The 233,786-nt window shown below is 46.2% G+C and overlaps 7 protein-coding genes and 1 long non-coding RNA gene across 12 annotated transcripts in view; 3 read left to right on the forward strand and 5 right to left on the reverse strand.

The window, feature by feature from the left end:
* The window catches only part of TBC1D2B (TBC1 domain family member 2B), a 34,422-nt gene extending 10,788 nt beyond the window's left edge, over positions 1–23,634 (reverse strand). For both annotated transcript variants that reach the window (XM_071568058.1, XM_071568060.1), the window contains exons 1-9: positions 23,311–23,634; positions 15,664–15,817; positions 11,387–11,552; positions 7,171–7,328; positions 5,993–6,222; positions 4,404–4,796; positions 3,450–3,560; positions 2,334–2,527; positions 824–1,318 (exon numbers count right to left, since the gene is read on the reverse strand). In XM_071568058.1, coding sequence (XP_071424159.1) covers positions 824–1,318; positions 2,334–2,527; positions 3,450–3,560; positions 4,404–4,796; positions 5,993–6,222; positions 7,171–7,328; positions 11,387–11,552; positions 15,664–15,817; positions 23,311–23,628 — 2,219 coding nt within the window. In that variant the 5' untranslated portion in view covers positions 23,629–23,634. The remainder of the gene's footprint in view (positions 1–823; positions 1,319–2,333; positions 2,528–3,449; positions 3,561–4,403; positions 4,797–5,992; positions 6,223–7,170; positions 7,329–11,386; positions 11,553–15,663; positions 15,818–23,310) is intronic.
* A 19,205-nt stretch (positions 23,635–42,839) lies between these two features.
* Positions 42,840–98,799, reverse strand: CIB2 (calcium and integrin binding family member 2). Its single transcript, XM_071568529.1, has 6 exons — positions 98,749–98,799; positions 85,856–85,890; positions 64,512–64,623; positions 54,005–54,152; positions 53,719–53,914; positions 42,840–42,916 (listed from the first exon to the last, which is right to left on the reverse strand). Exons 1-6 carry the CDS (start codon positions 98,797–98,799, stop codon positions 42,895–42,897), a joined length of 564 nt encoding a protein of 187 aa, XP_071424630.1. The 3' UTR covers positions 42,840–42,894.
* A 3,605-nt stretch (positions 98,800–102,404) lies between these two features.
* Positions 102,405–106,550, reverse strand: LOC139678250 (uncharacterized). The gene is made up of 2 exons (XR_011698994.1): positions 105,511–106,550; positions 102,405–102,759 (listed from the first exon to the last, which is right to left on the reverse strand). It is a non-coding gene; the product is annotated as an uncharacterized lncRNA (long non-coding RNA).
* Positions 106,324–121,217, forward strand: IDH3A (isocitrate dehydrogenase (NAD(+)) 3 catalytic subunit alpha). Its single transcript, XM_071568951.1, has 11 exons — positions 106,324–106,470; positions 108,403–108,465; positions 110,118–110,201; positions 110,879–110,993; positions 111,539–111,726; positions 113,976–114,109; positions 114,751–114,853; positions 114,936–115,000; positions 117,075–117,159; positions 117,661–117,813; positions 119,611–121,217. The coding sequence occupies exons 1-11, from the start codon at positions 106,444–106,446 to the stop codon at positions 119,692–119,694; spliced, it is 1,101 nt and encodes a 366-aa protein (XP_071425052.1). The 5' UTR covers positions 106,324–106,443; the 3' UTR covers positions 119,695–121,217.
* ACSBG1 (acyl-CoA synthetase bubblegum family member 1) lies at positions 119,852–158,315 on the reverse strand. Of its 4 annotated transcripts, none has more exons than XM_071568947.1 (15): positions 158,121–158,315; positions 157,434–157,544; positions 149,226–149,302; positions 137,234–137,451; positions 136,526–136,614; positions 135,644–135,764; positions 133,504–133,584; positions 131,268–131,417; positions 128,826–129,002; positions 128,158–128,339; positions 126,957–127,187; positions 126,225–126,442; positions 124,213–124,352; positions 123,009–123,255; positions 119,852–122,390 (listed from the first exon to the last, which is right to left on the reverse strand). In XM_071568947.1, exons 1-15 carry the CDS (start codon positions 158,198–158,200, stop codon positions 122,278–122,280), a joined length of 2,235 nt encoding a protein of 744 aa, XP_071425048.1. In that variant the 5' UTR covers positions 158,201–158,315; the 3' UTR covers positions 119,852–122,277. The 4 variants fall into 4 exon arrangements, with proteins under 4 accessions (XP_071425048.1, XP_071425047.1, XP_071425050.1 ...); XM_071568946.1 differs by having other exon boundaries at positions 126,957–127,190; XM_071568949.1 differs by lacking the exon at positions 157,434–157,544 and having other exon boundaries at positions 119,853–122,390; positions 126,957–127,190.
* Positions 158,316–166,285: 7,970 nt separating this feature from the next.
* Positions 166,286–172,097, forward strand: DNAJA4 (DnaJ heat shock protein family (Hsp40) member A4). The gene is made up of 8 exons (XM_071568550.1): positions 166,286–166,411; positions 166,544–166,684; positions 168,350–168,530; positions 169,416–169,520; positions 170,260–170,487; positions 170,571–170,801; positions 171,319–171,419; positions 171,503–172,097. Exons 2-8 carry the CDS (start codon positions 166,553–166,555, stop codon positions 171,719–171,721), a joined length of 1,197 nt encoding a protein of 398 aa, XP_071424651.1. The 5' UTR covers positions 166,286–166,411; positions 166,544–166,552; the 3' UTR covers positions 171,722–172,097.
* A 640-nt stretch (positions 172,098–172,737) lies between these two features.
* On the reverse strand, positions 172,738–181,473 carry SKIC8 (SKI8 subunit of superkiller complex). Its single transcript, XM_071568656.1, has 10 exons — positions 181,414–181,473; positions 181,308–181,335; positions 180,826–180,931; positions 179,861–180,033; positions 176,990–177,138; positions 176,567–176,660; positions 175,734–175,827; positions 175,007–175,099; positions 174,295–174,373; positions 172,738–173,017 (listed from the first exon to the last, which is right to left on the reverse strand). The coding sequence occupies exons 1-10, from the start codon at positions 181,423–181,425 to the stop codon at positions 172,928–172,930; spliced, it is 918 nt and encodes a 305-aa protein (XP_071424757.1). The 5' UTR covers positions 181,426–181,473; the 3' UTR covers positions 172,738–172,927.
* A 26,564-nt stretch (positions 181,474–208,037) lies between these two features.
* Positions 208,038–223,050, forward strand: CRABP1 (cellular retinoic acid binding protein 1). Its single transcript, XM_071568481.1, has 4 exons — positions 208,038–208,180; positions 208,741–208,919; positions 211,502–211,615; positions 222,725–223,050. The coding sequence occupies exons 1-4, from the start codon at positions 208,111–208,113 to the stop codon at positions 222,773–222,775; spliced, it is 414 nt and encodes a 137-aa protein (XP_071424582.1). The 5' UTR covers positions 208,038–208,110; the 3' UTR covers positions 222,776–223,050.
* The last annotated feature ends 10,736 nt before the right edge of the window (positions 223,051–233,786 follow it).

Below are 233,786 nucleotides of genomic sequence, written 5' to 3' on the forward strand. Positions count from 1 at the left end.
TGTAACCACTAGGGATGAATCCTCAGAAAGAATAGTTATTACTACATTATTCACTACTTCCACTGCTGCCACCCCCCCCACTACCTCTGTTACTCACTGCCTCTGTTCTGCTACTTCTTCAGTGCAGTTTCAAGTGACAGAGCTGCTCCAGTACACAAATTAGTGCACAAATGGACATCTATAGTATTACACAGCATAGAATTATTGTATTATACTTGGTTTAATTGTATTACAGTATTCTATCAAGGGGACAAGGCAGGGTATTATGTTAGGCTAACACACCTGCTTCAAGTAATACCTTCTTTTACCACAGGTCTCCAAGTAGCAAAGCTATTTTGGCCAAGGCCAATTGCAATGAATTAGAATTTTTCTTAGCACTGTAACATGAAAATCACCTTTAATTTCTGCAATGCTGATTGAAGGCATCAGAGGGAAATGCTGAAATTTGTGGGCTTAACAATACAAAAAAAAGCTTTCAAGCATTTATTTCTGCTTGTTTAAAAAAAAGAAAAAAAACCTAGCATATTGTTGCACACAAAGCAACTCAATCCCCTGCAAGTGAGACAAAGTCAGTGTAAAACTAGATTTAAGTAGCCCATTTCTTATGCAAGTTAATTCCAGTTACAGTTTTTTTGCTAAGTTGATTTTACAAAATTCGTTATCCAGGTCATCTGTTGGGGGTTTTTATTGTTTTAGAAAGTGTGATACTTATTTATTAAAATATTATAGATTATGAGCATACAACCCATAAGGCAAACCTCTGTTTGGAAGCATGTTGCTATCCATGTGACTAGAAAGGCACTCAAGGTTAGCCAAATCTTACCTGTTGAGCCCTTGGCAATATCCTATATCAGGATTTCTCCAGGAAAACGCCAGCAGCACATTTCGCAGCTTCTGGATCCCTTCGGATGTGGGGGAGGAATAATGTTTGTTGTTTGGCAAAGTTCTCAAGAGATCCAACTCAATCTGCTTGGATGCAGGATTTTGTTTTTCCAGGGCATTATGCAGCAGGGTTTGGAAGTAGCCAGGCACTGTGCTGTCCTTGAATTTCTTCACGTGGAGGTTGACACACCACTTCCAGACCCTGGAGCGGTGCTCATGTGGGATTCCCGAGCGGATGAGGTTCTTCAGCTCCACACTGCGCACCATCTCCCTGGTCAGGGTGCTCGCCAGGTAGTTCTCCCACTTCACCCCTGCAGAGATCTCGCGGTTTTCACTGAGCGAAAGCGACCTCAGGTCCAAGGCTCGGGATTTGGCAACGAGTTTCTCCTCCTCATCATCCTCTGGGACTGTCTGAAAGCCATAGATGTCATACTCACTGCAGGGGGGGCAGGGGGGCAAAGGGAGAAAGGAGATTTTACATGTGGTCAGTAGCCCCGAAACTCTCGAGTTCCCATCATAAAGTTACCTCAAAGCTGTAGGGGCAAGGGGGGTGAGTTAATGGTGGTCAGAAGAGGATCAAGTACAGCAAACATCAGAAGGCATAGACCTTTATTTTTAGTTACAGCTTCACCTTTTATCTCCTCGTGTATCCAAGATGCCATCACACAATTGGCTAGTCAGGTCACTAAGCATACATGGAACATTCTACTGGCTCCAAGGTATCCCACATTCTACAGGCGGCTCCCTCCTCAAGCCTGCCCTCCAAACTGCTTTCCTTCAAGGACACGCTCTGAACTGCTCCATATCAATCTCTTCATCGATCACCTCAGACATCAGGGGATCCACAAACACACTGTCATCCCCACACAAAGCCACTCTCCACAGTTTTCAACAATCATTTTACATTTTTCTGAAGCATATCCTTTGTTTAGTAGCTACTTTTACAATTCCATATATAAAAGACTTGGTGCCCATATTTCATATATATTACTACACAGATTAAGCAATTTATTTGAGAACAGGGTCAAGTTCAAATGAACCCATCAGAAATAATTCTTTTCAGAGAGAGTGGTCAGGTATTGGAATGGGATGCCCAGAGAGGGGGTGGATTCTCCATCCCTGGAGATTTTTAAGATGAGAGTGGACATGGCACTGAGTGCCATGATCTGGTAATCAAAGTGGGGTTGGATCAAGGGTTGGACTTCATGATCTCAGAGGTCTCTTCCAACCCAACTGATTCTATGATCTCTTCAGTAGCTTTATGGCAGCATTTGACTCTAAGTTTTATGCTGTATCTCAGTAAATCAACAAATGTGTTAAGGAAGCTTCCCAGTCTAACCATTCACAAGCCTTTCTGGCACTTACACTCCCAATGCCAGAGACTTTCACTGCTGGGACCAAAGCCCCTTCACTGACCAAGACACACACTTATTTTAACAGGACCAAATTACCTGACCAGGTGTGGTTTGAAAAAGGCTTGTTCTGGTTGTTCAGTGGTTTCTGCTTTCAAGGCATCCTCCAGTAACTGTGTGATGACCTCACGAGCAGGACTCTGCTCCTCAGAACAAACAGGAGTTTTCATTTCTTGAAGCAAGATCAAGTACTTACTTTCAATCTGGCAGAGTTTGGCTTCCAAGCTGGTATACTGCAGAAAACAATATATTATGTAAGTCTTCAGACACTTACTTTGTACTACACTTCTTTAAAAATCTGGTTCAATGTTATTCTCTTGGTTTATGTTGCTTAGAAACCTGGAAGTCAAGAACAGTCAGTTTGACTTTCCCATTTTTGTAGCACCAGCAAACATAAGGCAGGAAAGTAGACCTGATGTTTTCCACCACCAGATGGAAAACCTGAGCAAGCTTTAATTATCATTACATTGTATGAAATACAACTTCCCATTTTGTGCTTTTAAAGTAACACCTTTAGCCTGTGCATGTTGGAACAACTTAAATGGCATTTTAAAGGTATGAGTGAGGCAATAGCATGTAGGAATTGTAAACACGCACCTCCCTGCCAAAAACACAGCATTGCAACCTGCCCATTTCAGCCTGTGTGCATTGCCTCCCAAAGCCCAAAAACAAACCCTGCCATGGCTACAGGTGTGTGCATTTTCCCAGCCCCAGGCAATGGAAATCTTCATTATTCACCTGCAGTGTCTCTACACTCAAGTTCATCTACACAGAAACACCCTTCCAAAACTACATTCACTGTACCACAGTCACCCTTTGTGCTCAGGAGAAAGCTCCACTCACTGACATATCAAATCCTTCCATATCCTGTCATTGCATGCTTAAAAAAAAACATTACAGCCTGAATTCTGAAGAAATAATGTTTTCAAAAATATATATCCCCGGGTTCGTAAGTTACGAAAAACTTTCACTGGGTCACACGATTTTAAAGCGAAATTACTTCTTTCAACATCCATTCAGGAAGATTGGTCTGTAAGGACTAATCTAAGGGGGAGGTTTTTTTAAGCTATCACATTTAATACTTTTAGGTTGTTCTATTTCCCAGGTAGATTTACAGCTAAAATCTTGAAAACATCTGAGACATGTTGGTCTGACCTTTGCCTGCCATTCTCTCTCTCTTGCTTCTGCATTTCTTCGTAGAGCAGAAAGTTCCAAAATCTCCTTATTTAAAAATTTATTCTGGGTCTTATAACCCTGAAGATTGTCCTGTTGATAAAAAAAAAACAAACCACAAACTGGATTTTTAACAAAGATATTTTACAAACAGCAAATGCGAGCCAGAGACAGCACACCTCACAACACAGAAACAGCAGCTACTAAGAGCACTTGTCACTTCTAAAACTTACCAGGGTCTCATACAGGAAAAAAAATTATGAATGTTTATGCATAATTTAAGTAACTTAACATTCCAAGGAATTTGGAATACAAGTAATCAATTTGAAATACATTTATCCAAAGGCAAGAAAGCATGTTTAGAGCAAAGTGGATAACTTCAGTAACCCCATTAAGAACCTGTGACCCATTCACTGAGGTTAGAAAAACAACGGCATTAATAAGATCTGCAGCAGCATTAGTAAAACAGGTTCTTATACTCCTCCCTACTCCTATCTCCTCAGAGCTTCCCTTTGCCATTCCACATGCTCTTTTTGCCTCAGTTCTGATATTTAAAACTTTTTAAAAAGCAAGCTTTGTGTCAGTTTTCCTCCACACTTACATTTTCCTCTTCCCCTCACTTTCCTGCTGCTTTGATTATTCCTCACATTATACTTCACATCCCTGCTTTGATTATTCCTCACATCCCTGCTCCTCCCCAGCAATGACCAATGCACTAGAAGCTCAGGACCCTGCATTACAGATGTACACAGCAGCCCAGAGGAGAGAACAACTGGATTGTCACAGAACAGTTCAAAGATTGTCACAGGCAGAGAAAGCCTCAGCTGCTGAGCACCCTGGAGAACGGCACAGTGATCTCACACATCACAGCAGCCCAAGGAGAATCTCTACAGGAAGTAGATCCCCCATGCACCCAGACAGAGACACTGCTCTTACTTTTAGTCTGTCCAGTTCCTGTAGGTCCTTATTAGCACAGGTGGCCGTGGGAGAATTTACAGCTCCACTTGGAGAGGATGAACTGTCCTCACATTCACTGAGCTGCTGAGAGAGTTTCATGATCACCTCATCTTTAGCTTGAATAGTTTCCATCAACATACCCAGCTGCTCATTGAGTTCTCCCACTTTACACTTCAGGTTCTTCACTTCCTGCTGGAGACTGTCTTTTTCCAGGTTTAATTTTTCCAGCTGGTTGTTGAGCCCCAAAATCTGGTCATCTTTTTGGTGCAACAGCTCGAGTTTGTCTTTGGGAACCCCCTCACAGAGGCGACTGGCAAAGTACTTATCGTACTGGGAAGAGCGGACTGTTTGCTGCAGGAGTCGGACAAGTTCCTGAGAATTCAAAAAAAGGTTTTTAATCTGAATCACCAGCTTTTAAGAGACCTCATGCTGCTGTTTCAAGGAATAAAGAAACATATGACATGAGATTAACACTGACTGACTGGCCCCCACAGATGGTTCAAATGTCTGTCACTGAGCTAAGGATCCTGCCTGGAAAGGCTACAACAGGTTAAGGAAAAGCTGTGGACAGCTGTGGCCCAGCAGGTACCTGGAGGCAGCCCTGCTGTGGGAAGGTGAGCAGGAGAGGGCTTAGGGCCAAAAGGTTAGCAAGTGAACATGACAGGATGGAAAAGGCAAAGGTAAGCAGCTCTCCTCTCTAAAATAAGAGGAGGAAACAATACAGGCTGCTCTGCCAAAAAGGAAGTCTTTGGAGGGCTGTTTAGAAAATCCTGACACAGAATCAACAACTTAAGACAGCAGTTTTCTTTTTCTTCTTACTAAAACAGAAGCAGCTGTGAACACAGTGCTGCACCAGACCAGTGAGATTTCTCAGCAGCTGGCTCAGAAGCTCCAATGTACTTGTACAAAAGATAACACCTAAAATCACTATAAACATGGGCCTCATACCCTCCCTCGCATTCCTGTTGACCATCTCACACAATGGAAAATACAAACAGAAGTAGCAGGTCTGTATGACCTAAAATATTTTCTTCTTAAAATGAGAAGAAATTCTTTTCAATAAAAGTCAGGAATTGAGTAAGTTGGAATTCTGAGGGCGCACAAGCATGAGTACTCTGAGTGCACATATGTTGGTTATGCCTGTCTTTCCCAAAACCACTCCTGGTGATGCAGTTAGGGCAGGGGGAAAGTCAGCTCTATTCCACACCCACTCCACAAACACTGAAAGAATCCAGAATCAAACAAAGAGAACCTGAAAGGATAAGTTCCTCAGAAATTATAAGCACTAATGGAAAAAGAAGCTGTGGCTTCCTGGCAGACACTGAACTAATTACCTTCAGAGAATAAGGAAGATATAAAAAACAAGTTAATGAACATGCAAATTAAAGTTTTGGTCAGGGATCTAATCTTCAACAGCTATAAGGACACTTTGTGTACAAACGTTTGTTCAGCACCATCATTTTATCCCAGCCAACCAGCTCTTGACCAGTGAGATGCCACAAAAGTTAAACTCACCATCACCTGCCAGAGCCATTTGCTCTGTGCACTTTGCCTGAAGGCTTCATTACCTTTTGGCTCAAAAGATCCTTCTTTAGCTTCTCCAGCTCCTCCTGCTGGCTCTGGTACTTGAGCTGCAGCTCCGAGCCCAGCCTGTTGGCGCTGCCAGGGCCGCCCTCAGTGGGAGAGGAGTCACTGCTGGGGCGCTGTTTGCCCGACCCCATCACGTCTCTGAGCAAGGGGCGCTTGGCCTTGTGTGGAGCGCGGCCAAAATCAAAGGGGAATGCTGAACCAGCCAGGCCTGCAGGAAACAACTCCTTCTAGTTTGGGGCACTTCGTGAACAGACATTTCAAAGCATTCAGATTTCCTCCAAAAATACACTCATTAACTTTAGACTTTGAGCAGCTGCTAAACCACCCAATACAATAGGGTTAAACATGCCTCGTTTTCCAAGTTGCTACCTTTGATGGGAAAAGTATATAGCCCAAAGTCTTCCCCTTTCCCAGATAAGACTTGGCTCAAGAATTGTAAAATTCTCTTCATGTCTTACTTCCCAAATATTAATTTAATACAGAAAATAAAAGGCACCCCTAACTATGGCAAAGGAACCTTTGCTTCAAAGAATGAGCAGCTCCAAAGTGATCAGGGCAAAAGCATCCCTGGTACCCCAGCCCAGTGCCTCTGTAAGGGGCATTGGGGCAACAAACCACCACCCACACAGCCACAGGAGCACTCGGAGAAGATGTTCTTCACACAGCTTAAATCACTTGGATGGCAGCTAAAGAGCTCCTAAGGAACTGTAAAAACATCTTATTCCACACACTGGTCCAATCTGAGGCCCAGTCTCAATACACAGATGAACTTTCACTGCATTTCAAAAGCAAGCTAGCATGACACCTACATACTTATTTTGAGTCTAAAGGTAATTCTGACACTCAACTGAGTAATTGAAAGCCTCAGCACTTCCCTTCATCTCCTAACTTTGCAACCCAAGTGACAGAACTAAAGCAGTAACATGCTCAGGAACCTGCACACAGTGGATAACAAGGCACTGTCCTTATTTGACTGTATTTGAATGGCAGAAGATTCCAAACACATCATGAGGAATTGATTTTTTAAAATAATTTACAGAGCTCTGGATGTGGTTTGTGAAGAAAAGATAATCTTCCACTTACTTCCTAGAGACAAACACAACAGCACACTGTACTAAAGAAGGCATATGCTGCCCTTCCTTCCTCCCACTTGTACCTTTGCTTCCTTCTGCCAGATGTTTCCTCTTTTCTTCCAGAGCCATGGAGTCCTCCAGGTCCTTTGGGGTTGGATCCAGCAGTTCCCACTCCTCAGTGGTGTAAAATACACTCCTGCGGTTGTCGTTATTTCCTTTTCTTAAGGAGGACATGGAATTTCTGTGGGAAAGGCAGCAGGAAAAGGGGACAAAGATTTCTGCTTTTTGCATTAATTTTATAAAGGGCTTTTCAAGGTAATCACTACAGTTCAAACACTGCAAACCAAAAGTAGGTTAAAACACAGACCAAACCAATACCAAATAAAAGCTCAAAGAAAATAAAGCACATCCTACCCAACAGCACCTGCAATCGATGTTTCAGGAACAGAGAACTTATTCTGTTTTAACAGGACATCAATATTTAGGAGACTACTGTGGTCTTTTCTATCCCCCTCTGTCTTTATCCTTGTTCTGGCAGTGGGGAAGGACAAAACAAAGTTAGGATTTACAAGCAGCATCTCTTTATTGCTCAGTTATTGTAGCTTAGAATTGCAGGGTAACTGCCGAGCACTGAACTGAAGAGCATGCAGTCAAAACATACAGGTTACAGTTCCATATCCTGGGTTAATTAAAACAGGATCACCCAAGAGACCTGCTGGGGCTGAATCACTGATGACACTCCCGAGCAGTTTTTCTCCCCTAAGGTGGAACATGGCCAGTTACCTGCAAGAATATTTTGGAGGCATCCTCTAAATTGCAGCCAGGTACTTCCAGAGAAGAACACATTTCCCAGCAGGATGAGGTTCCCTTACCCAGCTTCCCCCATGCACTCAGAAATATCCACTCCTATGTCCATGAGTATTAATGGAGCTCAGTAATGTAAAGTCTTTGCCCAACTACACAAGGAGGTTCTACATCAATCCACAGGAATCAGTTCGATGTCTCAGGTGTAACACTGCAAAAGTGTTCAGTATCTCAGTATTTTCTGTGCAGTCTGTGCAAGCCTCCAAAGATGCTTTCACTCCATCAGCCACATTGTCTCTCTCTTCACATCTCAAGCAGACAATAACCCATATTACACTCCCAAGATTTCTTACTGATCCAAGCCAGACTTCCAGCTTCACAAGAGATTTAACACCTGATGAACATGAACTCTAACCCAATCATTATACAGTGCAAGATTTTTAATACTCCGAGGAACAGATAAATGTTTAAGGACAACTTAAAATAACCCTGAAGCTTATTAATAAAAGAACATCAGCAATCAGTTTACAAACTCGGCACAGACTGATTTATGCTACACATTTGATTTTCTTACAGAAAGAATCACAATTTCTGGTGGGGGCAGGAAGCCTCACTTCATTTTTCAGGCCATCCAGGCAAATGCGACAGATCAAACTGTTGCCAATCAAGGTATTTCCCAGGGCACTCCAAATCAAAGTGTCCCTGGCACCTGCACAGCTACTCTGGGAGCAGAGCCTGAGCTCTTACCTTGAAAAAACCACAAAGAACAAGAAGTCCAGTGACTTCTAGGAAAGCTTATTTAGAAACTGATGTTAAGCCCCTGAAAAATCATAGCTGATGCTCTACTTTGTAAAGCTTTAGCCTAGGTTTGTTCAGGGCACTGAAGCAGCACTGAGTCACTGCTTTCTGAGAGATTAAAATAAGATTTAAAGATCAGATAGTTAAATTTGAAAACAGTATTTACTTTCCTAAGCACACTATGAACAGGACAATTGGACAAACTACTCAAGAGCTGATCATATGATCTAATGACTCTATTTTTAAATGTTTGGGGTTTAACTCTTATTTTATGGTTATGTAACTTTGGGTTACTTTAATCAGGATGTTTCCCAGCCTGCATAAATAAGATACCTGAGAGCATGAAGATGAAAAATATTCAGGCCTAAATGCCTGTGTATGTCAACTTGAAAATGTATTTTAAAAAGTAGAAAAGCACATTTCAACTTTAGTTACTGTAAATATACACACAGTTTAATGTTAAGACAAATTCTTCATTTCCCCCCCCATTATTACTTCCCCACTGCCATGAGACTGCTGGGGAAGGGAGAACAGCACCGTAACAGTCCTGCTTGCTTGTATATATTTACTAGAATAGTGTTTAACAGTTTACTGGGGCTTTCTTTTGCCACCATCTTTTATAGTTGTAGCTTTAATACACTACTATGTCATTTTAATTTCCCACAAGATGAATAATTAGCTCTTGCTGTTATGAAAATATGAATAATCTTGTCCTAGCTCTGCAGAGGTCCAATACTCCCAGAATCTGCTCCCATAGGGAAAGAACATCCCTTGTCAATCAAGTGGAGACAAATCATACCACACATGGGAACACACAGGACTTACACACTTTTTCCACAGGAATTCTGTTCAAACTGGTTTGAGCACAAGCCAAAGCTGTGCAATAGGAAAGGCCCTTGCACCATTACTGAAGAGTTCAGATTATTGATTAGGTGTCATTCATTTCAGTAGAAACATGAAATAATGACTTATTTATGCAAAATAAATCAAAATTAGGGTGCACACACCCTCCCTTTTCTCTGGAGCAGCTGAGGATGGACAATAGGAGGAAAATTCACTGCTCCCTAAGCAAACCTACACTGAAGAAAATTCATCTTCCTTGTGCAAACTGCTCCAGGCTCAAGTCTCCAAAGATATTTATCTTCCTGGATACAGGACCTTCAGTGCTCACAACCTGCTGCTGGTGGCACTCACCCTCCAAGAGCTGCAGTGGGAGATTTCCTTACACAGGATCTTACATGGAGTCACAGAATATCCTGAGTTGGCTATTTATCCCCAGGGATCTGCAAGGACTTCAAGCCACTGGGATCAGAGCTATACAAAGGAGAGCACTACAGGATCTGCTGGGCCACTGCCACCAGAAGGACTTCCCTGCACCACAAGTGCCCCAACCCACAACTTCACTGTTGCCTTTCAGCTCAGAAACACCAACACACCACACCAGGAGCACAGAGCAGCTTACCCTGACACTGCCCCAGCTACACTTCCCCAAAGCAATGCAGAAAAAAAATACAAAACCCCCCCAACAACACATCAAAAATAAAGAAAAGCTTCAAAAAGCCAGAAACTCTTAAGTACACAGGAATTCACCAAACAGACATTGCTCCATGTGCTTTTCCCTCTATTATGATCAAACACAAGTTCTACCAAGGCAAAGTGGCTGCACAGACCCAAACAACCACATAACGTTATCAGTTAAAACAGGACATGGAGTAACAGGATTTACATATTTCTCAATCCAGCCATAAGTCATCTTTTCTAGAACTTCAGTTACAGTCTACAAAGTAGGGGGGGAAAAAAGAGCCAAAAAAAAATCCAAAACCAACAACAGAAAAAGAGCCAAAACCAACCACAGTTAAAAAACTCTCAGATCTCTGTGATAAATAAGAAAGTTTTAAAAGGTGTCTGTTTAACTGAGCACTGCTGATGAAAATGGACAGCCTTTTACTCACAGCTCAGTAGGGTTGTGGTCCAGTTAAGCAAAGCTCAGCTCTGCCCTGAGAGCCACTCTGCACCAGCACTGCAACAGGCTAAGCACAAGCAGAAAACATGGGGGCAAAGTGTAAAATCATTTAGAAAGACACTGTAACAGCAGAGTCTGAAAAACTAGCAGCACTGCTTTCCTTAAAGCAATTACTACCCAAGAGTTTCTCATTATGAGTAAGGGGATGGTAAGTGGTGTTGATGCTGTTCAGGAAGAGTCTGCCACAGTTTTGCTCAGGAATTCAAACCACATTGACTTCAAATCTGTGCCATGTGATTCCATTTATTTTAAGAAGAAAATGAAGAGTAAGGATTTACATTAGTCTGATTTTCATCATTAAAATAGTTCCTGTGCACTGAGTACTAAGACCTACAATACAGCTCCATGAAAAAGCAGGAGTAGCCAAAAATGGAACTCCCAGCTCCCTGCTTGGGTTCAGAGAGCAAAGCCTGCACCAGAAGTGCTTTACAAGACTTGAGTCTCCCTTTCAGGCATCAGTGATGCCACACAATGATGTTCAGGCTTACAGTCTTCAAACAGTATGTAAAATAAAGAGTTTACTTTAAGAGACACCAATGTGATCCACCCACACCACCACCCCCATTCTTCTAAAAAGCTCCACCAACCATATACACACATCTTTCAGTAGCAAACAGTCTCAGCCAGCAACTACCAACCCCCTGATGACTCTTTCCCCCACCTTCCCAACTTACTTGATTTCAGTACTCCATTGCTTGAGTGAGAAATTGAGGGCACTTGCTTGGACTGGTGCAGGTTGGGAAGCTGCTTGTTCCCCCACCAGGTCTGTAGGAGAAGTTTCCACAGCTAGAATATTTCTAGCTCTCTCTGCTGAAGCATTTTGACTTAGGATGCTCAGATCTATATTAAAAAGAAAATTTAAAAAAAAGAGAAAGAGAAAAATAGGCAAAACCTTCAATGAGTAAAAGATCAGTGGCTATGGATGGAAAGCCATATACTGCTAAGGCTGCTACCACTGTAGTTTGGGTTTTATTTTAAACTGCAACATAACTTAATAGAACACTGTTGTAATGAACCTTCAAAACAGCACACTGTTTTTCTCAGGCAGCTCTCCCCACAGGCACATACTCGGGATAGCAGGACCTGTGGGATGTTCATGAGGCATTACTTCAGGAGTGATTTACAACCTCAGTGAGTCAATATTGATTCATCCAGCTATAAAGCCATAAAAACTAAAGGTGGCTTCATCACATTAACCTGCAAAATCCCCTTGTAAAACAAGCTTGGGTTTCTCAGAGCCAGGTCAGGAACGATGTCACAAACAGTGACAGCTTTCAGGGGGTGGCAGTCAAGGAGCTTCACGGCCCTGAGCCAGCTCTGTGCCCATCCAGCTGGGCATTCCCAGAGCCAAGGACCTTGGCATAGGCCCTGCAGAGCCATCAGGGACCTCCTGGATCAGGCAGGAGGTACCAGCTGTGGTTAAGCTGTGGCAGCTCCTCCTCAGCTGCACAGGAACAGCAGCTCACACAGGCTCTGAGGGCTCCGTGGGAAAGGCTGGGAACTGGCACAGCCCTGAGCCACAGCTGAGCAATTCCAGAGGAATTCCAGAGGATCCAGGCTGATCCAACAGAGCCAGCCAGCACTGCAGCACACCACAGTCAGAACCTGGAGTGTCAGGGTTCCCTCAGCATTCCCATTATTCTGTGTAACTTGCTGTCTCCCTCCAGCAGGCAGCAGAAATAAAAAATTTGGAATATGGAATATACTGTTAATGGCAAAGCCACCATAGAGAAGCACAAAGTGGTTTCTGGCCTCCCACAAACCCTCTTAACAGGCAAGTTAAACCAGCTCACATGTAATTTTCAGATTCTTCTCGATATAAGTCACAAAGTACTGAAGGATTAAGGATTTTCTGACAACACTCTCAGACTTGTTCAGCATTTATGTTAGAAAGTAACAGATTGGGATGGGCTCTGATTTTAATAAAACCCGAGGAAATCATGATGCCCTCTCTTATCACTGCTGAGCCTTTCAGCCTGACTATTACTTGGCACAAGCAGCAAGACCATCTTGAAGCAAATTGCCCCCTCCAGTTGCTCAGCAGAGGGTGACTTTTGTTCAGCCCTATGAAAGACTAGAAATAGAAAGAACATTCTGTGATAAAGAATACAAAGTATAAAAGATCACCGACATCACAAATGTCCCAACCCTCTGAAAAGCAGTATCTGCCACAGAAGTGCATCATGGCATATCTCAAACAGAGCTACAAATTCCACTGCCTTGGTTTTTTATGAACAGACACTTCAGGGCCTTATCAGCCAAGCAGAATTCCAAGTTCTTTTGGACTGTGGCTGTTTGGGCTGAACACAATCCTGCTGAGATAGGTTAGCTAAAACTACCTTTTGGTCATATTCTCTGCCTAATAAAGGGCAAAGATAACACAACAGGTTTTAAAGAAAACCAAACCAACTTCCCAAAAAAACAAAAAAAACCCCCAAACCTCAAACCAAACCAACCAAAAAACCCCCTAAAATCCCCAACCACCATCCCAAAAGGAAACAATCAAACACACAGACCAAAAGCTTATGGATACTCAAATGACATTCTGCCTTCAGACTCACAGCTTGTTTCATCTTCTCCCTGCAGGACTCCCCAAGGCTTCCTGAGCCCTTTGTGGGATGACCCAGGTGAAGGAATTGCTCAGAAGCTGAATTTTAACAGGTGCATTTGCCCTCTCCAATTGTGTGGCTGAGCCTGAGGGTCTCTCTGCACTTGCTGCCTGTGGTTGGGACACAGGGATGGACTGCATAGCTCATTCATGTAGCTGTCAATGCAGCCACCACATGAAAGAAAAACCTTTGAACTTCTTTCAAAACACAACAACCTTCTAAATGCATGGCATTGCATTCTTTATTAATGCAAATTAAGAGTTGAGGAACAGCATAGCCAAGAACTGAGATCATAAAACCTACATTAACATTCAATCAATTTCAAGAAAAAATAAAATAATCCCATATCCTATAAGGAATAAATAATTTATTTGATTTCCATGGTAGTGAGGCAGCTCCATCCTACAGTCTAATTTTTGTAACATGAACTTTCCCAAATCCCACTCTGAAAAATATTTTCAAGTATTTTTCACTATATTGGATGTTCTTAAAAGCCTTTCAAGGTTGATCCACAAAGCTTTTTGTATGCTCCAGTCAGTCCAGATTTCTAAACTGGGAGGAGACAGGACACAGGGAGGACAGAACAGGCAGAGTTCCAGCAAGCAGTTCTGGTTTTGGACTGAACACAGACTACTTCCCTACTTAAAACACTGGGGAAGGCACCTGTACTCAAGCACCAGCAAAACAAACCCATCTCTGTGCTCCAGGATAAAGCACATCTTAGTCATCACAGCCTTGAGGAATCCCCTAATTCTACAGGAAACTTTGGGAGTACTTGATTAATAAGAAGAAATAACCATCAGTCATTTAGATTATTTGCATGTTCCCCACAAGAAATCCCTGGTTAAACACTTCAGCTGATGGTAAAGTCATCCCTGTGATTTGTCCTAAGCAATGAGATACACAAGATGCAGTTCCAAATTCTACCCAATGCAGTTTAGCTGCAGGGTGTCCCTGAAAGGGAAGAGCCTGCTCAGCCCATGCATTTTATCCTGCCATTCCTTCTGCTAGATTTAATAACAATAATAATTTAAATTTTAAAAAAATCAAATAAAAAAATAATCATATAAAAAAGTTCAGCTTGCTCGTCCAAAAAAACCCCAGTAACTGACAGGAAAAGAAAATACCAGATCAGTGACTGAATTACTGGATCTGATGCAAAGCTGGAGTGAGGGAACAGCACCTGCACATGGTGCAGTGACAGCAGCTTCGTTTCATGTTGTTCCCAAGCTCTGAGGGAAGCAGCACAAAGAAGAAGCAACAGATTTGTGGCCAAGCTTCATGTTAGAGTTGCTCTGATCCAACCAGCTGCTGCCCTTGGCAGGCCTGGCTCCTCCTCTGCTCTGCCTCCCTGTGTTCTCCACCAGGCCTTGTGCTCTGCTTTCCAGTAGCTCTGGCAGTCACCTGATAGCACAGGAAACACATTCCACTCATTAATCTGGCAGAAATAAAAAAAGCCTTCCTTTTTGGCTATCAACACAGCACAAGGTCAGACAAACACACAAAAAGGAAGAAAGAGGGAGAGGCTGGCAGACCAAAGCCTGCTCCCTTTCCAACACTCATATTTCTGCACACCAGTATTGGGGTTTTTTTGTGCCCTGGCATTATTTGCTCTGACAAGCTGCTCACCAGGCACAAAGGGGCTCACCAGGCACAAAGGGGCTCTCAAACCATCCCACCTGGCATTCAACAATTCACTTAGGCTAATCCTGGCACTCATCTGTCCCTTCTGGAAACTACACTGGCCAAAAACCAATCTGGAGAACAAGCTGTTCCCTTCCAGTGGCATAGGGCAGGGTGATACCAGCTCTGATGTGTGGTGGGGTGGCTGAAACTCAGGCTGAGCCCCCAGGAAAACACATCCCTCAGTCCAGCTGAGCCCAGCAAACAGCCACAGGCAGAGGGCTCTCAAATGAGAGCAGCAAACTGGGTTAGAGGACAATGCTGCAGCCTGGGATGTGACCTGGGGGAGGGCAGGAGGGTGGGGAAGACAGAGCTTCACGTGAGCAAACTGCAGTCAACCAAATATGAAATCTGGTGACAAAATATGTCTGACCCAAGAGAGCTTTACTAATGCCTCACTTGGCACAGAGCAGGATTGTGTTCAGCCTTGTATGAAGAATAGAAATCAGGAAATCATTTCTGTAAGGACTCAGAAAACAAAAAAATTATGTTACATAATTACAGCATCATCAACATATACAGTCTATACAGAGCTACTTGATAACAAGTTGTTCAGAACCGTCCCCAGGCTGTTCTCTACCACGCTGCAATGCCTTGTGCTGACGAGCTGCCACTGAGGAGAGCTGTGCCCTCTGGTTTAGCTCAAACTTCCAACCTACCAGGGTTGTCTTTGGCAACGAGCCCTTTGGCCGAGTCACTGGGGGTGGGCGAGGTTCGGCTGTCCCTCTTGGCTGCGTCCAGGTTGTTGCAGTACTCCCACCTCTTCTGCTGCAGCTCCTGCAGCCAGTAGGTCATATCCTGGCGGGTTGCAGCCTAAACACAGAACCAGAGCACTGGTGAGGTCACTGCATGCCCTGCTGGAAGGACACAGCCATTCCAAGCGCAGTAAGAAAAGCAGCCCAGGTAATCAGCAGAGCAGCAAGGCCCTGTCCCAGTTCAGCAGGTGGGACCAGTTTATCACTGTGTGGGTGTGACCAAAGCTGTGCATTCTACACCCTCGATTCCATTCCCCAGGAACTGTTAACAATGGACCACTGGCAGCAGCTGCCCAGGACACACCTGACCCCTCAGGCTGGGAGCTGGCTGGGAAAAAAGCCTGGGAGAGGAGCTGAGAGAACTCCCCTGCAGGGAGTCCTTGGCACCTCCACACCCACCTGAGGGCTCAGCTCTGCTCATGGACCAGCAACGATTCCAAAATCCCCCCTGACTCCCAGAGTCAGATCCCCCAGTGTGGAACTCCCTGCCCTGGGGGAGGGACTGGGGGCTCCCACCTGCACCTGAGGGGACAAATCTTGGGCTTTGGGGACTTGGGGAACCACTCATCAGATCCAGAGGAGGAGCAGAACCTGGACAGGAGGAGACCACCACTCTCCACCAGACTGTGACATCATCTGCACCAACAGGTTTTTTACCTCCTTTTACTGTGGACTCAAGGGAACCACGTGGGGCTCAGTACAGGGGCCAACAAAACCCACTGTGTTTGTGCCCAGGGGGCTGGGTTGTACTTCTGGGTTTTGTGGGTTAAACCCAATTTCTCTTTGAGCTATTGTATTTATTGTAGTATTTTTATGAAATTGTAACTCTGACTTCTAATCTCTTTTGTGTTGGGTTTGTTTCTTCTTCTAGTTTACCTTTAAACCAGTACAGCCCTGTCACCCCAAATCAATATGATTTAAAAGAAACAGCCTCCAGTGTACCAGGTGCATCTCATGCACACAGAGGCCCCTGACTCTTGTGCCAAATTTATTTTCTACTAGAAGTAGTCACATGCACTCTTTTTCTCCAGTTTTACACTCAAACATTAGAAAATGCAGCACCACCTTATATTTACACACATTGTTTGAATATATAACCACAAATCTCTTTTTAGGAAAAAAGATTGCATACACACTCAAGATTCCCATTTTCTTTTAACTTGCTTTCTCACCAGCAGAAACGAACAAATCAATATGCACTGCAATGCCTCCTACTTTAATGATTAAATCTACATATTGTACTTCATGCTGACCCCACTAACTGACTGGTCCCTTTGGAAAAATCCTGTTTAAAATAAAAAGCCAACATGATTGTTTAATCTACAAGGCCAAAGTGATTAATGTGAACAGGTAACAGGTCAGCAAGAATTCAAACACATCTTGAATTGCAGCTCTAAGTCTTCTCAAGGCACAGCAAATGACAATACACAAATACCAGCAAGGGATGGGAACTGACCCTGAATATGCTGCCATGGAAAAGTTGTTGTTCCAACATGCACTCTCAGCTGCCAGTCCAGTACAAGCACCTGACCCAGTGGCACAGTCTGTTCAGGAACAAAAGCTGAACACTTGGGAGGACACACTAAGTCCTTTGGCTTGTAAGCAGAGTGAGTGCTTCTCTTTTAGCCAGCCTTTCTCCCACCTTCTCCCAAAATGCTTGGTGGCATCACCAGTGAAAAACCCTCCTGACCTGGGCAAATGCCTGTGCTCACCCTCCAAAGACCATTTAATTTCAAAGAGCTTCCTGTTGTGTGTAGCACTGAGGGCTCCTGTGCAAGGCACAGCAGCAGCAGAATGAAAAGCCACAAACAAAACACATTTCCTTCCAAAAGAAACACAGTAAAGCACAGCAATGGCACACAACTGCCTTCATTATTGATAGGAGAATACTTCTGGTCTAGTCCAATTGAGAATCCATTTGCCACCATATTTTGCCCCCAACAGCAGCCAGTTACAAGACAATGCACAAACAGCCCAGCAAACAAGAAATGGTGCTCCCCAGGGTGCTCCCTCTGGTTCAGCAATTTGCCACCTCAGTGTTCAGCAATCACAGACAGGCAATTTTATTTTACAATTTGGCTTTTTGTACCTGTATGAGCTTTAACACCCCAACATCCCCCAGCAAACAGCTCCAAAACACTGTGCAAGGAGGTTAAGCAGAAAAGTTATTCCTGGAGCTCCAGCTCCTCTCAGTACATCATAAACATGGTAAGGCAGAAGATACAGAAATCATGTAAACATTCACAAATCGAGCAGTGATACACAAGGACACTGCAGGTTCACTTTTATCAGCTGGCAAGAAAGATATGTAAGGAAGACATTTCTAATCTGAAGTGGAAATTAGTTTCCTGTATTCTTTCTTGTTTGGTCATGGGAAACTGGAGAAAAACATTTCCCTCATAAAAAAATTACATGGCAAAAGCAAAGTTTAGAAGAGTCTATAAAGTTTCTCACTAAGAGCCAAAGAAGTGGACACTGGGAGCCTCAATCCTGGCAGAGTGGGAATGAGCACACAGCAGGCTGGTTCAACCTACAGACTGCAGTCTTTCAAAGAGCAAACCTCCTCCTTCTATTCCTTGCACAAAAGTATTTCCCTGGCAGTTTTAGCCAGTGGCAAGTCTTCCCTTCTGGTAAATTTGAGAGCTGACATTTCCTTTAGACAGACTTGCACACGGGCCTCTCAAAGCAAAGTTTTACTGTGCTCCAGCAGAAAAGCACCGAGGATTTCAAGAGCTCCCACTAACACAGGGTGCAGCACTTAGGGGGTTCCCTTTGCTACCACATCACAGCTCAGGAGGCATCACTCCAGCCCATCTAACTTAGACCTGCAATTAACTGCTGCCCAGGACTTTTGGGACTTAATGAGCTTCCCCATTATTCTCTCCCCAATCACCTTTGGAGAACCGTGAATTGATTTTAATGGAGCTGCTCCTTCTTGTTGATTTTAAATTGCCAACTGAACTTGTTCTCCTACTGAGCTGTCTGTTACTTTGCCTTCCATGCAGAGTATTCCTTCTCTTACAGTTTTCCACTCTTTGAACAATTTCTGCTGAGTTGATGTAAGCATCTGTTTACCATCAAAATAGTATCCTGGAAATCTCTGTTTAAAGGAGTTTTGTTTAAACAAAATTAATCTCTGAAGTTGTTTGAAAGGGACTATTTAAAAAAACCCTAACACACATGGAATATTTTACATCTCCCTCTTCCCCTGCCCCTAACCAAGACAAATTGGCAAACATTTTTTTTAAAATTCACTTTACCTGTCAAAGAAAAGAACACTTCCATGCTTGCCCCATTTCTCGTGACTTCTTTGAGCATTTGGCTACTGCCCACCATGAGAGCCAGAACATTTATCCAGGTGCAGCATCCATCAAATCTCACCAAAAAATACTTACAGGTACTAAACTATTGCAAAGGGGCTTGCTTACTGCAGTGCCACACCAGTCACCTTCCAGTGAAGGCTTTTCTGAGAGAGAAACCCACTATGAATGCCATCCAGACTGGTGTGAAATAAGGAATCACTTCTGCAAACTTACAGGCAACAGCAGCAGCAAAAGACACTGTTAAGTGAAGAGACATCCACTACTATGCAGTTTTCTACTTAAAGAATGGAAATTTATTATCCTTTAACTAATTAAAACCATTCCCTATATCCTCCCACTAAGAATGATGCAGGAGCTGCCTTCTTCTGAAGCACACTTGACACAAACAGAATTGTTTGGGGAAAACAACCACCCTGTGGCTCCCTCTGCCTGGACACACTGGTGGAATATGTGCCAACACCACACACTTCAAGGAAGAGTCCAAAGAAATGCAACAAGCAGACCTGACCTTTTGGGGAATCTCATGGAAATTCCTGCCACACTTCTTTTCCGAACTCAGGCAATCTCTCCCTCAAGCTTTTTTTATCACCAGAAAGTTTGCATTTCTTAAGATTTACTAGTCCTGCCGTGCTCAAACAGCAAACCTGGAGCCAGATGGCTGTGTCTGGAGGGCAGCCCAACTTTAATTAAAGCACTGCAACCACTAACCAGCAGTTTCAAGTACAAAGCATCAGCTCAGGCAACAAATGAGCCTCACTGCTGAGCCATCCTCCAAGCCAGGTTGGTTCCTCCAGCAATCCCAGCGGCTCAAACCTCCCAACACCAACCACATCTTTCCACACCACTGACACATTAGAGTAAAAGCTCCAAAGTAACTCTCACTTCAGCAAGTGTGGTGTCCAGTATTTCCAAGGATCTGGGCTCTGAAATCTGCAGTGTCTGGAATGCCTACACTTGGCCAATAACCCAGGACAGATTTTTTCCTTTCAGAAGTCTGTGCAGTTTCTGTTCCCCTCCCAACTCACTGCTGCTCACAGAGCAGTCACCCACTCTGGAGTGACCACACACAGTCCAGCATCACTGCTCCGTTTGCTTTGTTTCAGAAGCAAGCAAACTGTCACTACAGGACACTACTTTAAAAATGAATGAGAAATGACCCCTCTATTCACATATACATATAATTTCTCCCTTCATGCCAGGCCTCGCTGTGTGAATGCAGCCCAATATTCCCTTGATTATGTCACCAGTATTCTGTGTTACAGCAAGGATTTGCAGGCTCAGTATATGCCTGCCTTTCCATGAAAATATCCTCAAAACACCATTTAGCCAAATTCACAAAGCACACAATTTTCTGAGCACCTTTACCTAAAGGGATGGTACCCGTTATATATATTTAAATAGGAAAGCTTTTTACACACACTTATCTTCTTTTGTTGTACTTTCACTGTTGGAAACACACAGAAAAGCTACAATCTCACAAGTGGCAGGTTGGTTACCTACAGTGCTAAAACATGAACAATTTGCTATATTTGCTGTAAAAGCTGCAGTGTATTTTTTCCAAAATTGTTGTCTAACGGGGAACAAAGACTGAGTACATCCTACAACACTCAGCCCCCATCAAATGACAGAAGACTGTGCAATCCCAGATGATGAAATCATTACATTAACAGAACCCCCAGTTATTACAAAAAATAATGCATTCCTCAACAGCACCATCAGTTCAATCTGGAATTCCAGTCGCTTATGTCCTATTGCTCTTCTCAGTCTATAATCCTGACTGGGAAAGGCCAGATCACAAGATGTGGAAATTCTGAACAGCAGCAATTTGAGGAAAACGAGGCATGTGAGTTACAGGGTGAAGAATGCATTTGACTTGACTGTATTCCTCGTGCTCTGTGTGTAATGTTTTCTTCACAGATTAAATAACATTTGCTTTCAACAGGGCCTGGATCAGCATGGGGCAGCTTTGGGGTTGGGTTTTTTTGGTCAGTTGGTTGGTTTCTTCAACATTTTGAATTCATTCTTAATTCCACATCTACCCAATTTAGCCAAAGGATGTTTTTAGAGGCCTTAAAGAACTACCATGTTGAGTAGAAGAAAATGAATTCCAGCTGCAAAAGCCTTGGTGAATCACATGGCCAGAAGGGCCAGTGGGTCCTGCAATAACCCTCAAGATTTACATTAATTCCTATCTTATTACACAAACACCTACAATGTAATAACAATTTATGGATAATCACTTGGCCACTTTAGGGCAAGCATCATAACACAATGCAAAATTCGCTTTTCCCATTAATTACAGAAATGAACTTGAGTTTCTCAGCTGGCCCCTCTTCTCAAATCCCATAAAGGAAACGTGGAGAGAGCTCAGATCTGTGCAGGTTCTTTCTCAGAGAGTACAGGTAAAAGAACAGATACATAAAATAAGGGCAGAGCAGTAACATCACTGACTAAAAGTTACCAAGAAAAATATGAAAAAGGAACCCTTCTATTCTCTGCACTTGTGCATCAGTGTGGATTTGTGTCTTCCTGACTGCAGAAACACTCAGGCTGCTGCTGCAGTGCTGCCTGACAAGCCAGTTGTTCTTACATAGGTGGCAGACAGTGCTTCCCACTCAGTCCTGATCACAAATCCCATGCTCCTCAATAAGGAAAAAACAAAAAAAATTGCATTAAATATTTTTCTGAAGATTTCCACAGAAAAACCACTAAATGGTAATTAAAAACCCAAACCAAACAAAATACTCTCAAGCTATCAAAAATCAATGCTTAAACCAAGTATGCAGCTTTAACCTGTATACTCAGCTTATAAAAGCAGATTCATGGAAAGCAATAAAATCTTTGGTTATGGCTATACAAAGACAGCTTTTACAAGTGTTTGCATGCTGATTACACTGCTTTTCCTTAACCAAATATACTTAAAGTTATTATATTAGTTTTCTAGTTTAATAACCTGCTTATTCTCTAGTAAAGCATGTTGACAATTCTGTATTTTTGCATTTATACTTATCAAAACAGAATGAAGAGCTTAATACAATCATTTTCCTTCCTCTCAGCATATGCCATCATTGCTCAACTCTCCACTGCTAAAGAAGTGTGTAAGAGATATTTTCCAATATTCAATAGGAAGTTCTGCTGTTTAGTTACTTCATGGATTATCCTCCAAGGCCAAGGACATTGCTCTAAAAAGTACACAGTTCACATGAAAAGTCCCAAGAACATTATTCCCTGAGCAGCACATCTGCCTTGACAGCAACCCAAAACAATGGATACTCGGGAGGATTTCTTTCTTCTCTACTGAGTGGAAATGGTTTCCTCGTTTGGTTTTCCCCCCGGGCATGACAATAGAGGAAAGAAATGTAAAACAACCCCAGCGTTTGCCTCTCGCCCCGAGAGGCTCTGAGTCCTTGCACAGACCACGCGATAAGGAGCCTCTGCACTCTCAGGAAACAATTCTCCCTCCTCTTCCTTCCTCCCGAGCAGCCCAGCCTTGTGCCACGCACCGTGCTTTCCAAACACACACCCCGGCACCGGCCCGGCCACTCCCGCCCCGCTCCCAAACCACAGCCCACCGCATTTCTTCGGAAATTTCTCTTTCCCACCCCATTTCTTCGGAAATGTCTCCTTCCCCCCCCCCCGCGCCCCCGACGCTGGCACAGCGCCCGCTCCTCCCGTCCCACTCCCGCTCGGGAGCCCCGCACACAAACCCGGGGAGGAAACCCACAGAAACCCGCACCCACCGCGGGGACAGCGACACTGCCGGGCCCGCGGGGCTGGGGATGGCAGCGCCCTCCTGCGGGTCGGGAATGGGGCCGGGGCAGGAGCGAGGACGGGGACGGGGATGGGTACAGGGCCAGATATGGGCACGGGGCCGGGGCAAGGAGCGAGGATGGGGCAGGGCCAGACATGGCACGGGGACCGGGCAGGGCCGGGGATGGGGCCAGGGCAGGCACGGAGCGGGGATGGGGCCGGGGCCAGGGCAGGCACGGAGCGGGGATGGGGCCGGGGCCAGGGCAGGCACGGAGCGGGGATGGGGCCGGGGCCAGGGCAGGCACGGAGCGGGGATGGGGCCGGGGCCAGGGCAGGCACGGAGCGGGGATGGGGCCGGGGCCAGGGCAGGCACGGAGCGGGGATGGGGCCGGGGCCAGGGCAGGCACGGAGCGGGGATGGGGCCGGGGCCGGGGCAGGCACGGAGCGGGGATGGGGCCGGGGGCAGGGCCAGGCCTACCTTGAGCACGGCGACGGCGCCGCCGGGCCCGTGCACCTCGAAGGCAGAGGGCTCGTCGCCCGCCTCGGGCTGGTGGTAGCTGAAGCAGGCGGAGGCGATGTCGATGTGCCCGAGCGGCAGCGGCTCCTGCGGGCCCTTGAAGTAGTAGAGGTAGCAGCGGCGCGGGTCGAACACAAACCAGCGGCTGCGGAAGCCACGCAGGGGCCCCTTGCCCGAGAGCTTCTGCAGGTACCCGCACAGTCTGGGCCCGGGGCCGGGCTGCGGCTGCTGCTGGGGCTGCTCCGCGGGGCCGCCATCACCCTCCGAGCCCGCCGGCATCGCCGCACCGCGCAGGGGCAGGGCAGGCACCGGGCCTGGCCCGCGGACTCTCGGGACTTGTAGTGCCGCTCCGCCCCGGCCCCGCCCCGGCCTGCGCCGCCCCGCTCGGCACCGAGCACCGGGAGCCGGGCACCAAGCACCGGGCACCGCGGAGGGGACACCGAGCACCGGGAATTGGGCACCGCGGAGGGGACACCGGGGAGAGGACACCGGGGAGGGGGACAGAGCACGAGCACCGAGCACCGGGGATGGAGCACCGGCACCGAGGACCGGGCACGGGGATGGAGCACGGGCACGGGGCACCGGGCACGGGCACGGGGAGGGAGCACTGGGACCGAGCATGAACGGCGGGCTGGGGTGGCCCCTGCCCCGGGAGCGGCGGCGCTGACGTGTAAGGCGAGGTCTCCCCGCGCTCCGAGCGCTGCCGGGGCCGCACCGGGACAGACTTCCCATCTCAAACACCACTCCAGCCCGGGGCGGATTCACCCCGGCCCTCCCCTTGCGAGGGCCCCGCTCCAGACCTCATCCCTGCCGGCTCCTGCTCCAAACCCCATCCCTGCGAGCTCCCGCTCCAGATCCCATCCCTGCCGGCTCCTGCTCCAAACCCCATCCCCGCGAGCTATCGCTCCAGATCCCATCCCTGCGGGCTCCTGCTCCAAACCCCATCCCTGCGGGCTCCTATTCCGGACCCCATCCATGCTCTCTCATACAGGCTCCCATTTCTGCCCCCATCCCTGCTCTCTCACACAGATTCCCATTCCTGCCCCTATCCCTGCTCTCTGATACAGGCTCCCATTCCAAACCCCATCCCTGCTCTCTCACAGACTCCCATTCCTGCCCCCATCCCTGCTCTCTCACACAGACTCCCATTCCTGCCCCTATCCCTGCTCTCTGATACAGGCTCCCATTCCAAACCCCATCCCTGCTCTCTCACACAGGCTCCCATTCCAAACCCCATCCCTGCTCTCTCACGCAGGCTCCCATTCCAAACTCCATCCCTGCTCTCTCACACAGGCTCCCATTCCAAACCCATCCCTGCTCTCTCACGCAGGCTCCCATTCCAAACCCCATCCCTGCCCGAGGCAGCAGCAGCAGCCAAAGCAGAGGGTGAGCAGTACAGAAAATGCAGGAGGCATGGGAGGGGGGGGAAAGCTGCAGTTTATGGGGTTTGGACTTGTGAATGATCACAGACCAAACTGTATTTTGGGTTTCACTGAAGTGTCTTGCACGTTTTGGGCTCTTCTGGTGTCAGTAACAGAGGACTTGTACAATAGCAAACTTCACTGTGAGTTCATCAAGGTGCCAGATGTCACTTCACATCATTTCCCCTTGTGTTTGGAACACAGTGCAGGCATATTTCCTTCCAGCATGCCTAATGTTCTGGGTACAAAAGCAGAAAACAGTCAGATGTGACATATTCTTGCAAAACTGGGAGGAGGCTGTTCTATGTGTAATAACATCCAGCTTTTCATTCTCACCATTAACTGCAGCACAAAAGGTTTACTGTCAAAATAGCTGTCACAGTGGTTGGAGCAGATGTTTACAATGGTGTTTTTATTAGGGTACTGCTACTTAGGAAATAGGTGCATCTGACTGAATTCTGGCAGTTTGGAAACTGAGCTACCCAGAATTCCTGTATTTCCCAGAGCTTCTTACTCTGTCCTCATTTCTTAATGCCTTGATTAAGTTCTCAATAAAAAGTAACTGTCTCATTGGCCACACAATGTTTTCCTTCTGTGCTAAAGCACATGAAGGATGTAAAGCATCTCACATGACACAGTGGGATTCATGACTGATTCTATGATTCTGCTGTCTAAAGCTGAGGATTTTTTAGTAAATGTGGACAGTAAGAAGGGTTGATCCTGCTTTAATAACAGGTCAAAAATGTTTCTTCCATATATACTTCTCAGTATCCTCTTCCCCAAATACAAAGTGTTCTTGGTCCTCTGGTAGCACCGTGCTCATTCTTGGCAAGTGTCATTTGGCAAAAACGGGTTACACAGAGAAAACACTGGTTGCCTTTGGAGCTTCTGGTTCCTTATCTCAGCCATTTAGACAAGTTTGTGTCCCAGCACTTATCCCTGGTGTTACCTGATCTCATCAGTGTGGTGGCCTTGCTCTCTCTGTGCTGCACCCCCATGACTCTTGCTGGCTACAAGTGATTGTATCCTGCAGAAAATCACAGAGCCAGAGGATCTGAAATCCTCAAAACTTTGGGGTCAGTACTTCTCTTTTTCAATTTTCTGTTCAGCTTCCTTACAACCCACAGCAGGAGAATCCCCAATTTCACAGCTGATTCATGTAGACAGAAAGTTCCTCTTCTTAGGAAATAAGTTCCTAATTTCATATATGCCCTTTTTTTCACCAACAGATCCAGATGTGGGCCGGTAAATAACAGCAAGTTATTTCTAAACTGTTGTGGTGAATATAAATGAAAACAATACTTTTTTTCTTTACCTTCTTCTTCCTTTCATGTTTTCATGTCCAGGATGACACAGATGACATTCTGCTGCTAAGAAATGTCTAGAACACAAAAATAGCATAGCACAAGACACTGAAGCTTTTGGGGTGCACATAACTACTGAGCACAGTGCAACAGGCAAGTCAGTGTTACACAGAGAAACAGTGCTGACACTCTGAAAAGCTTCTCAAACATGAAAATGCTTGAAATTCCCTTTTATTCTGGTGTGTTCTCCTCTCCCAAGAGTTAATTAATATTTTAGTAGCAGCATTTTTGGCTGACAAGGCCATCTACTACATATCAAAAATAGAAATGTATTTCCTCACAAAAAGGAGAGGCTGGTCTAACTCTATATAGTGGCTTTATCTGATAATGAATATAAGCACTCACAGTTCTTGAATAAGCCCATGTTTTACTCAGAAAAAAAAAGGTAAATATGCAAGTGTCTGCCATGAATCTGGAGGCAGAGGGAACACAGCTGGGATGTGTGCCAGGCTCCTGCTGTCGTATTTACAGAGGCACAAGAAGCACCAATAAAGTACAAGCAGCACATCTGCCCTGTGCTTTTGGTTAAAGTGAGCTCATGCTCCAAATCAGAGTGGCTGGGAGCATACACTGCTTCCCTTCACAAAACAGAAAGCAAAAGTGGCTTTGTCTCTTGCCTGGTATCGTTTGAGGAACAGGGATTCAGTTTGAGATAAGCCCCAGAGTTTTTCAGAGCTTTGATTTCCAAAACAATGCAAGTACAGCCCTAAATCACAGACTCTGCCCTAAATCCTCTCCCCCAGTGTCAGCCCAGACCTGCATGCTGGGATGTGAGTTATGCTGCTATTTTTTCTGCATTTTGAAACCACTGTGCAGGTTCCATGCCTGTCCCTGCCAAGGCCAATGCTGCCACCCTGCCGTGGCCTGTGGGGTGCAGTCCCTGCCCACTGCATGGCACATCATCGTAAAGGCTCAAGGGGCTTGGCCTACCATTACTGAAATTATTTGGAGGTGGGGAACAAAAAATTCCCTAAGCTATTTCTTTAACCAACAAACAGGCAAAACATTTTCCCTAATTGCCGTTTCTGATGCTGTCTGACTTGGCATCCTCCAGCCAGACAGCACAATGTCCATGAAGAACTAGTATTGCATTCCCAGAATATATTGTTTTCCTGCGTGCAAACAAGTCAGCCAAAGAATTCCATGGTCTGTTTTAGCTGCTGGCTGTGTTTCCTCCAGCATTATTCTTTAAACACTAGATGGTGCTCCTTTCCCCTTGCACACTCAGCGTTTGTGTTCCCCTCTGTCTTGGTTTGAGGGGAAAAACCAAAATGTTTACCCACAAGGGGGGAGGGGCCTTCTCCACAATAATCACGCCACTCTTTATCAAATTTAAGAAAAAAGGAATTTTAATAGAAGAAGGATAACTGTTCTTAACTGCTATTTATAAACAGACTAGTGCAAACCGCTTCCCCAACACCACAAGAGAAAGAAAAAAACCAAAAACCAAACCCAGCAGGTTTTCCTCCAGGAGGAAAGTTATACTTAAGCAGGGTCAAATGTCACAGTCCGGCTGGCTGCGGAGTGAGTTCCAGTAGTTCCCAGTCCCTCTCCAGCGAGACAGACGCGTGGTGAGCTCTCAGATGAACTCTGTGTCTCTTGTCCCAGATGAAGGAAAAAGAAAGCTGAAAGTGGGGAACCACCACGTGTCCTGCAAAAGCAGCTGCAAACCTCTCTCTCTCCTGGGTCACTGCCCCAGCCGGGGCGGGCAGGTGTGACGGTGCAGGCGGTGGTCAGTGCAGGCGGTGGTCAGGCTGCAACAGAGGCCGGGATCCCAGATGCAGGAACCGGGAGAAACAGCCACGGCGAGGAGAGAAAAGCAGCAGCTCAGCCAGAAGCCCCAGCAGTGCCAGCAGAGCCACTTCTCTCCTCGGCAGCCACCGCTCCTGCCTTCCACCGAGCTAAGAAAAAAAAATGTCCCCAAAAAAACAAAAGAGACAAACCTGCCCCCATCCAAGTGATCAGTAGTTAACTGCTTCTTTTATTAACTGCTGGCATGGGCAGTTAGTGGCAGGGGAGAGAATTTACGTAATAATCCCAAACTACAACACCCTCTCTAAAAGGAAAAAGATAGGGTGAATAAGCAGGGAAGCTCAGTTGCACTTGCTGATTCAGTAGGAGAGATCTTATTTAACTTCATTTATCTGTCTCATCTAAACCCAGCTGAGTATATGATAACATTAAATGCAGTGGGTTTACTTTTTTTTGTTGCATTGCATCTTCTCAAGTACTCTTCACTATGAGAAAGCAACAAATACACAACTGAGTGAATGGCAGCATTGATTTCTAGTGGGACATCTGTGATTTGTGACAAGCTGGTAGCCACGTGGAGGAGAGAGTCAAACTACACCACTTTGAATGGAAAAGCAGGAACTCCTTGAGTGGGGCAGGGAACTGAGCAGTCCATATGCACATAATCCTTGGCCTGGCAGCATTCCCATGGATCCAGGCTGCAGAACTGCTGCAGTGCTTGGCAGGAAAGCTGCAGAGGCAACACAGGAGAGCTTAGAGCGCTGCTGTAGAGCTTGAAAGATTAATGTCTATATAAATAATGACACAATGAATAAAACATAATTACTTCAGCTGCTTTCACTGGAACCTACTGCTATGTAAATGGACTTCTTTATTCCAATTATTATATATGGATATACTTCCAGGTAATACTTGACTTCCAGTGGAGAGCCAAACAATACATAAATATGCTGGGGGCGTCCAGAAGTGTCCAGTAAAGATTACCTGATCACCAAGATTTACATGTTATTACAACTGCTAATTAGCAGTTACAAAGTCCATTGGTGTTGGAAGTTGTTCTTCCAGCCCATTTCAGAGGCCCAGCCAGTTTTCTCACCTGTCAATCACACTGTGGCCCTTTTCCTGACTTTCCACCTCATTTCTTACTACACCATATCCTGACTGACACCTTTTCATTGCATCACCTGCAACCACAAAGCTGCCTTTCCTCCGGTACCTCCTGGGCTTCCTTCATTCCATGCTCAGGAGCTGTGGGTCACCTCCCTCCCTCCACCTGAATCCCAACAGAACCCTCTCCCAGGACAGAAATGCTCCTGGCTGAGGTTAATGCTGCTGTGGGGTAACTGCAGTCATGGGGATATTGAGTACTCCTCCCTGTCTCCTTCCAGTTGTCTTTCCCAGGAGTTGCAGCAGTTCCAAGCCCATGTGTGTGCCTCATGGAGGGTTATGGATTAGCTCCCAGCCCCAGTGCCACCAGTCCCCACAAGTGGAATTCCTATCCAGATGTGCTCTTCTCATTTCTCACCCTTTTATCTTCACTTGGAATGTCCCTCTCACAGAAAGCTCAGATTTGTCTCCCCAGTCTTCAGATATTTAACTGAGGCTTAAATCTGCAGTGCCAAGTTCAGTGTAGGCTACCCCTGGAAGGTATATTGGAAGTGATAAATCCATTTGCTTCACTTATCAATGGGAAAGCAGCAGATGTTGGTGGAGAGCAACTAATTTCACAGTTCCAACTACAGTGGGATGAATTCCGGCCTAAATGCCTTGGAGAGGAACTTTTCTTTTGGTGGGGACTGTGAAGTGCTTAACAGTCACAGTCATACCAGCTCTTTGCAAAGGAGCTTTCTTCAACTAATGTTACTTTTCAAATTCTTAACATTATCTCAGGTCCATTTTGATAAATAAATCAAGTATTCTAGTAGAGGGTAAACGTATTTGTCAAAGATGAATGGGATTGAAAAAATCTACAGATAGTCAACTGAAAGACACTTACATATGTTTGAAATACAAAGCAATAGCTGATACAATCTGATCTAAAAATAGGCAGATTTAGCCAGACTATTTGGTCTAGAATCCAGGCTACATTTCTCACAAGGAAATCATTTTGCAGGAAATCTCTCCTGCTGCTTGTTTCTGCTCAAGACAAACATTGCCAGAGCTGCTTTTCCTGTGGTTTTCTGCTTTGGAGCTTCTGGTTTTGGCTTTGGATAAAGACAGGAAGCACAAGAAACACTGAGGAAATACAATTCAAGACTAAGTCATAACATTCAGATCTTGAGCCAAACTAACCCCAAGTCCTTTCCAGCTGAGGCAGTTATCAAACTGTAGTATTATCTAAGAAAATGTGAGGGCAAAATTATCCCATCATAGCCAGACACCTGTGTCCAGTTTTGGTAGAACTATATATGCCAAATTTGCAATGCCATGGAAACACTGGCTCCCCTGGCAGGAAGAAACACTTGTCACCCTGTTACACCAGCTTGGAGGGAAATTTTGTATAAATATAGGAATGGAGATCTGTGTCCTAGAAAGAGACACTTCTGTTTGGGATCTTCCAAGGCTTCACTGAGTTAAACTCGAGCACTTGCCAGAGAGCTGCCCAGTACCAGGAGCGCTGTGCCCTTGCATCACCCAGCTGCTCCCTGCAGGCAACATCTCCCCAAGAAGCTGCTCTCCCAAAGGGGCTCTGGTGAGCTTTCCTTTGGAACTCATTCCTCATGAGAAGTGACAGAGTTTGGGAAGTAGATGACAATGTCAGGTTCATGACAACAAAGAACTTCGACCCTGTCTCTTGGAGTCTGTCCCCTGAAATATCTGTGCCCTGGAATGTCTGTGCCCTCTGCTTGGGAAGGAGCAACTCATGCCATGCACTCTGCAAAGGCAGCAGAAGGGAGAGGGTGGCAGAAGGTGTTGGGGAGCTCATGAAGGAACAGCTAAGGTGGGTTATTTACTGCCAGGGCACTGAGTGTTGGTCCAGGCTCTTCTGTCCCAAACAAGACACCATTCCTGAAGAAATAAGTGACAAATTTACCTGAGGAAGGAGTAAAGGGGAGGGATATGGGTGTGCTGGCTTAAAGGCAAATAGGCAGGAGAAAAAAAAACCAACACAAAAGAGATTATAAGTCACAGTTACAATTTAATAACAATATTACAATAAATGCAATGACACAAAGAGAAATTGGGTTTAACTCACAAAAGCCAGAAGTAGAACCCAGGCCCCTGGGGCACAAACACAGTGGGGTTTGGCGGCCCCTGTGCTGAGCCCCACATGGTTCCTCCGAGTCCACCTGTTGGTGCAGATGATGGCACAGTCTGGTCGAGAGTAGTGGTCTCCTCCTTTCCAGGTTCTGCTCCTCCTCTGGATCCGATGAGTGGTTCCCCAAGTCCCCAGACCCTGAGATTGTACAGCCCCAGGGGCAGGTGGGAGCACCCAGTTCCTCCCCCAGGGCAGGGAGTTCCACAGTGGGGGATCTGACTCTGGGAGTCAGGGGGGATTTTGGAATGGTTGCTGGCCCATGAGCAGACATGAGCCCTCAGGTGGGTGTGGAGGTGCCAAGGACTCCCCAGAGGGGAGTTCTCTCAGCTCCTCTCCCAGGCTTCTTTCCCACTGTCTTGGTTTGAGGGGAAAAAACCAAAATGTTTACCCACAAGCAAGGGAGGGGGCCTTCTCCACAATAATCATGCCACTCCTTATCAAATTTAAGAAAAGGAATTTTAATACAAGAAGGATAACTGTTCTTAACTGCTATAAATGTATATATTAGGTATAGGTATAACTATAAACAGACTAGAGCAAACCACTTCCCCAAAACCACAGAGGAAAAAAACCCAAAACAACAACCCCCATAAAAAACAATCCCCACAACAACAAGTTTCCTTCTGGAGAAGAGTTATGCTTACGGCAGTATCAGTGTCACAGCCCAGCTGGCAGCAGGGTGAGTTCCCAGATGAACTCTGTGTCTCTTGTCCCAAATAAAGAAAGGAAGCTGAAAGTGGGGAACCGCCGCGTGTCCTGGAAAGCAGCTGCAAACCTCTGTCTCCCGGGTCGCTGCCCCCGCCGGGGCGGGCAGGCCGTGACGGTGCAGGCGGTGGTGAGAGTGGAGCAGAGGCCAGAGCCCAGATGCAGGAACCAGGAGGAACAGCCGTGACAAGGAGACAAGCAGTGTCTCAGCAAAAAGCCCCAGCAGTGCCAGCAGAGCAGCTTCCCTCCTCGGCAGCACACACACTGTCCTGCCTTCCGCCGAGCTAAAAATGGAAAAATATCCCCAAAACCAAAAGAGACAACCTGCCCCCACCTAAGCGATCAGCAGTTAACTACTTCTTTTTGTTAACTGCTGGCATGGACAGTCAGTGGCAGGGGAGAGAATTTACATAATAATCCCAAACTACAACACCCACCCCGCTTGCATGCTGAGGGGTCAGGTGTGCCCTGGGCAGCTGCTGCCAATGGTCCATTGTTACCAGTTCCTGGGAAATGGCGTAGAGGGTGTAGAATGCACAGCTTTGGTCACACCCACACAGGGATAAACTGGTCTCACCTGCTCAACTGGGACAATGGGGCAGAAGCTCCAGGACTAAGTGTGTTCACCTCGAGGGACACGAAATATCTGTTAGGAATAAAACTGAGGGATCCACTGAAAGACAGTTGTACATAGACCAGAACCTGCACTGGCCACATGGCTGTGACAGGGGAATTGTGTCCCCAAACGCAGTGCTGTGCTCATGGGACTGCACTGCTGGGGCTGAGCACCCCCTGCACCGAGGCTTGGGTGGCACTGGGCATCAGGGCAGGTGTGGTAGGTAGTTTTGGCTTGAGTTTCAGTTTAGGCCTTATTTAGGCCTCAGTTTTAGCAGGCATCAAAGGACGTGACATGGATTAGAAGGGACAAACATCACCTGACTTAAGCAACCAAAGAGGAATTTCATATCATCTGACATCAAGAAGTGTCAAGGGGCATAAAAAGAGAGGGAGGAGGAGTTTCTGTCTCTTTTGGTCTCTGCTCCAGCCCTGGGAGAACGTGCTGTTTTGACAGTTGAGATTAGGCCCTACTGCCATCCACGCTGTTGTTTATCTAGGGAGGTGAACATTTTCTTATTAATTTCTCCCTCTCTCTTGCTGGGAGGCTTCTCAGGAAGAGTTTTTGGGAGGTTTTCTGGGGTTTGGGTGCTTGGAATCTGGGTTGTTACCTGGGGCGACTTGGTGAAGGTGCTATTATTTCTTTTATCTTTGTATATATATGTATTCTGTTTTAAGTTTTCTTTTGTGTAAATATAAAAACCTTACCATTTCAAAGCTTTATTTCTAAGTTTTTTTTTCCCTCATTCCCTATCCCTAGGAGGGGACCCTTTGACTCTGTACTGGGCAGTTGGCATTTTGCCAGCTCAAACCGTGTAACTGCAGGGTTTGCTGGTTGGTATCCCCTCTTCAGGTATCCTCGAGGTGCTGTCAGACATTTGCAGTTACAGCTGAATAAACAAGTTGAAGTAAAAAAAGAAATAAACCCCTCAAAAGGCCACTTTTGGGGACAAATTTAATTACACAAGTTATGCTTAATTACACTGATCTTACAGCAGACAAAATGCCAGTACTTACCGTGGAGGAAGTTTTTTAACCAAGAAAAGACTCCTCTCAATGACCAGACAATCTCCTGTGCTCTTTGGAAGAGTCTGGATTCAAACTGTACATCTTGTTCCTTGTCCACTAAAGGGAAAAATACAGCCCTTTGTAATAAAAACCTCTGCAACCTCCCAACTGGTAAAAAAGCAGTAGGTGACACAGCAGTTTGGGCTCATCTTCCATAAGAATCTCTCCAAGATTTTGACCAAAATACCTTGTGAGTTCTTGTGAACTTTGGAAAAGTTCTGTTAAAAAATCTCATAGTGCTCTGTACCTTTGTGTTTCAGCTGCATTGAAGACAGAAATACAACGCAGAGGAATTTCCCCCTCCAGATCCCCAAGCAGTGGCAGAACTCCAGGAGCACATCCATCTCTTTCCATGCTGTTCTTTGCTTTCCCTCACCATGAGAACTTCAAGAAGCATCAGCCTAAAATTCCATTCTCACTAACATGTGAATACAATTCTTTCTGGTTTAGACACTCTTTTTAGCAGCTCATTGAAAGATGCAAACCAGTCAAAGCATAAACCCCTGCCATGCATCACAATTATAAATCAAAGCTGCCAACAACAAACCTCCAAACTCCTATTGTGAGTTAACAAAAATAATAAAAAAATAAATTACCAGTGAATAATTTTTTTAAAAAGTAAAGAAAAAACAGGCAGCCATCAACTACATTAGAAACATTTTAAAAAAGGATGATACTAGATGGAAAGCAAATCCCATTCACAAAAAAGAAATCACCTGTGAATCTTGATTTAAAATTATTGCCACAAATGTCTTTCCCTCCTGCCCCTATAATGGATTTCTAAGCTAAAAAGGAGTTTAGAAATTGGCTGCCTCAGCAGCCACAGAGGTGATTGAAGGTCCTGCCTGGGGCAGAATAAATCAGGGAGTGACCAGGGAGGTGACTTTGACTCTCCTTCCTTTGGCATCACCTTTTTTCATGGAATATAAAAAAAGATAATTCAGAGTTGAAGACCATGTAGAATCACATTTGTACATCGATTAAATAATTCCACCTGCTTTATAACTGAAGGGAAATGAGACAAGGAAAGCTCAGAGATTCTGTAGCTTCAAAACTCAGGTCACCCAATCGAGCTTCCTGGGTCTCATCCTGGGATTCACAACCCGCTCTGTTCCATCTCGCTAAGGGAAGGTTTTTTTCCAGGCTCTCCCCTGATAACAGGGTTCATTTTCCTTGCATTGTCATTCTAAAGGTGCCTACAACAGATGAACAGCTCAAATACTGAGTGTTCTACCAGATCTCTGCTGAAAATAAGAGTGAACTTTCAAAGGACACTGATATTTTCAAAGGGATATAACAAATCTCATGTTTCTTCCCAGAAGGAGTTTGGTCAGAATATGAAGACACTGTTTAAAATATTTCCTCTGCTTTACCAGAATGTGATTTATCAAATGCTTCCTCACAGTGTAGAGGGCAGTGGGAGCCTGAAACCTCTCTGAGTGCTCAGTGTCCTCATTTCAAGCCAGCAGATGAGAGGGAATCTCAGCTGAGTTCAGGTACAGTTTCACAGGAAATAACGACAAAGGGAGAACTCTGAGGCTCTTCCTGAGGCCTCCAAAGTTCTCTGTTTACAGCAGCAAAGCAAGAACTTCCAAACGAAACCTGAGCCACAGATGAAAAGGCTGTGGAAGACTTTTTGCATTTTTCAGTAGTCTCATGTCAGCTACTCATGTTCTAATAAACTCTCCAAAATCAAAGGTAATTAACAGTTTGTAACTCCCCCTCCCCCTCACCTGTCAGATGAAATTTGAAGGCTTTCTTCCATTTTACACAGGCTCCCATAAAGGATGCCACAGTAAAATGCTTGCAGGAAATCTGTGCAGATAATAAACTGTGAGAGTTTATTATCTGCAGGTTTTAAAAGGTTGTTTACACATTCCAGGTTTGAATAAAGCCAAATATCACTCCAGGACCTGCTGCTGACGTGAGCAGGAGCCTCCCTGTTGTGGCCACCAACATCTCTGCACACCAACTATTCCTTCTGCTTTTTCAGTTCCAAGAGATAACTGAAAATGGGAAAAATACTGAGAATCACAAGGGATTAAGTAATTCCTTTAGGAATATTTGCTAGGAAATTCTGCAGAAAGGCAGAGTTTAAAGATGTTTAGTAAGAGGGACTTGTGAAACTGAAAATTCTAATGCCGCTGTCAGGGTGAGGATGTGTGAAATTACAGCAGGGTTATTTGTGTATTTCCTTATCATATTTGGTTATACCATTAGGAGAACTGAAGTCCCTAAAACTGCCATAAAAGAGACAAAAAAATTCAAGGAAAAGCCTCACTGAATTTCTTGGAATTTAATTTATTTCTGTGCATATACACACCAATTACCCTATTTGTTTAGGCAGAGAAAAAAGTTTCCAACTCCTCCCAGAGGGAATTGTCTCTGAATCCACAGTTTTTGGTATAGAGTGAAAAAAAAAATGGTGTGATCATCTTCTGAAAACTCAAACCACCATTTTGGTTAAAATATCGATATTCTTTTTCCTCTCAGGGTCTACCAGGCCATAAAGACAAAGTGGTCACAGCACCAAGCCTGTGTGAGCTCAGGAAGCTTTTGGACAACACGATTGTTAAAGGCACCGAGGCAATGAGTGATTTCAGCTAGTGATATCAGCGTTTAATTTATTTAATAAAGAAAAAAATGAGTGATGTTATTTATAAAATAAGCAATGAGTGATTTCAGCTAGTGATATCAGCATCCAGCTCTGTTAGCTCAAGCCCTAGTGATTTGTGAAGGCGGGCAGATGAGCAACACAGTGCTTGCCAATCGGCAGAACACCTTCGCTCCCCAGACATGCCCTGCCTCTGAGCCAGCGCTTGGCTTTTATCCGCCTTTTCTGCATAGGCCACGCCCTTTGCACAGACTCAGTTCTGTGTTGGTAGCGGTTCTCAACCAGGTCTGACGGTCTCTCTGCATGTGTTGCGTAATAGTTGCCGGCTCGTGGCAGTCCCGTGACTGGGGCAGGGTCGGTGCTCCATGCGGCGTGAAGGGGCACACCGCGGCCGTGGAGCGGGATGGCGGCAGGGGACGTTCTGTCCAGAAGAGGCGAGGCGGGACGCTCTGTGGTGGCGCCCCAGGCGGCCGCGGGCAGCGGGGCGAAACCACGGGCACGGCGAGGCGGCCGTCCCAGCCAGGGGCCGGCAGCAGGGACGTTCCGTCTCAAAGCAGCGTGGCGGCGCTCCGGGCAGCCGCGGGCAGCGGGGGGGAACCGCGGGCACGGCGCCGCGAGCCGCAGGCCCGTTCTAGGCGGGGGTCGGTTCGTGCCGAGTGCCGGACGGCCCCGGCGTGCTTCTGCCTCAGCATGGGTACGGGGCGGCTGCGGCTCGCCCGCGCTACCTGCAGACGGGTCTCGGCTTTTGGCCGAGAAGGGGAAGAAGGCGGGCGCGGCGCCGTGGTCGGCACCATGGAATGGCGGGCACTGGCCGGCGCCACATGGGAGCCGGGCAAGGTACGGGATATACGGGAGGGCGCCAGAGCCTCGCGGGCTGCGTGGGATGTGCCGGGGGAAGCGGGTGAGCCGCGGGCAGACTCGGCTTCCAGTGGAGCGGCCAGGTGGGCGGCCGGGGTTTGCTGGTGCGGGCCGGCGGCGGGACCTCGGACAGCATGGCAGGCACTGGGCAGGCTCCGTGCGAGAGCTGGGCGGGATGCGGGATGCGCTGGAGCCCCGTGGGGGAAGGATGGGCCGGCTGGCACTGGATGGACTCGGCTTCTGGCGGGGCGGCCAGGCGGGCGCCTGCCGAGGCCAGGTGCGGGCGGCCAGGGTTTGCAGGCGGGCCGCGGGGGCTGGGGAAGCTGGTGGGCAGCGGCGGCGCCTCACCGAAACCGGTGTGGGGGATAGGGCGGGGGGTTGCCGGCTCAGGCTGATACCGGCTCGGCTCGCATTCCTCCGTGATAAGCACATGGCTCGCTGCCTCCCCGGGGCCCCACGCAGGGGGTGCCTGGCGCCGAGCCGGCAAGTGACGGCTCGTGGCTTGGCTGGGTTTACCAAATTCCTAAGTTTTTAGGCATATCTACCTCTACATTCAAGCAAATAAAATAATTAAATACCATCTGGTTTGATTTCAGCAAATTAATGAATTCATCTATTACACTCTCAGGCACAGGGTGGGATTCTTGGTTGTCATGGGCATGAGCTGGACTTGGCCATCCTTGTGATCACTCGCAACTCAGCACGTTCCATGATGGTGTGAACAGATGGCTGAGCAGGAGATCATTTCCTTTTAACAGGGGGTAAAGCCTGGTGAATACCCATTTATTTCTCAGTGCCACTGAAGGAACTCTTTAGTATCAGATTGCTAAAAAAAGATGAGCAATGACTCAGTGCTGGTGTGAGGAGCAGCTCAGACCTCTGGAACAGCTGGATCTGCCTCCTGGACACAGAAATACCTTCTCAGACTGAGCTGGACACCATTTCCATCACATCCACAGAGACACCCTACGCTGCTGCCCCAGAGCTGTGCTGAGGGAGGAGAACAGGCTGCAGTTCTCAGCCTTTGAACATCAGCTCCCATTCCCGAGCCTGCTAGGGGGCAGGGCACAGGGACAAGTGCTCAATGCTCAAGTGCCCAAGCTGTGACCCAGCCCAGGCTGCCACAGACACTGAGTCCACTTGGGAGAAGTGCCAGGGGGCTGGAGTGGTGCTCACTTCAGGGTTCGAACCCTCTGCCCCACATCTTCAGGCCCACTGGAAGGGTGCAGAAGCTGGTGGTGCTGCAGGGCTGGAGGGCACACCCCCCAGCAGTGTGCCAGAGGAACAAAAGGGATTCAGCTGGAAAAGCACTTGTAGCTGAGAGATCTTAAGTGAGCAAGGCCAGAGGGGAGGAGAACCTGCTCTGCACCTGCAAAGCACCAGGGAACTGCCACACCAGGCTGGTCACTGCTCTGACAGTGGGAGCCAAAGGAGAGGGCAGAGGGAGCCAAAGGAGAGGGCAGTGGGAGTTGCAGCTGGAGTTCAGACTGGAAAATGCCTTTTACAGACAGGAGTGGCACAACCTGCAGGGAAATAAAGGCACTTTATCTGTAATGCTGATGCTCTTTTAATTCTGCCAAGAACAGTCTCTCCCTTCCCCACCTCCCCCATGGAGGATGTGATAATCTCTTGGTGTCACCAACAGCCCCAGGGGACACCCAGAGCTGCCAAATGCCACAGACACAGGAGAGGACATCTCGTCACCATGCCCTGTGCCTCTGCCTCAGAAACATATCTTCCTAAGGGCAGCAACAATCATAATTTTATTAGTCTTAATGTCTTCCTCATCAAATTGCAGTCCATTGTCTGTCCCAGCCAAGGTGCTCTGGGCAGTAACAGCATAAACCCTTCTGAGTCTGCTGCTTCTCCACCCCAGAGGGATTTACTGGGGATCCTGAGCTGTGATACTGCCAATTCCACAACAAAAACTCTGGCTTTATCTTACTTTATGTTCTGTTATTTCAGACTATAATCTTAATCTATTCAGTGGTCTAGAATATAATTTTTTATAGTTTCAGCAGGAAAATCCCACTTTAATTTTTTAATTTACTTTTCAGGGACTTTAATAAACCACTTTTTAATTGATGTGCTGTTGAGAAACATAAACTTTCAGTGTAATTATGTACAAAGTGTCAAACTGGTAATTAGCCACAGTTTTCACACTTTTGTTTGTGGCATCAGAGATTCTACACAGTATCCTGTATTTCAGGGCAATTTAAACAGTTCAATGCAGCTGTGGTGCCACCTTGTGAGGTTTCATCATGAGTGTCTCTAACATCTACAAGGAGATAAAAATCAGCCCTGGGAAAGAGAGGAAAGGAGATTATTCCTGTTCCACACACACACACACACACACACACACACATGCATACACAGCTAACAGGGGCTTTAGGTAACAGGTTTTCGTTTCCTCTGCCCATTTTTGAAGGCAAATGTAGAAATGCCCATTCATATTTAAGACTTTTGCAATACAAAAATTATGTTCTCTTCTTTTTAGGCCAACTCCCAAAGTGTTTTAGATCTAAAATTCTTTTACTGTTTCAGTTCCTTTCTAAATGGCCTGATGGTTCTTTTTGAGCAAGCAAGGCTGGATGGAGCAACACTTGCCAGGGAACCTGTTAGACCCTACCAATAATACAAAACCCCGCGGTTTGGTACCTCTCAGCACAATTAAATGTGTAGGTCCTCATGCTGCACTCCTACTCACTGCAAGAAAAGTCCCAAGATAGCCAACTACAGTCAATTCAGAAAGTGCAAACAAAAAGCTGCTTTAGAAATCTCTCCCTTCCCTTTGCCATCAGTGCCACTTTACCCACTGCTGGGCAGTGCTGTTTCCTTTGGAAGTGTTCAGTGTCTGGATGCCTCTCAAACTCCAGTGTCTGGATCCCTCTCAAACTCCAGGAACTCCCATTTTTGGGACAGGAGAGGAACAGAAGTCCAAATAAATAAAGGCAGTTGGGACAAATGCACCAACATGTGCCTGCAGCATTCTGCAGCAATTCTCTTCCAACTGTGGACAGCAATATTCCTTCCCAGGGTGATCCTTTTTGTTTTTCTCTTTGTTTCTCAGCTTAGATGGATGACTCCAAGGTCAAACATCCAAGCTCAAGTGCCTCTTCAAGTGCTTTGTGACATTTAGGTCAGGGAGGACACAGGAAAACACATTGAGCACATTCCAAGGCAATGAGGTCTCCCTTTAGGAGGGGAGTGTGATCTAACCATAGAATAACACAGAGCTGTCAGGAGCTCAGGAATTTTAGCAGGCAGAAATCTTCAGAGAAGGACACTAATGGCAAAAGAACTGACCTATGTCATCAGCACTGGATCCTTTTGGCCTGAATGATCTGATCCAGGATCTTACAGCCTGGTATTTTACAACACAGCCTGATCATGAAAGGAAAACACACCCCAGAAGGCTTTTAGGATTAAATCTCTGTCTTGAAAGAAATAAAAAAACTAGGTTGTTTCAATGAATAGGAAGCAATTTTAACATAATCTCTCTTACTGTCAATCTCTTGCAAATACTTTAAATCAACCAAACTTAATCTGCTCAAAATGAAAAACACTGAGGCTTGAATCTCTTCTGACTCAAACAGAACTGAGTATCAGAGTTGATTTAGGTTAATTTTATCTTGGGTAAGGGAATTCAGGTTTTAATTCCTCTATCTAAACACAAATCAGTAGGAGGGAGCAGTGAAACTCTAAAAACCTCATAGATCACTAAATGATCATATCATGATTACTAAAACTATTTTAAAAGCAAGTGTCATTACTGACACACGAGTTAAATTTTCACTGCGCTGTCTTGAACAGGTCTTTCCTGTATGCCTTGAATATCCCATTGTTCTAGTTCAGCAGCCAGGACCAGTTTATCAGTGTGTGGGTGTGACCAAAGCTGTGTATTCTACACCCTCGATGCCATTCCCCAGGAACTGTTAACAATGGACCATTGGCAGCAGCTGCCCAGGACACACCTGACCCCTCAGCATGCAAGCGGGGTGGGAAAGAAGCCTGGGAGAGGAGCTGGGAGAACTCCCCTCTGGGGAGTCCTTGGCACCTCCACACCCACCTGAGGGGTCATGTCTGCTCATGGGCCAGCAACGATTCCAAAATCCCCCCTGACTCCCAGAGTCAGATCCCCCCTGCCCAGTGTGAAACTCCCTGCCCTGGTGGAGGGACTGGGGGCTCCCACCTGCACCTGAGGGGAGAGAATCTTAGGGTTTGTGGACTTCTGGACCATTCATCAGATCCAGAGGAGGAGCAGAACCTGGACAGGAGGAGACCACCACTCTCCACCAGACTGTGACATCATCTGCACCAACAGGTTTTCCCCTTCCTTTTACTTTGGACTCGGAGGAACCACGTGGGGCTCAGCACAGGGGCCACCAAACCCCACTGTGTTTGTGCCCCAGGGGGCTGGGTTCTGCTTCTGGGGTTTGTGGGTTAAACTCAATTTCTCTTTGTGCCATTGCATTTATTATAATATTTTTATTAAATTGTAACTGTGTCTTATAATCTCTTTTATGTTGGGTTCATTTCTCCTGCTGGTTTACCTTTAAACCAGCACACCCAGATTTCCATCAACACTTTCAATGCACCACCAGGCTGCTGGACAAACAATCCCTCCTCCTGCAGGGTGTCAACTGGACCAGCAAACAGCTCTGAACACACCACACATGGCAGGGCCCAAAGGAGACAAACATCTCCATCCCTACAGAAATCATCAGAAGGGTCATTCCCAGAACAGCTTTTTCAGTAAGAGTAACACATTTCAACCTTTGAAAGACTTCAATTTACAGTAATTGGAATAATGACCAGAAAGGAAATTGGTCTGTGCTCAGCCTCAAAAATTCTCCAAGTACAACAGAATGAGTCCAAAGTTTTAATTGTGATGACTTTGATACAGAAGCCATGTAAGTGACAGAGCCCTTCTAATTGACTGTTAGAACAGTAATTAACACACACATGATTGTCTTCAGGCCCCAGTACCCAAACAATACTGGAAGTGAAAAGGAAAATATCGAGCTGATTTCCAGCTGGAGGGGGGAAAGAAATACAGAGCTTCATTCATGCATTTTATGGGAAAGATTGCATAGCTGGTTTGGAAAGAAAGTGTCTTTTCATGTCCTCAGGAGCAGTTCTGTGCTTCTTCAACTTCTTCACCACTTACATCATATTCTTCCACTCAATCAGGAGCCCCAACAGAACAAGGACACAGTCCTAACATTTATCTGTTGTCATGTACAAAAGGCAAGTATTTCAAGTTTCATAAGGACACAGCAATCCATCAAATCCTGGCTGAAGAGCAGCACCAACCCCAGCAGCTCTCAGTGGCTGAGAGGTGAACTGCGCTGTGCTTTTCTTCAACTTCCTCTTGGCTGCAGTTCTGTCACCTCAGAGAACTTCTATGCAAGACCCCCAGCTGTCCAACACAGTGATAGAGGCATCTCATTGGTTAAGGTCTGTGCTTTCCTTCAAATACTCTTGGAAAATGCACCAAAGCTCATCTTTCTCTCAATCTATTTTTTTTGCACATTTAGGAGCAGTATTAAATATTCATAAATATAAAAACCATATGGAAATACCTTTAATAATATTCTGATTCTGACTGTTTAAAAAAAGGAAGGGGGAAAAAGAAAAACCCACAGCCCAACAACCAACCATCTTTGCCAGAGGGCTTGGCAAGCAGTGAAGATAAAAATGTGGCTATTCCAAATGTCCTGTAGAACACGTGATGCTTCTGCCTCCTTGTGGACTGCAGTTGTTTCAGTACTTTCTGCTGAGCTCTAAGAAGCCCTCAGGAGAGGACAAATGCCCCTGGAGTGCCTGAGATTCAGAAAGGCTGGACTGGAGAGTCATGTCTGGTGACAGTGGCTCACAGAAACACCTTCAGATCCTGATGTGGAAAGTACTGCAAAAGATAAAGATGAAGAGAAATAAACACATTTGTCATTATGCACAGTATTTTCTTAGTGTACAAAAAGGAAGGTGCTATGTAATGAAAGTAATGGTCTTCTTTCACACACTGAGAAGATTGAAACACTATGGGAGAAAATCCTCTCCTCTGAAAATGGTAGCTCAGGGGGCCATGCTCAGTTTTGGACTGATCAAGTGTAGATTGACTTATTTATTGGATATGGAGCAGAACTGAATGTTTCCCAATTTCCTTTTGCCTTGGATCAGCATTTGGGTTCCTAAACAAGACGAATCAGGCAGGTGAAGTTCTTGTTTCTCTTGCTGGGACAGAGAGATCCTGACTGTTGTCTTCTTCCCACCTGCCCCACGACCCCGGCCAGCAGCACATCCTACTGTGCCATCAGCTCCCAGAAGAGCTCCTGAGCATCTCAACAGGCAGTGAGGGGCAATTCCAGGAGGGCACCCAAAAACCTCACTGTGTGCAGGCAGCAACCCCTGCTCCGTGCCAGGAACTGTGCATTTCTTTCTGCATGACTGAAATAAGAAGGGATTATTATGCCTTTTTGTGTGTAAATTCTCTGATTTTGTTTCCTACGCTCAACAAAAACCTTAGAAGTTTGGAGTATTTGAGATGCTGAAGAGTTCTGGGTATACAGTTTGGGGATTTTGTTTTACCTTAATTGTTTTAATTATATTGTAATCAGGAATTCACTGAAGGGAGGCTGTGGCATCGATCTGGAGGAGATGAAATTTTATATTCCCCACAGTCCCTCAGAACTTTATATGTAGGGGTTAGTTCAACCTGGGGGACAGTGAAGGATGTGCTGGGCACAGCCTGAGGACTGGGAGAGAGCAGAGAGGGATGCAAAGAGCTTACAGGTACTAAGTTTTTTAAAAAAAGAATTATAAACATCTTGTTCACAATTCAAGCAATGCCAGGAGCCGCATAAAAATCCAAACTCTTAGAAATTTAACTCCCAGGTAGGCAATATCTAGGAACTAAAAAATTCTTAGTGTTCTATGTGAAAACATTTTGGGCATGACTCATTCTAAAACTCCATCCCAGTCCACATTCCACAACTGGAAATCTATTTACTAGAGAATGTTGCAGCCCTGTTTCAGGTGGGTCTGGAGGACCACCTTACAGGTTTCGCTTTCACCTTAAAAGGACATGTTTCCAGCCTCAACCAATTGGAGTCAGACCACTGCACCTGGGGCGGGGTCACTTGAGGTCATATATTACCTGTGTTTTTGAATAAACTTGGGATTTGCTTTACATCACATTGGTGTGTGCAGTCCACCCTAGGCCAGGTCGGCGACAAATGGTGGACCCCGACGTGTCTCGGAACATGGAAGCCACCTGCACGCCTGCCTAGAGCCTTAAGAAGTGGCCCCCGAGAGCTGCTGTGCCCCAGTTTTTTTTGGGTGCTTTGTGGAGAAGCCTCTGAGAGCTTCTGTCTCCTGTAAACTTGGGAGTTTATGTAGTGGCCCTGAGAGCTGCTGGAAGAACGTGGACTGAAGGAACCATGACCTTCGAACCGGTGAGTTAAAGAAACATGGGAAATTCCAACTCGACTAAAATGAACTTATTGCTTGATAAATTTGAAAAACTAGCTCGTGTTACAAAAACAAACATTGAAAGACAAGCATTACAGGAATTTTTGGACTGGTGTTTCACTCGAAGGCACCTAACAGATGCCAATTCCACGCTTTCCATAGAATTGTGTGATAAAATTGGGGCAGATTTGTGGAATTTAGTGCAAACTGCACCCGACGAATTTTTACAGCTCATTCCGTCATATGCAGCTGTAAGGAAAATGCTGTTAGAGGTAGAACGAGCCCGTAAAAACCTCAATCTACCGGAGAGAAAGGAAAAAAGTCAGCTTCTACAGAGCAGTTTTTCCCCTGAACATCCTTCTGCACCGCCGTGGGCATCGCCGCTCGCAGAAACGCCGCCGCCATACCCACACGCGGCACAGCCCGCTCCCACTCCGGAAAACCCGACAAGACCACAGCAACCATGGAATCAAAGCTTTTCCACGCCGTCCGTCACCGCAAAAAGCCAAGAAGTCGTCTTTGCACCGCCTTACAACTACCAAGAAACAGCCTGTGCACAGCAAATGAGACCACCGGCTGCCGCTGTAGAAGCGGCCGGACCTCAGCAGCAACCTTGGAACCCCACGAGACACGCCGCAGAAAACCAAACCGTGAGTGACTTTTATTTAAATCCTAACTCCGAGAAGGCGCGATGGGGAATGCCCTCAGCCGAGAGAGACATGTGGAGGGGGGGACAAACCCCGTGGAGTTTCTCTCCCCCTGTCCATCCACCTTCGGCGCCGGCTCCACCGCCGCTGCCGCCAATGTCCTGCGGGTACCTCGGGGCTGGGGTCGCCCCGCCGCCGCGCTCCCCGCCACCCCGCAGGTACGCCGGAGTCACTCCGTTGCGGCAGGAGACGGTTGAGGCAGACATTCCAGCAGGGCTACAGCCGCCCGGCATAACCGCGTGGCCAGGAAAACAGAGAGACCACGTGATCTCAAAGCCCACGAAATCAAACAAAGGAACGGCGCGCCCTTACCACGAGGCGCCAGGACCGCCCAACCCCCCTCCCTACTGCCTGCCAATCACAGCGCATGCGCCAGGCGCGGGTCCCCCGCAGCCCACAGGGGCCGGGGGCGGATCAGTTCCCGCGCCACCCCCACCACCTCCTGCGTGGATCGACCACGTCATGGAGACGGGAGAGACTCCTCCTCAGTGGAGCGGAGCCACCGGAGCTCCCCCTGAAAGTTCCCTTCACTGTGCGCCCTCCATAGCGCAAGTGTCCCGAGAGCGAGTTCCCACAGCGCCTGTCACGCAGGACACAAGTTCTGCAGCACCAGCGGGGACCCTCTCCCCGATAGCCGCGTGCTGCCCGCAGCTGCCAACACCGGCACTGGAACCCCCCGCGCCGGCAGAGACTGCCCCTGCGCCGGCAACCTGGTACCTGCAGCCTCCATCACCGACAGCCACACCCACCAGCTATAGCCCAGAATGGAGAGCAACATCACAGCCGTTTAAAGCCATGGCACCGAAAGACAAAGAAGCCTCTGTTTGGAACAGGGTGGGGGGAGCTGGGAATCGCAATGTAGTAAAAAAAGGGATTTGAAAGATCCAAAAATGCTGCTAACTTAATTTCAAAGCTTTCTGATACCCAGGTACCAGATTCTGCAGATGGAGTCACAAAGCCACCTCGCGACCTCACATTTAATACCCAGCAAAGGTACAAAGAGTTAGTATCCATAGCTGCAGAAGTAGGTACACCCTCACCTTCCCTGCAACCCCTGGTTTCTGCACCTGTGATTAACACTACACAAGGCTCAAAATGGGAGCCACTTGATTGGAAAATTGCACAAAAAATACACAGTGTAGTCTTTCAATACGGCTATGACAATGCCTTGGTAAAAAACCAAATCACAGCCTTCATAAAATACAATAACCTAATCCCAGCAGACACTAAGGCTTTAATGGAGTTTATTCTACCTCCTACTGCTTATATGATATTTCTACAGAAATGGAAAGAGCAGTTAACGGAGGAACAGGCAAAAAATATACACTTAGAAACTGGACATCCCTTAAAATTAGCATCTTTAGACCAGCTAATGGGATCAGGAGCTTATGAAGACCCACAAACACAAGCTGCATTACATTTTCATATTTTGCAACAGTCAAAGAATGCTGCTTTGACTGCATTCTCTAATCTGCCTAAGAAGGGAAAACCTTCTCTACCCTATATGCAAGTAATGCAGAAACCTGGCCAGACATTCATGGAATTTGTAGATAAAGTAACAGAAGCTTTGGATGCTGCTCCAAATATTACCCCTGACATTAAACCAGCTTTATTGAAAGATCTGGTGATTAATAATGCCAATCCTCAATGCAAACAGCTCATAGCCTCTCTACCAGCTACAGCTACTTTGGTACAGTTAATTGAAGCCTGTGACAGATTGCCCTGGGTAGAAGAAGAGGAAAAAGCAAAGCTACATGCCTCTGCTCTAGCCACAGCTCTTAGCAAACAATCCACCCAAAAAAGGGGGAAAATACCCTGGAGTTTAACAACAAAATCTAGTCCAGCACAACCAAAATATAGCAGAACTCAAAGGTTCACTGGAGAATGTAACCGTTGTCACAGACTTGGTCACAAAGCCCAAGATTGTCATTCTAAATATAAAAAGGATGGTACTCCTCTGACAAACATGGGGTGGGGAGCTGGGCCTCCAAAAAAACCAGAGGGGCTTCAAGCCATGGGGCGCAGCCAGTCAAATATCTCATGGAAACTGGAGCCAAGCTGCCTTCCCCATATGGCAACCACAACCACAAGCAGTGGTAGCCTAGGACTAGTTGTTAACTGTCCAATCAAACAAAAACAGTCCAGTTCAAGTTAACATGTTGTTTAGCCTGTATTTTGAAATTCTGTTAACTTTCAGTTAAAGTGCAGTTTTGATCTTATTGCACTGCCAAGTTGCCCAGCAGGCTGTAGGGGTAAAAACACCTGTCCCCTCAGCTGCTGAACATTTTCTGCAGAATGTATGTTTAGTTATGTTTAGCCTTTGTGAATTTTCTCTGTGAATTCACACTTGTTTGCTGCTTTACCAGGAGTGTATAAGGACTAAAAATCAAAGCTTCATTCTCAGACCTCTGTGATGGCCACACAGAAGTTCTGAGAATGGACCTTGAACATAAGGAGATTTAGCTCAGCTGGACTGAACTTGCTTCTTTGCTAAGGGAAGTCACTCTGCACTCTTGGACACTATGCACAAAATTTAATAAAATTTGTAGTTTGTTTACAGTGGTTTGTGCAGTGACGACTGCACAAAAAGACCACAATTCACGCGTGAAAGAAAAGTTTCTTGTTTTGCACTAGTTGTAAGTTTGCAAATTCCAAACATACATGTCTTAGTCATGTATTGGTTTGTGTTAGTTTACAAAGGTTACTGTACCTCCTTCCAAAAGTCTATTTTGAAAAGAGAGGGGGAGGTAGGGATGTATAACCTGCAAAATACCCTGTTAAGTCTTGAATTAGCAAAATTTAAGATTTTCAAAATGTTATTTCTCAATTTTCAAAATTTTCAACCTTTCTGTTCAAGTTGCAATATGCATAATCCTGATGGTAACAATTTCCCCATTGGATAAGTTAGCTAAGGAGTTATGTGTATTATGTTGTTTGCATTTTTGCTTTGTTCTTTGAAACAAAAGGGGGAGATGTTGCAGCCCCTGATTCAGGTGGGTCTGGAGGACCACCTCACAAGTTTCATTTTCACCTTAAAAGGACATGTTTCCAGCCTCAACCAATTGGAGTCAGACCACCGCACCCGGGGCAGGGTCACTTGAGGTCATATATACCTGTGTTTTTGAATAAACTTGGGATTTGCTTTACATCACATTGGTGTGTGCAGTCTCCTCTAGGCATGGGCGGCAACAAGAGAAAAAAAATCTATTTTTATCAGAGTGCTGTTTTTTCCCTTTGCAGATTCAACTTTTTACTCAGAAGCAGCTGAAATGCTCTTTGAAAAACACTACCAAAAATTATTGCCTTCCACTGTTTCTTTGCTAAGCATCTCTTGCCAATTTGTGATGAGCTCTAATTTGAGTCCTTAAGAACTAATTAATCTGCATGTTGGGACAGTCTCATGAGACACCCTCATGAGACACCCTTTCCCTTCAAGAGAGCTTTAGGCAGGACTGGGGTCATGACATAACTGCTATGGGGCTAAAGGCCACCAAGGGTTCAGAAATAACACATTTTCAGTGCTATCACATCATTTAATCTGTTGTTCCTCTGCCCAGGTCTGGCAGCTCCAGCTATTCCCAATGCCACATCCTTCTCCACCTCCATTCCATGCTGTTCCAATGTGTTTCACCCTCAGGCATTCAGATCAGCTGAACCTTCCAGGATGATTTATCCAACAATTTCCTGTGGGAAACGTGCCCAGCCTTGTAGAACAGAACACTTGGCTGGGTCCAGTTCAGGCTGCTCAAACCTCCATCAAACCACAACCAGCTCCTTAATGACGACCATTTGGAGTGAAATCAAAACTCCTGGGATCGAATTTTCTGAACTAGCAAGTGTCATTATCATTTACAGCTTAGTCACGCTACTGGGCTGAGAGCCAAGGGCAGAACTCTGCCCCTGCTCCGCCACCAGTGGTGGCCCCTCTGGAGAGGTTCCTCAGGACAGAGCAAGCTGCAGACTCACTGCAGCTCCACCTGCCTGCCAGCAGCACAAAGCTGCAAGGGCTGCCTGGGGGACATTAAACCCACACAGGGTGGGTTTAATTGACTAAAGGTTTGGGGAGTGAGATGAGGAAAATTAGCCAGTGGGCAGCAGATGAACTTCGGCTCCCACCAGGTCCAAGCCTGGACCACAATGTCAATATTAATGCCTGATGGACATGTCAAACAGGCAAATAAGGTGGCAGCTGAAAAAACACCCAGCAGGCTGAGCTGGGGAAAAAAGTGCTTCACAACCTGGGTGCGTATTGTATAAATCTGGCCTTCAAAGGTTTCCCACAGAGCAAAGATGTTCCTTCTCAGGAACTTCAGATCTCATGGCAATGACAATGAGAATGTTTAGTTGCTATTATTAAAGGTCTCAGTGTTTGTCAGAATTAATGTGGGCACCAGTCCCATGGGACAGAGCAGAGGGAACAGAAGGGGCTGTGGCTTAGCACAGACCATGTGAGGATAAAACTTCACAGCCTCGAATCCTCCATTTCCTCCTTTCACAATGTGAAGAAGTGGCTTTTGGTGGGGCACAAAGGCAGAGACCAGAATAAGAAACCCTTTACTACCTTCTGAGGTCTTGTTAAGATTTTCAGCATTTCCAAAAGGGTCACATCACAGCTGCCAGTGTGGTATTCTAGGATCAGATACTCAGAAATAAGGTTTGCCCATGGCTTCACCAGATCCCTGAAAACTGAAGTCCCAGCCCCTCCAACTGCTCACTGGCAACCACTGGCAGTGTGGCTGCCTTGGCTCCTGAGTGTTCAATTTTCACAGTTGCTGAGCAGCTGAAAGCATAAATCTATAGACAGGCCTCCTTGAAATGGAGTTCTGGAGGGCATTCACCTGGGCACAAGAAGTGGAGATAGGCAAAACCAAACAAAATGGTGACTGTCTTTGGGCATTAATGGGTTGGTATTTCTTCCTTGCATTCCCTTGAGATTTCAAAAGGGACAATTTATTTTAGGTGCAAACAGGTTTTCATATATTTTTGCAATATTAAGCTCATTCAGGCTAAGTTTGCCATGGGCCTATAGGGCTGTGCCAAGACACCTCCTGTGTTTTCCATGCTCTGTAGCACGTTACCCAGGGGGGCTGCACAGCCCTGCCTGTGCCTGCACACAGCCCAGGGCCACCACTGAGGAGGACACTGCAGTGGAGACTCAGAGAGGAGGAAAGTGGGAAGCCAGGAATGGAGCTGGAGATGAATCCAGAAGGACACAAGGGAGCATCATGTCATTAAATGAAGTTGTGCCCGAGACTGTTAAGGCACAACTAAACTCAGTGAACAGGCTCTGGCTTCTGTGGGGAGAGATCAGCCCCAGGAACTGCATTCCTGCCCCTGTCCCAGTCTGTCCCTCACTGGCAGGCCCTGGCTGCTGTCAGAGAGGCCCCATCAGAGCTGGGGGTGCCATCAAACTTCCATGAATCCCATTCCAAAAGCCCAGTCACCATCTCACTTTCGAACACAGCATTTTCATGGTATTTTAAAAGTGAGACTGAGTCCCTCATATCAGGAGGTTCAGCATTAATAAATATGTCAGGCAGGGTTGCAATGCCTACAGGAAAAATATGACCTGGAATACCCTAAAAAACCCCAAACTTTTACAGGCCAAGTGGCCAGTAAACCACAGTGAGGCAAAGGCATCGAGTCTTGCACACACATTGGTTTGGATAAAAGTGGTCTGGTGACCTTGTCACCTTCTTTTCCTGCAGCTGTTTATTCTGGCTGAATCAGAAACCAAATCAGACAATCTACACATTCTCTTCTCAGCTCTGAGACTTTTTTCTGTTATCCCTTCATTTTGCAATAGAGCTTCAAAGGTTAAAAACCATATTGATAAAGCCAGAGAAACATCAGTATCTCAAGAGGATTCTAATACTTTCTTTACATGTATTTCCAGCAGAGAAATTGTTTTCTTTGTACTGCTGTCAATATAGAAGCTACTACCCACACAGCAACTGCCTGGTCTGAGGCTCTAAACCACTGTTTTGGCTGGGAGCTGGAAGGAAATCTTTCTTTATGCCATCAGGAGCTCTTAAGCCTGAGAACTTCAGTGATGAATCCTGTGACTCAGCTGATTTCCTGAACCTGAAGGAAGTTACAATTTCTTTGAAACCAGGGATGGAAAATATCTGCCTTCAATATGTACATCACCATCCTGAACATGCAGGAGACACCTTAATAACATGGAGTTCACCATGTGATGATCATGGGTCCAAGGACACGTGTTTGAACTGAGCAATCAGATGCTCAGTCCCCAGTCCTTGGCAGCCTGACCTTTGATTTTATTGCTATTCTGCTTTCTCTTACCCAGTCAAGGGCTTCAGTTCTCACTCTATCCCTCTTCTTACTCATCATTTTGCCCTGTTGAATACCCAGCACTCAGTTCTTTCCACTCATTTCCTCATCTTCCCAAAACCTCACAAACTTGGAAAAGAAGAAGAATGATGACAGTCACCCCAGCGGCAGCACCAGCCAACATTGCTCTCTGCAGAGTTCCCAGGGAATGGCTGGACTGCACAGAATCCTCAGCTTGGAATTCTCAGGCAGCAGCTTGCAAACCCGAGCAGTGAAGTCAGGCATGGCACAGGAAATTCCTGGAGCTGCAGCTCCTGCTCAGTCTTCAGATCCACCTTCGATTCTTCATATCCTGTTGCTGTTCTCGACCAGATGTGAAGGTGCAGCACAGGCTTCTGAGGGCCTAAGGAAACTCCAGCTGAGGTCAGCAGGTTCTCCATGGAGAGCAGGACAAGATTAATGTCTTCTCCTAGCTGGAAATACATGTAAACAAACTACCAGAACACCTACTGAGCTGAGCCTCCCCACGGTGAAGAAATGGATCTCCTTCTGAAAGGGTTTCCACTGCTACGCCTGGTGGCTCACAGAACGCCTGGTAAGTATAAAAGAGAACCCCATCAACTTTGCAGTGTCTCCTCTCAAGAAGCTGATGTTTCCCAAGGTTCACAGGAATCATTTGCTTGTGCTTCACTGTGAAATCACTTTGTTTTAATATCTTTCCTCAGAAACTTAATTTATGAAAGAAATAAACTCTGCTGTGTTCTGCAGGACACTCAGAAGTTTTTAAAAAATGTTAGCACCAAAGATACACCCACCTCAGCACAGGAGATCAACATGTTTCCAGGTCTGTTTTTAACATGTATACAATATCTACACACAATCCTATGCAGACAACAGGAATTCTTGCTAAAGGCTTGAGAAAAACATGAATTCGAGTGTCCTGGTTCAGCAACCGAGACCGCTGTGTGGGTGTGACCAAAGCTGTGTACTCTAAACCCTCTACGCCATTTCCCAGGAACTGTTAACAATGGACCATTGGCACCAGCTGCCCAGGACACACCTGACCCCTCAGGCTGGGAGCTGGCTGGGAAAGAAACCTGGGAGAGGAGCTGGGAGAATTTCCCTCTGGGGAGTCCTTGGCACCTCCACACCCACCTGAGGGGTCATGTCTGCTCATGGGCCAGCAACGATTCCAAAATCCCCCCTGACTCCCAGAGTCAGATCCCCCTGCCTTGGGGGAGGGACTGGGTGCTGCCACCTGCACCTGAGAGGAGAGAATCTTGGTGTTTGGGGACTTGGGGAACCACTCACTGGATCCAGAGGAGGAGCAGAACCTGGACAGGAGGAGCCCACCACTCTCCACCAGACTGTGACATCATCCTCACCAACAGGTTTGTCCCTTCCTTTTACTTTGGACTTGGAGGAACCATGTGGGGCTCACCAAACCCCACTGTGTTTGTGCCCAGGGGGCTGGGTTCTACTGCTGGGTTTTGTGGGTTAAACCCAATTTCTCTTTATGCCATTGCATTTATTGTAATATTGTTATTGAATTGTAATTCTGACTTCTAATCTCTTGTGTTGGGTTTGTTTCTCCTGTCAGTTTACCTTTAAACCAGCACATCAAGCTTATAACAGATCAAAATATTTTCTCGAAGAACACACACAAAAGTCATTGAGCTCTTAGTCTTCAAGTTAGCAATATGCTCTAGAAAGATAAACTGAGTGTGCTGGTTTAAAGGTAAACCGACAGGACCAGATGGGAGCACTCGGTCCCTCACCCAGGGCAGGGAGTTCCACACTGGGTGATCTGACTCTGGGAGTTGGGGGATTTTGGAATGGTTGCTTGCCCATTAGCAGACATGACCCCTCAGGTGCCTGTGAGGGTGCCAAGGACTCCCCAGAGGGGAGTTCTCCCAGCTCCTCTCCCAGGCTTCTTTCCCAGCCAGCTCCCAGCCTGAGGGGTCAGGTGTGTCCTGGGCAGCTGCTGCCAATGGTCCATTGTTAACAGTTCCTGGGAAATGGCAGAGAGGGTGTAGAATGCACAGCTTTGGGTACACCCACACAGTGATAAACTGGTCCCACCTGCTGAACTAGGAGACTGAGTTAGGGTAAGAGTTCACCCTCTGGACAGCTCTCTAGTAAAACAATTATTTCTGATATTTCTTGTGTTACCTTACTCAGTGATGTCCTAAAAAAACCCTGATGTGTGCCAGAGCCTCCCTTTGCCCTGAGGCAGTACCTGAGGAAGTCGGGTGCCTTGGAGATCATGTTCTCGAAGTCGACAAAGCCCAGCTTGCCATCACCGTCCATGTCGGCCTCCTCGATGACCTTCTCACACACCAGCGTGATCTCCTCTGCCGTCAGCTCCTCCCGCGTCAGCTTGTTCAGCGTCTGCTCCAGGTCTGACTTGCAGATGAAGTTGTCTGTGTTGAAATCTGAGCAATGAGAGAACCAAAGGTCACCACCACCTCTCATCCCATCCCACCTGCACCATCCAGGGCATAGCCAACGCCCCCCCCCCATACCGTAGATCTTGAAGGCGTAGATTGCTTTGAGCTCTCTGGGAGCCATTTCGCTGAGCACAGAGAACATGTCCACAAAGTCATTGAAGCTGAGGCTGCCCTCTCCATCTTCTGAGAAAGATGTCACAATCCTTTCTTTGAAGGGATTCTCCTGTAAAAAACAGAGATATATATTGGTAATGGAAAAATCAAAAAACTTCAAAAAGACTCACTGATACTGAATATTTAATTCCATGGTTGGCTTTTTTTTTTAATCCCTCCAAAATACACCCCAAAATTTGCCTTTCTGTTTTTCTGCAGGCAGTGCCAGCAGCGCAAGATGCTGTCTTGTACTTCCTGCCCAGGTTCTTGCTCTCTAAATTGGTGCTTATCTCATTTCTCCAGTTCAGAACATGTGCTTTATAAATGTTAAATGTACAAAGAGTGTGAAGGGGATTTTCAGGTAACAGGTTCCTGACACAGTCAGGAGGGAAACAGCTCCTGAATGAAGAACCTGGCACAGAAAAACAGGATGGCAGGAGGGGATGGAAACAGAGACCAGGGGAGAAAGCAGAGGAGACAAGCATAGTCCTCCTGACTGAAGGCTGGAAGAACAAATAGCACTTAGGAAACCACTTTAAAAAGTCACTGTCTGCATTCCATACCTGATTGATGCAGGAGCATCAGCCATAAGGATGTGGAGCCACATCCCAGCAGGATCTGCTAGAAAAGCCTTCCAGTTTCACTGATGCACATGCACGTCCAACCTGTGGCTGGACTGACTAAATTCCAGAGATTTAAGTGGAATTTCATCTCCACAGGAGGTCATCCTGAGATCCTTTTCTAGAATAATATAATATTCTAAACCCACAAACATTAAACAAGCACAAGAAAAGCTGCTTTATTACTCTGAAGTCCAAACCAAATGTTTTTAGAGGATCAAACCAACATCTTTGTCACAGGTATATAAAGCCCCCAGACTAATTTGTAGCTGTAGCTATAAAACTGGTAAAATCAATTCCATGCAGCTGAACCTGAATGGAACAGGAACAGGTCTTGGGCTTTGAGCAGCATCTCATCAAAGCTGTCCTACAGACCTTATCTGAAGCCAAGACACCAATTAACATATCGGTCTCTGCTGAATGTAAACAGCTGCAGTGGTGGCATGTCCTGTTTGACATTTTTAATATGCTTGCAGCATTTTGTTTGGCCCTTAAAGGGCAGTATTGTGGAAGCTCAGAAGCTCAGTTATGTGTCCATTTAAATTCTTTTTTCTTCACTAAGTTCAATGTCTTAACAGGTATGCAGAAACAATCCAATTATTTTAAATAAAATTTCATAAAACAGCTATATTTGAGAGGAAAATGACCAGGAAAACCTCATTTTTCAGTTTACTTGGATTCTCACTTGACAGTTCACACAGAGAACAGATGCATCTATAGAACACATTTTCAGTATAATTGGGGAGACTAAAAAAAATAGAAGCATGTAAAAAGCAGAGTTACTGAAGAGATTGATGTTTTGTCTTTATGTAGGAGCCTTCATCTTGAAGGAACATAAAGTACCTTACAAGAATTGGGCCACTTCTTACTAATCTGCAGCTGCCTCTGAATGGAAATTCAACAATTCAGTGATGTGCAGCAGCTCACAACAGGAGCTGAAGAGAAAGATGTCCTGCTGAAACCACAGGGGCAACTTGGCAGCATAATCACGTTTGTCACCCACACTGAGATCACATTTATATGTAACATTATATAAAACATTAAATGTAACAATTCGTTATAACCTGGAATAATGACCAAGTTTTAAATGTTCTTGTTAAAAGACAAGCATAATATAGCAAAGCTTAATTTCTGGAAGAACATACAGTGCCTGGAAAAGCAGCTTTGCCTCTCCTTGCAGGTGGTGAGTCCATGTGTGGCATCACACCATGGGGTGTGTTATAAACGAGCAACCAAATAGCCAATCATTTGGTATAAAGGGTAGTTTAATTTTATAAGTAATGAAAGCTACAGAGTAAAGAGCATGGTGCTGGGTGCACTGGGAGTCTGCTCTATCAGTGACACACTTTTGAGCTCGCAGGCTCCTTTTTTATACACTCAAAGCAGGTTTATTTTTAACCAGTTCCAATAAATTATTTTCTTCTTTCTCCACATTGAGATCCTTTCATCTGACTCTTCCTGGTGCTTCTCTGTGGTCGTGGGGGCTGGTTCTTCTTTGGTGTGATTCTTAACTTAAAATTTAACTAGAGACAATATTGTTAGTTAAGCCTTATCTGTTGTTTTGAGGTATTTCTTCCTTATCTTGATTGGGTTCACTTCTCCATTGTATTTAGGTATTCTTGGATTATCTTTGGTCTGCGCTGTATTTATTTTACTTCAAAAGGCTGCTCAGTTATTAACTTTAGTTCTTTTCTTTTTCTACTTTTTATACATTATTTGATAAGCTCATAGACATTTTGTTGCTAAATCTTTACTGCATCAAGCTACACAGAATTCTTGTTACGTTCTTGACACAAATTAAGTCCTATATTTATCTCAGAGTGACCCTTTGCAGTGTCTGGTTCTGGGAGGTCCTCAGGTGTGGGTACATAAACACCTCTACCCTTTCACCAAGTTATTTCACCTGGGGATTTCAGGATCAGATTTCAGTGGCCATCCCAGCTGGAAATTTGAGATTCTTTTTCCCAGCAGCTTTGGTGGCCATTCACACCCTCCCAGAGTACCCCTTACTCCAGCAGGTCTGTATTTAAAGACATAGCACTCAAGATACATCAACCAGCTAAAGAAGATGTCCTTGGGTCTTGCAGTTTGCACTCTGGGACTGCTCTCATGGTACAAAGCAGTTGGAGTTTGCCAAAAGGCAACTACTCATCTCCTGGCAAACCCTATGAGTGTGTGTGCCAACCTTCTAAGGGTGAGTGAGATCTGAGAAACACAGTGGAAGTGTAAATCCCTGAGACAGGACTTGAATCCTGGGGTCAGTTTTGGGCCCCTCACTACCAGACAGACATTGAGGGACTGGAGACATCCAGGACAGGGAACAAAGCTGGCAAGGGACTGGAGCAGCAGGAGGGGCTGAGGGAGTTGGGGGTGGCTCAGCCTGGAGAAAAGGAGGCTCAGGGGGACTTTCTGGCTCTCTAAACTCCCTGCCAGGAGGGGGGATCCCAGGGAACAGGGATAGGAGGAGAGGAAATGGCCTCAAATTGCACCAGGGGAGGTTTCAATCATATATTAGGAAAGATGATTACACAACAGGTTGTCCAGCCCTGGCACAGCTGCCCAGGGAAGTCACTGAGTCATCATTCCTGGAGATATTTAAAAGACGTGTGGATGTAGCACTTGGGGACATGGTTTAGTGGTGGTCTTGGCAGTGCGGGGTTAACAGATGGACTTGATGAACTTAAGGGTCTCTTTCAGCCTAAATGCCTCTATGACTAAAATTCACTCCTGAATGCCAAGATCCTTCCAGACTTTGTGGCTGTGATAAAGGCCAGGAACAAGGTTGTTCTAAAGGCTACAAGTATGGCCACAGAGCCACAGCTCAAGTGACAGCCCACTGAAGCAGTCAATGCTAAACACAAATTCTCCTGCAGGGTTCCATGACAAGCCATTCCACAACAGGGACCTTGCAAAGGGCAGGTGCTCTGAGCAAAATGCAGAAGGTTGAGCTCACTGCTCAGATGGAGAAAAAACCAGGCCAAATAAAATGGAATTAAAAAGAGCAGAAAAGAGGCATTCCTGAAAACAAAAGCCAGCAGGCATAAAGCAGCAGGGTGACATGTCACCCACAGAATGAAAAACAACACCCCAAAACTTGACAGATGGCTGAGAGAGCCTCCCTGTAAAAGGATCTGTAATTCTGTCTTGTGCAGGATGTGTAGGTACAGCAGGGGAGCAGCTGGGGCTGCTGCTGAGCTCCAAGGGTGGCCCTGAGTGCCTGAAAATGTGCTTGGTTGTGATATATACTTGGATCTGGTTGGGATACAGACATATACCTGTCTGAGATACATACATACCTGTCTATGAGATACATATATACCTGCCTCTGACATGCACATATTCCTGTTTGTGATACACACATATACCTGTCTGTGATAAATATATATACCTGTTTCTGATATACACATATGCCTGTTTCTGATATACAGATATACCTGTTTGTGATATACACATAGATCTGGTTGTGATATACATATATACCTGTCTGTGATATACATACATACCTGTCTGTGCTATGCACATCTGTCTGTGCTATACACATGTACCTGTTTGTGCTATACACTTATTACTGTCTGTGCTATACATACACCACTGTTTGTCAGACATGCATAGAGACACCCAGTGCAAACCAACTGGTTTTATTGTTTCAAACTGCCAAGTTATTAACAAGCCAAAGACTCATTTGGGCTGAAATACACAAAAAGACCCCATTTCTTCCTAAAAGCATCCCAGAAAATAAGGGGCATCTGTTAAATTTTAGTACTTGAGAATGCCAAACATCAGAACAGATATCAAAACACATTAAAATTATTTTTTTATTTCTACAGTACTATGCAGCTTTCTTTGGAACAAACCTCCCCAGCAGTGCCATGGTAAGAGCTGTAAAGGAACATCTCAGAGGCAGGTTCGGTGACAAAGAGGGAGCAGAGAGATGCAAATCTCCCTATGAGCACTGACCATCAGCCATGGGACTCCTGGGCTGGAAATGTCAGGCAGGGTCTCACTGCCTCAACAAGCATCAGATGAGTTACTATTTGGCATGTCAGAGATCCTGAAAAGACAGAATGAATTAAATGGCCCTAAGCATACTCCTTAAGTAACTCTTTGCCAAATGGATCTCTAAAACCTAAATGAAAAATAAAATCTTTCCTCCTATTGATTTCTTTCCTTTAACTTTCTCATATTATGTGTCTTCAGGCAGTATATCTGTGGCTTACACAATGGAAAGTATTAGCTTACCTTCACAGATACTTTTCACATCCTTTCTGTAATTTCATTACCTCCACTCTGAAGAGCACAGATTAGGGTTCCATCATATTTAAAGGAAAAGCCATGGGGGAAGGGAGGAAAGGGGAGAGATACTGTTGCTTCCTAGACTGCTTTCCCTGAAGCACTAATTGTTAAAAACCCTATCCTTTTCAAACTAGAAACTTGCCTTGTTAAAAAGCTTTTTTCTGTGCTCTTACAATAGAAGTGACAGTGGAGACAGAAACAACAAAGAATTGCTACAACTGGCCAGAAAAGCTTCTGCTGTTCTGCAGCTTGATGCTGTTGCTGCAGTGGCTTGAGAGAATCCTCCCAAAGTGCTATCCAGCTTTGGAACAACCCCTTCTGCTACTCAGAAATTGTGTTTCTATACATTTTTTAATCCCAGGGGGCATCTATTCCAACATACAGACCTGGAGGACCATGCAATAAAACATAACTATTGGTTTTCTAAGAAACTATTAAATTAAACTTTATTCCTGAGGTTGCAGCTACTTCCTTTGTCCTCCAGTGCTGCAGTTTCCTTCTCAGGCTCCAAGAGAGCTCTGTGGTGGCCTTTTGCTCTGTCTCTTTTGCAGCTTGAGGAATTCATTCCAAGCACCCTGAATATTCCCACAAACTGACTGCATTTTGGAAAGAGGATGTTGCAAGAAAGGTTCTGAGATAGGTCAAGATAATTATTCTAGAGAGTCACTACAAAATGATTCTTAACTTTTCTATCCACAGAAAGACAATGATGATTTTCTCCTCCGTGTTTGAACCAAAGTGCCCACTGACTTCAGAGAAGATATTTAAATGCACAAAGCAGTCTGCTTTGCACACTACAGAAAGTCAGAATCCCTTTGGATGCTTTAACCAGAAGTGTTCAGAAGTGATACAAAGCTAAGCTTTCTCAATTTCAGGAGTTATTCCTGAAATAAAAAAAAAAAGGAAGTTAACTGTTACCAGACAACCATCAGTATAAAAATGGCCAAATTGGTCATTACCAAACTCCACAGGAAAGACTGGTGCTTTGGAAAGGAAGCATAATAAGCAACAGCAAATTATCCCTGGAGCAGATAAAAGCAAGTTTCTTGGGTGTTTTCTTCATTTTCTTCTTCCTAAAAATCAATAATGTGGGTTTTATGTGTATGTGATTATATTAATGTCATCGAACTTCTCTGCAGTGCCTGCAGGACACTGCTTAAGAAATCCCTACAGAAAAACAAGGCTAAAAACCAGCTAAACTGATATGTTTATGTCTTAAAAACCAGACCATGTCCTTCTGTCAGAAAGCAGAAACAGGAGACAGTTCAGCAATGACTCCTCGCTGAAGCCACAACAGCCAAATAACCAAAGATCCTGGCCGGGACAGAATGGCTTCAATATTGCAGAGCTCAGTGGTGCTCTCGGGGGAGAAGGGACTGTGACAAAACCTGGTCCCCTGTGGCAGGAACTGCAGGGGAAGGTGGAGGCCATGAGGGAGGTGCAGAGTTGGGCTTCAGAGGGCACATGGCCCTCACTCACAGCACTTGAAGCACTTACAGTTGAGACACAGAGTTCAAAAGGGGCTTCAGAAAAGTAGGAAGAGGGGTAGAAAAGGAGGAAAACATCCCATCCCAGCTAGAACCAACTAACAGGATGCAGACAGGGGTGCTGGGATGAGCTGGAGGCAAAGATTGGCCAGAGCAGGGGTTGGGAGAACATCAACCTGCTCTCTCAGCTGTCACTGCCCATTACATGGTGTCCCAGTTCAGCAGCTGGGACCAGTTTATCACTGTGTGGGTGTGACCAAACCTGTGCATTCTACACCCTCTCTGCCATTTCCCACAAACTGGTAACAATGGACCATTGGCAGCAGCTGCCCAGGACACACCTGACCCCTCAGGCTGGGAGCTGGCTGGGAAAGAAGCCTGGGAGAGGAGCTGGGAGAACTCCCCTCTGGGGAGTCCTTGGCACCTCCACACCCACCTGAGGGCTCATGTCTGCTCATGGGCCAGCAACGATTCCAAAATCCCCCCTGACTCCCAGAGTCAGATCCCCCAGTGTGGAACTCCCTGCCCTGGGGGAGGCACTGGGGGCTCCCACCTGCACCTGAGGGGGTGGAATATTGGGGACTTGGGGACTTGGGAAACCACTATTGGATCCAGCAGAGGAGCAGAACCTGGACAGGAGGAGCCCACCACTCTCCACCAGACTGTGCCATCATCTGCACCAACAGGTTTTTCCCTTCTTTTTGCTTTTGACTCAGGGGAACCACGTGGGGCTCAGCACAGGGGCCACCAAACCCCACTGCGTTTGTGCCCCAGGGGGCTGGGTTCTGCTTCTGGGTTTTGTGGGTTAAAACTAATTTCTCTTTGCATCATTGCATTTACTGTAATATTGTTATTAAATTATTACTCTGACTTGTGATCTCTTTTGTGTTGGGTTCATTTCTCCTGCTGCTTTACTTTTAAACCAGCACACATGGAAAGCTTTGGACCTGAAGACACTGAAATCACTTCTAAAATCCCATCCTCCTAAAACTGTGTCAAGTATTATTTTATTTGGAAGCCCCCCCCAAGCACTCATGTTTAAACCCACCAAACCCAGGGTGCCAAAGGTGGTTCTGCAGTGTGTTATGGAGCTCTGTGGAAAGGGCAGGGGAAATGGGAAGGAAAGCAGTTGTGGCTTGGGAAAAATACCAGTTTTGCTCCCTCCCTGGTCTTACACTGAACAGCCACATCATGGCTGCAATTAGGCAATATTAATTAGTGCAATCTCCAAGATGCCCTGCAGTTAATTGATGAGACAGCTACCTGTGCAACCAAGATTGACAAAATTAGAGGCTGCGGTGAGACTGGGGGAGTGAAACAGCTCTGTTAACTTCAGTGTAATGGTAGAACTAATCAAGTTAGAGCACCTGTCTCTTCTTTATTTATTTAGTTCTTGTCCTGACTTTCAGCTTTTAAGAATCATCAGTTAGTGAATAATTCATTACCAATTAAACTGAGTGACCACCAGCACTTTTTTTCTTTTAAATACAAAATTCCTGGCTCAAAACATTGAAGCAGGAGGTAAAGATCTTTCTTTATAGTAGCAGAATCTAATTTAGAAAAGTGCATTATTGATTCTATCCATTTGTCAGACTCTGCAGGGGTATTGAGCTCAACATTGCCAGTAACCAGAAATGTAATGTGTATATGAAAAAAGCCAGGTGCACTGAAATTAGCACTAATTGTATTAGAATTCAATAGACATTTAGTTCATTTATTTCTATTTTAAGATTTAAATGTTGGCTTCGTCTTCACCTGGATGAAAATTTACCAAAGAAAGAGAACACTGAGACTGGTGTTGTGCAGCCTGCAAAGGGTAAAGATGTTTTTTCTTGGTGTATGAGCTAGAGGTTCTACCTGGGACACTCAAAAATGAACTCCGGGGAACAGACTTTCTGCCCCTCACCCCCTCCTGCACAGGAGGTCACAAAATGCATCATGACCCAGATGGACCTCAGTTGGCCACAGAGATCTTAGGTGGCTTTTTGATATCTTCAAGTGTCAGTGTTTTGAAGGACCTGTGGTGGAAGATCTGCTCTCCTCTTACTGGTGTTTCATGGAAACAAGCTCTTGGGAGCACTCTGCCCTGGGAACTGCTAGAATTGCTGAAATAAAACCAGCAATATTTCTGAGGCTCTTTCACAGCCTTAGGAGGACCTGGGAGAGAATTAGTATAAAATTTGACAGTGAGTTTGTCCTGCTGTTTTAGTGTTCCATTACCCTGGAGACACCTTCTAAAGCTGGGTCAGAAAGCCTCGCAGGCTGCATGTGGTGCAAGAAGACAGGTTATGACCCACCTGATACATGGAAGGCTCTTAGCAGGTCTCATTACCACCTAAGGCAGCAAGATGTGCTCCTGTGTCTCAGCCTAAAGAGGTTCCAGCATGAAAGTTCTGGTTTGGACCTCAGCCTGAGCACCAGGCTCTCCTGAAACACAGCAGGATTCCATCTCCAAAGCTCTCCCAGAATGAGCTGTTCCTGAAGTGCTCAGTCCTGTACCACTGAAGCCAAAAAGATTGTGTGTAATCAAAATTTCTCCCCTTTTTAATTCTAAACTGAACCTTGATTTGTCACAAAGAACTCTGAGCCATCGGGCAGATAAACTGAGCACCAGAGAATTTCACATGGCACTATCAGGGAATTTCACATGGCACTGTCAGACGCCCAGAGGTGGTGACAGAAACCTTGAGGAACACTGATGCCATCAGAAAGAGAATAAACATACATTAGGATTTTGCTGGCTGTGAAAAAGAATTCTAAATTATTTCCCAGTTTCTTCAGAAACACAAATGTTTGAGCTACCCACAGACATCTGCTAAGAAAGAGTCTAAAGAATAACAGAGGGTAAAAATGTTTCCAAGGCCTTCTATTGAATTAAATGCTCATATGTGTTTAATGTTTCCATTTGGATGAAATGCAGGTCAAAGCCTTTTTAACAAACCTGTTTTAGAGTGAAATGTTGTTGTTCACTAAATGGGATTGTACCAGGATCAAACATGCAGCAAGTGTGGCACTAAAGGAATAATGAGTTCTGTGAACTTCACCCTGAAATCTAATTCCAAAGTTTTCCACTTCATGTTGCCTTCACCTCCTCCCCACTGAATTCCTAAAGAACTCCTCCTGCTTGTAAAATGTCGGACATTTGGGGAAAAAAGTACAGCATTAAGGAAGAATTTCTAAATCATTAAAATTAAGTGGAAGGCCATCAATTACAAGGGTTTATGGCACTGGTCTTAAAAAGCTTAAAAATGTTTCATGCAACTATCAGGTTGAACAAATAGTTGTTTCAATATTATAGGAATTTAAAGACAACAGCTAGTTAGTGTACATAAAAAAATAAATCATGAGACCAAACACAACATGATTCAATGTACTGTTTAAAAAATAAATGCTACAAATCCATATTTGTCCTGCTCAAACCATATTAAAAGGCTGAACTGATAAAAGAATAAAAACAAATAGTATCCCAATTTTTTTCTGCACTGATTGCTCTGTGCCTCCTGCTCCTCTGATGGACTGTCCCTCCACCAACTATCCTGTGACATCTCCATGAAAAACAGAAACTCCTGACTGTGCTCAGACAGCTGAAAAAAGGGGGAAGCCTTTCTTTTTCAGTAGCAGTGCTCTGCATGACTCCAGCAAATTCCCAATCACCTAAGAGACCAAACCTGCAGATTCCCTTCACACAGGAATCCCATACTCACAAATTTCCAATCACCCAAGAGACCAAACCTGCTGATTCCCAAGAGGCTCCTCACACAGGAATCCCACTGGCTCCTCTGGGATCCATACACACAATGGGGAAAAAAGGCTAAATTTCATTTTATTTCCTAATAACATCTATCCCAACTACCTCTGCATGAAGGACATCCACCTAAACATTTTCCAGTTTCTGGGGCTGGTTCTACCCTTGCACAGTGACAGGATGGGGAAGACCTCAGCACACCAAGTTGTTTCAGGACACCAAACTCACTTGGCAAAAAGTCTACATAAGGCAAGAGACAGTTTGTAAGCACTCAGAAGGGATACCTTGAGCTCAGGCATGTTTATTATAAGCTGCATAGGGAGTTTAACATCTGGGTCCTTTGTATAGTCCATGGGCACAACGTTTGGTGCCATTTCATGGTATCGGCCATGCAACCTGCAAACAAGCAGAAACAAACAGCCAATAACCAATTTAAAATAAACCAATTCCATTCATGCAAGTCATCAGACACAAATTTGTCTTGCAGCTCTAACCATTTTTTTAGTGCACAGGTCTGAGCCCACCAAACTCCCATCTTTTGGAACAAAGAGGCTTTGATGCATCTGCAGCTCAGCTGCTCCCAACTCCCATGTGATCCTGAGGTGTGGTGCTCATCAGGGTCTCCCCACCTGCATCTGGAGAACATCTGGGCCTGCAGCAGTGTCCTAGTTCAGCAAGCTGGGACCAGTTCATCACTGTGTGGGTGTGACCAAAGCTGTGCATTCTACACCATCTATTCCACTTCCCACAAACTGTTAACAATGGACCATTGGCAGCAGCTGCCCAGGACACACCTGACCCCTCAGGCTGGGAGCTGGCTGGGAAAGAAGCCTGGGAGAGAAGCTGGGAGAACTCCCCTCTGGGGAGTCCTTGGCACCTCCACACCCACCTGAGGGCTCATGTCTGCTCATGGGCCAGCAACGATTCCAAAATCCCCCCTGACTCCCAGAGTCAGATCCCCCAGTGTGGAACTCCCTGCCCTGGTGGAGGGACTGGGGGCTCCCACCTGCACCTGAGGGGAGAGAATCTTGGGCTTTGGGGAATTCTGGGACCATTTGTGGGATCCAGAGGAGGAGCAAAACCTGGACAGGAGGAGCCCACCACTCTCGACCAGACTGTGCCATCATCTGCACCAACAGGTTTTTCCCTTCCTTTTACTTTGGACTCGGGGGAACCACGTGGGGCTCAGCACAGGGGCCACCAAACCCCATTGTGTTTGTGCCCCAGGGGGCTGGGTTATACTTCTGGGTTTTGTGGGTTAAACCCAATTTCTCTTTGTGCCATTGCATTTATTGTAAAATTGTTACTGAATTGTAACTCTGACTTACAATCGCTCTTGTGTTGGGTTTGTTTCTCCTGCTGGTTTACCTTTAAACCAGTACAAGCAGGTAGCAACCCTCAGTGTACACAGGAGTACAGACTGAGCTGCACTGTGCAAGGAGATGTTGTTTACCAGCTCAGAGGATTTCAAAGCCCCACAACATCCAACTGTGATGCTGCAGACAGCAGATTCCTCAAAGACTCCCTTGTGAACTCAACCAGCCCTTTCCCTCTCTTTGCCTCACTAACACCACAGGTTCAGTGTTACACTGGCTGGCACCTGCACACAGACCATTTCCACTTCATTCTGGCTCACAGAGTTTTGTTGTACTCTTGACACAGCTTATTCATAAGCCAGTAGAGTTTAAAGGCAATAAACAAATGTTTTTACAGAGAGATGCAAGTCCAACACTCACAAATCTAGTTCTGCTCTCCAGGTTTGCTTCCTGTGCAACAGAATTCAGTTTAGTTTTCTAAGAGAGTTGGGAAACATTCAAAGGTCATGAAATACCAGCGTTTCTAATGTTTAGAAGCTGACTACCAGTAAATTATAAAACTGTCTCAGTCTTATGCCCAACCTGGGCAAAGACTGCACAGATGCTTCTATAACATCACTGCAAATTGTTAACTGAACTAACTTAAAATTGTTTATCCCACCCTTTATTTGCTGTCTCCAAACATTCCAGTGAATGAGTGCAAAAGCAGAGCCTGAAAGGCAAGAGGAAACAGCCCTATGGAAAGAAACCCCCAAATTAAGCAGGATGTAAATTTTAAAACTACCTTGGCACATTTATTCTTCCTGGGATTCTCACTCAAACTAGGAATGAAAACATTTCCAGTGCAATGGGTATTCTATTCAAACTCACCAATGGATCTCAAATGTTGAGTTCTCAAACTGCAGACAGAAACTGTCTGGGAAGTAAAACATTACCTGGCTGGAAGCAAATCACATGTTGGATTAAATTCTGCTGGTTTTCTGATTTTGCTGATTCTGGTAATATCTTATTCTAGTGGACAAGTATGTGGAATCCAAGACTGTCAAATAACAGAGGCAGAAGGATGGGGAGGGAACACCTGAGTCGTAGTGCAGGAGGGTTACTCAGAGATCAGTGTACTCAGCATGAATCTGTCAGTCCTCTGTCCAGTGCCACAAGTGGAAAAAGAAGAGTGAAGCTCAGGCAGTTGCTGTTCACAGAAAACATCAGGTTCTGTAAAATGTAATTATCTTATGGGGAAGTTTAGTCTGACTCTGAATTCACAAAGTGCTCAGGGCAGAATGTGGTCACTTTGTCATGTCTCGTGCCAACATGGAGTATTCTGGTCTCTCCTTAGGCCACAAGTCTTCTTGTATGTATTAAAAAGCTGCATTTTGGGACTTATTTTCCTTTTAGCAAAAATTCCTGCCTGCTCACCAGGTCTGCCCAAAAAGACCAATAGAGATGCCCTTTTTTAAACAGCAGAACAACAGAGCAGTTCCACACCAGGAGTGCCTCACCAGCCTCCATCCCTCCATTCCTGGTGCAGCAGCCTCTCACTCAGCCCCACTCCAACCAAACAGATTCCTCAGGGGTATTAAAACAATCTCTTTTCTAATGGTTGCAATGTGCCACACAGAGAACACACAAAATGCAACACAGGACCATGTTTTGTGGGACCCTTGGGAAGCTGATCCCTTCCCATGGCACAGCAATATTTGTGCCACACCAGAAATGAGAGCTTCCCTGATCTCAGCACTGCTGCCCCTGGCATTTCATAAAACCCCTGGAATTCACGATGCAACAGCCATTTCCCTCTCCAGCAACTCCGTCGTAAACAACAGCTACAAAGACGTCTCTAAACACAGCAGAAAAACCAGCTTAAAAGCACTTAAAAGGAAGCAAATCTTTCAAATAAAATATTCACCTAAGGATTATCTTGGTTTAAAAAAGGTAGAATAGTAACACAGTGTTCTAGTCTTCAAGAAAACATAACTTATTTTGGAATAGCTAGAACAGTAAAACTGTGTTCTAGTCTTCAAGAAAACAAAGGATCACTGTGGGCAGCACTTCCAAAGACAGGACATGACAATCTCTACTTGGTTTAACTGCCAGGATTGACTTTTCTCTGCTTCTCCCACTATTAGACTCGCATGTCTTTGCTCTGTCTCCCCCAACAGGGCTGTGAATCCACATACCAAGCTGGGCATCTTCAGGCAGTTCTCTTTTGGAAGACAGGGCAGGGACTGGAATAAAGGGATCTGTGTTTCCCACTTTACAAAGCTTGTTATATTAATCTAAAATGCAAGATATGGAATTTCTCCATTTGTCAGTAAAGGACTCTTAAACCTCATAATTATGTATATAAAAAAGTGATGCACTTTCTACTTGCAAGAAACATATGACAAATCAGAAACTGTGGAAAAGTGTTAGTGAAACACAAGCATATCACGAAAATAGACAAACATCTCTCTATAGTACCAAAATAAACAGCCCCAAAAATGTGAGCTGAAAGTTGCTTTAGTGCTGGGAGTAACACAGTGCTACACAGAGGCTGAACACTCAGATGGCAAATAAAAAGTCCTTATTAGAGACACACAGGAAAGCACTTCACTGTCACCACTGTGACTCTCAGTGATCTGGAACTCAGGATTGTTTGGATGGAAATACTGAGGCTTCATATGATGCTCACCCAGTGTAGGGCGATAGCTCCGATATGAGTTGAGGGAAATGCCTCAACCCCCTGGAGGGATGCTGGCAGGGCAAAGAGACTCCAGTGTCTCCCTGAAAGTGCTCATTGCTGGGGTTACTGAGGAATGGAGTGTTATGGAAATGACATGGCCTTTCTTTGCTGCACTCTGTGGCACCCTGCAGAGACCCAAGGAGCCACCCCTCAGGCATCTGTCTATCACCCCCAAAATATTGACTATAGTCACTCAACCTACCTAAGGGAAAAAAGGGTATAAAAAGAGATTGGACATGAGCAAAAACGGGGGAGAAATCATCATCATCTCTGCAGGGGTAGCTGAGAGCAGCTGCCCTGCCTCCTCCCACCTCTTCAGACAATGTAGGGGTGAGAAATCATGTGCTCTCTATACTTTATATTTTATATCTTATATTTTACTCTTTTACATGCTTCTACTTCTACTTTACGTCTACTTTGATCCTTACTCTATAAGCACCTTATTTGCTAACCATGTTTTGCTACTTTAATACTAATAACAATAACTTGCTTTACACTTTGCAACTTATTAGGTATTACTTTATATTAGTTGTGTTCCTTTGCAGTGTGCAGTTCCTTTTCAACATGTGTGTTGATGAGAAGCAGCTTTGTTCTTTCCTTTTGCTTTGTGTTACAGAGAAGGTGGTGTGCAAGTCATTTTGTTGCCCTGTGTTACTGAGGGGGGCGGGTCTAGATTTGTGGTTTGGGTAGTTGTGTTTCTGGTTGGTAGTTTTCTGTTGTTAGTTTCTGTTTGTCATGGGAGTGGAATGCACTGCTGTATTGAAACTTGAGTTTGGAGTGTTTGTAGAATGTGTTTTGTGTGCTGGTTTCTTTTGGGATTTTTGTCATCAATTAAATACAATCCTGCAGCCAAACATTATCACCAGCAATGCAAAACCCACAAGAACTGTCACATACTTGTGTCAATAAATGTTATTTCAGAAGCTGTTGTGGAGAAAGTTCTTTTCTTGCTTAAGTGTGGTTTCATAGCAGAGGTCAGAAACCCTTCCAACCTGTGTGCTGTCCATAGGTTGATAGGCAGTGTTGGGTCCAAAGACTCTGATTTTCTGGAGACACTTACAGCTTTTAAGCTCATATTAATACAGGTGGGACTAGAAATCTTTGCATTTCTGCCCCTCTCCCTTTCACGTGACACCCAGTCAAGGGGGAAATCTGGAAACAATACTTACAGAGCACACAATATCATCCTAACCCCAAATGCAGCCCTGGAAGGCACATGTGGGTCGTGGTGCCCACATGCCATTTGCTGGAGAGCAACAATCTTGTTGGGGCTTAGAGGGAGAGAGACCAAAGTTGGCACATGCAAAGCTCTGCCCAGCTGCTTCCTGACACTCCTTTTCCCAGGACAGAGGTTTGTCCCTTTATAACAGGCAATACCAGTGCAAAGGAAACCTGTCATTTCCTGCTGACAGTTCTGTGGACCCTCTTGTCCACAGAAATCACAACCATCAATTCACCCACCTCTTCAGCAGCTTAAAGGAGGATCTGTTTTTTCAGTTCTAGACTCTGCTGGAATTAGCAGCTGCTGGACACAGACATGTGCAAGCAATCAGCAGCTGCTCTGACATCCTAGTTTCCTCCCAGTTAACTCTTCCATTAATTCACCAAATGGGTCAGAGATCTGCAGCTTTCCACCTGAGTGGATTCCACACTAAAGCATCCAAATGAGTCTGTAGGAAGTGGCTGTGATCTGACTCCTGCAAACTAAATTGCAGCAATAAAATAGTCTTCCATATGCTTTTAGCTGAAAAGGATCCTGCAGCTCTCTTGGTAACAGCCCTATCAGGGCATGGCCAGTTGACACCACAGTGGAAAGGGCCATAAGGTTCCTTCAGCTTGGGTTCCAAACCCAACACAGTGTGTTGCACTTGCTCCATTTCCCTTTATAATCAAACATAAAAACAACCAACCTCCCTCTCTGATCAACCAAGCGAAAGCAAAAACCAGGGACACCTTTTCCCACTGGAAGGTCTTTATGCTGGAAGGTTCTTCAGGGACTCAATGCACTGCTTTGTGACAAACTGGATTCCCAGTGTAACAAAATGCTGCGGTTTGTAGTAAACAGGTTTTAAAAATAGCAGAGAAAATTCCTCAGCCTCTTAAAGTGATTCCAAGAAGGCCCTTTTGAAGGAGTCCCAACAACACTGCTGTTTTTCTTTTCCACCAGGTGAGCACTCCCTTTTTGGCAGGAAACCTGCATTTCTGATCCCATATGCTGTAACACAAGGGAAAGTTCAGCAGACAGCAGGGTTATTTAAACCCATAACCCTCTGCCTTTCTGCAGTCCATGCCCCCAGCCTGGGCTGCTGAACACTGGGACAAACCCCTGGGTCAGCCCCACTGTGCCTTTCGCAAATGCTGCTCCCATTACTGACCATTCTGACATATCTCTCAAAGCCATTAATGATGAACTGCAAACAGAAAAGAAAAAAATCTCTGCTGAAGGCTCTGATATTCCTGCTGACCTTGCAGAGGCTGAAGGCTCTCAGGCAGTCTGGACAGAGCAGAGCAGTTGTGCTCTGGAGAGGAAAGACTTTTTGTGCTGCCGCTCAGTGTGCCCCTCTCAAGCAGCACATCTGCAAATACCCGAAAGCTGCTTTAGTTGTCTATTCCACCCCCAGAAACCTTTGTGTCTCCTCAGGGAAGCACTGAAAGGTTTTCCAGTGCTGTCTGAATACATGCAGGCTTGGAAAGGTGCCTTTGCCATACACCATCATGTACACTCAGAAGCCAAGACCTGCAACCAGTCTCATTGTCTTTCAGTGGTGATGGGTACAGATTCTTCCTAGAAGATGGCTCTAGAAGATTCTTCCTGAGCCATTGTCCTAGTTCAGCAGCTGGGGCCAGTTTATCACTGTGTGGGTGTGACCAAAGCTGTGCATTCTACACCATGGATGCCATTTCCCACGAACTGTTAACAATGGACCATTGGCAGCAGCTGCCCAGGGCACACCTGACCCCTCAGGCTGGGAGCTGGCTGGGAGAACTCCCCTCTGGGGAGTCCTTGGCACCCCCACACCCACCTGAGGGGTCATGTCTGCTCATGGGCCAGCAACGATTCCAAATTCCCTCCTGACTCCCAGAGTCAGATCCCCCAGTGTGGAACTCCCTGCCCTGGGGGAGGGACTGGGGGCTCCCACCTGCACCTGAGGGGAGAGAATCTTGGGCTTTGGGGACTTGGGGAACCACTCATTGGATCCAGAGGAGGAGCAGAACCTCAGCAGGAGGAGTCCACCACTTTCCACCAGACTGTGACATCATCTGCACCAACAGGTTTTTCCCTTCTTTTTACTTTGGACTCGGGGGAACCACGTGGGGCTCAGTACAGGGGCCACCAAACCCCATTGTGTTTGTGCCCCAGGGGGCTGGGTTATACTTCTGGGTTTTGTGGGTTAAACCAAATATCTCTTTGTGCCATTGCATTTATTGTAATATTGTTATTGAATTGTAACTCTGACTTCTAATCTCTTTTATGTTGGGTTTGTTTCTCCTGCTGGTTTACCTTTAAACCAGCACAGACATGCAGAAACTTTTTCCCATTCCTGGATAGGCCTCTTTGTCACCAGGATGCCTCATTTAGTCTGCCTGGAAGAAGGAGAGGAAAAATTGCAGTGCCTTCCCTGCCACAAAGAAGAGTGAGAGAGAATGCAGTTATAAACTTAATGGCAAAATTAATTTACTGATGATGCTCTGTCCCCACAGGTGCTGGTATGTGCTTAAGCTTCACGTACTACACTCAAGGATGAAGGCTGTGATTGTGAAATCCAGTCTAAACACAGACTGGTGATCTGCCCTTGCAGAAATTCTAAGCCCACCACCCACCAACGTCCTTGCATAAGCACCAACACTTAAAAACCTGCAGTGAGGTTCAGGGAACTGATGTGGCTAAAAATGCAGAAGTTTTCAGTCAGCAACTTGAGGTAACTGAAACAGTTGTGTTATGGGTTTAGCCAAGTTGGCCAAGAAGTTAGGCTTTAAAGTTCAGACCAGGCCTGAAATTGTCAGCTGACTTGAGCTGGCCTGAGCTAGCTCACAGCTGACTTCTTCTAGCCAATAATATTGCATTCCATACCATACTACATCATCTCAAAGAGTGTGAAATCCAGTGTGTGGGAGCGGCTTAGTTAGTTCCACTATGGCTGGAGTACAGAGAAGACTGCTGCAGTTCTTCTCCTCTGTTAGGCCCTGCTCCTGCTGCCACTACATCGTATTTTGTTTGAATTCAGGGAAGGAGAAATATTTTGTTGTTATACTTTCTCCTTCTTGCAGGGTGTCTTTTAGAGTACTTATAGATTTAGAGTAATACACTTTGTATTAACTGGGGAGTGGGAAGTTATTTCTTGTTATACTATACATAACTTGTGTAAGTGTGTGTTATATTGTAGTTTTCTCTTAATTTTCTCTTTTCTGTATAAATACATGTAGTTAGTTTCAGCATAAGCCTGCTTTGAGGGGTTTTCTTTCCTCTCCCTCTTCTTTTTCCCTTGGCTGGTTGGGGGGAAGAGGAACCCTTTCTCTCTGTCTTGGACAGTTGGCGTTTTGCCAGCTCAACCCAAGACAAGTTGCAACAGCAATGCAAGAAAAGGGTGGGTTAACTTTTCTATTAAATTAATCAATTAAGCAAGGGCAGAACAAGACTTGCCCCTGCAAACAGTAGTTTTAAAATCAACTCAGCTGCCCATCAACCAGTGAAACCCAAAAAAGTTGTGTTTAGAAAAGACCCCATAACACAGTGTTTCCCCCCACAGCCTCCTTGTGGGGGGACTTTCCAACTTTCCTTTGCCACTTGAGATATTTCATATGGCAAAATGGTGTGCCAGAGTCTGTCCCCACTCCTCAAGGGTGCAGCACCCTGGAATCAAAAAGGGTGACCCTTTGTGGGTATTTGCTGGACACAATTTGATGTCTCCAAACTCATAATTGAGCCTCCAGCTACACCTGAGGAGACCTGAAAAAAAGAGATTTCTAAGTTTACATCGTGCAGAGACCACTTTAATTTGCCACTGAGCTTTGAGAGCGAGTCAGGCTCTCACCAAGGTCACCTCAGGTGTGCAAACAGAGCAGCTCTTCCTTGCCTCAATATCCATACATCTCCACCAGGAAATGTGGTGACAATACATTACAGCTGGCTGGGCTGCCTCTGTAACAGGAACTCTGCTCTGAAGGACTGCTGGAAACAAAAGATAAAAGCCTGTAATGGGTCACTGATTAGAAATAAGGAGAGGCTGTAAAGTGGCCTTTAGGAATGAACAAACATCTCCTCCAGTTCTGGTCCTGCCTTCATAGCAGCAATCACCTGATTTATGCTGTGAGGGGAAAGCATTTTATTCAGCAATATACAGCCTATTTATTCCTAAAGAACAGCAATGCATTCAAAGACTTGAACATTCCAATCAAGACCATCTCAAAGACTACATTTTAGGTTGCTCTGCATGTTCACAGAAAAGAAGCAGCACAATGGCCTAACTGCAGCAATGAAAGGAGGCAGGGAGTGCAGATGGACATCCCACCAGCAGCTAAGAGGATGGAACAGCCTGTGCCAGCAGCAGCACCACCACAGAAGTTTTCAGCTCCACTTTTGGTTTTTCACCACAATCAAAGATCTGGGCTCATGTCCAGATGCCAGAGCTGAACAGAACAGCTGGAGAAGGATTTCCTGAAGCACACAGGCAAGAATTCACCACCTCAGAGACCAGAAGGAGTACCGCCAAGCCTATCCAAAGCCCTGGTGTCCCAGTTCAGCAGGTGGGACTAGTTTATAACTGTGTGGGTGTGACCAAAGCTGTGGATTCTAAACCCTCTCTGCCATTTCCCAGGAACTGTTAACAATGGACCATTGGCAGCAGCTGCCCAGGACACACCTGACCCCTCAGGCTGGGAGCTGGCTGGGAAAGAAGCCTGGGAGAGGAGCTGGGAGAACTCCCCTCTGGGGAGTCCTTGGCACCTCCACACCCACCTGAGGGCTCAGCTCTGCTCATGGGCCAGCAACGATTCCAAAATCCCCCCTGACTCCCAGAGTCAGATCCTCCAGTGTGGAACTCCCTGCCCTGGGGGAGGGACTGGGGGCCCCCACCTGCACCTGAGGGGAGAGAATCTTGGGCTTTGGGGAATTCTGGGACCATTTGTGGGATCCAGAGGAGGAGCAAAACCTGGACAGGAGGAGACCACCACTCTCCACCAGACTGTGCCATCATCTGCACCAACAGGTTTTTCCCTTCCTTTTACTTTGGACTCGGAGGAACCACGTGGGGCTCAGCACAGGGGCCACCAAACCCCACTGTGTTTGCACCCCAGGGGGCTGGGTTCTACTTCTGGGTTTTGTGGGTTAAATCCAATTTCTCTTTGTGCCACTGCATTTATTGTAATATCTTTATTAAACTGTAACTCTTGACTTACAGTCTCTTTTTTCTTGGGTTCATTTCTCCTGCTGGTTTACCTTTAAACCAGTACACCTGGCAACAGAGAGGTCTGAGCAATCAGCCCCTCTGAGCCCCTGGAGTCTCTGAGATGACTGTAAGTGAAAGAGGTAGCAGAATCTGAGATGGGATGGCAGAATGCTCTGATGGGAACTCACTGACAGCACATGCTCCTGCAGATGGACAGATGTGGGACTGGTCAGCTGGGAACAGCTCCAGTCAGACCCACAGCCACAGGGGAAAAAAGCTGCCTGAGCTCAAAAAGGAGGTTCTTTAATATGTGGCTGAGAAACTGAGGCAGAGAGGCCTTTGGGGCTGCCAACAACTGATAGGGAAAATACCTTCAGTGTCTCAGATTTATGCCAGACTTACACAAACTGCTTTTGCAGCAACAGTTAAATGGTGCACATGGTAACTGAAATATAAATCTCTGTGCTGCACCAACTCCAGCCTATTAGAGAAAAGGGTCTACTATGTGAAGCTGAAACCAAAATGACAGGAAACTTGAAACCAGGAATTTCAGATAGAAACTGAAACCACAACGCACTAAATTGCCACACTTCCACAAACAGATAAAGAACAAAGAACAGTGAGAAACACAAGCAGGAAGAGCTGAAAAGAGAAGGAATTCTGTTATGGATATGCTTTGTCCCTTTTATGCTTTTCAGTTGAAGTTATTTTCATTACAGCAATAAAATACAGTAACTGGATGCAGAAATCAGACTTATAAAAAGGCAGCACAATAGGATAAGAAAAGGGGGATAGTTGAGCTTTCTGACAGTTTTTAGTTATCAGCGAGTTTTTAGTTAACATGTCAAGTGTTGATTCATCTCTGCAATGCAAAATGAAGCAGCACAAATTAATTCAAGAGAATATTGCATAAATATCCTCCCAAATCTTCTTCAGTAAAATCAAAAAGAAATTATGAGAAATATTTTAACAGATAATTTACAGTAATTCATTTATGCTAAAAGATCTAGTCATCATCCAGAAAGGCTTTGACTTTCAAAACATGCACTCTGCTGTTCCGAGAACTACATGATGTGCAATAAGAATAGATCAAAGCAGTTTATGATGGTTTTTTTTTTTAATCACCACTCAAATCCCTGCTCACAGGAGCATCATCCTTCTGCTGGTGACACCAAGAAGCACAGAATGACTGAGGTTGTGAGGAAGCTCTGGAGATCCTGTGGTCCACCCTGTGCCCAGCAGAGGCACCCACAGGAGACTTTGTTTGAAGGAGAATTCATTAATTTTCAAGTTTTCCTGAAGTTCTTTCTTCTCCATCTAATGTTTTCACATTTAACCCACAGATACTTATTTTCTAAAGCTCTCTGAAGGATGTCATCTTGCTTCTTCCCATCTCATAACCTGCTACTAACCTCAGTGCTCTCCTCCTGCAAGCTCTCAAATCTTTGTCCTCATGGCTTTGGAGCATCTCCAAGAATGGATATTCCTCCCCGCCCCCCACCCCACCCCCACCCCCCCTCCTTCCCTGGGTAGCCTGTTCCAGTGCCTGGTCACCCTCACAGGAAGGAAGAACCAACCAGCAAGCTGACCAAAATACTATAAAGGAAGGGTTTATGGCACAGACATGCAGGAACTGTCTAGAAGCCGTTTTTTTTCATTCACAGATGATACAGAAAGATTATTAACACCTGTCCTAGTTCAGCAGCTGGGACCAGTTTATCACTGTGTGGGTGTGACCAAAGCTGTGCATTCTACACCCTCTTACCATTTCCCACAAACTGTTAACAATGGACCATTGGCAGCAGCTGCCCAGGACACACCTGACCCCTCAGCATGCAAGCTGGGTGGGAAAGAAGCCTGGGAGAGGAGCTGGGAGAACTCCCCTCCAGGGAGTCCTTGGCACCTCCACACCCACCTGAGGGCTCAGCTCTGCTCATGGGCCAGCAACGATTCCAAAATCCCCCCCTGACTCCCAGAGTCAGATCCCCCAGTGTGGAACTCCCTGCCCTGGGGGAGGGACTGGGGGCTCCCACCTGCACCTGAGGGGAGAGAATCTTGGGCTTTGGGGACTTGGGGAACCACTCAGTGGATCCAGAAGAGGAGCAGAACCTGGACAGGAGGAGCCCACCACTCTCCACCAGACTGTGACATCATCCTCACCAACAGGTTTTTCCCTTCCTTTTACTTTGGACTTGAGGGAACCACGTGGGGCTCAGCACAGGGGCCACCAAACCCCACTGTGTTTGTGCCCCAGGGGGCTGGGTTCTACTTCTGGGTTTTGTGGGTTAAACCAATTTCTCTTTGTGCCATTGCATTTATTATAATATTTTTATTAACTTGTAACTCTGACTTCTAATCTCTTTTGTGTTGGGTTTGTTTCTCCTGCCAGTTTACCTTTAAACCAGCACAACAACAAAAACAGTAACATAATTAACAAGAAGATCAATAGCAGCTTCAGGATGTTCTTCCCCTATGTAGTTTCTTGCCTAAGTTCAGGAACATTCCCAGGAGTACAGAGTTCCCTCAAACTACATTCTTTTTCCAACAGTTGAAACAGCTTTTTCCAATATTTTTTTCCCCCAGAGCTGACAAGATGGGAATTTCCCCTTTCTGCATATAACCCCCAAACTCTTGGAAAGAAAACCAGGAGCTGTGTCCCAATTCCTCCCTTCATCTACACAGGAACTTTCTCCACAGAGAGCTTCTCCAGCCGTTTGCTCCCTTAAAAGGAAGACTTTCCAGACACTTGGAGGAATCCACTACCAACTCTCAGGCAGGTTTCAGATTTAAAATGCAGCACAGAGCTGGACTGGCTCCAAGGTCTGCTCTGCACCTCACCTTTCACCCCTCCAAACCATGCCTGGAAACAGAGAACGAAACAGAGGGGTTAATTTTCTTCTCCAGAAAGGTTCCAAGGTTTGCTGACTGGTGCCCAGTTAGTGCCATGTTCCCCTGGCAGCTGTCCAGCTTGGTTAAGCCTATCTCAAGTGACATAACTTTAATGGAGAAGTTTTGTGCTTTTTGCCTGGGACAGACCCCCCAGAGCACCTGCCTTTGAGTGCCCAAGGACTTGCCAAGTTGTACTTGTCTGCAGGGAGGAGCAGAAACAGCTGGGCTGGCCAGCACAGAACCATCTTGGCTGCTGCAAAATCAGATTTACAAAGCTGAGGGGGAGAAAAACTGCCTTTCAAGACAGAACTCAACCATCTATCCCCATTTACAGCAGCCAGAGAGGCACATGACACAGTGAGATTCATTGCTGGGAATAAAGTGCTTTCCCAACCTTCCCTCACATGTCATTTTTCCTTCCTCTTTGTGCTTCTCTCTATGGGATGTTTTCCAGCACAACAAATCCTTTTTCAGTGGTGATGCCCAAAACTGGGCACTCTCCTCCTACTGATTCAGGGACCCCTCAAGAAAAAGGATTTTATCCCTTCTCCATAAAATCATATAGTCTTTACAAATTTTCAATCAGACCTGTACTAACTTTGTATTTTATATTAATTTTTGATTTTAGCTTGTACCTTAGTTTGTCAGTGATCTTTCCCATGCAGAGCTTTAGACAAAGAGGAATTTAGCCCTGTAACTGTAAGATGAACTTTAAGAAATAAACCAAAACCTTGTTTAGATTTGAAGCGCAATTGTAAGAAATAAATCAGCAAACCTGTCTAGTTGAGGCTTGAAGCTGTAACATTGTTTAGTTAGAAGGAAATACAGAGCTGCAGAGACAAGAGCAGCCCATTAGAGCTGTTAGGAGACACCCAAAATATCCTGCTTAACTCTGGGGAGGGGTTTTCAGTTGTAACTCAGGATATAAACCTGGAAACACAAAAGTTTCGTTGAACATGTCGTTGGTGGAATTATCCCCCATGTTCCCAGTGCTAAATAAAAGGAAGAATTTAGTTCTATTCTATTGAATTTGATTGTTTCTTAACTCATTACTGAGGTCCCAATGCAGCTGACTTGGACTGGAAGTCTCACATTTTATAAACAATGCTGAGGCTAAATCATCATGGAAAGACATTTTCCTTTCTTGCAAGAGCACTTGAGGGGATGGTGTGTATTTGTTAGAATTATGCTCCTTTGGCTTAGATCACCAACTCCCTGCCCCATCTTTTTGTTACATTCTGCACCTGCAGATTTGCCTCAGCTCTGAGCACTTGAGAGTGTGAAATTCCTTCTGCTCACTTGGAATCTAATAGTGTCTCTAATATATTGAGCACTGTTGAAAAAGTTCCTCTTGATCTTCACAGTGTCTGCAATTCTCTTTACCTGGGTTTCTTACCAATTTCAGTAATTTTCTGTGCTCAGCAGTGCCTTAAACAAGGGCTGAGTGCACTCCCACCAGTGCAATGTGTAAAACCCCTTAAGAAAACAAAGATATGCTGTACCTGCTTTTTCTCTCTGACTTCCAAGAGCAGCCACTGAAAGGAAGGTTTGCTTTTAACATGTGCACAGTGGCTGTCCCTGAGCATGTGTTGTATTCTGAGCACTTTTAGACTGATTGTCTACCAGTGTTCTCTGCATCCTTCCCCACAGCACAGTTGTGTCCTCGTGGGGTTTCTGCTGATAAATACCCATCAAACACCAGACGTTTCCATTCTCCTCTTCCAACAGGCACACTTGTCTGCTGCAGCCTCACTTACTTTATTCTTTTCCTATTCTGTGTTAATTCCTTCTTCACTTTAAATTCATAAATTCTGCTATTTTCTAATAATTTTCAAATGAGCTGCACTCAGATTACCAACCAAAAGAATGTCCTCAAGCCTCTGAGCACAGCCTGTGTTTTGGTTGACTTAAGCCAGTGCTGACACCAAGGTCCTGCTCACTGAGGTCACTGTGTAGGTCAGTCCAACACCTCCAAATGCTCAACCTTGCTCTCCTCTCCTCTGGCTCTTGTGGCAGCTTTTGCACTCACCTGAGCCCTCAGAGAGCTGCTTCAGCTTATTGAACCAGCAGAAAAGAGATTTACTGCTGCTTGGGTTTTGGATGGACTACTTTCCCTGTAGGGACAGATAAAAACACTTAGCCCATTTCACCTGATTGTAACCTGTGTTGTTTTCCAACAGTTTAAATCAGCCTGAATTGGAGCTGCCACATTAATCCTCTCATCCCAACCCACACAACTGTCCCTCTGCCTCCCTCACAGCCAAGCAGGTGATGGGCAGCCATGCAGGGTTTTTTGGGTGGTGTTCTGGTTGCTCCTTGCTGGATCATCTCACTCTGCTGCAAGAACTTCAGTTCAGCCCCAACAGAGCTGGTCCTGCTCTGGACACCACCATGGGAGCTCCTGCAGTGCACAGATGAACTCCCAGCAGTGCTCAGTTCCCTTTGCACTGAGACAGGGATATGCTAATCCAGCAAGTGCTAATTAACCAAGGGATCACAACCCTGCTAATTAACCAGGGAATCACAGCCCAAGTCCTGCTCAGTACAACTTCACCTCAGACATGTAGAGACACTTCTTGATTCTACTCTATTCCTTAGACAGTAATTTGTATTCAATCTAATCTGACAAGACAAAGGAAGAATTATCCTCATGCTTAAAAGGCACAGAAATGTTCCCTTTGGGCAACACAAACTATTTTGAGTGGTGACCTGTTAAAGGCACTTCCACAGACCAGTGGCAGAGAGTGAAGAGGAGCTTCCAATTCCCCATCTCCATCCCACCCAGAGCCCCCACATCACACCTGCTGACACAGAAAGGCATTCCCTTGTCCTTGAAAAGCAGGAGGATCTCTGCCCAGTTCTGTGCTGCTTCCTTCACCAGCAGGTCCCATGGAGCAGGGACCTCCTGGACCCTGTCACACTTGCCAAGGAGAAAAACATTGCAAATTCTCTGCTTGCAAATATGGTTCCAAACAACCCAGTTTTTAAAGAGGCATATGGAGTGCTCTGTTTGGCTCTGTGGAATTGTCCCAGTTCAGCAGCTGGGACCAGTTTATCACTGTGTGGGTGTGACCAAAGCTGTGCATTCTACACCCTCTTACCATTTCCCACAAACTGTTAACAATGGACCATTGGCAGCAGCTGCCCAGGACACACCTGACCCCTCAGCATGCAAGCTGGGTGGGAAAGAAGCCTGGGAGAGGAGCTGGGAGAACTCCCCTCCGGGGAGTCCTTGGCACCTCCACACCCACCTGAGGGCTCAGCTCTGCTCATGGGCCAGCAACGATTCCAAATTCCCTCCTGACTCCCAGAGTCAGATCCCCCAGTGTGGAACTTTCTGCCCTGGGGGAGGGACTGGGGGCTCCCACCTGCACCTGAGGGGAGAGAATCTTGGGGTTTGGGGACTTGGGGAACCACTCATTGGATCCAGAGGAGGAGCAGAACCTGGACAGGAGGAGACCATCACTCTCCATCAGACTGTGACATCATCCTCACCAACAGGTTTTTCCCTTCCTTTTACTTTGGACTCGAGGGAACCGTGTGGGGGCTCAGTACTGGGGCCACCAAACCCCACTGTGTTTGTGCCCCAGGGGGCTGGTTTCTGCTTCTGGGTATTGTGGGTTAAACCCAATTTCTCTTTGTGCCACTGCATTTATTGTAATATTGTTACTAAATTGTGACTCTGATTTATAATCTCTCTTGTGCTGGCTTCATTTCTCTTGCATGTTTACCTTTAAACTGTGCTGCCACAGTCCTGCAGGACACAGGAGTGGTCCCACTGAAACAAACTGGGAGCTGTTCTTGCCATTCCCCAGGGTCCTGTGTGCAATACAGGCTCAGGGTTTGGACATGGCATACACCAAAAAACAACCCCAAAATGCTGTTATTTAAAAATATTTGCAAACCCAGATAACATATTTTTACTGTCTTCAGTGTCCTGATATCAAACTTCAAGAAAAGTTTTACCTCAGTCTCACAAGTCAAGGAAAACTGAAGAAGGCATGGAAATGTTCTATGACAATTCCATGCAGAAATACCATTACATTTTATATATATAATATATTAAAATATATATATTTATATTATATATAATACTTCATTTCAACCAGTCCTTATCTGCTTGTCAAAGCTGGACCGTGTAAACTCTCTCTCTGCAAGTGTGTTTTACGTACAGCAAACCCCCCCAAAAAGAGAACAGAACTTGCTGACTCCTCATTTCACAGCCAAGTTTTTCAATCCTGTAAATCCCCACCTGTCTGACGTGCACTGAAATTTTATGATTTCATTACTTTGGAGTATCTGCTCTTGGAATCTGCTGTGTATCTGCCAAAGTACACTTTCTGTATTTTCTCAGGATGTTTCAAATTTACAGTTTGAAAATGTTTTCCAGATTAAAAAAAAAGTTTGCTCATTCAGATTGAGCAGTTTCCTAATTACAACCTCATTGGAGATGTTTGGCTTCCTATTCCCTTTCTTTTATCAGCGTTTTACAGTTCTGAGTCCATTCTCCCCCCACCAATGTTATGGTCTTGTCATAAAAATGGTCACGTTTTATCTCATATTCTTTAAATTGGGTCTGCACTGCACATGTTTTATGCTTATTTCTCCATAAATTTTTCTCCAGTTGTATTTGAGGTGTACAAGTACCTGAATCAATCACTTCCCTTCCTGCCGTGGAAATCAATGATCCTTTCAGGTTAATTCAAATAATTCCTGGGGATCCTCCCACAGGAGAAAAAGAAGTGCAGGATGGGACAGTATCACAGTCTACAAACCACTTCACCCACAATTCTCAGTTATTCAAAGCAACAAAGAGAACACGAACTCATGTAATATGTCAAACCCTTAATTCATAATCATTTCCCCTCACAGGAGCACAGTACAAATACAAGTAACTGGCTGTTTATAAAGCTTTAACAAATGAGAGTCTAAATAAAATTTGAGAAAAATAAAGCAATTTTTTGACTGTTTATAAAGCTTTAAATTTGAGTCTGAATAAAATTTTTGAAAAAATAAGCCTTTTTTTGACTGTTTGTAAAGCCTTAACAAATTTGAGTCAAAATAAAATTTTAGAAAAATAAAGCAATTTTTTTCAGTTCATCCAATCCAAACCTATTTCAGCAGTTGTGTATCAGGGAGAAACAGAAGAAAAGGACATGCTGATTTTTAAGACTTAGGGGATGGCTAAAGGCCTCTTTTACTCAGGAAATTAAACCATTTGGGATTTTTTCCCTCTGGCTGTATAATGTACCTGAGATCTGGTGGCTACATAAGCACATCTTTTATTCCATATCCAAATGCTGGAACTACAGATGGCACAGAAATATCAATTTTCAACATTTAAACCACAAAACTTCTGCTATTTTGGGCTCACAGCTGTTTTTGTGACCAAACCCCATTCTTGCCAAATTCAGTGTTCTCAAGCAGAACCAACACCTTTGCAGCCCTGACAGCAGAAGGTGACCATTCATTCTTATTGAAGTTGCATGATTTTTTTAAGCTGCCACAGACACAGAATGACACTTCTTTATGGCTCCTGATTATGGGTCATTCTGAGAGGTTCAGTGTCATCACAATTCGTTGTGGTGGACAAAAAGGGCACAGGTGTGACACACAAGGTAATTCATTATAAAACAGCAAAAAATAGGATGAAGAAGGAAAAAAGGAAGATAGAAGAAAGATCTCTCAAACTACAAGTTACACAATATGTATCCTAAATCCCACCCATGGTCAGTTTTCATAGGTTCAGGGCAGTGTCCATAAACTTTATTACAGCTTCTATTTGGATGTTACTCACTGTCCAGATGTACTTTTGTTTCATGAGAAATCATCTACACACATTCCATTCCCATGCTTGCTTCTTTCAAATCCTCTCTTATCTCACTTTATTTCAGTTATCTTGCCAGTTTTCTCACAGTTTTAATTATCTTTCCCTGTCCCCAGCTGTACAAGGAGGCACCACTCTACTCTAGGCCTGGAGCTGCCTGCAGCCTCAAAACCTTCTTAATTCACAAAACTTTTCTAATCCTCACAGTTCAGAGCTTTGCTAAAGAAGTTCCATCACTGCCATGGCAATTCCCTCCTGAGCCACTCTGAGAACAGCAGGTCTAGAGCCACCCTGCACTAAGCTGTGCTCATCGTTGGACCATTCCCAGCCCTCACTGCACACTCATGTTGAGGGGTTTCTTTCAGAAAACGGGCATTTGAACGATCCAGGCTGCATCAACTCTGTGAGACTGGAGCAGGTATCAGCTGAGATCAACAAGGCCACAGCTGCTGTTGACAAGTAAAGGAGAAGTCACTCCCTAGGAGTTCTCAGTGACTCCCCAGAAGTTTCTCATGAGAACACTTTGACTTTCACACAGCACCCCAGAGGTGTACCTGAAAACATCTAGGATTGAGTTCATCTAACATTGGTCTTGTGAGATACAGATTATAACCAATTAGAGTTTGTACTTTGATGGTGTGAGGTTCAATTTAGCCAATAGAACATAGCCTTAACCCTATATAAACCATGTGCAGTGTGTAATAAAGGGTCTTTCACCATAAACCTCACAGGCTTGTTGCGTGAAGTCCTTTCCCTCCGCAGAAGATTGTTTGCTTTACACACACTCTGACTCAGCCACCCTTCAGCCTTCACACAAAGGTGCTCTAGCCATGTGAGCGGATTTGAAACTGCAACCCCTGTGTAGGAGGGCCCTGGCCCAGGTGCCAGCCTGGCTCAGGGGTGGCACTGCCACGCTGTCCCTGCACAGGGGTCACAGATGTCATGCTCTGCTGAGCAGTGACTGCATCGTTTCTCCATGAGGAATGAAAACAAGGCATGCAGGAAATGATCTGAAATGCCACCTCCACTTCTCCAGGAAAAAATCAAGCACCACAGTAAATGCCACCAGTCCTGCCTTAGCAGAGCCACCGAACATCAGTGTTGCTGAGGTCGGCAGTAACACTTCTCTGACACCATGTCTACTTTGGATGTCAAAGCTGTTCGCAATGCTTATGGAAACAAAGCTTTTCATGCCTGAGAAGCCATGGAAATTTGAGAACCCCAAGCATTGTGCCCAGGTAACTAAGAAGGCCAGTGGCATCCTGGCCTGGATCAGGAACAGTGTGGCTGCAGGACCAGGGCAGTGATCCTTGCCCTGTACTCAGCACTGGTGAGGCCACACCTCGAGTGTGTGTTCAGTTTTGGGCCCCTCAGTTCAGGAAAGATATTGAGGGGCTGGAGCAGGTCCAGAGAAGAGCAACGAAGCTGGAGAAGGGACTGGAGCACAACTCCTGTGGGGAGAGGGTGAGGGAGCTGGAGGTGTTTAGCCTGGAGAGGAGGAGGCTCAGGGGAGATCTCATCACTCTCTACAGCTACTTGAAAGGATGTTGTAGCCAGGTGGGAATTGGTCTCTTCTCTCAGGCAACCAATAGTAGGACAAGAGGGCACAGCTTAAGCTCTGCCAGGGAAGGTTGGACATGAGAAAGAAATTCTTTCCAGAGAGAGTAATCAGGCATTGGAATGGGCTGCCCAGAGAGGGGGTGGATTCTCCATCCCTGGAGGTTCTTAAGATGAGACTGGATGTGGCACTGAGTGCCATGACTTGGTAATGAAAGTGGGGTTGGATCAGGGGTTGGACTTGATGATCTCACATCTCTTCCAAGCCAGCTGATTCTATGATTCTATGCTGATTCTATGATTATGAGTTCCTAAGTCTAGACACATACCCTGGATTGATTCTCCCCCTCCAATGGGGTAAAAATCCTGAGGAAAAACAACAGGACAGGACCTGTGTCATATTTGCACAGATCCTTAACCTGAATAGTTGGAAGATCAAGAACCCATGATAAGAAGTCAGCAAATACATAGGCAGAAATTGCTTCAGTTTGGGTCAATCCATCACTACTAACACCAACCCCAAGGCCCTTCTCTTGCAAACAGTGCCCCCAGTCTTTGTGCCTTTCTGGGGGGGGAAAGTTTGCCCTGAAACTTTCTCAGTGCTCTGCATTTGAAGCTCCACCAGCTTTGCCCTCTCTTCAGCCCATGCCAGAACCTGTCCTGCTGGAAGGATGTGCCCTCATGGACAGAGCTGAGCAGAAAGGCAGCAAACTCCTTCCCTGCCAACTCCCTGGCTCATCCCTAGGAAAGTCTGTGACCTTAATCTGATCACCATCAGTCTCCTTCTAACAATGACAAACTGTATCTTAAGTCACATCTCACACTCCTTCATTCATGCAAAATAACTGAGTTCAGTTGGTTTCCTCACAATAAAAATATTCAGTCCCTTCCACAGGAATCACCAAGGAGGAATTTAATCCAATTTACTTACCGAAGGATTTCCTTCCGAGTGAAGAAAGTGCAATCCTGTTAAAAAACAAAATGTGTCATTGTACTACAGGAATAGTTAAAACAATCACAAATAATTATTTCTCAACCTTTTGGAAGGAAACTCAGATCTGACGGAAAAACATTGAGGATGCCATTTGTGTACAATCTACAAGCAAATGTGCTGTAAAATAACTGAAATATCCCAAGGACAAGCCCACCAGGAAAAAGATATTGTTAATGGGGAACTCCAGGAGAAAAAAACTCAGCTGGTTGAAACACTTTTCTAATGTGGAATGACCAGACCAGAAAATAAATTAAATCCAAAAAGTAAGGGACATCCTAGAAACTATAAGTAACAACTACTCAAAGTAAAATGTCTTCTAAATTGAATTCTAAATCTCCTCTATGGGAGATAACTGGGTTACTAATAAAAGTTAAGTACTTATTTATTAGTTATTGACTCTTTTTGCTGTCAATAACTTTGTGCTGTGTCACTTTGGCAAAGGCTCCAAACTCCATTGTCAGAACATGGATAATTCAAGAGTCCCTGCTCTGACCAACAGGCAAACTACTCAACTCTCCCTGTGCCATCATACAATTTGAAATAACTCACTGAAATGCAACGTGGAGCTCATTGGACATGAAAGCAGAGATTGCAAGCATTTACTTGAACTCTAAATGGTGTGGGGAGACTGGATTGACACTGGTTTAATTTACTTTATGGACATCTGGAAAATTCACAGACTGCACCAAAGACCATCCAAGCAGTGGAAGAGTTTGCATTTCATGCATTTCTAAACCGGTCACAAAACGAGTTACAGTTTTAGGCGATGGGAGGGAACATAATAATGAGTCCCATCCCATTAACAGGAATATTCCCTCATCTCCACTGTCTTATCTAACACTTACTTAAGGAATTCTGCCCTGCATCCAAAACTCACAGCACTGCTGGCAATGAAATATTTGATCATCGGTTGACATTGTTCATGAATTCAGAGCATGTGCCATTTCTTGTCCCCCAGAACACAGTTCCTCTTGATTGTCCACCTCAACATGGTTCCTCCTGACTGTCCCCCTCTCCCACGGGCCCATGGCATGTGGCAAGGCATTTGCCCAAGAATCCAGTTCTTAGCAGTTTTCCCCCTTTAATGTCAACCAATTTAGAATAAATCATCTTTTAAAATCAGCTACTGATAACATACAAGTGCTTGATCCCCCAGCTCTGCTCTCCAGCCAACTGGTGGAGAAGGATTTCCTTCCCAAGCTGAGCCATCCTGGCTGAATCCCAGCTTCTCCCAAGGAGGGCACAGCAAGGGCTGCAGCAGCTGAAGAGCCTGTACCTGGTGCCCAGGGCTGTGCCTGCCCTGCCCCCATCAATTATTGACTCTGCCTGCCTTGCCTCAGATCCAGTGGCAGGAGAGCAGCTCTTCCCTCGTGGATTGGGTGGCAGAATCCTGGATTGGGTGGCAGAATCCTGTTACAAGGCACAGGAGAAGTACCTTGGGAGCTCTGACACTGGTGGCACATTGTCTGCCACTGCACCAGGGGAAATCGGAGCCTGTTGCTTAAGAACTCCTTAATTCCAGCATAATCAACACTCAAACTGCCACTTAAGGCTGATTCACCGCCTAAGAAAAGGGAGGTGTCACCTCACAGATAACTGAGATGCCCTCAGCAGAATCAGTCTGTAATTATAGAGGGAACAGCAGCCACTGGTACTTAATCAGAAAGGGAATGGATATGCAAATAGAGACAAAGAGTAAAAGAAAAGTTCCCCTCTACCTTGCAGAAATCACCCAAAAAAGCTATTGGAAGACAAATTCAGAGATCAGATCATAAACCATTGTTGCTGACAGTCCACGTATTTTTTCTGATATTTTATTTTAAGCTGAGTTGCCTCTTGTCATTGTCTACAAACACTCTTTCCTGCCTATTTTTTAACCAAACAACACTTTGGCTACCATAAACTAATCCCACTCATGGCAAACCTTCATAATGGAGGCACTTCCAGTTGGGATCATTTCCTTTTATTGCCTTGGCACACAGTGGTGGAGGGAGATGAAGATAAAAAAAGTTATCTATTGCAGGAAAGGGGTGCAGGACTGATCATTTTTTTTTTCCTTTTTTTTTTTTTTTTTGAAGCACAGCCCTAACTTGGATTAAAATCATGATGGGACAAAGGTCTAAATAACATAATTACATTTCATAGTTGCTGGAACTCCAGCAATTTAATTCCAATTTAATTAAAGAATTTTGGCCAAAGAAACACGGAGGTGAATCATCCAATTTTCTCCTGGCTACTTCATTCATGTAGAAAATACACAAAGATGGACAATAAATAGTAAATTAACATGTTAAATTCACTCCCTCATGAGGAAAGGTGAAGTGGGTCCTGAAAAGTATTTGTCCTTTATGGACGTGATAACTTTGGTGTTCCCTCAACCCAAAGGTATCATGGAACACACCTGCTGCTTTGTGGACTGTCCCTGAGTTTATTATGAACCCAAAAAGCAACCTGTGTGTTCTATTTGGTCACTAAAGCCACCGGGAGTGCTGCTGAAAAAGCACAAACTGAACAAAGAAACAGTACCAGAGTTTTCAAGATTCTTCTCAATTCAACAATTCTGGCAAGAATTGATCCTGAGAACCTTTGCTTTTATTTCTAGTGCTGCACAGTGGCCTGAAAGGCCTTGGCTCACAGCAGGTCCATCATGGGTTTATCTTGTTTAGGGCAGAGGCTTTGCCCTGTCCCAGCCCCTGAGAACATCCTTTTCCAAGACCAACTGCCCCACTCAGGCTGTCCCTGAGCCCTTAATAATCAAGTTAATTAGAAGTCTGACATGGGATCACTGCTGGTTTTTTGAAGGTAAGATACCCCTTAAACAAATCTGCAGTTATCCACTTGGCACCTTATGTCTAGCAAAGACAACAAAATCAGCAAAGAGAAAGTTTCCCATTGATTTCATGAGATCATTTGATTGTAAAATGGAACTTGATACTCAAATTTAGCATTTAGGTGGTTTCACTGCTTCTTGAAACCATCTGCAGAGAGCAGAGGCAGAGGGCTGGTGTTCCTGGCTGGTCCCGGTCCTTTCTGCAGGTCACCAAACATTGATGTAGGGAAAGGTTAACAGTCTCTGCTCTGGAAAATGATTTTTATGAAAGAGTAGAATGCACATGCATTTATTTCCTCTGTCAGATGAAGGTAGGCTTAGGACAGCACAGACTGAAATAGGGTGATCCACTCCCTTTTCCACCAGTCTGTAAGACTTTACTGCAAGTTCCCAGGTCAGTTCTGCTCAATATTGAGTTCTAGAGTGACCTGAGCAAAAAACAGTGAGAGAGAGAGAGAGAACTGTGTGACACCAAACTGTGTGTCAGGTGTCCATGCCCAGAACAACATGGGCTGTGGTTCCACAATCCTGGGGGCAGAATGCCAGTCCTGAGGGCAGCTCATGGATGGCAGCAGAGCCCAGGGAAGGAAAGGTTCTGTCTCCACTGCAGGAAGTGTCTGTGCTTAAAGCAGTTCTAAAAGAAAGCAGTTCTGAAAAAAAGCCATTCCACACACACATGTAAAACACTTCTCTGCAGAAGAACAGCTGGAGACATGAACAACAGAATGAAAGAATAGAAATGCTCAAATACACAAAGCTACTGTGAGACACTTCTCTGGGGACACCCCCTTGTTGCGGGGGAGAAGCTTGAGTGCCCTCATGAGGTTGGGTGCTGTGCTGGCGGTGGTTTTGTGCCACCAGGAGGGTCTCCCATGCCAGACAGGTCTCAGCTGAAGGGTCAGACAAAGTGTGTCCACGGGCAGGATGGGCTCGCCAGCCCTCTGGCAACCATCCTAGGAGAAGGACAACTCCAACCCCAAACCCGGGCAGATGGAGCTCGCTTAGCCCTGTAAGGCCATCCATCTAAGAGAAGGATACTCTGACCAAACCTACGTCCTGAGGTATTCACTGTCACCGTCCAAGCTCGCTCGGCCCTGGCAGATGAACCTCAGGAGTAAAGGGTGGGGCCAGTTCTGCACACGCTGTGCCTCACCTAAAAAATCCATTGTGCAGACTCGAAGGGTTCACCCACATTGCAAAGCCCTGTAGCGACAGGTGAGGGTCGAAAACGGCAGGTGAGAAAGCGCTGGAAGCCACAGCCCCAACCCTGCATGCAGGTGGGGTAGGACATTGGCCATTGGAGACTGACCCCAGAGATGACAGTCTCTTGAGGCAGCATCCTGAACGACCAAGCAGCCTTTTCTAGGGACAGCACTGCTTGCTCCACACAGAGAGGGGCCTAGCAAAGGTGGCCTAAACAAAGCTCATCTCCACACCCAGTTGGATAACTGCGGCCAACCGGCATCTTCCATGCGATCAAACAAAGACAAGGAGATTTCAAAGGCATACACCTGCCTGCAAAGGTGTGCTCAAACTTACACTCACATGTTGGAACATCAGAACCATGCTTGATACTGGGGATAGTGGACGTCCTGAGCGTCGTTCTGCTCTAATTGCCCACGAACTGTCACGGCTCAACATTGACACTGCTGCTCTCAGTGAAGTTCATCTTCATGAGGAAGGCAGGCTTAAAGAACATGGTGCTGGCTACACACTCTACTGGTCAGGCAAACCCAAAACCAAAAAACACCTTTCAGGAGTTGGTTTCATGATTAAAAACTCCATTGCCTCCAAACTTGAAAATCTGCCGACAGGTCATTCTGATCACCTCATGTCCTTACGCCTCCCTCTACACAACAAGCAACATGTTGTTCTTTTTAGCGTTTATGCCCCAACTCTCCAAGCTGACCCAGCAGAAAAAGACAAATTCTACACTGACCTGCGCCACCTCACCCAAAAGGTTCCTGCAGATGATAAGATCATAATCCTTGGTGACTTCAATGCCAGGGTAGGTAAGAATTCTGAAGCCTGGAAAGGAGTACTGGGCAAGCATGGCGTTGGAAACTGCAATGACAACGGACGCCTCCTGCTCGAGTTTAGTGCAGAACGGCAGCTCACCATCACCAACACTGTCTTTCAACAGAAAGACAGCCTGAAGACAACCTGGATGCATCCTCGTCCAAGCACTGGCACCTCATTGACTATATCTTAGTACAACAGAGAAATGTCAGTGATGTCCGTCATACTCGAGTGATGCCGAGTGCAGAATGTCAAACAGACACCGCCTTGTGTGCTGCAAACTTAACCTCCACCTCAAGCCCAAACCTAAGAGAGGCAGCATTCCAAGGAGGAGGCTCCAAGTCAGCACTCTTCAAACAGCCACAGTGAGAGACAGCTTCCAGGTAAACCTTCAAACTAGACTTAAAGATAATCCCATAGATCCCTCTCCTGAAGCACTTTGGCAACATATTAAAAATTGCATCCTGCAGTCCTCTGAAGAGTCCTTAGGGTTCTCCTCCAAGAAAAACAAAGACTGGTTTGATGAGAACAATCAAGAGATCCAGGAATTGTTGAAGAAGAAGAGAACTGCTCACCAAGCACACCTTGCTCAGCCATCTTGCCATGTCAGAAAAGCTGCCTTTTGTCTTGCATGCAGTGAGCTCCAACAGAAACTTTGAGACATCCAGAACAAATGGTGGCTCAGCCTAGCAGAAAAGACACAACTATGTGCAGATTTGGGTGACCAAAGAGGATTCTATGAGGCCCTGAAAGCAGTGTACAGACCCATACACCAGGTTCAAAGCCCCCTACTCAGTGCAGATGGTCAACTGCTTCTCACAGATAAAACCTCCATCCTGAACCGATGGTCTGAGCACTTTCAGACTCTCTTCAGTGCCAACCGTGTAGTCCAAGGCTCAGCAATTCAGCACATTACACAACAACCGGTGAAACATGAATTGGATGCAGCCCCTACTATGGGAGAGATACTCAAGGCCATACAACAGGTGAAAACTGGCAAGGCAGCTGGGATTGATGGAATTCCACCCAAAATCTGGAAGCATGGAGGTCAAGCACTCCATGCCAAATTCCACGAGCTTGTTGTGTGTTGCTGGGAACAAGGGGAACTACCACCAGATCTCCGTGATGCAGTCATCATCACCCTGTACAAGAAGAAAGGAGAAAAATCAGACTGCTCAAATTACCCAGGTATTACTTTGCTCTCCATTGCTGGTAAAATCCTTGCAAAAATACTTCTGAGCAGATTAGTACCCACTATTGCAGAAGATCTTCTACCTGAAAGCCAGTGTGGTTTCAGAGCCAGTAGGAGCACCACAGACATGGTGTTTGTTCTCAGGCAACTGCAAGAGAAGTGTAGGGAACAGAGCAAAGGTCTCTATGTAACCTTCGATGACCTCACCAAAGCTCTCGACACTGTGAGCAGAAAAGGCCTGTGGCAGATCTTGGAACGTTTAGGATGTCCCCCCAAGTTCCTCAAAATGATCATTCTGCTACATGAGGATCAGCGTGGACAAGTCAGATATGGCGATGCACTCTCTGAGCCCTTTCCAATAACCAATGGTGTGAAACAAGGTTGTGTTCTTGCACCAACTCTATTCACAATCTTCTTCAGCAGGATGCTCCAAAGAGCCACAGCAGACCTCGATGAAGGAAACGGCATCTCCATCCGATATCGTACCGGTGGAAGCCCATTCAGCCTGAGGCGACTGAAGGCCCACACCAAGACTCTGAATCACCTTGTCCGTGAGCTGCTTTTTGCTGACGATGCCGCCCTCATCGCTCACACAGCAGCAGCTCTGCAGCACTTCACATCCTGCTTTGCAGAGGCTGCTGAGCTTTTTGGGCTGGAAGTCAGCCTGAAGAAGACGGAAGTTCTCTACCAACCTGCACCTCAAGAAGGCTTCCATCATCCTCACATCACCATAGGCAATTCAGAGCTTAAGTCAGTCCAGCAGTTCACCTGTCTGGGAAGTATTTCCTCAGACGGTAAGATTGACAAAGAGACAGACAACAGGCTGGCAAAGGCACACAGAGCTTTGGAAAACTCCATAAAAGAGTCTGGTCCAATAAACACCTGAAGAAAAGTACAAAGATCAGTGTCTACATAGCCATTGTTCTGTCTACTCTTTCATAAGGGTCTGAATCCTGGGTCATCTACCGCCACCACCTGCGGCTTCTCGAACGCTTCCATCAGCGCTGCCTCCGTTCAGTCCTAAACATCCACTGGTCTGATTACGTGACCAATGTGTCTGTTCTGAACAGGCAGGGGTCAGCAGTATGGAGGCCATGCTGATGAGAACACAGCTGTGCTGGGCAGGGCACGTCTCCAGGATGGAGGATCACCCACCACCTCCCAAAGATTGTGCTCTGTGGTGAACTCGCCACCGGCTGCCGCAAGAGAGGAGCCCCGAAGAGGAGACACAAGGACTCCCTGAAACAACACCTCAGCCTTGGCCATATTGACTGCCACCAATGGTCCACTCTGGCCTCCATTCAGCACAGTCAGTCAGGAGGAGAAAAGACCCCGCAGACAGAACCGTTCCTTGCCAATGTCACCTAAAGAGACGTTCCGCTGTGCCTTTTGTGACCGGACCTGCCTATCCCGTATTGGCCTTTTTAGCCACCAGCAGCCTGCAGCAAGTGTGGGTAGTGCCCTTCCCAAATCTTCGTTCGCAAAGCCGAGCCGTGATGATGACTGTGAGACAGGAGCTCTTAAACCCATTAAGGGCATATTTCTCCTCCAAGACAATATGTTTTGCCTTTTATATGTGTAGTTTCATAAGGGCAGGTTTACTCTGATTCTGCAACAGCTTTATTGGAAAGTTTTCTAAATAAGAAAAGAATATAAATCAGTCCAAAAAATCACTGTAAATTAAAAAAAACAAACGGCCTCAAACAAAATCCAGTAAACAACAGAGAATGTAAACCACTGACTAACATGAATATTGACAATATCCTGAAGGCAAAATAGATGAGATCCACTGAGCTTTCTGAGTGAGCAGCTTTTAAGAAATGCTAAGTACTGAATGATGCAGCACTTTAAAAGGTAATATTTCAAGTAAATTATTTCAGAGGTTTCATTTTTAAAATCCCAAAGGATGTTTGGTTCTGTGCCAGAGCACAGAGTGTGTGTAAGAGCATTTATCAAAGCACCATCAGAACATCATCCTATGAAGCAATCAAAGCCCTGGCACTGGAGAGAAGCAAAACAACTTCCAGACAAGATCTATTATCAACTCTATTCTGGTAATGTTTTACAAATGCAACACTTCTATTCCTCATGCCACACAACTAAGACTGGTATAGAGTTGTGCAAAGCTGAGTCAACAAGATATTTCTGTATTTTCATCACTGTCAGTGTAACTTTATCACTGTCAGTATAACTGAAGAGTTAACAGAATCAATGAGGTAAAAATGCTCAGAACATCAAGGAAGATTTTAAACAGCTCCCCTTTCCTTGTCATCATATATATTTTACAGCTACAATTATTTTACAGCCAAATTACAATTATTAACCACAATTATAAACTAAACTACAATAATCAACTACAATTATTTTACAGCCAAAACAGCCAAAACAGCCCCTGAGTTTCAGAAGGGAAAAGCTGCAGATCTAAGAACCAGTTTATATATTCACATTGCAACATGGGAGTAACACCAGGCTGAGAAGAAGCAGCTGCCACCCAATGTCATTTTGCTCACTCTATACAAGCACCAAATGGCAACGTGAGAGCACAGTCTGAGTGAAGGACAATTGCACAGAATCCTCCTCCCATTACCTACATTTGCACAGCAACAGCAATACTGAACCAAATGGGAAACACTTTTTCCACAAGATCCTGGAGAACCTGTGAGGAGTACACTGTTTGTGTTCTTGCAAAGGGTTAATTTGCCAAGATCCTGATCAATCAGCTTTTAAATCAAAATGCAGCTTGATGACCCAGTTTCACTTTACAAATGGCATTTCTGGTCAGACTTGTTTCATCTGGTTTTCCACAATTCTCAGGAAATTTTGATAAAACAAAAGTTAACTCTTTCATAGACAAATTCTTGTGTCATTATTTCACAGCACTATAATTTTTTGCAATATTGCCTGTAAAACTACCAGGGCAACCATCAGTTTTGAGCCTGCATTAAATATTGCAGAGGAAATAACATCATTAATGAACAAATACCAATGTAAATGGATTGCAATAAACCCAGCAACACGCCCTACATTATGTACATTCTATCTATTAGAAGGAAAAAAAAAAAGAAGAATCACATTTGTATCCAATTGGAGTAAGCCCAGGAAAGGGAAGGAGCTTGACTGAGCACTGCAGGAGTTTGTTCACAGCCCAAGCAGTTTCTCTGCGTTTCTCACCCAATGTCACTGCTTCTCTGTGAGATATTCAGTGCCTTGAGGCAAAACAGAGGCTCTGCTGCTGCTTTATTGCACACCTGTACTTTCCACTGCTTTAAACTACCTTAAATCCCCTTCATTTTCTTTTCCCAACCTCCAAAATCTGTAGGTATCTTTTAAAGCCTTAATTTGAAAATGTTCTTTCATTGCAATGAAATACATCTTAGAATCATAGAATCATAGAATGGATTGGGTTGGAAAAGACCTCCGAGATCATCAAGTCCAACCCTTGGTCCAACTCCAGTCCCTTTACCAGATCATGGCACTCAGTGCCACGGCCAAGCTCAGCTGAAAAACCTCCAGGGATGGGGAATCCACCCCCTCTCTGGGCAGCCCATTCCAATGCCTGAGCACTCTCTCTGGAAAGAATTTTTTTCTGATATCCAACTTAAATTTCCCCTGGCAGAGTTTGAGACTGTGCCCCCCTGTCCTATTGCTGAGTGCCTATTAATACTTACCTTTTCCCCAGCCAGACCCTGGTTAGATTTTGCATTTTATGTATTACAAAAAAAAAAAACCCAAAACAAACCAAAACCCAGACAACCAAAAAAACCATGAACAAGCAAAACCCCAACCCACAAAAAGGACCAGAACAAGAAACCACCACCAGAAACCCAAAGCAGCCAAGTACTCTGAGGGCAGAAGGATCAGAAATGCCCACTAGAATTCATTTCCTTACTTTTCAAATGAGGTGATTCTCCTTGAGGAAACCAGTGCCAGCAAAACCCTGATTTTCAAAATGTTTCATAAGACAATTTAAAAAGCTGCCAATTAGAACATCATCTTAATAACAGGTGATATGATCTTAATATGATGAGGTGGTAGGAGATTGACAGCTCTCCAGATCTATCTTTATTTGCCTCTCTTTTGAATTAAAACAAAAACAAGCTGTGAGGTTCGATATTATAAAGTTCTATTACGTATCTCTTTTAAAGACAGTTCCAACTGGCTCCCCATCACCAGCCAAAAACCCATTAAAAACACCGAGGTCATCCTGTGAGGCACCAGTTTTACCCTTCTATAATTTAAATGGAAAGGTCTTGCTAAAAAGTGGCTCTAGAGGATGACAGTTCACATGCAGAAAAGTTTATACACAGGCATTTCTTCAAGTTGTAGATAAATGAAATAGGGTTATTTTATTAATATCATATTCCTGAGCTGAGGTTTATGTGTGCTGGCTCTTCAAGCAGCTGATTTTTCTGCAGCTTTATCTTTACGCCCTGAAGCCAAAGCCACATATATGATTTGACCAGACTTAAAGCACATGAACTTCTCACTTTTCCATCTCAAAGCATCTCCTACAGAACAAGCACATAAAACAGGATGCATTTTTTAAAAATTACATTTTTCCTACTGAAGTAGTCTTTTGTGCTATAAAGCTCAAAGCAATTTGTGTTAAAGACAAAAAATGGCAGAAGTTACAACCACATAAGACAATGTCCAGACCTATATTTAAATAAAGACATTTTAAGTCTACCCATGAGGTGAGTGAGGTTTTAAACAGCCTTCCAATAGGAACTGTAGGGAAGTAAAAACAAAACAAAACAAAATAAAATAAAATACATTTTACAAAAAGGATTAAGTTGGCTCTTTGACTTCTAAGACTACGAGCACTGTACCCCTGGGTGCTGTTGTAGGGAGTTCAGCACTAACCCACAGACACACAGATTCACAAGGCATTGCCTGGCTCTCCTCTGGGGGAGAAGTTCTCCACCAGGATGCAGGGGAGAGGCAGGAGCTCAGTGTGGGTGGCTGCAGCCAGCCCAGCATCTCTGGGGTTAAAAGACACAAGAGTTGTGCAAAAGGAATGGATCAGAGGCAAATCCCCATGAAAAGAAGGGATTTATGTGATTGTCCACCTATCATTCCTTCCTGACAAAATCTGCAGGTCAGTGATTGTCCTGGAACTCGTTACCATTTATAACAAGTTATAACCAGTCAAAAATGACCCAGCACTGCACTAATGAACTGAAGTCTGTCTGTGCCAGAGCAATGCCAGTGCCCAGCCCCTGCCAGCCCTGAGAGAGATTACCAGCATCAGGAGAGGCAGGGGCTGCAAAAGCCATTAGGGAGAGGTAATTTCTACATGAAGAGCAGGGAATTAGGGATGACATTTCAGCTCTTGGAAATGTTTATGTCAAGGAGATAACATTAATTACATTTGGACTTCGTTTTGGTACGCTGCCCTTGTGCTCTGTTCTGTGTTCACTTCTATTGTTAGGAGGAAAACAGACACTGGTGCTTTACAGACCTTTGATTTCCCTCTTGCCTGTCCAGCAAGGATGGGAAAAAGCCTATTTGGATCTTGGACTACTAAGTCTAAGACCATTCACTTAGATTAATACATTACAGTGACAGACTGCTGGTGAGGATGAGACATGTGACAAAGTGGAAATTAAAGAAGGTCCATTTCCACATTTCCTACAATGCAAGAAAAAGGCTCCACATTTCCTACACTGACAAGAAAAAGGCTAGGTATTTTTCAGAGCATTTAATTCAGGCCTATTTTCAGCATGGGTAATGGTTCAAAGCATTTCAGCATATCCCTCTAGCCTGACTCTGTGGCTAAGCATTTACACCTCTGAAAAATCCATGTCAGCAGGAACTTGAAATAAAATTAGCAACCAAAATACCAGTTCCTACTTCAAGGGCTTGAATCAGAGATCCTGCAGGTAAATTGTTTTTCTGTTATGACTGGCTCTTTCCCTTGGTTATCACAGGATAAAATCTTGATTTCCTGCACTATTAATTCTGTGATTGTCCCTTCATGCAGTAGCACAGAGCACACAGCCAGCCCTGTCTGCATCCCTTGGAAAGCAAAGCAGTCAGTGCTCCTTCAGCACACTCCTGCTCCATCCAGCACCTCACTGCATCCTCAGAAACTTAGTCAAGGTGCAAATTGTGCAGAGAGCTTCCTGCAATCCACTTCAGCAAGTTTTGCAGTGTGCTGGAGCAGGACTGGAAACCAGGAATTATTTTTTACCCTACTAAAAATTCAGCTGATGCAATGTGAGTAAATAAAGAAGTCCCAAGTTATCCCTGATGTAAAATGCAACACTACTTTTGCTAAGGTAAGAAAGTGCCATCCAGGAGTGGATGCAAGCATAGCAATGCCTGTTCTAGAATTACATTAAGCATATTTCTATGATTTATCCTTAGGAGAAGCAAATTTAGACAAGACCTCCTTTTTTTTTTCCCCTTTCCCCTCTATTGCCATCAAAGGCATCGGGGAGACAAAGAGAGGTTATTGCTACACTTTGTCAAGCTCATCACAATCTTTATCCTGTTTTCTAGTCAAGGCATGGAGGATGTGACTCTTTTCCCTGCATGCAGAGGAGGAAATTAAACTCGGTATATTCCCCAACCCAGCCCTAGGACACTGTTATAGTGGCTGGAAGAACAGTACAACCTGCATGCAGGCTACAAGGGAAGTTTTCAACTGTATTAAGAAAAAAAACACTCCCCAGACCAAACAGAAAACCAAATCACAAGAAAAAAACCCACTCCCCAAACCAAACAGAAACCCAAATCAGAAACACATGACGATTATTCCCTTCCATCCAGCCGGAGATACCTTACCTGGTAGGCATCGAGCTGTTCATCCGTAAATATCGTCTGCTTATTGCCCATGTTCCCCGAGCACCTCTGGCGCTCTGCACAGGCATCCCATGAGCAGCCGCCGGGCTACCCTTTGCCGGAGGCATTTAGAGCTCGGGGGCTCGGGGAGCGGGCACAGAAGCTGCCGGAGCCCACATGGACCTGCCCGTACCCGTGTCCGTGTCCGTGTCCGTGCCCGCCCGGGAGCGAGGGCGAGCGCGGCGAAGCCTTGGCTGGAGCCTGCCAGGGAGGAGAGGGGGTATAATCACAGGCAGGTGTGGGGCACAAACAGCGATGCCAAGCTCCCTGTTCTTGGGTGCTTCTCTAAGAGGCGCACGGAGCCTTCAGAGCGCCGACTCGGCAGCGCTGAGGCAGCGGCAGCGGCTCCGCTCCGGCACCTCGGGAACTGCTCCGGGATTGCAGGAACCTCCTCCCGCACCGCCAGCCTGGGAACAGCTCTGCGGCACCTGGTGGAGCTGGGCAGCGCAGCCGTGTGGCACTGGCACACACAGGGCACAGCTGGGGACGGGAACAGGCACTGGGCACACACAGGGCACAGCTGGGAACTGAAACAGGCACTGGGCACACACAGGGCACAGCTGGGGACGGGAACAGGTACTGGCACACGCAGGGCACAGCTGGGAACTGGAACAGGCACTGGGCACACGCAGGGCACAGCTGGGAACTGGAACAGGCACTGGGCACACGCAGGGCACAGCTGGCAACTGGAACAGGCACTGGGCACACACAGGGCACAGCTGGGAACTGGCACAGACCTGGGCACACACAGGGCACAGGTGGGAATGGGAACAGGCACTGGGCACACACAGGGCAGGGCTGGGGACAGGAACAGGCACTGGGCACACACAGGGCACAGCTGGGGATGGGAACAGGTACTGGCACACACAGGGCACAGCTGGCAACTGGAACAGGCACTGGGCACACACAGGGCACAGCTGGGAACTGGCACAGACCTGGGCACACACGGCACAGGTGGGAATGGGAACAGGCACTGGGCACACACAGGGCAGGGCTGGGAACAGGAACAGGCACTGGGCACACACAGGGCACAGCTGGCAACTGGAACTGGCACTGGGCATACACAGGGCAGAGCTGGGAACTGGCGCAGGGACTGGCAAAGCGCAGTTCCTGCCGATGCCCACCCCGCAGATCCCAGAATCGCCCTGCCAAGGGACACGGGGCAGGAGGGAGGCTCCCAGTGCCAGCAGGTCCTCACAGCATCCCCAGGCGCTCCGCAGGGAATGCCTGTGCCCGCACTGTGGCTGTCGAGGAGGTGAGTTCACCACCACAGGTGCCAACCCCCCCGGTGCCAAGCACTCCTCACAGTAAAACCACTCAGCACTATTAAAGCGGTTTGACAGGTGCCAATCTGCATCCCGAGGCTGGAGCAGCCGCAGGTGGGAAGGGAAAACTCTCCCGCAGCCCAAAGGCAAAGCCCCGAGTGCCAGCAGTGGCTCTGGGGGAGGGTCTGACACCACAGCCCTGGCTCCGGCAAAATGAAATAATAAAGAGCAGCTACAAGAAGCAGACAGGCAAAATTATTAGATTCCAACAAAATTGTATTATCTATCATCTGCAGAAGGGCAAGATCTTATAACAACAGCAGGAAGAAGGCTGAGAAAGGATGGGAACAAGGAAGAAAGACCTGGTGGAACTTCACTTTTTCATTCATGCACATAGAAACAGGAGAGGGTGAAATTCCAACTTTATTTACAGCTCTGCCAATGGTCATTATTTCCTCATCCCATTAGCAAATTTAATTAAAACACTCAGAGAATTAACTTACAGCTTCTAATGATCCTGACCTGATATAACAGGATTGGGTAATAGGAGTTCACTTTACCTTGGCATGTAACAACAAAGAAAAAAGAGTAATACCAAAAATAAATGTATATATAGTAAAAATATCCTATGAAATGTGTTGGATGTGTAGTAAAACCATTCTCCAGAGTGCTGAACTGTTCTAAGAGATGGCTTATTCAAATTATAACATTTAGAAATGCAGGTTTGAGTCGCTGCAAACTGTTCACATATCAGACCCAAGCGGTCTCTGCTTTTCCAACCACTAATGGTTCTCTTTACTCTTCCCCGGAGTACAGTGGCATTGAATCCTCATTATGTTTCTAAAGGTTCTCCACAGGTAAGTCACACTGTTAAAAAATAAATTTGAGATACAGTATTTCTGTTTATTAAAAGTGCTCTTTAACATGATGTTTTTCGTTTTGTTTGCATCAGAAAACAACAACCTATGAGGCCCCTTGAGATTTAGAACTTTCACAGTTCTGAAAGTTCTTACATATCCTTAACTCTGAACAAGCTTAATCTCTGGCTTTAATGGTTACGTGTGTAATTAATTAAACATGTTCCCTATCTCTGATCTGGGGCTACTGAAATGCAAGAGGTGCAGCTGCTCCCAGTCAGACCAGACCAATACTTAGGCAAGTGGTTTGCATGGAACAGCACTCCATTCACAGCCACGTGCTCCAAGCTGCCCATCTATGCAAATCAGATTAAATGCAAATAACCAAATTACCTCTAATGGCATTATACAGAAGTGAATTGACACCAGGGGTAGAGTTGGCTCCGTATCTTGTGATTCTGTATAATTAACAGTGTTCCTGCAGTGAAGACTGACATCCCACTTCATTTTTCACCTGATTTACATTCCTGGCTGCTCAGTCCCACTGGATCCTCGATGACATATCAGATAATATCTATCTTTAGAATCAGAAGAACAGCAGTAAAACAGCACAAGGGTTACAGGGAAAACACCACCCAGGCAAGACTTACTGCTTACAAAGTAAGCCAGAGACAGAGATCCTGAGGTTCACATATTCCTGTTTATTCCTCTGGGCCTGGATTTCTACTCTGCCACTTCCACTTTCTCTTGCATATTAGAAATGCTTTGGGTTTATTCTCTTGTAGAGAAAACACAGGAAAACCAGTATGGCTAAAAGCCTTAATTGCTTTGAAAGAAATACTCAGCTTATCAAGGGAACAACACCCACTGAGTGTATGAACCAAAAACCCTGTTTCTCAAATTCTTTCCATACTCTGAAGAGTACTTTTATTAGTAAATAAAATTAAAATATGCATAATTTTAAAAAGAAGATTCAGATACTGACTGTTGAGGGTTCCACTACACCAGCTCCCTCTTCTCAGCCATGCTACAGTGGTAACTGTATTTCAACACATAATTATCTAGCTGTACTAATTGAGTAAAATTTAAAGACACTGTAATGCCCAAAGTCTTTTTCACTTCTATTTGTTTGTACATGTCAAAGTTCAGATAGTCTTCCAGTTTGCTTTTCTTCACTTCTCTCTGTTCATATTTGCCAAAGATCAGTTGTATTTGCCAGTTGGGTGTTAAGCAATACTTTCTCCCAGCATATTCCTGCAACAAATCAATACTTTTCAATGTGCACACTTTACCATATTTCAGTTTCTTTAAACTCTGCCCAAGCAAGTGCTTTTAAGCTATTAGCAACACATAGTATACATCTTGCAATCAGCTGCAAATTCATTAAGTTCATTAAAAAAAAAGTTCATTAAGGAGGACAGTATATATTGATGCTGTGAATGTCCCCCACAAAGCAGGACTCTGAGCCACATTGGTATAGGATAAGATAAAAAGTCCTTTAATAACAGGAATACACGATGACATGCACGTGCTCCCTGAACACTGGTTTCTATGGTCTTTTATAATATGATCCCTCCAATTATTACTTTACACATTTCTCAGTCCAGACCCAGTTCCACCCCTGTTCCAACCCCCCTGGAACTGAGGCTGGGGTCGGCAAGACCTCCTCTTCATCAGCTCTTCTTCCTCAGGCACACAAAGGGCTTTTGGAGTTCTTCCAGTTCTGACTTCTGGGTCACTCTGACCTGTGTTTATTCTGTGGGTCTTCTGGTATCCTCCAATCTTGTACCTTGAAAAAGAGACTAAACAGCTAGAGAATCTTGCTGCCTGTTCTGGAGCAGGGGTAGAGATAGAAAGACATTAAACTTAAGCCAGAAATAATTAACCTACTAAAAATCTACAGCTACTGTGTTGCTAAAAATCTACAAAATGTGAAAATCAAAAAATCAAAAACCACTTTGGCAACAGTATAAAACAGTCCTGTCATTACACTGCCCCTTATAGCAGAAACTATGGTTACAGGGTCACTGTTCATCTGCTCTGAGAGTTAACTCAGAGAGCAGCAAACATGCCATTAAGCACGTGCAGCACATGTAGTATTTTACAGCACATGTAATATTTTACAGCACATGTAATATTTTATAGCACATGTAATGTTTTACAGCACATGTAGTATTTTACAGCCCATGTAATATTTTACAGCACATGTAATGTTTTACAGCACATGTAATGTTTTACAGCACATGCAGTATTTTACAGCACATGTAATGTTTTACAGCACATGTAATATTTTACAGCACATGTAATGTTTTACAGCACATGTAGTATTTTATAGCACATGTAGTATTTTATAGCACATGTAATGTTTTACAGCCCACGTATTATTTTACAGCCAGGCATCCCCCAAGGTGCCCTCTGACCACAGCCACAGGGCCTTGTTTGACCAGCCACAGTTCAGGAGGGGGGCACAGCAGGCTGGCACTCCTGGGAGCCTCCAGGGCATGTTTTCCTGCTCTGAACTGCTGCCAGCCACAGCTGCTACACAAGGTGACTGCTCTGCTTTGCTACTAGAGATGGAAGTTTAATGAACTCCAGCAGACAGGCCATGCTACCCTGAACTGCCTCTGTAAATGATGCAGAGAGAACGTGGCTGTGGTTTCAGTATCAAAGCTCTTCTTCCTCACCAAAGGAAGATCAGACCGAGCTGTTACGACCAGAGATCACTTTGCCTGTTCAGGAGAGGATCCACAGATTTTTAACAACCAAGTGACATCTACTGCCTTCACGTGCTGGTTTGCTACAACTTTTAACTGGGGAGAAATTCATGCCCCTTACACCAAATATTCCAACAAATTCCCTCCAACACAGGTGCTTCCTTGCAGATTAACTCTTCATAAAGAGTTAGCAAAAAGACCAGTTTGGATGCAGAGGGGTGCCTGTACATTTATTCTGCTGTTCCCTCCTATGGGTTGTTAGGACCCCCTTCTGCAGGTGTAACAGTGGTAACTATTGCAAGGCTTACAAGGGGGAACTTCTCTCCTCCACTGATGTTGTTGGGTCTTTGAGGCTTGTTTTATTTACTGGAAAGCTATTCATGATGCTGTTTGCTTACAAATAAATGAGGAATAATAATATTCACCTACTGCAGGTGCTGTGGAGCCAAAAAATGCTGTGAGTTCCTGAAATAAAGATGCAGAGCTACAAAACATTACCTTTGTAATACACTGCACCAACCATTACAATGTGCCTCTTATTTAATAGTTATGCAAGCTGCAAAAAAAATTAACTGCAAACACACAGTTAGGGAATCCTAAAATAAGTGAAAAATGACAGTTCAATGCTACTGCAGTGGATAAAAACATTGCTTTTCCAGCACATGCTGAATGGGAGGATGCTCAGACCACACTAAATCTGTCTGGCAGTGTCCCTTCATGTGCCTGAGCCCTGTCTGAGGAGTGAATAAACAGCCTGAGAGAGATGCAAAACTCATGGCCCTCAAACTGGTTAAAGTGCCAACTGTCTGACTAAACTGCTTTTGTTCTGAGCAGCAGGAACTTTCTAGCAAGAGTTTTTAATGCCGAAGAAAACAAACAGAAAGGAAAAACTTTGGTGAAAATTTGTTGGTTTTAGGATCCTATCTATCTCACTTTAAAAAGTACACCGGGTTAGAAGATGGAGGTTTCTGACTGCAATTCATTAAGCCTAATTTATCCATAATATCTAGAAATAACCCTTTTTGTAAGATGCTTTACACAAGTCAGTGTCTTGCCTCAGGGACAAAATAACATAAATAAATATTTCCTAAGCAGACTAAATTTAATATAATGAGTTTCCTCATGGGGAGTCTCAGTTTAGTGCTCACTAGGGGGAAGACAGGACTGCTCTCTCTACACAGGCATCATTTTTCTAGGCAAAATATCTATTGGTGGGTTAATTTCTGTGTTTTGTAGCCTTTTTCAGGACAGATCCAAAACAGACACTGTCAATGGCTTATTCCTGTAGCACTACAATGGTAACACCTGTAAGACACACATTGACAGGAGTTGAAAATGTATGTCAACAATTTCTCTCCTCCATTTACACAGTGCAACCCCAGAATGCAGATGTAGATACAGTGAGAAAGACAAGAAAACAACAGAAATATACTGATCAGCATTGCTATGCAAAGTAAAGGTGGCACAACAGAAGAACGAACCAGTATGTGCAAAGTAGAGTCAAGCTTTGAACCAAGAAATAGAATTCAAAGAAACATTTTGAACAGGTAACTGCAGGGCCAATTTGGATTTTAGACACTAAAATTGAAACCCAGCAGTAGTTGCCAGAAGAAAATCAGTATCAAGACAACTCTGCACACTTCAAATTGCAGACACCAGGGTGACAATTCTCAGTTCAAAGCACTATCAAAACCCCGATAAAACAACAACAGAGGGAAAGGTGTAAGTACCTCTGGTGTCCTGTCATGAAAGACATTAAAAAAGAGCAAGTGACTCCAGAAAATGGAGGCTACAAATGCTGTGTATTGTCAAGTATTAATTCATTAATTGATCAAGACAAGAGGAGACCCCAGAAATGAAGGCACATACCAACCTTACAGTGCCCCATTTCGGCAGCTTCGGGTTCTTAGCACGGTGAAATGTGTTTTTAGGGGGGGTTATCTGACATTTTCTTAATAACTCTTTTTACTTTCCGTAAACGACCCAATTCTGGAAGCTGCGATTTTATAAAATCTTCAGAATTGTGGGGCTGCGCGGGGAAGCGATTCGGTTTGTGGCCGCAGAGGAGCCACAGCGGCGGCTCCGCACCCGCCCCGAGCGCTCCCTGCGGGCGGCCCCTCTGCGGAGCGGGGCAGGGACCGGGGGTCGGAGCGGGGGGATCGGAGCGGGGCAGGGACCGGGGGTCGGAGCGGGGGGATCGGAGCGGGACAGGGACCGGGGGTCGGAGCGGGGCAGGGAGCAGGGGTCGGAGCGGAGGGATCGGAGCGGGGCAGGGACCGGGGGTCGGAGCGGGGGGATCGGAGCGGGGCAGGGACCAGGGGTCGGAGCGGGGGGATCGGAGCGGGGCAGGGAGCAGGGGTCGGAGCGGGGGGATCGGACCGAGGGCGGCGGAGGGGCCGCGGGCAGGGCCGGGCACCGGCGCAGGGCCGGGCACGGCGGGCAGGAGCTGAAGGAAGGGCCGCGGTCAGTGCCCATCACCGCGGGCAGGGTCTGAGGGGCCGCGGGCAGGAGCCCATCAGCCGCAGTCGAGACCGATCATCCGCGATCAGGAGCTCCTCGGCCGCGGGCAGGGCCGGTCACCGCGCTCGGGAACTGCAGCGGCCGCAGGGCCGCGCTCAGGCCCGCCCGGCCACGCTCCCCGCAGGCGCTGCCGCAGCCGCATCGCGGCCCCGAGGGCGGAGCGGGCCGGGCCGGGGGCGGGCCGGGCCGTGCCGGGGGCGGGCGGTCCCCGCGCGCCGGTTCCGGTGTGCGGCGGTCGCGGAGCGGAGGCCCCAGAGCGGCGGAGCTGGAGCCGGGCGCGCCATGGCCGCGGCCGCGTGGATGCCCACGGTAGGCGGGGGCGGGCCGGGCGCCGCCTGACCTGCCCTTGGTGGGGCCCGGGGCACGGCCCAAGGTCGTGGGGCCGCCGGGCCCGGCAGCGCGCACGGGGTGCGGGGCCAGGGGGCCGGGCCGGGCTGGGCTGGGCCGGGCCGCGGGTGCCCCTGCCCGGGGCCGCGGGAAGGGCCGGCACCGAGCGGGCACCGAGCGGGCCGGGGCCGCCGCTCCGCCCCGGGGCGGCCTGCGGGGAGGTCGCGCCGTAGAGGTCACGGCGGCGGCGAGCGGGGCGGGAGCCGAGCGGGGATACCGGGCACGGGAGCGGCACTGCCTGTGGAGCACCGGGCACGGCATTGCCCATGGAGCACCGGCACAACCTCGTGGGGCACCGGGAGCGGCACTGCCCATGGAGCACCGGCAGGGCCTGTATCGGTTTCCCTATGGAGCACCGGCCCGGGCCGCGATCCCGCCCGGAGGTGCCCCCGTCCGGAGCCGCTGCTGTTTGCTCGGAGCAAATGCCACTTGTTTGTGCCCTCCGGTGAAGCAGCAGCCCCGTGGGTGAAGCGAGGCGGCCCCAGTGCCTTTGCCTCTGCTAAAATAAGGAGGAGCTGCCCCGAGCCGGGCGCCACACGTGCCGTTAAGGTCGGGCTGGGTCAGGTTCCTCAGCCCCGCTCTGTGTTATCAGTGGTAACTCGGTGTAAGGCACCAGGCCCGTGATCCCTGACAGGACAGACTGTGCGCTTTGCAGGGCTGTTGTGCCACGGAAATCCCGGCTCTAGATGCGGGAACTGTACCAGGACAACACTCCACTGTGTGGTCACCTTCTGGTTTTCCTTTCGTTGCTCCTGCTGCTTCCCCAGCCCCCAGGCTGCTGTAGCAAGCATAGCAATGACCTTGGACATCTCATGTGGGGCTGCAAGTAAAAATAGATCTAGCTTAAATTACTTGTCCCACAGCATTCACTACAATTTACATGAAAACTGTGTTGTTTGTAGTTGTTTCTGTTGGTGCCAACACAGTTTGTCCTTTTGGCCATACCCTGTCCGTGTCAGTGAAGGCGAGAAATACCAAGTGCAAAGGAGAGGAGAGGAATTCCCACTGCCAGGTTGCTCTCCAGTTGCTGCCGGCACATGTGAGCAGGCAGAGCTGAAGGAGGGTCTGCTGCAGCCAGAGCCTTGTGGCCCTTCAGTCACAGAGGCATCAATAGGCCCAGAAGAAGGGTAGGATTGGGAGGCTGAGATTTCTCGGCAGATTGGGAATTTTGGCCACGATGCTCAAGAGCTCGAGCTTAGAGACCATCCCAGTTTTGAAGCTTAATGCCAGCTCAGAACATCCAGGTGTGAGAAAGTGTAGTTTGGCTATGCTGTGGGGGCTCGTTGCTATGGTGAGTTTTGTCTTTAATGTGCATTTCAGTTGTGCTTTTAAACCCATCAGGCCTGCAGAAGGCAGCAGTACAAAACGTACAGCTGCAAAAGGCAGAAGAACAAAATTCCCCACAGTTTGAATGGAAGAAGTGACACAGATGCAAAGTCGTTTTGGAAATAGCACCTCAAATGTGTGAAGATATTCCCACTCAACTGAAGTGTTTCATTTTTCACTTTGCTTTCCACCCCAGTCGTTGGCATATCATCTGTGTAGTTACATCTGCTGCAATTTTGCCTCCAGCGTGTTGTGTGTGAGCCCTCCAGGCGTGGTGTTCCCCTTCCAGGGCACCACGGTCTGTCCTGGGCTCACCCCGTGCTAAGAATACTCTGTGCCCAGAGTGCTGGGCAGCAACTTGGCAAAGGGGGGGGTGCTCCTGTTTCACTTAGATTTTTATACTCCTTTGAGATAGGAGATTTAAAGCAATATATGATTTTACAAATGCAGATTCACTGCAGTAGTGGTAGCTTCTTACAGTCCCATTTGAGCAGTAAAATAGCGTGGGTTTGGTTTGTATTTTTGCAGGTTTCTCGGTTGCTGGGTGCATTCAAAAACCAAAAAAAGGTGACCAGAAGTTTTGGTAATGCTGTGAGTATTAATAGTCCCATTTTTTTCTTTCATGAAGTTTCTCAATAAAGGGGGTTGACAATTTTGTTGTAATTTTTATATTCCCAAAAAATAAGGGTTAAACAAGTGAACATTCATGCTCTTTGTGCCATCCTGTGTTTATGTTGGTGAATCACTGGCAATACGGATTGCCATGTAAGTGATAACACAAGAGGCTCCAGCAAAAGATACAAGTGGCATGAAGAATTTTCACAAAATACAGACATAAGTCTGTATAAGACATAAGTCATAAGTCTGATACAGACATAAAGTCTGTATTTCAGTCTTCTGAAATTCATCTGGAAATAGTCAAATATTGGGCAAAACAGATTGTTGAGAAGCTTCTCCTTTTCTTTCTTTTGCAGACTTCCCTCCAACCACTAGATTTACTTTACTGCTGCTTTTAGAATACCTTGCATCTACAGTTGTGCCTTTTCAAGGTCCTCTCTGAAGTATCTTAGGTGCTGATGGTGTATTTCCCTGTAGCTGTTTTACCCACTTTATGTGTCTGTGTCTGAAGGGCCCATGGGCCTCATTTTTCAGTGAAGGCAGGAGAAGGTCTCAGCACTGCTGCACATACTTTTAAGCAGGATTTAATTTTAAACAGGAACTGTGGCTTCTAGTTGGAAGTTTTGTGCAACAGCTAGAAAAGAAACTGAAGGGTCACTCATATCTCACAGAGTATAAAAAGAATCAGGTGAGGGACCTCTGACTCTGTTTATAACACACTTTAGCTCCGGTGAAGTCCTGCAGTGCTGTGACAAAGCTTTGCTTTTTGTTGTGCACAGTGAATTTCTTTGGCTCAAACAAGTTAAAAAAATCATTATCTGTTGAAATTCTGCGTATTTTTGGTGGAGAAGGATGGAAAAACACCTTGTGAGTTGATTCTATGTGGGGTTTTGCAACTAATGCTGTATCTGAGCTGCCTTTTTGTAGGTAATGAGCCCACACAAAACTGTTGGAACTCTAAAACAAAAAGAGCTGGGGCATGTCCTTAGAATAGTGATTATAACTTATTCTTTTTATCATCAAAGCAGAACACTCTTCCCCTGTTATTTGTTGAGCCTGTGCTATGCAATTTTTGTTACCTGTTTGATGATGGTGAAAGAAACAGGACTAAGAACATTATGATACTGTTAAAAATGGGTCTGAGATTTCTAGGAGGTCACTTGAGAAGTTTCCATTGGCATGGCCTTTTTTTAAGGTGGATGCAGCTTTTCCTACACCTTACTCTTTTGTAGCATGTGTCAGTGTTGCACAGCATGTTGATAATCCTGGAGGCATAACGAGGTATTGTCACCTCTCTGCATTTCCAGAGGAAAGCATGCTGAGAGCATTCATTGCAAGGAGTACTGGGCAGGAACCTGCCTCTCACATTCAACCTCTGTTTTGAAATAGGAATGGATAGTAGGCAAATTTTTAAACAGTTATCTCAAAACATTTTCACACTCCCTTGGAAAGCGAGCAAGCCCTTCTCACTTCAGTCCAGGACTGCTGTTCTCCATAATGAATAGTTGGTAACTGAGAATTTCTTCTGTTTTCTAATAGTTACTGGGTTCCTACAATACATCAAAATGTTTTCTATGTAGAAAACCAGCATTCATTTGTTGTCCTACTGATGTTTCTTTACTTAGGTACAAACAGTAACTTTAATCCCAGGAGATGGCATAGGACCTGAGATTTCTGCTGCTGTCATGAAGATCTTTGATGCTGCTAAAGTAAGTCATATTTGTCTTGCTATAGGCATTGTAAGTTTAACTACAACAACAAATACTAACTAGGCATGTTAAAGCTTTCCCTTTAGCTTCCAGAAGATGAAATCATATTTAAGCTATTAAAACTTCTCGACAACAGAGTTTGAAGCTTCAGTGAATAAAAGACAGGAATATGATACCAGGGCAGGGCTTGAAACTGTGAGATGGCTGAAGAGCAGAGAGTTGAGAGCAAATGCTGTGCTTAATTTTTTGAAATATGAACTCAGTGTATCATATGCAATATCTTGTTGGTGTAATCCTGAGCAACTGATAAGAGGATGTTCTTTCCCTGATTGTGACTTCCAGTGCAGGTGGAAATATGTGTGAAAGGACTGACAGCAGGGATGAGGAGTTCTCAGTGAACTCAGCTTTGCAATCCAAACCATGTCTCTGTATATGACACCTAGGGAGGTGGTGTGGAAATCAAGCTAGTGAGGTGCTGTTCATACTATTTCATTTACTTAATTACCTTTTTTAAAAATTGCTTTAGTTCAAACATCTCATGCTTACTTTCACTCACCAGAGAAAAATTGTTTATGAAGGCCTAGGCAAAATTCCTAATGCACCTTTTTGTGGAAGGAAAGTCAAAACTTGAAGCAAAAGTCATGACATTTAAGTTAACTTGGAGTTTATGTGTTTAGGCTCCTATTCAGTGGGAAGAGAGGAATGTTACAGCTATCCAAGGACCAGGAGGGAAGTGGATGATACCTCCAGAGGCCAAAGAATCCATGGATAAAAACAAAATGGGATTAAAAGGTATTTTAGGGGTTTATACAGAGATCCTAAATACTGTGGGTTTTATCATGAGTCTGATTTAAAGCCAAAGTTCTTCATCTGTAACACAATAAAATGGGTAGTTATTGGGGACAGCCTGTCTTGTTGTCTGTAATCTTGAAACAAGATTTCCCTTCCAAGCCATAATTTTGATAGTTCTCGTAGCTGAAGGTGGGTGTTGCTGCATTCCAACCTTTGGACTTTCTGCAGGAGGCATTTCTAAGATACACAATAGTATGCAATAACTATATTCATAGTGAGTGGTATCTTTACACATGTTTCCAATGAAAACCTTTTGTATAATCTCCTATTCCATGTCAGGATTGTAACTTGGCCTTCAAACAGCTGATCCGTGTCCATGTGCAGCACTTGATAGCACAGAGAGTTCCCGTGGCATTTCAGCTCACGGGTTAAACAGGAACTTTGAGATCCTCTGTCAGAGGACACTTGACCAGGAGCTTCGCCTCAAATCCGGGGACAGGTTTATTCTCTCCTTCATTCTCGTGTGTATTTTTTGTTTCCTTCAGGGCCTTTGAAGACCCCAATTGCTGCGGGGCACCCGTCCATGAACCTGCTGCTGCGGCGCACCTTCGACCTGTACGCCAACGTGCGGCCCTGCGTGTCCATCGAGGGCTACAAGACACCCTACACCGACGTGAACATCGTCACCATCCGCGAGAACACCGAGGGCGAGTACAGCGGCATCGAGCACGTGGTATGGGGCTGGGGGGGCTGTGCTGGGGGGGCTGTGCTGGGGGGGCTGTGCTGGGGGGGCTGTGGGGAGTTGTGCTGGGGGAGCTGTGGGGAGCTGTGCTGGAGGGAGCTGTGCTGGGGGGAGCTGTGCTGGGGGGGCTGGGGGGGCTGTGCTGGGGGGGCTGTGCTGGGGGGAGCTGTGCTGGGGGGAGCTGTGCTGGGGGGAGCTGTGGGGAGCTGTGCTGGGGGGGCTGTGGGGAGCTGTGCTGGGGGGAGCTGTGGGGAGCTGTGGGGAGCTGTGCTGGGGGGGCTGTGGGGAGCTGTGGGGAGCTGTGCTGGGGGGGCTGTGCTGGGGGAGCTGTGCTGGGGGGGCTGTGCTGGGGGAGCTGTGCTGGGGGGAGCTGTGCTGGGGGGAGCTGTGCTGTGGGGGGAGCTGTGCTGGGGGAGCTGTGCTGTGGGGAGCTGTGCTGGGGGGGCTGTGCTGTGGGGAGCTGTGCTGTGGGGAGCTGTGCTGGGGGGAGCTGTGCTGGGGGGAGCTGTGCTGGGGGGGGCTGTGCTGGGGGGAGCTGTGCTGGGGGGGAGCTGTGCTGGGGGGGAGCTGTGCTGGGGGGGCTGTGGGGAGCTGTGCTGGGGGGAGCTGTGCTGGGGGGTCTGTGCTGGGGGGAGCTGTGCTGTGGGGAGCTGTGCTGGGGGGTCTGTGCTGGGGGGAGCTGTGCTGTGGGGAGCTGTGCTGGGGGGGAGCTGTGCTGGGGGGAGCTGTGCTGTGGGGAGCTGTGCTGGGGGGGCTGTGCTGGGGGGGCTGGGGAGCTGTGCTGGGGGGAGCTGTGCTGGGGGGTCTGTGCTGGGGGGAGCTGTGCTGTGGGGAGCTGTGCTGGGGGGAGCTGTGCTGGGGGGAGCTGTGCTGGGGGGTCTGTGCTGGGGGGAGCTGTGCTGTGGGGAGCTGTGCTGTGGGGAGCTGTGCTGGGGGGAGCTGTGCTGGGGGGGCTGTGCTGGGGGGGAGCTGTGCTGGGGGGGAGCTGTGCTGGGGGGAGCTGTGCTGGGGGGTCTGTGCTGGGGGGAGCTGTGCTGGGGGAGCTGTGCTGGGGGGAGCTGTGCTGGGGGAGCTGTGCTGGGGGAGCTGTGCTGGGGGGGAGCTGTGCTGGGGGGAGCTGTGCTGGGGGGTCTGTGCTGGGGGGAGCTGTGCTGGGGGAGCTGTGCTGGGGGGAGCTGTGCTGGGGGAGCTGTGCTGGGGGGTCTGTGCTGGGGGGAGCTGTGCTGGGGGAGCTGTGCTGGGGGAGCTGTGCTGGGGGGAGCTGTGCTGGGGTGGCTGTGCTGGGGGAGCTGTGCTGGGGGGGGGGCTGTGCTGGGGGGGGGGCTGTGCTGGGGGGGGCTGTGCTGGGGGGGGGGCTGTGCTGGGGGGGGACCTGTGCTGGGGGGGGGGCTGTGCTTGGGGGGGAGCTGTGCTGGGGGGGGGCTGTGCTGGGGGGGGGCTGTGCTGGGGGGGGAGCTGTGCTGGGGGGGGAGCTGTGCTGGGGGGGGAGCTGTGCTGGGGGGGCTGTGCTGGGGGGGGACCTGTGCTGGGGCGGGGGGCTGTGCTTGGGGGGGAGCTGTGCTGGGGGGGGGCTGTGCTGGGGGGGGCCTGTGCTGGGGGGGGCCTGTGCTGGGGGGGGAGCTGTGCTGGGGGGAGCTGTACTGGGGGGAGCTGTGCTGTGGGGAGCTGTGCTGGGGGGGGAGCTGTGCTGGGGGGAGCTGTACTGGGGGGGCTGTGGTGTGGGGAGCTGTGCTGGGGGGAGCTGTGCTGGGGGGAGCTGTACTGGGGGGGCTGTGCTGGGGGGGGACCTGTGCTGGGGGGGGACCTGTGCTGGGGGGGGGGCTGTGCTGGGGGGGGGGCTGTGCTGGGGGGGGCCTGTGCTGGGGGGGGAGCTGTGCTGGGGGGGGAGCTGTGCTGGGGGGGGCTGTGCTGGGGGGGGCTGTGCTGGGGGGGGCTGTGCTGGGGGGGCTGTGCCAGGGAGGCCCAGCCCAGGGGGGTCAGTCAAGCACGTGATACGTGCTGCTTAGGGCTCTGGGGCGCTGTGCCGGGATGGGGGCCGGCCCAGGGGTGTCAGCGGGGCCTCTGCTTTGGGAATGCACCGTGGGGTCTGCCTCCCTCAGAGTGCCACTGCTACTCACACCAGGTACATGAGGAGTGAGCTGACACTTTTACTGAGGGTGTGATCTGTCCCCTCCCATGGTTGATACACCATTGACTTGAATAAGCTGACACTTGCACTGAGGGTGTGCTCTGTCCCCCAGATCGTGGATGGGGTTGTGCAGAGCATCAAGCTGATCACAGAGGAGGCCAGCAAGAGGATTGCAGAGTTTGCCTTCGAGTACGCCCGGAACAACCAGAGGAGCCACGTTACTGCTGTGCACAAGGCAAATATTATGTATGTCCACACTTCTCTTTGAGGAGGACAAAAGAACAGTATGCATTTAATTATGAACAACTTCTTAAGTCTTACTCAAATGTATAACTTTTGTTGATCCAACTGGGAGTAAGTAAAATGGGAAAAAATTCAAGCGTCTCCTAAGGAAAATGGGCAATGCTGACCCACTGTTGATAGGGCTGCAGTAATGATGTACTGATGCTCTTAGTAGGAAGTTTGTAGGAATCCTTCCTTGCAAAGCTCTTATTTTAAAAACTTCTAAACAAGGAAAATTAATTTAAAAACTGAGGGTGAAAGTGGCTATTGGCTTTCATGGTTTCCAAGCTGCTTTGTACTGAACTGGGTCATACAATGTGTGATATGACATGACACCACCATCACAAGTTCCCTAAGCCTTTGGTAAAGGAATAGAAATCATTCTGAGAATGAATGTGTCCCTGTTAAACTACTGACACAAAAATGTTTTAGGAGGAAATTTAGAAAGCACAACTTCACTGTAATATGTTTAAAATGTTATTTTTATTTAAGGGATATTTAGTAATTCTAGTATTTTTATAAATCTCTGTTACATGCAGTTTTCTTTAGCTTGAGTACTGCTTCCTTACAATAACTGCAATATTCTCTTGCTTACCTAATTGCAGGAGAATGTCTGATGGGCTTTTCTTGAGAAAATGCAGGGAGGCAGCAGAAAACTGTAAAGACATTAAATTTAATGAAATGTATCTGGATACTGTGTGTCTGAATGTGAGTATTTATATATTTTAATGTTGGTTTTGTTTTTTTTAATTTAAATTCTTAACCCTAATGAAAATATACTTCCTTCTAGATGGTTCAAGATCCATCACAATTTGATGTGCTTGTTATGCCCAACTTGTATGGTGACATCCTCAGGTATGGAGATTCCAAATTAAAGGAACCCAACATGTAAAAAGCTGGTACTTTCCCAACAGTTATGTGCTGGTCACATGGGTCATCTGAGCTGAAAACCTCATAAACCAGACTTCAGGTGGGAGGAAAGGATGGTATTATTACACTTCAGTTATTAATATATTGTTGTGAGGGGCCACGTGTGAGGAATGGGCTTCTTAGTTAAAAGAAAGTTTCTGCTTGTGGAGTCTATGAATATTGTTCAGATGGAGCAGAAGAGGAAATTTCTCCAACTGTCTGGAGAATTTAATGGCTTACTTTGTAGTAAAGAATGCTTGGTTAGAGATGAGAGAAAAACTCTCATCTTAAGCACTAAAATAGATTTTGTAAGGTGACTGGGACCATGATGTGTACGGAGAGCTGGTCACACAGTTCAGTGATTCTGCAGTGTCACTGAGGAACGAAATGTGTGGCCTCTTAATATCCTGCCAGCTCTTGTTTTATGTATTACGTTTGTTACTGACCTTCAAAGTAAATTTCTTGTTTGAGTGACCTCAGTGCTGGAGGCACTTGGTGTCTTGAGGGCAAAACCCACCAGCACATGTTTTCCATTCTGTAAAATGTTTGGGTAGAGTGTAAGTTCCATCAAATACTGTGTGCAAAATGCAGTGTCTTGATCTGACCTTGCAAGTGTATAACATAACATGGCTTCTCCTTCACCTCTAAGGAGGGATTGAGAAAACAGCTTGATTCAGAATTTGTTTACAATTAAGTTCAACAACTATTTACATCTTAGAATCCATCTCCTGGGTTTGTACAGATAATAAATGTAGAGGTAACTTATATATAAGAAGGAATGCTGCTTAAGCTCTTTTAAAATTGGCCTCTCTCTCTGATAAGGCTGTCTGCCCACTCTAAAAAAACCAGATTCCCACTAATGCTTCTTGCTTTAAGAACTGGTAGGGGAGTGCAGAGAGCCCTCCCAGCTGCTCTTGGCTCTTGGTCAAAGAGATCAAATCACAACAGTCCCATCAGCAGTACTATTGCAACTCACTGCACGTGGTTCAGTAGCACCCATTTTAGAGTTCTCATAAAAACTTCAGAAACTCCATAAAAAATTCAGTTCTAAAAAGTTGCAGTAAATCTGAGGCTGTTCTTGAAGAGGGCACTGTCATCACTGGGTCAGGTCTCACCTGCTGCTCTTTTAAAGTGTGGCCATACTGCCAGACAGGTTTCTTGGACTGAACAGCTACAGAAGGAAATCTCTTCTTGAAGCCTTAAATACAGTGAAAAATGCAGACTTTGTCCATGTTTTCCCCAGACTCTGTAGAGCAAAGTGGTTGGTTTTAGATTAAACAGTCTTTTCTTGTAAGGCCATACAGACTTTTCTGCTTGTTAGTCCCTGATGAGCTAATTGTGGAAATGGCAGTTTTAAGAGCCTTGTCCATCAGTGTGCCCAGCTCTGAGGGTGCAGCCTGATGGCTGTGGCACAGCTGGTTTGCCCCTCCCCTCGTTAATTGTGGAGGAACCAAATGCAGTGGCTGATGATCTGCTGCTGCCAGACTTGGGACTCACAGTGAGGAGAGGGGGCAAGTCTGGTGTCGCTTGGAAAATGTCCCTGGAGGTACACACAACACACTACAAAACTCCTGGTAATTCAGCTACCTGAGCAAAATTCTTCCATGTTTTTTAGAAGGACTTTCCATACGAAAAGTAGTTCTGTGGCCCCTTGAGGAAACAAAGGTTCTGCATAGTTACAGGGAACTCTGCATTACAATCTTTGCTAGTTTTGGAGACAACACATATCCTGTGCTTTTAGTACTTCTTGTGCCTGTGTCTTGATAGTTTTATCCTAGTATTTGGAATTTCCTTTTAATTTTCCTTTATTACATTGCCCTCTGCTAGTAGTCCTAAAAATTTCCCAATGTTGTAATGGAGCACAGGTGGCTCACAGCATCTGTCCTTTCTCAATACTATTCTCAGATTATGGAGATGTATAAAATAAGTTACAGCTGAAAAAAATACTGTAATACCTTGCAGAGAGGCAGCTGTCTCTGCAAGCTGAGGGTTTTTCCTCTGATGGTGGTTTGCTTTGCAGTGACCTGTGTGCTGGGCTCATTGGGGGCCTGGGGGTGACCCCGAGCGGCAACATCGGTGCCAACGGCGTGGCCATCTTCGAGTCGGTACGTGCTGGGGCACAGCTGGGGCAGCAGGGGCTGCTGGGGCTCCACCTGGCAAGCCAAATCTTTCCCATACCCTATAATACCATCTCGTTCTCCACATAACTCTTTTGTGCTGTGGAGATGGTGGAGCTTTACCCAGGGAGGCTGGTTAAAGTGTGTATCACATGTTTTGCATGTCCTTTTTTTGAGTGACACTTCATTTTCCCTCTTTTTCATGAGATAAATACTTCTGTGAAATAGAACCTGAGGGGCACAATTTAGAGGTGTTAAGTGACCTAGTTCTGCCTTTCTGATGCCTTTGAACTAAATTGTTTTGGTCTTTGGTATCTCCTTTCCACTGACTCTATCACAGTCCTTTTCTAACATGCATGAGGGTTCATGGTTCAGGTTCCTGCACACACTTGGGCTGCCCAAGACATTTTGGCATCATAACTGATAGGCATGTTGACACAACTGATGGCATACTGACATCATAACTGATAGGCTGATTTTTATTTCCAGGTCCATGGAACAGCACCAGACATTGCAGGAAAAGACATGGCGAATCCCACTGCCCTCCTGCTCAGTGCTGTGATGATGCTGCGTCACATGGGACTGCACAAACACGCCACAAAAATAGAGTCAGCTTGCTTTGACACCATTAAAGATGGAAAGGTAAGATGAGGGTGTGCAAAGAAATATATCACAGCAAAAATTGACTTGGAACATGAACACCAGAATGGTGGATGAGCTGCTGTGCTGGGCTGTTGCTGAGCAGGGCCACTGTCCTCCTCTGACAGCATTATCTCACCTTTGGTGGCATTGAGCCTGCCCAGCTCAGTAATGAGGGACAGGCTGTGGCATGGCTGGTGTCTCAGCAATGCTCATCTTGCATTTCTACAGCTTTGTGAACTCCAAAAGCTGGACCTGGATGTCTGTTTCTCAGGAAGGGCATTAGGGGTTTAAGTAATAAGTAGTATTTCACTTACAAAGTTTATAAAACATACGAAGCAAATACATTTAAATCTGGATCCTGAAGTGGACACTCATTTGCCTTTCACAGGCTTAATGATCCACCTCATTTATAGCATATCAGTCCTGACTGTAACACTTCTTTTCCTGTTTTTTCAGCTCAGTTGTTTTCTTTTTTTTATCCTTACTGCTTTCTCTTGTTTTTCAACTACAAAAGATCAGTTTTCATCCAGCATTAACTTTTCCCCTTAAGCTTATATATGATTTCCCTTTGGCAGTGAGTGTCTCCAGATTCAAGACTCAAATGGGATATTTGGAGGGGGAGAGGAGGGAGCTTATGCTCTGAAACTTGACGGAAGGTGTGCTCTTACCATTCTTGGTTTCCTCCTCCACTCTTATGTCCATCTTTTCTAAAGATGCTGAGGATGGCAGTTACACAGGATGGGCACTTGGCCCTGCTGGTTCACTTATCATAGCAGGAGCAGAAGAGGCTGCTTTGCAATTAAAAGTAACAAATATGCTGAACCCCAAAGTTGTCATCACTTTGTAAGTGGTCTGTTTGCAGCGACCTTACTGTGTGTAGGAGCCAGTTAAAAAAAACTTACAAGTAGATAAAGAGGTGCTCCTGTAAAGTTCCCATTCACTGCTCTGGAAATGGGATCCTCCAGCTGCAGGTCAGTAATTCTGTGGAAGATACCACAGTGCAAGTTTTGTGACATGGCTACTTGTCTGCTGCCTCCTTACATGATGATTCTGTGCTCACAGTGGAGAGAATCTTTTTGATTGAAAAACCCCATCATGCAGTTAAAATGACAAGATCCTAAAATTGTAACCTTGATGGCTTCTCACACTGCTATTTCTCCCTGTCCTCCCCTCCCCTCAATCATTTAATTAAGAGATGTGTGTGCCATGTAAGGGGGAACTAATGATTTTAAGTTATCTCCCAGCCTGCTTTGATCTAGCTGGGTTAGACCAGCAGTGCTGCTCACTTCTTGTTTTACTGCTACCAGGCAGGAGTTGTACTTAATGACAAAGATGTTTAACTCTACATTCTCCACCTCTTAACTGAACTAAGCAAACTTAAAGAATTGATAACATGTGGCATTAAGAGTTGTGTGCTTTTTCTGTGTGGATTTCCTTAAAAAAAACCTGAGCCTTCATATATGAATTTTACTTCCGAAGAACAAACTTCTTACCAAAAGCTTAATTACTTAACAATAAATTACACTATTAAGGAACCAAAGGAGTTCATAAAGCTGTGACCAAACACACTTTCTCCCTGTAGTTAAGGTAAAATCCTGTTTGAATCTGGCAGCACTTGCAGCACCTGCTGCTGCTGCTCCTCCCTGTGCCAGTCCTGGCTGACAAGCTCTGTGTGGGCTGCAGGACGTTGTGTGTTCCCCTCACCCCACACAGAGCACAGCAGAACATCCAGGACTGCTCAGAGGCAGGACCAGCCCCATGAAACATTCCAGTAATGCTGTTTTTTCCTGCTTTCAGATCCTGACAAAAGACCTGGGAGGCAATGCCAAGTGCTCGGAGTTCACAGACGAGATCTGCCGCCGAGTGCGGGACAAGGACTGAGCTCTCCCCACCCCGAGGTGGCCACAGGGGACATGGCACAGCCCCCCTGAGGTGGCCACAGAGGGACATGGCACACAGTATATTATGTGTAACCTGACACCCATATGCAGATAGTTTGCTTGTCTCTTGAGAGCAAACTTTTTAGTTAAGGCCTCTCCATTAATAAATTTAGTCCAAATGATGCTTGTGCCTGCTTTCAGTGGACTTTTCCAGGTGCTTTGTCTTATTTATTTTTTTCTATCTGGTGAACATTTTTATGTAAGTGAATTCTTTTATTGGCACTGTAACTGTCTACCATTTTTCATTTCAATTAGAGGGTTTTACTTTCCACAAAGAAAAATTATGCAAATAAATCAGTAACAGAATTAGTGAAATGTAAAAGCACCTTAATGGTTAAAACCTGCTTTATTGGTCTTGCTTACATTGGAAAGGTTTTCAGCCTAACAGTAGCACAAGATGACCTTCATAAACAGAAACGGGTATAAAATAACTTAAAATAGCAATTTCCTGGTAAAAGCAATGAGAAAACCCCATCAGATACTCTGGTGATTCAAGAAATACAGCCCTGCCCACCAAAGGCATGAATGAGGACGTACAAAATTCTGATTTAATCTGTGTATTTTAAAAAATCCCACAGCCATTAACAAGAATTAATGCTGAAGCCAAGTTATTTTTCAAATCTAGATACCAAAATAATCCTTACCAATTTTCCCTCTCTGAAACACCCTTTCCAACAGAGTTCTAGTGAGGTTAAATTGTACCAAATTACCTCTGCCAGATATTGTGAGGGGAAAGTACTGACTTCGCAAATTTATGCTATTTCATGATTTCATAATGCTCTTTGTGCTGTAACTTCCTGCATAGGCTGTTCAGTGTGTCTTGCTGTGCTGGCTGGTAATTGTACTCAACACCTTGAATGTAAGGGACTGGTCCTAAAGGGATTAACACACAGAGCAGTTTGGCTCTGGTGCCTGTGTTCCAGAAATACAATTTCATCCCCATCCAAGGGGACCCAAGACTTATTTTTCACTTGCTTGCTAAGCTTAGTGGATGCACAAGCAGCTCTTCTCCCTCCTGCCTCACATGCAGGTGCTCACAGGAGCCATTATGACCTGCATGTCCACAGGTGTGCAAGAAATGGGTGTTTAAAACTCCTTAGGATAGCACAGGATTATCCCTACTGCCAGAACCAGGCTCCTCAAGGCTTAATTCTATTAATAGAAAGTAACTAAGTTGAATAATATCTCTTAAGACTGTTTCAGGCTGGTTGTTTCAGAAGTAAAATGGTTTTTGTGTTACAACTCTTCATGTCACTATAAAATGAGCATCCCAGCTTTTTTATACAGTCTAACAACGTGTTGGAGGAGCTTTATTCCTCATGCACTCTGCTTTTGGTGAATAGGGCAATATTTCTTTCTGTGTTTTACAGCTGCTGCTTCCTTGTTTCCTTCAGACTAATATTGTTCAAGAACCTCTGAATTACCATTGCGCACAAAATGGGGAAGAATAAACTTTTCAAAGTCCTCTTGCTTGTTCTGGTTTTATAATCCTAGACTGTCTTATGTGTTGAGCTGATTATTGGTACTTGCTCCAAATCCTGAGGCTGTGGGATAGGCTGGGAATGGAACTCCCTGGAAGTAATACCCTGGTGTGCATCATGTGCTCCTCTCAAGCACAGGGGCCAGAGCTGCCCCTGAGCTCTGGCAGCCAAAGGGCACTCCCAGCACCCCCCTCAGGCAGCTGTGCCAGGCATGCCCCTCACAGGGACAGGAACAGGATTTATTCCTCATGGGTGAGAAGAAATGCAGCTCCATTTGTCAGGATTAGTACCATGGGAACATTGACCCATGCAGGGCCACACTGGCAAACTCTGCTTCAAGAAGAGCACAGTAAACAATTGAACAGAGGTTTCTGTTCTAAACAGCATGTCAGTGTGAGAGCTCCTCTATTACTGCTGTCTGTCTTTCAGTCTTAGGGAGCTATTCCCCCAACCTTTTTGATTATTTTGTGTTTAGGAGAAATAATAATGCTTATTCCAACATGGGCCTTTCACAGAAGTCAATTGTAGCCACTACAGAAATGGAAGAGGGAGGAGTGTCTTTGGGTTCTGGAATGTGTTACTGAACAAGAAAGTCTTCTGTAGAAGGGGAAAAGAATTCAGCTCTTTTTTTTTTCTTTTATAATTCTCACTGGAGTGGTCTGAGAGTTTCCCTAAGCAGTACTGCCAACTACCAAAATATATCCTGAGCTACAGGCAATGCCCTGTAGAACAACTGGAAAAAACAAAAAAACAAACAAAAAAACAAAAAAAAACCTCTTGTATTTTAATCTAAAGGGATATTAGTTATACCCACTTTATCCAACACAGAAGGATGTTTTAATCATTTAGGTCATAAAGTAAAAACTATTAGAAAATGAACACACTGTAGATGCTTCTGTAAAAAGAGGACAAATGATCAGGTGAGTATCAGGAACAACTAAAATGACACAGCAGCTTTCTAGTGGTTTGATTCAACAGACTACAAACCCAAACAAAGCACAGATCTTCATTAATGCTTTTGATTATAAAAGACTTTGTTTTGCTCACAGATTTTTCTTGGTGCTTGGCTGAGAGACTTCCTGCTCTTCATAGAAGGAGTCCACCTCCTCTCTGTACTTCTCAAGCACAGAGAGCCTCTTCAGCTTCATTGTGGGACCTGAAAGGAGGGCACAGTTACACCACCAGAGCTGGGGACAGAAACTCCTGCCCAGGCTGGCTTTGGGGCCTGAGGGGTATTTAAGAGCCTGTTGGGAAGAACATGCCCCCCTCTCAGTGTGGATTAAATGCCAGCAGAGAGGTGGGTGAGGCTCCCTCCACACCAGCAAGAGCCCCTCAGAGGGAGCTGCAGCTGAGAGGCTCTAACTGACCACTGCTTTTTTCATTTAAAATAAAGAATGATGGGTTTGGAAGCTTTTAAATCATTCCTAGTGTATTCAAAGAGTTTGGTAACGTGTTTCAGTCTCCATTATCAGGCTGTTTCACTGTCTTGCTTCTCTATTTTTAATGAGAAACTTTCAGTATTATTACTGGAAGTTATTAATACTGCACAAAGAATTAACCCAAACTGATTGTTTAATTCCCCAAAGCAATCTGAAATTTAACTATAAGAACTGCACTTGCAATTAAGCACAGATTAATAAATGTGTACACAGCTGAAACTCCAATTTTTGTATTCTTTCCCACGGACTGCAGAACGTTTTTCCTTTCCCTCTGGTGGCTGTGCCCAGGATTTGACATGCAAAACTCCACCTCAGCATAAAGCAGCAAATCTTACCTAGTTCTCCCCCAGAGATGGAGAAGTCTCTTGGCAGGACTCTCCACTTTTGGATGCAGTGGACCCTGTTGGTGGCAGTGCTGTTGACTCTGTCAATGCCCTCCTGGATGGCCACAAACACTGCCTGGTCTCTGGTGGCCACAATCTCAGATACTCTGGTGGCTTTGCTGCCAATCTTCTGGCAGAAGTCTCTGGCTTGCTCAGTGAGAATGTCAGTGGGCTCAGATGTGTCTGGGTCCAGCTCAGTCTGAAACAGCAAAGGGAGTGAAGCACCAACTGCTCCGTCCTGAAGGCACTGACAGTTCTCTGGTCGGGTCCTCCCTGATTGAGAAGGTTCAGCACAAACACACAGACCTACTGCAAGCCTTAAAAAGCAGGAGCACCCACAGGTGACCATGCTGCTCTTTCCACTGGGCTACCAAATGCAAGTATTTTGGGCTTATATGTACATGAACAGATGTAAAACTTGTGAATGGATGAGGCAACAGAGCTGGAATTTCTACCATTCTTTCCAAATGACTCCTCCTTGGAGGGAAACACTGAGCTCATCATTAAATGGAATTCCTGTGGTGCAATGTAAACAGCTCGAGATAGAAGCCTGCTTTGAAGTTAAACCTCTTAAATTAGTATTTCTATTGTACCTGAAGATGGGGAGCATCAGTCACAGAGGTAAACAACTTGAAAAAACCTGCAGTGTCAGCCTCAGTATGTGCATAGAACACAAGTGCAAAGGTTTGAGGTAAACAGTGATTTTTCAATGGAATAGAATTGTATACCTCAGCAAGGCCATTCATTATTTTGTTCTACAGTCACCCTTCTTGTGTTATAAAAATAACAAGTGGAGAAATATTTCTGTTGGAAAGTTTCAGGGTTTGCCCAAACACAAACATTTGTTTGCTGTCAGAATAAACCCCGTTATTGTGCTCTGTACAGAGACTTCTCAATATTCCAGCATTTCTTAATGAACAGTTTGCATTGAAATAGCTCTTATTAGAGCTGTAGGAGAAACAGCAGTAAATATGCAGATGTCCAGCAGAGTAAGAGGAGCAGTTCAGACCAGCAGGGTTTGGGTTGTAGTTGTTACACATTTCCCCCCTGCTGACATCTCCTGTGTAATTTAGATCTTTTTATAAATGGTTCAAAATGATTCTGTTTTTTTGTGCAGTGTATAACTTCACCAAAAGCAATATTAGAACTGGTTTACCTTTAGGGTCAGGAACATGGACAAAAACTTCTTTTTATCTCCAATCATCATAGCATTGCTAACAATTGGGAGCTCTTTTTTAACAGCATCTTCAATGGGAACTGGGGGCACGTTTTCACCGCCAGCTGTAACGATCAAATCTAGACAAGGAAAGAAATGCTGTTAATGGAATTCCAACAAATTTCCAGGATAAATTCCTGGAGCCACCCCCTGTCTTATTCTGACATAAAGAATAACAGATTTTTTTCCAAGACAATGTTTTCCAAAGACAACAAATCCTATTAATTATCCTCAAAATAAAAATGCTACTGTTTTTCAGACATCCTCAAGTTTTCAGCTCCCCCTCAGTGTAACATATTTGCTCCAGATAATTTTTACATAAACAGGTTATTCTCAAGACACTGTTACCTAATCTGGAATTTTTCTGTGAGAGATCATCTCTCACAAATTAGGATTCCCCCTCTAATTTATTGTTGCTGTCTTACCAACAAGCAAATTCATTGTTAACATCATGATTAAAACCAATTCTTAAATCCACCAAGAGGGGTCAGACAAAAGTGGCTGCTTCAGGAAGGCTCCATAAAAGCAACATGCAAAAGGCAGGAGGAGTTTGGGCAGAGGTGCAGGGAGGAATCTGCAGAGGAAGGAGGGATTCCTGCCCTGCTTTTCGCAGGATGAGAATATAATGACAGTGGAATCTTAATATTTTTCAACCTTGTAAGCAGTGGGGATACCTCACTCTGTTGATAAGGAATGTTTATTTTATTTTAATACCTTTGTTCTGAAGTATAATATTCAAGTTAATTATTACAAATTTGAGTGTTCCCTAAGTAAATTCCAACTCTTTGCTTTCATTACGCTGGTGACTTCTCCCTGTCCTTAAATAATCCTCTTTGCAGCATTTAAGAACATGCTGCAACAAATAATGCAGCCAAACTTTTCTAGGTCTAACCTTTCCTTTCATTCCCCTCTCCTGCAATAGCCCTGATTTGTCTCAGACTCTCTGCCAATCTCTCTGGCCCTCACTTTGTCACTGTCTGACACATCAGCTTTCCCCCAGACAACTATAATAATTGCAAGGAGTTTTCCACACCTCCACAAATACTCCCCTGTATGGATTTCTCCAGCTGCATCTTTGAACTCAGGAGTCCTAAAACTCCTAAGACAGAGAACCAGAGGAAGAAGTCCTGTTGCAGTCACCATCAGAAAAGCTTCTTTGCTGCCTCCTGTTGGATTTTTCCTTGTTTGGACCTGAATTTACCACCTCTGACAGGGTCACTGCCCCATGTCATCCCCCTAGTGATTCACTGTCTGTTCTAAAGGGACAGTTACTCACTTCTGAAATCTTCTTGCCTGGGACTAATCCCACTCCCTGAATATGGGCTGGGAAAAAAGCTCCCAAGTCAGTAAGGACCCATCTGGCTGTACTGAGACTTCAGCCAACTGCTGGAACAACCCCAGGGTCATTGGTTTAGCTATAATTTTCCCCCCCAAGCTTTAACTCTCTGCAAATGCAGCTCCTGAGGCATCAGAGGGACCTGCCCCTGACCTGCAGCAACAACTCCCAGAGCATACACAGTGTCCTCTCCTTCCTGTCCAAACAGCCTAATGGGCAATCAGGCCAATTTATTCCAAGGGAGTCTGAGCAACCCAATGAATCCCTCAAATTGCAGAAGACACATTAAACCTGTGTTAGTAGTTTATATTGCTAATTGTAATTAATGCTGACTAGTAAAGGTCTGGGAGATAAAAAACCTCATTGCAGGAAGTGAATCATCTCCACCCATTACAGTTTGGAGGGGAACTTTCCCTGAGTGCACAGTACACCCTGGTTTGCTCATGGGGGAGTTTATTTTCCTTCCTCTGACGGTAATGCTGGCAGGAGAGGAAGGGCACTCCTTGGGGGCACCTCTGCCATGAGGGTGAACCTCTGCCATGAGACTGAGCCTCTGCCATGAGAATGAACAGGGCTGAGCAGTTACCACAACAAGGAGCAAGGTTTTGCCTCTTACCTTTAATTCTTCCAGTGACATAGAGAAAGCCATCCTTGTCTAGCTTTCCTAAATCTCCAGAATGCAGCCAACCCTCCTCATCAAAGGCTTCTTTAGTTCTGTCTTCCATATTTAAGTAGCCCATGAAAACAGTCCTTCCCCAGAAACAGATTTCTCCATGGCCTTCTGTGTCTTTGTCCAGCAGTTTCACTCTGCATCCAGGGGCTGGTTTCCCACAGCTTTCAGGGAAGAGCAGAAAAGCCCCACAGGGAGCACAGGGATGTCAAACATCATTCTGATAAGAAGCTAACATGCCCAATGCCTGGAACTACCAAAAGAACAGTGACTGCAGATACCACCATTGGTTCAGCAGGGCAGAGATGCTGGAGAACCTGAGCACTTTCTGGCAGTTTGTCCTGCCTGTGCTTGCTGGTTTCCCCCCCCTCTTTATCTTCACTTTTGTATTTGAGGTCTTGCATTTGAAAGTTACACTGCCCTGGGCCAGGACTGGGATATAAATCAGATTTAATGACTGTTCTGCAATAATGCTGTAGCTCCCTTCAGTGCAATAGTGCAGCGATAGTGCAGCTCCTGACCTGGGAGTTACCTGTATCCCAAAGTCACAACAGAGTGACAATGCACTCAGAAACAATAAAATAGCCACAAGATAATTGCTGGCCTCAGTAAATACTCTTTCCATAGACATAATGAAGCAGAGCACATTAAAACAATAATAAAAAACAGCAAACTCACCTATGCTGCCTGTATAGATGGGGGCCAGACAGGCAGTGGGGGCCCGTGGTCTCACTCATGCCATAGGCCTCATAGAGGGGGATGTTGAGCCCCAGAAAGAAGTGCAGGGTCTCTGTGGTGAGAGGGGCAGCCCCACAGAAGTGCTTGTGGCAGCAGGAGAGCCCCAGGGCACCACGCAGCTTGGCCAGCACCAGGGAGTCTGCCAGCCTTGCCCACAGCTGCTTCAGGTCACTGCTGGGGGCACAACACAGGGCACAGCAACACAGCAAGGGTTCAGAGCAAAGTCAGGCACAGATTCTGTTCAGAGAGATATCTATCATTTGGGTTTGGGTGTTGACAGAGGTTACACCAGTAAGAACAGGTGAGTTATTCACCCTTTTTGAATTTATTCAGTGTCTTTCACTGCTCCCGCTTTCATACCTCCAACTCTTGAGGTATCTGAATACAGCAAATACATAAAGAATCTGCAAAACCATATTGCACACAGCAAAGCTCTGGTATTCCTGATTCTTTATCCCTTAAATGTGTCTCTGAGAGCCTACACCACTAACATCTGAGGACTTCTCTGAGAAGCTGAATGATCAAACAAGCAAAGCAATATCATGGAATGATCTTCTGGAATACCATTTTCTGTAAGCAATTTCACACTTCATTGCATTGTTGTGCTTTAAAGAACTTTGGGACAGGAGAGAACTGAATTGGGTTAGTGTTTGCATTTATACATTATGGTCTGGTAATCAATGTGGGGTTGGATCAAGGGTTGGACTTGATGATCTCAGAGGTCTCTTCCAACCCAGTTGATTCTGTGATTCTGTGATTATATCCCCAGCTGTGCTAAGCCAGTCTGTCTGGGCTGTGCCTGAGTTTCCCCTTCCCACAGACCCTCTTCTGCCCCTCCTTACCCCAGAGAGCAGCCCCTGCACAGTCTTGGGGAGCAGGGACTGCCCAGGGAGCTCTCCCAGCTGCAAACCAACCTAGCAGGGGATATGCCAGTGGGATTGTCCTCAAGGAGGATGGAGGGACACTTGGGACAGTCCCCTGTGTTTAGGATCAGCCTGCAGGGATTGGGAGCTCCCCTCCCTCTGTTTGCTGTGTTGCCTGGCCAAATGTGAGCCATTTATACTCAGAGTCCTGCTGGGGCTTCACAGCTCCTTACAAGCTCATCCAGGTTCCTGGGAGTCTCCCTCACTGCAATACATACCTGCTGGAGCCATTCAGGTTCCTCTCTAAGCTCAATGCCATAGCCCAGGAGAGCATTTTCTTCTTCAGGAATCCTGACTGAGCAGAAGCATCCTTTATTTTCTCCATGATTTTCTCCCACACTCGAGGAACTCCCATGTGAGATGTTGGCTGCACTTCCTTTAGTGTGTTGATCAAGCTGCCCTGTTAGAACCATTAACCAGTGTCAAAGCTTTGCAAAAGGCACAGAACAGAGCTAAAGAGGTTTGGTGATGCAGAACCTGCATTTTTAGGGGTGCAGAACATGAGTAGAATGTAGGATATGAAGGAGGACTGCTTCAGTCAGACCTGCAGTCACCTGTGCAGGTCTGACATTGGGGAGGCACAGAAAACACACAGGTGGGTTAGTTCCTCCTGCCTCCCTTCCTCCAAAAATTGCATGTACTTCTCTTGCTTTAGATGCCTCCTCTTTTGTTTTAAAAAACCCTTATGGATCTGGAGTATATATTTTAATTGGAATCTAAAGCACTGGATCACCAATCTAATGGACTTTATTTTTCCATAATTCTTACAACAACAGATGTTCAATCTTCATCCTTTACAACTCCTCAAAGATCATATTCTCTCCTTAGGATGTTTTCTAACAGAACGAAGTGCAACCTTCATTAGATGCAATGCAAGACAAGGTACCTTTAGAGCATCTGGCTCAGCAAAGTAGACCTGCTCTCCCCACTTGATTCCAGTCCACAGGTCATAGATCTGTGCAGCAATGTGGCTGAGGGGCAGGTAACTCACTATGGACTCCTGCTGCACCTCTGCAGGCTGCATGTCTCCAGCTCTGCTGCAATGGGCTGATGTCCAAGTGATCTGTGGGAATAAATAAGGAAACACATGAGGCATGTTTGGGTTTGAGTTGAATTTTTTAAACTAAGGACCCTGATGCTGCACTGATGTAACTATGGAGAATCTGTGCTCAGAGAAGTTGCTGCAGACATTGCAATAGTGACTGTCAACTCCCTGGGGACACTCAGGCCAAAGCCAGATGACCTTCACAGCAATCCAGAAGTGCAGATGACATGAGTAAAAGGAGTCCTGCTGCCTGGCTGGGCTGTGAATGCCACCAACTCTCCTGTCCCTGGTGACATCCTGAGCAGCAGCCATGGTCTGCATGGACAAGCAGGAAATTCTGTGCCCCTTCCTTCACAGCTCTCCTGCTGTTCCCACTCTCTGTCAAACTGGCCCTTGGCACCAGGGCTGTGCCTACAGGTTTACCTGGAAAAGGACAATAAGTGATCAGTGAGCTCAGAGGACAATTCAGCATTGGCACAAGCTCCTTGTCTTGTATTGACCATCCCTGGGTGAGCACTCAGGAGGTGACAGCAGCTCTGCTCTGCTCCTCTGGAAGCCTCTGGAATGTTCTCCACAGGGGCTCACAAGTGACACACACATAAACACCCTCCTCAGGAGAGGCAGCACATCCATGGATATTTTTAAGGATGTGCTGCTTGACTTCTTAGTGAAGCAGGATGGTATTTCCCTCCACTTCTTCCCAAGTCCCGCTGAGCCTCAGAAAAAGCAGTTCAAAGATGCTAAATATGCACCTCTTCATTATCAGAACACGGACCCACAAATATGTCATGATATGAGAGGCAGAGGAAAATGTTTGTATGTATAAAAGCTCCAAGAAAAATAAAACCCAAAACAAACAAACCCCCTCAAAACCCCCAAATAAACCAGAAATCCATAACCAAGAGAAAGAAACAGCTCTTTCTCAGGGGAGTCTGTGACCTAAAGTGGGTAGTGCAGGACACAGGAATGGGATTATTGAAGGCGGCAGAGACACAAATCGCACGTGACATCCTTTGCCACAGCATGGCCCTGCCACCTCCCCTGTAGGGAGTGACATGGGACAAGGGCACACTTGGCCTGAGGAAACAGGGGCTGTCAGGAGAGGGCTTTAATGTGCCAGGTCAGGCCACTTCAAGCTCAGATGGCAGCACTGGCCAAGTGGCTCTCGACACTCAGACAGCAGAAGGATGGGAGGATCCTCAGAGCAGACTGTGTGGGGCAGCCAGCACTGACCCAGCCCTGGGTGGGCACAGGGACACTGGCAAAGCTCTGTGCCTAAAGAAGGCAGCAGCACAGCCACGGGCAGGGCTTGCCTTGCAGAGTTTGTCAACACAAAAATAGCCTGTTTGTGATCAGCAGCCAAGAATAGTTTGGCAGCTGGCAGGAAATGACACCAGACTCCTTGGAAACAGAGATTTGCAACATCAGATCAGCCTTGTTGTCTCCCAAGTCCACAGTGTTCTGCTTCCAAATGCTACTGTACTAATTCCCTACATAGGAGTGAATTGCTGCTCACAGGGTGCATGTCTGCAAGAATTTCTGCTTTATTTTAAGGGAAGAGGCCACAGCTCAGACCAGCTTTCTCAGATCCTCTATGTGCTCAGAAAGGCTCCACCTTCCACTCCTGCTCAGCTGTCTTATGACAAACTAGATATATAAACTCCCAACACAACTCCACTTCCACCCTCTGCTAGCAGACCTGTGTGGAAAGTCCCCTTTGCAAACTCTTTGCTCTTCCCTGCAGCTGGAAATGTTCTGTTTGCAGCAGTGCAGGGAGGGCTGCTGTGAGCACCAGCACTGGAGCTGTGGTATTCTCCAGTGACAGATGGAGAGACCTGCACACAAAAGGCCAAAGCACAAACCCACATCTCCACCCTCAGCTTTAACGAAAGGTGCTCCATCAGTCCCCCAGTACCTGCCTGATGTCTGGGATTTGTTTTACAATGATCTGTCACATCACCTGACAGACTTTTTGGCAATCTGGGAATTTTATTTATGAATATATGCACTACCTCTCACAAGCAATCCAGGGAATAAAAAAATTCAGATTTATACTCATGAGCTGTTCAGCTTTGTGGTTTGAGTGGAGTTTCATTCTTTATCTTGCTCATACTTTACCAGAAACAGCTGAACACTCCAAACATTGCTCTGCAGTGCACCACCCTTGTGGTGAAAGGAAAAGGATTTCAGGGCTCTGGTGTGTAGCAGTCACTTCAAACCACAGCAATAAACACCCTCCTGCTTTGCCACTTCCCTGCCAAAGGCAGAGCCTGAAGCACATACATTGTCATGGCTCAGCATGGCTCCCTTGGGCTTCCCAGTGGTTCCAGAGGTGTAGATCAGCACACAGCACTGATTGGGCTTCTGGGAGTTGATAACATCATCCAGAGTGATGTCAGGGATGTCATCTCCAAGCTCCAGAAACTCCTCCATCTAGAACACGTAACACAAAACAGAGGAGATCAAATGGCTTCTCAGGAACTGATACAGTTCTGCATCTCCCCCTCTCAAAACCCTTCAGTGCCTGGTTTGAATGTGTGTCCCAGCCAAGTTGCCCAGATCTTGCCTGTGTAACAGGCGTGGCAAATCCAGCTTAGAACTCCCTGTGTGATGGCAAACACACTCTGTGCTGTCCTGAGTCTTTTCCATGTCCAAGAAGGGAACAGTAACACTATTCCTCCTCCAACGTGGGTCTGGGGATAAGTCATGGAGGCTGAAATGCTGTTACTGTCTCACACTGTAAGAATGATTTTGAGTCTTATTTAAAGGAGCCTGGATGCATCATTTTTAGGTAAGTGAACACTTGTGTCATCTCCTATATAAGTCACTGTACTCTACATGAATATAACCATAAAGCAATTGGATGAAAGCTTCTTTGCAAAAGCATCATTATCTAGATTGAGTGAATGTTTGCCCAAATTATCTGCTGTTTTCTAGGAAACAGAGCATGTGATGCTTGTCACAACCTGCATTCAAATTTGGCTCATTCTGGAGTGGGATAAACCCTTTATGACAGTGGACTTTTGTGCCACACAGATGAGCCCAGAGGGATCCTGAACCTGATGGTCTGTGTTACACTGGTTGTTCCCAAACACTTCTGTTGCACAGCTCTGATGGGTCAGTGCACCTCTGAGTTCAATGACAATGGAAAATTAGTGGGTCACAGCAGTTTTTAAGAGGATCAATAACCAAACTTCCAGTTTAGTTTCCCACTGCAATCAAGTGGCTGATCCTGTGCTACAGAACTGTTTTATTCCAATGCAGCACCTCCATTTCCCAAGGATTTCTTGGAGCTGTAGCTGGGACCACAAAGCAATAGTGACTTGAAGAGGTGGAAAAGGAGATTCCGGGCTTGAGGGTCTCAGAGCTCTGCCTTTGCCACTGAGATTACAACAATTGGCCTCTGTGGCCCCTAAACTTCCTTCCCATGGGTGGAAAAGCCGTACTGAGGATTATCCATCACTTTTATCCTTTCTCCCAACAAACCACCCCCAAAAAGAGAGGCAATGCACTGTCCAGCTCTGCAGCAAGGAGACATGTCTTGGTATTTTCCATCAGCACCAATTTCCCAAGCTCCTGCAAAGTATCAAGGATGTGATTGTCCAGATTGGAACAGTCACTGTTTGTTATTAAGTTATATGCAAGATATAAGGGGGGAAAAGCACAGAAGATTTTTTCTTACCAGGTTGTCAACATTGCAAATATTTTAAAATAATTCTCTGCTATTCACTCTTCATTAATATATACTTTCCACAGTTTAAGTTTTATACCCTAAAATCCGATAATCTGTAGTCCCCTTAAAATGCTGATTTTTGTATTATTATTGCTTAAGAATTACTCAGCTTCAATTATATTTTCCAAATATATATATAATATTTATATTATATACAAAACATATTCTATAAAATAAATATATATAATGTATTATATAAAAATCTGGATTACTACAACCTCTTATACTTAAAAGCTGAGCTTCTACCACTCAGAAGTGTCTTTTCCTTGTACTTTTTTTCTTTACTTTTAACATGTGCTACAAAGATTCTACATGTACTCAGAAAATGAGCTCCTCTGTGTAGTCCACAGTCCTTTTTGTTGCCTATCCCCAGAAATATTTGGTGCAAGCAAAATGCAACTCTCATCTGTAAAAGAACAAGAAGTCTCCTGTTCTTGGATCCAGAGTAACACACCACAATTCAGTGTTCATCAGGGACAATTTGATTTTTAACCATCTGAGAGTACACATTGCCACCTGAAACCAAGAGGTGTCAACCTGAATACAAAGAAGACCCAAGAGAGAGAGTTAAGCAATTTTAAATGTAAAGTATCAAACAAGAAATCCCAGGTAAATTAAACAGAAAAAGCTGATGAAGCTTCTGAGTGTGTTTGGTGGAGAGCAGCAATGAATTCTCAGTGACACTTCCCTGACAAAACAGAGCAGAAATGTATGGAATAAATAGGGCAGAAATGTGTGGAATAAATAATACCCCCAAATTCTAGGTTTGTTCTGCCACTCACATACCGTGTACAGATTTGGGTGTCTCTCTGCAATGGAGTCCTTATACAGCACAACAGCTTTCAAGTGTGGCAAGTGATCCCAGATCTGTTGGATTTTAAAAAATAATTATTTATTTTTCATATCTTGTGTGGGCTTTTCCCCACTAAAATACTGCCAAAAGTGTAATGGCTTGACAGGCACAAAACCTTCCCTCCACTCCCAAATATTGTCCCCCAAACTCACCCCAACCAGCTCAGCTCAACACGAGGCAGGGGAAGGAGGAGGGAACTACAGAGTCTGCCCTAGAAAATCTGGTCAAAAGGTGTGAAAGGAGTGAAAAACGGCCCAGAAGTGGCTCCTCAGCCTCCTTTCTCCACTGCCCACGAGGGCACACCCAGGCACACAGTGGCAGGACAGGAGCTGCCCCTCCCTGCTGCAATACCAGCAAAGCCCCTCAGCAAAAACTGGTGTTCAGGGGCTAAAAAAGGGTTTACTTCCTTCAGGAGAAAAGCAAACATATCATTGGAAGGACAGCAATTGAAATATGATTTCAGTCTTAGTTCTTCCAGGAAAAAAGTGTTTCAAAACCCCCTCTGTTCCAGAAGACATATAAAAATCTGTCTTCCTACAAATCACATATAAAATAAAGCTACAAAATACAAAATAATTAATGTACAACTTATATCAAACACATTTGGAATAAAACATGAGCTGATTTCCCTCTGGCAGGTACATATTTTTGGCAGAAAACTCCACCCTGGAGGATCTCCTTGCTTCAGCAAACTGCAATTTGGGGTAAGTTTGATGCCTTCCCAACATGTGAGAGAGAGCCAAGCCCTTCCCAGGGAGCTGCTGAGCTGCTCCCCATGTCCTGGGATGCGGATCTTTCTGTCAAATTGGGCTTTCCATCTGGCACCTCTGCTGAAACCCAGTCCCAGCTCTCCAGGGTTCTTCAGTCTTTGGAGGGGCTACTCCTCCTCTCTCACTCAGGTCTGTCCCACGTTAGCCATGGTGCCACCAAAGTGCAGGAACTCAGCAGCCTCACTGGCTGATGTAAGGAGAGGAAAAGGTGAGACCTTGGGCAGAGGAAACCCTGAGCACTGGCATCCTTGATATCTAAACTGCATCAGCATCATCTCTTCCATTCAAGTTTGGCCAAGCACAGAGAGAACCAGGTGGTGACAGTACAAACATGGGATGTGTCCCAGTTCAGCAGCTGGGACAGTTTATCACTGTGTGGGTGTGACCAAAGCTGTGCATTCTACACCCTCTATTCCATTTCCCACAAACTGGTAACAATGGACCATTGGCAGCAGCTGCCCAGGACACACCTGACCACTCAGGCTGGGAGCTGGATGGGAAAGAAGCCTGGGAGAGGAGCTGAGAGAACTCCCCTCTGGGGAGTCCTTGGCACCTCCACACCCACCTGAGGGGTCATCTCTGCTCATGGGCCAGCAACGATTCCAAAATCCCCCCTGACTCCCAGAGTCAGATCCCCCAGTGTGGAACTCCCTGCCCTGGGGGAGGCACTGGGTGCTCCCACCTGCACCTGAGGGGAGAGAATCTTGGGGGTTTGGGGACTTGGGGAACCACTCGTCGGATCCAGAGGAGGAGCAGAACCTGGACAGGAGGAGCCCACCACTCTCCACCAGACTGTGACATCATCTGCACCAACAGGTTTTTCCCTTCCTTTTACTTTGGACTCGAAGGAACCACGTGGGGCTCAGCACAGGGGCCACCAAACCCCACGATGTTTGCGCCCCAGGGGGCTGGGTTAGACTGCTGGGTTTTGTGAGTTAAACCCAATTTCTCTTTGTGTCATTGCATTTATTGTAATATTGTTATTAAATTGTAACTGTGACTTATAATCTCTCTTGTGGTGGGTTTGTTTCTCCTGCTGTTTCACCTTTAAAGCAGCACAGATGCAAATGTGGTTTATTCAGGTGAGTCTGCACTGACCCATCCCCTGAGCTCCGCTGGAGCCACAGACACTGCAGGGGCCAGAGCAGCAAGCTTCCCACGAGCTCATGCCCTGGATCTCTGGGTGAGAACACTCCCATGAAATCCCTCAGGGTACAGATGGTGTGTGAGGCATTTGGGAGAAACACAGCACTGAGAAATGACAGCATGATGGCTCTTCAGTAACCCCACAGCCACCCTGTACCTGCATTATCTTCTCCAGTTGCTTCTGATTTTCCACAACCATGATATTGGTTTTGCTGTCATGAGCAATGTACTGACAGGCCTCTGGGGAATTGGTTGTGTATATTCCTGTGACAATGCCTCTGTATCAAAACATTTATATATACACATATAAGTACATATATTTATATACATACCATACACATGCACTTAGTTTCGAAAGAGACTCATAATCAAAGGTGAAGGCTGAAAGAGTTTGAAGATGTGGGAGCAAACAGCAGCACAGTTCTCACATTTGGATCATGTACTCAGACATAGTGCCTCGGATTTATGCCCATTCCAAAAGCTCCTCTCAGAACTCTGTTCAGTAGAAGGTGCTTTGGGCCACGATTCGGTGTCTTCACCCACTTGAGGCGACTTGAGAGTCAGCTCACAAGTGGTAAAAATCCCCTCCCATGTCCTCCTTCTGTTCAAGCTGGACACAGATACAGGTTTGGATTTCACTGACACAGAACAGCTGAAGAAGTAAAACCCCAATTGTGTAAAGGGGTGTCAGGACAGAAGGAATCAGGATAGTCAATACTCAGATGTTATTTGCTCTACTTGAACATACCTTGCTGCAGACAAATACCATTCATATCAAACTGGGAGTCTCATCTGTTGCCCACCTCTCCCAGTGGTGAGATACTGTACAAGAGCTTCTGTCACAGCTGAGCCCACAGCAAACAGGATCAGTGTGTGTGTCTGGACCGCTGCAGATATGAGACTGCAGCAGGTCCCTAAACATGCTGCACAACTTCCAAAATATGACACCACATACTTATTGCTACATTTCCAGCTCTAGCAAATCAGAAATCCCCAGATCCCCCTCAAAACCAACCCACCCCCCCCCCCAAAGTCTTACCCAGCAAAAACAGCTCCAACAGCTGAGATGAACCACTCTGGAGCATTAAATCCAAGAATTGCCACGCTGTGGAACCGTTCCAGACCAAGCTTCCAAATAACCAACATGAGGTTTACAAAACAGGCACAGTGAGAGCAGCATCCCCAGGCACATAAACCCTGCAAACTCCTGAGTTATTCCTGCAGGACTGACAAGGCATGTCCACACACAGCTCTGCTTTGGCACTCACAGCAAACCCAGTAATTAGCAGCAATTAACAGAAGGGAACTTCTCCACTACCTTCCCCTGTCTGCTTGAGCTCTGCTGCCCAGGAAGGCCTGACCCCCAGAACATTCCAATATGAACCAGAGCATAATGAGGACTAATATTGCCTTGTGTTGAGAAGGTTTTTGAATTGCCTTTATCTCACCGAATTCATGAAAATACCACTCTGCCTTAGTTTTCTTTTTACTCTCAAAGGCCCCCCACTGAGCTCTGTGCCCATGTCCCAGTGGGACAGTGGGCTCAGCAGCTCCCGCAATGTCATCTCCTCGACCAAACCCCACTTTCATCAGTATTTCAATGTCTACTGATCTTCAAATAATGGGAAAACCTCTTATGTTGTGGGTTTGGGGGTTGATTTTGTTTTTTGTTAGGCTGGTTGGTTTGTTTTCTAAAGGACACAAAAGGACAAAAAGAATTGTGGTGTTTTTTTTTTCCTGTACTTACCTTCAAGAAGCTCTTGGCTGCTTTCCTGGAGAGGCAATAATACTCTGAAAAAGTTATTTTCTCCCACTTTCCATTCTTTTTGCTGGCCAAAGCATTAAGGGACCCGTATTTTTCCAGGCTCTCCTTGAACATCTGATGAACTGTTATGGGAGTCTGTGGACAGGACTTGTCTATCCTCAGCCTGACTCTGCCATCAGCAAAGGAAGTCCACAGGGACTCTGGAAGGTAAAACACTATTGTCAGGGAATTCTAGCACTAGAAAAGGCCACGTGCTGTGCACCAGAAGGCAAGAGGATCAACAAAAACCAAGCACAACTCTGACACTTCCCACCTTTTGAGAGAAGGGCTTTCTAATTATCTTACTCTCAAACACACAATGTAAAAAGAGGACTCTTTCTTTGTTACACCTCGACCAGAAGTGCAACCACACAGAGTTATGCTGATCTCCTGTGTGTTACAGGCACACCACCAGCCCCAGAGCCACCTGTGTGCCCATCCCCAGCCCTGCAGGACTCCTTGTGCTAACAGAGCACTCAGTGAATCAGGTATACAGAACTCCAAAATATTCAATATCCAAGCTCTTTTTGCTTGTTGTAACTCTTGCCTCCCTCCTTCCCCTCCAGCTCTTCTCCCTCATCCTGTCCTGGTCACACACTATTTCCCCCAGTTTTTTCATTGGTCATCTACCCATGTTCACTCCATCCACCCCTCTTTCCATCTTTTTCCATGGCATTTTGCATCTTTTCCTACTCCTGTCTTCCTCCCTCTGCCTTTCCACCATCCACTTGTTCTCTCCCTGTATTTTTTTCCCCTTCCTGACAGGACACAGACACAGCACCAACAAATGCCAACTGATTCTCACCAAGGACTTCGTAAGAAATGTGTGTCTCAGAGACTCTACTTGGCTCTTGCAAACCAAGCAAGAGTCTAAATACACCCCTTAGAGGATCTGGGGGTTGGTGACTTGGCAAAATTCAGGTGAATTCTCACAAGGAAAACACAGACCCTCCCACAACTCCCCTGCCAAACAGTTCCCACACTTCTCAATAAAACAGGACAGGAACATCTTAAGAACAACACTTCTTTCTTTAGATTTAATTTCATAGATGGAGAAACACTTTTAGCATAAACATAAAAAAGATATATTGTAGAGTGAGACAATGAAAAAATTTTAGATTAAAGTGCTCAGACTTGTAAGCATTAAGTGTAATAGAAAAGAGGATTTCTGAAGTTCCTGATAAAAGTTAATTAGCACAATTGTCTTTTACTACACTTATACAAAGCAAACAGTGTGAAGAAGTTCAGATAAGATCTGTACTGTTTCCTGGCAGTCCAGAGGTTGAGAAAGAGCATTTCTGGACCGTTCAGAAGTACAACATCCCTCTGCAATGCTACTCCTCTTGTTGCTTGTCCTGGTTCAGCAGCTGAGACCACTGTGTGGGTGTGACCAAAGCTGTACATTCTACACCCTCTCTGCCATTTCCCAGGAACTGTTAACAATGGACCATTGGCAGCAGCTGCCCAGGACACACCTGACCACTCAGGCTGGGAGCTGGATGGGAAAGAAGCCTGGGAGAGGAGCTGGGAAACTCCCCTCTGAGGAGTCCTTGGTACCTCCACACCCACCTGAGGGCTCAGCTCTGCTCATGGGCCAGCAACGATTCCAAAATCCCCCCTGACTTCCAGAGTCAGATCCCCCAGTGTGGAACTCCCTGCCCTGGGGGAGGGACTGGGTGCTCCCACCTGCACCCGAGGGGAGAGAATCTTGGGGGTTTGGGGACTTGGGGACCACTTGTTGGATCCAGAGGAGGAGCAGAACCTGGACAGGAGGAGACCACCACTCTCGACCAGACTGTGACATCATCTGCACCAACAGGTTTTTCACCTTTTACTTTGGACTCAGAGGAACCACGTGGGGGTGAACCCATAACAGCCCAGGGGCCAGCACAGGGGCCAACAAACCCCACTGTGTTTGTGCCCCAGGGGGCTGGGTTCTACTGCTGGGCTTTGTGAGTTAAACCCAATTTCTCTTTGTGCCATTGCATTTATTGTAATATTGTTATTAAATTGTAACTGTGACTTATAATCTCTTTAGTGTTGGGTTCATTTCTCCTGCTTGTTTACCTTTAAACCAGCACAGTGCTTCATGAAGAAACCACCTCTCTGGGCACTTCTGGCACTGTGTGACCTCAGCCCCCACTGCTGGACCCACAGCAGCTCTCCAGGACACACTTGCAGCCTCCCTGAGTCAGTCCTTGCCACATGCACTGACAACCAGAGGCACAACAAGCTGTGGGAAGCTCACAAACATCATATTCCATTCCTGCCCCTGGCTGGCAGATTTGCATTTTTCTCTTGCCAAACAGAAGGTACTAATGACAGCAATAAATACAAATAAAGCTGCTTCATCTCCATCAGCCTTCATTTGCTTATGTGCAAATTGCAGGTAATGATTTCCAAAACAGAGGTGTGGAGCTTGTCTTAGGTCAGTCACTCCAGAAAACAAGGAGCTGGGAAGGATTTCAGGTAACAGAGAGACTTCATCAAAGTGTAAACAGCAGCACCCAATAAATATTTTCTGTGTTGAGAAGGCAAAGCAGGTGTTTTGCACTTAACCCCAGTGGCTGGTGTGGAAAGGATGAGAGGTGAGGTTGGTCAAAGACAGAAGCTGCTGTTAATCCAAATGCTTATTCTCTGGAGAGACACACCAAAGCCCAGGGGAAAACTGTCTCTTTAGATGTTCTGGCTCCTAAACCAACAGAGGTGGCAGGGATTGCAGGTCTGCTTGGGCACAGAGGGGGGACTGCTCTGTGGAAAGCAAAATTGTACCCCACAGAGCTAAAATACAACATTCTGCTTCATGGGTTATTAAAAATGCTTTTGGATAAAGAGCACCTCTCTTCAAGGGAACTGAAAATACTAGCAATATTCCTAAAATAACATTACTAAAGTTGCATAATTACTATTTTTCACTGCAGATGTACAGCAGATCACAGAATAGTTCCCAGAGAAGAGTGAAAATCAATCAAATAATTGAAATATCTACACACAGAAACCAAAAATGTACTTGGAAATTGGGTTTCCTTTTGCTTTTCCCTATGCAGGTTTTTCTGGTGTCCAAAAGGCATCTTTGATTTCCACCAAAGACTAAGAAGAGAAGCAGTTTCAGACTCAGCATCACCTTGATAATACACAAGACAGAGTGCAAAGGAATATAAACCTGAATGCCCATTCAGTGTCTGCTTTTGCATGTGTTTGCAGGTAGAACTTACATCTCAAAACAGTTCTCAAATACAGATATAAGCCAAATAATTCTAAGAATCTAATTAGTCTGTCTCACAGAGTTAGTGAAAATAGCAAAACAGGAACAATATATTCCTCTGTGAGTTTGCAGAGGGATTTTGAGCAGAGGGCTCATTCTCCTCAGAAAGAACCTGGCAAGGAATGCCTGGCAAAATCCTGAGTGTGTCAATCATAAACTCTGGGAGAAGAAAAGCAGGTGCTGTGGCTCATTAACATCTGGCAGTTAAAATGCAATGTCCAGGCTGGAAATGAGCTTAGCACCTCCTGGAAGCACAGTGGGAATTGGAATAACACACTCTTAGAATGGGCACCTTAAACAGTCACAGGTCACAGAGAGCACAGGGGAACACAAGCACTGCGCAAGCCCAAAGGACCTGATGCCACTGCAAGTTCCCTCCAAGGGTAATATTTGTTCCTCTCCTCCTTCTCCCAGTACCTTCTGCTGCCTGCACTATGCCTGGTACCCCAAATGCCTGTTTGTCCCTGATATGGGACCTTGGCTTACATTGTCCTAGAATCATAGAATCATAGAATTGATTGGGTTGGAAAAGACCTCCAAGATCATCGAGTCCAACCCTTGGTCCAACTCCAGTCCCTTTACCAGATCATGGCACTCAGTGCCACATCCAATCTGCGTTTAAAAACCTCCATGGATGGAGAATCCACCCCCTCTCTGGGCAGCCCATTCCAATGCCTGAGCACTCTCTCTGTAAAGAATTTTTTCCTGATATCCAACTTAAATTTCCCCTGGCAGAGTTTGAGCCCGTGCCCCCTTGTTCTATTGCTGAGTGCCTGGGAGAAGAGACCAACCCCCACCTGGCTATAACTTCCCTTCAGGCAGTTCCAGACAGTGCTGAGGTCACCTCTGAGCCTCCTCTTCTCCAGGCTGAACAACCCCAGCTCCCTCAGCCTCTTCCCACAGCACTTGTGCTCCGTTCCCTTCTCCAGCCTTGTTGCTCTTCTCTGGACTCGCTCCAGCACCTCAATCTCTTGCCTCAACTGAGGGGCCCAGAACTGAACACAACACTCAAGGTGTGGCCTCACCAATGCAGAGTACAGGGGAAGGATCATTTCCCTGGGCCTGCTGGCCACGCTGTTTTTGATACAGGACAGGATCCCATTGGCCTTCTTGGCCACCTGGGCACACTGTTGGCTCCTGTTGAGCTTCCTGTCAATTAGTACCCCAAGGTCCCTCTGCCTGGCTGCTCTCCAGCCACTCTGTGCCCAGCCTGTAGCACTGCAGGGGGTTGTTGTGGCCAAAGGGCAGGACCCGGCACTTGGCCTTATTGAACTTCATCCCACTGGAATCAGCCCATCCCTCAAGTCTCTCCAGATCCCTCTGCAGAGCCCTCCTGCCTTCCAGCAGGTCGACACTCCCTCCCAACTTGGTGTCATCAGCAAATTTGCTGATGATGGACTCAATCCCCTCATCTAAATCATCAATAAAGATGTTAAACAGGACTGGACCCAACACAGACCCCTGGGGAACACCACTGGTGACCGGCCACCAGCTGGATGCAGCTCCATTCACCAGCACTCTCTGGGCCCGACCCTCCAGCCAGCTCCTAATCCAGCAGAGGGTACACCTGTCCAGGCCATGGGCTACCAGCTTTTCCAGGAGTATATTATGGGAGACAGTGTCAAAGGCTTTGCTGAAGTCCAGATAGACACATCCACAGCCTTCCCCTCATCCACCAGGTGGGTCACCTGATCGTAAAAAGAGATCAGGTTGGTCAGACAGGACCTGCCCCTCCTAAACCCCTGCTGGCTGGGTCTGATCCCTTGTCCACCCTGAAGGTGCTGTGTGATTGCACTCAGGATGAACTGCTCCATAACCCTGCCAGGCACTGAGGTCAGGCTGACAGGCCTGGAGTTGCCAGGGTCCTGCTTGCAGCCCTTTTTGTGGATTGGGGTGACATTGGCCAACCTCCAATCATCTGGGACCTCCCCAGAGAGCCAGGACTGTTGGAAGATGATGGAGAGTGGCTTAGCAAGCTCTTCTGCCAGCTTCCTCATCACCCTGGGATGGATCCCATCTGGTCCCATAGACTTGTTAGGATCCAGCTGGCTCAGTAAGTCAGTCACTATTTCCTCCTGGAATACAGGGGGGCTATTCAGCTCCCTCTCTCTGTCTACCAGCTCCAGAGGCCAGTTGTCTTGAGGGCCACCTGTCTTACTGGTGAAAACTGAGGCAAAGTAGGTGTTAAGTACCTCAGCCTTCTCCTCATCTTCCTTAACTATATTTCCCTCCAAGTCCAACAGAGAATGGAGGGTTTCCTTGCCCCTCCTTTTGTTATTAATGTATTTATAAAAGGACTTTTTGTTGTCCCTAACTGAAATAGCCAAATTTACTTCAAATTCCACTTTTCTTTCCCTATTTTTTTTCCTGCATGACCCAGCTCTATCTGTAAGTTCTTCATAAGTAGCCAGCCCTTTTTTCCATAGTCTGTAAACTTTCTTTTTATCCCTGATTTCTTTTAGAATCCCCCTATTTAACCAAGCCGGCCGTCTTCCCCTCTGACTGGCCTTTGGGCACACTGGGACAGCCTGTTGTTGTGCACTCAAAATGTCCTTCTTAAAACATGTCCATCCCTCCTGGACCCCCTTACCTTTAAGGGTTGTTTCCCAGGGTATGCCCTGAATCAGTTTTTTGAATAGGCCAAAATCTGCTCTCTGGAAGTCCAGAGTAGAGGTTTTAATGATGGTTCTCCTTGCATCTCTGAGGACTGAAAATTCTATTATTTCATGGTCGCTGTGCCCCAGGTGGCCTCCAACCACTACATCATCCACCAGCCCCTCTCTGTTTGTAAACAGTAGGTCTAGCAGGCCCTTACCCCTGGTAGGCTCATTTACCAGTTGATGAAGGAAATTGTCCTCTATACACTCCAGGAACCTCCTTGACTGCCTCTTCTCTGCAGTATGAAGCTCCCAGCAGATATTTGACAGGTTAAAGTCACCCACAAGAACAAGGGCTGGAGATTTTGAGACATCTGCCAGCTGCTTGTAGAATAATTCATCTCCTTCACCATCCTGGTTGGGCAGTCTGTAACAGACACCCACAAGGGTGTCAGCCTTGTTGGCCTTGCCCCTGATTCTGGCCCACAGGCACTCAACCTTGTCACTGCTGACCTCAACTTCAACAGAGTCAAGAGACTCTCTAACATATAAAGCCACCCCTCCACCTCTCCTTCCCTGCCTGTCCTTTCTGAAGAGCTTGTAGCCTCCCATAGCAGCACTCCAGTCATGTGAGTCATCCCACCACGTTTCTGTGACAGCAACTATGTCACAGTTTTCCTGTTGCACTGTGGCTTCCAGCTCCTCTTGTTTGTTTCCCACACTGTGTGCATTGGTGCACATGCACTTCAGCTGGGCCATTGATTTCATTCTCAACTCGGGCTCTATGCCCTTAGGCCTGTCTCTGGAGAGCCCAGTTGCTGGTGAATTCACTGGAGGTCAGCGAGGGTTAGAGAAGATTTCTTCCTGAAGACAATATTGTCATTTAAAACAAAACCAGCAGAGATTTTACCCAGATAAGTCCCTTTGCCTGCCACTCTTTCAGCCTCTTGAGCATCATTCCCCAAGGCCAAATTCCATGATCAGCCTCTTTTCTGGCTCAGAGCAGTCACACACACAGTGGGGACTCAGGCACTGGGCTGCAATTTGTCTTGGGAACTGCTCCAAGGAAAGCTGAGCTAAATACTTGGAATTTTAGCTGTGCTTGGGATTGAATTATCCCACCAACGTGTAAATTTTTAACAAGAAACTTTACAGGAGAAAAGAAGTAGTTAAGGACCACTTAAATGGAACACTGAAAAGTGTTCAACTGGAAAAAGTAGATAAGAACCACTTAAAAGAAACACTGAAAAGTGTTCAACTGGTCTTTTACAATCCTAAACTTATGAAGCACATGTGAATACTGATTTATAAAAGTACATTTGTTACTCAAATATTTTTATCCATCTGAAATGATACACAACATAATGATATTACAATTATTGTATTTTTATCAGGCAGCTTATTCCTTCCCCCATGTGTGATGGAGCAGTTCTGACACAGTACAGCCTCTTTCCCAGCCCAGATACCAAAAATTACTTTAAATAGACAAAAAATAGCAAGTGCACTTTTTTTCTTTGCATGAATAATCAGTCTGGCAGAAACTGCTGGAAGTATGAATGAGAGTGTGTACTAGTTTAAAAAAAAGAACATGAAAAGAGAAAAACACTAATCCTACAGTTTAAAGCATGAAACCTTCTCCCTGCTCACTACTTGGCCTGAAAGCATCCTGCTGACTGCCAGAAAGGACTGGAGAATGTAAATGAGTTGAGATGTCTGTGGGAGAGCAGCTCTGGGAGCCACAGGAGATGCAGAAGGACCAAGGTGACCTTTCAGACAGGTAAACAAGCTGAGTAACCTCAAGTGATACCCCACAGATGTGCCCTGAGAAGCAGGAACTAAACCAATAATTTAACTTCTGTTTGAAACTGAATCAGGTTTAACTCACAAAACAGTGCCTTGATTATACCCCAGTTGCTGCAACACATCCCAGTGCCCTAATGAGGGGAGCAGGAGCTGAGCTCCTTGCTGGAGGCACTGCTGCCAGTCACCACCCCAAATTCCACAGCCCTGATGCCATCACAGCTGCTGACAGCACAAAGGCATCATTCCTCATCTCACCCCCTGGCTTTTGCTTTTCTTCAAGATGTGACCCTCAAAGATGAAGTTCTTTACAGTGAAAGCTGGAGCTGAGCACACACAGGCTGGAGCCCGAGAGCTTGTTGGTGTCTGTGTCAAACTTCCTCCTGTGCCGACAAACAGATTAAACCAAAGCACAAGAACGTTGGAATTTCAAGTATCAGCCAGACTATACACACAGTGCTTTTTCTTACATACAGTGATTCCTCTAATAAAATACAGAAACCACCTTCCTGTTGCTTGCCTTGCCACAGCTGGAGGAGGAAAAAAGGGGTTTCTGCTGTATTCCCAGTTTTCCACAGTAAACATGTAATCTTACACTCTCAAGCAGAAAAGACTGAATTAAAGGAGGAAATCTTTTTCAATTAGGCAAAACACACAAAAATATTTCACTTCATGAAAACTTGTGCCTTTCCCATTGAAGAAAAAGGGAATATTTACAAACTGCAATAAAATACAGTGCTCTTCACACCAGTGAACTCTCAGAGCAGTGAGATATCCCCAAAGAATCCTCTTGGAGCTGACGTGGAGGGAGTGGTGCAGCAGGACAAGCACAAAATAAGCCTCGTAATCACTTCTAAAAGTGATTAGAGCACCAGAATAGGAGCATGGGGAGGTGTAATCAGCAGGGAACATCACCACACAAACACTGCCCAGGCATGCAGGGATGGAAAGCCAAAACTCAGGGCTGAGATTGGTGAGGGATGGCAAAAGCCACGAGAAGGGCTTCTGCAGGTGCACAGGGAGAGCCAGAGACATGGGGCAACTTGGTGACACAGGACCTGCAAAGGGGTGATGCTCTCAGTGCCTTCTTCACCCCAGTGTCTGCTGGAAGGATCAGGCTCCCTGCCGTTCCACACCAGGAGGAAACCAAAGCAGGGACCACTGGCACGAACTGGGCACACAGAGAAGTGCTGATGGGACCACATGAGGTGCTTCAGAGTGAACACTGAGAAAGCAGGTCAGAGCCAGCACCAGGCTGCTCTCTGCCATGGGAAAAGCACAGCAGCCTGGTGAGGTCCCCACGACAGGAGAAAAGGCAAAGGTCACACCTGTCCTCAAAGAGCAGAAGAGGAAAGGCTGCAGAACAAACACTCCTGGAAATCACTTTGAGCTACAAAGGGTGACTGAAACCAGCCAGGATGGACAGACTTGATTTGGGCTTGGTAAGTCTAACCCAAGTCCCTTCCATGAGGAGTTGAGTGGCTCTGACATGGTGAGGCCAGTGCCATGGTGCTCTCTTTTTACCTTTAACAAGGTCCTTAACAAGTTCTGTGTAGCATCCTTGGAAGGTTTGGACCAGATGGAGCTGCAGGAACATGTGGATAATAAACTGGCAGGATAACTAGTCTTTGAGAACAGTGGCCAACAATTCCCAGTCCAGCCAGCAGTAAATGACCAGTGCCATTCCTCAGGGGTCACTCAGAGAAGGACACTGTGCAGAGGTGGCACTGCTGCCCTGGACAATACAGGGAACACTCACAGCTTCAGAGACAACACCAAACTTGAGGAACTGTCCAACATCACATTCCACCCAGAGGGACCTCAGCACACCAGAAGAAGGGGCTGACACAACCCCAGAGCTCACAAGGGTGACCATGAGTCCTGCACTCTGGGCAGGATAAGCTGATGCCCCAGCATGGATGGGATGGCTCAGCAGGGCAGGCCCTGTGGCTCCTGGGGGACATCTGGACAGGAGTCAGTACCTCCCCATGAAGAGGAGGGCTGGCCACATCCCAGCTACACTGGCAGGATCACAGACTGGCAGGACCTGGTTGTCTCCCCTCCTCAGCTCTCTGGGGTGCATTTGCAGCCCAGTGCAGCTCTGGGAGCCCCAGAGCAGGAGAGGGATCCTACAGGCTGACACAACCCAGGACTGGGATCACCACACCAGGGAGGAAAAGTCCCTGCAGGAACTGGGTGTCTTCATTGGAGAAGGTGAAGAATGAATCTACCTGAAGTCTGCCACAGACCAAAGCAGGGGCTGCAAGGAAAGCAGATCCTTCTGAGACTCCCAGAAGGACATGAGCTGATGGACACAAGCTGACAGACATGACCTGACAGACATGAGCTGCAGGAAGGAAAATTCCCAAGGATCAAGAAAAGTTCTTCCACAATGTAGGTGACTCAGCCTAAAGGACTGAGACGCTGTGGAATTCCCATCTCTGGAGGTTTTCAAAACACAGCTGAACAAAGCCACAAGCTCTCCTCTGAGCAGACAGATGGACCAGTTGCCATCCAGTGGTCTTTTCCAACCTACACAGTGTTGTGATTCCATCAGTATAAAGCCAGCATGAATGACTTCTCTTCCAATGTCACACTGGTTTTAAGTCAATGCAACCCTTGCTGCCAAGAGTAAGGGTACTCTGAATTTCCATATGCATTGGAAACCCCCAAATGAGCTTCTACACATTGGTGGAAAAGAATGGGATAGAATTCCAAAACAATCTGTGTTCCCCATTAAACAAGTTTACTCCTGAAATTGCAGAATGTGTCAATAATAAAGTGAGAAAGATATTTCTGCACAAGCAGAAAACATCAGGATCTCTTTTTGTCTTTACATATGCTGCAGACCGACTGAATTGGACCCTGAACTCCCTTCTCATAAAGACTTTTTGGGAGGAGTTGTTGGGATTCAGCCCTCACTTCACCACTCAGCATCTGCAGAGCAGTGTGATGCTTCCCAGGCAAACACTGCTCCTCACTTAAATGGGTAACAAGCAGTGCCACAGATTCTCAAAGTCAAATAAAAGTCAAAGTTTTACAATGGTAAGCTCCTGATTCATCAGCTCAGAAGCAAATCTACCCACTAATACAGGAAATGCTTCATTAGAGTGGGTGAGGGGTGACTTGTGTTGGCAGGAGAATGATGAGGGAGCAGCTGGACTGGCTTGTCCCCTCACTGTCCCTCACCCCTGTGACAGAGGCTGTGGGCAGCTGTGCAGCAGTGGCAGGGTGGCATGGGCATTCCCTCCTGGGCACAGGTGCCCTGCATACACCTGTAACCTGCAGCCAGCAGCAAGCTCAGGGAGAAAGGCAGGGTAGTGGCTGACAGCAGCAACCAGAGCCCCAGAAAAATGCTCAGAAAAATAGGTCAGAGCCTTCAGGAGCACACAAGGACCCTGCTGAATCCCATAATAATCCAAATATAGATTGTGTCCCTCAAATAGCTCAATAAAATACCCTGAAAATGTGAACACAGAAGTTAGTTATTGCCTTTATCCATCCAAACTTATTTCCTGCTTACTGAAAGAGCAAAAAGCTCGTGGCTGGCAGTTCAATTCTTGGAAAGAACCCTGCTGTCTATCAGAGAACTGCCTTTTAAACAATAAAGATATATCCATATTGATACATGTGTATAAAGTCCACATCAGACATTCCCACACAGATGTGATATCTCTGTAGTCTTTGCTCCAGTTGTCTCTGGAAACAAATATTCTGTTTAAATGAGCACATTTAGGTACTCCCAGAAGCCTCACCAAGGCAACAGGGAGCTCTCCCAGGACTGCAAACCTTCCAAAGGGCCTCAGAAAGTCATGACAACCCTCCTTCAAGCCCCACAGCAGCACATTTAGGTGGGTCATTAATCAATGCAATGGGTTCCAATGCCAGGAGGAGGCACCTGCTGTAATGCACCAAAGCACAGAGCTGCTCCAAAGCCTTCAATAATGGCACTGTCCAACCAACCCTGCACAGGTGCCAGCTGGGAGTGGGCTAAGATACCAAAGGCAACACCACAGTGTGAATGATCTCTAATGGGATTGGGCTATTTTTCAGTTTTATCTAGTCACTATCTCAAATACAGACACAAACTGCAACTACTGAATCTGTGCAGATTTACAGGAAATTTTTCAGCTGCTCTGGCTCACTTCAGCTTTACTTTGTCCCTCTTTGTCTCTCCTCATCCCAGCCCTGCAAAGTTGCCAGTCATAACCTGCTAGAATAGAAATTACATTAAAAGAAAATTCAAAGCACAGCTCAGATTTCCAAGGCTCACCTGCCATGTGCTCCCCTGCTGGATCTGTGCCCCCATTCTGGGCCTCTCTGCAGACAGGCTGTGCATCTGGAAAGGTTCTAAAAGAAAATAAAACCATTAAAACCTTCTCCAGGAGCACTAGTAGCGTCCAATACAATCAGCATACAATATTTTGAAGTGGAAACAAAACCACATCTTGTAAGCCCCTGGAAATGCAAAGAGGTGAAAAGAGAAAGCTCAGAGATACCAAGAACATTTGGGGTCTACTAAACTCCACTAAGGCCCAGTTAAACAGGGAAATGCCTTCTCTCTAAGGTTGATATTCTTTATTTCAACTTGTGGTTTCAACATCAGGGACTTCACCAGTTGGAGGCACTAACTCTGAACACTACAGGTAGGAAGGGTATTGATGTTCACTCTGCCCATCCTGGCACTGCACTGATGCCACAGCACCCTGGAAGGGGTCGCTGTTGGTGTCTGTTGATGCTCTGAGGTCAGGAAGCTTTTTGGATGCTTTTTTAAAGCTAGAAAGAGAAGGAAGTTTAGTTACTAATCATAATAATAATAATGAAGTTTCTCAATAACATTCACTTTTCTTGGCTTAAAGTAAACAGATCAAGTTTAAAGCAGAAACAAATTCCAACCCAAAAAGTCTGGGACAGACTAAAGGGAATTACATGTGCAAAATCTCTAAACAATAACTAAGCATTTAGAAATGTCTGACTGCATACAGCAATGCACTGCAGAATATTCGTTAATTCATTTTTCAATTGAGTTCATTTCACAGACCAAGTGGTGGGAAACAGCAGCCTTTAGAAGCCAAGAACAAGTCAGAATTGCCTTCATTCCTCTCGACAGAAGAGTCCTGAGTGAAGCTCAGAAAGTCCTTCCCCTCCACAGTACAATAAATTCACTCAAAATGTAGGAAAAGAAAGTTGAAATGATGCCCTTCCCAGCTTTGAAATAAATACTTCAAAAGCAGATTTTTACCCAGCAGTGTCAGGTACAAACAGGAGGACCAAACACCACATCAGGCACTATTTCCTATCTCATATTAACAACTACACTTGTAGAATACTTGAATGGGGAACATTCTTAGAATTTATTATTGTTACTCACAATAAAATCATTGTTTAAAAATGCCTTAACCAAGCCAGGTGCCTTTTACAATAATTCAGCAGGCTCTATAACTCTTCCCCCATCAGAAGTGACTATCCCAGTTCCTTTCCTCAAGTTGATGAGAAACTGAGTAATTTAAATATAGAAGTAATTCAATATATTCAGTGCCTTCTGTTAGCTCAGCTGACAGCTTTGGCCTAATCCAAACTTCAGAGCCCAAGTCTAGGCCCACCCAGGTGAACCCAAAACAAAGGTAAACCTGTGTCTGGCATGGGATGGTGACAACGAGTGGGATTGCAAAGGGAGAGGGAAAGAGCAATAAGTCATATTTGGGAATAAAATGAAACCCAACCATCTGAAATACCTTCAAAACATGTTTTGTCTGCCATGTGAAAACACTCAATAGTTCTGGAATATACCCTATTTTAAAGAAAAACTATGTTTGATATTTAGAAATCCAGTGGAATCTTTTCCTTTAAATATCTCCTGAACAATAAAGCTTTAAAAATTTTTATTATTGTACAAAACAAATAAAACAAAGTCTAAAGATAATTGAATATTACTTTTGAGGAAAAAAAAAGGCAAAAAGCCTTCAGTAGAAAAGAGCTCTGTAGTGATGCACCAGAAGAGCCTCCTTTGAGGCTACTCAAAACTTTAATAAACATCATTAATGACTTTTCCCAGATTAATCCCTCCTTACTTTGCTTTAGTCTCAGCTGTTATAGGATACTCGTTCAGTTTATATTTTGTTGCTTTTATAGAAAAATAACCAACCAACAAGCCTGAATTTCTGGACTTTCTGGTAATGCTTCCATGAGCAAAAGTCGAACGAGCAGCTCTATACACCCAGTTTGTGAGTGTTGCTGCTGCAAACAGTGGAGTTGGAACCTCCTTCCATGGATTAAGGAGTCCATTTGAGAGTGGGGTTTCGGGTTTTTTGCCCCAAAAGTACAATTAAGAAATTTCTCTTCCAACAACAATTTCAGTGTGTATTCAGAAATCCCCTCCCTTCTGAGCGAAAGTGTTTTTGACGTCTTTCCTTCTACCTTCTGTTACGAGTTATTCCTTTCAAAATGAAGGGAAGCCTCAGGAATGGTTCTGTTGTCTGGAACTGCTCAAGGAAGACTGAACTGAACAGAATTCAAAGATTCTGCCTGACCAAGGGCTCACTGAGCACTCTGCAGCCAGGAGGGGATGCACTGCAGAGGGCTGGGATGGCTCAGCACAGCCAGAATGCTCTGGAAACCTGCACTTGGGCTCCTAAAGATTTTATTACCACCAAGGTTCTGCATTGTGCTGGTTTAAAGGTAAACCAGCAGTAGAAATGAACCCAACACAAAAGAGATTAAAAATCAGAGTTACAATTTAATAAAAATATTACAATAAATACAATGGCACAAAGAGAAATTGGGTTTAACTCACAAAACCCAGAAGTAGAACCCAGCCCCCAGGACACAAACACAATGGGGTTTGGTGGCCCCTGTGCTGAGCCCCACGTGGTTCCCCCAAGTCCAAAGTAAAAGGAAGGGAAAAACCTGTTGGTGCAGATGATGTCACAGTCTGGTCGAGAGTGGTGGTCTCCTCCTGTCCAGGTTCTGCTTCTCCTCTGGATCCAACGAGTGGTTCCCCAAGTCCCAAACCCCAAGATTCTCTCCCCTCAGGTGCAGGTGGGAGCCCCCAGTGCCTCCCCCAGGGCAGGGAGTTCCACACTGGGGGATCTGACTCTGGCAGTCATGGGGGATTTTGGAATTGTTGCTGGCCCATGAGTAGACATGACCCCTCAGGTGGGTGTGGAGGTGCCAAGGACTCCCCAGAGGGAAGTTCTCCCAGCTCCTCTCCCAGGTTTCTTTCCCAGCCAGCTCCCAGCCTGAGGGGTCAGGTGTGCCCTGGGCAGCTGCTGCCAATGGTCCATTGTTAACAGTTCCTGGGAAATGGCAGAGAGGGTGGAGAATGCACAGCTTTGGTCACACCCACACAGTGATAAACTGGTCTCACCTGCTGAACTGGGACATGCATAAGTTGTTCAGTGTTAGTGTGCAGGGGTGAGCATCTTCCAAAATCCAATAACTACTTGAAAAGTGGATTTTCCACATCTGATTTTTGCATTGAAAGTCTACAATTCCAAAATCAACACGCAAAAAGCTGCACAAACCGCACACAGAGAGGATTTAAGAGAAGAGGTCACTTGAACAAGTCAGTTAGAACAAGCTGAGATCATGTTACCAACCCTTGAGCAGCTGGAACTAAACAAAGCCTATTTCTATGTAACTCCATTGGCAGGAGGTGGGTTTTCAAGCAGAGCATCTCCTGCTGTAATTTGGGGTTTAATTCCAAGGCACCACTCTGGCAAACATGTCCTCACCTCTGCCTCGATTGTGCACAACAATTACTGTTTTTATCAAGTGTATTTGATAGCAACCAATTAATACACTATCATTTCTTATTCTAACTAAATGTACTAAAAGCCACAGGTGAATCTCTGCACTTTTATCATTGTAAAATGCAGTGCTCTTCTGCTAATGACACCCCAGCAAACTGCTTGTTCTGTGACCACAGTGACGCTCAGTGATTAATGGCACTGCTTACTGAGATACTGATTTCCACAGGGGTTTTTGATTGTTTTAAGGGAATTTGGAATTAGCCTTTTCCTTCCACGGGCTCTGTGTTTCCTTTTCTGGGAATTAGAATTTCTCCTTACATCTCATACTCCAGGTCAAGTACAGTGAGATATTTGCTGCCCTCTAAATTCTTTCCTCATAGTAAAATCTTGTGAAAATATTAACACTAAAAGAGAGAACCTATGAAGTCAGTCTTTAATGTGATAATAAACTGATGTTTTTTATGGATAAAATGTTTTACAGAGGTTCTCACTTGAATAAGCCTTGCAGGATGCACTGCTCATGGTTGTCCTGTATAATCAAGTTACAATCTTTTCTCCCAAATTCAAAAACTACAAAATTTGTGTTCTAGGGGATGATACGTTTTGGCCTTGATTGTGGAGTCATTTCCAGTATCATGAACTGAATCAAGAGAATATGAACACTGTTAAGCACCACTCATGTTATGAGATTTGAGGGGAAGCTCTTCATTAAACAGATTATGTGTAATGGCAAATAAAAAGACAGCTCAGATTCTTTTTGTATTCCTACTCCTTATCACTATTGTTCAACTCCTGTAACTTTGTCAATGTTTTCACCAGCTCTTATTAAAATTTTAAGAAATAAACCAGCTGCCCTTAAACTTGCAAAACCAAGCCATTTATCAAATAACTTTTTATGTAAATTGCTAATATATTATCCAGGACAATGGATTCCTTTAGAGTTCAGGGTAGTTACTCACAACCCTTTACACACATATAGCAAGTCAAAGGACTTCTAAGCCTGGAAATCCCATTCACAGCTGCTCACAAAGACGACTTCAAATATTTTTTGCAATTAAACCAGTCAGTAGCTCAGACTAAGCACTCACCCAGGAGCCACACTCAGCTTCCAGAGCACTGCCTGGACTGGGGATGCAGATACCATCTCCTCCTCCCTCTCCTGGTATTTCCCTGCAGAGCCTTCTCCCATTACACAGCTTCTCCACTCCCACCCTGCTCCTGGATACTGCTGTACCACATGGGTGAGCTCATCAAGTCGTGCAAACACCTTAATTCATTAATTATCTTTATTCTGGTTTGATGGATGAGAAATATTCCCTGTTGAAGACACTGCGTCCATAATGTACATTATCAGACAAGCTGAGGTATATGAGATGCCCAGTTTTAGAAGGACAGTATGTTCAAGGTGCATGGCTCTGGCTGTGCTCAGCCATGTCACTGCACCTCAGCTCCCCTTAACTTCCAAAGCTTTCATTACAAAACAACTGCAGGACTTTGGTGCTTTTGTCTCTTCAAAATAAATGACTGCAGATTGTCTGCAACAGGAACATCTCCAACAACGAGGAGGTGTTCAGGCCCAGAGTCTGCTGAGTGCCCAGAATTTCCCTGACCCTTACAGGCCTTCTCCAAGGAGCAATCCCCTTTAGCTGCAGTGGCCATTACTTCATATCCCTCACCACACAGACTGCACCTCATAATTAAACTCCTTTCTCTGCTTGCCATGCCCAAGGAAGTGTTTTGTAAGACACAGGTGTTTATTTCAGGTGTTTATCTCAGTGTGCAGATCCCCATTTGCACAAGTACATTCTTCCTCAAACACTTTTGTTGAAGTGGCTTTCCAAGCTATTCATCTTATTTAATACACAAAAAACAGGCTGAAGTGGAAATTATGCATTTTCCCAAGACAGAACTTTTCAATGCATTTTGTTTTAATCTTTCACTGTTGGCTTCTCCTGAGGATGACCTGGTGAATTCTTTTTCCAAAATTCCACAGCTTGGTTGTTTGATTAAGTAATCCACAATAAAGAGGATGATAAAACATCCTTCTTCCATTCAGTGTCCATCTTGGGTTGTTCCACTGTTGGTGACAAGTGCCTTCAGTGTTTATCTCTGTTCCAACAATGAGAATTTTTTTCCTCTCTGAGCTTTTTTTGCAGCTTCTCCAGGCCAGCCCAGCTCCATCCATTCCACCAGCTTTGCTCCACCCCAGAGCTGCTCTGGGAGTGTGTTTGGGGTCCACATCTGCACATTGTTAGGAATTTTGCATTAGCTGTTGCACATTTTCAACAGCTCATTGTGGCATTTGAATTCAAGATGTATTAAGTATTCACCTGACAACTCTTCTGGCAGCAAAAAGCAATGGCTTGAATTACCTGTGGATACCTCTGAACACTGTAGTGCTTCTGGCACTTTGCCTAGAAACTTCAGAAACTGAATTTCTTCATCTGGATCCCATGCATGAGAACCCCCTTCCCAATAAAGTCAATAAAGGCGATAAAGTCACTCTGACTTGAGCAGCCTCACAGCTCTGACAGCTCAGCAGAAGTCTGTGACCAACACAGACACAGCCAAGGAAATCCTGCACCTCTGACTCTGAGGAGCTCTCAGGTGGGACCTGAGACAGGCTGGAGATGCCTCCTCATTGTTTACAGCATAAGGGGAAAACCCCAGAGCAATGACACACCACAGCAGTTCTTTAAACCCTCATTTTCCATGACATTTAAAATTCTTCCTATAATAAAGGACTAGAGTAGAGAACCACAGGAGGCCCTCGTGGTCCTTCACAGGACATTGCTGTCTATTAATGGCTGGTCATCTTATTTACTAATTACTCCTCTGTTCAAAGAAGGGCAATATTGTAATTCACTCCTTATTAATTCTATTTAAAATCTCCCTTTGCCCTCGAAGAACAGGTTAGATTTAGCTGCTAATTGTTTCTCCTGCCCTCATGAGACTGAAAAAGGGGGCAAGGATCAGGCCAGATATGTTCCTACTCCTGCAAAAAGCTGAGCCCACGATGCTTTCCACAGTGCCCAGGAAGCCAGTCTGGCTCAAACTATTCAGACAACTTCTCTCCCAAAGGTACATCTAAAAGCCAAATGCTTAATAAAGAACAAAGTAGGAGAGAGAGAAAGCAGCTTTTTCAGACCTCTTACCATATAACACAGTGGGCACACACCTTCTAGTAGATGATCTTTGCTTGCAAAAACTAGAACTAAAATATTTTTTCCCCTGTTAAGAATAAAGATGTTTGCTTGGAAAAACTAGAACTAAAAGATTTTTTTTCCTGTTAAGAATAAATACCCTCAAAAATCAGGTCAGTTATTTTGGTGCCAGACCAGTCTCAGAGAGAGCTGGGAACTCTGGGGCTGAATGGGAAGAAATGAACAATGACCCAGCCTTTTCTATCCCCCAGAAAGGCCCTATTCAGAGTTGGGAGTGTGCTAAAACCCTTCCCTGACCTTGGGATGGATTTTCTGGCTCTGTTCTACCCTACCCAGCAAACCCCAGACCTGGAGGGGAAACCTTCCCTCGCTGCTCTGGCTGGCTGTGTGCAGGGAAAGCAGCAAAGGGAGGTCACACAGAGCTCATTATTTCATCTCTCCCTCAGTTTTTAGGTCACACATTCATTTTCAGCCTCATAAAAGGTCTTTTTTAACTCTTTCCAGTTTGCTGGGTTCTTATTCTCTTTGTCTAGTCCTTTCAAACCGGGGATCCTCCTTTCAGCACTGCAGAAGAGGGATCTGAGTTTGTCACCTCACTTCAAACCACACCAGGTAATAACCAACACTGTTTAACAGGACAACATGCCCTGACTTCCTCAAAAAGATAACACAGGCGTTGAATACATCAAAACTATTTGGAGTTCTGGTGTCAGTGAAATAACAACCCGAATGTTAAACACCTTTCTAATACAGGAAGTTGAAACTTCCTGTTCACAGTGAATGCACTAAAATAGAGGCATTGTTACTAATTTAGCAACCTCCCAACTTTCACAAGTCAGAGGGTACATATATCTATTCTGATCACAAGTCAAATAGTGGTTTATGACTAAACAAAGCTGGATGGATTAAACAAAACATGATGATTCCAGTAGTAACTGCATTAGGATTCCAGAAACAACAACAATACATTCAAAAGTTTTCAAAGATTTCTTAACTTCTTCCTGTTCCAAAAACTTTAAGGCTTTGGATTGCTCCTTATGATTCTTATCCAGGATTACAAAGCCTAGAACAGAGGAAACCATTATGATGCAAATTACCCCAACAATCCTTCACCTGAAAGGGTCAAGCAAATCTTCCAGGAGATATAATATGCAAGTTGTTGCCTAAACAAATGTGAAGTTAGATTTAGGTTAACAGAAGAGTAAGTATCATACAACAGTTCAGTCTTTGGTAATGAATCATTAGTACTCAGCAAGAGTGACAAGCTTCTAACAATCAGAATCTGTTCTATTTGTAAAACAGAACAATCAGAATATAGAACAATAAGAATTCTTGTTCTGTTTTTAAAATCAGTATTTCCAGACACTCCGGAGATGGGCAGCTTTCTCCAACAGCAGACACCATTCCAGTGGCAGCAACAGGAAGAACATTTTCCTTTTGTGCTGCCCAGGACAGAAAGCAGACAGCAGCCAGGAGGATTATTTCACACGTAAAAGGTAATATAAACATTAAAACAAACTGTTCTACAATTCAGTTCCCCACTCCTGTCTCTGAGAGAAGGGTTACCTGGCTGAGCTCTGTTGCCTTTGATGGGAAGGAGATGCTCCATCACAAGGATCCATTGTCACCTGAGGATCCCTTCCCAAGATCCAGAGGGGAAGAGACCTTCTTCCATAGCTGTGGGGAGGGTATTTTTAAAGTCCATCCAAAGGAGATTGTGTGCATTGTAAGTCATGTAGAGCAACCACCACTGAACTCCCAGAGCCTTCAGTGCTGCTCTGACCATGAGACGCACGAAGGGATGGCACAGGAGCACGGACTGTGTGGGCTTTTTCCTCCTGACTGCCTGGACCTCAGTATTTGCTGGTGTTTGAGAGTGCCTGGGATGTCACCACAGGGTAGAAAAGCCACTGACCACCAAATATTCTGACTGTCTAAAGCATTTTCAGCCACTGGGAGCCTCTGAGCCCCTGGAGCTGAACACACCTCCCAGAACTGCTGCACACAAACTGTGCCATAAAATAAACATTACACATGCCAAAAGGATACAACATGGTCCATACTGACTGATGCCATTAGATCTAACATCAAAGCAGAAGTTAGCACAGGAGAATAAAGCTATTTAGAAACAGATACACCTCACCCTGCACTAGAGACACCATGAGACAAAGTTCTTGCTGCAGTCCAAGACAAACTCAGGTTGTGAAAAACTGGTAGATTAGTTGGTTAAAATAAAACCTCAGGCTACTTTACCCATTTTCCAGGCCTCCTGAACCCCTGAGTGCCTTCCCATCCTGTGGCTGCTTCGGGAGGGCCCCTGCAGTGCCAGACATGCTGACAGACCCTGCTCACAGCTCTGGGCACAACTGTGGGGCTCAGGCATAAATAAATAAGCCTCTTGGAGCACTGAGGAAACCAACAGGAGCTGGTTATTTGTTAAAAAACAACCCCCAGTTCAAGAGGAGGAGACTGCTTGCCACAAAAGCTGCTTCTCTCTGATTTTAACATGCTCGAAATGTCGCAGTGCCTGTGAGCTGCTTACTGTTCAACTTCCCTTTTCATTCAGGTTTCTGTAATTATCCATGAGAAGAATTTTAATGAGTCCACAATGCTTTAAGATGCAAATCTTTTCTTTTGCCAGGATTTCCAACAAATTCGCTCTCAGAAGTTGAAGCAATTCTGATTTTATGAGCACTAGTTTCAAAACAGAACATTCAGGGAAACTATTTTCCTACAGAAAACACAGATTAATTACACTAGGAAATGCCTTCAAGTCAATTATACCTCTGAAGCCCAGCACTGCAACAGCCAAGCCCCTCCTCCAGCATCACATCCAGCATCATCTGGAATGATTTATTTGCTGCTACAAAGACAGCCACAAGGATTAGGAGTATCTAAGACTTGTAAATATTAACTTCATACAAAGATGTGAATTAAAATCCAGAGTATTTTGCACCATATCCAAATGTGTGATTGTAGACAATGCAATTTGAAATGAAAAGACAACTTTGCAGTGAGATTCTAAGGGGTCTATTCTCACACCAGAAACTTGTTTTGAAAACACCCAAACACAGAACAGGAGATAATTCAATGGTAAAAAAGTGTCATGTTATGCAGCAAAAATTCATTTTTGTCAGGATTGATTTAGCTCCTTCCTTTTGGGATAGTTCTCCAGACTCTGACTGTTCCAATGACTCTCTGCAGGAAGCTGCCAGGTGTCTTCCTTGGGCCTGCAGCCAAATTTGCAGTAACAATATAAACTGTTCCAAGAAAAGTGTTTGGGTTTATTCTTCTGGGCACCTAAAATGTTTTACATGCGATATGGAAGGAAAGTATTAAAGCTTGTATTTTCAGCAAACCTCAAATATGCATGACATCCATACACACTGTGTTTAGAAATAGGCTTTTTTGCTTTGTTTTTCCTATAATCTTCCTTAAACTTTCTATGGATATTTTGGCACCACCAAGGGTTCCTCAGTGACAGACACTCCACCCATAACAGGGGCAGCTGCAGGTGGTGGGGCAGAGGGGATTTACCAGGGGGAACTAGGGGAGAAGAGCTGCTTTGGGACTCTGTATCATCGGACTGGGACAGAAAACTCACCTGAGTATGACAAACCCTTCCCTGCAATTCTCAGCTGCAAGCTGTCCTGTCACTTGAACAACAGGCTCATGGACCCAAAGCTGTAAGAAACAGGTGCACACAAAACTTGCCCTTGCAGTTCTGCTGCAATCCTAGGTAGCCTTCAAGTTCCAAGCAATAAATCCTAACAGATGAGGCTGGAACTTGTGCAGAATTCCATAGGGAAGGCCTTCTCCTTGAGATGATCTCTGGGTGCTGCAGGTGACACAATGATCCCCTTCCTTTTCTCCTCTCTTGCTGGGAGTTTTCTCTGGAAGAGTTGTTGGGAGATTTTGTGGGGTTTAGGTGGTTGGAATCTGCATTATTTGGTTGGGTGACTTGGTAACTATTGTTGTTAATTTTTGGGGTTTTTTCCCCACATTTCTTTTTATATGCATTATATCATATTCTAATTGTCTTTCTTTTGTATATTACAAGAAGTTTGTACACTTGCAGCAAGCGTGGGTAGTACCCTTCTCAAATCTTCATTTGTGAAGCCTGGCCATGATAAGAAGCTTGCTGAGGTCTGGGGTTTTTCCTCCCTCCTTTTCCCTTGGTTAGGAGCAGGACACCCCCCCTCCACTCCTTTCTCTCTGTGTTGGGCAGTTGGCACTTTGCCAGCTCAACCCAACACAGGTGGGCTGCTTTTTGCAGCTACAGGACAAGATTTCTGGGCACTGACAGACACACAAAGTCATGAATCACAGAATCATAGAATGGATTGGGTTGGAAAAGACCTCTGAGATCATCAAGTCCAACCCTTGGGCCAACTCCAGTCCCTTTACCAGATCATGGCACTCAGTGCCACGTCCAATCTCACCTTAAAAACCTCCAGGGATGGGGAATCCACCCCCTCTCTGGGCAGCCCATTCCAATGCCTGATTACTCTCTCTGGAAAGAATTTTTTTCTGATATCCAACTTAAATTTCCCTTGGCAGAGCTTGAGACTGTGCCCTCTTGTTCTATTGCTGAGTGCCTGGGAGAAGAGACCAACCCCCACCTGGCCAGAACTTCCCTTCAGGTAGTTCTAGACAGTGCTGAGGTCACCTCTGAGCCTCCTCTTCTCCTGGCCAAACACCCCCAGATCCAGATGCCCTGTCCCAGGGTGGCACACAGCAATGCTGGAGGGCAAACAAAAACCCTGCTGTTCCTGAGTCAGGGAGCAGCCCCACGTGGGAGCCGCTTGGCTGGGACGAGTTCATCCCCAGTGCCACCGTGCCAACACGGAACAACGGGATGGGCACTCCCCTGGCCATTTACCTGCCAGGCAGGAGTGGGAATGTTTGTGTTTCACCATGAAACTTGTGCTTATTTTAAACAAATGCAGGACTTCACTAATTCTGGATGCCAATTCATTTAAGCAACTGTGTGAGTGATACACCTCTCCCCCCACACCTTTTTTTTTAATTAATTTGACTGGTAACAAATATCTTTTTATGGTAAAAACATGATATCGTGATATTAAACTATTCTTATTCCAGTCTTCCAGCACTGAGTCTAAATAGAACAACCTTCTCATCCCTCAACAGCCACCAGTAAACAATCCACACAACCTTTACATTTTTTATTTCAAAGGTTTCAGTATATTTTTTTTGCCAAAATGGCACCACTTCTAATCCTTTTTTCCTTATTTCAGATCAGTTCTCTTAGAGCCTGGCAGCTTTTCGACTTGCTACTAATTGCAGGCCTGTGCCTGCTACATTTCTCGTGTTAACTGTATTTACTGTGATTATTTACAGCTCTCACACACAGCATATTCTTTTTCCGAGTTCCTTATAAAATTAAGGTTTTTGTTTGGCCTCTAATATGGGTCTGAATCCTGGGTCATCTACCGCCACCACCTGCGGCTCCTCGAACGCTTCCATCAGCGCTGCCTCCATTCAGTCCTAAACATCCACTGGTCTGATTACATGACCAATGTGTCTGTTCTGAACAGGCAGGGGTCACCTGTATGGAGGCCATGCTGATGAGAACACAGCTGTGCTGGGCAGGGCACGTCTCCAGGATGGAGGATCACCCACTGCCCAGGGCACGTCTCCAGGATGGAGGATCACCCACTGCCTCCCAAAGATTGTGCTCTGTGGTGAACTCGCCACCGGCTGCCACAAGAGAGGAGCCCCGAAGAGGAGACACAAGGACTCCCTGAAACAACACCTCAGCCTTGGCCATATTGACTGCCACCAATGGTCCACTCTGGCCTCCAGTTGGGATTCATGGAGACACACCATTCACGACACTGCTGCTTCCTTTGGGAACGCAGCACAGTCAGTCTGGAGGAGAAAAGACCCCGCAGACAGAACCGTTCCTTGCCAATGTCACCTAAAGAGACGTTCCGCTGTGCCTTCTGTGACCGGACCTGCCTATCCCGTATCGGCCTTTTTAGCCACCAGCAGCTTGCAGCAAGTGTGGGTAGTGCCCTTCCCAAATCTTTGTTCGTGAAGCCGAGCCATGAAAACACTGGACCTCTAAAATGAAAACATTATTAACTCCACAGTTACTATTACATGAGAGTAGGTTTCAGGGTTTAGGCAAAATTTTAAATCCAAATATGTCTTCAAAGATTACTGTGGCAAAGTCCCCAATAAGTCTCACTACAGAAGTGACTCTCACCACAAACCTTAAAGAGCAGCCAATTTACTCTCCCTTGGGCCAAGGAGATGCTGCTGAGGGCACATTCCACAAGGAAAAGCTACAGGCAAGCAACAGCTTTTTAATCTCACATCTGATTTTTATACTAATTCATTTCTAACAAAGGAATTCAGATTAGAGGAAGAACTTTAACTCCTGGTTGTGTCTCTCTGCACTCACAGAACTGCACTGAATCTTTCCATACTCAAATCAGCACCCACAGGCAAACCCCAGACTGCCTCATGCACATCCAGAAGCTGAAGCCACCAAAATTATATTATGAAAACAGGGCCTTTTTACTCTATCTGTATTACTAGCAATTAAAATTAATCAATACAGATTGATGCACATTTTCTTTAAAAGTTCCCTCAGAAGAATCCTCTGAGGATGCTGGTCACTCACTTCCCTCAGAAGAATCCTCTGAGGATGCTGGTCACTCACTTCCCTCAGAAGAATCCTCTGAAGATGCTGGTCACTCACTTCCCTCAGAAGAATCCTCTGAAGATGCTGGTCACTCACTTCCCTCAGAAGAATCCTCTGAGGATGCTGGTCACTCACTTCCCTCAGAAGAATCCTCTGAAGATGCTGGTCACTCACTATGCAGTGCCCTGAAGGAGCTCAAAACAAATGCCATCATTTAGATTGTGTTGCAGATACAGATCTCACACTCCATCCATAGCAAAATGATTTTCCTAAGAGCTTCTTTCTGGTTAAGACATATTTTTCAGATATTAATTACTGGTCCAGTACCATTAAAGGTCCACCACATAAAACTGTTACACTTTACTTTTTGAAGTACATAAGACTAAATATGATAGGTTATAAATATTATTTAAAGAATGTTTTCCTAACAGCTCTGTAGAAATTGCGATACATGTTTAGGTTTGGGTTCTTGAAAGAATCCAGCTCAAAACTAAGGAAAGGCTGCTGTGATTCTAATTTCACCTTCCTGAGGAACTACTGAAGCCCTTTATGCAAATAAAGTGTGACTGAAAACAGACACGAGTTTCCAGCCCTCAGATTTCTGATTTTTTTTTCCAGGTGTTTGTAATAAAAGTTACTCCTGGCAATTCTTTACAAAAATTAAGGGTGCTGCAAGAAGCTGCAGTCCAGCAGGTTGTGCTCCCACCTGTGTCTCCAGGAAGCTGCTTCCAGCAATGAGGAGAAAATAATAAAATAAGGAGAAAATAAGGCTGTAATTGCTGAGAAATATGTTGCACGTGTGAAGGCACAGGATGACACAAAGAATATCCATGGACTGGTGTATCTCCTGTTCTTCTGATCGTAAACACCAACCCTTTCTACTTTTCCCATTAATTCTTTGAATAAATAAGTTCAGTTGTATCAACTGGAACCAAGGATGGAGAAAACAAATACTGACTATTAAAGTCAATGTAATAGCCTGATAGATCTCTCTAATAAAATGACAGCAAATAAAGCAGGAGGCTCAACCCCCTGAGCAAAGATCCACACCAGCCAAGCTGGGGCTGTCGCTGCCAGTAACAAACCAAGAACCCACCCACCAGTCTGAGTTCTCACCCATTTACCAGTGTCTGCACACACCCACACAAGGATTTCTACACTGTCTTTTTACAACATATTATAAATTGAGCTCTGAAATTCAGTATGTGCTTTGAAAGCTTCTCATCTGCTGAAGAATTCAGCTACTGCAAAGCTATTACCAGATTTATAATTTCTTTTTAAACAGAAATATTGTGTTCAAAATTATACGATTATGGTGAATTTAAGGTGAAGACTTTTACTAGAATAAATGGGGTTTTTCCCTTAAAAAAGGATATATAGTTCTCAGCCAACAAGTTTAGAGTAACTTACTATAGTTATTTTAGAAATAATTTCTGCATTTACTTCTCACTATAATTTCACAATTGCAAGCCACAGATGTTCATCTGCTAATAATTATTCTTAGAGAAAATAAGTTACCAACCCTGATTTCTTTCTTGTGGTTTTGAACTGTTCCTTGCATTGATATTTTAGGCTGTTTTCCTGTAATTCCTTCAGTGAGTTTTCATGCTTAATACAAGCAGGTTGCATTAATTCAACCTTCTAATACTATTTACCTGAAGTACAGCAGGAAGTTCATCATAACAGCACAGAAGAGCTTTAAATGATGGAAATCTGTCATACAAATCCCACACTGGTGCTGTTACCACAACCAGGGGAGATGCTCCAGCCCTATAAAACTGTTCCCAGGAAGAAAGAACTGCCTGCTGGAATGAAAAAGCAGCTTGTCAGCATTTCTACTCAACTCAGGTTAAAAAAAATCTGCTCTCAGTTCATACAGCTTTTTTTTTGGCATTTTTCACTTGAGCTTTTCCAGCATTGAGCTGCCACTTCGTATGAAAACACACTTTTGCTCTGGTCCCACACTGATACCAGTCACCTCCTCTCCCTGGGCACCAAATAATTAACTGGAGAGCTGTGGTGGCCTGGAGAGAGAGGAAAACAACTGAACTCCATATTTATTCAAAGAATTAGTGAGAAAACTAGAAAGGGTTGGTGTTTGGGATCAGAACAGGAGAGATACCAGTCCATGGATATTCTTTGCATCATCCTGTGCTTTCACACATGCAACATGCAGCTTGGGATGGTTCTCCTCTCTTTCCAGGCAACTACGGCTGGATGGTGAGGAATGAGGTGCCAGGGATGCTGTGCCTGGTGCTGGGCCCTGCTGGGGTTGGATGGCACGGCAAGGGAGAGGAACCAGCGTGGGATGTGCCCCTGGGTCCAAACACATGGAGTTTGGGGAGCAGCCCCAGCCTGTGCCCCTCCCAGCCCCAGCCTGTGCCCCTCCCAGCCCCAGCCTGTGCCTCTCTCAGCCCCTCTCAGCCCCAGCCTGTGCCCCTCCCAGCCCCAGCCTGTGCCTCTCTCAGCCCCTCCCAGCCCTGGCCATGATAGCAATGATGGGTTACAACACACAGATAGAAAATATGGGGGTTCTTTAGTATGTATTTCAGATTCCATAGTCACACTTTAACCCTAATGAAAAGTGTATCTAAAGGCTCTGCTTAACACAGGCTCAGGGCTCAGGTCCAGGCTCAGGCTCAGGGTACAGGTTCAGGGTTTAGGATTCAGGCTCAGGGATCAAGGTCCAGGTGCAAACTCAGATTCAAGCTCAGGGTTCAGGCTCAGCTCCAGGCTCAGGACACAGGGTTCAGCCTCAGGGTTCAGGGCTCAGGCTCAATCAGGCTCAGGGTTCAGGACTCAGCTCCAGGCTCAGGTTCAGGGCTCAGGACACAAGGTTCAGGCTCAGGGTTCAGGCTCAGGTTCAGGGCTCAGGATCAGCTCCAGGCTCAGGACACAAGGTTCAGGCTCAGGGTTCAGGGCTCAGGGTTCAAGCTCAGGGTTCAGGGCTCAGGACACAAGGTTCAGGCTCAGGGTTCAGGCCTCAGGACACAAGGTTCAGGCTCAGGGTTCAGGCCCAGGTTCAAGGCTCAGGCTCAGCTCCAGGCTCAGGGTTCAGGGCTCAGGACACAAGGTTCAGGCTCAGGGTTCAAGCTCAGGGTTCAGGGCTCAGGACACAAGGTTCAGGCTCAGGTTCAGGGCTCAGGCTCAGCTCCAAGCTCAGGACACAGGGTTCAGGCCCAGGTTCAAGGCTCAGGCTCAGCTCCAGGCTCAGGGTTCAGGGCTCGCTCCAGGCTCAGGGTTCAGGACACAAGGTTCAGGCTCAGGTTCAGGGCTCAGGACACAAGGTTTAGGCTCAGGGTTCAGGCTCAGGGTTCAGGGCTCAGGACACAAGGTTCAGGCTCAGGTTCAGGGCTCAGGCTCAGCTCCAGGCTCAGGACACAGGGTTCAGGCCCAGGCTCAGCTCCAGGCTCAGGACACAGGGTTCAGGCCCAGGCTCAGCTCCAGGCTCAGGGTTCAGGGCTCGCTCCAGGCTCAGGGTTCAGGGTTCAGGGCTCAGGGCTCAGCTCCAGGCTCAGGTTCAGGGCTCAGGACACAAGGTTCAGGCTCAGGTTCAGGGCCCAGGCTCAGCTCCAGGCTCAGGACACAGGGTTCAGGCCCAGGCTCAGCTCCAGGCTCTCGCTCCCACCTCCCCCCAGCCCCCCAGCCTCAGACTCCCCCCACCCAGCCCCTCCCCGAAGCTCCTCCCCCGGCGCGCGCCGGCGGTGACGTCACGCGCGGCCGTTCCAGACCGTTCCAGGCCGTGACGTCACGCGCGGCGTCATTCCAGAAGATTCGGCCGGGCCCGTATAAAGGCCACGGAAGAGGCGGGGCTGCCACCGGCAGCGGCGAGGGGGCACCGGCGGGACCGGGACTGGGAGCGGCACCGGCGGTGAGCGCGGTCTCCGCAGGGCTGGGCCGGGGGTGGGGGGTGACCGGTGGGGCCTGGGGGTGCCCCGGTAACAGCCCCGGTAACAGCCCCGGTAACAGCCCCGGTAACGCGGCGCGTCCCGTCCCCCCGCAGGCAGCCATCATGGTGAAGGAGACCGAGTACTACGACATCCTGCAGGTGAAGCCCAATGCCTCTTCCGAGGAGATCAAGCGCGCCTACCGCAAACTGGCGCTGAAATATCACCCCGACAAGAACCCCAGCGAGGGCGAGAGGGTACGTGGGGCCGGGCCGGGGGCAGGAGCTGGGCCGGGCGGGCCAGGCCTGGACTGGGTGGGCCTGGGTCGGGGGTAGGAGCGGGGCCAGGGCCGGGGCTGGGTTAGGCCAGGTCGGGGTTGAGCCAGGCCAGGCCGAGCCGGGCCGGGGGCAGGAGAAAGGCCGGGCAGGGGATCTCCACGAGGGGCCAAGCCCGACGGAAGGGCCGGATGGCCCTCGTGGAGATCCCCTGCCCGGCCCTGGGCGTCCCTTCCATGCTGTGGTTCCTCCTTGTAGCTGCAGCAGATCAGCTTTACGGGTGCAGGTTAAAGGAGGTAAAGCTGGAAGGATTCGTAGCGTGCTGCCAGGTGGTGGATTGGTGGTCTTGAGCCAGGATGGGTTTTGCTCAGGGAAAAGGGGTAATGGGAGATGTAGGAGGTGTCCATCCATCCATCCCCAGGGAATCGCTGGGCTGTGTTTACAACAAAAACACGCCATCAGTCAGCACAGATCTGCTTTCAGCTCCACGTGCTGGCCAGGAGAGTAATGAGCAGCACAGTTTGGAGAATGCAAATGATGGCTTTATTTATCTAAAAGCTGGTGTGATAATACCAGAACAGAGGAACAAAAACTCCCTATGTGTCTCTGGTATATTAATTCACAGAACTCAAGTTATAACAGTAGTCAAAGGTAACCTTTTCTGCTTTTATTCTTGGCATGCCTTTTTTTTTTTTTGCTTACACCACTTTACCTGATCATAAGTAAATCGAGTTTAAAATTGAAGTAGTCACTACAGTAATCATAGAATTGATTGGGTTGGAAAAGACCTCCAAGATCATCAAGTCCAACCCTTGGGCCAACTCCAGTCCCTTTACCAGATCATGGCACTCAGTGCCACGGCCAAGCTCAGTTTAAAAACCTCCAGGGATGGGGAATCCACCCCCTCTCTGGGCAGCCCATTCCAATGCCTGAGCACTCTCTCTCTGCAAAGAATTTTTTTCTGATATTCAACTTAAATTTCCCTTGGCAGAGTTTGTGCCTGTGCCCCCTTGTCCTATTGCTGAGTGCCTGGGAGCCTAACAGCAAATTATGTTTATAAACAGTTGGACATCTTAGTAATAGGATATTCTTTATTAAAAAAAAATCCTTGATTGTTTTGATATAGTGGGTGTTGTGATTTGTATCTGAGTCCTTGTGATGAGTAAGCAGCCCTGGCCACATCAGTCCCTGCTCAGTGTAAGCTGGATGTACCAGCTCAGCAGGCCTGGAGGGTGCCTGGGCAGCTGTGGGCTGGCTGGCACTGCCAGAGGGACTGCCAGGAGGGACTGGGGCCCTGCAGGACTCCAGGGACAGGACCATGTCCCCCTGAATGGATCTGTAGGGGTTATAGTGGTGGCTGCAGCTGCCACAGCCACACAAATGTAGTTTGTATATGCTTGTAAGTTGGATGTGATTCTAAATCAAGCCCACTTAAAATATGGGAGGGGGGAGAGGGAGAAGGGGGGGATTTCCTGAACAAAAGTGTGCCATTGTAGTCTGATCTGTGTTTGTTCAGGGGGTTTCCTGCTGGAAACACAGGTGCTCCAAGAGGGTGCTGTAGTGGCTCAACCTGAAGGTGGAGTTGCATATGAGAGGGTTACTCTTCCTCTTGGTCATAGTTGTTCAGAGCTTCTTTTTTCTTTTTAGTTTAAACTCATATCCCAGGCATATGAAGTTCTGTCGGACCCAAAGAAAAGGGACCTGTATGACCAGGGTGGGGAGCAGGCTATTAAAGAAGGAGGCCTGAGTGGCGGCAGCTTCTCTTCACCCATGGACATCTTTGACATGTTCTTTGGTGGTGGAGGCCGAATGAATAGAGAGAGAAGAGGTACACAGTTCTAAACAAGTTCTAGAAACCTAACCATGCCATTCAGCATCAACCCCCACGCTGTGGTACTGCTGTTCTGCCAAGGGCACACAGTGTGCATTGTACTTGTTGTAACAATACAATAAGTAAACTTTGATTTTTCTAGTTACTCTGGCATTAAGATTCTAATAAAGTAGATAACATAACTTAGCCATAGCAATCTCTCTGCAAAGTTATGTTTATTTTTTTTGTTAAAGGGGTGTGGGTAGTCTGTAGGGGAGGGGGAGATACTAGTAGGTCAGCAGTTGAATTAAACCTGGTTTAAGTTACCTTTTTTCCAGATCTGTGCCTCACTTGCTCATGTGCTTTGGGCAACTTGCTTCAAAAAGGACACCATCAACTTAAACTTCAGTAATGTTAAATCTCATGAAAATATTTGGGAGAAATTTTGTGAAACTGAGCACAGAGTGCTGCCAAAAGCACAGTATGACTTTTGACTTTTCCATGCCCAGTGCCTGTCGAAGGAGCAGGCAGTGACTTGCTGTAAAATCGTTGAAATTATGCTCTGAAGTGGCGTGGAAATTCGTAGGTAGGCATAGCAGTGACTTCCAAATTCCCAGATCTGAAGCTGGTAGTGTCCTTGCATCTTGCTGTTGTAAAAAATCAGGAGTAGGAGCAGGGGTAGGGTGGCTTTAATGATGCTTTGCTTAATTACAGCACAACTTGTATGTTTGGACATAAATGGTGCAGCTCAGTGGAAGCTGCTGGAACTGCACGTGCTTTTAAGGGGGCTGAGCTGTGTTCAATTTGGAATGAAGTTTGCATTTCTTCAGTGAGACTGTGCATGAACATTTGTCTTCACAACAGCTGAACAAGTATTAATCTTTCCCTTCTGTTTTTTCAAAGGCAAAAATGTAGTGCACCAGTTAGGTGTCTCTCTCGAAGACTTATATAATGGTGTTACAAGGAAACTGGCACTGCAAAAGAACGTTATTTGTGCGAAGTGTGAAGGTAAAACAAAGTAGTGCTTTCAAACCCCTCTTGCTTCAAGGAATGTTTTCGGGGGGGGGATTGTGTGGGGCTCAGAATGGAGGTTTTCTTGCTTTCCTTTCCCCTTTTTCCTCTATTCCCTCCTCCCTGAGAGTCTGCCAGGTTATTTAGGTCTTACTGGTGCTTATCCAAGAATAAGCCTCTCAAACACAACGGGTATAAAGTGATTGTTCTAAGAGCAGCCTAAAACTCACTGCCAGTTACAGTTAGGGGTACCTGAATTAAAAGTATCTTCATCCTGAACTTGAATGTAAATGTCAACTCTGTAAAGCCTTTTTAATGGGTGTGATAGAAGTGTAGCTTGTGTCGTGCAACTCACTTTACAGTTAGTGAGTGTCCATAATGGCTGGTCTTCTTTGAGGTGAATCTTAATAAGGTCTTATCTTAGTACTCTGCTAAATATTTAGCAAGCAGATTCTTTTCCAATTATTAATGGAATGTCTGGGTCTGGAATTGGAATACTCAGAGTTCCTTGGAGACCAGGATTTACAGGGAGGTGGGGCAGGGCTAATACAATAAGCTGTACAAGCGTTTTGCTTGGAGAAACTTGCAGCTCATGGGGCAGGTTTTGTTATGGCAACCCAATTCCATTACTGAACTACTCTTAAGTTACCTAGAGATGCTCTTGAAGTCAGTGAGTTCCAGCCTGACTCCTGTGGAGTAACTCGAGACTGAGATCCATCTCACTCCTTTGTCCAAGGTTATGGTGGAAAGAGAGGGGCAGTGGAAAAGTGTCCTGTGTGTAAAGGAAGAGGAATGCAAGTTATAGTTCAGCAGATTGGACCTGGCATGGTACAGCAAATCCAAACTGTGTGTCCAGAATGCAAAGGCCAAGGGGAAAGAATAAATCCCAAGGACAGGTGTGACAACTGCAATGGCTGTAAGGTTGTGAGAGAGAAGAAGATCATAGAAGTCCATGTTGATAAAGGTAAGGACTGTGTGTGTGTGCTGTGTCCCTGAGCTTGGCCTGTGGTTATTTCTGCAGAGAATAAATGGGTTTTTCTTCTCTAGGTATGAAAGATGGTCAGAAGATAGTATTCCATGGTGAAGGTGACCAGGAGCCTGATTTGGAGCCTGGGGATGTTATAATTGTGCTTGATCAAAAGGATCACAGTGTCTTTCAGAGACGAGGGCATGACTTAATCACAAAAATGAGAATTCAACTCTCAGAGGCTTTATGTGGTTTCAGGAAGACAATTGAAACTCTGGATAACAGAATTCTTGTCATATCATCTAGGCCAGGTAGGTCTTAAAGAGTTCAGGTACTCTATATAAACTATACCAACTGCTTGCCTGTTTCTTTGTGCTTGGGCTGGAGTTTTTGTGGGAGACTGTTGGTTTTGGGGTTTTTTGCTAACCAGATGAAGTGACAGATTGAAACTACACTTGGCAGTCAGTTCATTTAGTTGTCATTCCTTCTAAAACATGAGGAGTTACAGCTCAAGCTGTCAGATGCTTCTTAATAAACCTCAGCCTCAGCTGGTGAATAGCCAGAAAATACTAGAAGCAAGAGTCTTGAATTCTACTAAATATTCTGTTAATTCAGCCTGAAAGCTGTGCCAAGAAAAGCTGATTGGTGTTACAGTGGAGGAAATAACCTAAATGTCCTCAGTTCTGCACTGCCTGGATTTGGTACTTTGTCTGCAGTCCTTGCTGTGAACTGCTCAGACTCCCTGGAATGCTGTGAGAGCTGCTGGGAGCGGCCCTACTGGGTGTGGCTGGGAAGGGCTGATTTGATTGACCTCCTGCCTCCCTGCAGGTGAGGTGATCAAACATGGTGACCTCAAGTGTATCTACAACGAAGGGATGCCCATCTACAAATCTCCAATGGACAAAGGCAGCCTCATTATACAGTTTTTGGTAAGTTGGATCCTTGCCTGCAGCCCAGATACTCATGTTTACACCGGGGTAACTGTTCATTAAAGCAATGTGTGAAATTGTAGGTCCAGTTTCCAGAGCACTACTGGCTCCCCAGGGAGAAGCTGTCCCTGCTGGAAGCTCTGCTTCCTTCCCGGGAGGATGTGATGGTCACAGATGACATGGATCAGGTGGACCTGGAAGACTTTGATCCCAACGAGCAAACGTACCGGAACAGCGCGGGGGAGGCGTATGAGGAGGATGAGGAGGGGCCAAGAACAGGAGTACAGTGTCAGACATCTTAAAGCAAGGGGGAGTGTCATCTCAAATGTAAATTTTCACAATGAAAACTGCATGGCTGTAATAGCCACTGCTTGTGGTTTTGTGTTCAGCAAATTGAGTTGCTGCGCTGTCAGTATCATCTTTTTGTAACTAATTTATATTGTGTTCTTGTAGTCTTTCTATATAAAGCAAGTGTCACACAGCTGAGAGCCAGATGAGTTGGTTACATTTTCCTTGCTGTGAAGGTTCTCAATTATTTCACCTCTGCTATTTCTAAGACTTGGGCAATATGGATAGAGGCTAAGTGGAGTGTCTTATGTAAATACTTTCATACTGGAAAATTAATTTCATAGAATAAAACATAGCAGAATAACTTCTAATAAACAGTACTTCACATTTTCTCATGCTTCTCTTGTACTTTCTAAGCTGCTCTAAACCCCCTTTATTTAACTAAGTTTTCCTAAGCTCAGAGTCCTTTACCCCAGGCTCGATTGTCCATGTTAGCTGCAACACCAGTACCTGCCTCACTTTGTATTGCGGAAGCCTCCTGTGTGTGCCCCTCCCTGCTCCCCTGCGGCTGTGCAGTGCCCTCCTGCAGCTGCTGCTCTGTCTCTAAGTGTGACTCAGGCTGTCCTCCAACGTGTTACATTCAGGCAAATGACAGGCTCAGGGTGCAGTGCTGCTGTTCATAACATGAGGTACCACAGTACAATGACCACATTAAAGCTTTTTTACCTGTTCTCTAGCAGTGTTTGTACTGAGTGGGGGTTGAGGGCAGTTAAGCCTTGCTGAAACAGGTGTTGACCCTGGTGCCCTTCCTGGGACAGCATCAGGATGAGCCCAGTTTGTCCTTTCCCACTCCTCCAGCACAGCCCCAGCCACTCTCCTCCTGCTAAAATAAGCTGCTGGGAGCCTTGGCCAATGCTTCCCAGCTCGGGTCTATTTATGTAGAAAGACAGGGGAGATTAACTGAGCAGTTACTTCACCCATGACTACATATTTCCAAAAATACATTGTTCCAAGGATTATGCACAAGGACTTGAATCTGTAGCTTTTATTTTAAAAAGTAAGGCTTTTCTCTCATGCTAAACACAATCAAAATTAGATATAAACATATCTGGTTTTGCAGGTCATTGTGAAATGTTTTCATCATACTAAAAAATGACACAGGACAGTAGCAGTCCTTGGAACTGCCACAAGATTTCACCAAAGGGTCGGAGGGGAGACATTTAAACCGGACAGTCATAAATATGAATTTCTTGGTCATCTCCAACAGATACAATTTTGGACCCATTTCCATTGTATTTCACTCCCCATACCTGCAAATAAGATACACAGGGTTATCAACACAGGACAAAGACATGAATGTGGCAGTTACATTTATTACAACAAGCACAAGAGTGGGGATTATTTGAAATCACTGGTGCAATGACAGCTTGTGCTGTAACAGCAGGTGATGCTGATGGACCAGAGAGGGACTCTCCCAGCTGGGAGCCTGACACTGCATTACACAGTAAAGGTACTTGAAAGAGGCTGGAAAGTTGCATAAATCAAATCCAGCATTTTCACTCTTGCCTATCCTGTGTGGTCCTTTCTGAAAATAGTACCTTACAGTGCAGGAAAGCAAGAGGAGGTGTTTTTCATGCAGACTGACACCTCATACCAGACTGAAGAATGATCTGGTTTATTCTCAGGCTTTTTGGACAGACACCAGTGCAAAACCCAGCAGAATTCAGGTCAGTGTCTGATTTAAGACAGTTACACAAACTCTTCAGTGACATCAGGAGGGGTGAAGGATACCCAGCATGTTAGTGTGGGATTGCAGAAGGGTGTATTGACAACAGGATGTTTGGGGCAATTCTGTACAATGTCTTGCACTAATTCCAAGCTCAGCCTGCCCAACAACTGATACACCTTTGCTTGCCACAAACTTACTGAGAGTACAGACAACAGCCTGAAACAAGAGGGGAATTCAAACTCCACCTGGTACTTCAATATGAAAACTCCTACAGCTGCAGATAACTGAAAAGAAGGTTATCAGCAAAAATGGACTATGGAAGAAAGAGCTCAAATAAAACCTGGAGTCATTTTCTCAGTTAAGTCTTTCTCAGTGATCCATTAAAATAGAACATTGTTCTATTTATCACCTAAAATTTGGACAAAATAAATGGGGAGAAACTTTACCCCTCACAGGTTATCACTGAGCAGTCATTTAAAAAAGCCCCACAGTACTGCAGACATTGCAGGAGGAAGAAGTCCCAGTCAGGGCTGCTTTCAGTCATCTGTGCAGAGAATTCCGTCCTTTTAATTATTTCCCCCCTTACACATGCACAAACTGGAAGTGGCAGGAGTCAGCAGGATCACAGACAAAGGTAAACACAGCCTGGTAAGACTTTTGGCCACTCAGGATTGCCTTTATTTGAGCCTGAAAAACGTTAATTACTTGGAAGAGATTAACCTACACACTTGGAGTATTAGTTCAATATTAAGTATCAAATAATGACAAAAAGCTTCTAAGATTTCAGCAAGGCCAAAGCTGCAGCACCAAATGTGCACACTGTTCTGGGAACACTGACCCAGGGAATGACAGTCATACCTGATCCTGGTGGTCAGAGAAGGTGTGAACACAGGTCCTCGTTCCAGCATCCCAAACCTTCACACTCTTATCAGATGAACTGGAGGAAAACCACTACTGGTCAGTGTTTAAGTAATAGATTAACTAAAGTTTAATACCAACACTGAAAGGTCTCACATGGTAGACACAAGAAATCCTCTGTCACCGCTCTAATACAAAGATGAAGTAGCAAAGGAGTTGCATCTGCCAGGTCCCAGTTACCTTCCAAATACATCTACTGTTCCAATATCTGCAACATGGACATGAAGACTCCCATTTTGAACAAAAAATTCAGACAAGTTCTTTGGATAAGGAAACTTCTGTAACATCCACTTGGTGCCCCAGCTGCTTGAGCTCTTTTAAGAACTAACATTACAGTTCAGGCAGATTAAGGTACTACTTTGTTGGGTTGTACTTTTTAATTCAACAGCAACTTTTTAGCTATTTGAAATCAAACTATTTAGAATCACCAAACCCTTCTGTTAGGTTAGGTGTCCTTCACTTATAAGAAACTACACAGCAGTGGGATGACTGACACTATAAATACAGTTATTGGCTCTTGAGTCTTTTATGTTATTCCATTACAGACCCGCTGCAATTTGTACACATTTACTTTTTATGATCCATCTCCCTTTATAAACAGGAAATAGTATTTTTTTTCAGTAAGCATAAATAACTTAAAAGTCCTCAATACCTGGAAACAAAATGGGTATCATCAGGACAGAATGCTACATTTAAAACCCAGGATCCATGACCACTTAACGTGCCAGCCAGGTTTGCATGTTGCCTGTGGAAAGAACAAATTTTAAAGTTTGGGTTGCAAATTCCAGGGGAAAAGCACCCTGGAAAAGCAACAGGAATGTACTCCAGCTAGTGCAGACAGGAAGGGTTCAACAGAAGGTGAGTTCTGTTCAGCCAAGCTGAACTGGTGTTACACCAGATTCTGTTCTGCACACAACATAAAACCAAGTCCCTGAGATACACTGGAAAACAAAATAGTTTCACCCTGACGATGTCAGAGCAGTGCAGGTTTAGGGGAGTGGAGATCACCAAGATGTGCCTTTTCCTCCCCAGGGTCTTCAGAGGTTTTGCACAATGCAACAGAAATAGGTCATAAATATAATTTCTTGGGTACAGAACTGATGTTTCAGGTGGGTGAACACAAACTCACAGGACAGATACACCATCAGCCTGCTGCCCACAGGGCAAATATAAGGAAGGTGATTTGTTTCCAAGATATGGCTGACATCCACCTACACACTTCTAAAAACTAAGGATGTAGCATTTTATGATTTAAGATTATTTGTTATGTAAAGAAGTCACCAAAAGCTGCAGGGAGTTACAGAGCAGAGGGTGTGATGCACCTTTCCCAGGGTCAGCCTCTCTGGGAGTGTTCTCCTGTGAGCAGAGCCCCCACTTACACGTCGTAGATTTTGATGTACCCGTCGTCGGAGGCCGTGACGAGCAGCTGAGAGTCTGGGGAGAAGGTCAGGGAGCGGATGGGCATGGCATGACCTGCAGTTCAGGGGGACACAGGGCTTAGAGCAGAGCTGCTCCTCACTCCTGGCAGGGCACACCACAGCAGCACTCCCTGCTCAAGGAAAGCAGCCTCTGCAGCCTCTTCAGGCTTCTCCCCACACAGAAAATGGAAATGCACAGTCATTCTCAACTTTTAAGGCATGTCTGCAACACAAGAGTATCTTATTTTTTTCAGCTGTGGATCTTCATTGGAAATTATGTCAGATTTTATAGGATGATTTCATATTGGAGTGGTTGGGGTTTTGATTAACTATACAACTGGGCAGAAACTGCAGGAACATTAAAAGCCCATTTATCTGTTAGAAAAATGCACATCTTCTACAACACAAAACGATCAGTTGTTCTTTAAACCAGCAATAAATTGCTACAGAACTACAATCAGAAGAAAAGCCACATGCATGGCAGTACATTTGGCTTAGCTTGGTTCCCTCTGCAATACCAGAGGGAACTACAGTCTGAGAATTCAGTGAAGCATTCCTTGGCTGTGTCCTCTCAAACAGACCTTTAAGATGCAAGCCTGAGTTTGCAGACTGGCTCTAACATTTTAAGTGGTTGGAGTTAAGAGCACATTAAATAACTAAATACTGTCTAATGGACAAAAATATCAACTCATTTATGCCATGGCTGTTGTGGGTTATTCTGACTTGCATAATTTCCTTTAATTTTGTTGAGGAATGAGGCCAGAGCTCAGGGGTGGCCAGTAACCAACCCTCACCTTCCAGTGTATGCAGCAGTTTGCCAGTTGCAATATCAAAGATGTTGATAATCCCATCTACTGCTCCACTGGCCAGGTATTTTCCATCAGGGCTCTGTAATAAAACACAAATGGTGTGATTCAGCACCTGTGTGCATCTGTGCTGTGTAACCCCTGACATTCTCTTGGCAACTTTGCACAAATAATGATCTCTGCAGGATACCTGGAAACTCCTGAAGACTTCACCTGACAGTATAAGCAAGATCAAAGTATATTTTCCACATATATAGGGGCAGATATGTCACACAGTTTGTATTTGGAACTACCAAAGTATGGCTGTCATTTAGTGTTACGTAAAGTGATAGATGGAAACAAAAATACCCATTTGCAACATTCCACAGCAATAGCAGTTTCATTCAAGAAATTATCAGTTGTGCTTCTTACATAGGCAATGCTAAGGATGAACTTTCCTCTAGTGTCCAGAGAATATTCTTTCTTTCCAGTTTCAACGCCAAAAATGTTGACTTTGCCCACATGGCTTCCTGTTGCCAGGTACTGGGAGTCAGGTGAAAAGGCCAGAGACCAAGCATCAACTGTTGGAAAGAGAAGAGGAATTGTTAGCTGGGGCTGTTCCCAGTTCTTACTCATCTCGTAAGGCATTTAACCCCCTGACTACTATTAATACTCTAAACTCTACAACCTCCTCTTAAGAGAAGAGCACAAGCTCAGGAAAGTTACCCCTTCCATGTAATTATGAAGAACAACTTGAGCTATTTATTTATGTTTAAGGAAAGATTACATTTTCTGGTAAGACCCTGATCTTATTAGACCCTCCTTAACAATAATTGGAGAATTTAAAACTGCTACAGTCAAGTCTAAATTCTTAGTTTTCTCCTGGTACCAAAAGATATTAAAACTAGTGAAGCAAAGCAAAACTGGTTATCCAGCAAAGCACAGAAGCTGCAGGAGAAATGCAGATATGCAAATGCAACACAGATCAACATTCCTGCAACAGAAGGTAAAAACTCACCATTTTTTATAGCAGTACAATGTATTTATCTGGCACAATGTCACTCACAGGTCCTTTTCTAAAAGCTGAATATTAATTACCTAAAACACTGCAAGATTATTTGTAAATTACTCATTGCCAGTGGACCAGTGAAATACTCAGAGTAAGACCTTAGGCCCTGAATTCCAGCTTGGAGAACGTTACCATGGCTAACACTGATAAATGCTCTCACTTGCTCACTCAGGGCTGGATGTGCTGCATAAAGAAGCACCACAGACACAGCTCAAATTCAGTCCAGTGCCATGAAGAAAGTTCAGAGTTTCTTCGTAAATTCATCTGAATAAGCATTTGAATTATTTCTTCCAAATATCCTTAATCAATACATCTGTAAGAGCAAACTGTTTCCATCCCGCTTTATGCACACAGCAAACACCCCTTCTGCCTGTGCCTGGTGCACAAAGCTCACAAACCCACTCAGTTTTGCAAATAAAGGTTAAACCCCCCAGCCCTGCCCAGCGTGCCCAGCAGAGCAGCCCAGCCCTGCCCAGCGTGCCCAGCAGAGCAGCCCAGCCCTGCCCAGCGTGCCCAGCACAGCAGCCCAGCCCTGCCCAGCGTGCCCAGCACAGCAGCCCAGCCTAGCCCTGCCCAGCGTGCCCAGCACAGCAGCCCAGCCCTGCTCAGAGTGCCCAGCACAGCAGCCCAGCCCTGCCCAGAGTGCACAGCAGCCCAGCCCTGCCCAGCCTGCCCAGCAGCCCAGCCCAGCCCTGCTCAGAGTGTCCAGCAGAGCAGCCCAGCCCAGCCCTGCCCAGCGTGCCCAGCAGAGCAGCCCAGCCCTGCCCAGAGTGCCCAGCAGAGCAGCCCAGCCCTGCTCAGAGTGCCCAGCAGAGCAGCCCAGCCCTGCCCAGAGTGCCCAGCAGAGCAGCCCAGCCCTGCTCAGAGTGCCCAGCAGAGCAGCCCAGCCCTGCCCAGCGTGCCCAGCAGAGCAGCCCAGCCCTGCCCAGAGTGCCCAGCACAGCAGCCCAGCCCAGCCCAGCAGAGCAGCCCAGCCCTGCCCAGCGTGCCCAGCACAGCAGCCCAGCCCTGCCCAGAGTGCCCAGCAGAGCAGCTCAGCCCTGCCCAGAGTGCCCAGCAGAGCAGCACAGCCCAGCCCTGCTCAGAGTGCCCAGCAGAGCAGCCCAGCCCTGCCCAGAGTGCCCAGCACAGCAGCCCAGCCCTGCCCAGAGTGCACAGCAGCCCAGCCCTGCTCAGAGTGCCCAGCAGAGCAGCCCAGCCCTGCCCAGAGTGCCCAGCAGAGCAGCCCAGCACAGCCCTGCTCAGAGTGCACAGCAGCCCAGCCCTGCCCAGCGTGCCCAGCAGAGCAGCCCAGCCCTGCCCAGAGTGACCAGCAGAGCAGCCCAGCCCTGCCCAGCCTGCCCAGCAGCCCAGCCCAGCCCTGCTCAGAGTGCCCAGCAGAGCAGCCCAGCCCAGCCCTGCCCAGCGTGCCCAGCAGAGCAGCCCTGCCCTGCCCAGCGTGCCCAGCAGAGCAGCCCAGCCCTGCTCAGAGTGCCCAGCAGAGCAGCCCAGCCCTGCCCAGAGTGCCCAGCAGAGCAGCCCAGCCCTGCTCAGAGTGCCCAGCAGAGCAGCCCAGCCCTGCTCAGAGTGCCCAGCAGAGCAGCCCAGCCCTGCCCAGCGTGCCCAGCAGAGCAGCCCAGCCCTGCCCAGAGTGCCCAGCACAGCAGCCCAGCCCTGCCCAGCAGAGCAGCCCAGCCCTGCCCAGCGTGCCCAGCAGAGCAGCCCAGCCCTGCCCAGAGTGCCCAGCACAGCAGCCCAGCCCAGCCCTGCCCAGCATGCCCAGCAGAGCAGCCCAGCCCTGCCCAGCGTGCCCAGCAGAGCAGCCCAGCCCTGCCCAGAGTGCCCAGCAGAGCAGCTCAGCCCTGCCCAGAGTGCCCAGCACAGCAGCCCAGCCCAGCCCTGCCCAGCATGCCCAGCAGAGCAGCCCAGCCCTGCCCAGCGTGCCCAGCAGAGCAGCCCAGCCCTGCCCAGAGTGCCCAGCAGAGCAGCCCAGCCCTGCCCAGAGTGCCCAGCAGAGCAGCCCAGCCCTGCCCAGAGTGCCCAGCAGAGCAGCTCAGCCCTGCCCAGAGTGCCCAGCAGAGCAGCCCAGCCCTGCCCAGCATGCCCAGCAGAGCAGCCCAGCCCTGCCCAGAGTGCCCAGCAGAGCAGCCCAGCCCTGCCCAGCGTACCCAGCGCAGCAGCCCAGCCCTGCCCAGCGTGCCCAGCACAGCAGCCCAGCCCTGCCCAGCGTGCCCAGCCCAGCCCTGGCCCCTCACCAGGCCCAGCGTCGATGGATTTGATCTGCTTGCCGGTGTCCAGGTCCCAGAGGCGGATGTGGGCGTCGAGCGAGCTGGAGGCGGCCACGGCGCCCGTGTGGCTGATGTCCACTGACACCACGCCCAGCTGGTGCCCCTCCAGCGTCCACTGCAGGTCCAGCTTCTCATCATTCCTGGGGGGAAGGGAAGAGGAGCCAGGCACGGACAGCTGGGGGACTGGATGGGCCCCAGCCCCACACAGAGCACAAGGACACCCCACATTCCTCCTTTTGGTTCACGCAAGGGTCGATCCGAGTCCACCCATGGCATGTGAAGAGTGATGCACAAACTCCCTGCCCCTGAAGAACTCACCCACCAACCCTTTACCACATTCCTGCAGACCAGGTACTTCCCCCTCACTCTGTGAGCCACCCCCCCCAAGGCTGTGGGGCCACAGGGCCACAGCTCGTGTCAGCACAGCCGGGCAGGTTTGTCACCACCATAGCCAACCTGACCCCAAAGTGAAGTGCTTTGCCCAAGAGACAGAATAACTTCCTTCCACAAGCACTTCCATGAGCATTATCAGGATTTTTTGAATCTTTTTTTAATAACAAAGCAAGGTGTCATTTCTTGTTTTACTGTATTCCAATTATTCCCTTCACCCATCTCCAAAGTGTCTCGTCAGAAGCTGCATTTCTCCTTCCCTGGTTTAGGAACACATCAGGCACCGTCCGACATGCAAAGCCTGATGTGCACTGCCAAAGGGGGTCTCATTCCCTGAAGAGCAGAGCCCACCAGAGTGCTCCCCTCCAAAAGCAAGGGCACCCCAGTGACCTTCTCCTGCCCAAGACCAGCTCTGGGTGCCAGGCCACCCCTCCCCTGCTGGAACTTCTCACAGCCCTGTGGATCTGGGAAGTTCAGGACTGACTGCTGAACCTCCATCCTGACTATCGCCAGGGCTTAACTTGTTCCCCGGGAGCACTCACCACTTCCACACCTTCACCAGGTCATCCAGAGAACCAGAGATCACCGTTTCGGAGCCGTCATTCTGGTTTTTTCCCCAGGCCACCGACCAAATGGCATCATCGTGGGCTGGGAGGGAGCACAGGCACAGGAGTTAAACCCGGCACGGTCCCCGCTGAGCAGAGACAGCAGCAGAGCTGGCTGAGGCCGAAGGGCTCACTGCGCTGCCGGCAATGCTGGCCTGTCCCAGAGCCCGTGCGGTTCCACACACTGTGTGCCAGCGGTGAGTGCCAGCGCTGTGTGCCAGTTCTGTGTGCCAGCGGTGTGTGCCAGCGGTGAGTGCCAGCGCTGTGTGCCAGTTCTGTGTGCCAGCTCAGTGCCCAACGCAGCGCGGCCATCCCGGACCGCCCCGATGGGCCTTCACAGAGCCCAACCAGGCCGTGTGTCACACGCACCTGCCCCTGTCCGCTCTGACCGCCCCACTGCACCACCCGCGCCCACTCACCTTGCTCTTGCTTGAAGAGAATACCGTACTGGAAAGGAAAAACAATTGCTGTTACACAGGAGCAGCCACAAACAGGCGGGGGGAGCCGGGCGGGGCCGCCACTCACCTGCGCGCTCATCTCACACACAGCGCGGCGGGGCCGGCTGGGAGCGCCGCGCAGCGGTGACGTCACTGCCGGCCTGAGCGCCCCCCCGCGCCGCGCTGCTCTCTAGCGCCGCCCTGCGGCCGGGAGGCCCCCCTGCCCCGCGCGGTCACAGCGAGGGACGGGCAGTGGGTCTGGCTGATCCCATCGATCCATCCATCCCTATGGGACACTGGATCCGGCTGATCCCATCGATCCATCCATCCCAATGGGGCAGTGGATCCGGCTGATCCCATCGATCCATCCATCCCTATGGGACAACGGGTCTGGCTGATCCCATTGATCCATCAGGGACAGCGGGTACGGCTGATCCCATTGATCCATCAGGGACAGTGGGTCCGGCTGATCCCATCGATCCATCAGGAACAGCAGGGCTGATCCCATCGATCCATCAGGGACCGCAGGTCCGACTGATCCCATCGATCCCATCGATCCCATCATGGACAGCAGGTCCATCCGATCCCACCGATCCATCCATCCCTATGGGACAGTGGGGCTGATCCCACTGATTCATCAGGGACGGCAGGTTCATCTGATCCCATCGATCCATCCATCCCTATGGGACAGCGGGTTCGTCCGATCCCAACAATCCCATCGATCCATCAAGGACAGCGTGTCCATCCAGGGCAGCATTGATCCATCTATCCCTGTGGGACAGCATCAATCCCTCCAGGGCGACATCAATCCCTCAGGGATGGCATCAATCCATCAGGCACAGTGAGGCTGATCCCATCGATCCCCCAGGGACAGCAGGGCTGATCCCAGTGATCCCTCAGGGACAGCAGGGCTGATCCCATCGATCCATCAGGAACAGCAGGGCTGATCCCATCGATCCCTCAGGGACAGCAGGGCTGATCCCAGCGATCCCTCAGTCCCAGGGATCCCAGGGCAGCTCCTTCCAGCAGTTTCAGAGAAGGAACTCCACCTGATGTCCAGCCTGAGCCTCCCCTGGCCCAGCCTGAGGCTGTTCCCTCTCCTCCTGTCCCTGTTTCTGAGCAGAGTTCCCTCCTCCTGGCTACAACCCTTGTCAGGGACTTAGAGAGAGCAATAAGGTCCCCCTGAGCTTCCTTTTCTCCGGGCTGAGACCTCAGCTGATCCAGAGAGGAGGTTTCCCTGCCACTCAAGTGTTTCAGACTGAAAAAAAAAGCTATGACTTTTTTAGAAGCTGAATTTTTTCAAGTTGCTGCCTCTGCTTGAGTTAGAAGTGGAAAAAAATGTCAGAATTAAAGTTCAGGAAAATAAATCAGATTCCCTGAGGCTTAAAATTAAAGACAAAGGATCAGTGGTCTTTCACAGCTTTTAATCAGTTTTCATGTGTATACAAAGCTCTTTGAGATCAATAGAACTTGTTTGAGTAAGCAGAGTAACAACTAAAACAGGAATTCTGAATGTATCTTAACACAGTTCTGCAGTCAAGAATGAAAATCTGGGTAAAACTCTTACACATAATTACAGACTTTTACATATAATTACAGAATCCTTAGTTCTCTGATTAGGTTGAGCTTTGGGAAGATTTTAAGGCATACTACTTTAATTCAGAAATCCTCTTTTTCTTGTTAGTAATGACGCAATGGTAAAGGTTTTTCAAAAGTAAGAAAAATTATTCTCTTTCTGTTTCTTACCAGGGTTCTTCTAAGAATTCTTCCATTTAAATGTGTACTTAAAATGTAATACTTTCACCTTATGTTCAATCAGGATTTAGTTGTGCAGTTCTGTATAGAGTTCTGCAGTTCTGTAACTCAATCTTTGACAGACGAAGTGTTTCTAATCCCTCCAGAGTTTTCACATCATGCAGAGTTCTGCTTTCTAAACACTGGTATTTACTTTGTGCACAGAACACCTTAGACCTTCATGGGAAGGGTTGTTACTGTTCTCCTGTGAGTGCAGAGTGAGACTGTGTGTTATTTCCTGCATCACTCATGACACAAATCTGTATTTGTTAGAGTGAAAGCTGATTAGATGCTGCTTTGGTGCATCAAGAGGATAATCTGAAGCAAAGTGTGCCACATGTTTGATTTACAGATAAACTGGCTGCTTGGAAAAGTAACTGAAAGTGTGTTTCTGTGTGTCTGTCCCTGTTCTGGAGCAGCAGCACGTGCTGTGTCTGGGGGTATTTCCAGCCCTAATCACAAGAATGCTTTGGGAGTGCCTCTGTGTGTTAATGACAGTTTTAAAACCACGTTACAAGGGCAAAACCTGGCATATTAAAAGCCATTATGATCACCCTCATATTGTGCTCACACATAGAAGGGAATTGGGCTGAGACTTTGGATGCCACATAAACATCCCAACAGGCCCTTCCCAGCCCAAAGCCCAGTGGCAGAGGGAGGGTACACTGAGTTCCAAAGCCATCAGGCTGAGAGCCACTGTGGGCTGCTATTGCAATGCGAGCTCAGAGCAGCACTCACAGCTCAGCACCTGCCCAGCCTCACACACAGCACCAGTGCCAAGCAAGCCTTGATTTATTAGGGTCTTGGAGACACAGGAGCCTCCATGTAGCAGTGAGGCTCAGTAATTAACTGGGAGCTCTGCAGGTACTCCAACACTGCAGCATTCAAATGTCACACATGTCAACTTCTCTCCCTGCTCCACACTAAATAATTCATCTGCTAGTGGGGTTGAGAAAAATGAGAATGGTATTTAAGTTATGTGTGGTGTGTGCAAAGTGGGTAAAACACAAATATGTGTTTTTGTGCTATCAATGTCAGGGCACAGGAGTGTCAAAAAGGGACTGTGTAACACTGTACCTGCTGGGGGCTGGATTCAATGCCAGGCCCCTTTCAGGACCGATCCATCAATTTTGGGTTTGATTTTCCATCTTCGGGTTCAGTGAGGGATCAGCCACAGAAACCTGCAGGCACTGCAGAAACAAAGGGTGGCTTCTCACAGAGCACAGAGTCTGCATGCAGAGACATATATATAGATGTATATCTAGATCTGTATTTGTATTTCATCTGCCCGTTGTGGGGCAGCAGCAGCAAGAGCATCTCCATCCCCTTTCCAGGAGTAACGTATTGGCATTTACAAGGAAAGATTAATCATTCCACATCCCTCTGTGTCCAGGGACTCTGAGCAGCTGTGGCAGGAGCCAAGGATTCTCTGCTTATGCTACCTGATGTGCCTCTAGGAAATCATCAAGGGACTGCGTTCCTGGGAATGAATTCAAACAGCATTTGCACTGTTTGCTCTCTCACTTCAGATCTCTGTACCCTCCATGAAGTCGCTCCCAGCACATACACCTTTTTTGTACAGCCTGTGTCAGCATTGTAGTGCATTAATGTTGGGGCAGTTGAGGCAAAACCAAGAGCCATGGAAAATCAATCAGATCCTAACACAGTCTTCAGTTCCACTTTTGAAATGAGACCAGTTCCTTGCATGCAGATTTGATGAACTTTCAGCTTTTCTGGTTTTCCTCTGCTCACTTATTTCTTTGTTTATGTTTTTATTTTAGCTGCTCTCCCTTTTCTTCCCTTTTCTTGCAACTTCATTGCTTCTTCGTGGATAGGTTTGTCTTTCATGGTCTCAGGCAGCTAAACTGGGATCTAGAGTCAAATATAAAAACCTTCCTGAAGTTCAGAGAGGTTCAAATCAAGGCTTTGCTTTAAAAAAAGCTCTTGTTTTATTTCCAACAACACCCACTGTAAAGGCACTGCGTGTTGCAAGTGATGGCACCACACCCATCAGACTTTATAGGATACAGAGCTGGAACTACAGTCACATCTTTAGTCCCAGGGCTGGCCAAAACAGGGAAATGATGTAATGGAAAAGGTCTTCTTCAAGACTCTGAAACCAAGTCCAAATATTAATGACATTCTAGCCCTATGAGCTAAGGAAGGATCATTATCCCATTTCACAGAAGGGTGAAATCTGAAGCAAGATGACGAATTTAGTCAGTGGTAGATCGAGGAATGGAACCTGTTTCTCAGCCTCTTGGTATATGCTCTAACTCAGTGTGCACCTACACACTGACACTGCTCTAAGCTCACATTTAATACAAAATGGTTTCACTAGCAAGAAAGCAAGTATTTCAATGTATTCACTCAAGAAGCAGGGAAGAGTACTTGGGACAGACAAAAATGGAAAGAAAAATCAAAACTGCCAGGGAATCAACCCAACAGGAATGAAATTAACACTTGCAGGAACAGGTGTTTCCCTGCTGGCACCTTGCAGGTCCAGCCCAAGGTGTCCTGATGGAGTTCTGCTCAGGGGAAGGCACTTCAGAATGGATGAGGTTCCTTCAGAGTGGAGGAGGTGGACAGAGAGACTGGAGTGAATTAGGAGCTGCTTCTGGGAAGAAAAGAAGAAAATAAACAATTAAACAAATAAATCCTAAGAGCTAGATTCTCTCCTCCATGGAAGTGACCTTATCCCCACTGTAACCTGCAGAGAAACCAGAATGGCTAGATGTAATTACAGGCCTTTTAATCTCTTGCTTATGGCATGTATAGTTCAAAGGGAACATTTCGGAGCACAGTTGTTCTGAAAGGAACAGTAAAATAAACAAATAAAAAGCAAAAGTCATTGTTCTCCATGAGAGATTTTCTAACAATTGGTCTGTGCTAGATGATAACTGAACCCAGACATTATTTTCAGCCTATCTTCTCTTTATCCCAGTGAAAGGACTTCAGTACTCCCTTAATTTATTTGTTTTATTTAGCAGAATTATCATATTTTATTCTTTATTCTCTCTCACAGCTTTTCTTGCTTTTTATGGGGCAAGAGGTGGGGCAGAGAGAGTTTCTGAGACCTTAACATGAGCCTGAAATGTTGAATGACTACATAGAATGCAACCACGATAAAAGAAATATCTGGTGTTCATTTGTCAGGATTGAAATAAGGCCCTCTAAAACATCATGCATGTAGTTGGGACTGGCTTATACAAAGCACAAAGTTTCAACCCATACATCAAATATAGCAGTGAAACTTTTCTCTCCAGGATGATGAATTTCACATGTTTTAGCAAAATTAATGCATGCCCCTTGCTATTGTGCCTTGAGATACCGTGACAGGTAGTGAGGACCTAAGCTATGACCTTGGGTACCAGAACTGAGCTCTAGGGAAATACTTCAGGCTGGCAGTGAATAATTGGCTGTTTAGCTGGGAGCAACTAAGTAGTGATCATATAAGCTCAGCCACTCTTTTAAGCCTGACTGTGCTTTTTGCTTTGGTATCTATACCTGACCCAGAGGAGAAAATGCTGTGTACTGACAGGGTCTGGTGTGCCAACCATCAGCCAGGTGATGCTCAGGGTGGGACTGGACAGTCCCTGCCTGGGCAAAGCCAGATGCTGCTCCCACAGAGCAGGGGGGAGAGAGCAGGGATCCCCTGCACCTTCCTTATTGCACCTGGGTCATGGGAAGGCATGATGGGTGGTGGTAAAGAAGACAAGAGCTGGATAGACAAAGGCTGGAAAAGGTTGCTGAACTGGGAGACAGAGGGAAGGGAAAGACTTTCCTCCCCCTGCTGTGGGACCTTCTCTCTCTGCCTGACCAAGCTGCTTCCAGTTCACTAATGATGAAGACACCATGGATCCAGTCTCTGGGTGTTTTATTTGCTTCACTAAAATGTTATTAACTTTATGCTTCTTAGGGATTCTCTTTAAAAATTGATGATCCACTTAGCTGCTAAAATTGGCTTTTATCCATTTTTCTTGCTGGAGTAGGGAGCCAGAAACTGACCTGGCAACATGAAAACTTTGTGATGTCAAGGGTCTTTTTATATGAAAAACTTCTACAGGATCCAGTGTGGAGAACATAACTCTGGCTTTTTAGAATGATTAGTAAGAAAACTCAGGAACAAACCCCTTCATTCATTGGCAGTAGATGCAAAGAAGGTTTGTAATAATTAGCTCAGGTACCTTCAGAAACCTCTAGTTGTGTTTGGTGTTTTTTCCTATGTATTTTAGTGTCACCATCTAGAATATATTTGCATAAATAGGTACTTAGCTCTTCCATGCCTCATGTCCCTTTGCAGGGGCTGCTGGCAGACACAATATATGGATACACTTGGCTCAACCAGCCAATTACTTTGCCACTTATCTTCATGTCACTGCCCAGCTTTGTTATTGCAGCCTTCAATGCCACTTCTGTCTTCATCAACACTGTCTCATTCATGCTGTTTGCTTTGATGACTTTGCTGGGCAACCTCTTTCGTGTTCTTGTCTCCTTGTGAGAGAGGCTTTTTCTTCTTCAGTTTGCCTGTCTGGCTCACACACCCCTGTGAATCAAAGGGAAGGTGTTAACCTTGCACAGAGGAGCTGTGCTGGAGGATGAATGCCAGTGCTCTGCATGCTCTGGCTCCCCTGGAAGGCAAACGGAGCAGGACTGAGCATGGCACATCATGAAACATTTCATCCAGGACCTCTGGCTGAGATGCTCGAATCAAAACATGTGATTTTCTTAAATCATTGTGTCACTTGCTGGCTGTGAAAACCCATTTTACAGTAGTGATTCTACATTTTACAGTGGTGATTCTGCATAGCAAGAGCATGTGTTCATGTCTCAGAGCTTTTACTGGGTCCTGAACACATGTTCAAGTCTCTACTGAATCGGTTCCATGAATACCTCATATAAAATGCAGGACACTTTTGTGGGATCCCATCACAAGTACTTCATTCACATTTTGACATTGTATCAGTGATGGGTGTTTCATATAATGAAAAAGAATTCCAGACTGGTAATGAGGTGATTGGTTGACTGCTTTGGTCCCCATGTGTTTAGTGTTGTGTTACTGACATGAGCAAAAGCATGGCATGAGGAAATAATAGATTTTGTATGTAAGGTAATTGTCCTCTGTGCTGTGGTACCAGGAAATCCTCAGTTCTGTCTGTTTTCCCTGACAAGAAAACCTTTCCTTTGACACCTTTAACATTTGAGTCAATTTATGAGGTGACATCTGGAACCCTGTGCTTTTTGACAAGATGTTCTTCAATTTTGTCTTGGAAACACCATCTAAAATGCAAGTGTCCCTTCCAAATTGAACTTCCAAGATCCCAAAATCATTATGGGAAACTCCTGAGGAAAGGTTTTCTTTTAGAGATTGATACATTGAAAATACTGAGAGTGCAATTGTCCCTGTGGTGTCTTGGGGTAGAGTTAGAGGTACTGAGGGTGAGGAGTCCCAGATGTGTTCATTATATGATGTTTGACCAGTGTTAGTGAGCTGGATCCTGTTAGCACTGTTAGCCAGTGCCTTCTGCTTCAGCTGAAAGAGAAAAACTGGTTTATGCAGCTGTGCTGAGCTCTCTGTCCATCTGTGACCCACTTAGCTCTTGCTACTGCCTAGTGGAGGGAAGCAGTGACAACGTCTCTGTAATGACACCTGGACCAGAGCTGATCCTGCGTGAAAACAACCAGCCACTGACCCCAGAACCTCCAGGGTCAGGAAGGAAGAGAGGGGTTTTTAGGCCCCTGCAAGGCACCACCAAATTCCATGAAGTGCAGTGAGTAGCTCTCATTTACTAGCCCTAGTTCATATGTTGGTGTTGTAGTTTGGGATTATTATGTAAATTCTCTCCCCTGCCTCTAACTGCCCATGCCAGCAGTTAACAAAAAGAAGTAGTTAACTACTGATCACTTGGGTGGGGGCAGGTTTGTCTCTTGTTTTTGGTGACATTATTCCATTCTTAGCTCAGCAGAACGGGGGAGAGGTGGCTGCCACTGCCTGTCCCAGGACTGCTTCTGGCAGCTCGTGTTTATTCTGCTTCTTGGACAAGGAACACAGGGGGAAGAGACAGAGTTCATCTGAGAGCTCAGCACTCGTCTGTCTCGCTGGAGAGGGACTGGAAACTCAGTCCACAGCCAGCTGGGCTGTGACACTGACACTGCCTAAGTATAACTTTCCTCCCGGGGAAAAACCTGCTGGGATTTTTTTTGTTGTTGTTGGTTTTTTCCTTTCTCTTGTGTTGGGGAAGCGGTTTGCACTAGCCTGTTTATATATATATATATATCAGTTAAGAAGAGTTATCCTTCTTGTATTAAAATTCCTTTTCTTAAATCTGATAAAGAGTGGCGTGATTATTGTGGAGGAGCCCCCCTCCCCTGCTTGTGGGTAAACATTTTGGTTTTTCCCCTCAAACCAAAACAGTTACTGGCAGAATTGAGCAGGTTGTTGTTTGCAGGGCTGCAGTTTCCATAAAAATAACTGGGATATATTTTGAATGTGAGTGCCATCAGTGATGTCCCTGTCCGAAGCAGTGTGTCACAGCAGGAGGGGATGGCATTAGCACAGGTCCCTACCTGGGAGGTTAACAGTAAAAACTGTGTCATGGGGAGTTTAACACCAAGCAAGGTGGCAGGAAAAATACATGAGAGTTGGCCAGTCCAGCATTCACCAGTCTGCAGCAAACACACAACACACAAACACAGCCTTAGGAAGCAGAGAATTACTTTTGACCCAGCAGATCAGAACCGAGTAAGAGAGGGGGACAGCAGTGGTCCTGTCTGGACTGCCATTATTAGTGGGGACTTTATGAGTGCTGAGGAAGTGGAGGGGTTTGTCTGGCTCTTTGGCAAGTGTGCTCAGGTCCTGATCCAGCAGAGGATCAAGCATGCACTGAGTGTTTTAGCATTGAAGTTCAGGTGTTTGGAAGCATGATGCTGAGGTATTCTGCTGGTTCTGTGCCTTAATAACAAGAGGTGAAGGTAATAAAAGCCCTCTCCCATCTCCTCAGTGAAGATCATTGCCCAAATCCTGAAGAATCAGTTTTAAGGAGGTATTTTAAGCTGATGTTTTGCCTAGGTCAGATTCATCAGTTCCTGAGCTGAGGATGCTTCTAGTAGAGTCTCCACATGTTTTGGTAAAGTGTGTGTGGGCTGTGGGGGCCTCTGAGAAGAGTCAATTTTCAATATAAAAGGTGCTCTATCAAACATCAGAAGAGAAAATGGAAAATGCAGCTCCACAGCCGGTGGTCTAAATATTGGCACATGATCCTCTGCAGCAGTTTTAGATTTTGAAAAGCAGCTTTTCCAGCACGTGTTTAGAATTGGAATAATTTACAATGTGACGAAAAAACAAATTACAGATTTTCAGTGTAAGCATGAAGGACCAGGCAACTCCTGTTTCCATCTACTGCTTCCTGTGCCAGGTTTTCAACCTCTGAGGAGCAGAGCAGGGCCCAGGAGAAGGTCTCTTCTGGGACAGGAATGCACAAAAGCTAAAGGACACTTAGTAATGTGAGCTGAAATCTGATACACTTTGGAGCCTGAAGTCCTGCATAGCTGGGGTCTGGTCATCTCCTCCTGAGCCTGGATGAGGAGCAGTAACCTGGGCTGGTTGTTTATCCTCAGCACCATGTCAGTGGTGGCCAATTATGGGGCATGTGTGTTCACCTGTCATTCTGTGCAAATCCAGCAAGAACAGCCTCTTTGCCAGAGATGGGAGTTCCTGGGGTTATCACATGTGGTAATTGAAATACATTATAGAAACTGCTGAGAAGGTGGTGGTTTAAAGATCAGCAGCCTGTGTGGGCTGTGGCTCTCAGTGCACAGCCTTGCCTTGGAAAGCTGCACAAGAGCTGGAGGGCTTTCAATTGCCTTGAGGAATGAACATCTTAAATTTGAGAACCAGATTTCCTCCAAATGCAAGTGGACAAAACTCAGTTGGTAACAGTGAGCTTGCCTCTGAGGATTTTACATTGTTCAGCTCCTTAGAGAAAATATCAGCTTGCTGAGCAAATACAGTCCCCTTTGCTTTGCCATCTCTGCATTGGTGTCTGCACAAATTCTCTTTGTTGCTGCTGGTCTTGGGGGTTTTGCTGGGGGTTTTTGTGCTATTTTGATTTGTTGTGGGGTCTTTTTTTGATTTCTTGTTTGTTGGTTTTTTGGCAGGTTTGTGTTGGGGATTTTTTTGGGGGAGGGTTTGGTTTGGTTTGGTTTGGTTGCTTCATTTTCTTGTGGTTCTTTTCCTTTTGCATGAATTGGGTCACTTTCCAATCTCCTTCCATTAGAGCACGGTAACTAAATCCAATGTGACAGTTCCCCAACTGTTCCAATGTTTTCAAGAGGGAGGTGTGAGGCAGCAACGGAAGGCTCTGCCCTTGAAGTAATTTAATCTCTTGGAAAACACAGTCTCGGGTCCTTCCAGGCACTTCATTGACTGACTTTTCAGCAAAATGCTGAAAACCTATTTAGACTGTGTTTTGATGGGTAAAACAGATCTGGGAGACAATTCATAAGCAAAGGGGAAGGTGGGCAGGGAAATGTGAGCTACACACGGAGTTAGTGTGGAAATGTCCATCCTCTCAGGCTGACCTGCACTTTCTCAGGCTGCTGCTCTGGGCAGGAAGGAAGGAAACAGCCCCTGTCTGGTGCTTCTGTCCTCACCTGATGCCCTGTGGTGAAGTGGGACCAGTGTGAGCCACAGAAATCCCTTTGCTGTGGCAGGAGGAGACAAACTGGGCAGTGTGGGCTCCAGGGGAGCAGAACTCCAGCACTGTCAATGGTGGGGAGGAGGCTTGGAGGGCAGGGCAGAGGGTGAGCTCTGTGCTGCCCATGGCACTGCTGCAGTCCCAGGTCCCTGAACTGCTGCTGTGCACACAGGGCCTGGGGAGCAGCATCACCCCTTGGCAGAGCTCCCTCCAGCCCCTCCTCCGAGGGAGCTACCTCTAGAAAAGGAGGTTCTGCAGCCTGGAGAAGAGGAAGCTCAGGGGAGACCTCAGCACTCTCTACAACTACCTGAAGGGATGTTGTACCCAGGTGGGGATTGGTCTCTTCTCCCAGGCAACCAAGAGTAGGACAAGAGGGCACAGGCTTAAGGCCTGCCAGAGGAGGTTTAGGTTGGATATTAGAAAGAAATTCTTTAGCGAGAGAGTGGTCAGACATTGGAATGGGCTGCCCAGAGAGGGGGTGGATTCTCTGACCCTGGAGGTTTTTAAGATGAGACTGGACGTGGCACCGAGTGCCATGATCTGGTAATCACAGTGGGGTTGGATCAAGGGTTGGACTTGATGATCTCAGAGGTCTCTTCCAACCCAGCTGATTCTGTGATTCTATGAAATCCCAGGGTTTGCTAGTTGGTCCTGCACAAATGCAATCCCATTAAGATAACAAATTTTGTTAACATCATGCCAAACTCCTCACAAAAATAGCTACAATCTTTTGGAGTTTTTTGGAATGGCTACATTTTCTTTTCACCTCTCATGAAACCAAATCCATGACCTATGTTCTGAGACCTACACCATATAGTGAATTCTGATCAGACAACCCCATCATTGCAGTGCATTCCACTGCAAACACACGTGCTCAGAAAAATAATTGCTGTAGGCTTAATACTTGTGGTTTAGGTGTGTATTTTCTTGCAAAATTGTTATAATTAAAAGCACAAATATGAGAGGTCCAGGAATGTAGAACTGGCATCCCTCTGTATGTTATGTGAGGCCTGTGTGTGGTAAAGGATTCATGTAAAGTCTGCACCACAAGGCAATAAGCATTGCAGAAAAGAGGACTTAAAAGTTATATCTGAAAACCAAAAGGAAGAACAAACTCGAGGATTCAGGATGGATCCAAGGACCCCATTCCAGTAGGGCAGTGCAGATTTCTTCTGGAGACCTCCAGCTCTGCAAAGGCCCATATCCCCTTGATGTTTCTGACTCCCCACTATTTCAAAGGAAATGCATTCTGAATGTAGCTGCAGTTGTTCAGTTGTACTTGCAGGCAGAAGTGACCTTTTAGATGAGTGTAAAATTAGTACCAGCTTGTAATTATTAAAGTATATTTGTTGAAGTAAATGTCTTCTCTTACCTCTCTCTGAGTAATGTCATTTCCCCCTACAATTCCAGTTGGAATCACTGTACTTGGATCTACGTCCCACCCAGCTGAAGTCCAGCCCAGCCAAAAGGAGCTCATTACCTTCCCTATACCCTTTGTCTTTCCCAATCACTGAGGAAAACATAATTATTTGATGTATTTCTCAGAGCTGTTTCTCAGACTTGGCTTCACATTTGACTTGCCTCTTTCCTGTGTTTTTATGGCCCTTCTCTGTAGAGTCTTTACCCATGATATGTCTGTGATAATGACAGCCACAGGGCTAAACTTTAACCCTGGGACCTGAGTCTGCTGCTGTAATATTCTTTTTTCTGTCTCAATGATTTGGATTGTTCTGTCTGCAATGACTTAGTGTAACAATTCTGAGTCATCTGCACAGACTTGCTTGTTGTAACTTTATCTTGCTGAGCATAAGCGACTTGTATTCACTCTCAAGACCATTCTTACCTACAAACTGTTGGCCTTTTATCATCTGGCACTCAGTACAGTAAGTTCTGGAATAATCTTGTAACCATGGGCTGGACTCTGCTTCTCTTTTCCACGTGCAACAGTGAATTACTCCTGGGTAGCCTCTTTGGTTTCACTGGGCATCCTGGAGAGACTGCACACAATCCCTTCTGAGTAAGGCCGGGAAAATCTGCTCTGAATTACTATCATTATATAACAAAGAATCTCCAGATGAACTCATTGGATGGATGTCAAACTCGATATCCTTTGAAAGAGTGAAGTTACAAGAACAGATGTGTCCCTGTGTCAGCAGGTGTCACAAATGCAGTGAAGAGATGCCTGGGCCTGGGCCCTGATGCTGCAACATCCATCAGCTCATGCTCTGTAAGAACTGGGCTAAGAAAACTGTGGATAATTAGCATAATTGAATAAACTCATCTCCAATCAGAACTATAATACTGCACCATCAGCTAGTTTAGAAAGCTTTCAGAGACTGTTATGGGTAGATTTAAAAGTGCCTCGCTGAGCCAATAAACTGATTTATTACCCTTTGATCTTTCTGTGCCCAGGGCTACCCTCTTTGCAGTTAATAGTAGTCATTTTTGGTAATGATGAAACTGCTTTAAAATGAGCATTGATGGAGACTTATTTAAATAGCATGATATAAACTAAAAATAGCTCTTGTAGCCACAGAGAGCCATGCAGTCATTGAGAGATGATTGGATTTAACAGTTTCACTGAACCAAACAGCTCCTTTCAAGTTCAAGATTTAGACTTCCCCAGAACAGCAGTTGAAGTTCATTGCCATGATGAAGAATAGTAAATCTCTGGTTGTTTATTTGTGTAGTGGGTCAAGGTCTGTTCCTGTCTGCAATATGCTTTATCAGACACTTAGCACTAACTACTTTGGAGGAGATATTAACTAAAACTTGGGGATTGCTAAAGTTAATTTTTAAAATGTTGTAGGGTTTATGTTGACTCTGATGTAAAACAAAATCATAGAATCATAGAATCAATTGGGTTGGAAAAGACCTCCAAGATCATCGAGTCCAACCCTTGGTCCAACTCCAGTCCCTTTACCAGATCATGGCACTCAGTGCCACATCCAATCTGTGTTTAAAAATCTCTAGGGATGGTGAATCCACCCCCTCTCTGGGCAGCCCATTCCAATCCCTGAGCACTCTCTCTGTAAAGAATTTTTTTCTGATATCCAACTTCAATTTCCCCTGGCAGAGCTTGAGCCCATCGTGCCCCCTGGTCCTATTGCTGAGTGCCTGGGAGAAGAGACCAACCCCCACCTGGCCAGAACTTCCCTTCAGGCAGTTCCAGACAGTGCTGAGGTCACCTCTGAGCCTCCTCTTCTCCAGACTGAACACCCCCAGCTCCCTCAGCCTCTTCCCACAGCACTTGTGCTCCGTTCCCTTCTCCAGCCTTGTTGCTCTTCTCTGGACTTGCTCCAGCCCCTCAATATCCTTTCTGAACTGAGGGGCCCAGAACTGAACACAACACTCAAGGTGTGGCCTCCCCAACACAGAGTACAGGGGAAGGATCATTTCCCTGGTCCTGCTGGCCACGCTATTTTTGATCCAGGACAGGATCCCCTTGGCCTTCTTGGCCACCTGGGCACACTGTTGGCTCCTGTTGAGCTTCCTGTCAATTAGTACCCCAAGGTCCCTCTGCCTGGCTGCTCTCCAGCCACTCTGTGCCCAGCCTGGAGCGCTGCAGGGGGTTGTTGTGGCCAAAGGCAGGACCCAGCACTTGGTGGGTGTATTGAACATACACCTTGAACTCTGGAAGTGGCATAAATAAGTCACTGGCTGCTTTTCTTTACGCTCCCATTTCCAATTGCATTAGGAGTGCATTCATATAAGAGTACCTGTCTAAGCTTTTTGGAAAATATTCTTTGAGTATGAATGTGATGTGAATTTAATGAAAAAGGGAGCAAATAGCTGAATTTTCATACTGTTCCAGATAGAACAATGCATTTTCTTAACTGCTTGTGTGACAGTGAAATCACTGAACCACAGAACAGGTAAGGTGGATCATCTGGTCCAACCTCCCTGCTCAAGCACAGTGTCTCCAGTGAGGGAGATCAATCAGTCTCATAGATAAAGTTTCATTATTCTAACTTGCATTGTTCTGTGTATTAGGGAGAAGTGGTGAGGAGGTGCTGTATATGAAAGTGTATGTGTAATAAAGACATTAATTTGGGGTTTTGTCAGATGAAGTTCTTAAATATCAGTACAGTGACATTCTGGTAGGAGTTAATCTTCACAGAACTGATCCAAGTGGTAGAGAAATATTAATTTCCTAAAGCAATAGATCATATCAGCATCAACAGCGAAGGGCTGTGTTTCTGCCACTCTCCTCACACAGAGCTTTATGCCATGGGGGTTTCTCTACAAATGAGAAGTGCAGAAGTATCTTCTTTATTTTCTATTCTTGTCTGACCCAGAGGCTTTTTCTGTCACTGTGCTTTCATGTGAGGATGGGGATACAACAAGGAGTTTTAAATTTCATGTCCTTTTCTTTTTCCTCACTAAATCCAACCCTGGCATCTCACTTAGAGTGTGAGTTTGTCTCCTGCTATTGCTGTAACCAGGCACCGTGGTGAGACACAGCTGGCAGAACCCCCACCAGTTTATAGCAATGAGGTAAAGCTACTGCATTGAGTCCTCCTGCAGGTCTGTGGCCTTGCTACCACTTCTCTTATTTTTTTAATGTTTTTCTCTATCCTGTTTATTTGGTAAAGATATAAAAGGGGATGTGGAACAACCAGATGCTGTGACCCTGCTACTGCCTGTTCCTGGGGGACCATGGTGACCATGCATAGTCCGGTTAAGGTTCATGAGCTTTCCTTCCCAGCTCCAAACTTCAACCAACCCTACAGGGCAGAGCTGGCTCCAGGGGGGATTGGAAGAATACACCAGAATTTACTGGAGCCTACATTTCACAGGGTAAACAAGCTGCAAACAATATCAAAATAATGTTTTGTCTCCAATTCTTTACACTTACTGGAATTTGCAGGAAAATGACACACAGGCAGGATTCGATTTCTTAATTTGTCACACCTTTAAATTCTATCAGTTTTATGTAAATTTAATATTCAGATAGATACTAATAAAACATTAGATTCCTACAGTACCCTTCTTTTAAGTTGAAGGCTAAGGGATGTGATTTTTCTTCATATTCTTCTGATAAAATTCCAAATATCAATTATTTCTTTCTGTCCCACAAGTGAAACAATTAGACTGGGGGAGATGCCAAGAACTCAAAAACTGTTCCACTGTGTTGGCTCTTACGCCTGGTGGCTTTGTGAAGGAAATGTCTGCAACACTCCCATCATTTTTCTACACCTGCACACAGTGCTACCCTAATATTCTCATCCACTTCACCATTCCATGGTGTCTAGAAATCACAGAGAGTCACTCGAGCACAGCCACTCCAAAGCAAGCAGTGGTATCATGAGCAAATGACCTTCCCTTTTCTCTTGCCGTCTGTGCCCAAGGCCAGGAGATGAAAGGTTTTAATCTATTCTGAAAGCAGAGTGCTGATGTGCTGCTGCTGGGCTGCCACAAGCAGCAGTAAACAGGCTCCTACATGTAACAGGATGGTCGTGCACTCAATTAGTGCTCTTTGAGCTGCCCTTACACAATATTTACATTCCACTTTGGACACAGTCAGAGTCTGGAGACTGTGGTGTAGATCCCTTTTCCTATTTACTGGCGGGTTTATTGTGAAGAGCAAAGGTCTGTGCCAAAAAAGCCTAAATTTTACATACCCTGCAAGGTACTGAGGGCTTTGAGTCCTTGTCTCAGGTAGCATCCCACTGGTCCAGTTTCAGTCAGAGTCCCACACAGGTAGGCAGCTGTCAGTGTGTCCTTTCAGTGTGTCACTCACCCCTCCTTTTTCACTGCCATTGTGAGGCTGTTTTTATTTCACATGGTGGCCACCATCTCTTCTTGCCAGATGCGATTGTTGTCACAGCATCCACAGGAAGCATTTGGGAGCCCACTGCACACACTGGTTCCCTCATCAGGATCATACAGTATACTCAAATACTTCCCCAATTTGTGCCTGGCCTTTCCCAGGGCTGGGGACTCCCTCTGGAATGGCTGAACCGGTGATGGGAGTCATTTCAGAGGCCTGAGGAAATGGCTTAAGCCAGTACTACATTCTGTCTGTGGGGTTTCTTCCTCCCCAGAGTGCCTGTGCTGTGGCACACACATAGAGTCAGTGTCACACCCCTCCTGCATGTGAACGCGGCACCACCAAGCCTTCAGAACTGTCACATAAAACAGAATTTGAAACCTTTAGCCAGAAGCAAACTGTGCTGTCACAGTCTAAAAACCAGGGAAAGTGCATTGGAGATTGTTGTGAAAGTATATTCTGTCTAATCACAGCTACAGGCAGTGTCTTTCTGAAGCAAGAAATAAATCATCAGAATGAAGGTCTGATTTAACAGCACAAAGTCAGAAGGAGTTATCTGCTGTTTACCTTCAAAGGGAAGGTGAATCTTATTTTTTGTGTCTGTAACTGTTCTAATGAGGTGTTTTTTAATTAAGTCCATGATGCTTAGCCCATTTCCCAAAGGCAAATATTGTTTCTAGAACTGGACTGTCTCAAAATGACAAGCAGCAAGGTATTGTTCTTCTGCAGACAGGTTTGGTGGTGTCGCTTGAGAAGACCAGCAAACTTTCCCCATGCACAACAGTGGGCAAAAATTATTGTAGCTGGTGCCCCAGTCTGTGCCTTGTGTGGAGAGCAGCATTCCATTGTGACTGAAACAGGGTGCTGCTACCCAGTCGTCAGTGCCCTCCACTGACCCAGGCTCCTGCTCCTCAGTTTCTGACTTGGCAGGTACAGCTCCCACATGTGGCACTGGAAGCAAAGGTATTTGGCATTGCATTAGGCACCCTGTCTCCTGTGCCACACCTGTGCCACAGTCTACTGAAACCTGTAGTGTGTCAAGTCCTCACCAGACAGTGAGTTCAGATTCCTGGAGCCCAACAGGCTCCTGACACACTTCAATTGCCTTTATGTTATTCACTCCTCCTCCTGTTTTAGATCACAGACAGCCCCCTCAGTAATCTTGTTTCTGGTATTGGAACGCCTCTTTGTCCAAGGAAGCAGCTTCCATGACTGAACTCTCTCTTAGTTGGTTAATCTAAGTATTTTCATTACTATTACTCTGGCAGTAGATCACAGAATTTCAGAAACAACCCCAAAAAAACATTAGAGAGACCCTATTCAAAGCAGTGGCATTATGAGCAGAACCCCTCCTGTTCCAGAAAGGAAGATGCATTCAGTTTAGTGGCTTTCTGTCATAGCTCATTAAGCAAACTCAAAATTAATCAATACACTACAATTTCTTCCTTTCCAGCTGTGCTACTCTGAAGTTGTGCCTCTGACATATGGGCTCCATTTCTCTTCAGAGATCCTGCTTCAGCTTGTGGCCCTCCTTCTAGCAGACATTGACCAGCCCGGGCCCAGATACGGACACAGACTCGTTTGTACCGAGGAAATATCATTCACTATTATTTATGAACGGAAAAATCTACACAAAACTCCATCTCCAACATATGGCATAATGGGGGCTTTAATCTTGGGAGGGCCTTTTTAAGGCAATGCTAGAAAACAGCACAGAGTTAAAAAGGATGAGCGTTGTCTGTGGCCTTTTATGATTTAGGTCTGGCTGTTTGCATGGAACTATCGCATTTTTTTTTGGTTATAGACCATTGCTTTTAAAATGTGCATGTAATGACATTTCTTCTTTTGTAAACTGTCTGCCCAGTCACAAAAACTCTAAATGACATAAAAAACAATGCCCTTTCCCCCCCCCTTTTTTTCTCTTCTAAAGGGAGAATCTCTTGTATGGGCTGGAAGGCCAGAGCCATCTGACAGGCTGGTGGCAGAGATTGAGTTCACACGAGGGGAGTGCCCTTTATTTGGTGACCCACAGTAATTAATAGTACAAAGGAAGTGTTTAACTTTTTGCTCTAAAGATTTGTGGTTTCGGATTGCTGTTTAGGTTTCTGACATGGAAAGATGTTGCTTTTCTTTTATTATATTAAAATAAAATTTTAAATGTCCCTGCAACTTAACTGTGGCCTCTTTTTCTGTCACCTCTTCTGAAAAGTAAAAAGATTCCATCAGCACAATCAAGTTTAAAGTTTAGCAATTCCCCTTATATAGTGCACCTATATAATAAATTTCCTATTTGTCAGCTTTTATAAAAACACCCTCCTGAAAATCAGCTGTTGTATTTCACCCAGGCTTACTTTGAGGGCTGATACCTCGGAATTAAATCGTGCCATGTTTTTCCTGTTCCCATTATGGGTGGAAGATGCTGCCATGTGGGATGCAGATGGAGCTGGCGCGGCGAGCGGAGCGCGCTCTGCGCTGGGGGAGCCGCGGGAGGAGCTGCGGGAGGAGCTGCGGGAGGAGCCGCTCCCTCCGCGGGACACGCTGCCCGCACCTCGGAAAGGCTTCAGAGGCGTTTGGGGAGGGGCAGAATAGATTTCTTAGAATCTCAGCTTTTTAATGGCCTCTTCTGAGGGACAGGCTCTTGGGAAAAATGAGACAAAGTGGAGAAAGTGGCTTATTTGTACTAATGGGTTGCATTAGCACGGTCTGCTGTGCCCAAGGGGCTGAAGCCCCTGGTATAGGATAGCGCTGTGTACCGGCCAGAATCTCTGTTCTTCCACGATGTGTTATGCAAAGATTTCATGGAATTGTGACCCTGTATCTCGGCCAGAATTTCTGTTCTTCCACGATGTGTTGTACAAAGATCTCGTGGTTCCTAAATTCTGAATTTAGAAGCCTAAACACGTCTTTTGTGGGAAGTTTTGTTCATATTTTCCAAATTTGATTGCCTTCAGCTTTTCATCCAAGCATGTTGTGAAGCTCCTCAGTAAAAGTACTGCGATTCATAGGAGTGCTGAGTACCCTCTCTTTTGACTGACATTAGTAGGAGTTCAAATTATTATTAATTCTGAAGACTGAGGTTCTTTTATTTAGGTGCCTCATGATACAGTTTGCTCCAAATTTCATCATCCAACTTTGAAAACTCTGGCCATAATCACTTAGGTCCCTAGAGATGACCCCTCTAATCTTAATTGTCGAGGAAGTGGCTTGAGTTATCTTGATGCTTTCCAGATAATGTTTAGACAAAGAATGTCTGCATTATTCCTTTTCAGCCTGAAATGTGCAGATCTAGTACTGGGGAGGAAGCCTGGAAAACAATGACCTCGTTGTCAGGGACTCTGGTTTCTGTTGGGAACGGTCACTTGGGCTGTTCAGTTAATAAGCCCCAGAAACCTTCTGAATTAGAAAGAGCAAAGGATGTTAGTTTAGAAGGTCAGAGGGTTAACAATGGAAGGAGCAGTTGTACTCAAGGTCACTTTCTGAGCAAGTTTAGCAGGACAAAACAAAGCTGGGAGAAGGATTGATAGGAGTTAGAACATCTACAGTTTACATATTTCCAGACCTCATCTTCTCATAGTGTAAATTGTCATATCTTCCCTGGAACTCATTCAGTTAGAGGTGTTTATATTGGTAAGAACTAACCCAAATGCTTAGACTGATTATTGCTTTGAAACAGGCTGATGAAAAGCCTTTCAAAAACATTTGGAATTTTAAATTGAATTAACAGATGAGATCCCTATTTCCTGGTTCTAATTTTTGTGGAATGCTAAATACTGTGTTTTGTTAGGAAAGGGAAAATGAGGTTTCTTCATCTTCTTTTTGTCTGTCAGATGTAGTGGAAAGCTTTTGAATTTAGCACACACACAAAGGTCAGGACACCAGAGTAAAACCTATGATTGTGCAAACAGCGTGGCCTCTATAGCTGCAGGACATGGCCCTGCTGGGAGATCAGTCCAGACCTAAATGAGAGTATGTTCCTTTGAATTCACTCATTCTTCTTCTGGACATTTGGAAAAAACACCATGGTCCTCTGTCCCAGGAGATGAAGATCCTTTAAGAATCTCCAATGGCCATGCTTGGTCCATCTGCCCGAGGAAGTCAATCTTAATAGACCTGTGCTGTCTTCAGAGAGCTGGCACAGTTTGATTCCTTTTCTATTGACAGCTGTAGCTTTATTAATGCCTTTTGTTCAAGCAAATGAGAACTGCTGAGTTCCTGAAAGGCTCTGTGAAAATCCCTGGTTTCCAGAGTCGTGGTAACCCCTTCATGAAAAAGAAACCAACTCTTCTGCATTAGTGATTGTGGGGAGTGTTTCCAGCTTAACAACCAAACTGCAGCAATGTCACAGCCTGAGGCAGCAAAGCAAGGCTGTGACACACAGAGCACCACTCCTGCTTTTCTGGCATTGCTCAGTTTGCTGTAGTGACCACATGGGGAAATACCAGCCATAGCTCAACAGAAGGGCTGGGCTTTACAAGCTGCTTTATCAACTACTCTATCCCTTGCCTGACTGAAGAGCACATTTGGAGACATCTGATAAATACATCAGATGAGGTGTTTCCTTAAAAGCCTCTGATAGGGGAGTAGGAACTTTGTTCCTGACCCTTAGACATACCTATGAAAGGCTCTGGCTTGGAGCTGGCTGGGTTTTATTTCCTAGAGATTTACGTAGATCAGTGTGTCCCAACATCAGGAGCCCAGAAGCTCCTGCCTCAGATCCTCTGCCCTGCTGGCCTGGGCCTTGCCTTGGCCTGAACAAGTGCCAGTGACCTGGCTGCTTAAAGAGGTGCTCATTGTCTTGTCTGAAATGAAGGTATTGGGTTGAAGGGAGGTCTCACCAAAATAAGTCCAATCAATCTGAATATACAGTTCTATTTATCTTCCTTCAGCTAAAGGAGAGGAAAGCTGGGCAAAGAGAAAAGGAGGCTATTATATCTTATTTGCTAGTGTGTCAAAAATCTGTTGGGATTCTCCAGGATCTTGTTCATTGGGAGAGCCATCCTTGACTCCCAGTTCCACAAAAATCCATTAAAACCCCCGTAATGCTCTTCACAGAGAATGGCTTTGCCCCCAGGCCATGGATTCTGAAATCAATAAATCCTTGTTTTAGTTTTTATTTCTGAAGTACATTGTTTTACCCAACAAAACAGAAAGCTCTGTTTAATCATGTGAATAGGTTTTTTTCTTCTTGTTCATGCAATATTGTGTTTTAAACTTGGCAGATTGTTGATGTTGCTTCTAAACTGTTACTTTCTGTCATGTTGCTTTATCTGAACGAACTCTTTTTCAGCTGCCAAGCCACATGCAGAATGTGACTTTGGGGAGACAGGAACTGTGCAAGGCAGCTAGTGGTGGCTGGGCAGCTTGGGCAGAAGGTGATGTCACTTATGTTCCCAACACTCTCAGTCAGGTCCAATTTGTTGTGTTACAAATGCTCAAACGTACATTAAAAGGTACAGCCACTAAAAATCAGTGTTGGATGTTGGTTACAGGATGACTCTCCTGCACAACTATTTAGCAGTTTGTAAATGGTTTTCCAAAGCAGTGTTCTAAACTAATGTTACAGACAGAACACCACTCTGAGACTGAGTGGTCTTGATTTTCTCCCTACTGATATTTGTAGTTTTACTCTGGGACTGGCCCAGGAAAACACCCCCAGGAGCACCTCTGAGGCAGTTGCTGGTGATTGTGTCACTGCATTGCCACTGCACACTGTGGGTTGGCATCAAACTGCCCAGCAGCCTGCAGAGGGAATGGCCAAGTGAAAAGACAGGCAAGCTCCCTTTGTTTGCAGTCAGAGCAGCAAATTTTACCTCAGTTAGAAAAACAATTCTCAATTTTATTGTATTCTTGTAGCAGATAAAAAATAGAAAGAGCAGGTGGCCAGTTGAGAGCCTGATTCTGGAAGACAACACAGATCAATCAGTTCTCCATGAAAGGGAATATTTTGGGCAAGGAATTAAAATGATAATGTTTATTTTTCTTAATGAACATAAGACTGGCTACCACTTTACAGTCTGTATCTAACAATGCAAGAATCATTTACTTCCATGTTAGTTAAGTCTCAAAAACCAAAAGGACAACTCGGCACTGGAAATCCCTCTTGCATTTTAGTTTGAGGAATAGTGGATATTCTTTCAGCTTAATGAGGGGCAGCAGAAGACACAAGGCAACAGTGCAGAAATGCTGTTATGTTGCATAGATTTGTATTACATTTCACCCACTGTCAGGCTGGAGGCCCATTATAAGTTAATTTGGCAGGTAAATTTACGATGGCAATTTGCCTTCCAGTTGTATAATTTATTCACGTCAGGAATAATTTATTGCATTCTGCCTTAAACCAATCTTTTTGTTTCACCTAGGGTACCACCTTAGCAAATACAATCCATTGTTTGCACTGAGCCTTGTGTGACTTCCCAGTGGTCAGTCAGTAACCTCGGGGGGATAGTTCTGGTCACATTACTGGTCACTTATTTCTAGGAATGATGGAGTGCCCTGGTCCCATCTGTACATATATTACTTTCTTTTGTCTTAGAGGCACTGTTGGAAAGATTAATTAGGTCCATCTGCAGAGAAGGATCAGCCTTAGGGGATTCAGGTAACTAGAAAAAGTGCTGAGGGGCATGTTTTGAAAATCAAACTGTTTTCCATAACATTAATGGAAAAATTACATACAGAAGGAGCTTGAAAGAAAAGTAAAACTGCCATTTAGTCTGGGTTATTTCAGCATGACCTGATAAACATCTCCCATTGCTGCTGTGGTAGGATAAGGGTCTGTGAGAGGGCTCAGGCAAAGTCCACGGGCAGCATTCTCAGCTAATATAAGTCAGTACAGCTTTGTGATCTTCACTGTGCAACGGCAGAGGTTTGAGTCGTGTCTGCCACAAGGATGCAGCTTTTGTCCTTCATTTGAGTGATCCCAGATATGCAGGAAACTGAGCCTAACTCACATTCTGTCTTTTTTTTATTATTATTATAACAGTGCTATATTCCTTATGGGTCTTACACTACAGCTCTGTTTTCCTTTCCTTTAAGTTTCTGTCCATATTTTCTTCCTTACCTTTTCCTTTGAACAGTTCAGCATAAAAATTAATCCAATAGTTTTGAGCTGATATGATCACAGCTTGTAAAACAGAAACTCAGCTCTTACTGACTTCTATATAACTATTATATGCATAATTAATTGGTGTAACTAGTGCATAAACCACGTGAAATTTGCTGCCATTTAAGTCACATCCCACTCGGTTGCCTTCCCAGCCTAAGTGGGGCTTTGTATTCCACAATGCCATGGGATTACAATCCACAATGTTTTCATGAAACACCAAATGGAAAACCAAAAAGATTATTTTTCTCACTGAGATTTGGCTGGTTTAAGGGACTGGAATATTAGAGCTGTTTTGCTTTTCAACTTTTGTTGGGGTGAAGTGAGATTCCTTTTGAGTTTGGAGTTCAGCTCCTGCTGACTTTTAAATTAATTAGCAAAGCCAGAGAAACATGAGGGATTTTTTTTTTTTTGAGAAAGAGAGGGAAAACATAAATTATTTAAAAGAAAAAAGAAGCATATGGAAAGAACACCAAAAATATGCAGCTCAAAGGGAAAGGGGAGGAATGACTGTTGATGATCTGTTCAACTCCTGTGTGTACACGAAGAACTGCTGGTGAGAGGGAAGACAGTGGGGCCAGCAGTGGGGCCAGCAGTGGGGCCAGCAGTGGCCCCTCGGTCTCACAGAGGGATGACTCCTCCTGGGGCTGAACTGGAGGCCCAGTTCTGAATAGCTGCTAATTCTGCAGGGTGCAGTGCTGGAAGGGAACTCCCTCCCTGTGTAAATGGGTGTGAATGTGTCCACACTGCCAGAGCGAGCCAGTTAGACACCCCGGGGTGTAACTGTGCCTTTTGTTTCAGCAGCTGAGCTGCAGAGGTGCAATGGTACCTCATGTCTGTAGATAAGAGTGTAATGTAAATTAAAATGTCATTTGATTCGATGTGTTTCAGATGAAGAGCTCAATGTGCTGCCACTGAAAAACAGAGACTTTTCTGACTTGGAGGCACTTCTGCCTTCCAGCCCAATGCACCTTGTAGGTGAATAGTATTCTGAAGGCTCCCTCCTGGTCTGCTTGAAGTAGGTCCATGGCCACAGTCCAACCCCTGGAACGTGAGTCCTACATTGGAGAAACCCTCTCTCAGATGACATCTGCCAAATAGTTCTTGTTTGGATCAGTGGTGCAGCAAACAGAAGAGTTGAGGAACTTAAATGGCCCTTTAAAGAATAAATTGTTCCTCCTTAAAATCTTCTGGGCCAATGTATTTCTCAGGTAGAGACAGGTGTAGGTGTTCCTGTCTGTTTGTGCTGCACAGACTCTCACAGGTGGGTAAGGACCTTGTTCTGCAGGGATGAGCCACATCCCTGGGCTCCAGTGTCCATGCTCTGCAGGATCCTGTCCATGCTCTGCAGGATTCTGGCAGCAAGGCTGGGCCCTGGGGGCACATTTTCAGTTGTGCAGTGGGAAGTTGAGAGTGAGGGACCGAGCAGGGTTTTTCTTCAGTGTTTCATAGCAAAACACAGACTTGCTATAGGTTTGGTGGGCCTGCAGCCTTACGTTTGAAAGCCTTAAACCTCCCTGAAAAGGGAAATGATTTGTTAGCCTTTTTTTTCCACAAGTGTTTTTCTTTGAGGCAATTGGGAATTGTTAAAGTATTTCAAATGGGGACTTAATTTATTGTCATTTACTAAAAAACTGGAAAATGCTTCATGCTCTGGATTTGGTTTTGGTTTTGGTTTGTCTTGTTGTTCTGTTTGGTTTCTTTTTAGAGAAACCCTGTTATTGAAAACAGATATTCCTAACTTAAATTTTCATTTCCTGGAGAAAAAAACCCAACAGATTTTCCATCCAAATATTTCAGTTAAAGAACCATGCCAGGTCTCCAGGGTGTCCTTCTGAAAAGGCAGAAATAAAAATCAGTAAAACAAGAGTGACAATCTACAGACAAATATTTGGTTCTGCTCTCTGTTTCTCACTCAGGTAAAATTCTTCCTGGGATAAAAAATGAGAGCAAATTTCAGCACAGAGGAACTGGAGAATCTTGCCTAACTTATGGCTAAAGTAACTCCCAGATCTGTTACTTTTCCAGGAGTAAACAGATTTTATACATAGCTCAAGTAACCTGCGTGTTCATTTTAAAGAGTGAGTCCAACAAGTGAAGAGGGTTGTGAATATACCAGGAAGGTGGCTCAGCAAAGGTTTTCCTTTAATTAAAATATATCTGGGCTTTGTTCTGAGTGGGAAATCACAGACCTCTGAATGTTTTGAGCATTTCCTTATGCACAACAGCAGCAAAAAAACTCCACATGCCCTAACCTGTCAAATCGTGTTCCCTCAATCATGTGGGTAAATCAGCTGCAGTAGGGAAGTTTAATGTAGCATCTTTGACCTAAAACTGTGGGATTCAAAGCAAGGACAATGGCAACGGTCATGGAAAGTCTGAGAGGCACAGAGCAGCCCTCTGTAACACTCTGGTGTCATTTAACTGTGAAATAGCTTGATGTGTTTCTCCATGAAACTTGTGATTGCCATGGGCACTGCTCTTTCTGGTGCCGTAGGAATGACTTCCAGCTCCACACCTGTACCCACCGAGTGCCCAAAGCAGCCCAGGGCAGGGAGGGAGTGTGTGGCTGTGCCTGGGGAACGATCCAGGCACGGCGTGGCTCTTTGTCCTTCACCCTTCTGGAAGGGGCAGCTCCCTACCCTTAGGCAGGCTGTGCTCCTGGCACCCCTCTGGCCCCTGGCTGTCCCGTGGCTGCCCCAGGGGCAGTGCTGGGGCAGCGCTGGGCAGGCTGTGCTCCTGGCACCCCTGTGGCCCCTGATTGTCCCGTGGCTGCCCCAGGGGCAGTGCTGGGGCAGCGCTGGGCAGGCTGTGCTCTTGGCACCCCTCTGGCCCCTGATTGTCCCGTGGCTGCCCCAGGGGCAGTGCTGGGGCAGCGCTGGGCAGGCTGTGCTCTTGGCACCCCTCTGGCCCCTGGTTGTCCCGTGGCTGCCCCAGGAGCAGTGTTGGGCAGTGCCCGATGTGCAGCCCCGCCGGGATGGGAGCCCTGTCCGTGCGGGCAGCTCCGCAGCTCCGTGTAAGGGACTGATGTGCTTCGGCCCCGCCGCAGTGGGATGGACCGGACCCGCCGTGAGCCTGGGCACACTGCACCTGGCTGGAGTGCCCTCTGCCTTCCCTGGCCGCCTCTGGCGCCTTTCATCAAGTCCTCAGTGCCCCCATTTCGGGGACAAGTGACAGTGGGGCTCTGCCGCTCCCGGGGGGCCGCAGGGCGGGCGGGCAGGGCGTGATGGATGGCGAGGGCAGGGGGCAGGGGGCTGGCAGGCGGGCAAGGGGCCGGCCGTGTGGCGTGTGCCGGCCCGGGGGAAGGGGTGGGGGTCGGTGGGTGTGCCCGCTGTCGCCGCACCCGCCCCGCTCAGAAGGTGCCCGAGCCGCCGAGCGAGCAGCAGCGCCGCGTCCCGCCGCCCTCGCAGCGCCCGCCCCGCCATGCCCAACTTCGCCGGCACCTGGAAGATGAGGAGCAGCGAGAATTTCGACGAGCTGCTCAAGGCGCTGGGTGAGGCTGCGGAGCCGGGAGCGGGCGGTGTCCGCGGGAGGGGCACGGCGGGCACGGCATCCCCGCTCCGGGGTGTGCGGGGCACCCGGCACAGCCCCGCGGGGACTGCGGGCACGGCATCCCCGCTCCGGGGTGTGCGGGGCACCCGGCACAGCCCCGCGGGGACTGCGGGCACGGCATCCCCGCTCCGGGGTGTGCGGGGCATCCGGCACAGCCCCACAGACTGCGGGCACGGCATCCCCGCTCCGGGGTGTGCGGGGCACCCGGCACAGCCCCGCGGGGACTGCGGGCGCGGCATCCCCGCTCCGGGGTGTGCGGGGCACCCGGCACAGCCCCGCGGGGACTGCGGGCACGGCTCGTAGCCCTGCCCGAGGAGGGATGGCCGGGGCACGGCGCCGTGCCTGCCCCACCTGCGCCGTGCCCGGGCAGCCGCCGGAGCCCCACCGGGGGTCCCGCCGTGCCCTGGCCTCGCCCCGCTCCCCGGTGTGCCTGATGCCGGGCCAGGTGAGCCCAGGGCACGGCCGGAGCCGTCAGGCTGTGCTTTCCTCCCGCTCACCCAGGTGTCAATGCCATGCTGAGGAAGGTGGCCGTGGCAGCCGCGTCCAAACCCCACGTGGAAATCCGCCAGGACGGGGACCAGTTCTACATCAAAACTTCCACCACTGTCCGCACCACTGAGATCAACTTCAAAATCGGGGAGAGCTTTGAGGAGGAGACGGTGGATGGACGAAAGTGCAGGGTAGGAGGAGTGTTGGGGTGTGTGTGTGTGTGTGTTACCAAGTTCTTTTTAAATGGGACAAACACACGTGCTGCGGGTGACCCCAGACGGTGGCACTGCTGCCCACCACCCTCTGCTTGCCAGCAGCACTCTTTGGGGGTTCTTGGTGGTCACCACTACTCTTGTCCCTCTTGCAGAATAACACTGAAATCTGAAGGCAACAGAGCATGACAGGTCCCAAAAGCAGAGCTCGAGTACCTGTTTGACGTTGGTAATTGCCATTGCCTGAGTACTATTTGGGTGGCAGGGTTTTGTCGGGCCCTTTTTGCTCCCCTCTCCCCTGGAGACCTCAGCGGCAGGGAAAGCTCTCCCAGGGAAACTCTCCCCAGCCTCTGTCCCTGACAGAATCACTGGAAATGGTGGAGCAAGAGAGACCTCAAGAGTCAGGATTTGGTGAACAAACCTGGCATAATTTTTGTCCTAGGTGGAATCAGAGGAGTTCCCAAGCAGGACCACAGACTGCAGTTTGGGGCTGAAAGCCTCTTTCATGCTCTTGCCAAGTGCATGTCTGCAGTTTGCTGATCAGAGGGTAGGACAGACTTTCAGGTGGTGTTACACCAGCCACAGTTACACCTTCTCCTGGAGCAGAAGTGCTTTGGAGGGCACTCATTGGAGTGTTTTGGGTGTGATTCTGTGTGTGAGACCTCATTCCTCTGCCTTTGTAACCACTTCTGTGGCCATGGAGGGAGATTGAAACCAGCAGCATCTGGCCCCAGGGTCTCTCTGGTGTAGGTACATGGGGTCTGAGGTACTGGGGGCCTGGGCCACAACCGTCTTCTTAAAAGATGGATTGGGCACTTTACTCTTGCTCTTATAAAAAAAGTATATATAAAATTCTTATGAAAGAAGTACCAAAAAAGAGTATCTGATTGTATTCCCAAATGAGGGTCCAGTTTCAAAAGTATCCAGTGATGGTGAAATAATCTACTTTCCAATCTCTCCTAATTCTTGGGTCAGCTTCTGAGACCGTTTGCACCATTAAAAATTCAGAACTTACTGTCTTTGGTGCAATTGCTGTGAACTAAAATTTATGAAAAAGGGAAGTAGATTCTGGGAGTCCGTGGACATTTAAAACATCCACTTGATCTCTGGGATGAGTTATTGTATATTTAACAGTTTGTTCAGGAAATGTTGCTGGCTGTGTTAATTTATCGTGCTCGGCAGAGATGGTATTTTAGTGTCTTCATGTATAATGCATATACAGTAAAAGTGACTGGCTTTCTAGGGAAGGATTTACTGCTGCAGATGGAAAAACAGTAATTATGGCTGCAAGCTATGAAAGTTGGAAAAACCTGAGAGAAGTGTGTTTTGTGAAGTAGTAAATTTTTTCCATGTGTTGTGCCATTATTTATAGTCTACTCCCAGGAATAAGTTGTAGTGCTGTGTGTATATAACCAAGATGGGACCACGGAGCAGAACCTGTCAGAGAATAAAATAATACTGCAGAATGTAATTTGCAATATCTGGCAGAACTGCTGACTGGTGATAGATTTTGATTCACTTTATGGGGTGGAGGGGTTTGTTCTGCCAGCTAACTTGGCCCATTGTTCACAGAGACAAAGAGGGAGACATACGGAGTTGTACTGCAAGGCAGAGCTTCTATAACTGCCACTTGAGATGGCTTGTTGGCTTATAAAACCTATTGTTTTGGAAAATATTTATAAAGTAAACAGCTAATTTTAGATCAAAGTAAAGGGGTGTTTTTCCCCTTGGAAAGTCTGGGAAGGGTTAACTGGAATTTAGGCATATATATGCACACAGACACGAGTATGTATATGTATGTGATCACAGACTAATGTATGTCTCCCCTGTGTAGTTACAAAGTGATTACTTGCACATTCATTACAGGGCATCCTTCTGCACAGCTCTTCCTTTGCACTGTGGAATAAAAGTCCAGTGCTAGAAGGAAAAGCAACAGACTTGCCTGTTTGTGAAAGTTAAACAAAATCCTGTAGTTTGGGATTCTTTGGTTTGACAGTGGTTTCATAGTCGTTATTGGAATGCTTTGGGAAATGCCCAGACCCACAAATGTCACAGACATTTGAATTCAGAACCAAGTTTCTTTAATTCAGTTGTGATTTATTCTGGTTTGTTTAATATACAGTTAACTTGGTGCAGTGCCATAGAGCAGGAAAGATTGCAAGTGACAAACACTGCCTTATTTATGCCCACAACATCTGATTGTTTATGCTGTGGCTCTTGATGGGGCTCCAGTGACAAATAATCTGTCAGATCAAATCACATGTGTACAGACACTGCATGGTCATGTTTCTAAATTATACTCTTCAGCATTAAGCATTTTATGGGCACTGAGTGGCTTCACCTTGAAAAGACACTTTTACAATTACTTTGTTATTGATCCCTTTCCAAACTGCCCCCTCACACCTTAACTTTGATTTCACCCCTTGCCACTGATGTCCTTTATCTGTCTGTGCGTTGCTCCTTTAGTGAGCAATTATTCTCCCTCCTGTTCATTGTTGTCTCTGTCTCACGCTGCTGGGGATTATAATTAATGTATTTCCTAATGGTTTGCTTGCCTGCAGAGTTTGGCCACTTGGGAGAATGAAAACAAGATCTATTGCAAACAAACTCTTATTGAGGGAGATGGCCCCAAAACGTACTGGACTCGAGAATTAGCTAAAGATGAGCTGATTTTGGTAAGAACCTTGAACCCACTCAATACATGCACCATATTAACAGGGTTTTTTGTTGCCATGTAGTGTGACTTATTATTTTCCCTTACTTGAATCCATCTGCAATACTACCATTTCCTTAATCTTCTACCATACAATTATGCGTCACTTTTTTTCCTTTCTCTTTGTTTCTGTATTTTTTTTAAGAACAAACGGAGACATATCCATGTTCTGACTTGCATTTGATTGTTACAACCTTTGCCATATTTTAGTGGTACAATAATCACAAGTGGGCCACTTCTGCTCTGTAAATTCACACCACCAAAGAATTTGCTTGATTTATTGCAGATTTCCTCTGGTGAAAGTTAGATCAAGGCGTTTGACCTCATTTCTGGAGGCTCTTCTTTTTAAGCCATGTGCATAATATTTTGCTTCTTATCCCCAGTCACATGGTGTGTAGAGGGAGGGATGTGCATGTCCTTAGCATGCTCTAATCTCTCCTGTTTATGGAAAACATGTCCTTTCCTTCCCCAGTTCCCTGATCAGCTCTGAACTGGGTTCAGAACTGCCTCCCTGGGTTTCTCAGAACCACACAGGTTTGCACATTTGCTCTCACACCATCCCCCTGGTGCGGCTCCCCTGTGCTGCAGGAAACTGGGGGTTCTGGGCAGCACCTGCAGCTGCATCCCCATCACTGAGGTGTTTCTATTATCCTGGTTTCTGCTGGAGTTCTCCTCGCTGTCTCTTCCCCAGCAATCACTGCCCATCAGCACAGACACTGTGGCACAGCTTGAGTTCAGAATCATTTCCCTGCACATGTTCTTACCAGTGCATTCTGGATAAATAGTTGATTAGACTGTTATGCCTCATCAGTTTGGACTGATGGAAGACAAGGCTGCTGGAGAGGGGTAAAAAACATCAAAGCAGGGAGGTTTTATTCCAAACTATCATGCTAACTAACCCTCTGCACTTTAAAACACAAACAGCCTCCCCAGTGTTTCTCCAAAGCAGCTGGAGTTCTGTTTTTAAGATTGCATCTGAAACAAAAACAGGACCCAAACCCAGGCAGGTATAAACAAAAGGCTTTTGAGGTGTTAATATTTTTCCAGACATCTTGGAACTGTTCCCCCAGCCCTCAGGAGGAGGTGTGTGCAGTGAGTGAGATCACATTGGGTTCTACTGAGTGAATATTCCAAAGCTGGATAATTTCTTTTGACTCAACCACTGGAATTCTTCATATTATCACAACACTTTAGGAGGTAAAGTACTTTGATCTCTGCTTTGCATCTTCATATGTAATGCAGTGGGCAAAATATATTCTCAGATAGAATTTTTCCAGCTTTCTAACAATACATTTCTGTAGTTTATTATTTAAGCACCAGGCTAATGAGGCAGCTGTTAACCCCAGTGAGCTGCTCCCAGCAAGGGGAGAAAACAGGTCAGAACAGAATTGCCTCCTGCAAGCAGCAGTGGGAACTTCCCTGCTGGGGAACAGTAATAAGTTGGATAAGAAACCAGAGTGATGCAGTGATTATAAAGCCATCTAACCTTTTCTCTTGTTTAATACAGTCTGTTGAACCTTTCTGAGTTAATCCTTCTTCCAATTAGGATATAAATTAGAAAAACTTGCTTCTTATTAACATATTTCCACTTATAGGAACTCATGGCTTTTGATAAGTTGGTTTACTGGTTCATTTCCTTGCCATTAAAATACAGGCATTCTAATCTGCATATGTGTGGCTTCAGCTCCCAGTCACTACATACTGTGTATAAAAGAACCTAAATAATATGCCTAAAATTTTATATTGCAAATACTTCTTTTAACATCACCTCTTGGAAGAGCTTTCTGGTTGTTCAGCTAAACTGCTGGAAGACCTTGAGCCATTCAAGGTAAAGGAAGTTTTCATGGAATCATTCTTTGAGTGCTTCTTTAATCCCCTCCAAATGATCCATTTCCTTTCTGAGCTGTGAAACTGGAATGGCACAGACTGTTTGGGCAGCAGTGGCACCTGAAGCAGTGGTGGCTTCATCTCACTACTCTTAAGTAAAATTATTCTGATTCATGGGCAGAGACACGTTAACTCTTCTATGGGAGCTCATGATCCCACGTAATTTTTCCTGGTTTCTGATTCCCTGGAGTGTTCCCTTCCTCTCTGGCAAACTGGCACTGTGTTCTTTGGTTGCAAAGTGGGATTTTACCATTAGGAAAACGCAGTGTTTGTTTCCAAGTGATCCAGACCATTCTCTGGTTTTTGCTATTCCATATGAGATGCAGTTCCATTCTCCTACCTCTTTTTTGGAGCATAGTGGCCTCTTTTTCCTTATTCAGGGTTTTGACAGTAATTGTCCTCAGGACAGGCATTTTCAAGCCCTCAGGACATTTGTTGGGACAGATCTTTGAAATACATGTTCCAAATCTCCTGACACCCCAAACCTCGGCAAGGAGGTGTTTCTGGGAGTGCTGGTGGGGAGTGTGAGGTCTCTGCTCCTCTGGACAACCTGAGGTGGCCAGAATTAATCCTTCTAGGAGGCAGCAAAGGGTTCTGCTGTTTGGAGGGACATGGAAGAGGGGAAGTTAGATTTTCTTGTCTGTGATCCCTAATTTTTAAACCCCAGAATACTCCCTGGGCTTTAAAAGCTAGACTGCCCAAAGGGATTGGCTGTGGTGTGTTCCTCAGCAAGGAAGGGGACAAAGCACGAGTAGGACCCCTTAGTGGGAAGACCCTTTTGGTCTCTTGCCTCTCCACTGTTTGGGGTTTTTCATCACTCCAGTGAGCAAAGATTCAATATGGATTATTTTGGCATACACTTGGAAATTTTTCTTGGATCTGAGTCTGCAAACCCCCACTTACCTCTTCCTTCTTCCAACAGTGAGAAGAGGAGATAGTTCTCCTTCCTTTCTCCTTCCTTCCTCCCAGCTTCATAAGGGATCTTTTGGACCTGAAATTCCTTCTCATTCAGTTCTGCTGCCCACATCCCTTCAAATATTTAACAATTCCCATCTTCCCTTCCCTGCTTACCTAACAAATGTTGTATGATGTGCTCTGGTTTTTATCCAAAGAATCTTCCAGGCAGCCATGAGCTTCCTTCCTAGCTGTTCCATGCATTTGCAGTAGAAATCAAGGACACTCATACCCTGTTTGGAAGAAGTTGCAAAAAAGTATCTAAATTGTGTTAGACAAATTGAACAAAGGCTTGGGGTAGCAGGCAGGGGGTAAGGAATTAGTTTTATTTACTCTGTTTGTACTGGCTGCAGGAATGTTGGAGCTTTGCCACATCATTTTGATCTAACCTGCTGCATTTGTTTGGGGAATCCATTTGATTATGACATTTTCCTGGTGGAAGGATATATTTTTTTCTGTCCAACCGAACATGTTAAATAAAATGCATTTATTATTACATTTACTTAAAACCCAAATCAGTGTTGAATTTCCATGACTACCACAGAGCTAAAATAGAAACCATATTACTATATAATTATCAATTTTTCTTACATCCTGGCAGAAAGATTCCTTATTTTTTGCAGAAATACTCCCTTGAGCAATGTGATGGTCTTCCATGTCCCGTTGTGTCCCCTGGTGCACAGGTGCTGGAAACACACCATTCAGTTAGCAAAGGTTTTCGTTACCTTCAGACACCAGTTGCCTTTGGTTGTCCTTATCTTCTTGCAGCTTAGAAAAGCAAATTGCTCTTATCAGTAGCTAATTAATATTTGGCTCATGCAATGGCAGGTCTGAAGTCCTGTCAGCTAGAGTCCTTTCAGTGGAGAAAGGGAAGAAGAATCAAGTTCTGCTTCATGAAGATGGTCTGAATGTCTCAGAACTTTGCAACTATTTTCATCAGAGCAGTTTATTCTAATCCCATCTGATGCACTTGCTGGGAGTTCAGTGCTGCATTTTTAGAATTACTGAATAATGTAGATAAAAATAATTGCATGAAATAGGCAAGCATGGGAGGATGAAGGAATTTCCCCATCAAAGTTCACCTTTATTTGTCTTGACTCTGTCTTGTCTTGTAATTTATTTTAAGGCTGTACTGCATCCAGAGTCAGAACATCTGAATCTACAACTCCAGATTCATAAACTGTACTTGGATTAGCTCTGAGCAATCAAGATCAGAATATAACACAAAAATACATATTTCCTTTATTTGTCTGAAAATGATGACCTGGAATTAAGTGCCTTTTCTTCCCTTTCTTATACTCTCCAATGGTTTTGCTGTTGCTGTGTGTTTTTTCAGGGCCATCACTTGTGTAAGTCAGGGGAACAAAAGGTCTGCTCTTGACAAAGTTAAAGGATGCTGCTCACAAATATCAGCTATTCAAATGAGACATTTATAGTCAGACTTTAGAGGTGCTGCTGCTGAAGCCTCTGCAGGTTTAAGTTTAACCTGGAGCACACAACCATTTTACAGTGGGTGGGAACTGAAGAGGGGCCTCCAAAGCAGCCCCTGCCCACATTTGACACAGTTCACGTATCACACAGGGCTCTCAGCAGCAATTATGGCAAGGGTCAAAGATCAGAACACTGGGGCTTCCAGCATGGGTTCTGCTCTGCATTCCCTCCCCAGGAAAACCGTGTCCTTGATTAAAACTGCTCAGCTGTGGAGCCTTGATGAGCCAGTGAACATTTCTTAAATGGTTTTTAAATTAAACAGAGTAGGTGAGAAGGGTCAATGCTGCTTTGGAAAGATGCTTTGCAGCTGAATGCCTGAGCCTTGTGTGGAACAGTGTTAAACTGCACAAGTGTTTAACTTTTCTATAGCTTTGGGAAAGTGATCCCAAATAAAATGAGTTACCAAAAGGAGGATGTGCTCACACGGAGCTCAGTGAGGGGTTGCTGCTGACCTGCTTTCAGCAGCCCTGACAGCAGTTCAGAAGCCCATAATAGTGCAGGAGGGTGAGGCTGCAGAGGCCTAATGCTCTCATTTCCTCCTTGCCAGGAGCAGATTTAAAGGGGGCTTAGGGCTGTGCAGCCCCTGCTGATGATTTGTGCAGCCTGGGCTGGGTCACAGCCCAGCACAGAAAGCAGCCAAAGCCATTTCTGTCCCATTGTGGCCTCCTCCAGTCCACCTGCAGCGTGGCTGTTCCCTGGGCACTGTCTTTAGGACTGTCCCTGGAGATGCCACTGCCCCATGCTCTTCCCTCTGTCCTTGTCTTGGGTTGAGTGGCAAAATGCCAACTGCCCAATACAGAGTCAAAGCTCCTTCTCCTCCCACTGAGCAAAGGGAGAAAGGAAAAAACTGGAAACTCAAACTAGGTTTATACTTAAACTAATTGTATATATTTATACATAAAAGAGAAAATGCAAACTACAATATAACACATACATAGGTGAGTTAGATATAACAATTTTCTACTTCCAGCCAAAACCAGATTTTATTACTCTAGATTCATAAAGCACCCCAAAAGACACACACCAAAGAGCAGAAAGAATAACAATAAAATGTTTCTACTTCCCTGAACTCAAACAAAATGTGATGTAGCAGTGGCAGCAGCAGCAGGGCCCAGCACAGCAGGGCAGCGGCAGCACATCCTGCCTCTACTGCAGCCATGATGGAACTGAGAGAACACTCCTACTCTACTGTGTTTATAGTCATCTGGTATGAAATAATCAGGTTTGTGTCATCTGGTATGAAATAATCAGGTTTGTGTCATCTGGTATGAAATATTTCTTTGGTTACTAAAGTCAGGTGATGCCTGTCTCTCCTAATCTACATGAATTCTCTGAGCTATATTGAAGCCTAGCTAAAACTAAATCCAAAACTACCACAGTCCTTCCCTTGCTGTCTGACTGAGGGCTCTGGTGATGGATGGATGGATGGATGGATGGATGGATGGATGGATGGATGGATGGATGGCCAGACTTTGCGAACGAAGCTTTGGGAAGGGCTCTCCCCACGTGGGTGTGCCCTTCAAACCTGGGTTTGGGCAGGGCTCTCCCCACGTGGTGTGCCCTTCCAGCCTGGATTTGGGCAGGGCTCTCCCCACGTGGTGTGCCCTTCAAACCTGGATTTGGGCAGGGCTCTCCCCACGTGGGTGTGCCCTTCAAACCTGGATTTGGGCAGGGCTCTGCCCACGTGGGTGTGCCCTTCAAACCTGGATTTGGGCAGGGCTCTCCCCACGTGGGTGTGCCCTTCAAACCTGGATTTGGGCAGGGCTCTCCCACGTGGTGTGCCCTTCAAACCTGGATTTGGGCAGGGCTCTGCCCACGTGGTGTGCCCTTCAAACCTGGATTTGGGCAGGGCTCTCCCCACGTGGTGTGCCCTTCAAACCTGGATTTGGGCAGGGCTCTCCCCACGTGGTGTGCCCTTCAAACCTGCACAATGGGTGTTTTAGGTGAGGCTCAGCCTGCGCAGAACTGGCCCCACCCTTTGCTCCTGAGGTTCATCTGCCACGGCCGAGCGAGCTTGGGCAGTGCCAGTGAAGTCCCTGGGACTGGAACCTACAGCCCCTGGTGCTCCCAGGAGGTCTCCCATCCAAATACTAACCGGGGCTGACCCTGCTCAGCTTCTGAGAGCTGACGGGGTCAGGGTGGTGTTTAACTGCCTGCTCTGGTGACACAGCAGTGCTCAAACACAAATCCTAACACTCAGGACCTGGGATGAACAGCCCAACCGTGCATGGTCCTGTCAGTTGTTATCCTGAGGAAAGGGGAGTTGTATATTGGGAGATTTGCCATTAACACCCAGGTTTGAAAGGGGGCGCTGCGTGTTCTGTGGTTATGGATCCATAATGATCAACCCCTTCCCTAAAACATGGGAGTCAGGAGGAGAAAGGGAATAGCAATATGCTTTTGTTGGGAAGATTTCCAGCTTTATTCTGGGTAACATGGACAGAGCCTTTACTGAACATTCATTTAAGGAATACCTTCTTTTCTCCATTAGTTTGCTGATACATTCTGTCTTGCTTTTGCAAGTGGCCTCTGCATTTTGGTCAGTTTTGAGCAGATAAAGGGATTTTTGCATGCACTGGCAGGAGGGATCTTTCCCAGGTGTTTGTTTCAATGGCATTCCTCCTAATTACACTGTGGGCTGCACTTACCACAAAGGCTCCTCAGCAAATGTTTATAAAGAAGGCCTTTAAAAAGCAGATTTACTCCTACCAAAATATATTACTGCCCTGTAATTCTCTTGTAATCTCTCATGATGTCAGTGGTCATCAGATTTTGAGTGAACTGAGAGAGGTCAATTTATTGGATTATCCCCCTGTGCAGGGCTTTGTTTGCAGTGTGCTTTGGGACTCTTAGCCACAGATTATGACAAGCCAAGTGAAGAAAACAATTCTGCAATTTGCAGTCACTGCACGTTTGAAATCCTATTTTAGATTTAGAGTGAAGCTTTGCCTTGGAGCATTTTGCAAGCTGAGGAGGAGGTGGTGGTTGAAAATCCTGCATCTTCTCTTTAGATCTGAACTGCAGTTTGGTGCCATTGCACTGTTTTGAGTGGCTCTGATGTAACTCCACCACCAAATAGCCAGGATTGTTGTCTCCTTCTTTTTATTAGGAGGTTCTACTGCTCTGGGTCCCAGAAATCACTAAAGTCTGCTTATTATGATAGGAACTACCACTTCTTTGGAATTTAGAATTAGAACCACAGACACTAAACTCTTTGTCCTTCCTCTGAATATGAGGATTTAATTGTGAGGGATAGAGGAGTAGCAGCCTTTGGATTGGATGTGTCTGTGAGTAACCACAAGAAGAGGAACACACCAAGCCTGAACACCTCCCTCTTTTCTTTCTTTAGCAACACTGAGTGGAGTTTATCAGGAATTATAGTAAGGTACAATAAGATAGGGCAACACGTTCTATGTAAGTCCACATTTAAACCATGTGCATAACTGTGACAATAAAGCCCTTTACGTGCTTCAGTTGGGTTATTAGTCATCTGAATGGCCATAAGGTATAAAATCTAAGTGCTAAAAAAGGCTGCTTATTCCTGAAACAGGTCAGAGGCCACATAGCTTGATCTGGGTCTTCAGGGAAAGGATATCTGGTGTTTTGAAAAGTGCCCAGTGGCTACATGGTACAGGGTAATTGGAAGGGGGCTTTGCATGATTTTTATCTCCTTACATTTTAGATTTCAAGATGTTATTGTGTAAATTGTAGTGGTTTTGCAGCCTGTGTGACTGGTGTGCTCAGAGATGACAATCCTCATGTGCAGCCACGGACTTCCTGTGTGTTTGGGTTCCCTGGGTGTATTCATGTTTTCTGCTCTGGATTTTTGTCCAGGTGCAGTCCTTTGCCCCAGGTTTTCAGCAGTCCAGAGGTACAGCTGGGGCTGGGTGTTGGCAGTGTGAGCTGAGTGCTGTGCCACAGCAGTGCCAGGCTGTGCCTCTGAGCAGCCAGTCTGTGTGTGTTGACACTCACCCACACCACTGAGCTTTCCCAGAAAGCTGCTGTTCCTTTTTCCTTCCTCCCCAAATTTCCGTCTCTATCTCCACACTCCCTCCTGTGAGTCTTGCAGGGAAGCTGCCAGTCACACTGGGCTGCAGTCTTAGGGACAAGCTCTGCCCAGGAGCATTCTCAGAGGTGAACACTGGAATTTTGGTCACTCAGACCTTGCAGAGTGGAGCACATCCCTTTCAATCTGCTCTTCCCTGAAGTGTTCCTTCTCAATGCATCTGCTGACCTGCTCTGGGAATAACTGCTGTTGCACAGGCTTAGGGGAAGGAGTTTCTCTCTTAATTCCCCTGGAAGAACACACATAGATTTGCTAGGGAGGCACAAGAGCTCTGGGCAGTGGCTGCTGCAGCCTTTCACTGATTTCACTCAATATTGTAAGTTGGAAGGGACCCACAAGGATTGCCAAGTGCAACTCTTATGTGAATGGCCCATGCAAGGATTGAACCAACAACCTTGGAGTTGTCAGTGCCATGCTCTAACCAACTCAGCTAATTTCCATTGCAGCTGGCTGTTGTGGAACCCCAACATCCCAAGGTGTGTCTGCAGGGCTGTGCAGCCCCAGCTGTGTGCTCTGGAAAAACACGTCACAGGGACTGTTCTACCACTGTTTGGGATTTGTGTTGATGGAGCAGCAGGGGACACAAACCTCACTGTGCTCAGCAGTGCCTGAATGTGCCACAGAGAGACAACCATTGTCACAGGGACCTTACAGTACCCAAAGACAGCCTCAAGCCCTGGATGGTCTTGACTCTGACTTCCTTTCTCTGGCAAAGCTCCTGCTGAAGTAATTTTGCCTTTGTGCTGGTTTAAAGGTAAACCAGCAAGGGAAACAAACCCAGCTCAAGAGAGATTATAAATCAGAGTTACAATTTAATAACAATATTACAACAAAAACAATGACACAAAGAGAAATTGGGTTTAACCCACAAAACCCAGCAGTAGAACCCAGCCCCCTGGGGCACAAACACAGTGGGGTTTGGTGGCCCCTGTACTGAGCCCCACGTGGTTCCTCTGAGTCCAAAGTAAAAGGAAGGGAAAAACCTGTTGGTGCAGATGATGTCACAGTCTGGTCAAGAGTGCTGGTCTCCTCCTGTCCAGGTTCTGCTCTTCCTGTGGATCCAACAAATGGTCCCAGAAGTCCCCAAACCTCAAGATTCTCTCCCCTCAGGTGCAGGTGGGAGCCCCCAGTCCCTCCCCCAGGGCAGGGAGTTCCACACTGGATGATCTGACTCTGGAAGTCAGGGGGGAATTTGGAATTGTTGCTGGCCCATGGGCAGAGCTGAGCCCTCAGGTGGGTGTGGAGGTGCCAAGGACTCCCCAGAGGGGAGTTCTCCCAGCTCCTCTCCCAGGCTTCTTTCCCAGCCAGCTCCCAGCCTGAGGGGTCAGGTGTGTCCTGGGCAGGTGCTGCCAATGGGCCATTGTTAACAGTTCCTGGGAAATGGCAGAGAGGGTTTAGAATGCACAGCTTTGGTCACACCCACACAGTGATAAACTGGTCCCACCTGCTGAACTGGGGCAGCCTTTGTGTATAATTTGGAAATGTTGAAGGAAACCATAGTAAGGGTATTTGCAGCTGGTGCTGGGAACAGTAGAGAACTATCCACATCCTTTAATGTTCATTTCCAGATGTTTTCATGTATAAGCTAAAAATGTATATAAACATTTATATGATATTGATATGCATAAAACCAAAAGTGTATATCTGCAAAATACTAACAGACTTGTCTCCTCAATAAAGGGAGCAAAACATAAGCCAGAGTCAGTTTTAAAGCCAAGTCCTTTCAAAGAAGAATTGGCCAAAACAGGTGTAGAAAGCATTAAAACAAATAGTCCAGCTGAATTTTCATAACACACTGGGGTAGGTCTTGATTTACAGTTTTCAGTGAGCCCTTGGCAGCTCCTGCAGCCAGAGCTGCACCTCTCAGTCTGTTAGTGCTCAGTTCAACACGGTCTGTGGGTGCAGCTGAACAGGAAGGGTTTGCAGTCCCAGTTTCCTCACTCTTGCACCCATTATTTCCTTCATGTTTAATTGCTTAGATTTTAGCCTGCCAGACCTGGAATCACATCCAAACACTCTGGGATTCGGGTGTCGTCCAGGCAGCTGCCACAGTCACTGTCCTCCCACATGTCCTGGTCTGGGTGGCCCTACAGGTCCTCATCATCATAACACACTCACTGGTGAGGGGCAGAGCATCCTGAAAGAAGGCTGTGGTGGGCACTGCCCACACTGCAGCTGGGACAGAGGTTTGGTGCCCTGGAATGGTGCCAGCAGCTCACAGCAGCACTGCAGTCACAGGTCATGGGTGGATCTTCTGCTCTTCATCCTTCCTCCTCTGACTTCATTTGCGCTGCTTGGAGTTGTATTTGCAATACCTTTGGAACATGCCATGTGAATGCCACCCTCAGCATTTCTAGTTCAAAGGGCTGCAACTGTTTCTAAATATAACAACAGCACATTCCAAATTCTCTTTCTTTTCTCATGTTTATTTATAAATGCGTGCCAAGAAACTATAGGAAAAGGGAATTTATGCATCATTTATCATTCTGACAAAATTCATCATGCCTTGGAAAAAACACATTGCATTGCTTTTCCAAAAGGACTTTTTCTGTCAAAAGACACAAGAAAATTTATTTCTGCTGTAGAACTCGCTACTATCATAAAAATAACATCTTAAATGGTGTTAAATGTTTGCTGGTTCCATCTCTTCTGATTGATCTGTTTCTTTTTCAGACCTTTGGTGCTGATGATGTTGTGTGCACAAGAATTTATGTAAGAGAGTAAAGCCATGGATTTCCTTGTCATCTGGGACAAAGTGGAGAATTGTGAAGATCCCCCCTGTGATGACCTCTGTGTGCTGTCCCTGCTGCCGTGCTGTGTGTGACTGTGTGTGCTCCCCCTGGGCCCAGATCCTCTATCCAGTGTCTTGGGCTTTCATTTCTCATTGCAGACACTGTTTCTTCTCATTTTTATGCCACCTTTTCTTGTGTCTGCTTTGTATTTTGTAGTTGTCACTTGCTATGGTTTCCTCAGTTATTAAACTTATTAGGCATAACTCACAGGTGTCTGGGGTGTTTTATTTGAAAACCCAGCAGAGTTTTGGTTACGATAGGACTGAAATGCTTTTCACCCTGCTCTGAGGTGAGTGTGGAGTTTCAGTGCTGTTGGCAGGTCCAGGGAACACCTCGCAGGGCAGCACAAAGGGATGGAAGAAAGGAATGGGTTAGGGTTAGGTTTGCAGGGTTGGAGGCTGCTGTCCCATACCCAGAGAGTCTTTCCTTCCTTCTGTCCTCTCCCTGTGGGAGGTTGTGGAGGAGCAATTCCTGCCTCCTGGCATTCAGCTGAACCATACCAGACAAGGAGGGTCTTTGCCCTTTCCTGATGTGGCTCTGAAGAAGTCCAGAGTTCCCCTGTTGAGACAGGCACTGTCCAAGAACAAACCAGGTGCATCTACAGGGCAGAAAACAGTGTGATCATGAGTAATACTTACTGTCCTCACACCCAAGCACCTCAGGCCTGGTCAGAGAGCCAGAAGAATCTGACAGACTAAAAAACAAAGCTGAGGAAAGCTGCTTTTCTCCTCCCTTCACACCTGTGATGGAATTTCTGATGGCTTCACTCCCCCTCCATGCTACAACTCTCACTTCTGGTGAGTCAACATTTCATTTTTTTGAGCAACACAAACCAGGGCCATAGTTCAAGAATGAAAGAAACATAAAATTTAATGTATTTATTCTGGCTCAGAGTTCTGGCTGCAGCACTATCAAGTATTAGTTTCAAGCTGAACAGATGTTCCACTAATGAACCAGAAACTCCTTTGTTCCTCAGCCTTGGGAGTACGTGGAGACAGAGACCAGCAGCACTCCTTATTCCAGTGCAGTGTCCAGGCTCATCTGACCAACTCTGAGCTTTGCAAAGATGATTTACCTGCTTCACGTCACACAATCACTTGGGATCTGTAAGGGGTTCAGCATTAGCAGGGTATGTGCCCTGTCCACTGCATTGTGCTCAATATTCAGAACAGAAAAACAGGCCCAAATCTTGATCATCTTGGGACATCCATGGGAAGCAAATGACTCAGTCTCTTCATCTGTGCAGAAGGATCCCCTTGGACAGGACAGTGGAGGAGTCAGCCAACTGTTCCATATATTGCAGTGTGAGACTGCAATAAAGGAGAGAAACCTGTGATGTTTTCTGTCTCCTCTGCTCTGACAGCTCGTGCTTGTTTTCCCTGCCTCTGGCACTCAAGATACCACACTGCAACTGGAAAGGGGGTTCTTTTCTTCCACACTCTAAGCCAAATCCTCTGTCTAGGTTCCTTTGGTACCAATTAAATCCAGCCCATATTAGCTCACATTGAGATGAGGGCTGGAACTGGTTCCTTGTGGTTTGGATGCAGCTGAAGTTACCCCCCAGTAAGAGTGAAACCATGAAGGGGCATGACAATCTGTCTTTATTTGATACCTTCTTTTAAGATTCCAATTGAAACAGTTGAGTGTTTTTTCCAAGCAAATTCCACCTTGGGAGTATCTGGACCTCCTTTGCAATGAGCTCTGCCAAAGGGACTCCCCAGAGAGTGCCAGGCTTTGAGCAGGCTCAGAGCCTCTCAGGGTGCAGACAACACTGTCTTGCCACATCAAGGCTGAGCAGTAAATAGCACAGTGCTATAGGACCTGTTGGCTCCTGTCATGTCCCACCAACACCTCAGAGGACTTTGCCTCCACTCCCAGGGAGGTGAGTGGGGGATGTGGGGGTGGTACAAGCCAATAAGGCAAGCCATAGGCAAAAAGCCAGGAAGCAGCAGGGCTGGTTTGCCATGCCAAGAAAAGAGGCCACTCTTAGCAGTCACCTTTTCCACCCAAACCAGCCCTGATGCACTGTTGGTGAGGGCTCAGCAAAGCTTTGTGTGAGCTCACACTGTCTCCAGCAAGTATGTGCATCATCCTCAGTGTTAGGGCAGTTTGGTCACTGCAATGGAAGGGATTGAGCCATTGGAGAGTGACCAAGGGAGGGACAGGAGATTGTTCAGGGCCTGCAGGGGACGGTGTAAGGACACTGAGGGCACTTGGTGTGTTCAGCTGCACAAGAGCAGACTGAGGGGAGATCTCATTGCAGGTACAACTTCATCAGGAGGGGCAGAGGAAGGGCAGGCACTGAGCTCTGCCCTGTGGGACCAGGGACAGCACCCAGGGAATGGCTGGAGCTGTGTCAGGGCCGGGTTGGGTTGGATCTCAGGAAAAGGTTATTCCCTCAGAGGGTGGTAGGCACTGAACAGTCTCTCCAGGGCTGTGGGCACAGCCCCAAGGCTGCCAGAGATCCAGGAGCGTTTGGATGTGTGCTGGTTTAAAGGTAAACCTGCAGGAGAAATGAACCCAGCTCAAGAGAGATTAGAAGTCAGAATTACAATTCAATAACAATATTACAATAAATGCAATGACACAAAGAGAAACTGGGTTTAACCCACAAAACACAGCAGTAGAACCCAGCCCCCTGGGGCACAAACACAGTGGGGTTTGGTGGCCCCTGTGCTGAGCCCCACGTGGTTCCTTTGAGTCCAAAGTAAAAGGAAGGGAAAAACCTGTTTGTGCAGATGATGGCACAGTCTGGTGGAGAGTGGTGGTCTCCTTCTTTCCAGGTTCTGCTCATCCTCTGGATCCAATGAGTGGTCCCCAAGTCCCCAAGCCCCTAAGAGTCTCTCCCCTCAGGCCCAGGTGGGAACACCCAGTCCCTCCCCCAGGGCAGGGAGTTCCACACTGGAGGATCTGACTCTGGGAGTCAGGGGGGATTTTGGAATTGTTGCTGGCCCATGAGCAGAGCTGACCCCTCAGGTGGGTGTGGAGGTGCCAAGGACTCCCCAGAGGGGAGTTCTCCCAGCTCCTCTCCCAGGCTTCTTTCCCAGCCAGCTCCCAGCCTGAGGGGTCAGGTGTGCCCTGGGCAGCTGCTGCCAATGGTCCATTGTTAACAGTTCCTGGGAAATGGCATAGGGGGTGTAAAATGCACAGCTTTGGTCACACCCACACAGTGATAAACTGGTCCCACTTGCTGAACTAGGACAGGATGATGCTCTGGGGCATAGGGTGTGACTCTTGGGGATGGGCCTGTGCAGAGACAGGAGCTGAACGCCATGATCCTTGTGGGTCCCTCCCAGCTCAGCATATCCTGTGATTCTGTGATTTAATGGGAGCAGAGCATTCTGGGCTGCATTTCTGGGAAGGCTCATGCTAAGCTGTTGTGCTGCTCAAGAAAATATCCTTCAGAAAATTTTCCCATCAACTGGAAAATACCAAGTCAGGTTTCCATCCAGTTGGCAGCTCCTACCCAAGTAGTAAAACACGAGCTATGGAACCAGCTTGAAGAGGTTATGATTAAAAACAGGCTCTTGAGATATGAGCTATCCTGGATAAGTTGGAACCTTCTCCTTCCAGCCTTGAAGCTGTTCCCCTAAGCTTCATTTGCAGTCTGGCATGACACAAGTTCCTTTCTTTAGTAATTGCAGTGTGGAAGCTTCACTACTTGATTGCCTTTCGGGGAGTTACATTAAAGTTACTGGTGCATGGATAAACTCACAGGAACAGAGTCTAGAACTGCTCCAGGGTGTTCGTTTTATGGCTCATTGTTGAAACAGTGCAAAGGCCAAATTGCAAGTCTTCTTGGATTTAAAACCTCTTCAGATCAAGGCACACAAGGATGTGGAGTGAATTTACTGGCCAAAAACTTTGCAGTTGTCTCCTGCCTTTCTTTTCTTTGCTGAGATTAAGCTCCTTTGGGAACAAGGAAATTGAATGCCACGGTAGCCAAGAGAGAGAGAGTTTTATCCACTTTTTGTGTAAAAAAATCATGAATTCACCCATCCCCAGATGAGGTGATGGAAGCAGAGTAGAGTTACTGAAGCTCACATCCACAAAAATTTGGCCTCATGATGTCTGAGTGTTCAAGGGCTGCTTGGGAGAACAGGGTCCTGAAAGCTTCGGGCACACAGGAGGGAAGGACCTTCATAGGCAGAGGTGCCAGGGCAGTGGGGCACATCAGGGCTTTATTCATCACCTGTAGCCTGTGGGCACCTGAAAAGGGCCACAGAGATTTTATGGCTGTTCTTCTCCAGGTGCTAATCCAGGTGCCTGCAGCAGTGGGCGTGTGCTCAGCCAGGGCAGTGCCAGGGTGAGTGGGCAGAGCTGCCCTCCTGCTGCCCCTCTGACACTCTGGGGCTGGAGGCTCCCTGTGGTTTCCAGCACTGGCTGGTGACAAACAGGGCTCAACCAAGTCTGGGTGGCCCTGAGTGAGCTCTGTGTGCACAGACAGCCCCTGCAGGTTCCTGTGCCCCAGGAGCCAGGCTGGCAGCGCCCCGTGCCCATGGCCATGGCACCTTCAGCTTCGCTGCCAGGAGCTTTCTGATCATGGGAGTGGCTGCATCAGTGAGATTATTACAAACTGTGTGTGTCTGAGAGCATCTCTCCACACAAAGGCACAGAATGCAGGTACTAAGAAGGTGAGGAGCTTTTCCTTCCTGAAGCCTCAAGGCTGTGTCTTGCCATTGCCTGAACAGTCCTGTGGGTTGGACACAGCACCAGGGAGGTTCAGCTGCCTCAACGTTGGTGTGTCCAGGCATTGCAGATGTCCTGTGTGTCCCAGACACCTGCACAAAGCTCATCTGCAGGAGGGTGTATGGGGTCACCATTTGGAGGGGGAAGGGGGCCAATGATGTCAATGACGGCCAGAAGAGGGTCAGGCACAGCAGCATCAGAAGGCTTGATCAGAAGGCTTAGAGCTTACAACTGCTTTATTTTTAGTTACAGCTTCACCTTTTATCTCCTCGTGTATCCAAGATGCCATCACACAATTGGCTAGTCAGGTCACTAAGCATACATGGAAACATTCTACTGGCTCCAAGGTATCCCACATTCTACAGGTGGCTCTCTCCTCAAGGGTGCCCTCCAAACTGCTTTCCTTCAAGGACACACTCTGAACTGCTCCATATCGATCTCTCCATCAATGACCTCAGACATCAGGGGATCCACAAACACACTGCCACCCCCACAAGGCTGTGCCTCTTCTCGGAGAGGCAGCAGCAGAGCAGAGACAGAACCTGAGGGCATCACATCTGAGGTGGCTGAGATTGGGCAATTGAGTCCCAGTTTCTGTGCCAATCGGTTGGGATGGTGCCCTGCCCAGGCCACACTGCTGACTGGCTGCTCCAGTGAGAACAGAAAGGGTTATACAGATACCTTGGCATGTGTGTCATGTTTCACAACAGCAAAACTTCCCCACAGGAGTGGAACTTCCCCATGGATGCAGCAACCACATTCTCTGCCCCAGGGCAAGAAGGGTTCATTTTAGGATTTTCCTTTGATTTTCATTTTCATACTTTGTTCTTGAGCTGTTTTCATAAAACATTTATTGTTTTTCTCCAGGAAAAATAAATATTCTAACCAGTAAACAGATCAGGCAGTGAACTTGGATTCAAAATAAGCCACTGTGGGAAACTCAAAATACGAAATCTCAGCCAGAAATGCCACAGTGCATTGAATAGTTCAGTTCACCCCTATCTGCCCCACCAGCTCCCTTGGTGTGAGTCAGAGCTGTCCCACCACATTCACCTATTTCTGTCCCACCAGTTCCCTTGGTGTGGGTCAGAGCTGTCCCACCACATGCTGGATGCTCCTGAGAGCTGCTGCTGCTTTAGCTCCAGCGATCACTTCTTGCATTCCGAGTGCAAAGAGAACTATTTCTGCTGACAGGAAGCTCCAAATCCCACATGGCTGAGAATCCAGAGTTCCTGAATCCTGTTAAAATCTGTGCTGTCTGAATCCTGCCCTGCCAGAAGAGCAACAGCCTGATGCTGTGCTGGAACCAAGTGTGGCAGGCACACAGTTCTTCACCACAGCCTCCAAACCAAGCGGAATGTGGCAGGTAATCTCTGTGACAAACGGAGCACAACTTGCTGTTGGAATTTGCTCTGTGGTCACACAGTACAACCAGAGAGGAAGGTGGTGAGGCTCTTGTGCTGGTTTAAACGTAAAGCAGTAGGAGAAATGAACCCAGCTCAGGAGAGATTAGAAGTCAGAGTTACAACTTAATAAAAATATTACAATAAATGCAATGACACAAAGAGAAACTGGGTTTAAACCACAAAACCCAGAAGTAGAACCCAGCCCCCTGGGGCACAAACACAATGGGGTTTGGTGGCCCCTGTGCTGAGCCCCACATGGTTGCCCCAAGTCCAAAGTAAAAGGAAGGGAAAAACCTGTTGGTGCAGATGATGTCACAGTCTAGTCAAGAGTGCTGGTCTCCTCCTGTCCAGGTTCTGCTCCTCCTCTGGATTCAACGAGTGTTTCCCCAAGTCCCCAAACCCCAAGATTCTCTCCCCTCAGGTGCAGGTGGGAGCCCCCAGTGCCTCCCCCAGGGCAGGGAGTTCCACACTGGGGGATCTGACTCTGGCAGTCAGGGGGATTTTGGAATCGTTGCTGGCCCATGAGCAGAGCTGAGCCCTCAGGTGGGTGTGGAGGTGCCAAGGACTCCCCAGAGGGGAGTTTTCCCAGCTCCTCTCCCAGGCTTCTTTCCCAGCCAGCTCCCAGCTTGAGGGGTCAGGTGTGCCCTGGGCAGATGCTGCCAATGGTCCATTGTTAACAGTTCCTGGGAAATGGAATAGAGGGTGTAGAATGCACAGCTTTGGTCACATCCAGACAGTGATAAACTGGTCCCACCTGCTGAACTAGGACAGCTTTCAATGGTTTCTGCAGCAGACTGTACCAGAGTCTTCTCCTTCATATACTGCTCTCTCCACACAGAGCAGCTGCTGAGAGGGGAAGGATGTGACAGGCTGAGGGACTGCCTGGCCTATAGACCTCTGGGAAGGCCTGTAGATGTGTATCTTGGAGTTAATGTTCACAAGATTGATTTCATCACAATGATGTGTTCACAGAAAGTTTTCAAAGGGCTGAAGTTTTGTATCTAAGTAGCTGTCACTGCTGGAAGATAAAGGTGCAATTGGAAATGCAGTGACCCTACAGAAATTGCAGACAGCAATAGCTGTGGGTCAGTGCAAAGGTCCTCTCTCCTCCAGAATCCAGAGCTGAGATTCTGCCCTGAGCCCCTGTGAACCTGACTATCCCTTTAGCAGGATAAAGGTCTGCTCCAGCTCAGCCCTTGGAAATGCCTCTGTGTGCTTCTGACCCAGCCACTCCCATTCCTCACCTTTATGTTACACACACAAAAAAAGACACAAGAATTTTTTACCCCATCAGTGAGACCAAGGGATTGGTCCCTTTTTTGAATGTACTGAGAATTTCTGGCATCTCAGGCTGGGCTGAGACAGGCAGGAGCCCTGGGACACACAGCAGTTTGGGGAATCAAGGACTGAGGGATCCTGCACATTGAGCATAAAACAAAACTCTGCTATCTTTTTGTGTTTAGTTTCTGTTGTGCCCTGGGACACAAACCCAAAAAATACACATAGGAGATATCTTAGCATCTCTGGAGAAAGAGCAGTGAATTCAAACAACCTTGATGGAAAGCAGTGCTATCAAAGCTACTCAGAGCTTTTGAGCACTAATACAGAGTCCATGGCAATGCTGAGATTCTGATGCCATTAAGAGGTTGCTCATTGCTGAAGCTTTTGCTTTCCATTTCTCTTGCTGCAGTTGGGAGATTTTTAAAATGTTCCATATGTGGAAATTTATGTAGAATAATTGACACTGTGCCATAATGATCCCTAGTGAGTCTGGACCATCTAAATATTGATATTAATTTGCATGATCCCCTGTAGATGTGCCAGGACATCAGCAATGACTACAGGGAGAAAGCTGTCTCTGAGGTAAGCCCCTAATACCTCTCTTTGCAGGAGTTTCTAACCCTGAGCTTGTGCAGTCTGTGGCAATCTGGAGACTGAGAACATCTTGCAGTTATTACAGAGCCTGAAGTCCAAGTTCCTTTTAAGACACGTCACCAGCAATGTGTGTTAATCAAAAGTATTTCAGTGAAGTAAATTGGAATCATCTGGACCTGACTGGCATCATGATCTCTCAAGTGGGATTAATCCTGTAATTCCTTTAATGAACTTGCTATCAGTGCTCTGTGATGAACAGGGGAAACACACAGTAAGGGTCTGCAATGCCTTCCATCAGCACAGGTTGTACAGAAATGCTGCTGGTTTTGGCTTTGTTGCAGCAACACAGAGACTCTTCCCAACAGGTCCCAGGGCAGCTGTGGGAATGGTCAGAATGCTGCAAAAGGACCATTTTCAGGGACAGAGCTTTCTTCCTTGCTGTTGTTGGAGTAACAGGAGAATGAATGGATTCATTGATTTATCTCCAGTATTTCATCCTGCTGGAAAAATATCCAAGAATATACTCCAGGACCTGGAATGGGGGACATCTTGGAGTATTTCTTCTAACCCCATAGCCAGAGTCCTGAGCAGGTTGGACACCAAATCCCACTTTGGAGAAAAGGAAGGAGGAGACAAGAAAGGTGTAATGTGTGTTTGTGTGTGTGAAACAGCCCTCAGGGCACTGCCTCCCCCCAGCTCTGGCAGTCTGTGCTGGTTTAAAGCTAAACCAGCAAGGGAAAGGAACCCAGCTCAAGAGAGATTATAAATCAGAGTTACAATTTAATGACTATATTACAACAAAAACAATGACACAAAGAGAAATTGGGTTTAACCCACAAACACCAGCAGTGTAACCCAGCCCCCTGGGGCACAAACACAATGGGGTTTGGTGGCCCCTGTGCTGAGCCCCACGTGGTTCCCCCAAGTCCAAAGTAAAAGGAAGGGAAAAACCTGTTGGTGCAGATGATGGCACAGTCTGGTCAAGAGTGGTGGGCTCCTCCTGTCCAGGTTCTGCTCCTCCTCTGGATCCAACAAGTGGTTCCCCAAGTCCCCAAACCTCAAGATTCTCTCCCCTCAGGTGCAGGTGGGAGCCCCAAGTGCCTCCCCCAGGGCAGGGAGTTCCACACTGGGGGATCTGACTCTGGGAGTCAGGGGGGATTTTGGAATCGTTGCTGGCCCATGGGCAGAGATGACCCCTCAGGTGGGTGTGGAGGTGCCAATGACTCCCCAGAGGGGAGTTCTCCCAGCTCCTCTCCCAGGCTTCTTTCCCAACCAGCTCCCAGCCTGAGGGGTCAGGTGTGCCCTGGGCAGCTGCTGCCAGTGGTCCATTGTTAACAGTTCCTGGGAAATGGCATAGGGGGTTTAGAATGCACAGCTTTGGTCACACCCAGACTGTGATAAACTGGTCCCACCTGCTGAACTAGGACACAGTCACAGCCACAGATGGGCACAGTGCTCTTCTGCTTTCCTTCCCAATCATCACAAAGTGACCCATTTGGTTCAGAAGTCCTTCACTTCTCCCTGACCGAAAGACAGACAGACTGTGGTGTGGCTGGAGGAGCCCACCCTGCTCTGGGGAAACTGGGGGGGAATATAGTGGGGGATGTCCAGCTGTGGAGACAGAAGGGAATGCCTCACACCCCTCAGTTAGGGGGAATTGGGTCAGGAAATGTCCCATCCCATTGTTTTCCCAAAGCTTTATGGCTTTACCGTGGGGTTTGACACTGTGGCACACGGATTTCCCACACAAACACAAATAGCTGTTTCTCTTCTTACCACAGTTGGCACTCTGTGTTAACACACAGAGTGTGTCAGTGGGGAACACTCTGCAGTGGAGAGAAAATTGTATAAATCATTTTAAAAGTCTCAGCTATAATACTTGGAACCACAGAAGGGTCTCACCATAAAGCCCTGAATCTGTTCCAAGACAGGGAGAAGGAGATAAGGGAATTCATAACTTTTTCTACCACTATTTTTTCTTCCTGATTTTGGCTGAGAAACAAAATTTAAGGAAAAGCTGGAATGTTTTGCCATAATTAAAAGCCTGGGAAGAGCTTCTTTGTACACTTTTTAACTTACATGCTTTGGAACAAATTACTGTACAGCTCCCCAAACTGTTTGACATTTGCTCTTATTTGTGCAAATTATGGTTACATCTACTTCTGACCCTGATATTTTGTGAAAGAGTTAGTTGCTCCCTTCTAAGTTTAAACAATTGCATGTTTTAAATGCTTGTAAATAAGTGCAGTGGCCTGTTAAATTAAGCCTTAATTTATTCAGAATATGTTAATTTTATGAATACTTTTGAATAAGTAATTATAGTTTTGCCTGAAGCCTGTCATTTGGATGCTGCCATAATTAGGGTGCCCATTAGCCAGATTTCATCATGTAATAACACAAAGTAAATACAGAAGAAAATTGAGGAGAAAAAGTTTGTATCTTGAAGAAGATGATACTGGGATAAGAATTGAAAAGCCATTTCTCTATAAGCAGGACAGGAGTTAGGTGAGTGTTTGGGGCTGAGTCAGCAGTGCCAGTCACAGCTGGCAGCTGGAGGCAGGGGCAGCCTGGGGGTGGCAGGGGCCACCCCTCTCTGTGCTGGGCACAGCACAGGCATCCAGGGCAGCCACTTGCACAGAGAGCAGCTCCCACGATCACAAACACGGCCACAGACAGATCACATCAGTCTGAGGACATGATGGGAACCCACAAACATCCTGGTGCTCGCTGGCTGAGTGTCCCTGCAGTGTCCCAGAGAGTGTGAGCCCTGTTCTTCTGCACTCTGGGCAGCAACTCTGAGCTCATTCCCAGCAAACTGCACTGTTCCATTCTGTGCTGGTTTAAAGGTGAACCAGCAGGAGAAACAAACCCAACACAAAAGAGATTAGAAGTCAGAGTTACAATTTAATAACAATATTACAACAAAAACAATGACACAAAGAGAAATTGGGTTTAACCCACAAAACCCTGCAG

Source organism: Pithys albifrons, chromosome 13 (genome assembly GCF_047495875.1).
Source record: "Pithys albifrons albifrons isolate INPA30051 chromosome 13, PitAlb_v1, whole genome shotgun sequence".
In the NCBI taxonomy this organism is placed as follows: domain Eukaryota; kingdom Metazoa; phylum Chordata; class Aves; order Passeriformes; family Thamnophilidae; genus Pithys; species Pithys albifrons.

Coding starts and splice junctions, on each gene's coding strand:
- CIB2 (XM_071568529.1), bottom strand. CDS start 98,799: ATGGGCAATAAGCAGACGATATTTACGGATGAACAGCTCGATGCCTAC. Junction 64,624..85,855: donor ACTCGGAAGGAAATCCTTCG/GTAAGTAAATTG, acceptor GCTTGTTTGCAG/GTTGCATGGCCGATACCATG. Junction 42,917..53,718: donor AAGGCACCCGACTTCCTCAG/GTACTGCCTCAG, acceptor TATCTTTTGCAG/TACTTTCCACATCAGGATCT.
- IDH3A (XM_071568951.1), top strand. CDS start 106,444: ATGGCCGCGGCCGCGTGGATGCCCACG. Junction 111,727..113,975: donor ACAGCGGCATCGAGCACGTG/GTATGGGGCTGG, acceptor TCTGTCCCCCAG/ATCGTGGATGGGGTTGTGCA. Junction 117,160..117,660: donor GCGTGGCCATCTTCGAGTCG/GTACGTGCTGGG, acceptor TTTTATTTCCAG/GTCCATGGAACAGCACCAGA.
- ACSBG1 (XM_071568946.1), bottom strand. CDS start 158,200: ATGTCTGGCACTGCAGGGGCCCTCCCGAAGCAGCCACAGGATGGGAAG. Junction 137,452..149,225: donor AGCAGGGGAGCACATGGCAG/GTGAGCCTTGGA, acceptor TTTACCTTCCAG/AGTCCCTGTGGACTTCCTTT. Junction 129,003..131,267: donor CCATGCTGAGCCATGACAAT/GTATGTGCTTCA, acceptor TTATTCCCACAG/ATCACTTGGACATCAGCCCA.
- DNAJA4 (XM_071568550.1), top strand. CDS start 166,553: ATGGTGAAGGAGACCGAGTACTACGACATCCTGCAGGTGAAGCCCAAT. Junction 168,531..169,415: donor AATGAATAGAGAGAGAAGAG/GTACACAGTTCT, acceptor GTTTTTTCAAAG/GCAAAAATGTAGTGCACCAG. Junction 169,521..170,259: donor TATTTGTGCGAAGTGTGAAG/GTAAAACAAAGT, acceptor CCTTTGTCCAAG/GTTATGGTGGAAAGAGAGGG.
- SKIC8 (XM_071568656.1), bottom strand. Junction 180,034..180,825: donor CTGGTGAAGGTGTGGAAGTG/GTGAGTGCTCCC, acceptor CCTTCCCCCCAG/GAATGATGAGAAGCTGGACC. Junction 174,374..175,006: donor GATACCCATTTTGTTTCCAG/GTATTGAGGACT, acceptor GTTTTCCTCCAG/TTCATCTGATAAGAGTGTGA.
- CRABP1 (XM_071568481.1), top strand. CDS start 208,111: ATGCCCAACTTCGCCGGCACCTGGAAGATGAGGAGCAGCGAGAATTTC. Junction 208,181..208,740: donor CGAGCTGCTCAAGGCGCTGG/GTGAGGCTGCGG, acceptor CCGCTCACCCAG/GTGTCAATGCCATGCTGAGG. Junction 211,616..222,724: donor CTAAAGATGAGCTGATTTTG/GTAAGAACCTTG, acceptor TTTCTTTTTCAG/ACCTTTGGTGCTGATGATGT.